This window comes from Equus caballus, chromosome 9, assembly GCF_041296265.1.
Source record: "Equus caballus isolate H_3958 breed thoroughbred chromosome 9, TB-T2T, whole genome shotgun sequence".
NCBI classification, from domain to species: domain Eukaryota; kingdom Metazoa; phylum Chordata; class Mammalia; order Perissodactyla; family Equidae; genus Equus; species Equus caballus.
In genome coordinates this window covers 81,874,240-82,162,597 of record NC_091692.1, presented here as the reverse complement: position 1 = coordinate 82,162,597, position 288,358 = coordinate 81,874,240, and the positions used below count along the sequence as shown (strand labels likewise).

Below are 288,358 nucleotides of genomic sequence, written 5' to 3'. Positions count from 1 at the left end.
AAGGTAACCAAAAGGTCGGATTCTGTTGCGTAGCACCCTCCTGCAGACAGGGAAACTAGGCGCAGAGGGGTTATTTGTCCAAGATTATATAGTCAATGAAGAGAAAGTGGGTGAGTTCAGGCCAAAGGCTCCCGGACCTCAAGCCCAGCCCTTCTCCACCACCCTCAGATCCTCTTAGGCACCAGAAAGGGTGGCACCAGGGTTGCCATTTCTCTGTCTCTGTGCCTCTCTTTCTGCCTCTCCCTCTCTCTTGCCACATGATGTCCTCTTTATGTTTTTCCCTGTGCTTATTTTGTTTTCTTCTCTCTGCTTTTGTGCACCCATTTCTGCCTTGCAGTCCCTAAGCCCTTGATTTAAGGACCTGCCCAGGCTGACTAGAATGACCCTTCTAGAAAATACCAAGTTCCCAGGCAACAGGGTCTGATTGGTCCAGCCCGGGTCACGTCGCTGCCCCTGGTTCAGTCTACAAGTCCAGCAGGGCTCCTGGGTGCGCACCTCACCCCCCTGAGTAAGGGAAGCAGTGCTGGGAGGGGGTGGGCTGAGCAGACCCCCAGAGTGGGTCTACAGCCTTCTCTCGGGGTACTCAGCCAGTGGGGTAGAATGATAGTGACCATATGAATCACTCCTAGTTCTTAGAATGTGCTTCACATATTCTGACTCATTTAATACAACCGCCCTGTGAGATCCGTGCTGTTATCATCATCACTCACAGTTTACAGATGAGATAAGCAAGGCACAGAGAGGGTGATAAATTTGCCCAAGATCACTAGTGAGTGAGGGGCAAGGCCAGGATCCCAGCCCAGGTGTCTGTCTTCTGCACCGGCACTCCTGCCTGCTCCGCCACACTGCCTGCCCCTAACTGCTCAGGTCGGCCAGACCTACCTTTTGGAGCTGTGGGGAGGACCAAATTAGATAATAATACCTTGGAGAGCCTTCGAAGTTCTATAAAAACGAGAGTCCCCCCTCGGTTTCTGTGTCATCCTTTATCCTGGAATCAAGGCAATGATACAGAAGCAGATGTGGGGCACATTATAGGTCAGCCTGCCCTAGCCAGCTCTTCTCCAACATTCCCACCAGGAGAGTCATCCCATGGCCTTAAGCCATGTCTGCAGAAGGACTCCAATAAACCTTAAACATGTAACCTAGAAGAGGCAATAAAGCTTTTATTAGACCAATAGTTGTGGCTATGTTTTCTCCAGCAAGGGCTCTGAGGGAGTGGGAGAGAGGGGGAGTAAATCTTGCATTGTTGATGAAGGACAGCTTGGGGAGGCAGGACTCAGGTGGAAAAGAAGCAGGACTCAGAGAGGAGCCTGGTGCCAAGGCAGGTGGGCTACAGAGCAGAGGGACCACTCTGGAGTGTGGGGAGGGCACTGAAGGGGGAGTGGCATCCAGTGCCAGCCGTGTCTGGTCAGAATCTTAGCCATCAGAATCACCACGAGCTAGTGATGGGGAGCTCCCCATGGTTCAGATGAGGAAACCGAGGCTCAGACCTGCTCAGGACCAGGCAGTTGGAGTCTCTTTTCTGGTTCACCAGGCAACCTCCGTTGACCCTTCTACAATTCTCTAAAAGAGTTCTTCCAGGAAGATTTCCCTGCCTGTGGCAGACACCAGGGAGTCACCACCAGAGATGCAGGGATGCAAAAGAGGATACAAGCAGAGAGACACACAGGACTCCTGACCTGAGCTTCCTCCAGTGTCTTGACTTCCATCGCTGTTCGTGCTCCGTTGGAAGCTGTGCCAACGTGGGAAGGACTTTCACTCCTCCACGTCACTTTGCAAAAGAAACTCCAAGCCCCTCTGCCTCTTTCCTCCTCCGCTTGTCAGCCTTCCTGCCCTCTCCCGGCCAACCAGCCTCCCCCAGCCCCCAGAGCTGCATTTGCTGGGGTTGACATTCCGTGTTTCATGTCCTGTCTTCACAACCAGCTTGTAAGCCCAAAGAGGGCTCTCAGTGCCTTTTCAGTGCCGCCCAGTGAGGCTTCTATTTATCCACTCTCAAATTCTTCTACCCTCCTCCTCAAGGTCTCCTCCAAATATTCTCTATTCCTCTCGCCCGAGTGACAACAGGGAGAGCCACCCCATATGGAGGCTCTCACATGCCGGACACTCTACACACCGTTTCTTATGAATCCCCAGCAGAAGGGGGTGTTGTCTCCATATTGCAGGTGAGGAACTTGAGACTCAGGGCCACCAAGTGGCAGCCAGCAGGGGACAAGCAGCAGATCAAAGTTTAAGATCATGTCTGTCTGCCTCCCAAGCCCCTGCTATTTCCCCATCAGCTCAACCTCCTCCAGCTCAGTTTTGGTGGAATTTACCTCCTATTTCGACAAGAAAATTGAGACCACCAGGTGCAAACCATCTCAACTTCCTGCTACCCCCCCCAAAGGCATCTATCTCCACATTCATCCTCACCTCCCTTCCTGTCTCAGATGGACATCCCAGAGCCTCATTGAGTCCAATCTCTCCACCTGTGCTCTTGCTCGATCCCATCCTACTTGCTCCAAAATCCTGCTCCATAAGTGAGCTCCCCTTTCTTATGTCCTCCACCTCCTCCCCTCCAGTGGATTGGCCCCCTCAGTCCATTAACATGCTCATGTCTCTTTTATTATTCCTAAAAAGAAACAAACAAAAGACTTGATCCAGTGTCCTCAAAAAGTCAAAAATAGAATTGCCATATGACCCAGTGATTCCACTTCTGGGTACATCCCCGAAAGAATGGAAAACAGTTAAACACTTGTACACAACTCTTCACAGCAGCACCATTCACAATTGCCAAAAGGTAGAGAAAACTCAAACGCTTTGGAACTAGAAAGAGGTGATGAAGACCCCGAATAGCCAAAGGATTCCTGAGAAAAAAGAACAAAGCTGGAGGTATCACACTCCCCAATTTCAAGTTATGCTACAAAGCCATAGTAACCAAAACAGCGTGGTACTGGAACAAAAACAGACACACAGATCAATGGAACAAAATTGAGAGTCCAGAAGTAAACCCACACGTTTATGGACAGCTAATATTCCACAAGGGAGCCAAGAGCATACAATGGAGAAAGGAGAGTCTCTTCAATAAATGGTGTTGGGAAAACTGGACAGCCACATGCAAAAGAATGAAAGTAGACCATTCCCTTACACCATGCACAAAAATCAACTCAAAATGGATTAAAGACTTGAATGTAAGACCCGAAACCATGAGACTTCTAGAAGAAAACATAGGCAGTACACTCTATGACGTTGGTCTGAGCAGCATATTTTCAAGTCCCATGTCTGACCGGGCAAGGGAAACAAAAGAAAAAAATGAACAAATGGGACTACATCGAACTGAAAAGCTTCTGCACAGCAAAGGAAACCATCAACAAAATGAAAAGACAACATAACAATTGGGAGAAGATATTTGCAAACCACATATCAGATAAGGGGTTAATATCCAAAATATACAAAGAACTCATACAGCTCAACAACAAAAAAACCAACAATCCAATTAGAAAATGGGCAAAAGATCTGAACAGAGATTTCTCCAAAGAAGAAATGCAGATGGCCAACAGGCATATGAAAAGATGCTCAACATCATTAGCTATCAGGGAAATGCAAATCAAAACCACAATGAGGTATCACCTCACTCCGGTCAGAACGGCTATAATTAACAAGACAGGAAACAACAAATGTTGGAGAGGGTGTGGAGAGAAGGGAACCCTTGTTCACTGCTGGTGGCAGTGCAAACTGGTGCAGACACTGTGGAAAGCAGTTTGGAGTATCCTCAGAAAATTAAGGATAGATCTACCATATGATCCAGCTATTCCACTGCTGGGTATTTATCCAAAGAACTTGAAAACACAAAGGCATAAAGATACTTGCACCCCTATGTTCATTGCGGCATTATACACAATAGCCAAGACTTGGAAGCAACCTAGGTGCCCATCAAGGGACGAATGGATAAAGAAGATGTGGTATTTATACACGATGGACTACTACTCAGCCATAAGAAATGACGAAATCCAGCCATTTGTGACAACACGGATGGACCTTGAGGGTATTATGCTGAGTGAAATAAGTCAGAGGGAGAAAGTCAAATACCACATGATCTCACTCGTAAGTAGAAGATAAAAATGACAAAAAAAAACACAAAACACGTAGCATTGGAGATTGGACTGGTGGTTACCATTGGGGGAAGGGGGAGGGCAAAAGGGGTGATTAGGGTCACATGTGAGGGGATGCACTATAATTAGTGTTCAGGTGGTGAGCATGATGCAATGTGTCCAGAATTTGAAATATGATGTACATCCGAAAAAAATAAAAATTTAAAAAAAAAAAAGAGGTGATGGGTGCACAACATTGTGAAAGTACTCAATACCGCCGAACTGTGCACTTTAAAGTGGTTAATTTTGTGTTATGTGAGTTTCATCTGGATTAAAAAAGAAAGGGAAAAATTTTGATCCTGTGTGAACCCCTCTAGCTATCGCCTATCTCTCTCTTTCTGAATCACCAACTGTCTTGAACGCTGTCCATATTCACTGTCTGTGCTTTCCTGTTTCCAGTTCACTCCTGAATCTACTTCAATCTGGCTTCTCTGCCTCCATCACTTCCCTGAGGCCGTCCTGTCAAAAGTTACTAATAACTGCATAATCATCAAATCTGATGACTATTTCTCAACTCTTATCATCATAGTCCCTGCCTATCAGACTAATACACCCAACTGTGCTTTGGGCATTTCCACTTGGGTGTCTGGTAGATAACTCTCATTTAATACGTCTATACCTGAACAACACCATCCACTCAAACAACTTGCTTATGCAGTCACTGCATCTGTCGGCTTCAAGAAAAGAAGACCTGACTAAAAGGGGTTTAACCGGAAGAATGCATTATCTCACATATCTGGAAATACAGAGAAATGCATTTACAGAGTTGGTTTATTCAGTGGCCCAAGGGCCCAGGCAGGTAATTTCCATTTTTTGATTCTGTCATTTGCAGAATATTGACTTGATCCTTAGGCGTGCCCCAACCCCTACCCACCTCATGTTTGCAAGATGGCTGCCATAGTCCCAGGCATCACATTGTGGACATGGCAGCAGCCAGCAGAAGGAGATGATCACTTCCCAGCAGTCTTTTACTCAGGTCCATTGGGCAGGATCACGACCCTGGACCAGGCTGCAAAGGAGACTGGTCAAGCAAGTATTTGGCACGTTTCACCTCTACTCTGGGGAGGAAGTCTGTTCCATTTACAGCAAAAGTTTGGAGACCTCTGCTCTAGTCTATCACCAAATCCTGCAGATTTTATCTTCTAAGTAATTCTCTAGTCTCATTCCAGTACCCTAATTGAGGCCTTCTCCATCGTCTCTTAGACTAATGGGGCAGACTCCTCTTAAATGGTCTCCCCATCTCTAGTCTTGCTCCCCTCAATCCCATCCCCAACGCAGCTAGTATGAATACAAATGCAATCCTGTCACACTCCTTGAAATCACCTTTGTCTTCAGAGCCAAGAGTGAGCATTTGGCAGTGCACACTAAGTCCTTCACAACTTGGTGCCTATCTCCCTGTTGATGCCCACACATTCTTAAAGCTTTGGAATATCCAGGGCTGCTCTGCTCACCCCATGGCTGTCTCACCTCCAGGCCTTTCACGAAGCACCCTCCTGTCCGCCTCCTCACCTCTCTCATCTGGCAAACTCTGCTCATTTTGCCAGATTCCATTCAGGTGTCCTCTCCTCCAGGAAGCCTTCTCAAAACTCACCACCTTCTGTGCATCCGGATTTTCCCCTGACCACCTTTATCTTTGCACTTTGTGCATTATATGTAAGTTACAGCCTCACCGGCCACCCCCACCCCCAACCCCTGTAGACGAAGCAACAGGAGAGCAAAGATAGTTTTGTATTTGGCTTCGTATCTCCAGCACCTAGAACAGAGTCTGGTACATAGTAAAAGCCCATGGAACCGAACAGAGACTATCCTCTGGTTGCCTCTGTGTCCTTCCCAGCCTCCCTAGCTCAAGCTCCACAACTTACAAACGCAGCAGGTAGGTCTTAACATCACCTCATCTCTTTCGGGACAAGGACCATGATTTCTAAACTGTGCACTCTCCTCAGCAAATGGCCCAGCACCTTATACATAGTAGGTATCTAAGAAGTATTATTAAAGGATCTAGGAATAGTTTGTAAAATCATACATATTGTTTTTCAGGTGAAGTTTTTTTTTTTTTTTTTTTTTGCTGAGGAAGATTCACCCTAAGTTAACATCTGTGGCCAATCTTCCTCTATTTTGTATGTGGGTCACAGCCACAGCATGGCCACCAACAAGTGGTGTACGTCCACGCCAAGGAACCGAACCCGGGCTGCCAAAGCAGAGTGCACTGAACTTAATCATCAGGCCACAGGGCCAGCCCCCAGGTGAGTTTTATTTTTAAACACTTATTCTTTTGATTTCAGAATTAAAACATGCTGATGGTAGAAAATGTATAAAAAACAGAAGAGCCTTAAGAAAAAACTAAAAATTATTTATAATCCCTCAACCGCCATTAACGTTGGAATGGATTTCCTCCCTGTCTTTTTTTATGTACAAGATCCTGGGGAGTGGGGAGCAGGGGAGGGAGGTGCAGACACATGTGTTTGAATCCCACCGTTCCGTAGTTCTCCTGGGAGTTCCTCGACCATGAGGATGACCTCTGTGGCTGGCTCTTGCTGTTTCACGTGGTGGGCAAACAGTGGAGATGGGCAGGCAAGGACCCTTAATTTCTCAGAATGAAGCCTTCTGTCCCTCCAAGTTCTTACATTAGCAGGAAAGCGAGCAGAGCACCTAACACGCATCAGAGATCCTACACTTTGGAACAGGGAGCTGAGACTCTACCACAAGAAGCCTCCAGCCAAGGGCACATGTACCTACCCTCTCGGAAAAGGAAGTTTACTCAGCTGAGGCCGGGCTTAAGGAAGTACCCCAGCAAGGCAGGGCCCTGGAGGGCTGAGCTCAGGCCACATGGCTGGGAAAAGTCCTGGGGTGAGCTGGTGGGTGAGGAGGCTGCCTAAGAGAGGACACGGAGGGTGCAGAGTCAGCATGAGAAGTGCGAGAAGTTTGTTTTGGGTGTGAATTAACCGCTCGGGTGTATTGAACACCTGATATGGAACGTGCTGTGTTGAGCAGCTTCTGAATGACACCCACCCCCACCCCCACCCCCATCTATTCCTCACCCACCATTCAAAACAACAGAGGGGTCTGACAGATGGCGATCAAAATGACAGAGCCAGTATTGGAGAGCCCGGCTGAGGTCTATGGCAACCATGGGCTTCTTTCTACTGTCACCTTAACACCTGGCCCAGCAGTGGTGGAAAAGCACTGGCCTCCCCCTGTGGGGAGCCTCCCCGCTCCCAATATAAGGTGTGGAGGAGCAAGGCAGAAGGTGAACTTCCTGTGGCACATCCCAAAGGAAAGGTGGATGGGGCAGAGGCTCATATGCCCATTTCCTACTCCCAAATTTGCCAACAAGGTAATTCACTCCTCCTCCTCCCAGAGGAGGCCTGAGGGAAGGACCAGAAAGAAGCCAGGTGTGTTACACACATTGATGTCCTTCCAGACGGAAACATTAAGCAAGGGGGAAAGGAAGTTCCATAAGAGAGGCACTCACGGTGCTAGGGGCTTTAAGTATTTTAGCCCTATGCTGAACAAACCTGTAAGGAGGGTATAAATATCTCCATTTTAAGATGAGGAAACTTAGAGGACTTAAGTAAGAGCACAGTGTCATACAGCCAGCCAGTGGAAGAGCTGGGGTTTGAATGCAGGTTTCTCTGAATCAAGGTCCCCTTTTCCCACCATGGTATGTATGCTGCACCTCCACTTTCCTTTATGGACCCCATCAATTGCTGAGCAGCCCTCTCCTGTCTGAGAACCCCTGCTGGCCAGGCGTGCCGGTCATCAGGATGTAGGGGATACTAGCATAGTAAAAATGACATTTAAAAACCTTGGTTAAAGATTCAGAATAGGGAGAAGGTGTTCTGGTTGTTGTAATCAAGCAGGTGGACTTAAGATGGACTTTGAAAAATAAATAGGATTCCTGTGAATGGTTTGTCTTTGCTTTTCATTATTCTGGTTTGTTGGGTCATAAGAATCAGCCCAGGCACCCTTTCTTTTTTCTCACATATGTTGATTTCTGGGTATTGGCTTAAGTTTTGGTTCCATCATCAATTATCCGGGGCAAGTTTCTTACACTTTCTGAATTTAGGTGTCTTCTTCTGTAAAATGTGCTTGTGGGAAAGACTAAATTCTATGAAGTCTATGAAAGCGTTTAGGTCACAGCCTCACTCAACTCTTTTTCCCTCCATCTCTCTTGATTTTGAGCCATTTTTCATTGCTACTTTTAGAAAACCCACTGCACATTCATTTTCAGAGGCCTCCCTGACTTTGATGCTGCCTGATTTTGATGCTGGCAGCTGCATCTCCAGTCTTTACACAAACATATCTCGCCTCTTCCAAGGGCGGAGACAAGATGTTGTCTTGATCTGATTCTTCCAGGGACATCTGCTGCTCTGCACAACAAAGCACACTTCTGTTTGGAAAAGAAGAGCTGGTGACAGTATAATGCTGAGTCCCAGGACAAGCATGGTCTTCAGTTCCCTGAACTCTCACACAGGACCATTTGGTTCTGCCAGTCTCCGGGTTGTAGGATCCAGCAGACTGACTGAGGCTTCATGCCATCAGAGCTGGTGTGTATGTGCAAGTGTGAAGATTTCGTCTTTGTTTGGGGGTTTTCTGGTGGTCCCAGGAGATCTGGATTGGCTCAGATTTATCCAGGTTTCCAAATGATTCCTCAATTTCCAAAAGTGACTTCCAGAATTAATTCCATTTCTAGTGTTTTTGCCTCTTAACACCCCCACCCCAGGCTGTACTCATCATGACAGCAGAGATTACGCTTGTTTCATTTTATGCCTCTTACTTATCACCTGCCCACTCCCCCCATACACACATGCACACACATACACTTTGCAACTAGTATTTTGATTAACACATAAAAGGTGTTCGTTCAATATGTGATGAACAAATGAAACCAGGGCAAGCTTAGATGGTCTGATATCTTGCTGAACTCAAGGGTCTAGTGACTGTAGAAGCTAGAAAGGGAGTCGCGAGGTCTTCTATCCTAGCCCCAGCTCTGCCAATATGTAATAATAATGATGATGATGGTGGTGGTGATGACGATGATGTCATAATAGCTAACATTTATTCATCGCCTTCCACACTCCAGGTACATGTAAAGCTTTTTCCAGCCATTGGTTACCTTACTCAATCCTTACAACAACCCTTAAAATAATAATCATTATGCCCATTTGACAGATGAAGAATCTGATGCTTAGGAAGTTAGTTCACTTGTCTAGGCTCCCACCACCCCCTGCCCGGACAGTAACTGGTGAATCTCGGGTTTGACTCAGCACGGCTCTTCTGGCACTCAAGCTTTTTACCAGTGTGCCACCTCTTCTGCATCTCATTGCCCACGGGATGACTTTAGCCAAGTCACTTCCCCTCTCTGGGCTTCACTGTCCTCATCTGTGAAATGGAGGCCGGGGACAGATGACGTGATTACCGAGGTCCCTGTTAGAACTCTCTTTCCACGAGATTAGTAGCAATACCAAATGATAATCCCTCTTGTTTTCACAGCCTTTTACAGTTCATGAAGCCCTTACTCATCCCTCTCATTAAGCAGATTGCCTTGGAAACAAGATTTGCCTACTTGGGTAGACCAGCTCCTCAGAGTCACTGCTCCAGGGAAATCTCAGCAGGAGGGAGCTGCTCCTGGAGCTGGGCTGCTCATGCTTCCCCTGAGGTCCTAGGAGGCACTGCCTGTCCTTCCAACTCAGGTTGTTTCCTCAGAGGGCTGGCAGGGGTTCCAGCTGAGAGTGGTTAGACCCACGAAGCCACCTCCTTGCAAAATCCAGGCAAGGAGGGACAGTGAATTGGGCAGCGTAGACCTCTAGGAAACACCTAGTTCTAGACAGAAATGATGTAAACAGTTGTGGGAGCTCTGTGGGCTGCAGGAAGGGACCTGTCATCCATCACTCCTGCCTAGTTCAATTATTCATTCATTCAACAAACACATTTGGAACTTCCGTGATGGGTCCTCATTATGCTAGGCACTTGGATAAGAGATGGTGCCTTTTTCTCTTAAGGAGCTCGTTGTGGGGGAGGGAGTGGAGAGCCAGATACTCCAACAGGTAAATCCAACACAATGCAGCACTCTCCAGCTATGGGACCCTAAAACTTTACATACCTTCTCTGAACGTAAGTTTCCTTACCAACCAAATGGCGTGAATAATACCCTATCTTTTGTCCCATCTTCTACAGCTCCCCACATTCTATGGACTACTCTCTGGTTCCCAAATACACCAGAGACTTATGCTTCCGTCCCTTTGTATCACTGTTCCCACTGTTCTCCCGGCCTGGGATGCCCCTTTCCCATGTATGTCTCAAAAACAGCTACTCAGCCTCAACACCTAGCATAGTCTCAGGCATAGTAGAAGATGAGTAAGTATTTGTTCAATGAATAAATCCCACAAGATCAAGTTTGTCCCCCCTCCCCCTCCCTCTGCTTCCTCTCCCCTCTTTCCCTCCTCTTCTCTCCCTCCCCCTCTCCCCCTCTTTCCCCCTCCCTTAGCCATGCCAGATTTCCCCAGGCAGAAGAGTTTGTCTCCCTGTTTAACTGCAAATCCTTCTGTGCAGACGCTGTGAATGACACAGAACATTAGTGTTTAGTAAACATTAGTAAAAGTGAAAAAACGAGTTGGTCAGGAAAGGTATTATTATCTTTATTTTAATAATGACTCTTAGGTTCTGAAAAATCCCAAAGAACTTGGTGAATCATCCTGGAAGGTTAAGCAACTTGCCCAATCACACAGGGCCCCAGGCAGCCTCATTTTCTGACCTCAATCTCAGCTGTCAGACCGCAGCTCTCCCAGGTATTTAAGAAAAGGACTTATTTCACAAATTCTAAATGTATGTTTTCCAACATCTGAGAAATTGGGATGCGTTTTTCTTTTTTTAATGGTACATGAAATAATGCTGATGTATCTTACAAGCAACGTGTCCTTTGATTTGATGAAATACATTATCGGTTGTAATTGGAAAAACTGGAAGCAACCTACATTTGGCAGCTATTGGTTAAATAAATGAAGGCACTTTTGTGTAATTGAATAATATAAAATAATGATAAATACTGATTTATAATTATGATTAATTATAAATTATGTGTATGTATGTGTATGGAGAAAAGTCATTGTGACACTTGGCTTTACTAACAAAACTCAGCTTCGATCTGATTCCATTTTTATTTGAAAAACCATTCTGGATTGATACCACCACAGTGTATGCAAGGATCAAGTGACGTTCCTAAGATTTCAAGATTCAAGTTCTTTTTCACAGCTTAGTTTTAATTACTCTTAAAAATAGCTAATTCCAATGTTATTTATTTTTTGCTTTTTTTAAATTTATTATTTTGACATAATTTCTAAACTTGCAGAAACATTGTAAGAATAGTACATAGAACTCTTGTTTACCCTTCTTATATATTTCTCATTCTCTTTCTTGCTCTTGCTCTTTATCTATATTTGTGGTCACATAATTATTTTTTATGAAACGTTTGAGAGCAGGTTGCGTATCATGTCCCTTTACCCTTTAATATTTCAATATGCATTTCTTAAGAACAAAGATATTCTCTTAAACAGCCACAGAACCATTAGCAAATTCCAGAAATATAATATGGATACAATACTTTTATCTAAGTTACTGTCCATATTCCAACTTAATCCATTGTCCCCATTGTGTCCATTATTTGAATTTATTTTCTCCTTGTCCGGAATCCAGTGCAGGACACTGCACTGCATTTCGTTGTCACATCTCTTTGTCTTCTTTTTCTGGAACGGTTCATCAGCCTTTCTTTATCTCGCATGACATCAACAGTTTTTAAGAATACAGGCCTGTTACTTTATAGACTGCCTCTCAGTTCAGGTTGTCTGACGTTTCCTCATGATGGCTTCCAGTTATGCACTGGGGACTGGAATATTACATAAGTGATGTTGTGTCCTTCTCCAGGTATCATGTCCAGAGACACTTGATGTCTTTGTCCCTCAGTGGTGATACTAATTTCTATCATTTGCTTATCATTTGTTCCACAGCATGGTTTCTATTTCTCCTTTTGTAACTAATAAATCATTTGTGGGAAGATCCTTTGAGACTATGTAAATTTCCTGTTCCTTATCAGAATTCTTCCCTACCTCTCATTTAGAATCCATTGATGAATCTTGCTTGAATCAATTTTTACTGTATAGTTGCAAAATGGTGATTTTCCAATGCAATCATTTCTTCTATGTTTATTAATTATTAAAAAGAGCTTCTCCCTTATTTATTTACTTATAATCATGATGGACTGTAGAGTCTTATTTTACTCAATGGGTTACAATCCGTTATCGTTCATATTTATCCTGATGCTCAAAATCAGCCTAGTTTTGGCCAGTAGGAGCCCATCCAAGTTGGCTCCTGTGTTCTTTTGACATCCTCCATAATGTTTTTTAAAAAACTTTTTTGAGCCCTTCCTGTCTTTTTTTCTGGCACAGCAAGAAGTTCCAGGCTTATCTTGTACCTCCTATGCCTCAGGCTTGGAATCAGCCATTTCTGCAGGGGACTGCTTGCTTTTAGTGGGCTAGGGCATTTAGAAACCAAGATCTGAGCGCGCACGGGTGTTTCACTTTTCTTCTTTTCACTGATCTACATCTTCTATTTGAAAACACAAACATATACTTCTTCATCATAAGAAAAAAGTGAAAGTTGTTTTTATATTATTTTTAAAGAGAGGAAAAACAACCAAAAGATAGTGAGCCGTTACAAGTCCCCTTCGGAGCCAAATTCCTTGGACCCATGAGAACAATTTTTGTCTGCCGACTTTGTCAAATGCCAAAGGCAGTGGCTCCAAAACAGAGTCTAGCCGGGGAAGTCATTGCATGGTGCTGTCTTCCATCTGCAAAGTGCAGGAAGGCACGCAGCAGAGTCTGTCTGCTGGGGAAGAGCTGGAGGGCTGGGCTGGAGGAGACTGGCAGTGCTGCCCCCAGCAGTGAGAGAACAAGAATCCATCCAAACTGACAGGAGAAGGAGCCATGCTCCCCTACCCAACCCCTGAACTTCCACAGAAACCAGGCCAGCAGGTGGTACCTCCACCACCCCCATCAGCCCCACCCCCACACTCACACACACACACACACATCCCAGCTCTGGGAACTAAACAGCTGGAAGAAGGAAGGACTTGTTGCCAAGAGGCTGTGAATGTTCATGTCTTTTTAACTATTTTCATTAATTTTTGATAGGCCGCCAACATGATCAACCCCTGTGTTTTGCCAAGAGTCACTGCTGGGGCCCTTTCTACCTCCTCCTGAAGGAGCCCTGCTTGACCTGAGCAGCCCCTCAGGCTGCGGCCCAGCCGTGGCCCTGAGTGACGGCTCTACTTTGGTGGCTCCTTGGCTGGGATCATGAAAGACTCAAGGGCCACAGCAGCAGCAGCTCCTGGGGGCAGCCATCCCCAGCCTTGGGGAAGTCATGAAAAGGCGGCTGCCCCCTCTCTGGGCCATATGGACCACTGAACCTCTTTCTAGTCCTTCGAGCCGGAATGCGAATCCTGGACACTCATTTTTTTCTTTATACTGTGTACCTTTATGCTTCAAGGCCCACGTCTCCTACCATGCAAACCTTTGCTGCAGACTTCCCCCCAGCCCCCAACTCTCCACCCTCATAGCACTTAGCCTGGGCTCTTTATAGCACTGGTCACATTGCTTTGTCATCAGGTGTCACCTTGCCTCTCTGTGAGCTCAGGAGGGCAGAGGTTGTGTCACTTCATTCTTAAAGCCTCGGCGCTAAGCAGGGTCTTTCAACAGACAGAGTTCAACAAACGCTGGAAGGAAGGAATGAATGAATGAGGGAAATCAAGATGGTACAATTGAGGCTGACCAAGGCAGAGGGAGCCAGAATGGAATATTGGGATTCAGCCATTTGTGCCATTTGTTCTGAGACAAAGCTGAGTGGCCGACCACGCTCCTGGCTCCCTGCCCTCAGGCACCATCACACCGCCCTATTTTGATTTCTCTCCACAGCGTTTCTCCCTGTCTGCTATGTTATTTATTTGTTTGCTTGCTTATTCTCTGTCTCCCCAACCTTGCCCCCTTCCCTACAGTGCTCCATAACGGCACAGAGGAACCGCCTCCTTGCTCGCAGCTCTTCCCCAGCCCTGGCACATTAAGGGGCACGTAGTAGGCCCTCTATAGCTATTTACTGAGTATGAATGAATGAATGAATCCTTGCTCATTTCGAAAGCCTGCGTTCTGCCCTCAAGGCCTTGCTTTTGCCCATCTTAGAAGCAGCATATTAAACTCAAGATGCACGTCTTCCTAGGGGCCTCTTGGGGATGGTAATCACTTCCAGGTCTTTCTCCCTTTCTCTTCTCTCAGTTTTACTCGTTGTCTTCCTCTTTTCATCTTGTGTAGAGTAGTCCCCCCTTATCCATGGTTTCACTTTCTGTGGTTTCAGTTCCTCACGATCAAGTGTGATCCAAAAATATTAAATGAAAAATTCTAGAAATAAACAATTCATAAGTTTTAAATTGCGTGCCATTATGAGTAGCGTGATGAAATCTCACACCATCTCACACTTTGTCCCACCCAGGATGTGAATCATCCCTTTGTCCAGCTTATCCACACTGTATACACCACCCGCCAGTTACTCACTTAGCCATCTTGGTTATCAGATCGACCGTCACAGTGTCACAGTGTTTGCGTTCAAGTAACCCTTATTTTACTTAATAATGCCCCCAAAGTGCAAGAGTACTGATGCTGGCAATTCAGATATGCCAAAGAGAAGCCGTGAAGTGCTTCCTTTAAATGAAAAGGTGAAAGTTCTTGACTTAATAAGGAAAGTAAACAAATCATATGCTGAGGTTGCTAAGATCTAAGATTGTAAGAACAAATCTTCTATCCATGAAATTGTGAAGAAGGAAAAAGAAATTCATGCTAGTTTTACTGTCACACCTCAAACGTGTGCATACAGGAGACAACATAGAGTATATGTTTTTTACAAGATTTGGAACTATCTGTGGTTTCAGGCATCCACTGGGGGTCCTGGAACGTATCCCCTGCACATAAGGGGGGCCTACTGCACAAAAACCCCCTGAGTACCTACTGTGGGCTGCACATGGTCCTGGACACGAGGAGTACACAAACTCAACTCAGGTACAGGGTCCTGATGAGATGGCTAATGGAGGGATGTCAGAGGAGGGCTGGAGATCCGTGGATGTGTGCAGGCGAGCTTCCTCCCGATAGGAGTCCTGTCTGCCTTGACGTGGGACCAGGCAACTAGGTTTTATGAAACCACTTAGGAGGTTGGTTACATGCTAAGCACTATTTCTACGGTAGAATCAAGTGTGGTGACTTCTAGTTTGGAATGGTCTATTCAGTGGGCAAGAACATGGTTATTTGAAATTCTTGCGGCAAAGATGCTACAGTTGTTCTAGCTTTTGGCTGACAAATCTTGGCCCCAGGCTATGAGACACATGGAGAGAAATAGTGGGAAAGGGAAGAGTACCTCCTCTTCTTGAGTAGAAAGTAAAAAGTAGAGAAATACTCCTCTTGGAATGGAGGAGGGGGGAGCCTGGTGTCTCACAGGAAAAGGGGACTTTTTGATCCATTATATGTATTTTCATAACTTTATTCTGATTATAAAATGAATATGTGCTAAATCTGAAAAAAATGGAAAACTATAAAGAAGAAAAGAGCAATCTCTCTAAATCTCAGCCCAAACAATAGACTGCCAGTATTTTTGCAATAGTCTCTTTTAGTCTCTTTTCTAAGCATAAGATCAGTTGTACCGATTTGAGATACTGGTGTTTGTATAACACCATCTCCCTTTTCTCACTTATTGTGCCACAACTATTTTCCCAAATAATTTAAAAAAACATTATAAGGGAGGAAAGCAAGTTGCAGAATATACCTATAGTCCGATACCAGAAAAAAACACAACCCAAAATAATAATGTATATTTTCTATGCAGACTGGAAAGTATTTTTGTAAAGCTCTGAATGGACACAATTCAAATTCAAAATAGAGAGAACAGAGAGAGTGATGCAAGAAAACAGGAGACGTTAGCTTTACCGGCAATGCTCAATTCGAAAAGAGAGAGAGATTTAAGTTTTTAAGTATAACATATATAATCAAAATTATTTTGAGTTAAACTTTGTCACAGTCACCATTATATTGTTTGATATTATATCATATCGCTATTGCTTATCTTACTTAACCTTTTCTTCTAAGACCAGACATCAGAATTATTTCAAATTTTTGGCTATTTTCAATAATTCTCTAGTGAACTTCTCTGGGTATAAATCTTTATCTTAATCTTGGATGATTTCTTTTGCATGAATTCCTACAGGTGGAATTCTTGGACAGTGTTCATCAATTTACACTGCTCCAAGCCATGCGTGTTAGTGTCCGCCTCACCACGTCTTCACAAGACTATCATCAATTTTTTAAATCATTACTAATTTAGCACTGACTTGTTTAATTTTAATTAGTATTTCTCTATTACCAGTGGATCTAAAAAATTTTTTGTACAGTCATTAGCCATTTTCCCTGAGGAAGGGATGTTTCTTCGTCAATTTTAAGGGAAGAAGAAAGGCAGAAACTCCTAAAGGAGGGAGTTACGGGGATACACGTTGAACAGTGTTTGTTGTCATCCTTGGAGGTTTCTTCCTTTCACTGCTTGGGAAAGGAGAAGCTGAGAAAAAGCAGCTTGGGGGCCAGAACAGCGGGAGTGACATCAGCTATGAGTCAGCCTGAAGCTCATAAAGTTAATCTTCCTAAAAGCAGATCGGGTTACATCACTGACCTGCCCAGGCCCCATCACGTGTCAAGAGAAAGGCCTCCTCGCTGGAACCCAAGCCACCTTCTCAAGCGTGTTTCCCTCATCTGCACATATCAGATCCCCCGTGCAATGGACTATGTGCCATTCTTCAAACACACAGCCTGGGTCCTCGGCTTTCCTTCACTCATATTGTATTCCCTCCACTGCAATGCCCTCTCTACTTGATCCCCTCATCCGTCTTCCCTTCCTTCTATTATGATTCCCAAGGCCACCTCTTCTTCAGTCATGCTTGTGTTCGTCCCCTAAAATTCAACTGATTTTTCATTCCTTTGAACTTCTGTTTGTTCCTAAGGCAAGAGTGGGGGCCAAGATTCAAACTCTGGTTTGTTGGGTTCTCCCACTTCCTACATGTGTGCCTTGGGCGAATCATTAAGGAAGCTGAGTCTCTGATTCCTCCTCCATAAAATCAAAAAATTAAATGAGATCATGTAAATAAAGTATGCCCAGTTCCTGGCGCATAGTGGAATGTTTAACAAATGTTAGCTTCTACATTAGTTTATTTTGCCGGGTATTAGAGTGATGTGTATCATTTTCATACCATCCCAGCCCCTTTATAGAATATAAAGTCCTTGCAGGAAGGACCCCAGTTCTTGTGCATTTGTATGCCCTCCACACTACGGCATCTAGAACAATGCCTTGCCCTCAGTAGATATTCAATAAATATGTGTTGAATTTGTATAATATTAAAGGTAAATTATTAAGAATTTACTTCTGAGCAAAATTTAATAGGTAAGTGAAAGAAATGTACATGGTTTCTGTAATAAACAAACCAAGCAAGTAAAGAGAAATGATTGAGTGTCGGTTTAGGCTCCAAGACTGGATCTTCCACTCTCTGGCTGTAAGACTCTGGGAAAGCCAATTATTTCATGTAAAAGCTCAGTTCCTATGTCTGTGAGGGAGATATTAATAGCACCTATCTCACAGAGCTCCCGAGGAAGAGAAAATGTGATCGTACAAAGAGTGGACGCACCAGTCATAGAGAAAGCCCTCAAGCAAAACTAATGATCATTTCATGGGTATAAAAGAAGCAGAGAGAGAGTATTGTGAAAATTAAAGTTATTGAGGAGAGAGTAAAATGTGTATCTCACTAGCTCATTTCTTAAAAGTCCCCAAGAATGCTCTTTAATTTGTTTAAAATTTGTTTGTTGAATGTTTTTTAAAAGAGAAATATTTTAGAAACGGACAATGAAATGTCTTAAATTAATATGAATTATCTGGACTTGATGAGAGAGCCATAATACCATCATCTGACACTCTGCAGAGTATGCACCTTGCAGCCAGGATGGCAAGACCATGGCACAACTCCACTGACTTTCTTCATTTATTGAGTATATACTATGTACCAGGCATTTAATGAAGCAATAAAATAAAATAGTTCAAGTTACTCCTTTTTATACTGAAATTGTAAAACAACGGTCATGGGGTTTTCAGATTTATAGTGCTTCCAAATGGAAAGAAATGGAATATTTCTCAATTGTGTCAGGTCCAAGGTACTAAATAAATTCCTTAGGGAAATCTGGCCCTGAATTTTTAAGGAAAGAAGAAAGTGCACACAACTTAATCAGCCAGTTTGAGAAAAGAAGGAAATAAGGAAGGAAAGTAGGTAGGGAGGGGAGAGAGAGAAAGAAAAACATTAAGCCTGTCTCTACATGTAAGTACACCAGGAGGGTAGCTTCCCTTTCACCACTCCATCAATAAGCAGAAAGCTGCTTAAAATCCTTCAATGGCTTTCCACTGACATTAGGAAAAATTCCAGACTCTAACGTGATGGTGTGGACAGCGTTGGTTGCCTACATAATATTCATTCTCCCCTTCCCCTTTCCCAAATACTCCTCTATTTGTTCATGTAAACACCACTACCAGTTTCAGAGGGAATTTGAACTGTCTAACCCCCAGTGCACAGCAATCCGTGGTAATTATCACTGGCCCATTATCAGCAAGGGAGTCTATTACTCCAGTCACTGCTGGCAGCCACCTTGTGACCATGAGGAGAACCAGGCTGAGAATGACAGAGCGATGAGCTGAAGATTCTGGTTCCAACGAATCAACCAACTTTGAAGCCACTCACCTTTGAACCTCTTGCAATGTTAGATCAGAAGTTTCTTTATTATTGAAGTCAATTTTAGTCTAGGTTTGTGATTTACAGCAGCCAAAAGCATTCTAAGAGTTTCACATGCTTTAAGGTCTTCATACACAGTGCCTCCTTGTCCTGCCATGTATCTCACCACTTGGTCTCAATGCTTTCAAGCCTATTCTTCTTTAGGGTCCTCGTATGTGTCTTGCTGTGTCTCTCCACCAAGTCTTAACATATGCAAATGTCTCTTTGGCCAGCTAAATTCCTACTGATCCTCAGGCCTTAGCCTAAATGTTAGTTTCTCTGGGAAGCCTCCCCAACCCTTATGATCTTGAGTGGAGTTAGACATGGTTCTCTGGGAGATAATTGTATATCACTTAGCTAACCTATTCACAGGATTAATTTACTGAGGCATTATTGCATGGCGGATTAATCAACAGATTCTAGATTACTGCCTGGTTCAAATCCAGACTCCACCTCTTACCATGTAGGTGATACCGGGCAAGTTACTCAACTCTCTGTGTCTTAGTTTCCTCATACACCAAATGGGGGTAATAGTACCCTCCCCACACATTTATGGGGAGTATGAGGATTAAATGGGTTAATATATGGAAAGCACGTAATGCCTAGTACACAGTGACAGTTGTCATTGTCATTGTTGCTAGAGAAGCAGCCTATAGAGAGGAGAAAGATAGAAAACCCAAGTCTAGGACCGGGATCTTCAAACAATCATCCACTTGAATCTTACCATCTGCCACACTTCTCTGCACCTCCACTTTCTCCCCTGTGAAATGAGCATTATAAACTCTCTTCTGTCATCTCTATTCATTTATTCAATAAATATTTACTGAGCACCAACCCTCTTATCATTATGAAAGGTCTCTCTTTATTTCTAGAGACATTTTTTTGTTTTAAAAGTCTATTTTATCTCTATGTTATATAGCCACTCCTGCCCTTTTATGATAGTTTTTTGTGTGATATATCTTTTTCTATCCTTTTTCTCTCAACCTATTTGTATCTTTGAATCTAAAGGATGTCTCCTGTAGACAAGATATAGTTGGATCTTGTTTATTTTTTTTTAATTCCCATCTGACAGTCTCTGCCTTTTGATTGGATTGTTGGGGCTTGTTTTTTAAACACCGGAGATATTATAGTACATCTGAACGCTTAGGAAAAGGACCCAGAAGAAGGAAAGGTAGGAGATGGAAGAGAGAACAATGAATATTAACATAGTAGGTCCTTGAGAAGGTAGACAAGGAGAGAACCCACAGCTGATGTGAAACGAATGCTCTTATAAGAGAAGGCGTGCTTCCTCTACGCTAACAGGAGGGGGATAGGGAAGGAGTGGTTCAGACGCAGGTCTTTTTATAAGTCCGATGGCAGGAAACTCAGAGAATTCACTTCTTGTGGTTTCCATAGTTGCTTCTTATGGGAATCGAAAAAGATAATCTGGATGGAAATACTTCAGAAGCACTAGAGAAATACAAAACAACGTTTTCACTTCAACCCTTATCACCTAGCACAGAGTGGAACTTTGCGTAAATGAGACCTCAGGACAGCTGGGTTTTGATGGGGCTGGACTCAGGAAGCCAGAGGTAGGCAGGGATGGTCTGGAGCATTGAACTTGGCCTGTCCTGTGACGTGGACCAAAGCCAGGACTGAGAAGGCCATGCGGAGAAGAAGAGGCTACTATGGATCTGTGCCTAATTCCCTCTTTCATACGGGCCTAGCCCTGTTGGCAGCATCCACTGGCGCTGAGAAAGGAAGGCTCTGGATTTGCCCAATCATTGCACAACGTCCTGTCACGTCCAGAACCAGATATTGCTGATCATCCTGGGCAGAGCGACCTATGGTGATGAGCACTTGGAACAGACGAGGTAACAGGCAAGCCTCAACTGGGCTGCATCGTCTCCTGATCCAGCCTGAACTGTGCAAACCTGCACAATCCTCACAGGCCTAAGGGACTTCCTGCTCGCTCACAGCCCAGCCCACGTTCTGATTCACCCTGTTGGCTGGTGCGGAGACAGGAGTCTGTGTGCAGGGCAGCTGAGCAGGGAGGAAATGCTCTGGTTTAATGAGTCTGCATGGCCAATGTTCTTTTTCCTTTGTCTTCTTTAAAGATTTTTTTGACAAAACACATGCTTGTTGTTGAAAAAGCAAAACATACAGATAAAAAGTATATCATCCCCAATTCCCACTCAGAGGTAATAACCTGAATATTTTGGTATATACCCCCTCTGGGTTATATATATATGTGTGTATGCCCCTTCCTCTTTATCTTTAATAACACTTTTGGACCTAAAGTCTACTTTACACAGCACCAGATTTCTTTTGGTCAGCATTAACATGGTATATGTTCTCCAATCCACTTCCTTTTATCCTTTCAGTGTTCTTCTGTACTTCTTGTAGCAGCATAAAGTTGGATTTTGTTTTTCTTTTCATCCAATCTGATAATCTATGAGTTTTCATTGGAATTCTACTTAATCCACTTTCATGAATGTAGTTACTGATGCGTTCATGTTTAAATCGACCATGCTATTGTTTGTTTTCTATTTGTCATGTCTGTTTTTAGTCTTTTCCCTTTCTTTTCTTTATTTTTTATTACTTCAGTTTCCATCTATATTAGCTTGTTCGTTACGGATTCTTTTACCATTGTTTTCGTGGTTACCCTAGGTATTTCAGTGTGCATCCTTGACTTATTACTGTTAATGTGAAGTATACTTTCATATGGCGTACTTTATCACTTTCCAGAGAATGCAAGGATCTTAGAACACTGGAACTCCATTTCCCCCTCCTGCCTTTGTATTCACAATACATTATTCCATTTAAAAAAGCACATATACTGGGACCGCCCAGTGGCACAGCGGTTAAGTTCACATGTACCGCTTCAGCAGCCCGGGGTTCGAGGGTTCGGATCCCGGGTGCAGACATGGCACCACTTGGCAAGCCATGCTGTGGTAGGCGTCTCACATAGAAAGTTGAGGAAGATGGGCACGGATGTTAGCTCAGGGCCAGTCTTCCTGAGCAAAAAGAGGAGGATTGGTGGCAGATGTTAGGTCAGGGATAATCTTCCTCAAATAAAATAAAATAAAATAAAAAAGATAAAGAGGAAAAGGACTTCCTATAATGGTAGAGTGAAGAGGACAGCAATCGTCCTCCACAAAAATAAGCAGTTATAAAACTGAACAAAATTATCAAAAACAATCATTTGGGGACACTGGAAGTTAATCAAAGGCAGACAAATTGAGAAGTACTTATTCTTGATAATCTACTAGAGCTTCAGGCCTTCTTGCCTTTGGCTTCTCCCATCCAGCTCACTCACCTCCAGCTCGGTAGGAGAGAAATACAGCTTTATCACCTGGAGCTGGCCAAGGAAACCAGCAAATTTGATGTCAGACGAGGGTGGATTTAACTGAGGAGGCAGTGGGGGCAAAAGCCCACGCTTTCTCAACTCAGAGTGGTGGGATTGGGTAGAAATGGATACGGAAAACCCACAGCTTCGTTGCCCCAGTTCAAGGGCAAACCAAGCAGCAGCTAAGCATGTACTGGGGCAATCGTGGAAATGAGAGAGCTCTCGAAGAGCTGAGATAAGCGCTCCATACATCCCCAACTGAATGGGAAACTACGGCTACCCGAAGGAGACAAGAGACAGCGTGACAAACAGAGAAAGCAAGGGGAGACTTGAGAACTGGCTGCAACCCAACGCATTCAGCCATAGAGGTGGAAGCCTTGCAGGCTTGAGGTGTTTCAACACAATCTCTGCCCAAATTATTGCTGACTACTAAGCAATGCAGACACAGGGGTGACTCTTAGAGAGCCAGGCTAAAAAACACAACAGAATCCATGGTTTCTAAAACATGTTATTCACAATATGCAGTATACTAATCAAAATTAACTGATACCAAGAAATAAGAATATATGACCCTGTCTAAAGATTGTTTAAAGAGAAGAGATAATAAATAGAAATAGCCCATCTGTTGGAATTAGCAGACAAGGAATTTAGGGGACATATTGTAACCGTGTTCAAAGATGTAAAGGAAAATACAAGGATGTAAAGGAAAACTGTCAACTCAGAGTTCTACATCCAGTGAAAACATTCTGGAATGAAAGAAAGGGAATTTGTTGCCAGTAGATTTGCACCATAAGGAAACTCTAAAGAGAGTTAAAGTCAAAGAGAAATTATACCAAATGGAAACAAATCTTCACAAAAGTAAGAAAAAAGGGCAAATTCGTGAATAAACATGAAAGATTATTTTTTCCTTTTAATTTCTGTGAAATACATATGCTTATTTAAGCAAAAATTGTAACATTGTCTTATAGGTTTACACCTTTGGATATACGTCATGTGACAACTATGGAACAAAGGATGGGGATTGGGTGAATAAAATGGATCTCTATAGCTATGAAGTTCTTACATTTTAATAAAATAGTACAACATTAACACTAAGCACATTATGAAAAGTTAAAGATGTACGGGTTTTGGGGGGGTTGTTTGTTTTTACGCTTTTTGGTGAGGAAGATTGGCCCTGAGCTAACATCTGTTGCCAATCTTCCTCTTTTTTTTTTTCTCCTCAAAGCCCCAGTACATAGTTCTATGTTCTTCTAGTTCTTCTATGTGGGATGACACCACCGCATCGCTTGATGAGCAGTGTGTAGGTCTGTGCCCAAGATCTGAACCAGTGAACCCCAGGCTGCCAAAGCAGAGCTCACAAACTTAACCACTTGGTCCTGGGGCTGGCCCCCAAAGATGTGTGTTTCAATTCTTAGAGCAACCACTAAATAATGGAAAGAAGGATAGCTAAAAGGCCAATATAAATTTAAATGGAGTTCTAAAAATTATTCAGTTAAACCATGCATTCTCAATCAAATCAATATTTCCCCAAAGTGGTTGAAAATTAGTTCTTGAAGGATAAGATAATCTTAACTCTTTTCACGTAAAAGCACAAATATATAGAGAGTACATAAACAGATATATGGTATATTCAGGTATTAAACTTTCAGGGGGGATGTGATAAGGGAAAAAAGTCTAAATGGTTCATCAAAGGGGGTGTCAATGTAAAACAGGTTGAGAAACGTGGAATTAAACCAAAAGAAGGCAGGCAGGAAGAACACAGGAACAAAAACAGATGAGAAAAGCAAAACAAATATTAAAATAGTTGAATTAGCTCCCAACATATCAATAATTACACTAAATATTAATGGACTAAACCTAATGCTAAAAGGCTCAACCTACCTGTAAGGTAATTTTATGTGGACAGAGTTAGAGCTTTGGAGTGAGCCAGGTCCATATTTGGACCCCAGCTCAATCACTTACATTTCCTCAAATGTAAGATGGGGATAATACTAGTATTTCCTTCATAGGGTCAAACAACGATTTGTGTAATATGCTTACTACAGTGCCTGATGTCTAGTATGTACTCAATAAATATCAGTCCTTTCTCTTATAATCTAACATAACAATAGAGGAGACCATGGGCAATTTCTCTAGTTCATGTTGGCATAGGAAAGCTGGGTTCATCAAGAACACAGGTTGTTAGGGGCTGGCCTCGTGGCGCAGCAGTTAAGTTTGTACATTCCCCTTTGGCAGCCCAGGGTTTGCCGGTTCAGATCCTGGGTGTGGACACGGCACCGCTTGGCAAGCCAAGCTGTGGTAGGCGTCCCACATATAAAATGGAGGAAGATGGGCATGGGTGTTAGCTCAGGGCCAGTCTTCCTCAGCAAAAAAAGGAGGATTGGCAGCATATGTTAGCTCAGAGCTAATCCTCCTCAAAAAAAAAGAAGAACAGGGGTTGTTAAACTACAACCACAGGCCAAATCTAGACTGTCACCTGTTTTTGAAACAAAGTTTATTGGAACACAGCTGCACCTATTTATGGATTTCATATGGCTATTTTCACTATATGGCTATGATAGAGTGGAAACTATATGGTCCATAAAGTCTAAAATATTCACTCTCTGTTTCTTTACGGAAAAAGTTTGCCCATCCCTGATATAGAACATAATAATGGAATTTTAATTCTAAAATCCCAGCCTAGTTTTTATTTCGGAGACATCTTATGCCAACTTTCTGCTCTCAACACTTTTAATGCCATTTATTTAGCATTAGATAAATCTACTTATAACAAAAAATAGTGAAGATTATTTAGATGTTCATTTGATGAAACTTACAATCTACACTTGCAATCTGATAGCCTATCTCCAGGCCTTCTGCCTTTCTTTATAGCCTTTTACTTGTGATATCTCTTAAAAAATCACAAAAAAATTAAGGGTCATTTAAATCCACTCTCTCATTCCATTGTTAATAATCATAATTCCTTTTATGTGTATCAGCTTTAGAACTCTCACATGTGTGTTCTTATTTATTATCACTATTTTGCGTCAATTTTGTGGGTGAGAAAACAGGTTCAAAGAGGACTGGTCACTTGCCAGAGAATAGGCAGTGGAAGAATGTTCCAATACCTCACGTAACGCTCCAACCATCATATCTCTTCATGCACAATCTATTCCCTGAGGTTTCTAGTTTCATTGGGGGAGAATCAAGCTACCAAGTATAAAGGCAATCCGAACCATGACTTTAGTAAGTAAACAGAGTATGGAAGCTCTTAAAGGTAGAGGTCCCACAGCATTCTAAAGGAAGGAGTTGAGATGTCTAGCTAAGTACTTGGAACTATTAGCTTTGGCTTGCAACGCTATAAAAATTTACAAAAGCAGGAAGCATACAATGCAAACCTATTAACATAGCACAGTAAACAGCACTTAAACAACTCTCCCTCTTGCAGAGAAAATCCTGTGTGTGACACTAGCATTCAGCAAATTGGACCAATAATTCCAAAGGTCTGCAAAGTGCCAAGCTCTGTATTAAGCATAGCAAGAGGAGAACAGCCTAAAGACGACATGACAGTGGATATATCTTCAAAATGCTACAATCTAGTAGGGAGGTAAATATATATACACACATACAAACATCCACTTCAAAGAGAAGACAAGGAAATTGGTAACAAACAGAGGTGCAAGGAACATCTATTCCGGGAGTTCAAAATGTTTTATTCTGACTTGGGTAGGATCCAAAAAGACTTCCCAAAGAAAAGGAAATTGGAGCTCACCACTTTGCTAGATATTACCCATTTTCCCCTTCAGATCTACTTTCTACCCCTCTCCATTCTTCTTGGTGCCCCAGGAGGCTGACCTTTATGGATTGCAACAATAGATTCCTGTGCCTTCAGATTAAAGTTGGGTTTGGACAATGGGTGGCTTCAGTAAGAGATGGGAGGGACATGAGAGGACAGAGATTGGAGTATTCATTCCCCAGCTCCCATCCCACCAGGTCTTGGGTTGGTATAGTCTAGATTCCTCTACCAACGGGCGCAGTCCCTTTCAGGTGACTCCTTCTCTCCGGTTCAGGAAAGAGCTTCTTCCTCTGATCTCTTGAGACCTAAGGGTGGCAACAGCTCTCTGCTGAGACCCCAGAACTCATCTTGCCAGCATCCTCCTCCTTGCTTCCTCCCCAAGAGTCACAGCAGGCAAGCGTTCTCATGCCCATCCTGAGCCCATGGTGGAGGGAAGAGTAGGACATGTCCAGGCAAAGGGTCAACTTCTCCTCAGGACTACCAGGGCAGGGGCATCTAGGAGAGAAGGAAAGTCAAAATCGGGGCCAGAACGAATAGAGGGCAATGCCAGCCCACTTCTAGTAGCTGCAGAGAAATAAAAGCGAGTGGCAACTACAAGCTCCTGACTTTAACTTGTCTCTCATCTTCCATTTCTGTTTTCTTTTCTGACCACTAAAACTAGCTTTGTTAAAACTCTATGAATTAGTTGCCTACGTTTTTATATCTATTCACTTATTCATCTGTTCACTCGTTCATTCAATCTTTCACTGCCATTCATCCTTCCAACCATCTAGTTATTGATCCAAGCATTCATTCACTCATCAGTTCATTCACTTATCCATGGTCTTATCCAACTACTCATTCATTTATTCATTCATTCATCCACCAAAATAACATTCATTGAGTACCTTCTTTCTACCATATATCAGGCACAGCGCAGACTGTGCATAAAGAACGATTTCTTTCCTGTATGTACCATTGAATCCCCAGTACTTAGAAAAACGATTACAGGGTTGCCAAGATGGTGTTCAATGTTTTTTAGGAAGACAACTAACTCTGCCAAGAGAGGAGGCCCTAAAGGCCAGGAGGCCAACAAGAATGCTCAGGCTAATGTCATGGTGATGGAGGCAAAGGGACAACATTTATGGGATGATTCTGAGAAAGGTTTGGCAAGTCATGTCTCTAAACCCCATTTAAAGAAAGCCAAGTTTTATGGCAAAAAAAACACCTTTACTTTGTGTTCTCCTTTCTCAGAGCGCATTAAAGCCGTGATCCAATCCAGAATATTAACTATTGCATGGGCCTTCAAATGCTGGCAACCGTAACGATTCCTTTGGGCTACAGCATACGTTTATCCGCAGCCCTGAGAGTGGTGAAGGCTTGGGCTTAAAGAGATCTTTCTCCGCTCACTCCTTATAGAATCTTCAAGATGTTCTCAGTTTATAAATGAGAGATACTAAGAGAGGCCCATGAAGATTAAGTACCTTCTCTAGGTCACACGGCTTGCAAGAGCTGAATATACAACCTATGCCCACCTACAACAGACCCCAGCCTTTCTACTACATTGGTAAATGTATATTGACAATTGTATATACAATAAGACTACGGCTTAGATAAAAATTACAGATAAGGTATACAAAGAAATGATTGCTGTGTAAGAGGCACTTTTCCGTATAATTCCTTTTATTGTGCTTTAAAATGTATTAAATGGTTACAAACTTGAACATATTTATTCAACAAATGAGCCATGTTGTCAGAAGAGTCGAAAAGGGGGAATCTATAGTCGTTGCCGCTGGTGGTGTCCTTATGCTCCTGGGGGCTTGGAACACAATTCGGGGTAACTCTGAACAATTCTGTGTACCTCAAGGATCTCTTGTAGCTCCCTCCTTCTCACTGGCTGTCCTTCTTCCGAGACAGCTCCCCTACTTGTCAGTCCTGAATCTGCTTCTTGCTCCCCACCTAACGGCACTTCCCAGTCCTCCATGTTTTCCTCCTACTGCCTCTTTACCAGGCTTCGCACCAGCCGCGGGCCAGAAGTCACAAACTGGCCAACTGAGAATCGGTATGGCCGACAACATGATGTTTGGTTTACACCATATTTTAAAATTTTGAATTCGTTCTTAGCATTTAAAAATTGGAAAACTTCACGTTAAAAAAAAGATCTAGATTTCTGGTTTTCCTGGAAATATTGAAAGATCTGGCAAGACAGGGCCTGCATGCCCACATGGCGGACATTGGCTAGAGCCGGGTAGCATGTACTGTTCAGTTCACCATATTCTTACCCTCTGCCTACTTCATTCATTATGGAACTTGACTCACCCTGAAGGCATTAGAGTCTGAGATCTCTGAAGCAGACAACCCTTGGTATCTGTAAGTGAGCATCTGCCACCTCTAGTATTTCTGAAGGACCCAGGAGGTCCATGACATGTACTATTTTGTCGTTTAACTGATACCCAAATGAACTTGACTCAAGTGTGGACAAACAAACCAAAGATCACGAGAACTTCCAGATAACATAATTATTTTTATTTATACATTTATATTTTAAACATTGGCCCCTGAGCTGACATCTGCTGCCAATCTTTTCTTCCTCTTTCTCTCCCTCTCCTTCTCATTCTCATTCTTCCTCTTCTTCTCCCCAAAGCTCCCCCAGGACATCATCGTATATTCTAGTTGTGAGTGCCTCTGGTTGTGCTACGTGGGACGCCACCTCAACGTGGCCTGATGAGTGGTGCCGTGTCCATGCCCAGGATCAGAACTGGCAAAACCCTGGGCCGCCGAGGCGGAGTGCGCAAACTTAACCGCTCAACCATGGGGCCAGCCTCCAGCATAATAATTATTTTTAAAAGTAATTTTTAAATTTCAGTTTTGTACTCCAGATCATTCTATGAGGTGTCAATGCCATATTTCTTCTTTATTTTTAAAAATAATTTTTTTTTAAGGAAGATTAGCCCTGAGCTAACTGCTGCCAATCCTACTCTTTTTGCTGAGGAAGACTGGCCCTGAGCTAACATCGGTACCCATCTTTCTCTACTTTATACGTGGGACGCCTACCACAGCATGGCATGCCAAGCGGTGCCATGTCTGTACCCAGGATCCCAACCGGCGAACCCCAGGCCGCCAAAGCAGAATGTGCGAACTTAACCACTGCGCCACCAGGCCGGCCCCTAAAAATAATTTTGTATAAAAGCAATGTTTATAATAGAAACATACCTGAAAATACAAGTAAGACAAAAAGTTCAAAATAAAAATCAGACAGAATCCCTTTACCCAGAGATAACCTCAGTCATCCTTCCAATCTTGGTTCTACGCATTGATTCATAGAGATGTGGGATCATATCACCCCAAGTGTTTTATAAACTTTTTTAAACTTAAAAATGTAGCAGCAATGGCTTCTCACATTAATAGTTACTCCTCTCTAGCACAATCTTTAATAACCACATGAAATTCCATCATATGATTATTCTTCGATTTATTTAACCAAGTCCCTATTTGTGGGATATTTAGGCTCTTTGCCATTTGGAGTTTTTTTTGAACAATATTTCAAAGGACACCCTAGAAGTAGAATTGGTAAGGCACAAGGTGTGCAGAAACCTAAGGTTTTTGGTACCCATATTGATGCTGGTGCTGTATTTCAGTGTGCAGAGGTTCAGCTTACGCAGTGAGATTCTGCTTTCAGGATAGATGCTCTTGGGGTCAGCGACCTTATGGGTAATACTTAAGTAAGAGCCTAAAACTTTAACATGCATCTACACACTAGAGAGAAATTAAAATGCATATGTATTGGTTCCAGGACTCGAGTTCAAAAAACAAACAGTAGAAATTCAGAATCAAGGAGATGTGATTTAGCTCGGGGTGTGTGTGTGCATGTGTGCGTGTGTTTTAGTGGACAGTAAGGTCAATGGGGTAACCAGGCTGTGGACAGAAGTTACTCAGGGAATCTCAGGCTGCATCTAACAGGAGAGCAAGATGGATGAGGACAGCAGCGGGAGTTCTGCGCTCCTCAATCAGATCGCTGTGCAGCAGCGAGCTCAATTCTGGGCACACCAATTCTGGAAAGATAGAACCAACTAGAGCGTATTCGGAGGAAAGGGACCAGGATGATGAGGGGCCTCTTGATTGTGCGCCATGGGTGATGGCTAAAGGAACTGAGAGTGTCTGCTTCCAGGAGAGGAGACTCAGGGCACGTGATATGAGGACTGTCAACTACCGGAAGGGCCGTCAGTGAAATCTGTTCGGTCGTTCCCAAAACTCAGAACTTGCACAAATGAGCGGAAGCCCCGGGCTGACAGATTCTAACTCAGTCTAAGGAAGAACTATCTAACAGTCAGTGCTGTTAATAAATAAAACAGAGGTTTCTGGAGGGAACACAAGAAACTATTAGCAGTTCTTATCTCCGGGGAGAGGGTCCAGGGGGATGCACCATTTGAAATTACCCCTGGGTACCATAGAAAATGTTTTTAAACCATGTGCATGAATTACATTTGTGATGAAGGAACAAATTAATAATGCAACGCAACAGAAAGAAGACACAAGTGGATGTTATCAGCTAAAGGATTTTGGTTGCAAGCATCAAAATCCAGCTCTGGCTAATAAGCAGAACAAGCAAAAAAAGGATTTAATGGAAGGATACAATTGCTCACAGAATTAGACAGAAGCCTTAGGAAGGCCTGGGGCCCTCACGGCGGTCTCTCTTTGCTGTGATTGGCTCTATTAGTTTTCTGTCCTTGTGTCTCTTGGCAGCAGACTCAGACTTCCATGAGAGACAGTCTGATTGGCCTAACTTGGGGTCATACACCTTCTCCCTCGCTGACTGACAGCCCCTAGTGGAATCACTTACATTGTGGGTAGGCAGTTGCCCAAAGGAAAACTTGGGATGCTCTTACTAAAAGAAGGAGGAAGGGGTGTTGGGCAGGCAAAACCAAGATATCTGTTACATTGGTTTATAACCAACAGAATAAGATATCTCAAAAGGTAGTGAGGTCTCCATCCTTGGAGGTATTCTAGACAGACTGGATGAGCACTTGGTGACAAGGTTGTGAGGGATTCAGCATCTAATGGAGTTTGGATTACACCACGTCAATGTCCCTCCCAACCCTGAGATTTTACGCTTCTATGATTTTAGGGAAATGCTATTTTTCAGACAGGACAGCTGGGACCACGCTTCTGCGGCTAGCGTGCATTTCAAATTCCCTTAGCCCAGAGCCAACCCGAGTAGAACAATGTTCTCACCAGCTCTTATTTCTCATCTCTCTTTTGTCCTCTCTCTTTCAGTCCATTTTCCTTGCACTTCTGATACTTCTCGTTTGATGGCTTTGAGGACTCAGAGAGAATATTAAAGAGTCTCGTCTCTGGGGTCAGACTTCATATCAGCTCTAGGATTCAGCCTTCACGAACCGTGTGACCTTGAGAAAATTACTCACCTCCTCTGGACCTGTATTTCCTCATCTGTAAAACAAAGATAATAACAGTACCTACTTCATGGGATTGTGGAGGGAATTAAGTAATACACCCAAAATGATTGTTAGAGCGACTGGCATAGAGAAAGGGCTCAAAAAACACCATCTCCTCCTCCTCCTCTTAGCATCAGTGTCCTCATCAACAACGACATTATTATTATTAAAAGAAGTCGCTCCAGAAGAATTTGCCAAAAGGAACTTGGGAATACACTTTGCACTCCACAAGGACAGGGGCCACATCCCACGAATTTTCTAAATTCTCGTCCCTAACACAGTTCCTCCTGTGCATGGGCCCTTAATAAATGCCTGTAAAGGAGCGAGTGAATGAAAGACTAAATGAATCAATTAATGGAGGTTGAAGAGCAGGAGTATTTCTGACGTGGGCTCTATTGCAGTTCCAGAAGAAGAAAAGAAGGTGGAAGAGGAGAGAAAACCCTCACCAAGTGTTAAAGGGAAAAGAACAGCTGACAGACTCAGTCAAAGAGTGATCCATGGATGGAATAAGCCCAAAAAGAGAAGTCGCCTGGACCACCCGTGACCTGGTGGTAGAAACTTGGATAATGTGCCATCAGGAGGACCCCAAGGGGCCGTTTAGCACTGATTTGGGTTTCAGGGTTGAAAGAACAGGATGGAAGTTTACTGAGGGAGGCACTGGGGTGATCTATTTTGGAAGAATTATCTGGAGAAAAGAAAATGAGAACCAGTAACCTCTGTGCGACAGCGTTAGACAGAGAAGAGGTGACTCCGGGACATTCTCATAGCCTGATTTTTCGGGCCCGGTACACTGTGGGGTCCCATGTGAATTAATGCCAGAAATTTAACAACGCGATGATGGGTGAGATAGAGCTGCATAGGGAGCCAAGTGCTCATAGTGAAGAGACCATGTCCTGTACGGGAGCGGATTTTTTACGTAAACTTTCCAGGAAGATACAACAGACAGAGAGAAAGGCAATAAATCAGAAATATACCACTCCATGAGTTTTCAAGAAGTGAACATGCCCGTGTTACCAGCACCTAGATATAGAAATGCGTTTTCAATGTCAATCAATGTTCATAAGAACCACCTGGGGTACTTGGCAGAAAAGCAGATTTCGTGGCTGCACTGTCAGATTCTGATTCAGGGGCGTGTAGCCTGGGAATCTGCATTCCTACGTGAGCCACCAAATTCAGATCGGCGAGGGCCATGGACCACGCTTTGAGAAATACCAGCCTTTGCAGTGAGAACAAGCTTTAGAGTCCTGTAGGCCTGGAGTTGGAACCCCACCTTCTCCTTGAGTTAGTGACTTGACCTTCTCACAAGGAAAGTAGGGCCAACGGTACGTACTCATAGGTTTGCTTTGAGGATTAAAAGAGAAATGCATGTAAATCTGTGAAAGCTGCTTAGCATGCTGTTGGGCACACAATAAGCAGTCAACAAATGTAGCAAAACAAACACATGCACAAAAAAGACAGGGTTGGCCCCAGGTCCTTGTGTTCAGCATCTAGTATGGTGCACCATCAAATAAGACTAAAGGAGTGTAGAGCTGCTTTATTTCTGGAGAGCTAAGTTATCCTGGCCAATTCCCCAAGAGATGGAGTATGGACAGCACACCAGGTTAGTTCGCTGTCTCTTGCCAAAGGCAGCCTGAGGCCACGCCTAGAATCAGAGGTTCCAGTTCTCCTACTGATCAGCCAGGTAGCCTTGAGCAATTTAGTCACCTTTCTTTAACTCTGAAAGCTCAGCTCTGTGCTAGATACTGGGGAGTAGAAACCAAAGTACAGGACAAGTTCCTCATCCTTGAGAGCAGGGCTGCCATGAACAGTTGTGCAGGTTGGAAACTGCTCAAGGTAATTCAACCAAGAGAGAGTAGGGGCTGAAGTCCAGCCTGCACTCTGGTCACATGGGACAGGCTCACATCCTCCTAGAAGAAAGAGTGCTTTTTACTAACTTGCACAAACGTGCTGTATAGGTTAATGGTGCCTTTCTTGAGAAGATCATGTCTGGTTACTGACACAGAAATACAAATAAAAATTGCATTTCCTCCTAACACAAAAGGAAACCATTCTATTTTCTCATGTGGAGAGTGGCTGAGAAAACCAAATGGGAGAATAGAGATGAAAACACTTTCTTCTGACATAAATCAGAATATAGCTCTAGGAAGGCCACGGTGCAATCCTCTTCTGTTGCAAACTGGCTGTGTGACCTTGGGGAAGTCACTTTACTTCTCTGATTTTATTTTTCTCATGTGTAAAATGAGTGAGATGGACCAGAGTGGCGGATATCAAATTTTAGTGTGTGTAAGGATCTTTTGAAGATCTCCATGTCCTTGCTCCAGAGAACTCAATTCAGTAGGTCAGAAGTAAGTCCAAGAATCTGTATTTTGAACCAGTATCCCAGGTAATTCTGATGCTCTTGGGCAGCAAGCCCAGTGGAGAAACACTGGCCCCTTCCGGATTTGGTCTTCTCTGAGCCTGCGTTTTACCACGCCACAGCAGACAGAATTTCTGCTGAGTGTGAGGTGACAGGAAGGCCAGGGAATAACGTCATGATCCTTAACCTGAATGCGATGACATCATGGTGGGGCTGGGCAGCAGTGGCTTTGTGCTCCTGTCCCTGAGCTGGACTGGTGGGCCCTGGTCACTCACCAATTACACACACAGGCTCACAGGGATATGGTCATCCCGTCTGGGCTGACATCATTCATTATCCCGACTGAAAATTAGGACCAGCTGGCCCTAACAGGCTCCCCACCTTGGTCTTGCTGCAAGTATGTCCGTAAATGTGAAAACAAGCCTCTGGCCAACCCGGAAATTCTCAGTCATCAATAGGCTGTAAGCACCACTGGTCAGAATTCGCTGTTTGTGCATCAACCTATTTAATTAGTGACTGCCTCCTCCCTCCCTTCTCACACATGGACTAAGCCCCGATTCTAGGTCAGGCTCTGAACTGGGGGCTTGGGATACAGAAATGCATAATGGGATGCAGTATAAACCCCCTCCCATCCCCAGACACACCCACTAATGCATCTGCTATCTGGAAACCATGGGGTATTACAGGCTGTGAATCTTTTTCAGGCTAGGAGCTTCCAAACGTATCAACAGTTTCCAGGTGGCCTGAAGCCTAGGAAAAACAAGCCCCCTAAGGTAACTGGAAGCATCCAAAGGGGGAAAAAATAACTTACAAAAATGCAACAGGGGGGCCCGCCCAATGGTAGTGGTTAAGTGTGTGTGCTCCGCTTAGGCGGCCTGGGGTTTGTGGGTTTGGATCCTGGGTGCAGACCTACATACTGCTCATCAAGCCATGCTACGGCAGTGTCCCACATAGAAAATAGAAGAAGATTGGCACAGATGTTAGCTCAGGGCCAATCTTCCTCACACACACACACACACACAAATGCAACGGGGCTCCCCTCCCTTGGCTATCGTTGTGTTTCACAGACGTAAGTCAGAACATTTTGCAGCCGCCCCTGTACATTTCCCTCTCCTGTTCGAACACAAGTTTCAGCCTCACCGTTTGCAGGTTTGTCTGATAACCCAGCGTGGTTAACGGTGGTTCAAACAGAAACCACAGAGGCTGGATTGCGTGGTCTGCGACTCTCAGATCGCAACCACAATGTCGCTCTAAGCCTAGCCGGGTCTCTTTGTCCTAGATTCCTAATTATTAGTAAAGCAAAGCTTCATGTTCTCAAACGCCTCTTCCCCCGGTGGGAGGGGCTGGAGGAATGGCGGGTGCCCTCTCTCCCGGTGCACGTCAGGATGGGCACTGTTGGAAGTGAATTGCAGCTAACATTTAGTCCGCACACCTACTGCGCGCTCTTCACAACAGCCTTAAAAGGAGGGACTCTTGTCCCGGCTTCACAAGTGAAGAAACTGCTGCCGTGGCAGCTTTGTTTAAATTGCCCAAACTCACACACTCAGTGATAAAAAGAACTGTCGCATTAACAGGTAACATTGCTGAGTGCTTCCCATGAGTTAGACCTGAGCACAGCCCTGTTACAGACATTACGGGCATTTCCCACATTATTCCAGATAACTCTATAAGGTGGGTCAGTCTACTACCCCCATTCTCCAGATGAGGAAACTGAGGTTCAGACAGGTCATGTAACTTGTCCAGAGTCATCCAGTCAGCAAGTTTAGAGAAGGGATTTGAATTTCAGTCATGGAACTACAATTCAAAGATTCTAGACTCTTTTGGCAAGCCTGGCTTGAAACTCTTTGTCCTTGCTTTGTGGGAGAACAAATTTAATTGGATTGAAAAAATAGAAACAACGACAAAACAAAATGCCTCCTGTTGAATGAAAGCAATCAGTGTCCTTAGTTAACACACAGCTCCCTCATTTCAGGTCTAGTCTTTCACTATCTGGACTGAAGTTCACGGGCGGATCATAGCAGATAGGCTGGTGGTCGTGCCAATCAAGTAATTCTTTCTCACAAACAACAGGCTTCCGTTACTGGCTCCACTATCGGCCATGACTCTGATGCAGAAGAGAGCTGCTTGGTGCCATGAAGATCGCTACTAGCATATTCTTCATGGAACTCTCGAGTACAATAAAGCCAAAGGATATGGGAAAAAAATAGGAGAGCGAGCCTCCCCTGAGGAAAAGAAGAGATGTTGGATTGGGTTTCCACCCAAATTGTCTAGTAGGGAAAATAGATATTAGACAAATATCTCTCACAACAGTGATATAATTACTAATATATCACCAAGCAAATCCAGAAAGAGCCCAGAAGAAGGAATACTGAAATCCAATGGAAGAAACTGAAAGCTGTCACTAAAAGGTGACATTTTAGCTGACATTTAATATTATTTTCTTGTTTTAAAAGTGAGCATGCTTCTCATGCCCCATCCCCACTGGGTCGCAGCTCCGAGCTCTGGATGGCACTGACCCAACTCCCAGGTCTAGCTTCAGGTCCTGGCTATGCCCCAGGGAGACCCCTTCCTCATCACCTCGGTTTAAGGCCGAGCACGTGATCTGAGTTGGTCTAACCACAGCCAAGCCCGGGACTTCCATTTGCTGGTTTCGAGCTGGGAAGACACTCCTTCCTCTCTCTTCCCTGGTGGCGCATATCCATGAGGCCGGAACTACTGCCACAGTTGTGCTACCAGGGAAGTTAGCCTAAAGGCAAAGCCAGCACAGTGAGGACAGCTGGGCCAAGAGAGCTACCCAGAGTGCAGGTCTGAAGCCCACATACGCATGGGCATTTTCAAGAATGAGCCTATATTGCTTTGGCCATTTAGAGTTGGGTTTTCTATTATTTGTCACCCAAAGCATTCCCACTGGTCCAAAGTCTATTTTTCAAAATGTCCAAAGATGCTCATAAAGTGTTTTAATATGATTAGGATCAAGTATCATTTGGGGTAGGGGGGTCTTCGGGTTTCAAGGACAGAAAAACTAGCTCAAACTAACAAGCAAAGACGGAATTTATTAACTCAAGAACATGAATAGTTAGCGAATAAATGGAGCTTCAGACATAGCTGAATATAGGAATTCAGACAAAATCACAGAACTCAGTTTTTTCCACCTCTCTGCCCAGTTCTGCCCTCCTCCACGGGTAGGCCTTATTCACAGATACCACCTCCCTTCCCAGCTGTGGTCTGGATCACAGGACCTCTCATGTTCCAGTCCAGTGGGGAAGGGAAACCCCATCCTCAGAGCTGTCCAAGCAAACCCCTGGGGTTTTCTGATTGGGCCTTAGCCTGAGCCCTGTTCCCACTCTTGGACTAAGCACTGTGGCCAGGAGAATGGATCTCCCGGGTGACTTGGGCCTTACTCCCATGATTCACCATTGGAACCAACGTAGAGGTCAGCTTCATGCACACAGCATGGTTGAACATGGGGGTGGGTATTTCCCCCAAAACTAAATCAGGCAATATAGAAATAGGCAACAAAACAACAGATGGCCCTGACAGCTCACTTGAAAATGCCTCTCAGCCAACATTCCTAACATAACGCAGATTCACGACAGGTGGGCTTAACAGGAAATTTTGTTAGTCATGGCTAAGTCCTTTCTTGCGTTTGCCAACCTAAAACCAGAAATAGTTTCTGTGAGATTTCTGTTCTTCCTCCATGACATGTATTCATTCTTTCAACTATTCTTTTCTTTCTTTTTTTCACTCGAGACAACTTTTTCAACCACTATTTTCTGAGCACTAATGACAATAACGGCAATACTTATCACACTTACTAACTAGTTCCACATACAATATATTCATTATCTCCTTTATTCCTTACCCCAGCTCATTGATTCTCAGAGACTCTTTTGCCTCCTCAGGGGACATTTGGCCATGTCTGGAGATAGTTTTGGGGGTCACAGCTCAAAGGGTGCTGCTGGCATCTAACGTGCAGAGGTCATGGATGCTGTTAAACACCCTATGATGCACAGAACAGTCCCTCATGGCAAATAGTTGTCTAGCGCAAAATGTCAGTAGCACCGAGGTTGAGAAACCCTCTAGACGCTCATGATGCTATTCCCATTGTTGTAGATGAAGAAGAATGAAGCTTAGAGAAGTTCAACTTGTCCAGACTTATGCAAGGTAGGAAGTGGTGGGCTGACTCTTAATCCAAAGAACTTGCTATAATCTAGTGATGGCCAAACTCGGAATTGGAACTGTGTCCCTCCACCCCAACCTCCCTGACTCTAAATTCTGGTTCCGTGGGCCAGATCCCCAGGAAATCAGTGTAACAGGATCACAGGTGATGCTAATGTAATCAGCTCACTGATGAGCATTTGGAGGCCCCTGTAAGAAACAGGCACTGCACACACTGATGCAACACACAGCGCTGAGCCTTGGGGAGGCACAGATGCAAGATCTCTGAAGGAAACAGGCTCCTGGGCAGCTATGACTGACACATGGTGGGATGAATGCATCATGACGGGCGTCTCACTCCTCCAATCTCTGCACGTGCTTTCCCTTCTGCTCAGAAGTCCCTTCTCTCTTTTCAGCCTTCTCATCCTTCAAGCTCATCTAGAAAGTTTGCCTGGCCTCCATCTCCACATTTCATTTGAAATGACCTGCCCCTGTGGTCGCATAGCACCCTGAACAGAATTCTACTGTTCCACTCGTCACACCACATTTTAATCAGTAATTCACTTGGCCGTCTCGTTCACCAGACTGTAAGATGCCTGAGGATGGACCCCACATCTCTGTACACTTGAGCACAGCCCAGTGCCTGGCTGTAGGCTTGTTTAAGCCACCACGCGTGTTTGTGTTCTTATATGCAGTAGAACCTAATCTTAACTATATGCCAGCCCATGGAAACACTCAACAAATATTTGACTAGTGAAAGGAATGCCCAAAGCATAAGGGAGCACCCTGGAGGAAATCAGTTCTTCTGGGGTGGGTGGGGAGTCATGGAAACAGACAAACGCTAGGGACTCCCAGTCTCTTCCGTGGTTGTGCACCCAGGATGACTCAAGTCTCTGGCCTCTTCTTCCTGCTGCCTTTCTTCCTCCCCACAGGGGACTTTCCTTTCATAGTGCTGGCCATCAACTACTTTATCTTCTGGGGCATCCTACCCCACCAAGATCCTCTGTCGTGGAGAATTCAGTTTCCTTCCAGAGAAGGCCCTGTTCCTTGTTGTTTGAAAGGGGTTTTACTACTAGATGCCAAGGGGACGCAGCCAGGAGAATCCCCGAAAGAAAAAGAGTAACGTCTAAGAGACTGAGGAAATGTGACAGGTCCTTATCGTCCTGGCCCCTGATTTGTTCGCCTTTCATTGTCAGCACCTCGGTGGCATGGAGGGAAAAGCCTGGCTTTGGTGTCAGGCAACCTTGAATTTGAATAATGACTCAGTCACCTAGCAGTGTGACATTGGCCGCGTCATGTAATTTTCCCGAGCGCCAGGTTCCCCAACTACAAAACAAGTCAGTAGTAACTTTCTCATAGCAATCTTGGGAGAATTCAGTAGTGAAAGGGTGCCTGGCACAGAGAAGGGGCCCAAATTATAGTTCGGAAACTTCTCTCGGCCTGCCAGGCCCATGAGCAGGATTGAGGCCTGAAATTTGGGTGGATCCCCTGCCCGTACTTTGGAAGGGCAAAATCTTCCAGCCTTCGAGCTGAACACTTCCTTTCTCTCTTCCTGGCCTGTCCCCACACAACTGCACTTCCTTTTTATTCTATTGCCCTACTTTAAAGCTATAGCAGAAAAATCCTTAGAATCAGTAAAAATCCTTTTTTCTCTGACATTATTTCAGCCACACTGGCATCCTGCGTGAACCTCCAGTGCCACAAGGGCATTCACAATGTCACACTTACTGGCCAGGCGTTTCCACTTTCCGATGAATGTGGCCTTGACACATCTCCAACTGAATAAGTGGTCACAGGACACTTCAAACCTGGGGGCCCTTTCCATAAAGGTGGCTTACAAATGCAAAATAGTCCACGTCCCCAGAGACGTCTGAAAAAGCTATTAGTGCCATGCTGGAGAAATGAACAACCCAAAAACAGCTGCCGGCGGCGAACAGGATCCCGCGGCATTCAGTGTGTGAACTGGGTTCGTAGAGCGGCCGTTGATGGGCCTGTAAACTTAGCGCTGCTTCCTGCAAACGGTGTCAAGGAGAAGTGAACGGGCTCTTAAGCGGGGAAAGAGAAGGAGCCCCACAGGTGACAGCTCTTTGGAAGCATGCATGGCAGAGCCCCATATTGGGGAACAGAAACAACACACCCACGGGGGAAGAGGAGCATGTTATGGATATAGATCTGGGTGGGAAAGAAGCAAATGATCTTTTTTTCTAGCACCTATTGAAACAAATGGTCCTTTTCACCCAACAGGGAGTCCAAATACAACAAAAGACACGATTGGGTAAATACGAAGAAAAAATCTGATGGAGGCAAGGTAAACAAATGACTATTTACGTAGAATAAAGCCTTTCTCTTTGGTAGTTCACAGTAACTGGAGAGAAAAACTGAATAAACTTAATCAGGGACACTGAGTAGTATGAACTTCCAATGTATATAGGATGCTGTGTTAGCCCCTGCACAAATTCAATAGAAGCCATTCATTCATTCATTCATTTCATAAATAGTGTCAGACATGTACTATGTACTAAGCATTGAGGTACTAAGCATTGAGTACTAAGCTGGGAACTCAGTGGGGAGCAGGCAGCCGTGGCCTCTGTCCATACACAGTCGCCATGGCAGGGATAGACTTGTAGCAGCGAGCAGTCCAGGGTCTCTGGTCGAATTGCCTGTGTAGAGTCCTGGTGCCGTCACATCAGCTACGTGATCTTGAACAAGTTACTTAACCCTGCTATACCTCACTTTCCCCATCAGTGAAGAGAGGGTGCCGCCAGGATCCACCTCGTGGGGTCAGGATGAGGCTTAAACAAGATAACACACTTGAAGCACTAGGAACAGAGCCTGCCATTCAGTATATCTCAGTTGTGGTGGTGGCTGTTGTTGTTATTATTACTGCAGGCCAGAGGGGCTGCGAAGGCCATCCTCGAGCAAGTCATGACCAATGCACTGAGAACTAGGAAGGAGAAGGGCAGAGCTGCACGCATTGGCAACACACAACAAGAGGAAATAATTGATGAGCTAGATGTGCAGTTGGTGGCAGGGTCTGGACTAGGACCCAGGCTCCTGGGTTCTGATCTAGCTTCCTGCCTCAGCCTGATGGAGACCTACTCAAAACACAACTACAATGAGACTCTGGTCCTCAAACTAAAATATGAAAGCCAGTGTGCCATGTAACACAAACATTTGTATCACCTATCACAGGGCCAAGAGGAACAAGGGTGTACGGAGGCAAATGGCAACCAGATTAAAAGTCATGCCCTAGAGTCCAATGGACCAGGGCCACACTCTCACTCCACCACTTATTAGTTTCATGAACCTGAGCAAATTACTTGACTTCTCCTAACCTCAGTTCCTCTCCCTGTGAAGTGAGGTTAACGATAGAACCCATTCGTACGGTTATTGTAGAACTGGGTGTTCAAAAAATAGCAGCCTTTGTTTAATCTCACTCCCAATATACTGTGGGCATGTATTAATCATTCAATTCTTTATTATTGTGTCTGCAAATTGGGATCATAATATACATACCGTTCTGCAACTTGCTTTTACACTTAGTATTTTCTCAAGCTAGTACTTACATATGCACTTCATTCTTTTCAACGGAACAAAATTCCAGAGACTCCATATAATAGGCATTGTACATTCTAAATGAATTTGTGTTTTTGCATATCACAACAGCAGCTACAATTATTGGAGGGGAGTGGCATGTATATGAATGAGCCATATTATGCCTCTGATTTATACTGTGGAACTAAACGAAGACCAATCAAATGAGAAAAGCAAAGGCTGTTTATTTTGACCTCGCAATAGCAAGGGAACGGGACACGGTCATTGCGTTTTGGCAGAGACTCAAAGGCAGGCCGAGGAGTGGGAGAGCTTTATAGTGGAACGGACGGAGTGCTCCGGCGTGCCCTGGTTGGAGGCTGTTGGCATGGGGAAGCTGAGGCGGGCAGCCTAGAAGTGGGGCATCCTATTGGTTAGGGGTGCATGTCTAGTGAAGTTGGAAGCAGGGATAGCAAATAAAGAAGCTATCAGTTATTAATCAATGCCTGGACATTGGGGGCCAATTGTTACAGAATTATTGTTTAGCTGCCAGGATTGTCACTAGAGATAGCAATCTGTCTTCCTACAAGTCTGGCTTACAGCATCTGGCTTCCAGGGTTGTTTATCGTGGATAAAGGGTTGGTGTCCAGGACAGGTTGCGAGTCAAAGTTCTGATTTTTTACATGATCTGGCCCTTGTCCATTTTATATTCATTCTCTCGATACACAAGATTTGGCGGTTCATGAGGATGTATGGACGGGCCCCTCGAAGTAAATTCCAGGAAGGCTTCTCTCTTCACAGCCCACAGACAGGAATCCATTGCTTTAAAAAGTCAGAAAACAATGCCGGCACGTATCCCGGTACTTAGATGCTTTCTGTGGGTAGTGATTTTGCTTGGACTTCTATGCCCACAAAGGCCAGATATTTCCAAGACGTGCAGCTGACTGCTCAGTCAGTCTCCCTTTCTCTCCTGCATAAGAGGAGCTGACGATGTGGTGGTCGCTGTGATGCCCCTGGGAGATGCTGCAGTGTGCTGTTAGAAGAGGTTTCAAATTAGAAACCCTGGGTTCTGGTACCGCTTCTGCCACCTCCTTGCTGTATGCCTTTGGGAAGTCAACAACTCAAAGGCCACTTCTGCTTCCGGAACTTGAGTCCTGGTTAGTTGCTTCACAGCCATCCCCCTGGGTCGACGTGAGAGCTGCAACAGTATTTGTGAAAATGCTTCATAAACTGTGTAGAGTTATGCAAATGTAAGTGAATATTATCAGAATCATGGAATTGTTATTGCCTGGAATCACGCTCCCAGCATTTTAAGGAATCCATTCATGAGACTCTCTTTAAAAAAAGATGTTTTCCCCCGGCATAGTTCTCAACCAGGCTACGATGTGCAGTCTTGCTTGATTGGCTATTAGGTCTTTAAAGTGGCACACAATTTTGAAGTGAGTTATTCAACTAATCATTTCTGTCATAACTACAATGTCCCTTTGGATTGTCTGCTTCTGGAAAGCCATCACAGCTGAAGGAGCAGCCCTGACTCCCTGCTCAGCCTGCAAACAGATCACATGGCCTCTGGGGAGAAGCCCAATTAATGGCCAAATGAATTGGTAGCAAGATGAAAAAAAAAAGAGAGAGCCAAATGGTTACCAACACACAGTTCACCTTCCTTTACACAATGAGGTGGTCCACTAATGCACTAAATGGGATTGCCACAGATTGAATCAAAACGAGGGAGATTGCTATTTAAAGACCCCCCAGGGGAAATTACTCGATAAAGGATCTTTCCATTTTCATGAATGAGTCCCCTGATAGAACTGCTTTTCTAAATTTGAATTTTTATAATCCAGTTTTCAAATTATTATTATATATTATAGTGTACGCTAAACCATAAACAGAAATTGTATTATAGGACAGAATATATAAAATATATGAATATAGTATATCCTATATAACATATAGAATATAATATAATTTTTATAATAATAATCGTTATTGAGACTCAGGCTGAAAAGTACATGAATTGTGTGGCTATTTACATTTCTCCTCTGAGAGAGAATGTTTAAAGAAAGGTGATGCTTTGGTTATAGATCCTTAAGCAAATTTACTTCAACAAGGGAAAAGATTTCAACCCAGGATAAAGAAAATATTTCAAATAAATAGTTAGGACCAAGAAGGGAATGGGTTGCCACTTGAAATATTAACCTTCCGATCAGAAAAATTTAGATGATCAAGAACAACTATGTGGAAATTTGTTTTTATTTGATGATTGGCCTTGAATTTGTTCTAGGAAACACAAGCCTATAGGAGATATGAGATGAGTATTTTAACTTGTCTCCTATTTTAACCAGTTGAGGTTAAAATAGCTTTAGGGCAAATAAATATAAGCAACAAGTTTGGGGGCAAAGGAAGTGCCCCAGTTGCAGTTGTGAAGAGCTGATGGCTGGTACTTACCCATTTTTCCAGTGATGGGGATGCCAGCTGTTTGTATTTATAGGTACAGCAAGGTAGTCCCGGGGGGGAGGGGGTATTAAGCATCATCTGAGAAGCGATTTTCTTCTTTCTCTTGGAATGCCTCCTTGAGTTAAGGCCTGGAGCAAACAGCACCTATTCCATCCTTAATCTCTTTTTCCAGCTGTCTCCAAAACACAAACATCCACAAACTGGCAGAGACAGACATATACATGCATATATCTAAAGCAGACAAAGAATCCAGAGAGAGCCTAAAATCAGGCCTGGAGGTCAGCCATGGTCATATGGAAGACATCTTTAACATCACCTAGAAGGGACCAACCCTCTCATTTTATAAATGAGGAAAGTGAGGCCCAGAGAGGATCTGGGACTCCCCCAAGATCACACAGCCAGTTAATCTCAGGGGGGAAAGTCCTTTCTTCTCCCTCTGTCTCCTGATGGGCATCAGTTGGGGAGATTACTTCACAGCATCATTCCTGTGCTCATTAGTTGGGTAACGCCTGCCACCACCTTTGAAGCTCCTGGATAAAATTGCAGGTAAATATCATTTCTCTCTGCAGATGAAATGTTTCCCTGCCCGCAACCTGTCTTCACTTGTTGCCCATGGCCGCTGGCCACTTGTGGCTGCAAAGATTGCTACTGAGCTCCAGCTCACAAGCATCTATTTGCTCACAAGCTTCAGAAAATGGGAGGGCTGGGTCTGGTGCTTATTATTTAAAGCAAACAAACCCATGATTAAAAGTAAACAAGGTAGAGCTGCTCTGAAACAATTGATTAAACGTCTCCTGGCTCAGAGGCCTAGATTCACCCCTGTTACGCAAAAGTCTCCCTCATGGACAATCTAAAGAGAGAACGGCAGCAGTATCCGGTTAAAAAGGACACCCCCTTCCTGAGTGCCTGTTACAAGTCAGGCTCGGTATTCACATTGTCTCTAATCCTCAAGATTTAGAAGTGGGCCTCACAGTTCCCATTTTGCCAGTGATGGTACGGGCAGGTCAAGTAATACGTTCATAGACACAGCTGAAATGTGGAACCATGATTTGAACTTGAATCTCTGTGACTCCAAAACCCATGCCCACTCCCCCCTAACATGTTGCCCCTCTTTAAGACAGGTCTCCCATAGCCCTGTTTTTACTGTTGGTTTCAAAGAAAAGCTCAAGACATAAGAGAAAGAAGCTTCTGTGTGTCCTGGCAAAAGCTCCTGAAACTGCAGGCATGCTTGTGGGGTTGCTGGAGAGAGGAAGTCTTGAGCCACCTAGGTCACTTAAATGTGGAAAGCGAGCAGAGCTATGGATGCTGGAAACATCTAAACATGGGATTGTTCTAACACGAAATTTAAAAGGTCTAAAATTGTGCTATTAGAAGAATCAATAAATAATTTGCTATGGGTGCAACACTAGGTAATAGAGAGATTTGTCACACCGCCAATGACCTATTGGGGATGACCAGCAGCCAAATCTCTTGATGTGAATGGATGGTATCAGCGTTATGAATAGATTGACAAAGACTCCATCAGAGCTACTTCATCTTGTGAAAAACCTTATGAATTATGTCGAATAAAAAACCATTTACTGGAAAACAGTCTGACAGTTCCTTAAAGGGTTATAAATAGATTTTCCATATGACCTAGCAATTCCACTGCAGGTATATACCTATGAGAATTGAAAATATACATCCACACAAAAACTCACATACAAATGTTCATAGCACCATTATTCATAATAGCCAAAAAGCGGTAACAACTCAAACTTCTATCAATAGTTGAATGGATAAACAAAATGTCATATCTCCATACAATGGAATATTATTGAGCCATAGAAAGGAATGACGTAATGAAATATGCTATGACATGAATGGACCTTGAAAATTTTATGCTAAATGAAAGAAGTCAGATGCAACAGGCCATATATTGTATGATTCCATTTACCTGAAATGTCCAGAATAGGCAAATCCATGGAGACAAAAAGTAGACTTGTAGTTGCCTAGCACTGGGGCTAGGGGGGTTGGGGTTAAATGAGGAGTGATTGCTAATGGGTAGGGAGTTGCTCTGAAAGGTGATGAAAATGTTCTAACGTTGGTTGTGGTGATGGTTGTACAACTCTGTGAATATACTAAAAATCATGGAATTTTATAATTTAAAAGGGTGCATTTTATCACATGTGAATTATATCTCTATAAGACTCCTTTTTAAAAGAAAAAACTGTTTACTAGGGAGCAGGAGACGCTCATCCTGAATGTCTTTCATTGCTTTCCCTAGGCCCAATCTACTCTCCATCCTTCTCTGCTCTGCTTTGTTGCCTAGGAAGCTGATCCTATGGATTGTACCAACAGGCCTCCTTGTGTGAGTGATCAAATAACTTATTGTCCAAACTGGGTCACTTCTGAGAAAGAACAGTGCGGGTAAATGGACTCTCTTGGACAAACCAGGGGTCCTGGTTCTGCTGGGGTGGGTCCCTATAGTGCAGGCTGCTGCATCGCTCTCCCCAGGGCTACAGCTCCCGCCAGGCAGCCCTCTCCACGCAGCTGCCTCTTTGGGGTCCAGCTCCACCCCCCTCCATGCCCTTCAGGCCCAGGGATGGCGATGACTTCCCACCTTGGCCCCGGAACTGCACCATCCCTCTCGTTTCCCTAAATCCTGTCCATGTGCTTATAAATAGTCTCTTTCTTAAACTTCCTCCATTTTCAGTTGCAGTGGTGCATCTGTTTCCTGCCAGTACCCCACTGACAAAAACTCCAGATAAACAGCCTGAAAGAAATTCACAAAGTGTGGTCAGCCCAGTGACATTGTTAGATCTCTTACAAAGAGCTGGTGCACCGACCCTCCTTCAGTTTCTGCAGATGTCTGCTCATCCTGATAACAAGTCCTGATAATAAGGGATTTTACTGCACCACCCCCCCCGCCCAGCAACAAAGATGTGCCAGTAAATACAATTTTAATTTTTTGTTTATTATTGTAAGGCTTCTTTTTTTGTGCCACTTTGAAGGAAATGAGCATGTAGTGCAAATTACAATTTTCAGTAGGAGAATTCAGTATGAGAAATATATTCATTGCGTTTATCTTGTTCAGAATGTGTGGTGCTACCTAAATCTGAGGATTTATGTATTTCATCAACTCTGGAAAATTCTCAGTCAATATCTCTTGGACTACCTTCTCCTCCCCTCATTCTCTAACCATATGCGTTATTCTCATTACGTCTTTCTTGTCTCCTAACCTCTTTTTCCTATTTTATTCATCTTTATTTCGTGTGCTTTCTTCTGATCTTTCTGATAAAAAATCCTCTTTTCAGTTCTGTGTATATTCAGCTCCCTAACCTGTCCATATATAGCTCAAATATATATGGTAATTTCGGTGACTGTATTTTTCATTGTTAGATGGTCTATTTAACTCTTTTTTCAATGCTTACCCTCTTTTCATAGTGTTGTATGTTTTGGTTTCCTTCCTTTATAGTTTAATCATTTTAAACATACTTTATCAGACTGTTGGCTTATCCTCAGCTCTTATGGCTTAAATCCTTTTGTTGCGTCTGCTGACACTTGAGTGTGATGGGTAGACAGTTTCCTTGTAGGATTTATAATTTTGAGTTGTGAACTCATTTCAGGGGGCTTTATCTGTGGGAATCCTATGAGGACTTGATGGGGGTGGGTCCCCTCAAAGTCAATTCTCATTTGCTTCTGCCAAGTTGCCTAGGATTATTTCAGGCCAGTAACAAGTTTTCACATTAATCATCATCTTAGGCATTTTGGGTCCGTTCAGGTAAGGAAATTCCAACTCCAAACACAGCTGTGGTGCGGCATTTGGTTACAGACTCTCAGTGTATGCTTTGAGCCCCCACCTGGAGCCTAGACCAAGACTATCACGCTTTTGTGTCAGCTACCTGTCCTGGTGGGCAGACTGCTTCCTGGTCCTCCTGTCCTTGAGGCTGTGCAATCATGGGGTCCTGAATCTGCTGGGAGCTCTCAGTCGCACTTCCCCCCTCACATGGGTCCCTCTTTTTCTGATCCGCCTTTGGGAGTGAACACCTAGGCCCCTGGATTAATGAAACCAAGGACTCCTCCCAGGGCAACGGAGGCATCAGCTTTCCTGCATTCTCTTCTGATTGTCAACATCCTCTGTTTCCAGTCCCCCAGGATTTTCCTTCTTTCTTGCTAGCTCTGCCATGAGTTTAAAAGGATTCTGATTGCATTTTATCTAGCACATCTTCGTAGCTACAGCAGGAGGGGGTTTCAGGTTATAGAATTGCCTCTTTATGAAAACTGGAAGTCACCTTTGCATTGTGTTTATATCACAAAATGGTAGGTTTTGTGTAACGTATAATATTTTCCATTTTTGGGTAAACTCAGATGCCTCCAATTGATTAGAAATAACTGGAAGTTTTGCAATTGCTTCACGTGGTATGTTAAAAGCAAGATGTTCTAAAACAATATGCATTTTGTGCTTTTATTGCTACTCCCACCAGAACTCATATCTTGCTTACAAAACATTTCTTTTCCTCATCATGCTTGCATGGAACAGAAAGAGCTAAGCTCCAGAAGAGGAAGAGATCAAATCCCCAACAGTCTTGCTCTGATATCTGCACCCTTGAGAGCCCCATTTCAATGTCAAGGGAACTCAGACGCCAAATCAGTAGTCAGCAGGCAGCTTGGGAGCCTATAAACAAGGAGAAGGAAACTGGATGCTGCTGGGAGGACAGGTGTGGCTTGGCACAGAGTAGGTGTTCAGGAAACGCCTCAGGAACTGCATCCAACTTCCCCTACCCCACTACAGAGCAGACACGCTGTCCTGGTGACCTAGAACCATCATCAGGTAGGTCTCTATTCCTTGAATAGTCCCAGGGAAACATAGATTCTTATATCCTGTTTCCCCCTTTCAGATCTTCCCCGTGAACCAAACCCCATTCTCAGCTCCCATGATCAGAAGCTGCAAACCGGCCTGCAGATGAGTTTTTTAACATTTGGAAATTTTAAGAGATTTCGATTTTGCAAAACTTCAAGATTTAAAGTTTCAGCTTCTCTGGAGGGATTGGAACATGTGGCAATTAAGGGCCCACATTCCCACTCGGCCTAGGACTGGGGAACAGCTGGCCCTTAGAGGGAGAACTTGCTTTCCAGGTCTCTACAGTCCCCCCACCTCCTATGAATGTGCACCTGGCCCTGCTTCACAAAGGTACACCACCTGCCCTGCATCGGCATGGGCTTGTGACCCGGCTGTTCCAGCATTGCTCCAGCCTGGCTGCCAGTCAGTTCACGAGGGGATACCTTCTTTCATCAGTTTCCTGCCCCAGTGACACATTCTGCACACTGAGGTTATACTTGGGTGTTTGCCAGGCCGCCATCCATAAACACACACAAACATCTCTTAGGGTGAGTCATTGCAACAGATATTATTTGTTGATTCTTGCTAATTTCATTTTCAAAAAGGGCTTCTGTTTCTAAGCTTGAGACACTTTTATATCCTGACAGCTCCCCAATTTTCCTAAGGGATTTAGTGGCTCTGAGCTCACAAAGAATTCTGCTTACAGGTCTTGAGGGCGAGCTTTAACCAATTTTATATCAGAGATGTACCATGGTAATGACCAATACATATCAATAGCTAACCTTTACTGAGTATTACTGTGTGCGAAGTATGAGACTAAGCAATTCAGGCCTCATCTGTGCCTTAGGAGTTAGCACTTCTATTATTCATTTTACAGACGAAGAAACTGAGGCACAGAAAACTAGAAAGAAAAGGAGCCAGAATTCAAACGCAGGCAGCCTGACTCTGAGCCTACCGTCTTAACCACCTCGCACAGCTGTCTTGAACGCAGACCCTTCACGAGGGTCAGAGGGTCACAAACCTGGCTGCACACGTTAAAATTATCTGCCGAGCTTTGAAAGAATCCCCAAGCAAGAAGCGAATACAAAAATGGGTTACTTTTGGGGACTCCAGTGACGGGTAAATGAGCAATCTCTGCGTTTTTCTTGCAATATTTCTGTGAATCTGAAATTATGTCAAAATAAAAAAAAATTAAAAGAACGAAAAAGAATGTATTAGAATAGTATTAGCTGACCTGGAGGGATTTCTATAGGAATATTGTTAGCAAGAAGTGTTAACAGGAAGAGTTAATAGCAAGAGTCAGAAAAGTGTATGTGTGATGTGATCCTATTTTTGTAAAACAAATAATGACAAAATACACACACACACACACACACACACACACACACACGTATATCCTTATTTGAGGATAGAATAAAATATGTATGATACATTAAGGAAACTTCTGGAGCCCAGTCCTGAGAGATTCTACTTTAATTGTTTAGGGGTATGACCTGGTGTGGGTATCTTCTTTTAAAGTTCCTTAGATCAGGGTTTTAAATTTGCTGCACACTGGAATCATCTGGGAAGCTTTAAAAAGTCTTGCTGCCCAGGCCACAGCCCAAACCAATTAAGTCAGCCTCCCTGGGAGTGGAGCCCAGGCATGGGTGTTTTAAAATTCCCCCAGGGGATTCCAATTGCTGCCAAATTTGAGGACCAGGCAGGGCCCTCAGTGCCGTCAGAGCTGAGAATCACTTCTGGGAGGGAAGGGAGCTCATGTATGCAGCTCTGCTATGCGATAGGCATTTGACATCTATTTCAATCCTGGGAATAGCCCACGAGTTAGGAACCCTGAGGAAATAGAGGCTGGCTCCAGAGATCAAAGGGCCTGCCAGAGGTCCCAGAGCTAGGAGATGGTGGTGGGTGTCCTGGCCCACTGTCCCCTAGGCGAAAGAGGGTGATGGGGGCTCCTTTGGGCAGGCTTCATTACCTCCCAATCTCTCCTCCCCGCAATCACAGGAGTTAAAATTCCTCTAGTAGAGATTCATTCCTTTGGGTTCCTCCTCCAAAGAGCTATTAAAAACAAAAAAAGCAAATACTCCTGGGAGGAATTGCATGTTAATGGGATCTTGATGTCTGCCCAGTGGAGTGCTGGGTGTTTTGAAGGGAGGAGAAAGTTAGAGGGATGCTCAAACATGGGGAAAGAATGTAATGTAGGGGGTGTTGATCTGAGCTTGTCATTTTCCTGCTCAAAATCCCTCCATTCACCAGACTCACCCCAGGCCTTATTAAAAATGCCAAGTGTCGTCCCACCTCTGGGCCTTTCTGGCCTCATGGAAAGCTTTTCCAGACTCCCTCTCAAGGTAGTTGTGGATTCTTCAATTTCTTAGGGAAGAAAAGGGCCTGCTTCTCAGTCCCAAGGCCAGTATAGGCCCAGAGCATAATGAGACAAGAGTGTGCTTTGCAAACATGACTGAGGTTGGGGGTTCAGGGCATTTAAATTCAGGCATGTGCAGGAAAGCTGAATGCAGTGTTCTTTGGGCTAAGGCAGGCGGGGCCCCTTATCCCAGGAGGGCTGGAGGTCGGGTAGAAGGGAGCCCTCAGGCATGGGACTCAGAAAACCAGAGTTGGAATCCCGCCTGCCACTTTCCAACAGTAAAATGAGAGCTAGTATGACAACCTCCTTCTCAAGGCTGTGGTGAGGATTACATACAATACATGTAAAATGCCTAGATTGTACACAGTAGGCCTACAGCAATGTCAGTGGGACAGCACACCAACATTATAGGCTTGCAACGTGCCCTCTGGGACCAGGGCTAGAACGAGCCTTGACCTGGTCTTGATTTCTTTTCTAAATTTTATTTCATTGTGCTAAGAACACTTAACATGGGATCTACCCTCTTAACAAATTTTAAAGTGTACAATACAGTATCGTTAATTATAAGCACAATGTTGTACAGCCGATCTCTAGAACTTACTCATCTTGCATAATTGGGACTTCACGACCATTGCTTAGCAACTCCCCATTTCCCCCTCCCCCCACCCCTAGCCCGTGGCAATTTCTATTCTACTCTGATTCTGTGAGTTTGACTATTTTAGATACTTCCTATACGTGAAATCATATGGTATTTGTCCTGTGACTGGCTTATTTCACTCAGCATAGTGTCCTCAAGTTTCATCCACGTTGTTGCACACTGCAGGATTTCCTTCTTTTGTAAGGCTGAGTATAATATCCTATTGTATGTATATACCGCATTTTCTTTATTCATTCAGCCATCAGGGGCTTTTGGGTTGTTCCCACATCTTGGCGATGGAGAACGGTGCTGCAGTGGATCTCTTTCTGTTGACAGGCTTTACCAAGTGCTTATTCACTATATGCCAGACCTGCTTTAAATGCGTTATGGATATTAGTGCAGGTAAAACGCAGAACAGCCCTACGAGCTAGATGCTATCTTTATCCTCATTTACAGTATGTTGTAAACTGGAGTTTGAACCCAGGCAGTCCGGCTCTACAAGCAGCGATGTTGATCACTATAATATTGATAGTATTAAAATCGTAATAAGGATAATGATTGAGGGCAAACTATGCGTCAAGCAAGGTCAAGATAAGACTTGTAAATCCAAATGACCTTGGGGACAGGATCCAGCAGGGTTGCCCAAGAGATCAGTTAATTCCAGAAGTAACACTCCTCCTTATAATTTTGGGGAGGGGTGGAGAACGGGGGTTGCAGGTGAGAGTTGGGCAGAATGGCCCAGGGGAAAACTATCTTCTGCAGCTATGATATGCAGTTCCACGCATCTCTATTCATGCAGTTCTAAAGCTAGACCTTTTCCCAATGAATCTGATACAAGTCTACGTGCAGGTGTCCCATCCCCCACCAGCACTGTTTTCCTCTGGTTGTGTTTTGTGCTTCAAATGGTCCACTCAAGGGTCAAGGGAACAGCCCAGAGCTAGGCGCTTATGTTTCAAGGTCTTTTAAAAGCTTCTCATTTGATTCCCCTCTTCCTTGCCTATTTGATGTCAACGGAAACGAGGGCTCCTGGCCGTGCAGTTAGGCGGTGGAACTGGGAAGATGAACCACTAGCCCCCAAATCAGTCTGGGCTCATCTGTGCTCTTTCCACGTTAAGCCTCCCAACAGGGCCGTCTGCAGTTACACCAACACCCTACGCCCTCACTGCGCCTGAAAAACAACCGTCCAAGTCAGGGACAGTCAGCAGTCTCCACGTACTGATGAACAGCATACAGAAGCTCAAATGCCATTTATTTTGCAATGGCAAATCAATGCACTTTCCCAGCTTCCTGCAACTTTATTGAACTCGGCCTCCCGCTGCAGGAGACGCCCCCGGACTCTCTCTCCTTAATTACGTATTTGGCTGTTTGCAATCGTGACCTGGCGTTGCAGTCCTGGTATCACAGAAAGGGCTTCTTCTCAGAAGCCTGCAGCAGCAGCAGCAGCAGCAGCAGTTTTCCCGCCCTACTGAGCGCTCACTATACACCCAGCACTGCGCTAAGCGTGCCACCGTGCAAGTCTCCGGGGATCGCCGAGCGCACCCGCCGCTCGCAGCCATTGTGGGGTGGGCACTCGCCTAGCCACGTGCTGACACGCCCTCTCCGCGCTGCGACCAGTGGCCAGGAGAGGAGGGGGCGCTTGGAGCGCGCTCGGTGGAGACGAACCCTCCACCCGCTGGCTCGCTCGCTAGTCTCTGCGGCCGGCGTCCCACGCGCCTCCCGGGCACGCGCTCCCAGCCCCGCCCGCGAGCGCGCGCCGTCCCCGCGCCCCCGCGGCGGACGCACGGCCGCGAGCGCGCGTGCGCCCCTCCGAACGTCCCCGGGAGCCAAGCCAGAGCGAGCGGCGGGGCCGGGCGCGCAGGAGTGAAAAGGAGGCGGCGGCCGCGGCTGCGAGCAACAGATCCCGGCGCTGCGAGCAGACCTGCTTTGCTGTTGGGCCATTTTTTTTTTCTAATTTCAAAACAATTTATTAAATTGGAAAATCTTGCATTTTTAAATGGCGCTGGCCCCGGGTCAGCGGGCGGTTTTCTCTGCTTCAAGATGGGCTTTGCCGTTTTCGTCGTGGGCACCAGTGGTGGCCTGATTGTCAGTCTTCTCCGGGCATTTTTAAGGCCAGGAGCCGAGCGCTGCATGTAGGCGAATCACCCTGCACAGCCGTTTGGCGTTTTAAAATTATTATTATTATTTTGGGCAGAGAATAGTCGATCTCGGGCACTCCGTCCTCTTTGCAGAAGAGGCTGCGAGTTGGAGGTGGGTCGCTCGGAGGGTGAAATTCCTCCCGAGGTGAGCGAGCCCCGGCCCCGCGCACAGTCCAGGCGGCCCCGAGTGTGTGTCCTTTGCCTGCCGGCGCCGGGAAAATGGAGGCTGTGATTGAGAAGGAATGCAGCGCGCTCGGAGGCCTCTTCCAGACCATCATCAGCGACATGAAGGTAGGACGCTCGGGGCGCGGCTGCGGCGGCGGCCGCCGTGCACTGACCGCGTCGCGGAGCTTCGCCTCCGCCCCGGGCTGGCAGCCCAGCCCTTGCCCGCGCCGTGGCCGCCGGCCACCTGCGGGAGCGCTCCGGCCCGGGTGTCACCTGCTCACCCGGGGCGCCGCTCCGGGCTCTCCTGGGTCTTCGGGCGGGCGGCTTCTTTGTGGGGGGGGGGGGGGGGTGTCTTATGCCCGCTACCTTCACCCCGCTCATTTTCCCAGGGGGCGGCACCATCTCGTTTCCCTGGTGGCTCAGGGCCCCGGCTCCAAGTTTTCCATTGTCTGTCGCTGGACAGAGTGTCTGCGACCCGCGGAGGCTAGATGCCTGGGCGGACACCTGATTCCCCCGGGTCCGGCGTGGGGGCGCCTGGCGCGGTGGTGAGCAGGGAGTGGGGGCTCTGCCTGGCCGCGGGAAGGACCCCCCCCCCCCCGACCACGAGAGACTGGGAGCGAGGCCTCCCTCTCCCTTTTTGGCTTTCAGGTCCACCTGAGGGGGATCTGTGCAAATTAGGTAGTGATGTTGCAAAGCCGGTGGAGGTGTGCGTGCCTTCCCTCAGCCCTCCCCGGGGGCGCGGAGCAGAAGTTCCCAGAGCAGCCTCGCAGGGGCCCCTCCTTCCCTGGCTGAGGCTCCCAGCCTGAAGGCAAGGTTGGGGCCCCCTAAACAAGTTTATCCCCCACCCTCCCAACACACACCGACTCCAGGTTTTCTCTTTGAAGGATTGTGTGTATATGTATGTGCGCGCGCGCGCTTGCTTCTGTGTTGGAGGCGGGGAACAACACCCAGGCTTTTTCGTGCAAAGGGTGGGACTGGGGATAACCTGATCCTTGGATGTGAAATTTCTGGTGCATAGAGATAGACCAGGGCTCTGTGTTACTCAGCCGAGGGAAATAGAACCAGCTGCTCGAGCTGGCTGGAGGTGGGAATTGGGGGCGGTGGGGGGATTTTTTTTTTTATGTGTATTTAGGGAGCTTCTCCTTGGCTCCAGCCCAGCCCCAGTTTGCCTCAACAGATCCGGGGAGGTGGTGTTTAATTAAAAGCTCGGCTTCCAAAACGAGTGGGCAGGTTTGGAAAGCTGTGTAGCGAGTGGGTGTGGACAGCCCCTCTTCAGCCGCTGCCTGGGCGCCTGGAGGAGCTTTTGTCTGATGAAGTGTAAGGTTTGGGGAGGGTTTGGCTTCGGAGATGGATTTTGGGAAGGAATGCTCAGCTGTCGCGGCCTGCTTCCCCCTTTTAGAACCAACTGCCCCCTCTCCCAGGGTGAACTTTTCCAGGGTGCCTCTGACGCGGTCTTGTCCATTTTGAAACCCTTCTACAGAGCCTGTGCCTTTTGTCAGAAATTGACATTCGCATAGTGTTATCTTCAGCGAGACCCTGCTTGCCCAGGAATGCCTCTAATCCAGCCACTTGGAAATTAGATGGATTATTCCCTGTTCAAAGACAGCCCCTTTCATTCTTTTGCCCCCAGTCCACATTGAATTATTGAAGTCCTCTTTTGAGACAAAGATTGGCGTCCCCTCCTTGGACTCTGGCATTTTTCTTGTTAACTTAAATTCTACACGCCTTATCATCAAATAAGATTTGGCTGGAGGCACACGTGTGTTCTGATCACCATGGGAAGAATTTGAGATGGGTTGGTAAAACGGGTTGTGTTTTTTGGAGGAGAGAAATGGATGTTTCCCGTCCCTCAGTGGTAACGAGGACCCAGTGACCTAACAGATATGCCCACTGCAGTCCCAGAGTGTTCACCTCTGGAGTTTTTTTTTTCCTCTCTCTTTGTTCTTTAATCCAGAATCCAGGCTTGGTTCTTCCCATTTACCAGTTTCCACCCAGAGCCCTTCAGAAGGTAACCCACCACAGGCTGGGCCCTCCTGGTTCCTGCCTGCCATTCCATGGGGGCCCTGCAGCACTGTCTGCCCCGGGAATTTGTGGGTGCTAAGGGGACATGCTGTTCCCTCTGCCAGGTTGCAGTTAAAAATAAAGATGGATTTAATGCTCTTTAGTGCTGGATCTATAGTCTGTGGTTCCTGAGTTCTTTGCCTTTGAATTCAGCAGGGTTTGTTCCACATCCTGTGGGAAGGCCTTTATTTTCAAGGTTGTTTGTTTTGTTTTGGCAGTCAGAGATTTCAAAAGCAGGGTGGAGTGGAAGACTAAAACATGCCTTGGGGTCGGCAGAATTTCAGACTTTTGGGGAGTAGAGAGATAAGAAGGAAAAAGAGGGTAGGGCGTCAGGTTTCTAAGATTGTTTAGGCATGGGACAGTTGCTGAATATTTCCATGGAGTTTTCTTCTTAAAAGACTTCTTCATGGATCAGATGGCAGTGATATTTTAAAAGGGAATTAAAAAATTGGGGCCTAGAGGATAAGCTGGGTATAGTATGCATATGCATGAAGTCACCAGCAATAAAAGTCGATTTTTAGTATCTGATATCAGCTGAGTTCCAATGACCTGCTTATCCTTTTTCTCTTTTTTGAACTCCAGTGATGGGTGTATAATGGCTTTAGATTCCTTTCTCTTTGCTTTGAAGGACGAGTGTAAATGTTGGAAACCCATTTGGAATGCCACCTTGAGGAAATTTGTAGGTTATTTTCTCAGAAGTGATGTTGGACTGGAGTGAGGAAAGGGTAAGGAAAAAGGTTTTTTTAGTTGTATTTGATTCTCTAAAATGTACAGAGGCACAGGAAGGGAGTCAGTTTCCTCTTTGGAGGAAAAAAAAGAAAACAACAAAAAATGGAGTAATTTCAAGGCCTGGTACCATCCATCTTCCAAAACTAAAGAACCTCAAGACATCGAAAAGCTAGAGAGGATTCTTTCTGCTTTCTTCTAATGATCCTTCATCTGGCTAAGTCCTGGGCTGTCAGGGAGTCCCTTTTATCCTTTTCAAGGGGAAGAGTGTGGAAGAAACCCTCGCTTTTCTTCCATTGGGGTCCAGCAGCAGCTGTTAAATAACTTATTGATTCCTTGACGAAAGGAAACCTTGTGTTTTTTTCCTTTCTTCCACCCTACTGTGGTGGCGGTCACTAATGAATGGTGGTGTGCAAAATCGCTTACTGGCTGCCTTTCCGCCCATCCACATAAATCAAGTCGTCTGGTTTGAGCTGGTCCCAAAGGAAAGGGGAGACAAGAGATTCACGTGGCTGGAAGCAGGGGCCCATCGCTGGTTTGCCTGGGGGAACAGTAGCTTGAAAATAGACTGTGTGTGGAAGGCCAGTTGACTGACCTCTGATGTTGAGACAATGTTGACTGCATTAAGGAGGTCTGGAATCTTTTTGGAATTTCCATCCAAGTCCCAGGAAAGACGGGCTCAATGCTGCAAACAGCAGATTTGTGCCGTTACTTTTTTTTTAAAATTGAGATATAATTAACATATAACATTAGATTGTTTCAGTTGTACTACATAATTCTTCAATAGGTGTATTTTTTTTCTATATATATTTTTTCAAGTAATTGAACCAGCATAGAATTTGGAGATGTTTGGGGAACTTTTAAGACCAGGAGCCACTGGCCAGACTTGAGGGCAGCTCACCCTGTGGATGTCATTCTTTTAATAAGTAACTTAGTTAAAAAAAAAAATAAGTTGGGTGGTAAACTCAAATATTTTCCTCAGCCTTGTTGCTCAAGAATCAGCGTGTCAGGAGCTGAGTTGGGCCCGACACAGGGAGAACTTTGAACTAGGTTGGTGAGTGTGTTTGGGGTTATATAATGTGACTGGGGGGTGAAAAACCACCTAACCGCACCTTGAATTCCCCCCCTCCATGGCTCACTTTAGATGGGGTGTCCAGTTACCAGCACCTGTGCCGCGCAGAATAGGGGCCTTGTTCAGTTCCTCTGTGCCACCCCCGTCTCTATATGCCACCAGTATCCTCTCTCCTAAGGTCTGCCTAAATTAGAACTGCTAAAGGGACTTCTTGAATTACATGGAAGTCTTTTGTGGTTCGAAGGCACGTCATGATATTTTCCCTCAGTTATCATAAGATCAGGAATGTGGGTAGTGGGTCCATCGTGGGTAATGATTTCAGGATTTTCCTTCACTACGGCTCTGGTTTTGGGGTTCCTGTCAGACAAAAGGTTCACTTCCTCGGTGTTTATCCAGGGCCTGCCATGTGGAAGGTCTTTCGCTGGGCCGCGGGGAACCACAGATCCACAGGGCCTGCCCTTGGAGAGCTGCCTGTCCTGTGGGCCATGAGTGGATAATGTTAAATACAATATGGTGGCCATGAAGGAAGGGCCTGGAGTCCAGCCTGGGGAAGGGCGGCAGTCAGTCCCTGCAGGACTTCCCTTTGACTCTTGCAGAAAAATGTTTTCTCTAGGAAGGTATTGAAAGCTCAGCCAAGGCCTCCACTAGTGGCCAGGTGCTCAGAGGGAGGCCAGCTGCTCTGTAAACGGTGACACACAAAGGCAGGACAAGCAAAGGCCTTGTAAAGTACAGATGGGCCCCATGTTGGCTCTTCTCTTAGCAAATGGCTGTGTTTGCCCAGGGCTTTACAGCTTCCTCAGTTTGGGCCTGTGGGAGAAAGAAGGTGAACTGAAGATGTCATAAAATTGGCAGCAGGGAACCACCCGGAATGGGTCCCCGTTGACAGATTTAGGGCCTATTCTATGTAGGTCAGTCTTTTTGGTTTTTTTAGGTGCAAATCTCTTCCAGGTTTGGAAAGGTCTTGGCTTGAATGTTTCTGTGGGAAAATCCCTTATACATCATATTCAACCAAATTGTTTGAACTTGTGGCTTGATGCTGTGAACTTTTATGTTCTGAAATTCCACAGTTAGTAATGCCCCAGATGGAGAGAAAAGATCATTCCTAGGTCATGGTTTGCGTGGAAGGTAAGCTGAGTGTGAATTTTGTCGGTTTCAGCTATCTCTGAGTTCTTACAAGAGTAACATGACCTCATCCTGTAGTATTTATTGAGCATCAGCTATGTGGCAAGCACCAAGCTCTTGGGTGCTGCGATATCAGCAGGTAAAGATTCAGAATTCCCACTTACGTTTGAATTTCGGATAAACCATGAAGAACTTTTTAGTATAAGTATATCCCATGCATGCTCTGTCTTAGCTGCTGACCTCTTGGCCTTTGAACTCTTGTTTTGCATCTTGGGGGTAGGGAAAAGGAAAAAGCTAAAATACGTCAATTTGGCTAGCTCATTTGAGATTGTTGAAATGCTTGGAGGGTGAAAAGGTTGGAACTATCGATCTGTTAGACTCTTTATCTATGATTTTCATCTAGGCTTTTTCCATCTTCCCGGGGATGGGTGAGAGCTGGCAAGATTCCTTCTGTAGCGAGACCATGTTCAAATGGGTATGGAAAAATGAGATCACTTCAAGTTCACCATTACTTCTTGGAATTGCCTTCAGGACACTGTCCCCTAAAACCCACACCTCTGCAAAACAAAGAAATTCCTCTCCTGAAACAAACAAAAGCCAAAGGACAGTTTTAGCAGGGCATCAGATAAGAAGTATCTGGGGCTCCTTAAAGGGAACTGACTGACACCTTCAGGAGTTTAACTCAGATTTACAGTTTGCACTGCTGCTATGGCTTTACAGAGGAGCAAACCAGAGACAAATGGAGTAAATTAATTGGTTGAGGAAGCCTGTTGTATTTGATTGACGAGGTTCTCCCTTGAATTAGCGGGAGACTGCGGAAGGTTTCATCTGAGTATGTGCCACACACACAAAAAAAAAACCCCAAAAGCAAAACCAAAACCCACCCAGCATAGATTCCAGAACAGCCCACCCCTTGTCAAGGTTTCCTACCTCTTAGCCCAGGGAAGGCCTTGGCATGGTGCTGTGTCCTCTCTCCTGCTTCCCAGTTGAAGATGCTCTGGCTTGCCAGCTGGTACACAGTAGGTGCCTAGTATTCATTGCATGTGGTGAAGAGAGGGCAGGAAGGGACTTGGTGAGAACCTACTATGTGCCAGGCCTTGTGCTCAGTGCTTAGCGTGCATGGTTTCATGTCATCCTCACATCAACCCTGCTTTACAGATAAGAAAACTAAGGCTTGGCGAGAGTCAGTAACTTGTCTAAGGCCATGGTGAGGTGGACTGGTGTTCAGCCCTTGGCCTATTTGATCCTAAGACTGGAGCTCTTTAGAACATGCCTACGGTAGAGAGGAGGTGTGGATTTATTTCTAGAAGATGGCATTTCACTTGCCTGGGTCCTGAAGAGACTCCAGGAAGAAATCAGGGTCCTGTGTCTGTGCCTTTAGCCCAGAGCCCGCCTGGAAGCCTGAGCCGAGAAGCTGTGAGGACTGTTGTGGGTGGGCGGCTCCCATCTGGCTGTCGCTTTTGTGGAAATCGTTTAATTGATGATATATCGACATATTGTGGTTTTCTTCCTTCTCCCACTTACCAGTCGTCTCTAACAGACAACCCGGCATTTTCCTTTCCTCCCCTTCCCCCAGGTGTGCGGAGGGGAAAGAAGCCTTTGGCCCAGGATCTGGCCGAGTCACTATTGCCTCCCACCCTTGTCCCCATACAAAGCACCTGTAGTCCTCTCCGTGACTGCCCGGTGGCTGCGTTTGTACGTCTGGGGTAGCCCCTGGGTCCCTGAGGCTGGTGACTGTGCGAGCCTGGCAGCCTCTGCTAATTATTGAATTAAGTAAGTTCACCCAAAGTCCAAACGACTCCTCAAAGAGAACTCCCTACCTTGAAGTCATTTTGTGTCGAGCCCTGGAACTCTCTAGTAAAAAGAGCTTTCTGTATTTAATTATATCCCCTGGTAGCCCTCCCGTTTGGGTTGAGTGGGTAGAGCCATTACAAGTCTGGGTTTGGAGAAGTTGATGGGATTGCCAAAAAAAAGTCCTTCCTGTGCTGATTCTTGGCATGTACTGCCTTGGTCATAGTTTCTAAGTGGTTTTTCTTTTCCTGTCTAGTTTAAGTGGGTGAAAAAAAAATCAATTGAGTGCCTTTTGAGCTGTGTGTCTTTATTTGCTTTCTTGCCCTCGAAGAATTTGGACAGCAGGAAAAGTATTAGCTTGCTCAGCGTCAGCAGCCTCCTGAGTCCTGGAGATGGACGGCAGGTTTGGCCAGGGACTCCCTTGCCACCTCCCACCTGACGGGGGAATCCAAGGGGGCCGGAGGGAGTGGGTTTGGCCAGAGGAGGAGGTTCTGGGCAGGTAGAATGGGGACGGTTACAGGGACCAGCCCGCTGGAATCCCTGGAGCCATAAGACACAGATGCCTGGACCCTATTCCCCAGAGGTTCTGATTCAGTGCTTCTGGGGTACATCCTGGGCTTTAGGATTTTTAAAAAGCAATCCCGGGTACCTGTAGCCAGGCTTGAGAACCACTGAGCTATACACAATTCCAGCACCCTCACAGTGTTTCCTCAACCTTACTAAGTCTGAGTAAAAGCATCTTTAGATGGTTGCACAGCAATGTGAATATACTTAATGCTACTGAACCATACACTTAAAAATAGTCGAGATGGTAAATTTGATGTTATGTATATTTTACCGCACTTAAAAATAGGGGCCGACCCGGTGGCGTGATGGTTAAGTTCGCTCTGCTTGGGTGGCCCAGGGTTTGTGGGTTTGGATCCTGGGCACGGACCTACACACTGCTCATTAAGCTATGCTGTGGCAGCATCCCACATACAAAATAGAGAAAGATTGGCACAGATGTTAGCTCAGCAACAGTCTTCCTCAAGCAAAAAGAGGAAGATTGGCAACAGATGTTAGCTCAGGGCTGATCTTCCTCACTAAAAATAAATAAATAAGTAAATAAATTTATAGCGAAATGACATTCAGGTAAATAAATTGAAATACAAAAATAACAACAGAAAGCATCTTTAGAATACTTGGCTGTTTTTAATTGGTTTGTAATAGTCCTTTCCAATAGGGTTTCCTGCGGTAGTGAAAATTATCCAATACGTTAGCCACTAGCCATATGTGACTACTGAGCACTCCGAGTGTGGCTAGTGTGACCAAAGAACTGATTTTTAAATTTTACTCCCTTTTAATTTGTTTAAATGTAAATAGCCATATGTGGCTAGTGGCTCCCAGAGAGGACAGTGCTTATCTATAACAGAGTCTAAGTAAAAATAGTGTGCTTGCTTCTCAACACAGCTTCCGGCCCACCTGCTTCCTTCTGGCCACATCATTGCCCCTTAAACTCCTCCTATAGAAATTCTGGGGCTGCTGTGGACATTGGAGTCCAAGAGATCTGGTTTTAAATCCTGTGGGCAAATTACTTCATCTCTCCGAGCTTCATTTTCCTCTTCTGTAAAATGGGTCTGATTCAGTACCCACCTTACAGGGTTCTTGTGAGGAGTCTGAAATGAGAGAGTACTTGGGAAGGGCTTCACACAGCGCCTGGCGGACACGCAGCCAAGTACTAGCTGCTGTTAGGATTCTGTCTTGTCGATTTGGGAAAGAAGTGTTGAAATCAGTGTAGTAATTATCTTGGCCACTTCTTAGGGCAAACACGACCCCACCCTTTACCCAGCTGTATTTAGAGCTTGCAGTTGCAGGAAATGGAGAAGTTGAGGTTTTTTTCGTGCTAAGTAAATTACTCCTGAGTTCATTATAACCTCATCTGGCTCAGCTGGGCCTATTTGCATTTCTGTTTGCAAACTCACTCTCTGTATAAAGGGAGGGGAGGGCTGGGTGCCTGCCTGAGGTCCTTAGGGCATTTAATTTAATGCTTTTGGGGAAAAAAAAAAGTCTTTGGGGGATGTCATTTGGCGGTTAAGTTCACACACTCCGGGCAGCCTGGGCCTGAGGTGGGCGGGTTCGGATCCTGCTGGACCTAGCACTGCTCCTCAAGCCACGCTGTGGCAGCATCTCACATAAAATAGAGATTGGCACAGGTGTTAGCAACAGTCTTCCTCAAGCAAAAAGAGGAAGACTGGCAACAGATGTTAGCTCAGGGCTGATCTTCCTAACAAAAAGAAAGAAAGAAACAAGTCTTTTAGAGATGTTTATACCGGGGTAAGGGGAGAGGATTTGCTTTGTAAGGGCCATCTTTTTCTGTCTACATTGATTGAGTCTCCCTTCTTTTTCCAGAGTGACCACCAGGAAAAGTGGCTTCCTTTGCCTCCAGCCTGCCCTGTAGCAGCAGCAGCTTCACATGGAGCTTCTGTCCCTTCCCAAGCCTGCGCTATATCTGTGTTCTTTGTACCTCTCTCTCTGCTGAGTGTGGCCCACCTGCCTTAGCCTGGCATTCAAGGACCCTGTAGTTTGGCCCCAGCTGCGTGGCCTGCTACGTGCCCAGTGCCCTCCAATCTGGATTCCCTGGCTACTCTGAACACACGCTGTGCTCCTCCTTCCTGCTGTTCCTCCCACTGGGAGGACCCCTCCCGCTGCCATTGTTGCCTGTTGAAATCTTTCTCATCCTTCGAGGCTCCACCAGAAGGTTCCCTCATTTCTGGTCCCTCTTCATTCCACCAAGCCGGATACCCTTAGGCATTTTTCATAGTCTGTGTTGATTCTTCGTAGTATTTATTCCAGTCTACCTTTTAAGCCGGCTCCCCATGGCTTTGAAGCCTGGCGCTGCCACTTCCTAGCTCTGTTACTCTGAGGAAGTTACTCTCCCTCCCTGAGGCTTGATTTTTTCTTATCTGTAAAATGAGAGGAATAATGCTTCTCTCTTGAAGTTGTTGAGGATTAAAGGAGCAAATATATGTAAAGGGCTTAGTGTAAAATAAATGCTAAGTGAAATACTCTTATGTATCTGTCCAGCCACCCTGGTAATTTCTAGCAGAGCACCCTGCCCGTGGTGGCGCTCAAAGGTTTCAGAAAACACAAGAAGCCCGCATCTTCGCTTTGATGATGCAGTAGAGACAAGAGGGAAATACTTTTCAACTTTCAGCTTATAAGTAATTTGAGAGAACACAGTACCCATATTTAACAAACACGATGACGTGTCTGCCTCGTACCGGGCACTGCTGGATGCTGGAGATGCACCTGGGAACAAGACAGACAGTCTGTCTCGCCCTGAAGTTATTTAGTCTAGAAGAGGAACAGACGAGTAATTGGAAATCGGTGTGATGGGCGCCACGCTAGATGTTGGCGCAAGGTTTTGTGGGGGTCCCGGGGTGGGGGGGTGCTGTGATTCTCATTTCGAATTGGGGGACAGAGTCACGGGAGGCTTTTGGTACAGGTGACACCCAAGCTGGAAACTGAGTTTACTTTATTTATTTACCAAGCAATTTATGTGGCACAACCAGGCACTGTTCTTAATCTTCCCAAGAACCCAGTGAGGTAGTTACTGCTGTCCTTCCCATTTGACGGATGGGGAAACTGAGGTAGAGAGGGGTTAAGCTCTTGGCCCACATCGTACAACTAGTGAGAGGGCCAGCTGGGTTTTGAACCCAGGCAGTTTGGCTTCCAAGCCTGTGCTTTTATCCCCCACGCTGGGCTGTGTGTCACAGCACGGCATTTAGGATTTCCTTTTCAGGTTCTGTAACGGGTGTGTTTCACTGATCTCTCTGATGATGGTTCTGTCGATACCTTCAGGACTCAGGACGAACCAGATAAAGCATAAAAATCGAGGCTCTTCTCTGAGTCGCTTCAGGAAACTCAAGGGGCCTCACTCTACTTGAACAGGAGTTTGACCCAGCCAGCACGCGAAATCGCTGGGCAGTTGACTCACCCAGCACGTGCCTCTAACTTGTCACCAGAGGGAAGTATGTGGAGAGTGGGTGGGGGCGGGAGACCTGAGGGTCTGACACGGTCGTCCAAGGTGACAACCACAAGACACATGTTTGTTTTGCTGGGGAAACCTCCTTCATCAGGGTCGCCCCAGTAACGGCTCTGCACCCCACATGGCTGAGTGCGAAACAGGAAGGGGGGGGGTGCTTGCAGTAGGAGGCGGGAAATGTTTCGAGATTAGTTCCCAGGGAGACCTGAGTGTCACTGCTGAGGCCTGGCCTGCTTGAGCTGGGCCGCAGGGCCGAGCATGCAGCCACTAAGGAAGTCTTTGAGTTTGCTTTAATGGTCCCTCTTTGTTTTGAAGTGATTGTTTACTGAACCTTCAAAGCCGGCTCTCCGACAGGATGTGATCTGGGGCCTGAATAATTGGATGAGGCACCCCAATAGGAAGCAGGGAGCGGGGAGCAGAGCCAGGAGCAGATCGAGGATGGCCCCTGAGCGCTTGGAGGCTCCGCCAGCTGCTGCTGGAGGATCTGAGGTCGTCCTGCAACCAGAAGTAGACCTTGGAGCAAGCGTCCCCTGGAACCTGGCCTCTTTGATGTTGTGCTGGCCTTAATTAGGGGCACCCTAATTAAGTCACTGAGGAGGAAACTTTTTCCTTAAAAAAAAAAAAGAAAATTAGCAAATGTTTTGAGAGCATTTCACGGGGGATTACTTCTCAAAGATTATGCAAGTAATATAAAGTTTATGGAAGAAAAACTAGAAACCTCAGTTAAGTGAAAAGTAAAAGTCACGCATAACCACCTGATTACAAAGTGGGTTATGGACACATGTATTAGACAAAGTTTCATGCGGCCTATGCTGTGCCAGAAGTTTCTTTTTTCTCTTAGCTCTTCCTTTATGCTGCCTTTCTGTGCGTGTAATTATAAGCTGTGTCAGTTTTAATGGCTGTGGGGTGTTCTGTTGTTTCGTATGTCTGTAAGTTAATTCATTTAGTCAACATAGGTTTGAGGACCTACTGTGTGCCAGGTGCTGTGTGAAGTGCTGGGGATACTTCACACTTACATTCTAGTGGAGTGGGGACAGACAAATTGAAGAAGTCAATTCTCTTGTATATTAGTGGGATTATAGGCAATGGGGAAAAAGAAGGCAGGGGTAGGGTTGCTATTTTTAAATAGAATGGTTAGAGAAGGCCCCACAGAGAACAGCTTATGAAGTATGTGGATATCAGAGGAAGAATGTTCCAGGCAAGCGAAGAGCAGGTGCAAAGACCCTGAGGTGGGAGCCAGTTCCGTACTGGTTCGTGTTTAGGCTGTGTCTGGTTTTTTACCAATCATAAACAACACTGCAATAACTGTATCCTTGTAGCTAGATATTGCTTTACATTGATGGTTTCCCCTGAAGGACTTACCCTGGATCAAAAGTTGGGTACTTTTCAAGGCTTTTGAAACCCATTGCAAAATGCCTTCCCGAAAGCGTGTATCAGTTCACACTCCCATTTGTGAATGCTCGTCACCAGAGATTACTTCTGGAGCTGGACTTGGACATTAGGATTGAGAAATTGCTGAGGTCACAGCTTACAAGGCCTCAGAGGGACGTGGCGTCTTATCCAATGCCGTGATTTCTCAAATCTCACTGTATGTGATTTTTAACAAGCACGAGTATCCCCTGGGGAGGGCGTTAAAATGCAGATTCCTGGGCCCCTTCCCCAGAGATTTTGTCTCCGTCTGGGCTGGGGCTCAGGCCTCTGTAGTGTTAGCGAACATTCCTGTTCAGTCTCTGGTAGGTTGAGCTGGGATTGTACTGTGAGTAGGTGGAAGGGGGAGTGAGCCACCAAGAGCTTCCTCTGCAGCTCACGAAGTGAATCAGAAGGATCCCCCTGCTCTCCCCGCCCCCCATACACAGTCCGCCACAAGTGCACCCACCTGGAATGTGTTCCAGGGGAACAAAATGGCCCTCGTCCCTGAGCACAGCGTCATCTTCTGTACTTCCTTTCCTTTATACTTCTGTTTCCTTTGCAGGGAATGTTTCCTCCCTCCCTTCTTTCTTTCCTTCCTCTTTGCGGGGAAAATTCCCTTTTATCCTTTAGGACCTAGGTGGAGGCATCATCCCCCTCCAGAATCTTGTGCCAACCCCACCTTCTAGGACTTCCTCTTTGGAGTGTGGTGCCCTCTGAAGGCTTTGGGATTCCTACTAGCCCGAGTTCCTTCAACACTTTGACCCTTATCTCTGTATGGTCTACACCCCGCTCGGTGCCTGTGCATAGTAGGTGCTCATTAAATGCCAGGGTCGGGGTGGCTGACATTGTACGTTGACTCATTAAAATAGCATTTGCTGGCATTTATTGAGTTCTAAGTGCTGGTCACCCTCCTAAGCACTTGCGTTATTTCACCTCCTTTCTTTACAGTCTTGGAGGTGGGGTCTACCACGGACATCATTTACAGATGAAGCCAGGGCGGCACCGGGTGACTAAGTAACTTAGGTCACCCAGAGGCTAGATCTGAAGTTGGGCGGTCCAACTCTAGAACCGTGCTCTTGACCGCTAGACCACACCGGTCCTTTCAGACGCTGGAATATGGCTGCCCATCAGGGCTGTCTGTGTAGCCTGGGAAAAGGACATTCAGTGGAAAGACTGAAAAAAAAGGTGGTGACTATAGATGGAACAAACACAGTGCTCACCCCTCTTGGTGATGCTCACCTGGGTATCATTCCTAGCAGCCGGGGGTGGGCTCTGGGGGTTGCTGAGGAGGCACTGTTGAGTGGAAGGTGGCGAGCACACGAAGTGTGCGCAGTGTAGTAAGGCCATTGCTCCCCAGGGTGGATGTGACAACCTGATCATGCTGCCTTGGGGAGAGTTTACAGTTTAACAGGGAAGATGGGATGAACACAGAGGTCCTCGTGGAGGAGAGCAGAACCCGAAGCATGTGCTTGATCCACTCTAGGGGTGTGGATGCTTGTGTATCTCTCAGGGTGTTGGAGAGCTGGCCCCCAAGAGGAACTAATCCCTGAAATGCAGAAATGGTTTTGGAGTTGGGTGGAGACAAGTCAGAGAGGGAGGAGGCTCCAGGGAGAAGTGGGTGAGTCCAGGCGGGCCAACGTGGAGTAATGGTAATAACGCTTAATGTTTTTATTGGGTGTGCAGGTCACCAAGTATTTTCTTAGGCTCATTATCTCATGTGGACATTCGTGTACAGGAATAAACAAATGGAGCAGAAGCTTTGGACTCTGTATAGCGAGACAAAGGTTAGGGTGGGTAGATACATATTTATTATTCTGGGGAAGTTTAAATAGACATGAACATTTCTTACCAGCGCTTGAGTAGGAGCAGCCGGCCCCTATATGAGGTGGGTAGACGTTGAGTTCCCAAGTTTCCAGTTGTGGAGAAGCTGTAAATTTTACGTGAACCCATGGAACCGTTTAGTTTTAAAAAGAACTGAGCAAATTTAGGAGCAGTTCATGAAATCAGCTGGATATGAGGGCACAGCCTTCCCTGACCTTAGGTAAATTACTTGAGCTTTCGGTGCCTTATTTTCCAATGGAAAAAGGGAAGTGTTAAATGCCTGTTCTGCTAACCGCCCTCCCAGGGCAGTTGTGAAAGCCCTTTATACGCTCTCAAGCGCTGTGTAAATGTGAAGTGGTGTTCTTAATGATGATCATGAAATACATTTGGATTCCTGGATGGCTCCAGATGACCATCTAAAATAATAAAGGAAATATCATGGCAGAGGAAATTGGTGGGGGGCAGGATGAATTTGGGGAATGGAAAAAGAGAGGGGTTCCATTCTCAAAGAAATGTAGAGCATGGTACACACACCAGTTTTGCAAAAGTTAAAAAATAGAACCAGAGACCTAGTTACAGCTGTCTGTCACTCCAAGGAGGCCCAGAGTGACTGTCATGTTGTGGCCGGTGCTGTCCAATAGACCTTTCTGTGATGATGGAGATGTTTTGTGTCTGCACTGTCCAGTACCGTAGCCACTAGCCATATGTGGCTATTGGGCACTTGAGTGAGCAACTGAGTTTTTAATTTTATGTCATTGTAATTAAATTTATTGAAGTCCATGTGGCTCGTAGCTCTTCTCTTAGAAGGCTCAAGATAGACAAAGGAATGCTTCTTGATAGAAATCTTCAAAGTGGTATTTTTTTTAAGTTACAGTTGACATACCTATTCGGTTCTTTTTTTAAAGTGGAGACCTACCCACATGTCAGAAAGCAGACATGCTGGACATGGGACCTCATAACACAGGAGGAAGAAGAAGCTTGATGTCCTTGACTTAATTATGGTGTTATAGTTACAAAAGGAGCAGGGTGTGAGGGGAGGATGGATGGAGGGAGCACCTTTTGTGGTTAAATCTTCCTTTTCCTAAGCATATTTATTGCTGATGAGCTTGGGCAAGTGGGTGAGGGTGGGCGTGCAAGGAAGCAACCATTGATTATCCCCAAGGCTGTCATCCACTTGATGGACAGGGATAATTAGTGGATTAGGCAAGCCCCAATCAGAGAATAAAAGCTCAGGAATGGTTTTTATGATGGATGGGCTTCCACAGTGCCTTTCATCTGAGAATCTTGGGAACCCTTCATTCTGCAGGATGGGGTGCGGAATGGTGGTTTTGGGGACAAAGCTGTCACAGGCATTCAGGGGCCCTTCATCCTGCACACCCACTTCTCGAAGCTGCAGATTCCTGCCTTGCGCTTGAAGAAGCAAGGAGTCCAGAGGCACTCCTGCTTAAGTCAGAAGGTGCCAGGCTCCTCTTGAAGTTCTGCTTTTCGTTTCGCTGAAGTCTGAGCTCATCAAGGTGTGTACCTAGAAGAAGCAGGGGAGGGGTGCTGTGGGCTCTGCTCCTCGTGCTCACCCTGATGAGGTTCCCGCAGACCTGGAGAGGGACCTGATGGCAGCAGCAGCCTGTAGAGATGCTCCAGACAGGTTTTCCCATCTCCTGGTAGAAGCAGATCAGTTCCACAGACAACCCGAAGATGAGATAAAATTACCCATCATCATTCCGCTAGGGACAGCAGCAGTGAACATTTCTGGTGCATTTCTGTCAAGGCTTTTCTGCACAAAGGACTTTTCTTTATGTTTCATGTTTTCTTTTTCACATGGTTGAGGATCCTGACCATTTCTAGGGTGCCATTGCAGCTCTCCCAGGGCATTTGCAGTTGTAATGGGGGTGGTGTGTTTGGGGAGCCCTTGCCCTCTGCTCTGCTTTGTCTGGGCTCTTGCAGGACCCAGCCTTCCTTCTGAGCAGCTGTCTGCAGCCCTGGGGCTGGGCCAGAGGCTAGGTCTGCTCATCTTGCTGCTTGCACTTCCCAGAATCCGGGGTAGCACTTAGGCCTCAAAGTTGGGCAGATCTGGGATCAAATTTGAGCCTGGACCACTAGGTACAACCTCTCTGGTCCTCAGTTTCCTCAGCTGTGAAATAATAGCAGCACCTGCCTCGCTGGGTTGTTGTGAGTATGTAATAAGAGTGTGTGTAAACCTGTGCTCCTCAGTGTAGTCTGTGGACCAGCAGCGTCACTGAGATTAAACATGCAACATCCAGGCCTCATCTCAGACCAAGGGAATCAGAACCTGAAGTTTTGCAAGATCCCCAGGTGTGAATATATAAGTTAGTTTGAGAAATGCTGGTCTATGTACCTGGCACCTAGCAACTGATTAAAAAATGGTAATGCTTAGTGGTGATGATGGTGACAGTGATGCTTGTCAAGGTGAAAAGAGGGACGTTACCTGTCCAGTTGTATACCCAAGACTTGAGTTCTCATCAGCCATAATCACTGGTGAGCCAGCCTCTGCCTGGCACCTTTGGGCAGGATGGAGGCCTTTTTGAGTTGGAACCCGCCTCCCTGTGGCCTGTCCCCCCACTGGTCCCTGTTCGATTCTCATTTAAGCTGTATTCGTCCTCGTTGTAAGTCTTCTCCGGCTCTCTAGCTCCTCTCAAACTACCCCTTCTCCCACCATGGCTCCCGGCTCCTCCATGTTCCCTGTGGCAGTGCGGGTGTCGAATTCCCTCAGCTGTGCCCCGAGGTTCCGCTATCACAGTGGCCAGGCTGGGGGAGGCAGTTGCTGCATTATTTATGGGCCACCGTGAACCAGCCGTGCAGATGAGTTACACAGTTTATTCTTCTGCTCCGTGTGTGGGATGCCATCCTGGGCTTCTGTTTAATACAAAACAAAACATAGCCAAACAGAGCCCCAAGCCAGAGTGGCCACTGGCTGAATCCTACGCCCTGTGTTAGGCAAGTGGCCTGCCCGGCCTCCTGGCTGTGGGGCAAGTGGAGGAGGGGGAGGGAGAGGGCGAGAGGGACTCGGGTGCTCCCAGAGCTCAATCTTGAGGGTGGGGGGGTGGTGGGGAAGCTGACTCGCATATTTGTTTAGGTGGCTCCCAAACTCTTGGGGCCTCGACAAAGATGAGATGGGCCTTTTTCCTCAGAAGTAGGAAAATGACTTCATTCTCCTCCCCACACCCCAGGGGACCACGCTGCCATCAGGTATATGACCGTTAGCCAGGTTCCCTTGTCACGTAACTGGTTTGGAATTTATGGTCACTCACCATCTGAAAAAAGGCCACCGCTGTCTTCCTCTGCTATACCATCTGTGGTTAACCAAACTCTGGACCTTGCCCTGAAGGCTGCTCATAGTCACCTCGTCCACCTTGCCTGTCTCCTGCTTCTCCCCAGCATAAATGTGCCACTCCAGTGTCCCCTGGAGAGAGCCCCCTTCTGTCCTCTCCGCTTCCCTCTTTTTGCACCAGCCATTCCTCTTACTGGAAATGCTTTTCCTCCCTCGCTGCGTTTCTCTGTCCTCGAGCCCACCATCGGTGGGGGAGACTGAGGCTCGTAGATGGTGAGTTGCATGCTGTGAGAGAAGTGGGGGTGTCCGAGAATGCTCTGGAAGAGGGGACATTTGAGCTGGGTGGTGACAGTTCAGTAGGAGTTTTCAAGATTGTTGAATCCCCCTCGAGGTCAGAGACAGCAGCCATCAGAGGCGGCGTGTGTGGTGTGGGGAGCGTGGTGGGCGCCCCACCTGGTGGCTGCAGAGGCCTCAGTTGGAGCCCGTCTTTGGGGAAGCCCCGTGTCTCCTGCTGTAGGAAGTGGGGACGGTCATGGACCTTGGTTGAGGGAGTCCTCTGTGTGCTTGTAAACAAACCTGCTTTCTCTTCCCATTTCTGTGATGGGGGACTTTGCTTTTGTCTCAGAACCCAGTGTGATCTGAGTTCTCTTTTCAGCAAACCGCCCTGGGTTCAAAACCTGCCCACGCTCTCCTCTCCAAAGGAATTCAAGTGGTTCCTTCGGCGGTGGGGGCGGGGAGGGGAAGGGTGAGAGTCTTTCTTCGCTCTGCCTGTGACTTGGGCCTGGGCAGAACCCGGTGCTCCGAGGGAGCCTTATTTTCTTTGATTTTGGTCTGTCTGGAAAGTTGTGAAACCTTTATATGTCCTCCACGGTGGGCTCTGTGTTGGGATTGTTTTCATGGCTGTGGGAATACATTCCTGGGGATTTCCTCAAACATGAAAAGAGCCCAGTCAGAAACGTGGCCTCAGGAGAGAGCTTTCTGGAACTTCTTGGTGGGCGGTGCCGGCTAGAAAATAAGGACTGTACTGGAATTGGAATATGGAATTCTAAAAGGGTCTCAGTGCATCCAGTGTCTTGATCGGCACGTTTCTTTTGAAACTTGAGTGTGCTCTCCTTTACTAAGTCTTGTAGTCTAGAACAATCCAGGGCTTTTTCTGTTACCTTACGATCTTTCTACAAGTCCCTTCTCCTTTCTCACTTCCTTCAAGCTTTTGAATTTTTGTAGTAAAACTACTTTCAGGTGGGTAGAAACTTTTTTTTTTTTCCTTGAAAGAAACTTAAAAAAAAAAAAAAAATCTGGAACAACCCAACATCACCTTGCCTTTAAATTTTAATAAAATTTACACACTTAAAAAAAAAAATTCCTCCACAAGGAGGTTTTTGTCTTCTGTTCTTAGAAGTTCATTTTCTTTTTTTTTTTTTTAGAATCCATTAAATTATATATTGCCTCACACAGGTGCGCCTGACACTCTGTGATAGACTGTCAAATAGCGTTAAATCAGGAGAGAGCTGCATGTGGCAGCATTCTTCTGGCTGAGTGGGTGTTCGTAGGTGGAGAGCTGTGTGCTGTACCCCTTGAGAGAGAGGGGACCCTCCTCTTGTTGCTAATTTGGTAAAGACTGAAATGAGGCTCCAAGTGGAGGCAGATAAGTGGTTTTTTAAGTGATTTGAGCCCTGGTTGTTTGCAGGCACATTCATCTCTGGTTTTGAGTACTCCACCTGCCGTTTGCTTAGGAGCAGCAAGGACACCCTCTGTTGCTGTGCATCCAGCTGCCTCGTCTGTTTCTGCTTTAACTATGATTAACTGACAGTGAGATGCACAGTGCAGCTATCTACAGTTGGTTCTGTACTTAGGACTGAGAATGAGGGATGCCAGCCTGGGTGGACAGTCTGACTCAGTTTCTACCGTTTCTCTCTACATCCTGAGTAAGGTTACTGGCAGCCTGCAAATGCTTGGCTCAGTCCTATCAGGTGTGTATTGAGCACTTACTGTGTGCCTGGCATTGCCCTGAGCACTTTTTATGTCTGCCCTCCTTTATTCCTCACACCAACCCTGTGAGGTAGCGACTTATCCCCATGCACAGGTGGAATGACTTGCCCAATGTCCCATTGCAAATGGGAGAGCTAAGATTCAGTCCGGGAGATTAGACTCCCAAATTTGTGTTCCCTATTCCAGCTCTACATTCTTTCAGTGTTTAGTGATGTCAATGTTTAATAGTGGTGGTGGGATGATTTGTTTTATTACTTATCATTATAAGCAATAGGCCTTGAGAGGTAAAGGGACCTCCTCCAATAATTTACTGGCAAGGCCGTGGCTAGAACTCAGGACTCAGTGCTCTCTGCACAGGCCTCTTGCCATTCTGGCATGTTCTCAATGAATGTGCCTCACCTTTTCCTTAAGAAGGATTATGGATCATCTCAGTGACGTTCTCTGGGGGCTCCTGGATGGATGCTGGGGAGAAGAGGGCCCAGCTCCCCCGTCCTCCTTTGTGTAGATGAGAGATGATGGTACCTTTGGCTAGAAATTGGTAGTCAGTGTGTCTAAACATCCTCAGGCTTTTCAAAAAGCTCTTCCTACTGTCTTGGGATCAGGAAGAGAAGGAGTGGCCGGATAAGGTTGTAGTTGGTTGGTTGAACTCTTGTGTTCTTAAGGATGCTAACTGATGTTGGTCTGGACAGAGATCTGTAGTGGCCAGCTAGAGACTCTGATTTCCTCTCTTAGCCCTTTAATTACTGGGGTGTAGATGTAGAAGGGGCGTTCATACCTGGAATTGATAAAAAAGTGGTAAGCAGATGAGGTGTTATAGTTGGAATTCCCTGTGATGTCTGGATGGACCTGGAATGGTAGCCTGAGCTCTTGTAAGGTTTTATTCAATACAAATTAATATAAAGTTCTGCTTTGGGATTGAGGAAACTCCCAGGGCACAAACATGGGATGGAGGCTCTGTGGCTTAGCAGTATGGTGACAAGACCAGTGCGTGGGTATTGGTGTCGGTAGCTCAGGTGTAGCTGCAGAAGGCCTCTCCCAGGAGCCAGGCGGACGGGATCCCTGACCTGGTGTAGCTTAGCATCCCGTGGGAGCAAATTTTCGCTTGGAGGAATAAATCGAGAGACCTGCGGGTGGGCCACGCAGGTCTCCAGTGCAGAAATGCAGAACTGATGGGTGTAATGTGGCAGCTTGTGTGAAACAGACTTCAGGGTTTGGGTGGGTTGTAAATGCATGGTGCTGCTGTTGCCAGAACCTCTAAATTGATCTTAAGGGTTTTTTTTTAATGTAATGATGTTATTGTTTTTGTAAAAATGATATGACCCCTATAAACACACAAACACACACACAGCTATGCCATAGAGGAAAATAACGACAAAGAAAGCAACACATTGGTCCAAATCTTAGCTCCTAGAAATAGCCCATTTTTATATTTGGTAGACAATTTTCCAGATATCTCTATGCACATTTTCAGATAGATTTGATAGCTAGAGAAATGTGGACATAAGCACTTTTATAATAAGGCGTTCCTGCTGTGTGTGGTATTTTCAAAATAAAAACATTTAATTTTACTTTCATGTAGCAGGAGAATTGAAACTGAAGTGACGTAATACTGAAGAAATTGCTGGACTTCAGATAAATGTTTCTTCACCAAAAGGAATCAGTTTGTCAGACGTTTCTCTAAAGCAGTGGTTCTTAGCCAGGGGCGATTTTGCCTCTGGGGAACATGTGACAATGTCTGGAGACATTTTTCGTTATCACAACCAGGGGTTGGGAGTTACGACTTCTAGTGAATAGAGGTCACGGATGTTGCCAAATACCCTATAATGCGCAGAACAGCTCCCCACCAAAAAGTATACAGTATGTAATGTCAGTAGTGGCGAGGTTGAGAACCTGTGTACTAAGGGTAAGAAAAAAAAGATGATGACAACCATCAGGAAGGTGAAATAATCTATTTTAGCTCAGTTGCAGTTTTAGACTATTTTGATTGGGCTTCTGTAATGAAAGGAGAGATGATTAACCTCACGATAGTTTCTCCCTCTCTCCTTAACAACAAAATCAGGAGGTCGCATTTGTTATTTTGGCCATATCCAGGTTCATAACATTTCATTTTATCCTGCAACCGTTACCCCCTAGGTGTTTAATCTTAGTTCTATATTTAAATGATTTAGTGCCAAACTCTTCTTCTCTAACCGTGGTCTCCCCTTGTCTGGGTTTATTTTGCGTTGCCTTTTGGTTGGTTGGCTGCCTGATCTTAACAGAAGTTGAATGTGTATGTGCAGGGAGGCGTGAGACCCCGCTCTGGTTTGCCCCACGCAGGATTGCACCTGCACTTTGGAGTTCATGTCTGAGCACCATACTTAGAAGAGCAGAGAGACACGATGGAATGGAATGTCCCCAGGACACTGCGTGCAGGGGTGTGAAACAGGGTCCTCTGTAGAAATGGAATTGCACTTGGGGAGCTGAAAGAAGGAAAGATGTGGATGAATGTGCTGGTTATCCTCAGTTCTGGAAAAGTCTTCCATGTGGAAGCGGGCTTGGTCTTCACTCTGAGGGTCCCCAGAAGGTTAGAACTAGGACTCCATGGCCATAAAGGAGAGGGTGGCAGATATAGGTAGGCTGCTATGGGAGGGTGATGAGTTCCTTGTTAGCTGAAGCGTGTTGGGGAACCACCTGTCATATTGTATGTACATGCTGGGTTCAAGCCATCAGCTGAGTGGCTATATTTAGGTAACTTTCCAACCGTGAGATTCTGATAGTCTCATAATGTTTCCCAGCAGCCACATGTCTTGGAGAGGAGCCCCAGTCACTCTAGTTCCTCCTCCCGTTTGGAATGAGGGTGAGAAGAGCCAGGCCATGATCAGGTGATTCACGGTAGAGCCTTAAATGTTCTGCACAGCTTGAATTTGGACCCACCATCTATTGACTCAAAAAGTGATGCATCGATGTATATGTTAGATTCTGCCAAACTTCTTCCACTTGGTGTCTGTAGTATTTACAAGATTACAGGGACTGAGCACCTTCTAAACCCATTCCTGAGCCAATACGTTTATATATAGTCGGGCAACATCTCATAGACTGCAAAGGAAGAGAGCATGCCCAGATTGTTCCCTGTATAATTGGAATTGGGTGTTCTGTTATTGTCTTAATCAGATGTCTGTCACAGCGGGACTTACTGATTGACGGCTTTGTTTTGTTGTAGGGGAGCTATCCAGTTTGGGAAGATTTCATAAACAAAGCAGGAAAGCTACAGTCTCAGCTTCGGTAAGTAGACGCACGTTGTCCCCAGGAACAGGGCGACATCCTTAGATGAAGAATGGAGTAGGATGGACACAAAATGCAGATTCGGGTTAGTTTTGAACCCGTTACAGATAGGGAAGCATGTAGTGGGTTCTGATTTGAGCATTGCCGCTTAGCCGTATGTCCTGATGCTCACATGTAAAATTGAACTCATATCTGCTCTGCCACCTTCCACAGGAATTTGGAGAGTCCAGTCAGGTATTATATGTAAGGTAATAAATGGCAGCATTTATGTAGCGCTCACTATGTGCCAGGCATGTGTTAACTCAATTAAATCTCAACCCCAAGAGGTAAGTACGGTTATTATCCCAATTTTCCCGATGAAGAAACTGAGGCACAGATAAGCTAAATAACTTGTCCAAAGTCACACAGCTAGTAGCAAATGGCAGAGCAGGGATTTGAACTCGGGCAGTCTGGCTGCAGAGTCCATTCTGCTTACTGCCTCTCGTTAGAAAGAGCGTAAAACTTAGTGTGGACTATTGTATAATTCCTTTTAGGTGAAATGTCTAGAAAGCTCAAATCTGTAGAGACAGATGTAGATTAGTGGTTGCCTGGGGCTGGGGGTGGAAAAGGAGATTGACTGTAGTTGGGCACCGAGAATCTTTTTGGGGTTATGGAAATGTTCTAAAATTGGATTGTGGTGGTGGTTCATAACTCTAAATTTACTAAAACATCATTGAATCATACACCTAAAAAGGGTGAATTTTATGGTATTACAAATTATGCCTCAATAAAGCTGCTTAAAAAACTAATGCTGATGTGCTCTAAGGGGCGATTATGGTTGCCTTGTGTTGTGCTTGTTCGTATATCATTTGATAGCAGATAGGGAATATGTCAACATCTTGTTAAGGCTCTATGCTTTTAAAGTCAGGAGAAGGGGTATTATTGCAGTTAGTGGGTGTTCCGTGAAGGATGGGACATTTAAAAAAGCAATTGTTTTCATGATCTCTCTTCATGGCAAATGGGGGATGACATTGGTTGCTTTGACATAAGGATGTTGTCCAGAGAATGAAGCGGGTAGATATTTTCTAGGATAAAAAGCCATGTGGATGACAGAGAGAGGAGGGAAGGATGACTTGACACTCTTGTCCTTTTCCCGTGGACAGGAGTTACTGCCCAGAGCTTTAGCCATAGGACTGGATGTTGCATGGCTCCCCTGGAGATCAGGAGAGAAAACTCTCCTGATCCAGGAGAGATGGATTTTCCCCTTCCATTCCTTCAGCTTCCTGGGGCCTGAGATTGCCATCCATGAACCTGGGATTTCCAGAGCCATGCGTGGGCATCCCAATGGACAGTGAGCTCTGGAATACAGCCCCTTCTCCACTTGTCAAGTCCTTCACCATTTCTTTGCTTAAAAACCTGCAGTTACTTTCTGCTGGATCAGGTCCAACCTCCTCTGCTTAGAGTGTGACCCCGTTCGTCTAGGCCTTCAGCTGCCTCACCAATAAGATGAGGGACCACCTACCCACCCCCCATCTCTGCCACTATTATGATTTATTTCAAATAGGTTAATCTCTATCCTGTAGGAGGTCTCTTCCTGGAGTAAATCAGTAAAACATTTAACTACACCCCCCCACACACACATTTTTTCTTATCCGACCTCACTTAATTGTCTGGTAGGCTTTCAGGGTTGACCAAGGAAAAGACTCTCTTCCTTTTGTTACCAATGAAGAACCTAAAGCTTAAAATAATTCACTGATTAGCTGTCGTAAGCACATAAAGTAAGACGTAAAGCAATCGTTTCTTAGCCCCAGTGGTACAAAGTACATTTTCTATTTTTTTTTTTAGCAACATTTAGGCCTCCTGCAGGCAGGACCATTTCTTTATTTTGTCAAACTACTAGTAGCTGGCCGAGAGCACTAAAGGGTCCTCGTGTACATGGCTGAGTTTTCTGTTTGAGAGAGAGGATAAAGATAAGACTGTAGAAGAGGCAGTTAAGTCTTGGAGTATTTAAGCTGCCTCGCTCCTTCCCGCGGCTGGTGGTTCCATGTTTGTTCTGCCCCATCGGAGAGGGCGAAGATGTCTTGTGGCAACAGCAGTCAATGAAATATGACTCATTGGGAGGCACTGTTTAAAAGCTCTTAATTCCTCACACTTGACCACTGTCCTCACCGTCAGTGGAGCCCTGGTGGCCATGTAATACTCAAGGCGCCTCTACTGCTGGCTCACTGAATTTGGGTGATTGGCATTGACTTGAATGCGAATAAATCCAGCCATTGTGTCAGATATTAATTGTAAATCAGAATGAGCCATTTATAAATCCCAGCGTGTTTGGTCAAGCTAACTTGTCCAGGCTTTGCATTTCATGTCCAACTCTTTAAAAAATGAGCTTCGACGTGCTTTTTTTTTTGCTTCTGTTTTGTGTGTATGTCTTTTTAATTTTTTTTTTAATTTAAGCACAATGTTTCCTTGATCTCCTGGAAGACATCATCAGGCCTCGTTTTGAAGTTTGGCTGTAGGGGGCTGTTGCCCAGGTTTTCCCAGGGACCACTCCCAGCCCTTTCCAGGATCCTTTTGTTTCATAACCGCTGTTGCTTATGTTTAAAGGCCTTTTCTGTTCTGTTCTTTTCTTTCTCTGTTTTGAACTCCTTCCTTTCTAGTCCTTATTCTCATCTTCCTTCAGCCACTTTGCATTCTTAGGAATTCTCAGTAAAGGCTGGATGCGTATGAGAAATACTTGGAAATTAGCATGAGGCTGTCAGCTCGATTGTAAAGTCCCTGCATGTGAGTCCTGGGCTGGCTGGCTTGTTCTGGGCATTCACAGCCCTGGCATGGAACGGTGCTTACTCTTCATTGACTGACATCTTGGATCCGGACTCTAGGAACCAGTAGACCACAGAGTGCTCAAGCCATCTCCTAGTGCCCAAGAGGATGTGAAGAATTCAAAACAAGATCTAGGAGAGCAAATGAGTCTAGTAACTTCTCCCCATTCTCAGCTTTTAGGAATTCGGGAGATCCAGTTGAGATAAGCATTCTACGGTTGAAAAAATAGTATCTCAGTTTCATCATAGTTATGATTTAGGGGGAAAAGTCACATAGCCAGGGTCTTGACTTGTAGTGGGACGAGCCCAGGACTATGAGTCCTGCTGGGCTGCTAGTCCCAGCTCTGGTCTGAACCAGTGATCTCGAGAGTCACTTTGTAGTTATGGTCCCAGTTTTCCCATCTCTAAAATGGATTGCGTGAACAAGGTGATGTCTCTCCAAGATTCCTTCTCCCAATCCATGTATCTATATTGTTCTCCCACTCTAAAATTAATTTCACCTGTACCATTTATATTTTTCAGTGATATTTTTCTTTTTGGCAGAAACGCCTGTCTTCCTCCGTAGTGAAATTTTGCTTAGCAATGATTTTATACTCTCAGGTGAAATAAGATGGGAAGAATTGCTAGCATTTACTGGCTAGCACCAAACGAGCTGGACGTTATTGGGGTAGGGTGCTTATGAAAAGAAGAAACGCTTCCTAAGAAAACAGTGGGTCTGCAAAGCCGGTGGTCCCCCGTGTCCCGTCGAGTTGTTGCTCCTGGAAGGCTGTGTTCAGTCCTTAGCGGTTGTAGCCCTTTAGCTGTCATGAATTTGCTAGTGTGAGACGTTCCTCATGCTTTTGTTATCTGTTTGCGTTTCAGGACAACAGTGGTAGCAGCAGCTGCCTTCTTGGATGCCTTTCAGAAAGTGGCTGACATGGCCACCAACACACGTGGTAAGCAGATGGAGGGACGGCTTCCAGCATTAACTCAATTCAGCGTGGGGGCTTTTGCCCTTGGGTGGCTTTCTGAGAAGATACAGTTATCAGAGCTCAGCTGACTCATATTTCTAATTTTTTTTAACTCTGTGGGATTCCACATATTAAAAGTTGCCGACGGTTCTCCAGATAATAAAGCTTATGAAAAGAAGAATGAAAAATAAAGAACAGAAACCACTATTTATGCGTGAGGTGGCATGATGTGTTTTTTTTTTTTTGTCATTTTTCATGACATGCTGGTTGTAGAGCCTGAGCTGTGCATTTGGCTGCGATGTGTTTTTCCCTCCTCACATGGATTGGCCTGAGGTTTTTCTTGTTCCCTTGTGGAATGGGAAGCAGTGAAAATGGTTGGATAGACCATTTTTCTGGGTTTCCATAAAATAAGGAACCATTTTATAAGTAGGGTCCTATTGTGTTGTATCTGTGTGTCTCCCACATTTGACTGCAAGTCCCTTGAGCTGGAGATCAGGACTTATTGGTGTCTGAACCCCGCAGTAGTGCCTAGAACACAGTAGGTGTTTAAAGTATGTTTATTAAGTCAATGAACAAAGGGAAATCTTTTGAAAAGTTCTAATGGTTTTAGTGACTACTGAATCATACAAAAATAACAATAACAGGTGAAAGGTATAAAGAAGAAAATGCATACACCTTTACCCACCACCATCGTTAGAAATATGACGTTACACAGGGCCAGCCTGGTGGTGCAGCTGTTAAGTGTGCACGTTCCACTTTGGCGGCCTGAAGTTCGCTGGTTCGGATCCCAGGTGCAGACATGGCACTGCTTGGCAAGCCATGCAGTGGCAGGTGTCCCACATATAAAGTAGAGGAAGATGGGCATGGGTGTTAGCTCAGGGCCAGTCTTCCTCAGCAAAAAGAGGAGGATTGGTAGGTGTTAGCTCAGGGCTAATCTTCCTTGGAAAAAAAATTAAAAAAAAAAAAGAAATGATGTTATGCATAATTTAGAGACTCCTGTTCGAAGCAGGGTGCTTTCCTTCTGTTAACAGACAGAATCTCTCCTGCCTGTCTTTTTGCCTTATCTTTTTGGGTCTGCTTGTGCACTGACACCTGCATGCCTGTTCTTGTCATTGTTAGGGTGACATTGGAAAATGTGTGTGTTGGGCGCAGGTTTTGGGGGACCGCTCCCAGTCACACGAGAGCTGAGCTTCTGTGAAGCACATGATAGGTACCTCCAGTGGGTTTCAGTAGGTACCCATTTACCATAGGTGCATAGTTAAATATTCAAATGAGTTTGCAGTGAAGACACTTCTCATTCATTAAAGAAACTCAGAAACTGCTGATATTTCAGGCTCTGTCATGGGACCAGAAAAATCAGTACGTTACTCTCTTTGTCCTGGAGGAGCTTGCAGTTGAGTGGGGAAAATGGGATGTGCACATAAAGAATTTCAGTGTAGAAATAATGTTTGGGACAGTAATAGTGGTAGAATGGAGTGTTGAGGGAATATAGGAAAGTAAGCAGTTAGCTCAGGGAGTCGAGGAAGTTCCCTCAGGGGAGGTAATATTTCTCCTCATTTCCAAGATGCCAACGGTGTCTCCAAAGGTTCCTAGGAGAGTGTCATGGGGACATCAGACCAGTGGCCTCTTCAGCCTGTTTGTCAGCTTGACAGGAGTCTTAATCAGTATCTTTTTTAAGCCCTTTAAAAAAATTATTACATAGTTTATTTGTGTCCATTCTAGAATGTTTAGAATATACAAGTGTGAAGAAGAATTTAACTTTAAGCCAGTGTTCACCACTGTTAGTGTTATTGGGTCTGTCTTATAATGTTTTCTTCTCTTTCAGCAGTATCTGGAACTGGAGCTGTCAGTCATAGTGATGTCTTTCTAGAATAGTCATCAGAATGTGTCCTCCTTAAAAAACTTGTTCTGCTATTGGAAAGAACTTAGATATTTGGCATTGCATTTTTGAATGCAATAAGAAGTTTTGGTATTTTAGTGTTTAATTATTGGATGAGTCTTAAAGGGTGGAAGAGAGACGCATTCCTTGATTTTTCCACAATTTCCTGCTGGGTGTTTGCAGAGGCCGCTCCCCAGAGTGGTTCTCAGTGGGAAACTGGAGGGCCTGCAAGTTCTCATGGTTTGAGGGTGGAAAGCCAGAGCAATTATTTGTGGGAAAAGAAAGCAGAGCAGTCTCTCTGTGGTGGGGATGGAGGTCGAGTAGGAGCCTGGAGGTGATGTCCTTGACAAAAGACAAATGTCACAGTGAACAGACCCCCACGTTGATATATTTTTAAGCCACTTGATTTCAGGTCATTTTTAGCAATGCCTGGATACATCTCGTGATGTCTAGAAGCCGTATGTACTGGGGGGAGATTCTGTTGAGTGTCAGAGTGTGAGAACTCTCACGTGACCTAAAAAGTGTATGGTTGATAGAAGGTATATTTTATGGAGATAAGAGAAACTTGAATGTTCTTCTTGTGTGTTCTGTAAGCTATTCAGAAGTGATTTTGAGTCAGTTAATTTTTACTTAAAAATTGAGGGAAAAAACACGTTCTTTAGTTTAAAAAATTCATGTACCCGTTGCAGGGATTGGATTTAGTGTCATTTATAGACTTTTTTGCATATATAAACAAACACATCTGGCAGGAAGAAAGCTAACTGCAGAACACTATGTAGAATGATAGATGGAATAAAGTATATCTGTATGATCGTTTTCAAAAGGTGGCCCATAAGATATGTGTTCTTGTGTTTTTACTGCACATATTCTCATTATGTTTCTGTGTCAGTACCTAGAGATCTACCTCATTCTTTCTAGCGGCCAAATGGAATTTCACTGTCTGGATATAGCACAATTTAATCATTCTTCTCAAGGGATATTTAGATTACCTCCTTTTTATTCGCTGTTACAGGCTAGGCTGCAGTTAATGCCCGTGTATACATCCTTCTGGAGATCTATGCATAATCTATTTTTAATGGTGTAGGCATCACCAAGGAAGTGATGAATCTGTAGAAAATGCTTCAGCCTGATTTGGCCAGCAGCAGACACATTTGGGCTTCAGGTCATTAGGGGCTGTAGCTCTAATACGGTTTACAGTTTGATATCTACTCTCTACAGAAAGCCAGTCTCTTGCTTAGAGCCCTTTGATGTATTTTTCCAGTCCTGCTTGCTGGAAGTGATAGAAGGGAATAACAGTTATTCTTAACTGCATCTCTTTCGGGCATGCCTCCAGAATTTCAAGCGAGCAGGTCTCCGGTTTCCAAAATATTAGCATTCCATATTGTTTCCCAAAGGCAACAGCTCTGAAAGTTCTTTGTCTTTTTTAGCAAATATTTTACTCTAGCTAGTAATACCATTTATTTAGGAGAAACTTTTAAAGCTGGTCACTATAAGAGCAAAATCGATCTAGACCTTATATAACTATTGTTAGAGTGTGGAAATATGTTAGACCTGTTTTGTTCATTTGTTTTAAACGAAAGTGTCAGTTGCTATTAAATGTATATATTTAGGTTAGTAATTAAACTGTAATGGGATTTAAGAATTTATTAGTACCATAATACTTAATACAAGTCCATATTTTGTTGATTTTTGCACTCTGGAATGAATAAACCACGTGTTTAATATGAAAGCACACGTTTTTTTGTATTATTGGCCACAAAGAATTAGTATCTAGGTGTTTGGTATACTTAGAATGCCAGACTTTGTTGAGCAGGGTCTCCCTTTTCTTTGTGTCATAATGGACCAGCACATGGCCTGTCATAGGAGATGAAAATGTTTGAACTCACTCGGATGCAGTTGTCTGTGTTACTTAAAAAAATGAAAAAGAAAAGAAAGAGAACTAAGTGGCTGGCGGGGCAGGCTTCTCAACCCTCTCCAGCAGAGGTGGCCCGTGTGGGGCATGGCTTTCCTGCACCTGTAGGCATGCGCCCTGGCACACAGGGCCTCGCTCACTCTTCCTCTCCCTTTCCCTGGGATGCAGGAGTATTGAGCTGATGAAATGCGCCGTCCTGTCAGCACTGGCCCTTCGTTGCCACTGCATCATTTGCTGTGTCAGCAAGGGCCTTTGAAGAGCATAATGCTGTGTGACTTTTATTTTTGGCTGCCACTGTATGCCTCTGTAATTATTTTATAGCTTTGAAAACCATCTCGGGGCTGATTCGATGACCCACCAAACCCACAGTGAGGAGTTGAAGATTCTGAGAAGGAAGGAAATGGATCCCCAGCTGACAGATCATCTTTAATGTCCAAAAACCTTTATACATCATTTTTAAAAATGGGCATGGTTTTAATATTAAAAACTGCGATAGCTAACATCTGTTGAATAAGTAACACGGGCTGAGCTCTGTTCTAAGTGCCTTACATATATTGAGTCTTTTTATTCCTGCAACAGCCCTATGGGGTAGGTGCTCATGCTCTCCACTTTAGGTGATGAAATCGGGGTGAAGAGAGCTTTCCTAACCAAGGTCACACAGCTAGTCAGTGGTGAAACTGGAGTCTGGCCCAGAGCCGAGACTTGAACGATTAAATTATGATTCCTTGTGTCAGGAGCGCCTGGATTTAGTAGAAGCTTATGTTTACTTTTAAAGTTACTTGATCCTGAACATATTAAAGAAATAGTGACTGGATTGCAAACTGGGCTGCCTGGGTTTGTCTTGTGGCTTTGCAGCTGTGTGGCCCTGTGTAAATTGTATTTCACACCTCTGGGCTTTACTTTCCCCAACTGTAAAACGGGTTTTCCCAGGGCAGAGAGTCCTAGATGATCGCCAGTGACCTTTTTTGGCTCTAAAATTCGATGATTTTAAAATCTCATTTTGGCCCTATTAAATTCATAAAATATGAATGAAGTTGGGCAGTCTGAATTTTCCGTGTTATCTTTAGAGTTTCCAATTTTTGCTCTGGAGACAAAGGGAGTGGAGGAAGCAAAGTTAAGTATAGGATAACGGAGGGGAGAGGGTTAGAGGAGAAAAATCGAAACTGCAGTTGGGCGTTTGGGTTGATTTGAGTTGTAAAGAGGCCCCCTCTCAGATGTGTAGTGCGTGCATGAGGTGGGTGGGTGGCAGCTGGAACTTTTAAGACAGCCATGGAAGTCCAGACGTGGACTTTATTCAATGAACCTGGATTGTGCGTTGGTGAGGAAAATCTCAGTGGCCTACGTTGGATAAGGCAGTTGTGGCGCTCAAAAATGTGTTACGTGTTTTTAGTGTGTGTGACACGTTTTATTTTATTTTATTTATTTATTTATTTTTTTTTAGTGTAGATTTTGCTAAATGCCATGGTCTCTAGATCTGGCTGTGTGGTTCATAATTACTCAGAACTTTGCTTTAAAGGACAGATTTCGGGGCCCTGCCTTGTACCCTTGGAATCAGAATCACTGAGTGGGACCTGGGAATCTCGGATTTTTAGACACTTCCCAGGAGATTTTGTTCCTCGTTGAGGTTTGTGCTGTCACATGAGGCCTCTTGCCATCTTGCCACACCCCACCTGTCCAATGACATCTCTGCCCGTGGCCGACAGTTCCACCCACAGAGAAATGCTCACGGCTTCCTGAAACCCTTAAAACCTTTGATCCCTCTCTGCGTGCACACGTGCGTTCCAGACCTGGAATGCCCTTCCCCGGCCACCCCTCTCCGCCCACTTTAGATGCTGGAGCATCTGCTGCTTGTTTTCCGAGAGAGAGTTTGAGTCACGTCACCTGTGACACTTTTGCCCCCTCCCCCGTGAGGTAAAGCAGATCTCAGGCCTCGGCCTGTGCAGCACATGCTTCTGCTAAAGCACTCACCTCGCTGTGTTGTCACCTTCTCCACTAGACTGCATACACCTCCAGGAGAGAGCCTGTGTCCTCCTCGCGGAGGAGCCCAGATACCCAAATGCTAAGTATCTGTCATCTAGCAGGGTGCAGACAACATTTGATGAATGAATAAACGAACAAATACAGCAGCTGTCACACCAGCATAGCCCTAGTGAATCTGGGTGAGAGAGGCTGTCATCTCAGGTGGCAGGAGGCGGGTGGAGTGGGGTCTTGGCCGGATTCCATTTGGGTGTTCAGAATTTGAATCGCGGTGACCCCTCCCTGAGGTCGAGTCTCTGGTGGACCAGGTGACTTCATATTTCATTGTAGCTGAAGAAGGTCCAGCAATTCCATGATTGAGGTCACGGGAAAGGGGGCAGGTGGGTGAAAGGAGTGGGGCGGGGAGGGAAAGAGAGGAACTCTTCCCTGCTAGGGGAGGAGGTGCTGTTTCCAAGAGGCAGTCAGACTGGTTTTGTTTGCCCTCGAGTTTTATTTTAACCAGTGGTTTAATTGAGGCTTCACTGGCCCTTAACTTCTGGATTGACTTTGGTGTTCAAGTCCTGAACCCTTTCATGTAATTAGAGCCCTATGATTTCTACCTGGAAGCTACTTAGCTGCAAACTGGGGAAAAAAAATAATTATTTTTAAAAAGTCATAAAAGAGGCCAGCCTGGTGGCATAGTGGTTAAGTTTGCATGCTCAGCTTGGGTGGCCCGGGGTTCGCCGGTTCGGATCTTGGGCACAGACCTACTACACACTACTTGTCAAGCCGTGCTGTGGCGGTGTCCCACATACAAAATAGAGGAAGACTGGCACAGATGTTAGCTCAGGGACAATCTTCCTCACTAAAAACAAAAAAACCTGGGAGAAAAAAGTCATAAAAAAAAAGGCCCTTCTCACAGACCTGGAACTGAGTATTCCTTAAATATGACCTTGAAAGACTTTGGACAAATTCATTCATTTGATTAAAAATAAAAAGGCATAAAACTGTATTCTGCTAATCTGTGGATGTGGCTGTAGATGGTAAACTGGTCTGTACTCTTACTGGCTAATTCAGTTTTCTTAGTTATTTTTGGTTATTGTGTTTAGGATTCTTACAGGAAAAGAGAGTACTTATGAGCGTTTGAGAAACAAGCTCAGTTGTGATTTTTCTTTAAGAGCCGAGCTTATTGCTTTGAAAAATTCAAGGATAGTGTATTTTTCTGGTGATCTTATTCTGATGTGGCCTTTATGGGTAATAGGAGAAAAAGGAAGCTAGCATAAAGCACCTTCTGGAGCCCAGAGAAGAAGTTTTATGGGAAACTGGCTGGGGTTAATTTTACTTAGAGCCTGTGATAGCTGCATAGGAACATCTTGGCTCTGATTTCCTGGAGCCTGGCACTTCTTAGATGCTGGGGAAATGCTTGCTAATTTGTTAAAAAATTTATAAAATGAAGCACTTTATAGCTTGCTCACAGAGTGGATGGACCAGCAGCTGTATTCTCTAATATTTTTAAACATGAACCTAGGCACGCTCAGTAGAAGATGACCTAGAAACTCTCTGTTGCCTTTTGTTTTCAGGGTCTTGAACTTGACCTTTTGATTTGGATTCACATGAATATTGCTGAGGAAGCCCTAAGCAAATTTTGCCCTGCTGGAAGTTACATTTGGAAAAGTCTCATTGCTGTGTTGTAGGTGGGTGGGGGGGTATGGGGTGTGGGGAGTGAGAGCAAAGCTGTGAAAAAGAAGAAGATTTGTAGTTGGTTAAGGTGAAAAATTGGTTAGGCAAAGACAAAGTCACCTTTTCTCCCATATTTCTTTTTTGTGTGTGTGTTTTGTTTTCTTCTTAATTGTATGCCTTATGCCAGGCCTTGACAGGTCCTGCGTGTGCTGTGGTGCGTGATGCTGATGGAGTCCTGGCCTCGTGGAGCTTTTAGTCTGGGCCAGGGCTGTTCTGTGTGATAGAATTTTCTGTGATGATGGAAATGTGCTCCATTTTTGCCATCCAATATGGCAGCCACTAGCCACATGTGGTTATTGAGCACTTTACATGTGGGCTAGTGTAACTGAGGAACTGAATTGCTAATTCTTAAAATTTTAAGTAATCTTAATACGTACATTAATATCAGGGAGACTGAATCCTCTCTTCCAGGATGACTGGTTTCTATGTGGAGGTCTTTTTTGAGATGCTTCCAACTTTGCTGAGGGCTGTGATAGTACCAAAACCTGGGATAGCTTTAATGTAGCCTTATTAATTTTCATCAGCCTCTCAAGCCAGTCCACGCTTAAATATTTATATATGTATGAGTGTGTCTATTTTTATGTTGAATACGTATGATAATCTCAATCTTACATGAGGTATAAATAAAAATACTTTTATAAGTTGTTGCTACTTAAAGTAATATGTAACCTAGCTAAAAACTCTGTGCCTATAATGTAAATACAGCTTCAAGATATAAATTCTCCATGTCCTCTACAGAGGTTTTGAGCTATCATTGACCTAATAAGGGGTAGCATAAAAAATATGAAGCCTTTTGAAATGGGCTCATAAATCTGCATTCTCCTCTCCTTTCAGGTTTCATTATTTCAGGGATGCTTTTCCTCTCTGACAGACCTTGAGTCATTTGAACTCATTAGCACGATAAACTTAATCCTACACATTCTGCTTAGGATAAAACAACTTTTTAAAAATGACCCTATGAATGTGAAGTTTGTCTTAGCATTTTCCGTTTTTTAAAAGCTGTTCTTTTTTGGTTTCCGTTATGTGAAACTGGTCCTTGGTGTTTGAGTCCAGGACAGTAGGCTAGTATGTGTATTTTAAACACTTGTTACAAGTCACATTATAGGTAAGGGCTAGAAATAACAAAGGAATTCACACAGTTATTGAATATTTTTATTTTACAAATTTAAAAAAAATCTCATTTTCCTTTTTTTCCCCTTTATTAGTTGATGGAGTTAGGAGGTGGGTGCATATATGTTCAATTATTTTGGTGGGCAAATTTGTATATTCTAGGAGATTTGGAATCATGAACCAGGCATTACTGGTGATAAAATGAAATCTCTCCTTTCTGATCCCACTGATCTTTTGATCTTTTTTCTTTTTTTTTCTTTCTTTTCTTTTCTTTTTTTTTTGTGGAAGATTAGCCCTGTGCTAACTACTGCCAGTCCTCCTCTTTTTGCTGAGGAAGACTGGCCCTGAGCTAACATCCATGCCTATCCTCCCCTCCTTTATATGTGGGATGCCTACCACAGCATGGCGTGCCAAGCCGTGCCATGTCCGCACCTGGGATCTGAGCCCACGAACCCCGGGCTGCTGAGAAGCAGAACGTGCAAACTTAGCTGCTGTGCCACCGGGCCGGTCCCTTTTTTTTTTTGTCAGGAAGATTGGCCCTGTGCTAACATCTGTTGCCAATCTTCCTCTTTTTGCTTGAGGAAGATTTCCCTGAGCCAACATCTGCACTGATCTTCCTCTGTTTTGTATATGGGACACTGCCACAGCATGGCTTGATGAGCGGTGTGTAGGTCCATGCCAGGAATCCGAACCCGTGAACCTGAGGCTGCTGAAGCAGAGTGCGTGAACTTAACCATTATACCACTGGGCTGCCCACCGCCCCCCACCCCCTGCCTCGATCTTTTCTTGATTTTAAAACTGATGCCTGACAACATCACCCTCCCCGCTCTACAAGTGGCCTTTTTTTGTTGACCTGTGGTTGGGTAGCAACAGTTGCCAGAGACGGGCTGTTCCGTTATGGTTAGCCGCTGTCCTGCCTGTGCCACATTTGACTTGTCACTGTCCTCCTAAAAAGACACTTGAAAGAGCGGTTATTGTACATTAGCCTGCAAGGCACTAACCTGAGTCCCACTTTTCCGTAAGCATGTCCTGAGTGTCCAGAGCAGGATGTCCCCAGAATCCTAAAATCCTACAGCAAAGAGAGCTACGACTCTCTGAATTCCATACCCAAGCCCGTGTGTCCTTTTAAGGCTTGCCCTACCGCTAACCGAGAGAAGCGTCTGTTCCCGCTCAGTTCAGTGGCGGTACCCCATTTTGCCCTGGTATGTTTTCCCCTGATGAGTCTTGAATTATGCCGTGTGCTGTTTTCTGTCTGACTTCAGCAGCCTTAATAAATGCTGGTGAATGACGCAGTGGTGGCGGTGGCGCAGGGGAGGAAGGTCCAGGCGTGGAGAGGATGTGTGTTTTTAGGAGCGATGGGGTTGATCTCTGTGCAGCGTGGTTATTTGTGTCATTAGGCAGTTTACATAATGAAGCGGTTTACTCAGCAGTTCCTTCCTTCCAGCTTCCAGGGCTGTCGTGCGTTCTGTGCACCAGCAATGGGGATTCTCCTCCCATCTCCCTCTCTCTTCTCCATCCTAGTTCTTCCCCTTTTTTTTGTTTTGGCTTAATAACTACTACTCCCCCACCCCTTCCCACTGCCACACACACAAATGGGTCCTAGTCACTTCTGGTAAAATATTGGTTGGCATTCGTGAAAGAATGCCATTATTTTAGTTTGTACAGATGATGATTTCTTGTGAAAGGTCATTTGCCGTAGAGCTGTGAACTCGGTTGGGTCTGCCTACCTCAGATAAAAATAACCATTTGGAATGTAAACGTGAACTTGAAGACGCTCGAAGTTGTCAAACGAGCATTTTTCTAGGATGAGTCTATTCCTCCTGATGGTGTAGCTGCCCCTGTCTGCTCCCTCTGATAAAGCGCCAGCCCGAAATACGCACGCAATGGGAAAACTGCTTTGAACCAACATTTCCACTTTAACTGGGCACGTGTGCTCTTCTGTAGGAAAAATGTGATATTGGGAAATAACTGAGAGAATAAAGTAAGGAATATTCAAAAGGCCTTCCATCACCAAGATTCTGGCAGTGAAGTCTCTTGATCTATTTTAAAGAAATCTGGTTTTTATATGCTACTTTTAGAAACATGTCTGTGGCCTAAAGTGAGAATTACCTGGAGGTTTTTTGCTTTGTTTTGTCTTCTTTTTGAACATAACTCTCAGGTCTTTCATTTTTAAGGTGGTACAGGATTCTTCTTATGGACCATCTAGTAGCTAGTACATTTCATTTTTACAGGGTGAGCTGAGTCTCAGCGAGGTGAAGTCACTTGCCCAAGGCCACTCAGCTAGTAAGAGGACAGTGGGGACCCTCATTCTGGCCCAGGGCTTCCTGTCTCACGGTTTCCCGCAAAGCTGCACGGCTCACCGGTGGTCCACTTTGCTCTGGGTTTAATGGTGAGGGCATTCAAGTAGGAAAGAACACGAGTTATGAAAAAAAATCTCTGTTCTGTGCCCTCAGTTCATCATTGTCAGTAAAGACTTGTTTGCTTGTTTGTTTATATGGAACCCTTGGTCATCTGGTTTTCCAAAGCATTTTTCCACTTCATTCCAGTGCCTCCTTTTTCTGTGGAAGATGGTTTTGTTTTCTTTTGGCTTGGGGGGGGGGGTGGGTGGGGAGGAGAGGCTGTTTTGCTTATATTTTAATCATTTGTTATATTTGACATAAGCATATTTATCTGTAAGAGTAAGTAAGCTTCTTTCATCCATATTGCCTTCGTTTTGCAAATACATCTCTATGTGTGCGTGCCTGCACATGCGGGTGCGTGACACATGCATGCGCACACACGCATACTATGTCTTTCGATTCTCGAATGTTTAAAATTGCCTTGGGACTCTCATTTCTAGTAAAAGATAGCGCTATGGAAATCTGCAGCATTTCCTGCTGTGTTCGCCGGTGCTCGGGGACCCTGGTTACCATGGAAACTAATATCCAGACGCTGGGTGGTTCTTTCCTTTAGAGCTGCATTTAAGCGCATTTCACAGTTCAATACAATGCTGCTGCTTCCCTCCTTTATAATAAGGAGGGGGGAAAAGCTGAGTGATTACAAATTAAAATAAAATGCTGTTTCTGCTAAGGCAGAGATCTTGAAAATATGCACCCTTTTAATATGATTATCAGTTGAAGGGCAATATAATTTCTCAAAGATGGCCAGAGGTATCTGATAAAATACAAAAGAATTGCGGAGGAGACAGTGAAAATGGAACCTTCTTCCTGTGCTGCTAATCTCTAGGCTTCTCTTTGGGACGACGGGCTTGCAAGGCTGTCGCGGACTTGATCCCATTAACTCCAGTTGAGTCCATTTGGTTTGTCAGGAGGGCTTCACGGCAGACAAGAGACCTTGAGCTCTCTGCATGTGCCCGCCGTCCTCCATTTCCTGACCCCTCTCTCTCAGAACCCACCCAGACAGCCAGCTCTGAGAGCTTGCCCGAATTTGAGCCCTTGGTTTGCCATTTAAGCACGTGATTGCCATCTGTGCTTGTTGAAAGGCAGATGCGGATTATGAGAGTGATACTTCATTTGGATAATACAATATAAAGCCAAGTGCAAGATGCCTTGGTTGTCCTGGAACTGGAGGAAATAATGAGCCATGTAAACGTACCCCCCTGACCTCCCAATGGTGTCGGCGGTTCTGTTGTTGGTCCCTGGTCACAGGTGGGCTTACGCATGTCTGTGTGGGAGGTGGCAGTGATACCAGGCCCAGGTTCCCACTGCCAACATACAGACTCCTGTTTCACCAGATCCAAGGATAGTAAAATCGCCTCCAGCTTTGTTTAGATGGATGCCTAGTGCTCTGGTGGTTGTTTTTCCAAATGCGTTTGTCTGAAGCCAGTGCTGGCAATGTGTGTTCGTTGGAAAATCTGACGTACTTTTTGCCTATCACAAGGGTCTTAGTCCAGCCTTGGCCTGGAGGATTTACTGGGGGCCCTCTCCCTGTCGATGCACCCAGCAAGCCCCTCGGCTGCTTTATCTCATTGGGGAAGGTTAGGTAGGAGTCCCATTCACAAACAAGGGAAACCAGCCTTGGTGACTTGAAGTGACTTGGTTAAAATGTCACACAGCTTCGAGGTGGCAGATTCTGGAGTGTGTCTCGGCTCTGTTGACCCTTCAGTCCCATATTCTTTCCACCGCAGAGATCAGTTGTATGTATAGAACCACCTAGGAATTTAGGCCAGGGCTTCTCAATCTCAGTGCTATTGACATTTGGGGCTTGGATAATTCTTTGTTGTGAGGGGGCTGTCCTGTGCGTTGTAGGATGTTGAGCAGCATGCCTGGTCTCGACCCCTGCCCTGTTGTGAAAACCTGAAATGTCTCCAGATGTTGCCAGATGCCCCCTGCAGGACAAAGTGGCCCTGGTTGAGAATCACTGAGCTAGATCTTGCAAGTGTTTTTATTTGGCAGTTTAATGGAATGTGGCGGTGCCATTTTTGAGGCAGTTGTTGACAGCTTGGTTCATTTAAGATAGGTTTTAAATTATTCATAATTAAGTTATCATTTTAGAAATTTGACAGTCCATGCATCATTTCATCCAAGAAACAACCACTGTGCTAAGTTGTGCGTAAGAGTCCACATCCTACCAAAAAGGACTGCATCCTTTTTACTAGAAAGTCATTTCCCAGTGTGAAAATATTGCCCAGTTGTTTTCAAAAGATTAAGCGGAATAAGACCAGTGATGGAGTTGAACAGAGTGTTGGAGTTTTCATTCCTACTGAGCTGGCCGCCTTCATGGAGAGGCGGCTCTGCTGAAGGTGGGCCTGGTCAGGAGGTTGGCTCCAGGCTCACGCTGCCCGGTCACAGCTGTGTGGCCTTGGGTCAGTCCAACACGTTGGCCTTGTTGTCTATGAGAAGACTGTCGGGTCTGCTATACCTGCTTGTCAGGGTGACCATGGAGCTCAAATGAGGGTGTGGCTATGAAAGTCCCAAAGAGCTGGCACACACGGTCACATGCTTCTGTGTCGCATGTCATCTGGAGTCCCTGCTCACGTCAGACCTGGTTGCTCCTCCCACACCAGCACTCACTTCTGATCCCACCTTTCCTTGTCCCCTCCCACCTCTCTGTATCCAACCTCTGCCCTGCTCTAGCTCTGTTTTCCCCCAAAACACTTCTGGCATTTCACAATTCTCCTTGATTCCGTGGGCTTTATTATTTTATTAGTATTATGGTTTATTATTTTGTTTATAAACAAATATTTATGTTACAAATATGACATAATTATAGTAATTATTATATTACTTATTAGATTTGGGGTATTGTAATGATAACTTGAATGAATTTTTATTTTTTATTTTAATAATTTTTTTTCCAGCTTCATTGAAATATGATTGACAGATAAAAATTGTATATATTTAGGCTGTACAGTGTGATTTTTTTTTTAAAGGTGTACGTGACGATTTAACATGCACATTGTGAAGTGATGATCACTATCAAGTTAATTAACAAACCCATCACCTGACATAGTTACCATCTTCATAATGAATTTTGAGTGTTTTAGTTGTCTCCCTCATGCCAAGGTATGTGGAATCTGTCACCGTCCTTGGCCATGGCGTGGGCCTGGAATGTTCCTCTCCTTCCCTCCCCTGCAGGCCCACCCTCATCCTCTGGAAGGTTTCTCTCAGGGTCCCTCCTCTGGGAGCCCTTTTCTCCGTCCTCAGGGGGGTGAGGAGCTGCCCTGCTCTGCTCCATACCTGGGACCTGCACTCCTGCCTGTCCCTGTTTCCAACCTGTAAACTTCTTGAGGAGGCATTCATTTATTAACAAATATTGAGCACTCTGGTGTACCCAGCACTGTTTCTTTCTTTCTTTTTTTTAAGGTGAAATTCACATAACATAAAATTAACCGTTTTAAAGTGAGCATTTCAGTGGTGTCTAGTACATTGACGGTTTTGTGCACCCACCACCCTTGTCGAGTTCCAAAGCATTTTCATCACGCCAAGTTAAATCCTGGACCCAGGCTGATGAAAAAGTTCTGCAGATGGACAGATGGACAGTGGTGATGGTTGTCTAACAATGTGGATGTACTTTAATGCCACTGAACTGTACACTTAAAAATGGTTATAATGCACAGAGGATTTTTAGGGCAGTGGAAATACTCTTGTGTGATACCATAATGACGGATGCAGGTCATTATGCATTTGTCCAAATCCGTAGAATATACAGCATCAAAGTGAACCCTAATGTAACCAGTGGACTTTGATGAATTTACACTGATACAATCATAACAAATGTACCACTCGGGTGGGAGATGTTGATGATAGGGGAGGCTCTGCATGTGTGGGGGCAGCGGGTATATAGAAAATCTCTGTACCTTCCTCTCAATTTTGCTGTGATCCCTAAACTGCTCTTAAAAAAAAAATCTTAATTTTGCAAAAAGGGTTATAATGGTAAATTTTATGTTAAGTATATTTTATGTTAAGTATATTTTACCACATATACAAAGACCCATACCCATTAGGCAGTTACTCCCCAGCCCCCCAACCTCAGGCAACCACCCTGGCAGTGTTTTGAGTTTTATTCATCAGTATACCCTTAGCCCCTAACATAGTAGTTGCTAAATAGAACTTTGTTGAATGAAAATGAACGTTAACGCTCTACTTTAGCACTGATGTGTCTTTGTGTAGCTTGTGAACAGCTGTGTAATGAGAAAAATTATCTTTAAGGACATTTTCTGAAATGGTTCACTAGTATTTATTTAAAGGTTTTCTACTTCTCTGCCAATATCTCTGTCGAAATGCCTCTCAAACCAAAGCTAATTTTGTCGTCTATCTGCCCATCTTGGTTATTTGTAGTTGACATTTTGGGGCAATAATAGTGGTCCCATTTCTTTTCCTGGTGGTGTCTGGCACACTCAGGAATAAAGAGTTACTGCATCTTTCAAATACATGTAGTGATGGTTAAATATATATCTTTTCTTAGGATGTTAAAATTTTTGATTACTCTTTCTTTTATGCAGGAGGAAGAAAATTTAACCCTCCTTTTGGAAATTAACATTTTTAACCCAATTTCTTCCTTGCAGTATGGCTGTCTTGTTAGTCTTTTTCTTTATGCTCATGAGTCACAGAATCTTATTCTTCTCTGTTGCTCTGTGATTTATAAAATCGTGTTGCAGTTGGCTTGGGTAGAATTTACTTAAGCATAGTTGAGCCTTTAGATTTTGTTTCTGGCAGGGACAAAAGCATCATTAATTATGAATATGAATTCCTTTTGCAAAGTGACAAGATTGGACCTTTCCTCCTGCCAGCATCCCAGCTGTCTCATTCTGATGCTCAACAAAGACTTTTTAGAGGTTGTTTTTAATCGCTATGGTGTCAGATACTAAAAAAAAAAAAAATTAGAAGCTAAGAAGAATGCAAAATAGCTTACAGTTCTTTTGTCTAGAAAGAAAATAATGAAAGGTTTTTGTTATACTGTGGCCATTTCTACTCTTGTGAGGCATTTGTGGTCTCAAAGTTTTGGCCGTGGCTGTAAACCAAAGGATTGTTTCTTCTCTCGAAAGTGTTCTGATTGACAGATACAAAATTCCATTTGTTCAGATGATCAGGACCTGAGAATCATTAAGTCTTAAGGTCCCCTTTTTGCCCTCCTAGGAACTGATGCTTACTCTTGGTTTGGTGATGGAGGTGGAAGTGGTGTCAATAGCCGCCTAGCTCTGAGCTCTTGTTGTGAGCTGTCACTGATTCATGACTGCCTCACTACATCCACAGGGTAATTTCTGTTACTACCGCTGGAGGAGGTGAACTGGGATCCCTTCCAGAGCCTTGAGGCTTTTAGCCACCATATTCTGTTGCCTTGGTCCAGGGTGTGTGCGCTCAGTCATCGGTTGACCATCTCAGTGAGGTCCTTTCTGATGTTCTCACTTGCCCTGTTTCCTGTGGTATTTGCTGCCGCAGAAGTTGACCCAGATATGGCGGTTGGTTCCTTTGAGTTGGAACCCTGGGAAGAGGTTGTCCCGCCTCTGGCCTCTGGCTGGGGTTTTCTAGTCTGGAGATGGACCTGAGTTGTTGCATTCCTTTCCAGGCTGTCACAGAAGAGCCAGCTCTCTCTTGAGACTTCCTTACTAAGTTTAGAGCCCAAGGCCCTGGGTGTGTGTGTGTGTGTGTGTGTGTATGCTGGTATTTAATAATGTGTCACAGGCTATTGAAAGACTGTTTCTGCTCACAGTTCCTTGAGTGAGGATGTTTAGTGTCATTATTTCCAATCCGTTTTTTAATTTAATTCAATTTTTGAATTTTGGACCACTTCCTTTGTAACCAAAGGCTTTTGGGTATAAGAAATGATCTTTTTGCTTACTTTAAAGGTAAGTGCTGTAATGTTAAACATGAACACATCGGGCCGAGATGACCATTTGTCAGTGTTAAAAAAGCAAGTCAAAACATTTATCCATATTTCAAAGCCCATCCATTTTTCTTTTCTTCAAGAATATGGTTAGGGATGTGATTTGGCTTCACAAACCCTCTTGTTTTCTTTGATTGTGTTTAGTATCAATTCGCCTGGAAATGCTATTTCCCATTATTGTATCTAGTCACGTGCTCTGTGATGTGCACGCGGGCCATAAGGAGAATGTCTGCACTGTGTCATTGCCCCTCCCCACTCTGTTCTCTCGCTTTGAAGTAGGAACTGCTGTTGAAGTTGGCTGCCCTGAGCTGGCCTTGCAGTTAGCCACGGGCCCAGGCAGCTAGCCTTCAACGTTTTGCACTGGCCTCCGCCTTCCTGACTCCAGGCTTCCTTCTGCCTCAGAGGGACCAGGCTGCTCAGTCTCCTGTCTGCCGCATTCTTACCCTTCAGGAACTGAAGCTATGGCCAGAGCCTTCCTGTTCTCTAAGCCCCCAAACCAAACACTTATTCTCCTGGAATGGGGCCTCTCTCTCCTGTCTCTGTGCCTCTCGTCATCCCTTCAGCCTTGCATACTGAGGGAGTATTTGTCCTGAGTGAAGAGGCAGCGATGAAGTGTAGCCATGTTCATTCTGGATTCCAGCTGCTTTCCCACTGATGGCTGTGTCACCCCTGGGGAGCCGCCAGTCAGCAAATAGGGCTGAACCCAGCATGAGGGAAGCTGCTGGAGATGGTGGTGGGCACACATATTGATAAACAGCTTCCCCACCCTGCTCTCACTCCACATAAAAATGACCACAAAAATCACTTCAGCATGAAACGTAAAAGAGGGTAAATTATTCTGGTGCGAATGCTGCCCTGTTGTTAGAGTTAAGAAATTGCTTAGCATGCTGGTTAAGAACCTTCGATTTGGATTGATTCTCAGCCTTCGCTTTTTTTTTTTTTTTTTTTTTTTTGCAGTGTGACCTTTGGCAAGTTGCTTTAACCTCTGTGTCCCTCTGTTTTCTCATCTGTAAATTGGACGTGATAATAGCACCTGTGTAGGAATGTGGGGAAGAGTCTTGGAGAATGTGTCTGAAGGGCCTAGTTCAGTGCCTGGTCCATAGCAGCCTGCAAATGTTAGCTATTATTTTGAATAAGTTAAGCGACTACTTACCATTATGTACGGTACTATGTGCTTGGTATGGATTATATTAATTAATCTTTATAGAAAGTAGTTCTGAGAGAAGTGGTGTTGATTTAAACTAAACAGTGGTCAGGTGGCCTCTATCATTGAAACAATGTGAAATATATTTAGGATGGGTACATTTTCATTGTGGGCATTTTAAGAACTAACCACACAAACAACAACAGCTGGGTATGGTGTCAAAGCAGGTGCTTGAAATAGCTCTTCCGACATAATATTAGCTCCTCCAACATACACCACATGCGGGAGTCCTGGGGTTGGCCTTTCTGTCTGCTGAGAGATGGTTGGTGATGCTGAGTACAAGATTAATTACTTGAGTTTACCATTTGCTTTTTTTTTTTTTTGTTAAGAGTGCCCCATCGTCGCTGTGTTGTTTTGGATTCCATAGACACATCTGTGTAGGTTTCAAAGTCCAGCTTTTCACGTGGGAGGAAGCTGAGCACAGTAATCCTCCTTTTTGTTGCTAATGCTGAATGAACACTGGATTCTCCTTCATGCAGGGGAAGCCTTTCTCCTCTGTGCTCTTGCTACTTAATCCCCAGGTGGCCTTGAATAGATTATTAACTTGCTAAATGTGATTAAGGAGCTCCTTTTCTGTGGTCTGAAGAAACCACCACTCTGGCCATGAGAGTCTTTGAGGCCTGGTTTGCCTTCCTCCCCTAGGAATGAAGACTGGGGTTAAGAGTAAATGCAGAGTAACGATTGCCTACGGGCAGCATGAGGGAGTATGTGAGCTCTTAGCCCCCTCACCTGTCATCCTAGGGGGGCGTGTCCTTCATTCACACTGTAGAAACACTGTGCCTGGCACCAGTGAATGTTCTCCAACACATGGAATGGGTTGTTGAGTTTCTCCATTCAGAATACGTTGGTGTTGAGGCTGGTCCCGTGGCCGAGTGGTTAAGTTCGCATGCTCTGCTTCCGCTGCCCAGGGTTTCACCAGTTCGAATCCTGGGCGCAGACATGGCACTGCTCATCAGGCCATGCTAAGGCGGCCTCCCACATGCCACAACTGGAAGGACCCACAACTAAAAATACACAACTATGTACCGGGGGGCTTTGGGAGAAAAAGGAAAAATAGAAAACTTAAAGAATATATTGGTGGTCAGGTCCTGGGTGTTCTTTCAAAGAGATAAATATAATAGAAGTATTGTAATAATATACTATTAATGTAATAAATACTATTACGACAATAGAAGAGTTATATTGGATTCTGGAAGCTAAGTGTCCTCATTGTGGCATATAAATAACCTTTGTTTTTTGTTTTTTTTTTTAATCCTCCTCCCCACGTTCACCTTGAAGTAATGCCCCCTCCCAACGTGCTCTCCCTGTGGCTCAGCTGCCAGAGGCTTCCTCCTTAACTACTTTTAGCTGAGAATGGAGGTAGCAGCTGGCTGGCAGTGGCCACAGAGGTTTGATGTCTGGAGGAATGAGGGTCTTCCTCGGGTGGCTCTCCCCAGCCCTGTCTGGTGCTCGCTTTCAAAGCCCGGTTCCCGAGGAAGCGATTGAGTCGTTCTGCTTGGAAGAAGCCCTATGTTCCAGTTGTGGTGGTTTGGTCCAGTGGCAAAGAGGTTGCCATTTAAATATCTCTTCCTAGGGGACCATTCTGTCTTTTGCATTTGATGTACTGAAAACTAAAACTCTCATATGACTCTCCGTTTTCCCTGCGTGTTTCCCGGGATTTAATAGATAAATAACAATCAGGAGAACTCGACTTAACTGTTTTGCTAACCCTAGATACTAAAAAAGAAAAGTTCTAAAGAGGATAAGGAAGACTAAGTTTAAAGAATGTCTTGGCAATGGTTAGAGGAGATTTTAATTAAATCCCAAACTAGTGGGTACATGAGATTAATTCCCTCTTTGAGGGTGACGGTTGGGTTTAGTCCTAGTTAAATCCTGTACAAAGTGTTGTATGAATTTTCTCTCCTTGAGGAGGTAGGCAGCTTTTCAAGCTCCTTCTGCAGACCTTGCTGCAAATGTGCAGGAAATTTTGAGATTCTCAAAATCGATAAATCTTCTATTGGCATTCTCTGAATTTTACTTTGAGCCTGGATATGGAGGAGTTATGAGTTGACTGAAATTGTGGGTTTCTACACTGCATTCAGGTTTTCCATTGTGAACAAATGGCAGTTGGTTCCTTGGTTCTGAGCATGTTCCATCGTTGGAGGAGCAGGCCAGCTTCTGGAAAGGCTTCTCAAGCATATCAGGCAAGGATTTTGGTCCAGTAGGGCTAGCTGGACAGAATGGGAGAGAATGCATGTACCTTAATACCTGTCACTCAAAGGAGAAAGTGACCATTTCTATGTAAGTTGAAGTATGCTTGAATCTTCATTAGTGGGTAAGGGATGAACCTAATCTTTCAAAGCATGGGGACACGTGCACATAGGACAAGCTCACATTCATCTTACAGAGACTGACTCCAAAAGCCAGTAGATCATTCGTCACGTAGAATGTATTGTCATACTGATTAACCTTCTCACTGTAGCAAAAGCAGAGTTGGAGAGATGGAGGGAGAGAGAGAACACACAACCCATGCAATTAGGCTTTAGAAGTGAAGAATTTGAGGGGCCAGCCGGGTGGCGCAGTGGTTAAGTTTGCATGTTCAGCTTTGGCGACCTGGGGTGTGGACCTACGCACCGCTTGTCAAGCCATGCTGTGGCAGGTGTCCCACCTATAAAGCAGAGGAAGATGGGCACGGATGTTAGCTCAGGGCCAGTCTTCCTCGGCTTAAAGAGGAGGATTGGCGGCAGATGATAGCTCAGGGCTAATCTTCCTCAAAAAAAAGAAAAAAAATAGAAGTGAAGAATTTGAATCTATTTAATCTGGCCCCTGGACAAGTTTTATTTAGCATGTGTAGTGGCTAGGTGGGGTTTGGATATGGCTTCTGAGAGACTGGGCGGCTCATGTAAATGAATGAAGTGAGTCAGGCTGCCAGTGGAAAACCTTGTGCCCTGTCGATAGCAGGTGAATGACACTCTGACCAGTGTTATCTTGTTGGAATGCTGGCCTAGATTCTTGAATCCTTAGGAACAGCTCTAATAGAACACTCCATAATGATGGAAATGTTCCATATCTGCGTCATTGAGTAAGGCAGCCATATGTGGCTATTGAGCACTTGAAATGTGGCTAGTATGACTGAGGAACCAAATTTCTAGTTTTATTTCAATTGAGTTAATTTAAATAGTCACATGTGGCTCATGGCTGCCATGTTGAACAGCACAGTTGTAGACGCAGCCAGAATCTTGGCATTATGTGAAATCTTTGGATTTTTAAAGAATTTGCTGGTTAAGTTTGGCTCATGGACTGTCACTTTATAAACTCTACCCCAGACAAAGATTCTGAGGAGCCTTTAAAAGGTCATGATACTTGGGCCTCGCTCCCAGATGGTCTGATTTAACTTATCTGAAGTGGGGCTTGGGCGTCAGTATTTTCTGAAGCTCTCAGGTTGATTCTAAGGGTAGCTAGGTCAGGGCCCGCTGTTTAGACCCTGAACATGGGAGGGTGACAGCTCAAGATCCTTGTGGATTTTCAAATGCCAAAAAGCCACTCCAGTGTGCTGTTGCTTTTAGATTTTCCACGTTTTCAATGAGGATGGTTGTGCCTACTTCTCAGAGTAGTTGTGAGGATTAAATGAAACCTTTTGTTAATTGAAAAAAACCAACCTGAGTTGAGATGCAGATGCTGGGCCTGGCTTACTCATTAGCTAAAGGACTTGCCTTCACAAACCAACCTTGCCTCTGGAGGGGAGGAAAACTCCTTTTTCCTACCACCCTCCTACGTTGTCTGGCTAGGGCCCTGTCAATTGGATTGACAACAGACAGGTTAACGAGAGAAAAGCATACAAATTTAAATAATATGAGTTTCACATGACACGGGAGCCTTCATAAGGAAAGGAGGACTCTGAGAAACGGTTAAGCCTGAGCATTTTCATATGAGGTTTGGTGAAGAGTGGAAAGTCGTGGAAAAGCGCGATAGGACGGAAGGGTGGGAGCTGAGCGTAGTCAATGGGGGATGTAGCAAGGCCTGACCTCTCGGATTCCTCTCGGATTCCTCTCGGAGTCCCTCCGTCCTTGGGGATAAGGATGCGCCCTTCCTCCTGGTATCGGGAGGGCACCTCTCCCATGAGGGTCTAGGGACCTGCTTCAGGGAGAAGGGGAGCTCAGAGACTCCGTCCCGCACCAGCTGTTTCTCAGCTTCCTTCAGCTTAAACTATTTCTGATGTCAGAGTGTCGTATTTTGGTGCAGCATATCCTAACCCTTTTTTACCACATAGGCAATTCAAACCTTGCCTTGGTAAAGCCATAAGTTAGCACTTGCCATGGACTGTAGACTTTCTTAGAATAGTCTCAATCAGGTATATTTAAATCTTCAAAAACCAAGGGTCTCCTGAAGTCATGCTCTAGAGCAGAACAGGCAGATGCATGACAGACATTGTGTATTGATCTGGGTCTGGAAGATTCCAAAGCCGATATTATTCCCCGATTTACAGGTTGAAGTGGAATTAAAAGTAGAGAAAGCGAAGGAAGATAGGCCTTTGTTAGTTTGAGTGTTTTAGGTATGTGTTTTTAATGACAAAACCCAACAAGTTTCCATTTGTCTGTAAGTTTCATGATGGCGAAGACTGGGTCTGCTTTGTTTGTTGTTTTCCTGGGGCCCCGTACATTGCAGGGGCTCCTTAAATATTAGTGTCTACCAGGCCCTGTACTAAGGTGTTGGAATTATTTGAGGAAGATATTTTTATTTCTGTTCTTAGAGGATTTTGGAGAGGTTCATTGGTTTTCCCAGGATTGCAGAACTAAGGGGTGAATCAGTATTTTAAGTCTGGAATTCTTCCTACGATGCTATCCAACTTCATTGCCATAAATATGTATACTAACCCCCTAGTTGAAATCATCACTAAAATGCATGCAGTGGATCAAAGGGGGATCACCTGGGATTGTGGTTTGGGAGGGATCAGCCCCAGTCTGTCTTTCACCTCCATACTGATGATATGCCAGTGAAAGCTCTTGGGGATCAAAGACCTTCAGGAGAAAAGATATATTTTGATATGCTCTATGTCTAGCGGGGTGACCAGTGCTGACCGATGAGGCATCTAGTGAGTACCTACTGATCTGATTCAGAAAATATAAATAGCTATTCTTATAATTTCTCATTTGAAGAAAACGGAATGGAACTTTTAATTTTTAGAGGTAAGCAGGCACGTTTTAAAATTTGCAGTCCTCTGCCAAGAAGTGATTAAAGGAGTTTTCAAACTTTCTTGGGATTCATGTCACAGACGTAAGTGCTTTCTTTCTGCAGTACACCGTTGTAATGCTGCCCTTGCCTGCATTGCATCTGGTTTATGCAAACCTCCAAACCTCACTCCCCCTTTAAAAAAAAAAAAAAGGGAAAGAAAAAAAACCACATACACTGCATCCCCAAAAAGTTAGCATCGATAATTTAAAGCAGGGTTGGCCGACTGTAGCCTGTGTGCCTTATCCAGCCTGCTGCTGGCCCGTGAGCGAAGAATAGTTTTTTAAATAGTTGAAAAAAGTGAAGGGTGATGTTTTGTGACATGTAAAAGTTAACATGAAATTCAAACTTGAGTCCATCCATCAAGTGTTATTGGAACACAGCCAGCCCTTAGCATTGTCAAAGTTTGGTCTGTGGCTAGTTTTGTGCTGCACTGGCAGGGTCGAGTGGTTGTAACAGGGACGGAATGGCCTGCAAGGCCTAGAATATTTACTAAATGACCCTTTAAAGAAAAAGTTTGCCAGCTGACTCCTGATTGAAGCAAATTATCTTGGGAGGAGGGAGTGGGGATGGAAGTAGAGGGAGAAAATATGCTTTCCCTGCCTTTCGTGGTAAAATTTAAGCGTTTAAAATGAATCTGTGTTCTAAAAAGGGTTTTCTCCACCTCCTGATTTGTATATCCCTGCATTGAGAGTCTTGATTGGGGAAGACAAAAGAAAAGAAGGAACAGTTGGTGCTAATGGAGACAGCCAGCGAGAAGGCTTCGCTACTATTCAGACAGAGAATTCTAATGGTTCTCACTCTCTTCCCTTCTGTGTTCCACCCTGAATACCTTTAAAATGTTGAATAGTCACTTTTTTTCTTTCCATCACATTGGGAACACAGTATGAGAATGTTCATCTGACTGACTTTATTATGTATACAATGAAGAATACTTGGCATGACACAGTGAGTGGTGCCAAGTTCTTTTAATCAGCGTGTGCTGTGTGCCCGTGGTTGGCTGATTCACAGGGACTGCACAGCATCCCTCTTTCCTAAGGTGAGATTGCATTTTGCCCTTTCAAGGAGCCTATTGTGATTGGGTTCACTTTATCCTGCATCCAAAGCTCAAAACCTTAGATTAAAAAAGAATTCAAGGGCACTGAGACTTTTTCTTGACAACTTAAGACTGTTAACACCTACAGGGAGTTGTCTCTCTTTGTTCTGTTGAGGAGTGGTCTTGGAAGCCAAACAATGACAACTTTAACGATGACAATATTAGCTTTTCCATTGCTGAAGTTTAGATGTGAGCATATGGTTCTTCCATTCGGCCAGACCTGTGCAAGTGTGGTGAAGCCCTGGGAGGTTGCCTCACGTCCATGGTTGCCTGCCTTGCTTGAGGTTCTGAGCTCAGAGTTTCCGGACAGTAGTAATGTGTCAACTTGGTGAAGATGGTTCTGTCCAGTGGAAGGTCGGATGTTCTGAAGTCACTGAATTTGATGACAAAGAAGGACTGAACCAGAGATGAGAAGCTTTCCTTTGCTCTCCTGTGTCTCATTTCTTTCTCCACATTCCTCCAGTATCTTTACTTTTTAAAGAATTTAATCTTTATTAAAGCCTTCACATTTCCATGCATGTTAGGAATGTCCAATTTTGTGAAAGTCTTTCCTGTCACATAGTCTCAGTTATGATTAATTAAAAAAATCATTAATAAACACCTTTTCATTCTGTTCTTCACAGAGTCTTCATGTGACTTGGCCTTGGAAGTTCTTTATCATTTTTCTTGATTAAAAAAAAAAAAAGGCAGGGATTTGAATGTGTTAAATTAATGAAGAAAGCACACCCCAAATATCATTCCTATGACCAGGTTCTACCTCACGTACTTGTTAGAATCAAATGTAAAAGTCCTTTGAGTGATATAACCTGCTACACGAATGTTCATAGCATTCCCAATAGCCAAAAGGTGGAAACAGCCCAGCTTGTTTATCCAGGAGATCAGTGGATAAACAAACTGTGGTATATACACACGAGGTGAAGATCATTCAACCATAAAAAGGAATGAAGTACTGTTGTATGCTACAACTGGGGTGAACCTTAAACATTATGTTACATGCAAGTCAGACGGGAAAGGTCTTATATTGTATGAATCCATTTACGTGAAACATTCAAAACAGGCAAATCCACAGAGACAAAAAGCAGATTTGGAGTTGCTAGGGGGCTAGTAGGAGTGGAGAAGGGGAACTGACTGCTTAATGGGCATAGGAGTTTATTTTGGGGTGATAAGAATATTTTGGGTCTAGATACAGGTGGTCATTGCACAGGATCATGAACGTACTAAATGCCACTGAATTGTTCATTTTTAAAAGGATAGTTTTATGTAATGTCAGTTTCACTTCAATTAAAAAGATATACACACACCTGGCATAATGCCACCATATATGGTACGCCTGCCGAATTGCCAGGAGTCGTCAGTCCTTGTTGTGCTTGGTCTCCAACCTGTAACAGAGAGAGACCTAAACATACCTTTACACATGGGGAGCCTGAGGCTCAGGGGAGATGGAACTTGCTCAAGGTCAAGTCATTAGGAAGTGGCAGCTGTGGGATGGGCTCCTGGGTTTTCCCATACATCTTCATTGTTTCCGTATGATCTTTGCTGGGAGAGTGACAGGAGAAGTTGACAAATTGGATAGGCTAGTGAAGGAGCAGTATTCCTCTAGAAACTTCAAGTCTGCCCCTCTCAGTGAAGATAGAGTTTCTTGACAGTACCTGCCATGGAGCAGAAGGGTTAGTCTCCGCTCTGATTCTTACTAGCTGTGTATTTTTGGCCTCGTTATTTCTCTACCTCTTTGAGCTGGTTTTCGGTCTTTTAAAATAGAAATAATAAGAACTTTAAGAGGATCGTTAGGAGTTCTTAATAATATGTGCAGTGCCTGGGAGAGGTTTAATAGATGTAATTTATTGTATGCCTGCCCCTTGTACAGTCTGGTTCATTAGGTTTCTTGGAAAGTTCAAGGAAAGGCCTGTGCCCTCAGAGGTCTATTTGTGTAATGAGATGTCGTGTGGGAGCCCAGTCTACCTTAAGCTGTGTTCCAGCTTGAATGGTTGGCATTTCCCCTTCTTGTGCCTCTGACGAGGATGAGCTTCCTGTGTCTGGAGTGGCTGGGCTTGCTCTCCCTGTTGGGTGGCCGACAAAACTGAAAGGCTTAACTTAACCGAAAGTGCTTTACCAGCACTTCCACCTCGTGCCATTTTTCAGGTGGATCTGGCGTTTGGTTCCATGAAACATGAAAATGTTTGTGAAATGCTCTCAGGCTTTTAAAAAACACAAACAAACAAGAAACGGTGCTTTCAGCTGCTCGACATGTCACAGTTCCAGCTTCATAATGCCCTAACAGGAGGCAGGAGAAATACGCTGCTTTGGCTCTGGGTCTCCTTATCTTCCTGTAGTAACATAAATTGATGCAGCCCATCTGTGCTGCTTCAGAACAAACAAGAATGAAGTCATCAAGCTTAAAATAGCACAGGGTGGAATGGCTGAGAGCAAGCCTTTTCTCTCGTCTCCCTTGGGGACTTGCACACAGGATTCCGGCATCTCAGCCTTGCGTTGGGTTCACTTGGCATGCCTGCATCTGGGTCACGCATGTGCCGTGATCACCTCTACTTCACGTGCAGTCCTCTTGGGAGTGATGTTCTTCGAGAGGAATATACACTGTGAGAACGTGTGTGGTCTCCTCTTTGGCTCAGTGTTCCGTTTTCTGTGGCTTTCCCTCCGTCTTCCCTCCTGTGTCGTCATTATGCGTTTCGGTACCACTTTAACACACGGCTCGCCTTACTAACACACACCAGTCCAGGGTAGAACGTATGAGTACCTTTGTTTTCTAGCATGGGGAGACCTTGAAGGAAACCCTCACTTGTGATTTAATTCAAGAGGAAAGGAAGTAAAAGTCAGCTTGATTCTCTTTCCTGGACAGTAAACGAAAGTCACGTTTCTCTATGATCCTCTTCTTCCTTCTCCATGGTTTTAAGTGGATGAAGATAATATTAATGGCTTAATACTATTTTGTGCCCCATAGAGTCTGGGTGCGTCTTATTTCACTCCACACATTCTGAAAAAAAAGTACATCCTTAATTATTATTCCTTGAGATAATTATGAAGCATATTCCACTTGACTTCCCTAAGATATAGTATGGGTATGGCTGCCTGATTTCCTTAAAAATTCTGCAGGATAGTACTTACTATATGTAGAGACATGTACCCTTAGTGTGTGTTGCACCGGTTAGGAATTTTCCTGTAATGTCACTAAATATAGCAAAAATTGAGCTTTTCTTTATCTTATTGTTGACCTATACAAATAGTATTGATCATGATTTGTTATCAATGGAGGACCACAATCGCTTCTTCTTAAATTACGTTTACAAAGGAAACGGCTGTTGATCATAGCAGGTGTTTCTTGGGGCAGGATGCTGTGTTCTTAATTAAGGTGGTGGGTATATAGGTGATGTCTGGTGTTGGTCCTCCAAGAGCTGCGATCTAGATGAAGTCAGGTGTCCACAGCTGCAAAATCTCAAACTTGTTCCTGGGGCATCATGAATTAATTTGCTGCTGCCATGAATTCTTCTCCGAGGTTTGAGCCACCCAGTGGGAAGGGGGATGGCTCAGAATACTCTGTCTCCACTTTGATCATCTTCTGAAAAGCTGTCTTTCCTTTGTGGAAACTCTGGGTATCCCTGTAACTTGTGCTGTGGAGTTTTAGAAGAGAAGTCAGCCAGCGAGGGCAAGAAGAGTGAAGGAAGACTTTGTGAAGAAAATGTGACTTTTCTGGTCCTGGGGGACTGAGAGAGTTTGGGTAGAAAGAGGGAGGATACCTTTGCAAGAAGAACACCAACATCTGAAGAGTAGTGTCCAACTTGGCACTGATGAGGGACGCGTGGAGCCTCATCTCCGGAGGGGAACATGAGTGGGTTAGAAGCCACAAGAGAAAAGAGGTTGGTGCCGGTCAGAGGTAAGGTGTGGATTTGATTCTGGAGGGGGGCTCCGTGGAGGGTTTTTGAGTTCAGAAGTGCTGCGGGGAGAGAAGTGTCTAAAGAGGACTAGGCTGACATGATGGACCTGGAAGGGAGACCAGTTTAGAAGGACAGTGGTTAGAGCAATCTAGAAGTGGTGAATTGATCAGCAGTAGGGATGCAAGGCACTTCAGAATACAAACAAACAAAAACACTGAAAAAGGCAAGTGTCCAAGAAGGTCTCATCGGAACTGATCACAATGGAAAATTAAGGATGCCTGTGTCTCGTATTTAATTTGGCACCTGTGTGTTTTCTATTGGCGACCAGGCCTTTTGGTACTCCTGGGTCCATATCCCAAGCCGTGTTAAAGAGATGGTTGAAGCCATCAGAGGGAGAAGACCCTAAAGTCACCTCTTTTCTCTGGACTTTTCTTTAATCACTTTAGAGAAGGCATGGTTTGGTTTCTTAGTCATTAAGAGCCAAGAGTTCTTTTACTGCTTGCCCCTAACCTCTGGTGCTCCCTGCTCTGATGTAGCCGTCCACATGAGAGGATGTGGTGAGCGTTCTTGGTAGATCCCAGGGTGCTCTACAAATGGTGTTTACCGTAAGCCCACTTCCTTATTTTATTCTCTCAAACCATCAATTCTAAGTGTATTATGTTTGCTGAGCTCATCCTACACTTGTATTTAAAGTAATGGCTCCTTGTTGATTTCTGAGACTCCTTTGCAGGTGGAATGCAATCAAAAGTTCCTAACCACGGCCGGCAAGACTCCATGGGGTGCCCCCGCCTGATTTTGAACCCCCTCCACTCCAGCTTGTCCCCTAGTTTGTTGTGCTCGGTCGTACTGGCCAAAGTCCTTTCCATCCCGGGATCACTGTGCTTGCAGGTCCCTCTCCCTGGAATGTTCTTTCCCAGCTTTTGTATAGTTTCAGCTCAAACGTAACCTCAGAAAGGCCTTCTCTGACCACCCACCTGCCCCAGGTAAATACCCCATCCTCCTTCCTCTGCATCCCTCATGCACTCTCTCTTCCACTGCCCTGTTTTACGGCCCTTGGAATTATGTGAAATTCTTATTTGTTGCATGACTTCTTTTATCTGTTTCCTTTGCATGAGCACAAGCTCCATAAGGGCAGAGCTCTAGGTACCTCTATATCCACAGTACCTGGAACTCAGTCAAGATTTGTTGAATGAATGAATGAATAGGAATTTTAGATAAATGAATTTAAAAATAGCCTGTGCTCGCAGACACGTCCTTCTGTGGAGATGATACTTGGATACTGTTAGCAGTGCAGGAGCAGGATGCGCAGACCATCTGCCTTTATGTAATGTAGGGAGAGTCTACTGTTTTAACTATCCATTTTCCCTTACAGGTACTAACCCAAGGAGAGCAAATATTAACTTTGCTTAGTCAAGTGGAACCAGCAGACTTTAGCCCATGAACTGTAAAGGTCATCACTTTGCCTTGTATCCCTGAGTACGTGTAGACAGAGACGCTGAATGTTGGTAAAAACCAACCAGTAATATGTGGCTCCTTGTCTTTGACTCATTTCTCACTGGGACCATTTGCAGTACTGCAGCATCGTATATGACAAACAAAAAATAAAACTGCCTTGAATGTTCCCTAGCCAGCTCTTCCCCCGCCCCAGTCCAAGAAATCTGGGCTTTATCTAAAGAACCTGTTTTTCCATTTAGGATGTCTGTCATTAAAAGCATATATTTTAAGTTTGGAGCAAGCTGTATTACAGAAGCCAGGCTGTGTGGTCATCTCGGCTTGTGCAAACATTAGGAGCCAAGCATGTTTATTCACCCCTTGGTTAGCATCATTTGTCACAATATCTCAGTGTAGTAAGATGGTGACACCCACACAGTTTCTCAGGCTGTGCTTTCTACTAATTGTTTGTTTAATTAGAAAATGAGTGAGTATTTATAGAGAAAATAGAATCTAAGACTGTAGGGATGAAATCTTCTCTAATTGTACCATGTTATCACAATCTCCTAAGGATTGCACTTTTGGAGTGCGTAGGTGGTGGGAGGTCTTATTTTGCTGCTGGTGTTTACTGAGAGATTCATTTTTTTGCTCAGCATTTCAAGCAGAGCAAAGTGAAATCCACTGGCAGTAAACCCACTTTGACACAAGGGTTTAAAGGCCAGATACAGTCAAAATGTCTCTCTAAAACATGAAACTCAGCAGTTTCAATTGGGAACCTGATACATGCAAGATGTCATTGATGGCACATAGTTTTATGAGAAAGGGGCCCATGTGGACCAAAAGGGGTTTCTTTTGCGTCACAGGAACAAAGTCACACCTTGATAATCTTTGTAAAATTTGCTAGATAAAAGCTTGTGTCCAATGAGATCCTGAGGATATAGCTAAGAATGGAGTTCGGATTCTGGGTATAGGACTTATGTTCAAAATGGTCTTTTTTTTGACTGGTTGACCAAATACACTGAGATCTTGATTTCAACTTAACTGCTTTAGTCATCTTTACATTTTTTTATTTTTCTGGTCACATTCAGAGGTCTGAATTTTTCTTTTTTTCTTTTCCTCATAACCGAATCTGGCATGCTGTTGAAAAGTGTCAGGATAATACATTAAGTTCACCTGGTAGGTCTGTTGGCCATCTGGAAACAATGGCTGATGGGAGGTTTTTAGCTGGCTGCAGTCACATGGAATGAGGATTCCGTGTACCGACCCACTAGGGGTAGGAAAGAGAAAGTTGGGGGGGGGGGTGTTGAGAATGGAGAAGAGATGGGATGAATTCCTGCTGTAGTTGTGAACTGAGGTGTGGCAACCCAGCTTTTTGTCTTTTGGATCAAGCAGGTCTGGTGACACCTCCTACCTACAGCGTCCTTCTCTGTGAAGACTTTCGTAGGTTTAGGACCAGAATAAAACATGCCTGACAAGATGTGGCATGTGGAACTGATTGTGCCTGTAAGAAAACAACAACGGAGAGAGTAGAAATACCACCCGCCTCCTGCCCACTTGCAGCTTTTTGGGAACACGTGGCAGATCTCCCTGCGCTGCCTTGGATGCTGTCCCGTCCTGCATCCATCTTGGTTTTAGAGTCTTAGTTCTGCAGTTTAGCCAAACCTTGTACCAATTCTGGAGCCTTTTAAAGCCTCAATTTCCTCGCTTGTCTGAAACAATACCTACCTTGCAGGGTAATTATTATTTTTTATTGTGGTAAAATATACGTGGCCTAAAATTTCCCATTTTTAAGTGTACGGTTGAGTGGCATTAAGTACGTTCACGTTTTGTGCAACCATCACCACCGTACATCTCCAGAACTTTTCATCTTCCCATTAAACAGTAACTCTCCATTCCCCCCTAAGAGAACTGAGGAGTGAACCCAGGATTTTAGGCTCCATGTGTCTAGTGTTCTATCGCATCACAACTCAAAAGGATTTGGTGTCTTAAATGTTTGAGACATCTCCTAAGAATCTGTTATATTCGTTGGTACTATGTACAAAAATGTGTCTTTTGGATGAACTCAGACCGTATTCCTGATCTATCACTGAGGGTGAATTAAGAGTCTGAACCAAGGAGGCTTGCTGTTGCGTTCTGCTGAATTTCTCGCCGATGATGACTAAGCTCCAGATCCTCCAGGGAGAGCTCCCTATGGATGTCCTGCCCATACCTCAGACTCGCAATTTAAAATCAAATTCTAAGAGAGGAGGAAATGGAGGCATTCCTCTCCCCTCCACCTGAATCCCAGCCTGCTCCCCAGTTGGTTGGTCTTTCCTTTTTATAGAGCTCGCAAGGCTAGACTCCTGTCTGGGGCTCATTTGAACTTTTCCTTGCTTCTTAAATGGGAACCTTGATTTCTGTGCTTATGCCCACCGTCTTTTGCCTCTCTCCCTCCTGCACCCCACCAGCGGCCTCCCAACTCGTCTTCCCCTTCCTCCTCTCCAGGTTGGCCTTGGTGCTGCCGATGGGTTTTCTTTTCTGCAGTTCAAATCTAATCCCCCCACTTCCCTGTTGGAAAACCCTCCATGACTCCCCATTGCTACGTAATCGAGGTCGACTGGCATTCTAACCTTCTGCCAGCTGGGCTCCTTCTGAAATGTATGACCTTCCCCTTTGTTCTCCTCTGCTCTCCCTACCTCCTAACCAGACACACTGTCACAGGGGCCCTTCATCTCCCCTTCGAGGGAGTAATGAAAGCTATGGACCTCCTCCTGGAAAGGTGTGTATCCACCCAACTTTCCATTCAATTTCGGGGGTCCGTGGATCTGGTTATGAACTCTGCCTGATGCCTGTGCTAGACCATTCCTGGGAAGACCGTGTCCTTCAAGCCTCTGCCTTTGCTCGTGCCATTTCCTTATAGGCACATGTCTTTGTTCCTTGTGCTTCCATCAATGTTTTTCTTCAGTGCACCTTCCTGCCAGAATTAATTTTTCCTTCTGTTGTCCTTGTGCAGCACATTACTAGAACATCTATTTAGCATTTGTATTAGAGGTGATAGTTTGTGTGGCTGGCTGCCTTGCTCTTGTGTTCCAGAGCATAATACTTTGCTTGTGTTATACACACAGGCATGCATTCATTTATTCATTCATTCAACACATGTTTTTTGAGCTCTTGTGAGCTGGCCACAGTGCTGGGCCCCGGGGATATGTGATAGAATGTGATCCAGTGTCCAGCCCAGTGAAATCAATTTAATGGAGCAGGTATTCAGATGAACAGGTTGTTATAATGCAGTGGAATTATAATAATAGCTGTTGTTTATTGAGCATTTACTGTGTACCAGGTCCTAATGAGCACCTTGGATATGCCATCTCTGAATTCATACAACAGCTCTGTGCAGTAGGTACTAATATTTTATAGATGGACTAACTGAGGCACATATAGGTGAAGTAACTTGCCCCAACTCGCGAGGCTCAGAAATGGTAAGAGTGGCACTTCAACTCAGCAGTCTGTCTTTAGGGCCAGAGTTTTTATTGCTAGGCTTTCTAAGATCAGCCCGGCCAAGCCAGGACCCTACAGGAAGCTGGGGCAAAGGAGAGGAGAGAGTAGCCAGGAGGAAATCACTGAAGGCTTCCTGGAGCAGGGTGCAGAATGGGGTCAGAGACAAAGTAATCAAAGGCCCAAGATGAGATTGAGCGACTGAATGAACTTCAGATGGAATTTTACGAACTGAGCTCTGTAGATATAGGAAAGGGGAGGAAGGCAGCATTCATTGAACTGATTAAGAGGAAAAATAGTATTAGCCAGTGAACAGATTGTTGACTTGAGCAACGGAACCTTTAAAGAATCCCAGAGAGGGAAATGGCTTAAGACACTGCAGGAGTAATTTCTGTTTTCAGTGTTGGAAGGCAGCACTGCCTCTGGGATATACACACATTCAAATAATTTAAGCGCTGAAAGGTGCCCAGCAGATTACCTCACACAAACATTTGCATTAGGGCGTGCTCTTTACCCTCATGCTCTGTGTTCATATCAGTAAGATGAGTGTAAAAATAGATACTTCCTCAAACCCAAGATGCTGTCAGTTAAGCTGCACCTTTATTTTTTGTGCTACTAAGAAAAAAACCCTGCTAGTTAAACATGCTTTCCAGAGATGTTACAATAGGGAGAGAAGAAGGATTAACCATAGGATTGCGTCTAGGGTTGGTCCTAGAATGAATGCAATATGGTAGTCGACCTCGTAGGGTTGCTGTGGACCATGCTGCACACAGTGATTGCTCAGTCTCTGGGATGATGGTGGTGGTGGCAGCAGTGGTGTTTTTACAGAGAAGGGAATAGGCCTGGAGGCTGAAGTGACTAATGACTTGATATAAGCCAGAGCTATCAGGAAACTGCTTTCTCTGCAGGTTTTGCAGATTTCACACTGGCCGGGGCTCCTGACAAGCAAGAGCCCTCGCTGCCTCTGATTCCATGTCACTACAGGTTGTGAGCGTGTATCCTTTTAGGTATGACACAACCCAGTGGTCCTCCGCCTTTTCCAAACCCTAGGGGAGACAAAGGGCTCAATTTTGGAGCCCGGCCTCTAATCTTGTGTACCCCTGAGCTCCGATCTGCACACTCCCAACCATTAGAGAGACGTTTGGTAACCATAAATAGTTGGGTTCAGACTAGAATGCCTGGGTGCTACCAAATTAAAGGCCAGTGGAAGCTGCTGGGAGAAGCCGGCCTCCGGCGCTTGTGGTAAGGGAGCCTTTATCTGGAGACTGGCTGTGCAGGAAGGAGATGGCCACGCCTGCGTCTCAGGAGACTTTAATTAGGGCCATTGACTTGGTTACCCCGTGATGACAGGTTGAAATAAGGCCTGCGGTTGTAAGTCATGAAACCACTCCTGGGAGAGGCCTAGCAAAACTGTGGGTAGCACCCTGAGGACTCAAGAGGGGGTGGCCCTGCAGGCACTGGCCTCTGCTCCCCAGCTCCCCACCTGCACTTCACCTGCCCATTGCACTCAGGTGTCTGTAGTTTCTCCCCACTGCCCCGGGCACTGGGCTTCGTTCCTGGTCTTTCCATCCCCGACCCCTCCTTGGTTTTGAGACTCCAGGTGGGCACCCCCCTGAGAAGGCCTCCTGTGACCCTCGCTTAGCCCCCCAAGCACCCGTGATGCCCTGGCTTGTCTCTTTCGTTGTGTTTTCTATCATCATTCTGTTCTCTGTCTTTGCCCTCCTTGAAGAATGAGACTGCATTTTATTTACCTTTGTCTATTGTACTTTGCACGTAGTAGGCCATTTATAAAAGGGCACTGGACTGGATGGAGGCAAAATAGATAAAGATGGTACCGTGAGGGTCCTTTGAGGAGGAGGAAGAGGAAGGCAGCTTGCGTTTGTAGATGAATAGTGGGTCATGTGGGCAGGGGAGCCAAGAAAGGGAAAAGAATTCACAAAATCCACTGCATTTAGGAGTGTGGGGAGCAGAGGAGGTGGGGACAGTTGTACTCTTGACCTTGACCGGGGCCTGGATCCGGCAGGTGGGTGATTCAAGGCTGACCTTGCACATGGGAGCCTGGGTTTCCTTCAGGCCTCCCTAGGGCCTGCCTTGCCCTCGGAGGCTTCAGGGAGGAGGGGGCTGTGGTGCAACCAGTGAGCACTGGAGGCTGAGGCTTTTCCTCCCCTCCAGGGCATGAGTGTCCTTGGCTTCAGTACAGCTCTTTGTGGAGGCCTCTGTGAGAGGCCCTCCAGCAAAGGGCACCTCAGGCTACAGGTTTTCTTAACAAACCTGTGTTGTTCACTTAGTGTGAAGTTTTAGCAAGTGGTTAAAGGAAAAACAGCACAATGTGCTAATCCCCACGGGGAAGTTTCTGGCTGTGCTGCAGGTGTCCCCTCTTTTCTGAAGAGGCATGCTTGCAGATCTTGGGGTTCAGGTCAGCATGGGCTGCCAGTTTCTGTGCTGGAGGCCATCTTCTGAGACTAAGGCCCTGGGTGTGGGGGTGTGGGAGGTGGAGCCCTCCTGTCGTCAGTCATCTGGCTGAAGGAGAGCAACTGCCCCTTGGACCACATCTCTCAGTCACTTGGACCCTTAGGGAGTTGCTCTGATCTCTCCTTGCTTTATCTTACTGCAAAGTGCTGTCAGGTGTAGGAAAGCTGAATGCAAGGAGGGAAATATTGATGCTTACAAATGAAAGAGCATTGCCTGCTTTGCTTCCCTCTCCCCCCCCACCCCGCAGGTGTTTATAAATATAACAAAAGCTTTATTTTACTCTCTGGAGCAGAGGTTCTCCACTATGTGTCAGAGTCACTTGGGTAGCTCTTTGAAAGTACACGTGCCAGCCCCCGTCTCCAGAGGTGATTCAGGAGGTCTGTGGCAGAGCTTGGCTCCTGAGTAGTTTGGAAAGGCTCCCCAGGGAATTGTGGTAGGTGTGCTACATTGAGAACCGCTGTGTTAGGTGGAAAAATCTTCTTGGTGGCAGAGACCAAGTCTTGTGTATCTTGGTGTCCCCTGCTGTACGTGGCATATATCCGTCATTCAGAAATACTTAGGCAGTGGGCCAGGCTTCAGGATATGTTGAGCATCACTGCTGTTGGTATACCTGGAGCCCCCGTGGAGGGTCCCTTTATTAGGACAGGCTTCGCTTCACAGTCATCACTGGATTCTGGTCTTCCCAAGTGCCGTTGGAGGGCTACCCAGTATCAACAGCATTGATGTTACCCCCTTTCCCACGCTGAACCCGACTTACCAAGAACGGACCCCTGGAACATTGTCAGCATTAGCAAATGGGATAAACAGATCTAAGACTCCACCCACTGCTGCCTTTCCCATGGACTTTGAGACTAAATTGCAGAACGTGCAGACAAGACGGGGATGGGTCCTTTCCCTTTCTCTGTAATAGAACAAGAAACGGATGCTGGCCAACTCTCTCATTTTAAAGGCTTGCCACTTACATTCACTCCTCTTGTTTGTGGGTTAGTCCATCCCCTCAGCAAACATTTCTTGAGCACCTGCTACGTGCTAGACATAGAGGACACGAAAGTGAATGAACCGTAGTCCCAAACCTTAGGGATTGCGTAGTCTGAGAGGGGAGGCAGGTATACAAGCGGGTACATGCAGAAGTGTAGAACAGGTTCTGAATGTGTGTTATGCAAACCCAGCAGGCCCAGCGCGAAAGCGGCTTCGGTGAGTAGGGAAATCCTTTATGGGGCCATGCTGATTCCCGGGTTCCTCCTCAGTCCCATCTTTGAGGGCTGGCGTTTATAGGGAGAGGCTGGTCCGGGAAGCAAGCATTGACATCCCTCACCTGGGCATCCTCTCCCAACAGTGTCTGCACCTGTGGCTTTGCTAGGCCCCTCCCCCCCCCCCCCCCCCACCTGGCCATTTGGCCTGTCTGGTTTCACATGATGGTCCCATGTGCAGGATTCCTTCAGAATTCAGCTGAGACACTCGCGGCTTCTGTTTCTAAGAGTGAGTGCTTTCGTGGGAACTGTGGACGTGAAGCTTGCTATTTGTCTAGATACTATAAAAATCGGCTTGCGCAGGCAGGAATTGTTGGCAAAAATCCATCTGTTTACAGGGGAAAAAAAAACCCCGGAAGGAAGTAAACTGGCACATAATTTTGGTGTTGTTCCTGGATGGTGGGTTTTATGGGTGATCTGTTCCCAGGCTTTTTGCTTTTCAGTGTTACTTTTCATCTTGGAAAAAGCTCATCGACTTTGTTTTTTAAAACATAAATGTGTTAGTGAGTTCTTCTTACTGAAACTCTTTCGTCAGAGGATGAAGGTTCTGAGAGAGAAACCTTCTAATGACGAAGCATCCTTCCGCCCCCTGGCATCTTGCTGCGTGGCTGGCTCTGGTTTTTACTGTTCACTGAGTGTTGCCTCTCTGTCTCCCGCTGTCTCTGTAGACTGAAAATGGCCTCAGGGCACAAAGGTGACTACTTTCAGAGGATGGAGTGTGGTCCAAATTAATTGTGCATGTGTGTGTGAGCTCAGCCTCATCGTTGTCGTCAGGGCATCAGTCTCTCGGCCGTCTGCCATGGTGGGAAGGATGCCGAAACAAGCCCCTTCATGGGGGAAAACTAGAATATCACTGGGGGCAGAGTTAGGGGAAGGGTGGGGGGAGGTCCCGGGAGGAAGAGAGGAATGGAAGCCTTCAGGGTGGCACAAAGCTACACCACGTTCAGAACTTCAGAACCATTTGTATCATAGGCGCTTAGAACATGCTTCTTAGAGATATTGTGACTGCTTAGATTCCCTCACTAAGCCAGAGCTTCATTTTTCGTGTACGATGGGAGGCATCTCATCCCAGGCAAGTGGGAGGCGGGGGTTAAGCTATAACCCTGGAAGTTCCTTTTCTGTTGGAGGAGCAGGTTAGCTGGCTGTGATCTGTGCTCTTGTGGGGGAGGCCTTCTCACTTATCGCCTTGATCTTGGCCCTCCCACCCCACCCCCGTTTGAGGATGTGTGTGTGTACTTTTTTCTGAATACCAAAATATAGCTTCTAATTATAAACTTGTGTCGTTGGTTCCTTGCCCCTCCCTCCCTTGTTTACTTTCTTTTGGTTAAAATGCTGCTCCGTTCTAGGGCTCGTGTTTCTGTGGCACAACCTCTTCCAAATGGCTCAGATGATTGTGCTTTTGTGAAACCTAACTCTAGGCTGCCAGATGCTTTTTCATCTCCCGCAGTTGAGCCCAGAGCCAGAGAAGGGTTTTTCAGAGTTCTTTTCTGAAATGTACATGTGTGGACCGTCTTGAAGTCCGGTCGCGGGGATAGTTGCATGGTATTGAGATGTACTGGTTAGAATGGCCACCTCACCTGTCACATTTTTAGGGGGTGGTACCTTTGAGTATGTGAAAATAACGACTGTTTGTTTCTAATGCTCTGTGGCTTTTGTTATTCAGGTTCCGCAGGAGATGGATCACAAGGTCTGGTTTTCACAGTAAGAGACAGACGAGTCAGGAGGAGGCATTGATTATTCCTTACAGTGGTGTGTGCATGTGTTTATTTCTATTTACTTGTTTTATTTGGACTCTCATTGAATTCCATGTTCAGGGCCGTTCTCACTGCCTGAAGTTGATTTAATCGTTCCTCATATGAATATCCATTCCTTTCTTTCATGTCTTCGCGGTACTTCAGTACATTCTGTTTCTTCTGTATATTTCCTCAATTCCTCAGGCTTGTGGGTTCTGCACTCATGCATCCATCCACCTTCCATTCGCTCAGGAGGCATTTGAGAGCCGGCTATGTGCCAGGTGCTGTGCTAGATGCTGCCGATTTGAAGAGGTACGAGTCACAGGCCTTTCCTTCGGGGACTCATCTAGATGGACATATCCCTGAGAAGCCAGTGCCAGGGAAAATGTGATCCAGGGGCTGGGAGGGCAGCTGGGTGGAGATGGAGTGGCACAGGTGTTGTGCCATCAGTTGCTTAGGGAGAGGATCCGGATGACGACAGGTACTTTTACATGCTCCCCTTTGATGCTATGACAGTTGTACCTGTTTCCTCCCAAGAATTTCTGTGGACTTTGTAATTTCAGCAGTGGGAACAATAAGGTTTAAATATATTGGCTGTTTGCTTCTGGAGCCAAATCATAGTTCTCAGCCCTTAATCGCCTGAGAAATGAGCTGAGCAGCTCCATGTGATTTTAAGGTAGCTTTTCTGGAATAAGCCTAGAGTGGTGATTCACATGTTACAACCCAAGTGTTTCACTTTATTTAAAGGGCAACTTTCGTGATATTATCAGGTAAAGGCGTGCCATATATATGCTCGTTCCTGAGATTTGAGTCACTGAAATGGATTAAGAGTCATGGGGGAAACTTAATAAATTGTAGCTGTCAGGTCCACAGAATTTGAGCTCTTAAATCAGTGTGGTAGTTGATACCATTTGGCTATTATTTAGTTAAAGTTACCCTGAATGTCAGAAAAAACTGCTCGGAACCGGGCAGAAAGGTAATTTTCATAGCAAGTTGTCTTTTTCATCTCTGATCATCCACGATTCTAGTTATATCTTGGGCTCTCAATTAGTGTTAAATTCTTGTGAAGGAATTATGTATTAGGGTTAAGTTGATGGATTATTAGCATTGTGTATAACAAAGTTCAAAATCGCTGGGGTTCACGTTCGTTTGAACTATCGCAAAGATGGTGTCTTCGTTTGGGCTGCTGTAAGAGAAATATCATAGCCTGGGCAGCTTAAAGAACTGAAGTTGGTTTTACACAGTTCTGGAGGCTGGCACATTCAAGATGAAGATGCTGGCACTTTCTGTTCCTGGTCAGGACTCTCTTCCTGGTTTGCAGATGGATGACTTCTTGCTGTGTCCTCATATGTCAGAGAGAGGTCATCTCTCTCATGTCCCTTTTTATAAGGGCACGAAACCCCATTTGTGAGGGCTAAACCTTCATGGCCTAAGTACCTCCCCAAGGTCCCACCTCCGAATACCATCACATTGGGGATTAGAGCTTCAATATATGAGTTTGCGGGGGACACACAGACATTTAGTCCATAGCAGATGGAGAGGGACTTCATTTCATAATGCTTGTTGTAAATTGACAACTTGAAATGGGTCAATAGTGAGATGACCAGGTGTGTTGCAACCCACCTGCCGGGTAGGTATCTCGTGCTTTGTGTAGGGAGATGGGTACCTGGGCGTCCTGTGTGTTATCAGGATGCCCTTGTCTCCTGGTTAAATTTGGACTAGGGGAATGGCCATGTTGACCTGCCTTGTCCACGTGTTATGTGTAGTGGGTTCAGGGCTGACCCCGGAACCTTCTCTGGCACAAAGATACTGCTGAGCCTTCATGCCCTTGCAACTCTCTTTTTGCTCAGTGTAAAGGGAACTAGCTTTTGTTCATACCCAGTCCATCTGTGACTAAGTAATGAGTGTCCTTTTTCTTTTTTTAGCTGACTCTGCCTTTAATGACACGTGTCAAGGAAAAATGTCTTTCTGTTCTAATTTTTGTGGCCTTCGTTTTTAAACTTTTTAGTATGGAAAACGTTTTAAACACACACAAAGGGAGACAGAATACTATGATGAATTCCCATCTACCCATTTCCCAGCTCAACAACCATCAACTTTCTCTGGTCTTATTTTCAGACATGCATGTCCGTCCCCTTTGTATGTGCTGCAGCATCGTGAAGTAAAATGCAGTATTGTATTATTCGCCCATCTGCATTTATGCATGTACGCTAACAGTTGAGGCCTTAAAAAGGCAACAGCCCATAACCACAATACTGTTAGCACTTCTAATAAAAGTAATAGTCACTTTAACATTATTAGTGCATATTCAGTTTTCCCCAATTGACTCACATGTCTTTTACTTGAGTTTGTTTGAATCAAAGTACAAAATCCTATCATTGCATTTGGTTGATTTGCACCTAAATCTCTTTTAATCTAATCTATAACGGCCCCTCCCCTTTTTTCAGTTACTTGTTGAAGAAACTGGGTTGTTTGTCCCGTAGCATTTTCTGCCTTCTGGATTTGGCTCGTTGCATCTTGGCGGTGTCGTTTCCCCGGTCCCTCTATCGCCATGTTGAAGTTAGAATGCTTCAGGTGTGGTCTGAATGAGCAGTTCCATTTTCATAAAAAAGGCCCTGGGCTGGTTGTTCTTTGCCTTTGGGTAGCAATTCAGGGAGACTCAGGGCTGCTTCTTTATGATTAAAACTTTTTTGCTCAAATGCCTGGCACTTCCATATGCTTGTGTTCTTCCTAAGAATGGAGTACAGCTCATTTAGGTCGCTGAAGAACTTTCTTTTGGAAGCCAGTCTCCGTAGCCTTGAGCCTGCCCTCCTTGCTAGTCCAGCTTTATCCCATAGCTGATTTTCTCTTCCAAAAGGAAAGGGTTAGTTGGTTTTACTTTCAAATTCCAGCTCTTCAGTTGTGTAACTTGTGGCAAGTTAGTTAGCCTCTCTTAGTCCCAGTTTTTCTCTTCTGGAAAATGGGGATCTCTCTCTTAAGGTAATTGAGATGAGAAAATTAGATAATGTATGAAAAGGGCTTAACGACAGTCATATTCAGTGCTCAAGAATGTTAATTTTTTTCTTCATTCGACCATACATTCCAGGTTTAAAGATTTGATTCTCTTCTTCTTACACAATAGTCTTCAACTTCCTAAACCCCTAAAGGGTTTTTTTGAGCATTTCACCATTTGTCACAAACTCTCCTTTCCAGCTTCTGACCGTGCACCTAAACTCTGGGCATATTGTCCCATGAACTCGCTTCTTCCTTCGCTGTTGCCTTTTCCCACGTTTTCCCTCTTTGAATGCTGTTCCCTCTGATTTCTTTCTCATACTTCAAGGCCCAGCTGAGATGCTGACCTTTCTGCAACGTCCTCCTGTTCCTCCCTGCTTCCCCAATCTGAAGTCTGTTGCTTGGGTTTCGTTGGTCCCATAGTGCTTTGTTTGTGTTATTGGTGGTTGTAGGAATCTCTCTGTCTCTGTCTCTCTCTCTCTCTCTCTCTCTCACACACACACACACACACACACACACACACAATTCACTGGTAAATCTTTGAAGGCAGAAAGCTTTAGTCTTCATCTTTGACTTTTGCAAAGCAAGTCCCTGCCCCAGCACGTGGTGTAAGATGGATATTTGTGGAGTTTTATGGACTCTAATTGCTCTCACCGTTGTCGAGGCCACTGGGGGACTGACCCCTCCCTGCTCTGCTGAGATGAGGAAGGGGCATATCTGACTCTGTACTCTTGGGAATCCCATGGACCTCTAGGCCCAGCTAGGGGAAGTCAAAAGCCCTAGACACTCAGAAATGCCATTCTCTGTCCAGTTGGCTATTGAAGCAGAGTTGGCATCTAACATGTCACCTTTTAGAACCATGTGCAGCGACTTTGGGAAGAAAAGGACTTCCTTAGAAGGGGTCCGTGCACATGGTCTGTACACCGGGCAGGGGTCCACAGACCCTCCCCACGGGTACCCAAGCCTGGGCTGAGCCCCATCAGCAGTTGGAGCCGAGGGTGTCATAATCCTCTCTCATAATCACATCATTTTCCAGTCCACGTTCCGCGCCACTCTTTATGGGGCCGCAGAGCAGAAAAGGGAGGCTGGAGCAGTGCCTCACTTGGGAAGTGGTTTTATGATTCAGAATAGAGTGCTTAATGGATCTTTAAGCATTATTATTAGATTGTTAGAAGTTTTGGCATTGGAAAACTAGAGCCCAACACCATGTTGTGTTACTTTCTAACTCTGTGGCCTTGAGCAAGTTATTTGAGCCTCAGGTTATTCTTGTCTAAAATGCTCAGAAGGTACTTCATAGGGTTGGTGAGAAGTGTAAGTCAACTGTAAAGAGCTGTTGACATTCATCAAAGGTTTGCTGATACATCACGTCATGCTTGACACAGAATAGTCATATGAATTACGCCCTCCCTTCGTTAGTAAGGCAGCTAAGACCTAGAAAGGTATCCTACTGGCTGAGGTCACCTTGCTAGTAGTGATTGTGCTGGGTTAGGGTCAAGGTTCTGGACTCCCGGTGTACGTGGCATAAGAATATACTTCATGTGGTTTAGTACACGCCTTCGAGTGTTTATACTTTACAAAACTCCTATTTTTCCTAAAATTCTCCAGAATTTTGATTTCTCGTCTCTTTTGGACTTTTCTGCTGTATAATTAATATTATAACATTAATGCGCCTTACATTTACAGCCCCTATTATCACTGTGCAAAGTGGCAGACACTGTGACAGAGTAGACAGGAACATTTACTGGCTGTGCTTCTCAAAACAGTGAATTTTTTCTTTGTTAATGACGTGTTCCTTTAAAATGAAAACTGGATGTGAGAAGAGGGTCAACCATTTAAAAATAGGTTAATAATTCATTTGGCAAAGATCCTCTTCCTTCTTTTTGTCTTTTTGGTGCTGTTCCTCACATCCTCAGGATTTTGTTGGCGACTGTCCTCAGGAATGCCTTAGGCCTGTCCTTCCTTCCTTTGGAGCTGAGGCTCCTCTCTTAGCCAGCAGCTTAGTGATGAGGATACACCTCATTACCCTCATGTAGGGTGGCAGTAAGATACTTCCAGAAGCAGCCACCCAGCAGCAGGAGCTCTGGAATGTACATAATCTGAGACTTTGTTGCTCTGCCTGAGAGTCTGTGAAAGGAAAGAGGCCTTTTCCTGCAGCCAGGGCATCCAGCTGCCCCCTGATGGGCACTCGGGACCAGTGAGTTCAGATTTTCTAAGTTTTTCAGCTTTCTTGGGTGCAAGTTACTTCTGGTGATTCTCTGGACTTTAGATTCTCCCCCAACATCCTCACGTGAAGTCATGCGTCTTGTATCTCCTAGGAGGAAAAGCGGTATTTTATGCAAAGTAAACATTATGAAGACCTGTTTTGTATTTTTTTCAGGATAGCACCATAGATCCTTTACCCTGATATTCTACCAACATAGTTGTAATGAGTAAAAACTCACAAAAGACATAGCGCATGGAAAGTTATTAGCCAGCCATTTTGTTTCAAGATGGTAGACTAAGCCCACATTGCACTTAGGCATAACTTTGAGCCGATGCCTTTCTGTCCCATCCCTGACCGACTGTCATCACACAGAGGACTGCTGGGCTACCCTCTAGTTGCCATAGGAATTGGTCCGGGCTTTCCTATCAGATCCACCTTTCTGAATTCCAGCCCCAGCTCCTCTCCCATCTGCCTAGCGCCTGTGCCCCATCCAGGCGCTCCAGATACAGGCCAGCCCCATGTGTCTGGGCACAGAACTGAATACGGTTTAGGTTTAAATCAATCAATTCCTTTTGAAAGTTCCTCCGAAATGTTCAGATAACTTGGAATCCACATGGTCACGGTAAAGCAGAGAATTTGCTGCTTCAAGCCACGGTGTGAGTGAGATCGCAGAGATGATGGTTAACTTACCACGGGTATTGGGGGGTATTGGTTATAACAGACTTGACGGAATCGCTCTTAGAAGCGCTTTTGATGGCAGTTGTTACAGGTTATTATCCATTTTTGTAAGACACAAAGATTCAGTGGCCTAAAATGTGTCTGTTGGAGATGGAAAGAGGAGGTGGATATGTCTTAAAGGCCTTTAGAGTAGAGAAATACTGTGGGTTTTGTTCTTGGCTCTTAATTAAAAGGTGTGCTTTGGTGTGCCTATGCTTATCGTCCTTCTTTTTGTTTTTTGTTGTGCTATTTCTCACATCCCAGTTAAGGATGGGAAGGGGAACACTGGACTGAATTGGTGAGACTCTGTTAAGATCTCAGAAATTTGGGGGCTAATTCGGAGGAAGCAGAGTCGTGCTGTCTTCTAAAACAGTCCTGATCTTAAATTATATGTTGACTACAGACAGTGGTGACCAAATAGATAATATGGTTGCGTGTGTTTGTGTGATATTTAATGTGTTTGAAGAACCTTTGACTGGACTTCTAGATTTTAGGCCTCCATGTGCTGCTACTTGTCTGTGTGATAATTTACATAAGTTTTCTGGGTCTCAGTTTCCTCCTCTGTCAAATTGGACCATGAAATCTTTGAAGTCCCTTCCTGTTCTGGTGAATTAACAGGGAAACGCTGGGTCTCCTGCGTTCGCCCTGTGTTTCTAACTGATATACCAACGTGCTATCTTTGTAGGAAGGAACTGTGTCTTTCCTGTGTATTGTTTGAAGGAACGCACTCCTTACGTTGTAGGGGTTCCAACAGACAATGGTATAGAGCTGCCCTGTTCCATATTGTGGCCACTGGCCACGTATGGCTGTTGAGCACTTGCAATGTGACTGGCCTGGATTGAGATATATTTTTCAGTGGAAAATACACACTGGATTCTGAAGACTTAGTATGAAAAAAAGATTTAAAATCTCTCTTTAGTAATCTGTATGTTGGCTTCATATTGAAATGAAAACATTGCAGATATATGAGGTTACATAAAATATAGGATCAAAATTAATTTCTTCTGTTTCTTTTTATTGTTCGTGTGGCCGCTAGGAATTTAAAAATTACTCATGTGGTTTACATTGTGGGTTGCATTCTGTTTCTCTTGGACGTTGCTAATGTGTAGAAGAAATTCCTGTGCTGGGTAGGAAGTTGAAACACATGTTTTTTGGGTCCCATCCAATTATTAAAGAGTGATTCTGAGTGGACAGGGAGGGAGGATGAGAAGAGGGGTGAGAGGGGTCCCCCTGGGCTGGTTGAAATGGGTGGAACTAGCCAGGAAAGGGCCCCAGGGGGAGATGGTCTTTGAACTGAGTTTTGAAGTTGAGGGGTGAAAATCCTTTAAGGAAAATAAAATGGACAGAGTCGGGCTCTCTGACAGACGAGGAATGGCCCACCCCTGCCATCTCCTCTTCCGAGGAGGAATCGGGGTCTGGGAGAGAACCACAAAAGAAGCTCTCCATCCAGGACGGAGCGTGCAGCAGCTCTGAGATGGGAAAGGGTGAAACCCAGCAACAGAAAATCACTGGGTCCCCTGATCTGGGGATCAGGGTAACCCAGGCTCAGTGAGTTTTCCTGTCACTGAGCCCCTTGGATGATTTAGCAAGTTCTCTCTGAGTGAGGCTTTTTTCCTGGTGGTATCAGTGGGACTGCGTGACTCGGTGGAGACTCATGTCCCCGAACAGCTGAATTAACTGCTTTTCTCGTCAAAGCATTTGCATTGTTCTTCATCTGGTCTGTGGTTTCAGGGAAGGGCCCTTCTGCAGTCGGGAACCGTCAGCAGCCTTTATTAAGAAATGGCTTTAATGTAACATGTCCCCAGCTGTAGTCATCTGTGGCAAAAGTGCCTGTGAGGACCATGTCTGGTAGCCAGAGGCAGGTAGAGCAGTTTAGTATAACTAGGTGAGTGGGCTAAGGCTCTTTGAGGGGGCCGCCCTGGTGGAGCAGTAATTAAGTGCACACATTCCGCTTCGGGAGCCTGGGGTTTGCCGGTTCAGATCCCGGATGCGGACAAGGCACCACTTGGCAAGCCATGCTGTGGTAGGTGTCCCACATATAAAGTATGGGAAGATGGGCACAGATGTTAGCTCAGGGCCAGTCTTCCTCAGCAAAAAGAGGAGGAGGATTGGCCGCAGATGTTTGCTCAGGTCTAACCTTCCTCGAAAAAAAAAAAAAAAAGAGAAATGCTCTTAGAGTGGCCATGTCATGTTCAAGTTCTCATTTTAGCTTTCCGCACATAACCGACTGGTGCTATCAGCTTGCTTTGTGGCATGTTATCAGCTGAAGCCAGATGTCCTTTTGAAAAAAGGCACTTGTTGCCTGGTGCTTTCATACTGACGTCCTAGGGGGTGGTCTTTCTTAGATCATAATTTTAAAAAATTGCTGTGTGTGCATGTTTGGGGAATGACTGTGCTAATGAGAAGGCAAAAAGTGGTCCAAAGATTTGGGTGTAAGTCGGGTAGATTCGATGCAGTGAATAACGGTAGCCAACTTTAACAAACACTTTGTGCCAAGCACTCTCTTAAGTACTTAATGTGTATTAACTCATTTAGGGCTCCTAAGAACCCTACGTGGCAGCTTACTTTTCTTTGCATTTCACAGATGAATAAACTTGGACAGAGAGAGGTAAAGCAATGTTCCCAAGCTCAATGGCTACAAGGTGGAAGAGTTGGAATTTGAATCTAGGCCCTAAACGATTGTTAACAGGGCACCTGTATTGACTACTAAGGACTTGCTGGGCCCTGGGGATGGATATGGAGTGGTAGATAAGTCAGAGACCTGTGACTTTGCTGCCAGGCCATAGGTCCTTTCTGAGCCTCAGTTTCCCCGACTGTAAAACGGACACCCAAACACTGCCCTACCTCCCTCATGAGATTTGTTTTGTAGGATCAGTTGCCCTGATGCGGGGAAGTGTAATGTTAACGTATGGGGAAGTCTGGGGTGGTGGAAGGCTGCACATGGCTTCAGTTTGCAAATGTCAGAGAAGATAGGATAGAAATGGGAGGACAGGAGAAGGGTGAGGAGATGTGGCTGCCCCTGGCCTAGGATGTTCATTGTCAGTATTGGGTCAAATGTCAGAGAAGATAGGATAGAAATGGGAGGACAGGAGAAGGGTGAGGAGATGTGGCTGCCCCTGGCCTAGGATGTTCATTGTCAGGATTGGGTCGTGTCAGGCGTCTGCTCTGTACCACATTCTGATGATCTGGTTCCTTGTCGTTGCTGTTCGCTCTGGCTGGAGTCACACCTCTTATCAGCATGAAGCAACATGAGCCTGATCACACAGCCCTTTAAAACGTAATCTCTTCACAGTGCTGGCTGGTCTGGCGCTGGCTGCTCTGTGGCGTGTTTGGTTGCTGTCTGGGGATACCCCATTCCACTTGCTGTCTGTTAATAAGGTTAAACACACAGTGTTCAAAGACAGACTCTGGGTGGCTGAGCTCTGGGTCTTTTCCGTATCTAAGAGGCAGCCTTAAATTTGATGTTGAAAGATTCCATCCTGAAACAGTTCACAGTATTTTTCCCCAAACACAAGAACATGAAGTCCTGAGCCGTTAGCTTTCTATGACTCAGCAAAGAGAGAGCACTGCATTCTTTCTTTGGATTATAGGGCTCTGAGTCTGTGATCCTTCTGAGATGATGGCGATAGGGGCCTTAATGACTCAAGGTGAGCATTTCAGTGATTCACGCTTAGTACTAAATTCTTACTCAGGTAACCACGGTTGGTGAACGGTGGGTGAGGGGTCATTAGCGTTAATGGAGCACCTTGGGGAATACCGGGCCTGGTAGTGGGGCTTTTTATATATGTTTTCTTACCTGATCCTCATAACAGCCTTGTGAAGTAGGTATTGATGCCCTAATTGAAAGCCAGAGGTGCTGAGGCCTGCCAGGGTCATGTGGTTGTCATGAAAGCTGGTAGGCAGCACAGCCCCTGTCTCAGGACCCCTGCCCCCTCTGTCCACTGCACCACGTGAGGGCATTGTTCGGGGAAGGGCTGCTTCCTGCTGATAATGTTATGTGCATCCTAGGGTTTTAAATGCTTTGTGCTATTTAGGGCAAACTTTCTGTAAAGGCCGCAGAGTAAATTGTTTAGACTTTAAGAGCCATAGCGTCTCTATTGGAACTACTCAACTCTGCCGTCGTAAACCGAAAGCAGCCATAGAAAATAGGTAAATAAAACTATTTCATGTTCCAATATGTTCCAATAAAACTTTATTGACAAAAACAGGCAGTGGGCCAGATTTGGTCTGCTGGCTATAGTTTACCAACTCCTGGTTTAGAATTTGGCCTGAGTGGAAATGGCTATCAATATTACTATCATTTTCTGAAACTTTTTGAAGAATGATGACAGGTAGCTCACAAAAGATAGGAAGAGTAACTTTTTTGGAGAAGATTAAATCATGATCCCTTCTTGCTCGGGGGGCTTCTTACAGAGTCTGGATATTGTAGAAGCTCCATGAGGGCAGGCTTGCGTGCACCCCACGGTACTTGATGGACCCAGATGTGGACCCCGTGGGTGTTGGATAAAGATGGCATCTTTTATCAGGGCGAACTCACAGCCTTGTGATGTCTGCTTCACCGCAGCCCCTGCGGCCTTGGATTCTCACTTTATCTCACTTACCTTGTGTTGAAACATCCTCTGGTCAGGAACTGGGAGTGGCTGATGTTGGAGGTGAGGGTGGCTTTGCTTTCTGCCTCCTAAGGCTGAGGGGAGGGCTTGAGTGGCTGCTAAACTTCCTTGGGAAATACCACTGAGCTTCCCCCTAGCTTTGGTGTGCAGAGCCCAAGCTTTTCTTAGGGAATGCATCTCTGGGAAATGGGGCTCGCTCTCACAGATGCTGGTCTTGTCACCGTCGTAAGGCGCTGTGATGATGTGCTTTGTGGGCCTGAGGAGTTGGGGAGGAGGGCAGAGTGAGCTTCCAGCGAGACAATTCTTTCATTGTCGCGGAGTACGAGGTTTTCTTAAGCAATTCCTCATGGTGTCGTCCACCAGAAACTTAGAGTGGCAGAGAGCCACAGTCAAAATGGACTTAAAGAGCCCATTGTTGGTGCTTTGAAATCCTTAAAAACAAACCCCCGAAACCAGACAACAGCAACAACAAAACCCTTTCACCTGGACAACTCCTCTGCCTCCAGGCGTCAGCGCGTGGTCTTTGAACCAGCTCTGGTGGCTCCTGGTGTTCTTTTGCCCTCATTTCTTTCCTCTGTTTGTGAAATTTTCGGCTTTAAGTGCTAGAATGGGGTGAGTCGTGCCACCTGCTGATTTCACACATTAATAAAGAGCCTGATGGTCCACACCCACCTTAAATAGGGTTCTACCCTGAGAGAGGGAGATCTTCAGTCCTGCAGCCCACCTGGTCACCTTCCTCTTCCTGACACACGAGCTTGGTTGGAGACCTTTGTTTCCAAGACTGAGGTCTCTAAGGTCATGACCCATCATTTGGGATGGGTTGGATCACACTAGAGACCTGTTCGTAGCTACAGAAGCTCTTGTTTATCCTCTGATTTGAGGGAGAGGAGTTCTGGATTCCAACGGACATGACCTTAAGCCTTGATCCTGTGTTCTGTTATCAAAGATATGTCTATATGGTCATATTTCAGAAAACTCATGGAATTGTCATATTTTTACAGCTGACCAGCTGGTAACAATATGAAGAAGAAATTATTTATCTCTTAGTTCTCTCGAAATGAGCCAAAACATGATAATGGGGATAGAAGGAATTGGTAACATTTCAAGGCATACACCTTTTTTTGTATATTAGAACTTGCTGTATTGAGGACGAAAACTGGTAAACACAGAAACTTTTATATCTGATATAGGCCAGAAAAAATTCTGTTCCTCAAAAGGCCCTAAATCTAGATGTATCCAAACACGAATTAGAGAACACGTACATAAATAGTATAAAAATGTAGTTTGAGGTAGTTCTTAGAAATGTAGATAAGTTCTTTCTATTTAAAGAAGGTATGTGTAATGGTGCAGATTTTTTTTTTAGCTATATGGAAAATAGCTATTAGCTATTAGCTATAATACATATAATATATATGTATAATATATACAACATGTTTATTTACTGAAAATAGGTGGTACAAATTTTCCTTCAAGGTGCTGGGTGGCTCTGTACACTGTGGAAGGCTTAAAACTCAGGGACATTTAGTCTTTTAAGGCACTTGAGAAGTCTAATTTCCATCACATCCAAATATTGCGTACTGTTTTCTCAGTGGTAGTATAAATTTTGAGGGATCTCGCCTTTGGATTTCTTGCAGGTTGTCTAAATTATGGAAGTATGGATTTAGTTTGCTTTTAAAAGTCAGTAGAAATGTAAGAGATAACTTATCCAAACATAATTTGAGAAACTCCAGGACTTACTCTTTGTGATCCAGGAAAATATTTTTAGAATTTTTTCAATTTCCTAGTATATGATCATTTATTCCATTTCTTTACAAAGAAATGCTGATGAGATGTTAGCTATATTCATTATTACACATTTTCCAGATCATAAACTGTTTAACATGTAATTGACTAAAGATGAGATGGCCCAGCCATTGAGTTAAAGGACTGAGCTTGTGAGCTCAGCTTTGACAATGTTACAGTGGGGAGAAAGGAAGAAAATATAAAGGAGATTGATTCTTGGTTTCCTGAAGCAGTATTAGCAAGTTGAGATTCCATCATGGCCCACTATGGCTTTTAAAAAATGAGTTAGGTAGAAAAGCCCTCACTGTCCATTGTGTATTTTAAATACTTTATCATTTTTTTCTAAATAGACATATTTGTGGTGGAGAGAAGGGGAGAAATCTAGCAGGAGCAATTGGAATTTGTTTTCATTAGCAATTCTTGACGACACCACAATCGCTTTGAAGTAAGGTGAGGATCGGTGACCTTTCTGCCCTGGAAGAGCAAAGGTCATCATGTTAACACTTGGGCTGAGCAGGGAGGAAGCTGGGTTTGAGGATTTTGTCTGTTTGGGAACATGGACAACTGTTTTCATCGAAAGCTTAGAGTGCTCAAAAGAATAATAATGCATGTGGTCATTTTTGCCTTCTGGTCACTCATGATAAAGAGTTTAAGTCAAAGTTTTGGGCTCAAAATTGAAAATCATGCTGAGCTTTAATGGAGAAAAGGAGATTTGGGGAAAATAGTTGAAAAGACAAACCCACTTGGTAAACTGGCGTGCTCGTGATACCACAGCGATGCACATTCCTGTAGCTGCTCTCAGGTCAGTGTCATTTGGGTGGTGGGGAAGAACAATGTCACCAGCCACATCGTGTGAGAGTCCCTGTTTTGTTCTGTACACTGAAAGGTATATTTTGACTAACCTGAGGTCTTGGGTCAAGTGACCTTTTTTCACCTTTGTGTCCCTGAGACCTACCACAATGCCAAGTTAATAGTTGGCCCCTAATAAATGTTGATGGCTGAATGAGTCTGTGCATGACACGCCTAACTTTATCCAGTTTATCTAGCCAGGCGTTTTCTTAGAAAAATGACTTAAGGGGTGGACACATTTCCATAAAACGTGTTAAGTCCTCTTATAGTTATTGAGTCATAAATGGGTGACTTAAGTTTCCCCATCCCGCTTTGAAATTATCTGCTGGTTTCTTCACAATATTCTGCCTGTGGTGTTCGGATGTCAGAGCCTTGCTCCCAGCATCAGTTTACCACTTTGACATTCACCTGTTAAAATTAGGTCTGGAAACCCGCCACTTGCTGCTCAAGGGACCCCAAGTGGAAACAGCAGGTAAATGTTTAAACATTGGTACTGTTTAGCAAATTTGGAAACTTAAATATAATTTCCTTTTTCCTTTCCCTTTGTTGGAAAGATTAACTATGTTTATATGATGCTAAAATTAAATTTTGGTAATACGGAAATCAGGCAGTTCGAAACTCAGATGGTGAATGTATTAAGATTCCATTCCGTTCTTTAAAATCCGTTGTGTTACGGAGTTGGTGTGAACAAATTCATTCATTAGAACTTCTTTCTTAATGAATGAGCATTCTGCTGTGGTCAGCTACTCGGTAGCTGGCAGCTGATCTCAGGGACTTTGGAAGAGCAAGATTATTTCATCTGTACCTGAGATCAAAGAAGACAGAGATAAGGTTGCCAAGGAAATCAAAATGCTGCAGAATCATGTGCTGCTCATGCATCTCAATGTGCTTTGAGGTTTGGGAGGTTCCCCGGACACATACACACACACAAATGATAGTACAGTTGTCTCCCCTTAGCTGCGGGGGATATGTTCTAGGACCCCCAGTGGACCCCCGAAACCATGGATAGCACTGAACCCTATATATACTATTTTTTCCCTATCCATACATATGGTAAAGTTTAATTTATAACTTAGGCACAGTAAGAGATTAACAACAATAACTAATAATAAACTAGAATAATGATAACAATATACTGCACTAAAAGTTATGTGAATGTGGTCTGTCTCTCAAAATATCTTACTGTACCGTTATTTTCGGACTGCGGTTGACTGCGGGTAATTGAAACCACGGAAAGCAAAATTGAGGATGTGAGGGGACTACTGTACATGAAAGCAAGCAGTGCCCATGTGTCCAGGTCTTAAAGGAAATGACCCCAGTCTTAATGTAGCTCAAACTGTGGGTCAAAGGGGCTTGTATTCTGTCCTTTCTTTCTGTGTGTTGAAGCATCCACTATTGATGGGGTGCGTCCACTTGGTTTTCATGAAAGTGGGCTGTGAGCCATCTCTGTAATGTACTTTCTCTCTCTCCATCACAGACACACACTTCATAAACTAATTTTTAATAACTTTTTTCCTGATTTTTCAAATAAACAAATTCTTTGTACAGAATTTCAAAAACTCAGAACCATTATCCTTTTACAGTGTATAAAACCTACCTGTAATTTCACCATCTGGAAATACCTAACATAACATTTTGTTGTACTTTAATATTTTTCCATAAATATGTATATACATATGTATACACACATACATATATGTGTATAATTTAACTGTATGAATGCATAATCTTTTAAGTGTATTTAATATATTACATATAAAGTCTCCAAATTTGGGGTACAGATCTTAATTTTTAAATTATCATATTGTAATCATTTTTTCATGGCTGTAGAAACATCAACTCATATGAACATCCAACTGTTTAGCCATTTCCACACAACTGGTTATACGGATTATAAATGATGCTGCAACAAGCCTTCCTTCCATCCTTTTGCATATCTTATTTCCCTAGGTTAGAGTCCGGACATGGAATGAGTCAAGGGCACAAGCATTTTCAAGGCTTTTGCCCTATATGGCCAAATACTCCTTTTGGAAGGATTTGGCCAGTTCATTTCCCACCAGGTGGCGAGGTGTTTCATTAACACTAGGTGTTACCAGTTTTTTTCCCCCACTCTGCCAATTTTACTTATCAAAGATCCTTTTTTTTTTGCTGTTTTTGTTAATTATATAGGGCAGAAGAATGATAGCAGCTCCTTCGGGTTGAGGAGTTATTGTCCAGGATGCACTAAGTCCCTTGTAGCTTTAGTTCTCACAACAGCTGTCTGAAGTAGGTTCCATGATGCCCATTTCACAGATGAGGAAACTGAGGCTTAGAGAAACAGAGGCCACTGGCTATTTTCATATTGTCTTTGAAGAACACAGAAGAGAAGTGAGGCTATCTTGAGACACTCCTGTTTCCAAATCGGGCGAGTTCATGCTTATGTTACTGGCTGAGGACATGCTTGGAGACCTGATAGTTTTCAAGCTGAGGTGGGTCCACTGAAGATGGGTTGTTGGAACGAAGATGGGAATTAGCTGAAACTGTTGGAGAAGGGTAAGTTGACTTTGAGCTCCTGTTTAAAATGGAGATGTTTTTCTTCCCGGAGCGTATGTAGCGTCCCCTCCCGAGGTTTTGGGTGTGTCTTCTTAGCACTTTGAGCTTTTGTAAACAAAGACTCCAGTGAGTGAGTGAAAGCTTTATCTGCTGTGATTGATTCATTAAAAAAAAATCTTAAGATGTGCTGAGCTCAGGGCTTTCTGTTTCTGCCTGTTTCCCATTCATATCACTTCCACCATGGAAAGCGTGTATTCTGTATCTGCTTCATTTCACAGTTTAAACATCCTTCCAGTTAACTGTGCATTTTATGAAATGCTAAGTACTTGGACCCAGACCACACGGTTGTCCTTCTGGAACTATTTCCCTTTTAACTTTTTGAGACTTGCTGTTTATTGAAAACTAAAGGTGAATAATTTACCTTTTTGCTGGATATAGCTGTCTATACATTTCTCTGCGCCTTGAAAAGAAATCACACTCCTGCTAATCTATCCTTGTTCTCAGTGACTACAATTGGAAGGAAGAGGGAAGAAAAGATTTATCCACCAGCGAGCCAGTTCTTTTCTTTGCCATCTGGGACTGTACTTTCTTACTTCTCTCCTGCTTATCTCTCTTCCTTTTATCCCTGCTCCGTTCTCTCCGTGCTTTTTGGTAAAATTAGAATTCATTCATCTTCGGTTGGGGAAAACTGTGATTCAGGTACAGTTTCTTGATTCGTTTATTTGGGCTGTTTGAGCCAAGCAAGTTACTAAACTAAAGGGCTTGTTTAAAGTTCTGCCACCACACCAGCTGTCCATCTGGCTGTCCATCCCTTCATCCATCCATCTTTAGAGCTTTCTACTTGAAAGCATGTTGCTGGGTGCTGTGGGAGAAAGGTACGTAAGGCAGAGAAGGAACGCATGCACATTGAGCATTCTCTATGGTCCAAGGGTGGAGCTGAGTGCTTTGTATTCTTATTTAATTTTTGCAGCATCTCTATGAGGAAGAGTACATTAGGAATTGAGGCTCAGAGAGATCCTGGGACTTGCCATGGTCCTGGTTATTTGAACCCACATTTGTTGGGTCTCATCTTTTCCCCTGCTGTGACCTGGCTCTGCTTTCTGGTGGAGACGCCAAGTGTTTCCCCCAAGATGCTTACAGGTGTGTGTGATAGAAGCTCTCTTAACTGGCCTCTAGTGGGTCTGCTGGCCAGAGTGACACTTCTGTCCATCCTCATAGTCCGTGGCGGGGGGGGGTGGGGTGGGAGGGGTGCCTGTGATTGCTCTCTGCCTGTCTGTCCCCTACCACGTCTCCCTCCAGATGAGTGCTGTATTTATGGGTCAGTTGTGTTGTTTCCCCCACTTGTTTTTGCCACTTGTACTTGCTTTTTGTAATTATGTAATTGAGTGAAATATTATATCAACTGATGAAATTGGAGTGTGAAGAGAGAAGTTGTTTTTCTGAAAACTACCTTATGTGTTTTGGAAAGACTTGAAAAACAGCTTATTAAAAACATTCCTGTCATTTTAGGTGTGGTTGAGATACATCAGTATAAATAAAGAGGAGGGATGGTGGTGGTTAAAATCTAGAAGGAGGGGCCGGCCCCGGGACTGAGTGGTTAAGTTTGCGTGCTCTGTTTCGGTGGCCCAGGGTTTTGCTGGTTCAGATCCTGGGTGTGGACCTAGCATGGCTCATCGGGCCATGCTGAGGCAGCATCCCACATAGCAGAACTAGAAGGATGTACAACTAGAATATACAACTATGTCCTGGGGGGGCTTTGGGGTGAAGACGAAAAAAAAGATTGGCTCTGAGCTAACGTCTCTTGCCAATCTTAAGGAAAAAAAAAATCTAGAAGGGTCTGCTCTTTGCAAGTAGTGAAACTCTCCTGAAGGAACCTGAAATTGGATGTTATGCTCAAAAGGCCTTGGCCCTTCACTACAAGATTGAGGAATGAATGTTTTTAGTTAAAGTAAATTGTTCAAAGTGGGTATGTTTAATTTCTGAGTCCTTTCCTGCTCTGACTTCTTAAAATAATCAAACCACCATCACATCAGACAGGATAGTTTTTCTACTGAACTGAAGTGACTGCTTTTCTTAGCATCACCTCCTGTTGCTTGATGGGAATAGGCAGGAGGGTGAAAGCACACTGAGTGGGCTGGGAGTCCGGAGAACGGGGTTCCTATCCCAGCTTGACCCACCTCCCTGTTGTGAGTCGCAAGGGAAACCGCTCAGTTTCCTCGACTGTAAAGTGGGATGAGCATCTCCTGTCCAGCACTGCAGTTGGGGAGGGTCCAGCTAGTAAATAGTATATGTGAAAGCACCTTTCACATAGTAGGTGCTCATTAAATATCAGCTGACTGTGATAGGCTCATTATATCGATCTGTCCTTATAATGTTTATCTAATTCACTATCACGATTATTAGCTATTGGGGCAAGAAGTTCAGCAAAAATCTTGACTAGGCTTCCCAGATCCCAAGTTTATGAATGTTTAGACAATAACGGTCTTAACACTACGTAGAAAAGAAATTAAGTAAGTTAATACTATCAGAAACATTGTCTGTTTAATAGTATTTGTTCTTACAGCACTTTCGAGAAGCTTGTTTACACACTTTTGTGGTGAGAATTTTTACATCGTCATTAAAGCCAGCACCTTTTAAACCTAGCTCATTACTATATATGCATTTGAAAAAAACAAGTCCTTTTTTTGTTGTTAAAATGTATAGTGAATACTTGCCAGCTCAGCCTTTTGATGAATTCAAACTGGCCTTCCCAGTTAATTAAAATTCTTTACCTCGTGGGGGCTGTTTCTGTAGTTTCTCCAAATGATATTTATCATTTGTTTGCCTGCAACATTATAGCAATAATTACCAGTGATTAAGAAAAGCACTCTCCTCTGCTACCCATTCTTTCGTGGCCTCAGGGGTCCTTGTCACCCTCCTGTGTCCTGATCGAAGTGGTTGGAAATATGTCTGGGATGGGTGTTAGACCTAAAACTCTGAGGTTATTAAAAGGGAAGCATGTGGGGGATATTTCAGCTTCATGCTCGAGTGGTGGTAATTAGCTGGGAGGCCCTTGCTGTGTTCTCGGAGCTCCGGGGAGAACAGAACTGCTGTGAGAATGGGAGGAGAGCAGGTGTCTGCTTATCCCCTCATGGACCCTCCGGGTTCCTGACAATGTTCCAAAGGGCACGGATCTCCGCCACGGAAGGGTCTTCGGAACTGGGAATGTCCAAGGGTGATCCCTTTTCCTGTTTCAGATGATGCTCTTCTCATTCCCAGCTTATTTTTGGATGATTTGGGCTTCTAAGGTGGGGCCAGTATTGGGCAGTGATTTGATCACGAACAGTTGTGTGTATCTTCCTAACTATGCCTTCTCCACCAGTTGTAGAGAAAGACCCTTAGAACCGGGCAGCAGTGTTCAAGCTGCAAACCTCTTGTAGTCGTGAAATTTGAAATTTCCTTGCATGTCTCTGATAAGGTAAAAGAATTATGATGAACATCTTTATTAGATTTATTGTCAACAGCTACATTCTCTAACTTATAGGATAATGCCATAAAGGAAGCCCTAAAAAGACAGAAGAATCATAGAATGTTATGAGAAGGAAGAGACCCCATAGGGAAAGTTTCTCGGGCAATTCTTACTATGTGCAGTGAAATTGGGGATGCACTGACCTACTCCCAGCTGGAATTAATCGACCACCTCTAAACTCTCAAACCTGTCTCACCTCCTTTACTTATCTAACTTGTGTATAAATCTTCTTTGAGGGCAAGTTCAGACTTCCCTGGTTTCGTGTTCCCGTAGCAACCTTCACCCCAGGGTTCAGCAGATGTTTGTATAAATGAACGAATGAGCAAGTGCATCCATCCGAAACATAGCCAGGAAAACCAGCCCTGTAATTGTTAGGGTCGGATCACCCCTTCACTTGAAGACCCATCAGAAGAAAGCTGCTTTGGGTGAAGAAGCTGAGGCCCAAATTGCATTCCTGCCAGGATGTGAGTGGAGAGGACCACCTGTTTCCTGCAGGCCCCGGCATGAAACAGCAGCTGGGGCAAGGCCAAGGGTTTGCAAATGGTCATGTCCCCTCCCTCCTGCCTTCTGTGGGCTTAGTGCTCATCTTCCTGTACCAAGTCTCCCACCAGCCCATCCTCATCGGAGCCCTGTGCTCTGCTTCCCCCTTCCTGTGGGAGAAGGGCCCCCTCGGGGTTGCATCCCCCACCCCAGCCTACTCAGGCATCTCACCCCGGTACATTTCTCACTCGGATTGGCCGTCAGTATCTTTAATGTCACCCTCGGAAATCTCCCTTGATCCTATTTCCTTCTCTAGTTACCACCCCATTTCCTGTTCCCTTTCGCAGAAAAGATTCTTGGGATGGATTGGATTAATAAATAAGATCATTTTAAAATCTAGCCATCTTAATCTAAACTCTGTTTGAGAGAGCAGGACAGCTCTTTACAAAAGCATGAACAAGTGTGCTTATTTCTTATCATGATAGTCCTGGAGCCTGGTGCTTGCTTCTGTGGCCTTAGTGGGGCCACACTTTCCTGATCTTTTGGGGTGAATGTCTTATTTGCTGGGTCATTGCGATGTTAAAGTGGAGGACCGTGTAAGGTACAGGGCACACAGGAGAAGATTAAAAAATAATTCATTCCTTAGCCGTTTCCATGGATGCCGGAGGAAAGTCTCACGTTAGTTCAGAGTTTTATACTTTTGAATTTTAAATGGTGTAAGCAAGTCCCGAAAGATGAAATTGGGAGAGTCCGTTGCTTGGCTCCCAGCCCATAGCAACTGCTTCCTCTAAAGAGGCTCTCTGGCCAGTGCAAGGTCATGATGGGGCAAAGAGGCCCAGGTGCCAAGATGTGAGGCAGCCCCTTTCAAGGGAGCCGTCTCCAATGGTGGTGGTGCTCAGATGCTTTCTGTTGGTTGTATGGGGATACTGGGAGACTCTTGGTTTTCGAGATCCGAGGCTCTGAGTGGACCTCTGGGTGCATTTCCTCAGTGAGGATCGTGAAGCCTCAGTGATCACAGCTAAATGAACAGAGAGGGCTCTCGGGCAAATAAAGCTTAATTTGTCATAGCTGTCGGAATGATCGTGTCACATTGGCTGCCCTTTGGAAAACTTTTTGGAGGTAAGCTCCCTGAGTTCATAACCTTTATTACATTTTCCCAGTATTTGGAGTCTCAAAACGTGTAGTGAAAAGGAAAGAGAAAGAAATCTGGCAATAGCTGCAATTAAATCCGGGAACTGTATCCAAGGCTGCTTTGTACTTTGTGCTCAGAGCCGAGGAGCCTGGCAAACAGACCTTCTAACCTTTGTGTCTTTTTTTTTTTTTTTTTGCTGAGGAAGATTCGTCGTGAGCTAACGTCCGTTGCCAATCCTCTTCTTTTTTTGTTTTTTTTTGGTTTGAGGAAGATTAGCCCTGAGCTAACATCTGTGCCAATCTTCCTCTTTTTGCTTGAGGAACATTGTTACTGAGCTGACATCTGTGCCAATCTTCCTCTATATTTTTGTAGGTGGCACACCTCCACAGCATGGTTGGTGAGTGGGTCTGTGCCCGGGCTCTGAACCCACGAACCCGGGCCGCCAAAGCAGAGCATGTGGAACTTTAACCATTTGGCCGTGGGGCTGGGCTCCTAACCTTTGTGTCTTTTAACCTTAGAAAGCTGGATGTTCAAGACCTTCCTCAGAGACTCATTCAGAAAGCCTGGTCTAGGTACAGGGTGTTTTATTTGGCCTGGGTGAGAATATTGAAACGAGGTAACTTTCTTACTATTTTGTTTAGCAATGAGATGGAAAGCGCAATAACAGTCTAATACAGTAGAAATCAGGGAGCCATAAATTGAGTCGAGTTCTCCTGGAAATAGGGCAATTGCATCAGAGACAGTAACAGCTCAGGATATCTGTGCAACAGCAATGATTGAGCACCTGCTGTCTACCAGATCTTGCCCTGCTATGGAAGGTGCAAAGATGGAGATGAATAAGCCACTCTCCTTAACCCCAGGCAATTTAGTGTGGCAGATGGGAGATAACCTGAAAGCTGCTAGTTAGAGCAGATGACTAGGCGGTAAGGATTTTCTTGTGCTCTGGATGGCATTGCATGAGGGGGGTGTTACAGGAACGAAGGTGTTTGGGCATTTCCTGGGATATGTCAAGCGTTACAGACTTTTCTTAAATTGAATTACAAAGATAAATTTATGGCTGAGCTTTGTAGCAAAGAAGTCCCAAGTTTTCTTTACCCTCGAGGACCGCAGCCATGCCCCTAGGACTAGATGCGGTCTCCCTGTTCTCTGAGAGGCAGAGCACAACCAGCGGCTTCTCTGGGCATCCTCTCACCTCACGAGTTTATTTTCCAAGGGAAACTAGAGTCGCTCTGTCCTGTGACTTGTTCTCTGCGTTTCTCTTTTCCTCCTTTTCTCAGTCTTCTCTGAGCTTTTTATCCCCAAAGTGAGGTTTACGTCTAGGAGGAAAGAGAGAGGAGGGAAGTGATATCTGGAGGGTGAATAGGGAGAGGCTGGAGTGCCTTAAGTGCCGGGCTCCAAGCTAGGCAGTCAGCATTAACTGAGAAAAACCCAGGGAGAATGTGAGGTGTTCCCTTTTAGTAGACAAGGAAACGAGTCAGGAGAGTTCATTATTTTGTAAAAACAAAAAGTTCATTAAGACTTTTAAAAAAAATCACTTGCTTTTTTTTTAAGGTCATCACATAGAACAGCTCTTCTCAAACTCTAACATGCCTAGGAATCACCTGAGATCTTGTAAAATTCAGGTTCTGACTCATCACATCTTTGGTGGGGCCCAGGATGCTGCGTTTCTCTCAAGCTCCTGGGTGATGCTGATGCTGTTGAGCGAGGGACCACGCTTTGGATAGCAAGGGCATGGACTGTACATCTGCTAGTTGTGGTGGTGGTTGTTTTTAGCAACGAGAGAAAAAGGATTTAGACCAAGGAGATTTGAAGGTTTGCTGTTCTCGTCAGCTGATCGCAAAAATCAGGCTGGTGACTTTTATTTTCCACTTGTCATACCCCCTTTGGTGAGAGGTGTGTCCTTGGTGACAAGATTGAGATCTCTTCGTATTTGTAAATGTTTATACAGTGTGGTTTGAGAGGATAAAGAAGAAAAGCATGAAGAAACATAGGGGGAATTGGTACTTTTATATCTCTCATTTTAACTAAGGACTAGTTTATATATTCTTCTTACTGGTCTCAAAGGAAGTTGCCTAGAGAAGGTCATTGATTGCTATTTTGTCATTTTGACTAATTTATATATATTTTTTCACTTTTTTTTGAGGAAGATTAGCCCTAAGCTAACATCTGTTGCCAATCCTCCTCTTTTTGCTGAGGAAGACTGGCCCCGAGCTAACATCCATGCCCATCTTCCTCTACTTTCTTTATATCTGGGACCCCTGCCACAGCATGGCTTGATAAGCAGTGCATAGGTCACACCCGGGATCCAAACCAGTGAACCCTGGGCCGCCGAAGCAGAACGTGCAAACTTAAATGGCTGTGCCACCAGACTGGCCCCTTGACTCATTTATATTTTCATACATAAATTTAGATTTGGATTGCAACTTGAAGGATGAGAGAAGTAATTAATTAATTCCTTTGGAAGCTGCTTCCACTTCATCGTTGTGGGCTTTGCTCAGATCTTTTGGGGAAGCTTTTCTAGAACCACCATCAGAACTTTACACTGTATCAAATTAGAATCAACAAACATTATTTTAAAAACAATTTATTATGGTAAGTTTTTGCCCACTGAGAGCGGACCTAATTTTTCTTCTTAGAAATAGGCGTCAGAGCCGAGACTGGGGACCAGGGTGGCTGACAAAGCTGTTCGGCACTGTTTATGATCAGGAGGGTTTGGCTGTGACGTTGGAGGACTGCTTTTCTTCGTTTACGTATAAACCTAATTCTGGATGCCGTTGTCAAATATTCGTTCCCAAAAAGTTTTGACCCACAATAGGTTTATTAGAGCGTTGGCTCCTAAGACCACCACCACCACTGGGTTGGAGAAATTTCCAGTTTTTAGCAAGACCCATCTTATTTTACTGACTTTTGTTTGTGGTGTGTGTGTGCTGATAAAAGGCAGCTTGCAGTCGTGCTCGTTACCCTTTGTCCTCGATTTGTTTGCTTTCTGTTAAAACCAAACCCACATGGGCAACCACCACCACAAGCAAACTTGAGCTCTCTGTTATCCCAGGGAGTGGGTGGGCGGGCGGTGATGAGAGCCTTAGCTTGGCCCCCACGCTTTTGGAGGACAGTGGGTTTTATTCCGTAAGCATAAGAGTCACCCGAGGGCACCACGGGCTCGGATCTGTTGTAGGAGGTTGACTAGGGCGTGGTGCTGAAAATAGTTTGAGCTGTGGAGAGACGGAAGCCGACAGACCTGAGGGCTTTCGTGATAAGAACCCAAGAGGTGGCTTTGGGGGGGGCGAAGTGGATAGTATGGGGCCAAAGACGTCATAGGCCAGAGATGGTAAGCTTGGGGATGAGTGAGGGCCTGGGAAGAGTTGATTAGGACTCGAGGCCAGGTGCCTGGTGAGGCTCCGAGGAAAGCAGAGTGATGAGAGGGGTAATGCCCGCCTGGCCAGGACGGGATCTGATCTGCACAGAGGTGTTGGGACCCTGTTGGTAGACTCTGCCTTTGCTTTTTCCATGTGTACATGTCCTTCAGTGTCTGAAAGGGCTCACCTGTTGTGAAATCAGTGTGTTTGTTGACTCTCGAAGTAAAGAACATTTTGTATCGTTGGGGAAGTTCTTGGGTCAAGGTAGTGAACTTTGCTCTGTGCTGTCCTCAGGGCCCCCAGCTGTGGCAGCCTGCCTGGAATCAGAGTCCAGAAGAACTGGCCTGTGCCTGTGCCCGGGCTTCCTTGCCATTGACTCAGCTCCTGGTGTTTGTCAGATGCTTTAGGCTCAAGGGCAAAGCCTTGGGGTGCTGGCTGATGAAATGTTTAAGCGCCACCGCTAGTTACCATTTTCCTTTTCTTATACAACTGTATCTTTGGCTCCAAGTGTGCTTGGCAGCTTTGTCTTGGTGATGATGCTGTGTTAAAATGTGTATTTAAGAACACATTGGTGGGTGGCAGAACATTGCAACATACAAAGCAGGTTCTGGAGCGCCATGGCCAAACATTGCCAGAACGATGAACGTTAGGAGAAACAGGATTCGTTGACTTGGGTTCCAGCTTTAAATGTTGATGATAGCAGAGCCAACTGCTAGTTTTCTTTTTTTGATACCAGATTTTGTGCAAAGCACTTTATGTGCATTATTTTGTTTATTCCTTACAACTGCCTTGTAGGTAAGGACCACTTTACAGAGGAGAGAATTCAGGCCTGTTGGGGCCATGAAGCTTGTTCCAGGTCGCAGAGCTAGTAAGTAGTGTTTCTGGAACTGGAACTCAGATTTTTCTGACTCCAAAGCCTGTGCTCTCGACCAGCACCGCTCAAACTTTAAAGTCCCTGTGCATCACCTGGGGTCCTGTTGAAATGCAGACTGTGATGTTTGTCTGGAGTGGCACTCCCAGGACTTGCTGCTTGTTTCTGGGCCCCACTGTGTAGCAAGTGTCCACACCGTCTGGTATATGGCTTAATTTCTTTGAGTCTCACTTCCAATATTTGCAAACCGAGGAGATCAATAATTATTTGCCCCTCCTTCCTAAGAATTGCTGTGAGACCTGAGATCGTGAATGTGAAATCTTTGTAAATCAAAACAATGAAAAATATCAGTGGCCTCTCACATCCTCTTTTTCCTTCCAGTCCTTTCTCTTCCTCTTCTTCCAGTTCTTTCCCTCTGCTCCTGTTCCAAACCCATGTCATCTTTCTCCCTGTGTGGTTGCCAGCCATCTGTGTAATTTGGCCCACTTGTCTGTTGATGACTTTGTTGATGGGTGGCTTGTCAAGAGGAGTGGAGGCCTCGCATTTAACCCAACAGCATTGGATGGGGTTAGAGTGGGGCCTTCAGGGTCCACGGCCTCTTTGAGCCCTGGGGGTAAATAGCTCACTTCTGAAGGTGATCTTGTGCAGAGAAGGTGGAGGAAGGTTTCCTTTCCCTGGTCATAATTCCTGGGATGTTTATTAAACGTCTTGGATCTAGGCGGTTTAAGCAATTAAATGGGGAATCCTATTTCATGGAGCAGATGAGGTATTTCAAGGAAGCCTCAGACAGGACTCAGAAAGCAGGAGGACATGCGTTTAGCTTGGTCTTCCCATATCTGTCCTCACCCAGTCACTTCTTTGAAGGGTGAACCAACAGCCACTGTGCCGTAGGCTCTACTTAAGAAGGCGTTATGTGTGTAATATGTTTTAAAAAGATTACAGATAAAACAATGAAGATGAAACCTTGTGGCTGCTCAGAAAGGGAGGGTTGTAGGTGTTTGCGTGTAGTTGTTCGGAGACCCCTCATTCTTCCAGGGTGTTGGGGGAGGCCCGGCTGTGTGGTGTCTGGGAGAAAGGACCCCCTTGTCAGGCAGGCCGAGGAGAGGGCTGTGTCTCTCTGTGTTGGGATGGAAACTCTACCTGCCCAGCCTCCACCAGGATGCGAGGCCACCTACGTTGGAAGCTCTTGACTGTCTCAGCGACCAGGAATGTGGGAACTTGTGCTTGGGGTCTGTTTTAGGGAGGGGCTTACACAAAATGCAGCTACAGTGGAGTTCAGTGGCCAGATTCTGGGCTCCAGAGTCAGGTGCCCTTAGAGCTAAGTACCCACCTCTAGCATTTCTTAGCTGTGTAATGTAATCTCTACTCTCTTACTCACAAATTAAGTGACTTAATCTCCCTGGGCCTCAGTTTCCTCATCTATAAAATGGGGATGATAATAGCACCTACTCACAAGGTTGTTGGAAGAATTAAAATGAATTAACGTGTGTACAGAGCTTAGGGCTGGGCCTGGCTCATGAGTGTTTGGTGTGTGTGAGCTCTCATTACTAAGTCATTGCCCTCCTTGCCCCCTGTACCCTCTTGGTGCATAAAACTTTCCTGTAGCTAGTCTGTGATTCCGTGACATCTGTGCCTGTTGCTTTCGGAGTGGGCCGTGGTGTAATGGGACTTGAAGTGCAGACTTTGGAGCGCAACACTACTTGGGTTCGAATCCCAGGTTTACCCACATTTGGCAAATTCTCTTTGCCTCAGTCTCCCCATCTTTAAAACTGGGGGTGGGTGGGTAACATAAGACTTGCCTCGGAGGGTTGCCGTGAGGATTAAATGAAATTGTGTCAAGTGCTTCTCACGGTTTCTGGCCCATCATAGGCCCTCAGTCAGTGGAAGCTATTAGTCTGTGCTGCCAGTAATTTCCATCCTCTGTAAAGTGCTCTCCTCAATGGGGAAAGAACCCTCTTTGGGGCTGGGGCTGTTGACTTTGGCGTCCTGAAAGCCTCATTGTACGGGACAGTGGACTTGAAGCCCTGGCTTCTCAGGGTTCTGCCATCGGTGTCTTCCTGCCCTTTTCCGGAGCCTCTGCCATGGGGGCCTGTGGGGGATGGTGGTGGAGGGTCCTGCTGGGCTCCCCTGCAGTTCCGGGTTCCTCAGACGGGGCGAGCTGTGGGGAGCAAGAGACGGAGACTTCCTGCTAATCAGAGTCATAAATTCCAGCCTGGGGCTGGGTGAGCATCCTGCTGCTGTTTTGTGTCGCTGGAGTTAGTGTCCTGTGGTGGTGGTTTAATTGGAAGAGATAATTGGTGCTGTGTTCTGGGGAACATGATCCGAGAGGGAGGAGACCAGGGGCAGTAGACTGATGTCTTGGAGTTCAGACTGCAGACTGTGGCAGGAAGCACCCTCTTCCTCCTGCCAAGCTTTTAGCTTCTGCTGCTCTTAGTGACCTGGTCTGTACTTTGCATCATCCCTCATGTTCTATCATAGGGAAATTCTTATAGGAAATAGCGACGTCACTGTTGTCTGTTGACAGTGCAGCTCCCATTGCTTCCCTGTGCTTCTTTCCCCGGCTCCCTGTGTATGTTCTGACACCTAGGCTGGCGCCTGGGGCCTTTCACCCTCCTACCTGACCTGCCTCTCCTTGCATGACACCCCACACGACCGTCCCTGAGGGACCCACAGCGCTGCTCAGGCTCTGATCCCAGTCTGTACTCTCCACAAATTCTTCCTGGTGTCCTCTGTCCCTGTTTTCCTGGTCCCCTGTCACCCCTGCTCCTTGGCTGTGGCTCTGTGTTAGGGAGGAGGAGTTGAGAATAGGGATTTGCAATCTGATTGTCCTGTTTTGAATCCTGGCCCCGACACAGTCTCATTTTGTGACCTTGGATAAGTGACTTAACCTCTGTGAGCCTCAGTCGCCTCTCTTATGAAGTCAGGGTGCCTGCCTTGTCAGGTTGTGGAGAAGGGGAAGTGTCAAGGGCCCAGCGCATGTAGTGGGGCTCAGTAAGTGTAGCTGATGTGATGATTATGCTCTAATTTCTCCCTGATAGCCAACCCTCGTCCTTCGAGTGCCAACTGACTAACTTAACCAGTTGTAGATAGTTTAGAGGCACAGCTCAGAGGCACCGTGAAGACCCCCAAGGTCAGAGGTGCCAGGGAGTAGGAGATGATAAGCACAGCCCCGCTTTCTCTTTTAAGAGGCGGGTGGCAGCCTCTTGAGGCCCTGGAAGTTCTTCTCTGTGTAGACTTTGGCACGGGCCCTGCAGCTGCTTCCCAGTAAGTGGGAACGTGCGGAGGACTCCGGGAGTGAAGCAGCATCCTGTGACAGCCTCACTTCTGCCCCGTGGGCGCAGGCGGGGAGCAAACTGCTGGCTGCTCAGCTCCAGTGACCAGGAGGTGCCTCGGAGACCTTTCTTGGCGCCAGGGCAGCGTACATCAGACTCTGTGACAGTCACCATGGAGATGCCATCCTTGCTTCCTTTTCACCTGTCTGCCGGAGCAGAGGCTGGGGTCATGGCCAGAGGAAGAAGCCTGCAACCAGATACACCAGACGGAACTTGCAGGGGCACTCTGATCTGTCCTTGCTGAGCTTTGGTTGTTTCTAACCACCCCATCCTGTGACGACCAGGTACATAGCATCTCTTTCCCGAGGCAGGTGGGGTACCTCCCAGCAAACTGCCTTATGGAATGGAATCTCACTGGGTCCTCCCCCAACCCTGTGCCCCTGCTTTGTGGCTGAGATTGCTAATTTCTAGACTTAATGCTTCTCAAGGTCCTTTTGAGTGGGGCTGCCTTGACTATGGGATCGTTTTTTAGCTCAAGCATCCTGGCAGGAAAGGCAGCTGAGAAGCTGTCCGTGGTCAGGACTGGCTCAACACTGTGCATGTGGAATGTTCCCAAGAAAAGAACTAGTGAAACATTAGAATGGCTCTGTGTCGTAAGGGAGAATTCTCCCGGAAGACCCACGCACCCACAACTTCCTCTCCCGTAGCCCTTCAGGTTCACTGTCGTCTTGCTTTTGTCTGGTCCCTTCGTTCGTTCGCATCATCATCCTTGTCAGCATGGTGCTGTGCTTAAAAGACCTGGCCTTGGGGTCATCCTTAGGTTTGAATTGCAGTCTGCACAGTACTCTGTTACACACACTACATGCCCATGATGCTTAAGCCGAAGTCATAGCCTATGGAAAAGTGGCCTGATAAGCCAATGGGGAGGTGCAGGGAGGTGGTAGGGATCTTGCACCATGTACTCCTGTTCTCTGGATGGCTTGGGTGGAAGCATTGCCGTGTGTGAGGGCTTGCTCATGGAAATGGATGTGTGGCCTCTCCGTTCTGCAGCAGTGCCTGGGAGTCTGCTCATCGAGAAATAAAAGCAACTCGATGTGTTTAAAGAAGGCAGTGTAGCCACACTGGCAGCTGGAGCATTTAAGCCCCTTTCACGTGATTCTCAAAGCTGCAGTTTTTGTGTGTGGGGTGTCTTCACTGGCTGCCCCTCTCTGAGCCAGGGCTGGGCTGCCTCTGGGGGTAGAGTCGCCTCGCAAGCAGATGGCCTGTACCAGCTGAACTTCGCTGTGAAAGCCGCCTGTGTTGGAGAACTGAAAGTCTGTGTCCGAAAGTGCTGGTCTGTCGAAAGTTTCAGCTTTTGTCATCCTTAAGTTGTCAACTGCGCACTCGTTTCTCTGGACTGGAATCCTGCCTGTAAGAATGAGTCAGAATTATTGTGACAGGTTCAATGCAAAGATTAAAAGGATTCTGCTACCTGCCAAGAAAGCCTTGCTCTTGCGGAGGGCTTTACATTTTGTATTGCATTCTACGATTTAACTCATGTTCCTTAACCTAGAATCTTACAGGATCGGGAGAGAGTCCCACTTTACAGATGAGCACACTGAGGCTTAGAAAAATCCTTTCTGGAGTCACATAACTAGCAAGAGGCAGAGCCAGAACACGAGTTGATATGCCCAACAAAGATGGCAACGCAGTGGCTTCTCATTCACTCTCCTGTCTGGCTCCCAAGCCCAGAGTTCTGCCCAGAAAACCATTTCCCTGAAAAGGGATGATTTGCATATATGGATCTGAAATCCACACACCTGACAGATCTGGGGCCGTGTGCCACCGGGGTCTGTCGCTGGGGAAATGTGGGCATGTTGTTGAAAACGTTTATCTGTGAAACACATACAATGAGCTGAGCATCAGGAAGTTTCCAGGCATTTGCCAGACATCTGCCACTTGTAACGTGAAGGGTAGCAAACAGCTTTGTGTGTCGGCCTCATTCATTCCCATGCCCACACCTCCCTGCTCTGGGCCAGTCCACCTCTCTGGGTCGGTTTCCAGTCGTCTCCTCCAGCCATCTGCTGGTTGGTCCATTCATCTGAGTGGATGTTTATTTCAGCACCATTGGCGTACTGGCACGGGACAGGGATGTTCGACCCTCCCATTTGCACCTGCAGCTCAGCCAAACCAAACTCCCTCCTCTTGATTTCCATGTCTGTTTGTGGAACTTCCAGTTGAGGTCACCTGGGCCCCAGATGTCAGACTTGCCTTCCATTCCTGGTCCTGCCTGTTTCGTCACTTTTGTGCTATCAAGAGTAGATTCTGCTCTCTGCGGTTTTCTTTGCCCCTCTCTTTTATGTTCTTTATCACACCACCCCCTGAGTCTACACCGCTTTTGGTCATCTCCTCTCTGAACTCTGGCCCATGCCTCCGATCATTTCTCCTTTCACAACCTAGGCAGATAATCTTCACATAACGGCCCTGCCCTACTCAAAAAGATGGTGCGCTCTTGGATCTGAGCACAGAGCCACTGGGTTTGGAGCTCTTTTATAGCTCATATTAAATAGTGTGTGCACGCTCCTGTCTCTCCCACTCTGTGGTCCAGTCCTTGAGAGCAGGGGCTGTCTTGTTCTTTTGTCCTTACAGGTCTTTGCACGGTGACAGGTCTTCTGGAATCTATGCGTGAGTTCTGACTAGCGTGTTTAAATGGAGATTTCAAGTAAACCTCTCCCCTTTGTTTTAAGCCGGTTTAACCAGCGCTTATTAATGTACCCACGGGAAGCAGTGCGTGATGGCTCTGATGACCTGACAAGAAGAAAGGAGGCAATTTTCCCGTCTTCCCAGGGAAGGGCAGGATGGCAACAAATTTTAGAAGGCACTTCCGTGTTTTAGGTGCTCTTTGTTTTTTTAAACTAAATGCTTAAACTGGATGGTTAATTTTATAAATTTCACTCTTTGGGGCCAATTTGTTAATTCAACGGAAGTTCATCATGCAGATTAGTGGTTTTGGGAGAGGGTCAGGGCACCAAACTATTTTGGGTGCTGGATTTATTTATATTTGGTGAAAAGGAAATGTGGTGTTGACAGAATTGAGCCTTGCTACGCTTTCCATAATCAACTCTTAATGGAAAATATCTGGGGAAATATCACCAATTTAATATATACGTATGAACACAAATCCATGCCGTTTTGTCTCCTGTGGTCTTTGTAAGAAGGATAAACACTTGTGTGAGTTCAGGTGACAACAGATGAAGGTGGAGTTAAACGTTTTCAGTAGGGTAACTCTAGCCTGTAACAGCCAAATCGAGTAGTTTGGGGAATCGTTTATTGTCAGAATCCTTCAGATGAAACGGTTCTCAGGATTAGCTGTCACTTGACTGCTTCCTCTAATCTCCATGCCTTCAGCTCCTGGAAGGACTGATAAAGGCAAGTAGGTTGAGTTGGTCTTCCTTTGGTACAGGGTCAGGGTGGTTGTACTCTGAGGCCCCCTCCCCTTATTTTCTTGGGATGCTAGTTGAGGGGAGGGTCTTCTTCACTGAGAGAGTAAAGCCAGCTCATGGTAACATATCACCCGAGAGAAGCAAAACCCAACCCAAACCCGAAACCTGCAGTTGAGTGCCAAGAACCCACTGGAGGATCTTTGTGACTCTCCAAAGGTTTATGAGGATTTCTCTGGGAGAAGGGACAGGGAGGGTCGGTGATCCGAAGGGCAGTGCTACGGTGCTGTGGTGGCAGACACCTCTTCCCTGTTCCTGCACCTGGGCCTGGCTTTCCAGCTCCAGTTTGGGGCCACCTGCCCTGCCCCAAGCTCCTCTCCCCGCCAGGGTGCTGACCCCTTGTACTTCACTCCGGAGACCACCCAGGGCTAACCAGGCCCAGTCATACAGGGTGCCTCAAACAAAACCTAAGGCCGTTAAATATTTAATTGAATTAATTCACGGCGGGGATATTGTGACTCATGTTGAAAACTAATCACCTGCCTTTTAATCTGGCCCTTAAAAAACAGATCCCTAGTTAAACATTTAAAGGTCAGAGTCATGGTGGTTACAGGGGCGTCATTGTTTTCTTTCCTTGTGGGTTTGGGTGGGGAATGGGAAGAAAGGGGCGTGCGGGAAGGAAGATAGTTCGTTAGAAGTTGCCTTTGTGGGTGGAGGGGTTCCAGGTGATCAGAGTAGCTATATTTTTTTTTCCTAGCCTTCCCTTGCCTTGATTCTCCAGAGGGATGCCAGAAAGGGGCTGGAATGTGGGCGAGGATGGCCTTTGAACTAGACCATCAATAGGAGAAACCGTATTCCCTGTCCAGTCATTCAAGATAGTGTTTCGTTTGCACTATCAGAGCTCGGTGAGGCGTTGAAATCCCATTGTTCTGCCTTTTAATTTAATTTTTCATGCAGGAAGAAGAAAAGATGTTTTAAAATTCTTGTGGCTTTTTCCTTCCTCAAGAGTATTATTGCTGTGCGTACACAGTGGCTGTTCTTGCCACTGTAACATCTGTCCTCGTACGCTGGTTGGAGCCTCGCTTTATTACTTTGGTAATAACATTGGTTGACTTAAGTAGCTTTCTGGTGACTCCTAAAAATCTCTTCACCCTATTCCATCTGATGGGATTTCAGGGGGGAGGAATTGAGGGCCTTGAGAGTGGAGGCTTATGGCCGACGTCGGGTTTATGTTGGTAAAAGACCAACTATGAAGTATTTTGAGCATCCACTGTGTGCATGCCAAGACCATGCCAGGCACCCTTGGGAGTTAGAGTCAGCCTGATGCCCTCCATCAATGCCTTATCTAGAAGGGAGGAGCAAAAGCAGAGTATCCCCTTTAGAAGATGGCGACGTTCCATTTTCCCGAGGACAGAAATGCCCAACTTTGGGTCTGAAGCCATGACTTCCAACTGTCTTTGCATCTGTTGGAGGTGATGAGCGGGAGACAGTTGAAGCAGTGGAAAGAAGACAGTTGTGCTGTAATTTGTGTACTGTTACTCTCCCGCAGAAGCACAGGCCCGCAGCTTACAGCTCTTTAGGGAGAAACGTCTGCCAGGATAACAGAGCGTCAGCGATGTGTTTGACTTGGTGCAAAACGACACATTTCCTGCATTACGTGGATTTTGGGCCACGTGACCTAGGATCCCTTCCAGTTCCCTGATTCTGAAACCTGTGATGCTTAGATCCAGCCAGCTAGAGATTTCAAAAAAACTTTTTTTTTTTTTTTAACAAATCTGAAAAGGTAAACCAAACCTATTTTGTGCAAATTCATTTGCATTCCCGTTGGTTTAATGACCACCTCCCTACCATCCGCCCACGTATTTCCCAGTGATTTCTTCCTTCCTGTTTTCCATCATTTGGCAAATATTTTTTGAGGGCTGCCCATGCTGGGTGCTGTGCAACAGACAGGAACCCCGCCTGCAAGAGACAAAAAGTCAAGAAGCAATGGCAGGACAGTGTGGCGGGCTGTGATGGGCACAGAGATCGAGCGGAGAGGAGGTCCCTTGGAGGCAGGGAGCTCTGGAAGTGCCGCTCAGTCTGGGTGACACCCGGGCAGGGTCAAGAAGGAGCATAGAAGCCAGCAAGAAGGGCAGTGTCCCCCATGGAGGGAACGGTTTGTACAGAAGCGAGAGACAAGTGGCAGGGAGGTTGGAGCATTCGGGAACTGCCAGGACGCCTGTCATCTGGAGCACACGTGTTGGCAGTTTGGTGCCGATTTTGTTTTCCACAAAGACTCTCAGGTGCCAGTTTAAAAGAACATTCCCGGCTCTGCCTTTTTGTCTCTTCCCTTTAGTAGACGTCAACTCGATGAAATTCGGGTGAAAGCCTCCCGTGATTGCTAATTACCTCCCGTTAACCGTGCACAAGGAAATCTGAGAGAAACTTAGCAGACATCTGTCCGAATCATTTGGAGCAAAGCGCTTCATCTGTACGTTTTCCAGCCATCATACCCCGAAACGTTATAAATCTCTTCTCGTCTAATCATCTGAGGGTGTGCAAAAGTCATTGTTAAGCCCGAGATCGGATCACATGTGTTCCCCTTTAATTTGTGCCTTAGAACCGTATTTCAGCCTGCTTGTTCGTCATTGCTTTTGGATTTGTTTTCTTCTTTCTTGCTCCCTGTGTCCGGGGAAGGAAGGCTACTCTTCTCCTCCTGTGTTGGTGGCGCTGCGGATGAGTGGGCGCCTTCGCTGCGGAGGGCTGCTGGGTACCAGGGTCATCACGGGGCTGATTTGGAGAAAGAAAGCACGTGCAGGCAACCCCGTCCTCCGTGTCCCGTTGGTATGAAAGGGGTGGCCACGGGCTCCTGCTCCTCTGTGCCATCCTTCCGCCTGGTCACAATACGTAAAGAGCAAATGTGGTTTTCAGGGCAGGGTCACCCACCTGGCTCCGCCCACTGTCCAGGCATCAGTTTTGTCAACTGTGAATCAAATAGAAGAAATCGGTCTTGTGATAATGTGGAACGAGGCGACGGCTGTGTTCTCTTTACGTGAAGGAAGGCCGAAAATGTTGTGAAGCATAAGAGTGTGTTGGGGGTACTTGTCCATTAGCTTGTGAATAGCATGTGGAGGGTGGCGGCCGGTTCTTTTCAGCCTCCCCTGAGGCCTAGGCTGCAGCCTGAGGGATTTAGGTTAGTGAAGCAGTGAGGTCTGGTGCAACGAGCATGGGCTTTGGAGGCACACAACCTGGTCTAAAGCACAGCTCCCTTGCATGGTAGCTGTGTGACCTATGGTAGGTTACTTACCCTCTCTGTTCACGGGCAGCTAGAGAATATTGTTATAAGAAGTATTTAGGTAGTAGTCTGGAAGGAGTACTTTTACATAATACTTTACATAAGACTGAGAAAACATGCATAGCCCACATAGAGAATCCCCATTCCAAAAGTGGAGTTGGAGCGGGATGAGGGCTAAAGTACCAGGCCACCTCCTGGAATTACTGCAGTCTCTGTGCCTTGTTTTCTTCATCCACAGTGGAAATACTAATGCCCACCATTTAGAGCTGTCATGAATATTAGAGTTAAAGTATATACGTTACCCAGCACACAGTTGCTGTCCTGAATGAGGAGTGTAAAATGTAGTGGTAAATTTTGCCAACTGACTTTTTTGGCTCTCTGGGGTGCCTAAAATTTGGGTACACTCTAATTTTTTTTTTATCTTCTTTTTCTTTTCTTTTTTGAGGAAGATTAGCCCTGAGCTAACATCTGCTGCCAATCCTCCTCTTTTTGCTGAGGAAGACTGGCCCTGAGCTAACATCCATGCCCATCTTCCTCTTCTTTCTATGTGGGATACCTGCCACAAGCATGGCTTGCCAAGCAGTGCCATGTCTGCACCCGGGATCCCAACTGGGGAACCCTGGGCCGCTGAAGCAGAATGTGCGAACTTAATTGCTGCGCCCCCGGGCCGGCCCCGGGGTACACTCTAATTTTGAGTGACATTGTCAGGTGGGTGAGCTCCTGGGTGGTGCCCAGGGACTTGGGGTGGTGTCCAGGGAATTGGGGTGGAGAACATTCTGTGAAGAACCCCTGCACTCCCCCACCCGCTCTGGCCAGAGCTAGACCTTTTCTCTGTGAAACATCTCAAATCAAAATAGGATTTTCCTGCTTAAGAAATTGTTCTTTTGTGAATCTCTGCTTTGAGTGAGATCCCTTACGAGTACTGGATGATTTTTCAAGGACCCTCCCAGCTCCCTGGTTCTCCTATTCATAAGAAGTGGAAGAATTGAATTTTAGGTCTTTTATGATTGATTGGCCGGGAAAATTACGGTAAATGGGTTAAAGGAGCTAATAGCCTTGGGAGCCTAAAAGTCTGCTCCCGACCCAAATGGGAGCTCTCTGTGAGCCCCCCTGGCCCTTTGGTGGGTCCTTGTTCTCCTGAAAATGGAAGAGAGAGGCGTGGGCCCCCTCTCGTGGAGGCAGCTGCTGGTTTCCTGATGACCTGGACTGCCTGGTGTCCACACTGCCATCTCTTACTGCAGGGAAGTCCTCACTGGGTGCCCAGTGTGCCTGGAAAGCATCTTCTTGCCACCAGTGTTCCGGGAATGCATCCTGGGAAGAACATTAGGTACGGACTTTAAGCCTGACCCACTGTGTGTGCTGTGTCCCCTCCTCTCTCCTCCCTCCCTCCCTCTCTGAACAGAGAGCATTTCCAGCTGTGGGTTCCTACTCACAGAATCCCGACTGGGAAACATCAGGATTTGTTGCAGGCTGGAGGGCAGGTGAAATGCTCCACCTTAGGTGTGGCTCTCTGCTAGTTAATCTGCTGGTTTCTTAATCAATCCCTCTTGTTTTAAAGGAGCTCAACATTTGGAATGAAAAGGCAATCAAGATTTTACCAGCTAAGTGCCTCGTTGCTTGAGGGGTGAACTGAGAAAGGGCTTAATTCTCTCTCTCCCAGATGCTATCCGTCAGGGGGCTGCGGGTGGCAGCAGCAATCACTTCCGACTCAGAAAAGGAGTTTGTTAAAGGATTAGGGGGCTCACAGGATGCTGTCCTTCCTCCCTCCTCTCGTGTGCCCCGCTCTGTCCTAATACCTGTGACATGCAGAGTGCTCAAGTGCTTGGGCATCTAACTCTCCTGAGACCACGGACGCTGACAGCAGGGCGGGTCTTACTTGTTGTCATGTCTCCTGTTCCCTGGGCTGCCATTTGGGGGTTACGGGCAGGATGTCAGGATATACTGGGGCGTGTTGCTGGGCCCCACTCACACGACAAAGCAACGCCACCGATGGGGTGTTTTTACTGCCTGAAAGAAGCACATTTGCTGCAGGACAAACATAACACAGAGCCCGGGCCATCGAGCCATCCTTCTTAGCTCCCCCAGCTTCTCAGTCGCCCCAGACTCTGTTCTGCACTTCATCACAGTGATATCTTATCTGTTGTGTACTCCAGCCTGGGAGAGTATAGAGCCTTATGACATCATGCAGAGTTTCCACGTGGTCGTGGGGACTGTTTGTATTTGGTCTGGTTTATCTGTGTCCTGAATTTGGAAACGTGAAATTGCTCTCCTGGTTCCATCAGAGGCAGATGGGGCCCAGAGCCCTGAGGCCCTATGGTGTTGTCACTTCTGATCGTGGCAAAGGGGAAAGTGATGCTGAGGAGGGACAGGAGGACCCTGGGGCCTGATCTGCCACAGCATCTAGGAAGCTGACCAGATCTTCTGATTCTAAATGACTCCCTCTAGGGCGGCCAGGCTGGTCTCGGTGGGGAAGGAATCCCGTTCTTGTTCTTGCATTAGTTTCTTCTCCAAAACCGTTTGCAGAGCAGAAATCGAAGCTGAGATGAGATCATGGTGATCCTTTAATTTTTTTAAATTTTTAATTGTGATAAAATACGCATAATATAAAATTGGCCATCTTGACCATTTCAAAGTGTGCAGTTCAGTAGTATTCAGAGTATTTATGGTTGCGTAACCAATCTCCAGAACCTTCTCCTCCTGCAAAACGGAAACTATACCCATTAGGTAACAGCTCCCCATTTTCCTCTTCCCTCACCTCCTGGCAATCACCATTCTACTTCCTATTTCTGTAATTTGGACTATTCTGGATGCCTCTTATGAGTAGAATCGTACAGTGTTTGTCTTTTTTGTGACTGACATATTTCATTTAGCATAATGTCATGGTTCATCCGCATTGTGGCACGTGTCAGGATTTCCTTCCAAGAAGATTCGATAAGGTTCCGTTGTAGAGATCCCGTGGGCGTGTATTTGTGCTGCCTGGGAGTGACTGAGGGCGTTAGATGCCCTCGAGCTGATCCAAATGCTATTGCCCGTTTTTCCTAAGGTCCCTTGGGCCACTTCCTCTGCCTTTAAGATGTGTTATGATTCGAATGAACCAAATACAAGCGTTGTGTGTGTTGAGCACATTTACTAGGGCTTTGCTCTGGCCTGGGAGTCACCGGTGCCATTCAGCTGAATAGTTTTGAATGGACGTTCCTGTTAAAAATGCTTGTTACTTCCACAGGGTACAGTGTTAGGGGCTCGACAGGTAACAACCACCATGTGGGTGCTTCCTGCTTCCTGTGTGCTCAGTCCTGTGGTTCACAGGTGCTCTCTCTCTGCATCCTCTCAACAGCCTGGTACTGTCTGCCATCCCCCATTTTAGAGATGCTGATGCTGAGGCTTAGGAAGGTGAGGGCTTTGACCGGCTCACACAGGGAGGGACTAGGGAGCTGGGATTCAAACCCAGGTCTGACTCTGGTGCCTGTGCCCTTGAATCAGTCTGTTCAGAGACGCTGGCCAAGGACTGGGTTTTCCTTCAGGAGCCACAGGCGAAAGGCCAGGTGAATTACTAACTACCCACAGAGGAATCGTGGTGCATTTACATCTGAAACAACCCTGGACTGAGGCATTTCAGATGTTGCAGGCAGGCAGGAAAGCAGGCATTTCTGTAGGAGCATTTCATTGGCTCGTCTTCCACCTGCCAAAGCCGCTGTACTCCCATCCCACGAGAAACCACCCCAGCTGTCAAAGAGCTGACGACAGATTTGAGTGACTGTTATATTTTTTTTGAAAAAAGGAAAACGCATAGCCAGGGACTGGCCATTACATCCAGGACCTCTGCCACTCACCTCCTACTTTTTAATTAACTTATTTATGACTATCTTAACCTTTTAAAGTATACAGTTGAGTAGTGCTAAGTATATTTACATTGTTGTGCAACAGATCCAGAACTCTTTTGTTTTGCAAACCTGAAACTCGGTTCCCATTGTCCATTTCTCCCTCCCCCCAGTCCCTGATAAACCACCGTTTTACTTTGTCCTCTGTGAGTTTGACTATATTAGATACCTCACATAAGTGGAATCATACGGTATTTGTCTTTTTGTGTCTGGCTTATTTCACTGGATCTAATGTCCTCGGGGTTCATCCGTGTTGTAGCTCGCGACAGAGCGTCCTTCCTTTTTAAGGCTGAATTACATTCCACTGTGTGGACGGACCACATTTTGTTTATGCATTCATCCATCGACGGACGTGGGGTGCTTCTGCCTCTTGGCCACACCTCCTCTTTTAAACCTTTCCATGGTTCCCTGTTTGCCTCCGAGTGAAGTTCCGCCTCCCCACCAAGCTTGACCTTGTTGCTGAGGCCATTTCCAGGCCTGGCTTCTTCCTGCCTGTCTCTCCAGCCTTATCCTCTGACTGCCACCCGCATGTCCATGATGCTCTAGCCGCCTTGGACTTGTTCGAGGCCCCCAGACACGCTGTGTTCCCTCTAGCGCCGGGCCTTTGCACCCGCTCCTCTCTCCGTCTGGAGTGCTGTATCTTCCCCACCTTCTGGACCCTCCACTACACTGTCTTTGCCTGGCTGGTCCCCTTCCATCTCAGCTTAGACCAGCTCTTCTTGACTTCCCCACATCTGGAACCTCATCACGTTGTATGGTCTATTCCTGTTTACCTGTCATTTTGTTTCATGAGCCTGTGAACTTTTTTTAGAGCAAGGACTATCTTATTGGCAAATCCTAGCATCTGTGCATGGGAGGTGTGGGATATTTATTAAACACGTGAAGAATGTGGTCCTTTCAAGTGCAGGAGCTCTTCTCTTCTCCTTCTGCCGTTTTCTCTTTGCCACTAACATCCGTGTCCGAAGTTGGAATTGAGTCCTTTTTTCCTGTAGAAACACCATGATAGGATGTGGTCAAGCTCAGTAGTATCTGGTTTAGGTATAGAGCCGGGTTAAGTTTGTGGGCTAGCCTGAGAACTTAACTACCTTTCCTGTCATTGTTTCTTTGGTGGGACAGGGGGGACCTATGTCCATTTCTAAAACAGCTGAAGTGTAAGCAGTCTGCTGGAACATGCACCTCCTTGGGAAGTGGAGGTCTGCTGGTTACTCTGCCACGGCTTTGGAAATCAGAGACGATTTTCCATCCCCGTAATGAGGACACGAGTGAGTGGTCCTCTCCACACCGGGAGAAGGCATCTACCTGTCTACCCAGAAGGGAGAGGGAAATGGTGTCACAACCTCATTCTCAGTTGAGTAAAACCACCTGAGGATTTAATGGATGCTTTTTAAAATAAACTTGGTGGGTCATCGGTGTTAGCGACTGGCCTCCATTTAAACAAGGGCTCAGTAGCGGATGATCACGCTGTTCTCTCCTCCAGCTGTCTCGGGGGGGGGTTGTCCCTTCACTGAGAGTGAATTAGTCTGTTTTAAAGTTTGCCAACAGATGAAACGAAAGGAAAGAAGTTGGGGGCAGGGGGGCAGCAGAGCTGGCAGTGCCATGGCTCAGATTCCACTGAAATCTCCTTCTGGATTTGACGGGAGTAGAAACCAGACTTGAGTATGCCCACACTCATTGGAGGAATATAGGAATGATGGCCCCTGGAGTTGTGCAGTACACAGCCTGTGCAGCTGTACACAGCAGGCTTGAAGGGCCTTTCTGTGGCTGTCTTTGAAGGCAGCGACCCCTTCTTCCTAATCGATCTACATACATTTCTGCTGCAGTTGAGGTATTAAACAGAAAACTCAAATGCGTTTGGGAATGAGGTGGATGTAAATCCCAAACCAGATTTAGTTGAGAGTTTTGTTGTGTGAAGCTGTGCACACAAAGGCAGTGAAGTGGTCTAGAATCCGACGGCTGTGGGTTTGAATGTTTAGGGCATGATCATAGCAAGTATTGAGTACTTCCTCTGTGTGCACAGGGCCTGGTGCTCAGCATGCTTCTTGGATTCTCACACTCGGTCCTCGCTGGCTCTCTGGAGGAGGTACTGTGGGTGAGGAAGCTGAGGTTCAGATTGGAGACTGCCCAAGGTTGTACTATTGGTTGGAGGGGGAGCTGGACCAGTGACTAGGGATGTCCAACTCCAGAACCAAACTCTGAGCCTCTGTAGGACCCTGCTGCTCAGCTGGGTCACCCCGAGCTCACTGAGCTGGTGTCACCGGGGGCCTGGGTTAGATGCATAACCAGCTGGGCCTGTTACTGTACCTCAAGTTGAAGAACAGGCTGTCTCTCCAGGGCTGGAGAAACGCCCCCGGGGCTCCCTTTTCATGTAGTCCGAAGCCCTGCTTTCTGAGGAACAGAATAGGAGGGATAGCTGGCCTGCGGGATTTGTCTCCTTGTCCGGTGGGACGTTCATGGCTGGGTGGTGGCTGTTATGGGTTTACTTACTCGGCTCGATGGGTCTCACTCTTTTGAACTTAAAAAATAAGGAAATTGGGTTTACTTAGTCTCACTTTTCGTAAGTTATTGATCTGCTTTTCAATGCTTGTTTGTGGACTGAATACAATCCCTGTTAATCTAGTGGCCTAGTATCCCCTGGTGACCTGTCCTTGCCCTTGGGTTCACTCGTATTTGCCTGCCTGCCTGCCTGCCTGCCTGTCTCTCTCTCTCTCTCTCTCACACACAGATGCACAGATAGGCACTCTTTAAACATGAAGTCATTCAAATGTCATTGCTTGCCCTGTTGTCCTGCTTGGGACGAGATCCCTGATGCCAAGATTTCTAGTGAAAGGTCAGTTTCAGCTCTGTAATCACTGGGTAATTGTCTCCTAAAATAAACCCGCATCTCAACCGCTCTAAGCTTGTCTTTTTAGCTCTCTGGATGCAGAGTCATTCTCTCCTGATGGCCACTTGCCTGTGTCATTTCCTGTGGCCACATGTAGTCATCTGGAACCACAGCTAACTGTCCCACAGTGGGGGAGGGCGTCTTCTTTTTCTGTGATGGGAACGTGCCTACGCCTGCCAGCCCCTCTCCACCCTTCATCTTCCGCCTTCTGGTTAGGAGCTGCTCTCTGTGCTTCTGTCTTCCCCCAGTTGTCACCCCTGGTTTGAGGTGGTACAATGTCACCTCTGTAGGATGCTCACCAAATCGATACAGATTCTTGCTGGACCTAATTCCTGCCTCAAACTTCAGTAAGTTTGCTGAGTAGCTGCTGTTAAGATGGTTTTCTGGGTCCTTCCCAGAAGGAGTGCTGGGTTCCTGATTGCGAACACTGGTGGCAAACCTGGGGGCTGCGTTTTGGGGAGGCACCTGCTCATTGGTGTTTCCGTGAAAATAAGCCCGCTGGGTGTCTGATGTCAAGGAAGCATTGTATGTCATGCAGATCCTTTTCATCTTTTCAAATTCTTCTTTTGAGATGGTAGAAGTTACTGATAAGCCACTAAATAAACTGGAGTCTTAAAAACAGATTATTTCCTTTAAATTTTTCTGAGTCTTTCCCATATGAAATGAGACATCTTTCTCCTCTTGAGCTTGCTTCAGGATGGCGGTCCCAGGTAGGGCTACATAGGCCCAGAGTGACTATTGAAAGATGCATCTGGTGTCCAAAGGCCATCTGGGAGGTAGTAAGCTGCAGGGCATGGTGAATTGAAGGAAAACAAGAGTTCTGGGTCATTCCATCGTGGACAGGATGGATGTGGGCACCCAGGAGAACATCCAGGCACCTGTTGTCTTGGAACCTCACCATGATGGGATGGTGTCAGGAGACAGTTGGAGGTTGCCTGTCAGGGTCACCTGGATCTGGAAGGTTCCTCTGCAGGCTGTGCCATTCCTCCACAGCAGTACACGTGGGTGAGGCATGGGGTTCCCCTTCAGCAAGGCTTGCACCCACTTTTATAATGCAAATTACTTACCCAGCAAACCCCTCCTGCCCCCCCGCTCCCCCAGCTCACCGCTGTGCCCTTCTCCAGTCCTGGTGTACAAAGATATCTTCCCCTGGGAGTTACCTAAGACTCCACGTGCATTCGTCTCAAAAGACGTTTGAAGACTAGGGTCCTGGGAGCAGCTGCAATGGTGAAGGTTACCTCCACGGAGGTAACTGAAGAGGCTCATCTTGGTGGGTTTCTCTCATGGGTTTGTGTGTATGTGTAAACACACATGTGCCATGTTTATACTGCATGTGGACACAAGGAGTGTGGTTATGTTTTGCCATATGCAGCCTCCCAGGGGGCTCATTGCATACCAGCAGGGTCCTTGGTGCTGGTTCTGTTTAGGGTAACAGTGAAACTGTGACAATCATGAATTTGCAGGTGGCATTTAATGGCTAGAATTAGAAATCAGCTCTTTGAGACCCGGGAGAAGCTCCCTTTCATGGCTGTTTTTGTTTTGTTCGGGCTCCTTGAGCTAATGGCAGGTCCTGCCAGAGAGGCCAGGATGCTTGACCCAAACCTCAGCTTGGAAGGGACTCCCACTCTTCCTGAACCTATGCTCATTTTCCTCCAAGGATTACAGAGCAAAGCTGCCTGCCCTCTTCCTCCGAGCACGGAGCAGAGTAAGTTCCCTGGCCCTGGAGATGTTTCAGCTGAGTCTGGATGGCAGTTTGGCAGGGATGAGAAATAAGAAATTCTGGTGACATGCTAAAACTAGGTTACCCTGGGTCTCATTCAGCTGGTAGACTCTGTAACTCCTAGATGCTGAAGGTGCTTTAGAAAGTGGCCTTAAGAAATCTCAGGGCTTACTGCTGAGCATCATTTGGTAGGTCCCTCATCCTTCTTTGTACTCAGCCAAGTGATTGTTGTCATGGCAACAGAGCTGCTCCTGCAAAGGCTTTGCTAATAGCGTACAAGGGGATCTGAAGCTTCCTCAGATTGTTAGTAATTATCTTCTAAAAAAATATGTTCTGAATATTGTGCACATTTTAATGGGCCCTCTTCCATCCTCATGGGGACTTTTGAGGTCCACATCAGCCGCATATCCTAAAATAGAAAGACTTTGTTCTTTACTTTCATTTTTCTTTTCTTTTGTGCGTGTTCTTACATGGAAGAAAAGTCACCCTCCTATTGTTACGTAATGCCTTGCGCATAGTAGGTGCTCAAATAATTTTACTTGAAAGGCTGGCAGAATAGCCAAGCATTGATCTAAATGTTCATTATTAGATTAGCATTTAGATATACTTTTTCCCTAGATAACCTTGAACCTCAAACCGGCCAGGCCTCCGAGAGCTCACAGCTTTAGGGTTCAGACCTCCTGTCCCTTTCATTTTCACACCACGGGGCAGAGTGGATCCGTGGGTGAGTCTAACCCTGATAAAGCACCTCTCATCGCCCTCTCCTGGGAGCTCAGATTTAGCTCAGCTGCCAAAACGTTAGGAATATCTTGCTCTTCAGAACAGGATATTGTCCGATTAAAAAATTTTTTTTTTCTGTTTTGCTTTGCTATATCTGCAAATATCTATTGAGCCTTTTTTCTGGGTCATGCATCTTGCAGACACTGGGAATCAGGATTGGCTTGGACACTGTTGCTGTCCACAAGGAGGTCACCCTCAGTGGAGGACACAGCAGAGGCCCAAGAAGTAGTGAGCCCAGGAGTATCATTACAAGTGTGGCAACGCGTGTGTGTGCATGGGAAGGGGGAGATGAGCTAGCGGCCATCTGGTTCCCTCATACTCTCCTTCCCTCCCTCCGTCCATCATCCCATCCTTAAGTGCAAGTGCTGGAGGCCTCTGAGCTGCTAACCCACAGGCAGAAGAGAGAGCCTGCTCCATGCCCACCTTGTTATACCCAGTCACTCAGACGGTGCTTAACATGCCAGGTGTAGGGAGAGACAGAGGCTGGTGGGAACCAAGGGCCTCTTTGTGACCCGCCTCAGCTCCCATCGAGCCACTTTGCCGTCAGACGTTGTCTGATGCTCCCAAGCTTTCTCTTTTCTCTAGACCCAGGGTTGTAGTGTGAGTTGTTGGCAGGAGGCTACCTGGCAATGGGTGGGGAAGCTTCACCCGCAGGACTTGTCCCGGCAGCAGACCCCAGTGTCCCTCCTCCAAGTCTAGCACATTTGGTCCACCTGGGTTTCATCTGGCAGGGTCTCTGTGGTGATAGAGTTCTCTGGGAACTGGGGAAGAGTTTCTTGGCTGATGGAATATGCTAGTCCCTTCGACTCAAAGCATGGTTGGCTGTCTAGCAGGAAGTCAGCATCATCCAGGAGGTGGTTAGAAATGCAGAGTCTTAGGCCCATTCCAGACCTCCTGAATCAGAATCTGCATTTTAGAATAATCCGCTGGTGATCCTTATGCACATTAAAGTTTGGGAAGTTGCTGGTCTAGTTATCTTTTAAGACCTTAGGGCCAAGGTAGCAGATACAGGGCATGTATCCCTCCACTGCTTCTGCATTCTGGCAGACATTACTAGCTGCACTAGGCACTCTATTTTCCATCGAGTCCAGATCCAGCCTCGGAATTCTTCTCAACACAATGCTCCACGTATTCATTACCATGAGGATTAGCGCAAGAGATAAAAGCCATTTGCCATCCTTGCCTTTGTCTGTGAAGAGTTCAGCTAAGCAGAGATGACCATTCCTGGGGAGCTGTAGTGCAGTGGCCCCTTCTGGGATGATGAGACAGTAGCTGAAAGGGTGATTTGGGGAAAGATTCTCCTCGCAAGTAGGGAAGGGTTCTCTGCGTGAAAAAACAGCACCCTGTGCCAAAGGAAGCATGCCGAGACAGTCCGTGTCCACCCTGGTCCCAGGGCCTTGCATGCAGGCGGCCGGTCCGTACACAGTCCAGCAAGGAGGTGGCGACAGTGTGGTTTGAGTCTGGCTGATAAAACAGATGTTTGGGTGGAAGGGTTTTTATTTTCCTTCAATTCTAGGATGGGGGTGGGGCACGAAAACCTAACTTCTCACCCACCAAATATTTTGGTACATGTTGGCGACAGTGAGATATCCTCAAGAATGATTAAAAGTCCTAATTATGGACTCAGCTGCAGATGCCAATTCTAAATTCTACTGTGTGACCTTGGGCAAGTTACTTAACTTCTCTGAGCCCCCTTGTCCTCATCTGTAAAATGAGGATAATAATCTCTCATAATGATACTTATATGAGGAGTGTAATGAGATTTTAAAAATTGAATACAGTGTGCATGCAGGCACTTAGTAAATGGTAGCTATTCTTAATAATTTGGAAAACAGCAAGATTGCTTCCTGAGAGATGATAAAGTCCACACGTTCTGGCATAGTTCAAGGATGTACAGAAGCCCCTTAAAGGAATGTAGTAGATCCCGGGCCAGCAACACTTGAGGGTAACCTGATTCCAGATACTAGAGGTTTTAAGGATAAACTGTTTGTCACAGGAGGTCCGGTCACCAGCAGTAGCAGAGCCAGAGGGCAGCTAAAGAGGCACCATCTAGGGCTTGCTCTCTGGGGTGTCATCCCGTTGGGGGAGAGGGGTGCCTCAGGCTCTTACTGATCGCTAAAACACTACCTGCCCTCTCCTGCTTCCATGTTCATCATGCCACCTTCTAAATTATCTGACCTTCCCCGGAGGCTTCCTGGGAGATAATGCCCAGATCAGCGACTATGAGCATCTTACCTGCCTGACAGTTCAGTTTCACAAGCTAAGAAGATGACATGTGGTTTTGCACATCAGCCCACATCTGCTTTGCTGGCACCAGTTGGCGTCCTCGAGTCGCTCAAGCCTGGCTCTAACGGGAACGTCTTTCTGCGCCCGTGTGGCAGAGGCAGACCCTGGCGGTGGGAGTTCACGGTGGCAGATGTCAGGAGCCAGTGGCATGTCTAGGTGACACCCCCGCTTGTGCTTTTTCAACCAGGTCCCACTCCATCAGGAAGGGAGGGCAGGAAGGAGCCGCTTCGGAATGCGTTCGCTGCTCCTGTGGTTTTCCCGGAGTGTGAGTGTGTCGGTGTTTTTGTGTTTCCATATTACCATTCTCGCTTTGCTTTTTAAAACAGCAACAAAGGAAGAGGAATATTGGTCTTTGTGGCTGCCAGTACCGTGCATGCCAGAATCTCGTGCTTGCTGGTCTGAAGCCGCCAGATGGTGGTGGGGCTGTGTGTGGTTTTGTTTCCTCTGCTTTTTGAAAAGTCGTGAAGTGGGAGAGGCTGGGAAGTGTCAGATTGGCTGAAAGATTGTCAGCTGCTAACAGTTTGCACTGTCTTCCACCCCGCGTGTGGGCACGAGGGTGTCTTCCCAAAATGTGAGGCTGACCCTCTCCCGCATTTGCTGAGTGCGCAGTATTAGCTGCCCCGTCAACACCAGCTGGATTGTCTGTTACATCTCAGCCACACACAGTAGCTGAATAATGCAGTTTTTTGAAGAGGAAACGCCACATGTTTGTCTCTTCCTTGAAGATGGAAGCGGGTGGTTAGGATTGCCATGATGGCAGAAGGGAAGTTACTCTTCCTTTGTTTGGGGAGCTTTAACGGTTTATTTTTTGAAAATCTTTTCTTTTCACTTTTGGCCTAAGGAACCCCGTGAGGACAAAGGGACGGATCCTTCCATTGCTTAAGATACTACTCATGTTTCTCATTGGTTACTTTCCTTGAAATCGAATTGTATATTTGTCACCAGAACATTTAGGTGATCTAAATAGCACATGCAAAAATGTTTGGGTAGTTTTGAAACCGTTTTCAGGGCTTAACACAAGGTGTTGGGACGCTGTTCAGTGATTTAAGTGGGACCAGTGTGTCTGTTGAGTGGAATGAGGTTACATGGCTGATGTAGCTGGTCTGTATGGTAACTCAGAAAACCAGGAACTGGTTGTTTCTCTCTCTCTCTCCACCCCATCCCCCCTGCCTCCCCTCTCTGTACTTAAACAAATGGAGGGCATCAATGATACCACCTTCTCCCGGTTGTCCACCCCTTGTGCCCGAGGATAAAAATAGAGTGCTGATGAAGCTGGAAGAAACATAGTCTGTTAATTTGTTGTTCTTAATATCCTGAGCACCTGCTTTGACCTTTGATGAAAATGGCGATGCCCCTGACAGTCAGGGACCAGCTGCCTTGGAAACATGTGGCGAGGCACACAGGTGCGTTTCCCCAGCAAGAGTATTAAATAGCAGGAGTGAGAGGGCGTCTGGGGCGTCTCTGCTCCTTGGAGGCAGGAGTGTGCTGCTGAGCAGCCAGGAAACACCAGTTTGTTGCCTCGTGAGTTTCCTGAGGCGCCTTCTAGCTCTAAGACCACCCAAAAACTCCATCGCTTCCCATTTTAGATGAGACGTTTCATTCCGTGAGGGCAGGGGCTGTCTGCTCGGTTCACAGCATGGTAATGAGCCCTCAGTAGCATTTCCTCAGTATTTCTTGAGCATAGCAATGCAGTCCTGTCTCTTCCCCAGCATAAGATCGTTTCTGCTAAAGGGAGAGGCGTCGTCTAACCCAGCGTGGAGGTCATCTGGGAGGTCTGCTGTGCCGAGCCTCAGCAGGTGTGCCCACCTCCAGCTGAGGTCCGGCCAGTCCCCTTGTCTGGAGGGACCCGGCGGTCCTCACGGACCCGTTGTTTTGTTGGTCTGGCTGTAGTTGTCCATCTAATGGCCTTTTGGACTTGGCTCCTTGGACTGAATATTTGGGGAAAACATGGTCTCTGTTAGCTAGGGCATCAGGGTTGAGCTTTACCTGGACATAAGAATCCAACTTCCTCCTTTCTTCTTAGAATTCAGGCTCACACTCACGTGCCGTTTTGAGGCGCTTTGATTCTCTGGGTCCCATCGCTTAACGTTGTGGAATAAAAGCATCCTGAAACATGCCAGTGAGATTGCAGAAGTCAGGTGGCGGCTCCCCGGTCAAGTGTGACGCTTGCATGTGCACGGAGCAGTGCCAGCCATGGCGAGTGCCTGCCGCCGGGCATCCCCCAGGGCGGCAGATGGTGGACCTGGCCGTGCCCGGCTCGGGCAGCCGGAGCAGCAGCTGATGCACACTGAGGTAGCTTCTGTGACGCGACGCCCGAGGGCTCTTCCAACCGGCCATCAACGTGAAAAGACACCTGACATTTCTGGGCTCTTGGGGAGCAGGATCTGGAGAGGGAGGAGAGAGACACTCTTTCCTTGCGTGTTGAACCTACGCTGTTACAACCTGCTGCGGGGCCGTTGCAGAAGCGGCCCCGAGGGTCCTGTGATGTGATACCGAGTGCTGGATTCCCTAGGAGCTTTCCTTCCCATTCTTTGCTGGAAGGAGGCTAGTGACACAACTGTCCTGAGCTTTGTGGTATAAAAACAAACAGAGAGAGATCGAGAGCTGGAGACACATTTAAAAGCTGGTTAACCGGGGCAGCTGCCTGCCTGTTCTGAAGGCACAGGGCACCGAGATTTCCAGGCTCGCTGCAGTGGGTTGACCAGGAACCCCTCGGTGCTACGGCTCTGAGTTCCATCAAGTGACCCCTTTGTTGATGCATAAGTGTTAATAAGTACAAGTGGATCCTTCCTAGGCACGCCCTCTGGGCCGCCGCTTCTTAGCCTTTGGTCTTCTGAGATGTTTGGGAAGAAACAATTTCCGCTTTGCCAGAAGCTGCCCTCTGCACTGTTAACTTGCCTTTTGTGTACTCCTTAGCCAGCTCCTGGGAGAAGAGCGATATTAGACGTGGGAGAAGTGAGGGCTCTTATATGGCGGCCAGCGCATCGGTGTGGACAGTGGCTCCAGCCGGGCCTGAGTTAATTACTCTGGCCTCTGCCTTCCTGTAGGACTTGGTTGATCATTGCTACATCAAAGCCCTACTTAATTGGCCCGTTGGTGTAACCACTGCTTCCTGTTTTCTCTACAAAATATTCCAAGCCCTGCCTCCCGAAGCTCCCAGATAGTGGGCTTCTCTCTGTGTGCCCACCCTCTTCCACCGGAGCTGTGGGCTTTGCCAAGTGAGTTGTGTGGCTCCAAACCTGTATATGCCAGTTGTACAGACCGTCATTAAGTTATTTAGTTATAAGGTATGTAAATCTTTGGATATGAGTGTGAAAATCAGGATTTGTCATTTCTGAAAAATAAGTACAATGTTTAGAAAGATAAGATAGAAGCAAATTGCTTTAAAAAAAAAATTGCTGCGGCTGGCCTGGTGGCATGGGGGTAAGTTCACACACTGTGCTTGGGTGGCTCAGGGTTTGCAGATTCAGATCCCAGGCATGGACCTACACTGCTCATCAAGCCATACTGTGGCAGTGACCCACATACAAAATAGAGAAAGATTGGCACAGGTGGTAGCCCAGCAACAGTCTTCCTCAAGCAAAAAGAGGAAGATTGGCAACAGCTGTTAGCTCAGGGCCAATCTTTCTCACCTTCCCCCGCCCCCAAAAAAAGTAGTATTGCCATCAAATTAGGTATGAATGAGACCATTGTAAAAGACTGGGGACAACAATTTAAAAACTAGGATGTTCAGATTGTTTCACAAGAGGCCCAAACTGAAAATCATAGATGATGCATTTTGGGTTTGATGTACCTCAAAGGCGACATGAAACACCAGTGGGCATACCCATTATTGAAGTGTAGTCATCAACATTTGAGTCTAAGCTAGTTTGGTTCTTGCCAAGGTCACACAGCTGGCGAATGGAGGGAGTGGGCTTTGAATCCACATTGTCTGACTCCAGAGCCGAGCTCTTAACCCTTCAGCTCTGCTGCTTTTCCTCCTGATCCTCAAGCTAATTTGGGAGATGGCAAGGAGCCTGTGCCAGGACTTCAGGTTAGGCTTGGTGAGAATCCTCTGCTGCCGAAACTCTGTGGCTTGCAGGCTGCTTGGGGTCTGCATATCCCCCAAGTACATGTCAAAGAGGAGAGAGCATGGGATACAACTGCTAAGGAGCCCCCAGGACTCTTTTGGGGGTCAATGAGGAGGGGAGAGCATTGCTTACCACAATTGGCACGATTTGGTGTGGACGAAACGGGTATATTTTGGGAAAAGATTCCTGACAAAATATGTCACGGGGGGACCTGTGGTCATATCGATAGGTTTGTATGTTTGTTTGGTAGTTTTGTGCCTGGGAACCACCACAGCCACCTCTCTTAGATCTTTTAAATTTATAGCCAAGTGGGTGCAGTAAGCAATTTCACGCATCTGAGTGCAGCGAGGAGAGAGCGCCTGCGGGATTAGGTTTGTCGTGGTATCTGTTTAGTGTCCGTTGTCACAGATCTTCAGAAACACTTTGCGGTTGACAGTGTATCGCTGGCCAGTGTCCAGATAGAGGACACAAGCTGTTGAGTGATTTGAAGTCACTCTCTTACTTGGCCGCCCCTTCCTCCTCTGAGCTCTTGTTGGTCTCCCGGAGGAGCTCTTCCTAACCTCATGGATGGTGGGTCTTCTGTGCCCAGGATCCTGCCTAACCAGGGCTTCTCCGGCTCCCTGGCATAGCTGTTGGGATATTTCTAATATTTTGGACTTGAACATAAGCTGCCTCTGGTTGAATGAACGTGTCCCTCAGGCTGTGGGGGAGGGACTTAGCGCCTGTTGACTTTGTGGGGAATGTCGGTTGTGTGTTTGGAGATTAATGATTCTTTAATAGCCAGTGGAATATTTTCTTCATTACACAAACAGGAGTTGCCTATTACCTCTGTGCTTATGAAGCTGGGGGTAGGCAGCGAACTTAATAGCTTTTCATAGTTGCTGCGGTGCGTGTTCGTGAGGCTGCTGCTGTTACAGCTGAGTATGTGGGTTGTGGCTTCCTGATGCCCAGTGCCAGAATGAGTGACCCCTCATTTATGGGAGAAGGACACCTGTTCCACTAGTCTGGTCATTCTCAACAGGGGCAGTTTTGCCCCCAGGGGAACATTTGGCAGTGTCTGGAGATATTTCTGGTTGTCATGACTTGGGGTGTGCTACTGGCACCTAGAGAATAGAGGCCGGGGTGCTGTGGATCATCCTGCAGTGCACAGGACAGCCCCCACCGCAAAGAAGGATCTGGTTCAAAATGTCAGCAGTGCTGAGGTTGAGAGACCCTGCAGCAGGTGACTGTGCTGTCCCTCGGAACCCCTCTCCTGCCGAAGTTTCAGAGCGCCTTCTCCTGTCCAACAGTTCTGTCTGACTCCTAATCAGCCTTCCATCAATATGAGCCCTCCGAGGGGCCACCGAGGCGCACAGTGACTTATTGTAGCCGTGCGCTTCGACCCAAGCACTTCCTAAATCTTGCTGGCCCTTCCCCCTTCTGCCTCTGAAGCCGGGCCTGACAGAATGGCTTTTCAAGCCTTGCTCGCCACCTGCACACTGAGACCCCCGCGGCAGCCTGTCCATTCTTCGCCCCCTGTGTGCAGAGATGGAAGCCGCCTGCAAATGAGGTGGCATGGAGGTATGGGACAATGCCACTTGATGAGTGCCACTGTCCCACCCCTCTGCAAAACCACCGTGGCAAGTGGCAGTCCGAAGGGTGTACATGTTGGGCTTTTTTTGGGGGGCGGGGGGGGGGCGACAGTGCCTCTGTTGCCCCTTATTTCCCCCCATCCTCCCCAAAGCAGGCATTAAACAGTTTGTATCTGTTTGTGACTTTAATGTGCCTCCTTGTGTTCGGTTGGGAACGCGTCCAGCTTGTCATGGTGGAAAGAGCCTTGGGTCTCAGTTAAAGCAGAGCTTGGATCGTGGCTGTACCGCTTCCCAGCCCTGTGGCCCTCGGGCAAGTTCCTTAACCCTCCCGAGCGCCAGTTTTTCCCTTTATAAAATTGAGGACCATAATCCCTACCTCACAGGTGGCTGCAAAGATTGCGTTCCCTCCACCTTTTGGTAGGTCTTCCCTTCACTGTCTGCTGGCCTCTTAAGGGCCTGGCCCTTGTCCTCAGCATCTCTGGAGTCCCTTTAATCCTTGCTGCCCAGCAGATATTTAGTACACGGTGCATTGTGTCCCCACAAAAGATAGGTTGAATTCCTAACCTGTGCATGTGACCTTGTTTGGACATAAGGTCTTTGCAGAGGTAATCAAGTTAAGATGAGGTCGTTAGGGGGGCCCTAATCCAGTATGACTGGTGTCTTTATAAGAAGAGAGAAAGTTGGACATGGACCCATGCAGCGAGGAGGATGCCTTCACATGTGTGTCATGTGAAGACAGACAACACACACAGGGAGGAGGCCAGGGGAAGACAGAGGCAAGACTGGAGCCACAAGCCAAGGATTGCTGGTAACCACCGGAAACTGGGACGAGGGCAGGAAGAACTCTCCCCTGCAGGTTTCAGGGGAGCATGACCCTGCCAGTTTCAGACTTCTAGCCTCCCGAACGCTGAGAGAGTAACTTCTGGTTGTTTTAAGCCAACTGGTTTGGGGTAGTTTGTTATGGCCGCCCTAGGAAACTAACGTAACACTCAATAAACGTTTGTGGAATTTGTAAGTGTTTTCATATGCAAAACACAAGGTATTCTGCCTGATGGTCAAGCCTCTGGACTTTATACTTCTTTCTTTCCACTGATTGTCTCCTTTGCAGGGCATCCAGTTTAGATCCCTGACTGATTTTCTGCTGCTTTATTTATAAAAACCTTTGCTTGTTATGGGAGAAAGTTCTTACATGTACCACACTGAAAATAATTAAGATTTTTGCCATAAAGTATATTTGCATCCCTCGGCAGCGATCGACAGACTTGCATTTCTTTTAGCAATGGAGTGATTCCTGGTTCTAGGAGGAAGCATGAGACGCCATTTACCCTTCCTCCTCCTTTCCGCTGGCAAGAAACAGAACCAAATAAAGTGGCTTTAAAAATAAGGAAATGTAGGGGCCAGCCTGGTTGCACAGTGGTTAAGCTTGCACGTTCTGCCTCGGCAGCCTGGGGTTTGCTAGTTCACATCCCGGGTGCAGACCTACGCACTGCTTGTGAAGCCATGCTGTGGCAGGCGTCCCACATATAAAATAGAGGAAGATGGCCACGGATGTTAGCTCAGGGCCAGTCTTCCTCAGCAAAAAGAGGAGGATTGGCAGATGTTAGCTCAGGGCTAATCTTCCTCAGGGGGAAAAAAGAAAAAAAGGAAATGTATGCTCTTACAGAACAGGAGCCCCAGGTCCAGAGGGAGAGCAGGCTCCCAGTGTGTTAATTTGGCGGCACAGTGAGGGGCCTGGGGACTCAGGCTCCTCTGTCGGCAGGACGGGACTCGTCCTAAGGCAGGTGTGCCCGTGGCCATGAAGATGGCTGACTGCAGCACCTGGGCAGCCTGCTTCCTGTTCATGTCCCGTGGGGGTCTCTCTGGGGGGGTTGATCCTAAGATCAGGGAAATTTTCCCTAGAGGCCTCTCCAGCAACCTTCTCTCCATCTTTGTCCCGTCCCCAAACCAGCCACTGCCAAGGGGGTTGGAAGTAAATCATTGGCCCAGACTCACCACGTGAGGATGAAGGGATGCTCGACCACAGTCCCCTGCTATACTCTCCAGTTTAGCAACTCTCACGTATCTTTGGTAGGCAGAATAATGCCCCTCAGAGATGTCCACGTCCTCATCCCCGGAACCTATGAATATCTTACTGTAGTACATGGCGAAAGGGATTTTGCAAATGTGAATCAGTTAAGGATCTTGAGATGGGGAGATTACCTTGGATTGTCAAGGTGGGTCCAATACATTCGCAAGGGTTCTTATAAGGAGAAGGAAGGAGGATCAGAGAAGGAAGATAGGAGGACAGAAGCAGAGGTCGGAGAAGAGAAAAGATGCTACCCCGCTGGCTTGAAGATGGAGGGAGGGGCCACAAGCCAAGGAATGCAGGTGGCCTCTAAAAGCTGGAAAAGACAAGAAAACAGATCTCCCCAAGAGGCTCCAGAAAGAATGGAGCCTTCCCAACACCTCGATTTTAGCCCCGTGAAGCTGACTTTGGACTTGTGACTTCCAGAGCCGTAAGATAAATGTGTGTTGCTTTAAGGCACTAAGTTTGTCGTAATTTATTATAGCAGCAATAGTAAACGCGTATACCGTTGTTTCTCTAGGCTGACCTTGAATCAGTATAGACCTTTTCTAAGGTAATAAGAACCTTGTATTTATTTTGAATCTTCTGTCGTAGATATTGTAAACTTCTTTAGAAGATACACAAATATTTATGGATTAAAAAAAGGACAAACGCAGTTCGTGGTCCCGCCTCCAGGTACAGCCAGCCTGATGATAGGCTTCCAAATGAGAAACATTGCTTCCTTCATTCAGCACCAGTGCTGGGTCCAGGGCTAACAGAAACAAGTGAGATCTTGTCCTCACTCACAAGCTGCTGAGTGTATCTCAACCAGCCATTTGATTCCATAAATATTCTCACTGTCAAGTCGGAGCTCTTCCAGATGGCTGCTCTGTCTTTGTAGCTAAAGCCAGTTTCCTCTGAAGCTTTTTCAGACCTGCTGATTTTTTTAAGTTTTAGCAAAGGTCATGAAGAGCATAAGACATTGTTAAGCATATCCACGGAGCGAGCTATTTTTAGGGTGCCCCATGTTGCTGAGATCAGCGGTAATTCTAACGGCTGGGCCCCGGCGTCCATGGAGGATGTCATCTGCCTATCTCCTGCCCTCGTGCCAGTTGGAGAGAGACTCTGCTGTTTGGAAGTTTTCTCTGTAGTTCTCTGTTTCCTCCTCAGGGCTTCCTGTGCTGCGTGGAGCACATGCAGCAAGTTTAGGAACTGCTTGTTACCCGACCATAATTCAGCTGTTTCTGGAAAGCCTCGGGCTTTCCTGGGGATGATAAATGACCAGGGGGAATCGATGGAAAATATCTGGAAAGGTAACAGAAATGATGGATCAGAGAAGTGGGGTGAGGGAACCAAGCTTCGAGGTGAACTTTTCCCAATTGTAGAAGGCTATCTTGAGGAAACGGGGGCGTGGGTTAAAAATGAAGCAACTCGCCTTTACTTAGCTCTCTGTAGTAGCTTAGTGAGGGTCGGAGCTCAGTCCCCTGGAAGCGGTTCGACAGTTCTAGGCTCAAGAAGCAAACTTTGAGAGCTGGGCTGTAAAGCCCTAATACCCATAGTAGTGTGTAGATAAGAAGGTTTGGCAGAATCTTCTAGGCTCTCAGCTCTGCCCCTTCCCATCTCCCTTTGTCTGCAGTAAGTGCCATATGCCGAGTGGTTCAATGCATAGACTCTGGAGGTTCCGCCCAGGTTGGAATCCCACTTAATAGCAGTGTGACCTGGGACAAATGATGTAAGGCACTTTTCCCGTCTATGAAATGGGGATGATAATAGTACCAGCACAACTGGGGGTGTTGGGAGGGTTAAATGAGTTCATGTGTACAAAGCGCTCATGCAGGGCCCAGCACATCCTGAGCGCTCTACAAATGACTCACCTTCCCGTGACCTTGGACGCCGCTCTCCAGCATTTCAGATGCCTTCGTGCTGTTCCACTGCATGGCTGTGCTTTGTGGTTTATTTCCTATAATAGGATTTTGTTTCCAATTTTTACTGTTGTAAGCATTTCAGTGACTGTTCTCATAGGTAAGGATTTGCTCTCATCCTTCATTGTTTCCTCTGGTTAAATTTCTAGGAGGAGAGTTGCTGGGTCAAAGAGGGGGCTTGTTTTTAAGGGTTTTCTTGACTGGTGCTGCCAAATTTTCCACCAGAAAAGTACTAATTTACACTCCTACCAGCAGCGAATGAGTGTGCCAGTTTCCTTGCCACTGTGGCCAGGTTATTGACTTTTAATCAAATGAAGGAAAAATTGGAGACGTTTCCCTGGGGATAAAGTGGTTCCCGTCTTTGCTTATAAGCCGTAAAAGCTCAAGAGACCCTGCAGAAGACGCCCAGAGGGGAGCTGCTTGTGTGAAAACAGCGCCCTCTCCTGGTCCTCCCTGGTAGGCAGGGCTGAGTTGCAGTGGACAGCATGCAGAGGAGATCTGCAGGTGCCAGCAGCTGAAGGGTGACGTTTTCCAAAGACTTCCAGCCATTTCATCAGTCAGCCTAGGTGACTTTGGGTTCCTGCTCAGGTTCTTTTCCAGCGGTGCTTCGTAACTGGGGTGCTTGGCTCCCCAGTGAACACTTGGTACTCTCTGGGCACGTCTTTGGATGTTGCAAATTGGGGGGCTGCTACTGACTTCTAGGTAGAGCCCAGAGATGCTGCCAAACATCCTACAGTGCACAGGACAGCCACCCCAACAAAGAGTCATCCAGCTGATATGTCAGTAGGGTTAAGGTTGGGAAACCCTATTTTAGAATTGCTCTAGCAGGCTTCTCTTTTCAGACTAAAATAAAATATAGAAATATTGATATATAATATTTATCGTTATTATGGCTCATTTTTTCTTGTTTCTGTTAATCTGTTTTCCAGAATAAAATGGAAAATAGGAAGAACTGAAACAGTAAATTGGCGTTTCTAGAAGAAAAGGCGGAGGGGAAAATACAGCCCTTAATAATACCACGAGTACTAATAAGGGAGGAGATTTTTCCTGTTAACTGAACTGGGCTAAACCTGCCATATGTTCTTGCGGCTTCCCTTGATGGCCTTATCTGTTCAAAATAGGGCTTCGTTTGACACTTCCCACCCTGATTTCACGAGCCCCGGTGCTTTACGAACATTTATAATTGTGCTTCTCCGTGCTTGGTGCAGAATTACTGTCTGTAGTTACAGTTGGCTCCCCCCGCCACCCCGAGGCAGTGCTGACTCCAGCATTGCTTCTAAGAGGAGGAAGGAAGCGAACTTCAAAAATAAGCTTAGCAAAGGGTGTGCCCAAGGGGAAAAGTATGACAGGAATTTCTGGAAAATCCAACTGTGTTGCAGCTTATTTTGACCTTTGCTGAGCTTGGGGACTTCTTTCACTGGTGTCACCCAAACCCACGAAAAATACTCTCGTTTTGCTTTAGCCTTGCTAGTCTCTGAATTACTTGTATGTTACAGTACGTGTCTTGAAACAGTTAGCTGGGGTGGCCTTACTAGCTGTTCTCAATAATGCTAAGAAGATTATTTTGCCAGAAGTAGGGGGGAGAATAATCAAAACTACAGCTTTTCCCTAAATATCAGGTAGTATTTTGATCATCTTCCTTGGAACATATTTTTCAGACTACAAGTCATGACCCAATAGTGGGTTGTAAAATCAATTTCTAGGTCACAATCAGCATTTAAAAGAGTCAGATAGAACAGAAAATATTAGAGGGTATTGTATATAGTAAAGGTAACTTTTGTTTGGGTGCTTATATAAAAATACCTCACTATACATATGTATTTGTGTGTGTGCGCATGGTGAGAAGTCTGAAGGTGGTGGCTTAGGTTTTACAACATGGTGAAATCTGGCTTGTTTGTAGACTCTTTCATTCTCTCTCTCTTTTTTCCCTGAGGAAGATTAGCCCTGAGCTAACATCTGCTGTCAATCCTCCTCTGTTTGCTGAGGAAGACTGGCCCTGAGCTAACATCTATGCCCCATCTGCCTCTACTCTATAAGTGGGATGCCTACCACAGCATAGCTTTTACCAAGCAGTGCCATGTCCACACCTGGGATCCGAACCGGTGAACCCCTGGGCCGCCGAAGCAGAATGTGTGCACTTAACTGCTAGTGCCACCGGGCTGGCCCCTCTTTCATTCTCTTTTAAAGATCTCAGTGATTCCGACCCATTGCCTGGCCTCACCATCGCCTCTCTTGCTTTTTCAGGTGGTACCAGGGAGATTGGCTCCGCCCTCACCAGGATGTGCATGAGACACAGGAGCATAGAAGCCAAGCTGCGGCAGTTCTCGAGGTGAGGAGCGTCCTTCACCCACATCTCAGAGCCCTTGCGGATTTCGGGCTAAGGAAGCCATGCTGTGCGAGATGTACCACAACCCGCCTTCAGCAGCACTGGTTTCCCCATAGCGTTTAAATCCCCACAACCCAGCCCTCCTCACAGCCCATCACTGTGCTCACTCACTGGACTAGCATTTGCTGGGTATCTGCTACATGCCGGACACTGGTCTGCGCACTGGGGATATAGTGGACATCCAGATGGCCTGGGTCTCTGCCTTGATGGAGCCTGCACCCGCTTCGGGGTTTTCTCTGTGCTCCTGTGTGTCTCCTCTCCTCTGTCAATATGAGGAGTGGTGCATCTTGCTTAGGCCTCCCCTGCCCCCCGCAGGAGCCTCTTGAAGAGGAGCTACGGTACTGGAGAGTGAGGGGACCCTGCTGCCCTGTTCCCTGGGACCTGTGTGCTCCCTCCAGACCCACCGTGGAGGACAGTGGTAGCTCACAAGGACCTCCACGCTGCCAGCCTCTTGTCTGTTTCGCCAGCATCCAGAATGGATGGATTGGCATGGGGATATGGAGTCTCCAGGGTTGGAATGAGGATGGACATTCTTGCAGGCAGATCAGCCTAATTCAGCAGTCTCGCACTGTTCTGCTTTAAGAATTGCAAGTTGCATAAGTGGCCACCAAAGTGGAACCCCTCTGACCCTCTTGGTAGGGCCACCGTGGGAGGCAGCAGAACGCAGGGGGAAGTGTCTAGTCTAGGAGGCAGCCAGGCCTGGGTTTGAATCGTGGGCTGGCCACTCACCTGCTGTAATCTTGGGCTTAGGTCTCAGCCCCTGTAAAATGGGCATAAGAATCTCTGAAGGTTCTCGTGAAAATTAATGTCCACGCAGCAGAAAGCACCTGCTGTAGCAGGTGATACAATCTAGCTTGCTTCTCTCCTTCTCACCCCTGGAGGGTGCTCCCCAGCCTTATCCTTGGAGAGTGCTCCCCAGCTCACCCTTGGAGGGTGCTCCCCAGCTCACACAGGGCCCCCTCTCACATACCTCATCTTGTTTTATTCTCGGGCCAGGCCTGTGCCACCTCACCCCATTTTAGTGGTGAAGAGACACCAATTCAACAACCACTGCTTATTGAGGACTGACTATGTGCCAGGCCCTGTCTTAAGGGTATAGAGGGAATAGGACCACTTCCTGCTGAATAAACCTGCTATAATGTCAGGGGGTGATAAATGACGTGAGAAATACACAGGATAGGGGATGGGTGGCAGCTGTCTGACATGGGTGGTTAGAGACCATCTGTAGTCAGAAGAAAGATTTGAACAGAGACCTGGAAAAGGTGAGGGAGTGAGTCGGGTTGATGGCTGTGCACGAGGGGAGGGAACCATAAATATACCCCGATAAGAAAAGGGAGAAATTCTACCAAGAATTTGAAGATGAAAGAGCAGTCTGAGGACACCTCCTTGGTAGTTCTTGCCAGTGCAATTCAAGCAGTTCTCGGGCATTTTCTAACTATTCTGCAATATCTGTATAATGTGGGAACGGGCCACTTTTTCTTCCGTTGCACAAAAAACCGTGGGTTCCATGGCTTGCATGATTCCTCTGTGTGGGGAGCCACCTTTCCACGTGTCTGTGTGTGGTCTGTTTGGGGGACCACACAAAATGAAGGGACGTACCTGCAGAGTCCTTCACCTGTCTGATCCAGAAGCTGGCAGTCCAGCGTCTCTTTCTCTAGGCTGTCTACGATGAGTCTGCGTTCAGGACTTAGAATCCTGTATGCATATCAGAATCTTGTGGGTCCTCTAAAAAAAATAGTAATGCTGGGGCCCCACCCTTGAAGTTTCTATCAGCTATGGGATGAGGCCCGGGTGTCTTCACCTTCTTAAAGCTCTCCAGGTGCTGCTTTTGTGCAGCCGAGGGGTGACCCCACTCGTCTGCAACCTTGCTTGTTGATAGGAGCATGGGAATTTAAATGGGAAATGCGAGGAGAGGTCACGCCAACCAGTCATGTCAACAGCTTCTTCACAGCCATTGGAAAGCGTTCTGAGAATCAGCTTGTTACGAAATTGGGGGATTTGCCTGTGAACTTGGGCTTACTGTACTGCCTCGTCTTGCTTTAGGTAATCGTGATTTAGGTAAGTTCTGACAACCAAATGTAAGTCTTGACAACAGAAGGTATCTGTTTAATTTCTCCTTTTCTTTCTCTTTTGGTACAAGTGCTTTGATTGATTGTCTGATAAACCCACTTCAAGAACAGATGGAAGAATGGAAGAAAGTGGCCAACCAGCTGGATAAAGACCACGCAAAAGGTACAAGGGCAAGCCACCTGACGCGTCATAGCATCACATGGGGTGTTGCCTGCTGCTGCCTCTGCTAGGTTTATTGGTGTCACCCTAGGACCCTACTCTGTCCCTGCTTCTCCTATAGTCTTTGGTGTTGGAGGATAAGGAGTCAGAAGTGAGCCCACTGCAGGACTCAGTGCTGGTTTTTTGGCATGAAACATCACTTGGCAGCTGATAGCCTTCTTGCTCAGTGGCGTTAACTGCAATCAGCTGAATTAAAAGTGAATTCTAGTGGCAGGCTTAAATGCCACAGAGTCACCCTTAAGACGTTTCAGCACATTTTGAAAACTTAAACCTTTAATGATATAAGCAACCTCGGGTCTCCTGCCCAGAACTGGCCATTCTCTTTGTATACGCCTTCAACTGATGTGTCTCAGTACCGCATGTGCCAGGCTCTGGGGACAGTGTTCCAGACAGACACCACCCCTGTCTGTCATCCTGGAGCCAAAGGGTGGGGGCCGGGGTGGGGCTGGCGGTGTGGAAGGGGCAGGAGACATTGCTCCAAGGATCATACAGCTTGCAGTAAGTGCTGGGGAGGGAAAGCATGGGGGTAGATCTAAGGGGGTGAAACTGGAAAGAAAGAGTTGGCTAACAGGTGATTCCAAGAGCATATAAATCAGAGTGCTGATAGGCATAGGGCTGATGGGAGGGAACCGTCAGGATGGCTACGAGGAAGCTGGTCCAGTTGGTAATTAATTGAATGTGAGGGCAGAAAAGGAGAGAGGTGTCAGAGGCGACTGTCATTTCAGATGTCCACGTCTGGGTGATGGAGATGCCAGCAACAGAAATGGGAAGTCCAGGACGGGGTGGGCACTGGTTGGGGAGAGGAAGTGGTTGTTGGGGGAAGTGGTGCATGTGGGCTGCCCCTCCTCAGTGTCCTCAGTGCCACAAGTAAGGCAGCTGGGCCTTTCCCAGTTTTTTCCCATGTGGTCTGGTTTCTCCTCCTGTCGTCTGAGGTGCCCTTTTCTGAATTGTAACGTCTGGCTAGCGTCTTGCCACATGGGTTCTTTTTTTGGGTGAAGCCCTGTGGATTTTGGCCTTGGGAAAGTAGATCATATTGAAAATATTTCCTGATGCTGGAGCTGAGACATTGTGAATTTTTCATTTTTAGTGAAATCTTCCTGAATGACATCTCTGCTCAAAGCTGGTAGGGGTGAACACTTTAGAAAGACCATAGTGCATTTTGTTTTTTTGTGTTAATGAACCCCTTTGCGTAAAATGGCATCGTGAGATTTTTATCATATCGTATTCTGATAAAGCTGTTTACTGCATGTCATGCTTTATGCTTTCTGTGATGAAATTAATGGCTCTTCCTAACATTTTCTGTTGAGCAAAGTGATAAAATTACTCAATCTTCTGCTTTCTCTTAGAATATAAGAAAGCTCGCCAAGAGATAAAAAAGAAGTCCTCAGATACGCTGAAACTACAGAAGAAAGCGAAAAAAGGTAACTTGACAAATTCTGCCGTTAGTAGTGTTACTTTGGGAAAATGAACTGTGCTTGATTTGTCTTTGAAGCAGAAAGTGTTCAGTCAGACTTCCTTACATATCACGGCCCTGGAGAACAGATAGAAGTGAATGGAATCTATCTGAATTAAAGTTCTCAAGCGCAGAATATCTGTTAATTTGAGGCCCTTGCAAAGTTGTACTTGACTTGTTCCCTCCCCCTGCCTTTGTCTCCAAAATTTGACAGTTTCCGTGCCTATTGTGCGTTGTAACGAAACCTATAAATTTCTTGGAAGCCTTGGGATAATGCATAAAAGCCTTTATGCAAATGTTCTATCGTAATTATTACAGAAATTATGTCATTTTCTCCTCCATCTTTCACAGCCTATAATCTCTGAAACCCTTGATTAAGTCTTGTGAGAGTGTTAGAAATGGCTGCAGTGGGAGCTGGGAGTCATGGCTATGTAGGGAGATTTTTCATGGTGTTCATGAGGATGGGACGTCAATGAGGAAAACCCAGACGGGTGCAAGATGCCCCTCCTCCCCACTTATCATCATTCATAAACCAATACACTGTCAGCTCTGTGACCCAGCTCAGCCCTTCCAGCACGGACTGGGAGTTTGAAGAGAAAAATCTAGCTACATCCAGTTTGCAAGCATTTGTAACATTTTACTAAGACCTAAAATGTAGGGGCTTGAACTTGAGAAGATGACATTCCTTACAGACTATTTTTTTTGATGCCACGTTTTTGAATTTGCTGTACCGCCACTGATAAAATCGGTTTTTCCCCCCCATCAGGCTGCTCTGTGTTTAGTGTTTCTTTGGAGTGACCTTTTTAGGTAGAAATCCCCAAAACTAAATTTCCTCTTTCTTAAACAAGGAGTTCTCATTTGGAATTAAAAGGAAATACATTTGGAGGGATGGAATGGTTTAGTGGAAGGGGCGGGTGAAGACAGAACAAATTTTTAAGCTTTGACATTTATGGGAAAAAAAAAATATCCCCCCAGTTCTTATAAAAACCAGAAGACCATTTCAGGACAAAGGCAGTAGAATTTTCTCCCATAATCAGATCTCCTGTTAGTATTGGCCTCAGTTGTTTGTTTTGGATATGTTTTTCTGGTCTTCGTGCTTCTCAAATCTACGTTCTAGGGCACCTGGGAACTAGAATTTGACAAGTAACAGGGTTTTTGGCCAGTAACATTTTAGTGATTCTAGAGGTAAATGTTTATAAATAAAACTGTCACTGTATTCCATCAAATCTGAGGTCCCGTGGAAGAGCAGGCTGGTACAAATTTGGAGCTGAGCTCTACCTCATTGATAGCCTGGCAGCTATGAGATAGGATAGATTAATGGGTTTGGAGGGAGGGTCCAGGGAAGATGCTTATGACTTGGCAAAGGTTTGGGAGTTTGGTGAAAAGGACGAGGTAAGAAAAAGTAGCTATTTCCCTTTGCTCTTCCAGAGTTCTCCTTTCAGAGGTTCTTGGTTGCAGTTGTAATCCTTTTATCAGAATTCTGCATGGAGGCTGAAACAGTCCTCATCTGTCACTCAAAGTCACTGGCATTGTCCAATTAGCAGCAGTTGGACCTACAGGGGAAACCTGATAGGTTGTTTGCAGTGCAACACAAAAGGAAGTTTCTGGCAATTAGACTCACCCAGTACTAGCTCAGGCCACCTAGAAAGGATAACAAACGAGCTTCCCATCAAGGTGCCAGATAGAAAGATTGAGGATGCTTAGTGGACTGGACTATGTAACATGAAGAGATGCTGTTGGTCCTGTTACTCGGGCGTAATTGGCATTTAGTTGTGAGGTTTCTTGGGGTACCTGATCAGGGGTTTCTGCAGCATCCGTCTTTTCAGCCCCAACCACAGACTCAGGCATCCTATCCTTTCCAGACAAGGTGGCTGCGATGTGTACATATGTCTGCAAGCTAAGTCAGATCAGTAGCTTGGAATGTTCTGGATGATTTTCTAGTTACTCCAGGGTACAACCAGAAAACAGTATTTATTTCTTTCCTTTATAAAAAAATTTTTTCTAAAATATATAAGTGCATTTTCTTTTTTGACCAAGTGCTCACATTTGTATATTTCTGGGGTGAATGGAGCTTTCTAGAAGGTACCAGAGTCATCATTCTGAGTGTGTGTTATGGAGTGCTCTCCCACAAGATGTTTGGCCTGAGAATGGACTAGGAACGCTGCAAGTTAAGAGCTAAAAGAAATCTGGTTATTTGAGGCTTCTAGTTATCTTGGATCTAGTTAGCTGAAGTTTCCCTTTTTGCTAGGACACTTCTCCATCTGTTTTGTCTCCTTCAAGTGGTAGCTTCCTGGATTCTTGGCTTGTAAAGTGTTAGAAGTTCCCTCTGAGATTTATGCCACATATTAAAATGGACAAATGCTTTTGGTTCCTTTTGTTTTTTTTTTTGGTCTAGAGCTGAATCTGATTTATGCAGCCAAATAATCACTTCCTTTTAAATGTGTTTTCAGGAAATTATCAAGCAGCTTTCTGCTGTGCCTTTTTCAAAAACTGTGATCTTTGGTCTAAAAATTCTTCTGACTCTCCTTTTCAAAATTTCAAATGCCTGTGCATTTCAACATGGTTTCAGCACTGCCCTTGACACAGGCAGACACATGGGATGTAATTATTGTGTGTGACTAGTTTACCTTAATTCTCACTCTGCAGATATCACCTTTTGTCACATTCTGTATTTGACTCTTTCTTAGTATAGTAGAGTGGTAATTTGTAATCTAAAGGTAATTAAATATGACCATCAAAAAAAACTTTTAATGGTTTTTTGGTTTTGATTAGATTTCATCTCAAAACCGTTTTAAAACGAGTTGGCATATGTGCCAGCTGTGGGTGAATGTACCGATTTTTGTGGAAGGCAGGCTTACTGAACACGAGGAGTAAACACTAGGCAGAGAGGTGGGGCTGGAGAGATGGCAGAGCAGCTGTTGGCAGGTGAGGGGGCTGGGACAAAGGCAACGGGAAGGTGAGAAAGTGACGTGAGGGGGACCCAATAGCCCTGAGCTCCAAATGGCCCCGCTCTTTGATGTCAGCTCCTGGCCTTTGGGGTCCTGGCATTGGCCATAACCCAACTCAGGGAAGGAAGAGAGGGTTGGACATGGGAAACATTTTATGTTGTTTGCTGACTTTTGCCAACTTACAGTACAAAGTCAGCAGCCTCATTTCTCATTTAATTAACTCCCGTATTATTAATTTAAATTAAAGAATTAATTATGACAAAGCCTTCTGTTTCAATCTGTAACTACTAAAAGTTTACCAGGGACTTTCTTTGAGAGAGAACTGGAGCATTTTAGTATGTGAACCCTTGAGCCTGACATTTATATAGTCGAATCTATCACTTTTTTTTTTTTACCAGAGGCTGCAGAACTAATATTATAAACCTAATAAACCAACTCAGAGTTCCAGGCTAGCGTATTATTTGCTAGGATACTAAAATGTTAAGTCCTCTCATTTTTTCCCATTTTCACCCCATCTTAAAACTTTGTATCCTAGGTTTTCCTAGTTACTTTCAAGTGACAGTAAGTTATACTTGAAAGGTTTTCTTGATAAAACATTTTAATTGGCTTCTTATGGGAATACATTCCTCATCTCTGTTTTTAAAAACCTTGCTGTTTCTGTAGGGGTGATGATTCCTAACTAGGAGATTTTCTGTTGAGATGAGAAGGAGAGAAAATTAGCAAGTCAGGGAAGTGAAGGTGGAGGTGGGTTTAATTCCCTAATTCAAGTATCCTGGGCAAACCATGGACTGTTTAACACGTGAAAGAAAGCTAGCACTGCTGCTCGAATACCAGTTTGACTTTATTATTTTCCTTTTTGTGTCAATTGTGTATCCTGCACTTTCTCACCGTGCGCCCCCCCCGCCAGTGGACGCTCTCGGTAAGTCGACCATCTTGAACCTCTGGTGGCTGGTCACGGTGTGGTCCTTGCTGTGGGCTTTCCATGGGTGTCCAGACCTATTCTGGTGGCCCAAGTTTTCCTACCAGCTCAGAACAATCAATTGTGCCTACTTAAATTTCTGTAACTTTAAGAAAATTGTGTGTGTGTGTGTGTATGTGTTTCGATCATTTTCTTTCTTTGACGTTTGGCCCTTTAAAGGGTTAGCTTAACATTCTAAGAGCTCTTGTATCCTCATAATTCAGTATTAGACTCATAGAAAGAAGAAATACAGAGTGACTCAAACTCTCCTTTCCACAGGAAATAAATATATTTATACATATATATATCCAATATATATATGGATGTGTACATTTATATCACCAACAAAATATGTGCAGCTATGCTAGATAACTCCTCAAAATTGATAATCCCCAAATTGGATTTGGTTGTATTAAATTTACAAAATATCTTTAACTTTGTCTCCTCAGGACCACAAAGTTCTTTTCAAAACCAATAATTGATTTAAAAAAAAAAAAGAAAAGAACCAAAGTATTTCTTATTTCAGTGGAGTTTTGAAATGTTTCATTTTAAAGGTGTCCGATCTTCAATAATCAGAATGATTCTTCTTGACTGAATGTTGAAGCTCATTCTGTGGGTGATTTTGCTGCTAAACCTTCCAGTTGCTTTTGGAGTCTCGTGGCTGTCCCTCTGTCTCGGAGAGGTCTGTCTGTGAGGCGTCCATGTGGTTTATCTGGCCTGAGTGTGCCCGAGTGTTCTCTGAGTGTTTTCACCGAACAGCCCCAAAGAGGGTTTTGAATTGGATTCTGTCATCTGCAACAAAGCCAGACCGCACAGGTGTCCTTTGACAGGCGGGGCCAGGACGGCCTGCAGTCATTGGGCAACACTGCTCTACCTCACCTTCCCCTCATGGTGACATTGGGCTAGTTGTCCCCGAAACTTTAAATATGATGGTCCTTTCCAGTCCTTTCTGTTGTGACTATGAAACAGCTTGAACACTTTTTAGTATACCTTTGGAAGGAAGGTAAGACGCAGCCACTTTTTTGCTTGTTGTAATAAAATTCATATCATGTAAACGTCACCATGTTAACTGTTTTCAGGTGTAGATTTCAGTGGCTTTTAGTCCATTCACAGTGTTCTGCAAACCATCACCGCTATCTAATTTCAGAGCATTTTCATCACCCCCAAAATACTCGCTGCCTTTTATCCCATTCTGCCTACCCCCAGCCCCTGAGAACCACTCATCTGCTTTCTGTCTCTATGGATTTGCCTATTCTAGATGTTTCATATAAAGAGAATTGTACAATATGTGGCCTTTTGAGGACACAAGAGTTTTACTAGCTCCTTTGCGGAGAGCCTGGCATGAGTCAGTCTATGGAGTAAATGGGGCATTGTATTTGTTTTAAATGACGGACGGGGGAGGGTCAGGATGAGTGAAGAAACCACACAGCCTTTTGGCTCTGTAACTTAACTTAGATTCTGCACGTCTTCGTCAGGAAAAGTCTCCACAGGCCCCTCTGGTTCTCTCTTGCGGGGGCCGATTCACAGGCCTTAGCCACAGGGACATATAATAAATGGCAGTGAACTTGGGCATAAAGACATAAGGAGGTTCTGTGGTTTGAAGCCCTCGTAAATTGTTTTTTCAAGTTTTAAATTGTTTTTGAGCCTGGACTTGTGTATTTTAACAAAGTTTCATTGGTAGTTAAAATAGTCTGGTTTAACAAGAGAAAAAAAAATACATATCCATGGAACTCTCCTTCGGTCTAGTTAGAAGCGTTTACCTTGAACCCCAGGTCCCTGCATAAGCAATGCCTGGGGGCCTCCACAGGGAACGGTTTGCAGCTCTGTGAAATGGATCCAGCCAGGGTGCACCGCTCCCTCGAGGAACTGAGACTCTCGTGGAAGCAAACCAACTGGTTTAATCGGGTGTGCTTGGGTACCGGGATGGGTATGAGCAGAAGCTGTAGCAGTGGGGCAGAGAGGAAGGAACCCAGCTAAGCTTGGGGTGGGAGGGGATAATGAGGAAGATGGAAAGGGGTCAACAGTGGAGCATGGGGAGATGGGACGTTCATGGTAGAGGGGACAGCATGTGCCTGGACGTGGCTGTCACCATTTGGACGGGAGCTCCAAGGGTGGCCATGCGCAGAGGGGTGCGCTGAGGGCAAGTGTGTGTGATGCCCTGAGTCAGCCTTCCAGGGGGCCGTTAGTCCCACCACAGGTGGACAGTACACACATGAGAACCACAGTGACCTCCACTGCTCAGCCTCAGTGACCTGCCGCCCCCGACCTGCCTCCAGAAGATTCTGTCACTGGGCCCATTTCTGCTCAGACCCCAAACTGGACAAAACTTCTTGCCCCATCATCCTTCCTTTCTTACGAGGCTGCACTGTGCTGAATCCTCTCCATGGCGTGAGCGGTTCACGTGAGCCCTGGCCGCATCAGGCGTGTGCACACATCCCCCCGTCTGTCTCTTCGTGCTTAAAAACTGCCAGAAATGACTCTCAGAATGCCCAAAACCTGCAGTCAGTGAGAGGATCGTTCTTCCTGCCTCAGTGGTAAAAACTGCGTGTGTCTGAGTCCCTCCAGCCAGCCCTCTTTGGTTTTTGAGAGGGATAGTGTGGGAAACCTCCCCCCCAGAGGAAATTCCCACCTAAAAATCCAAAGTCTGCAGGGGCTGGCCCTGTGGCCAACTGGTTAAACTTCCATGTGCTCTGCTTTGGTGGCCTGGGGTTCGCAGATTCGGATCTTGGATGCAGACCTACAGAGCTCTGCTCATCAGCCACGCTGTGGAGGCAACCTTCATACAAAGTAGAGGAAGATTGGCACAAATGTTAGCTCAAGGCGAATCTTCCTCACCAAAAAAAAAAAAAAGGGGATTGGCAATGGATGTTAGGGCAAATCTTCCTCACCAAAAAAATAAAAGTAAACAAACCCAAAGTCTGAACTGTTGGTGGGTTGCCTGGCTTTCTTGCCCAGCACAAGGCAGAGGCTCCTTTGCTGTGTTCCTGTGCTGAGTAGGAGAGGCTGAGAAGAAACAGACAGACTGCTCAGAAGGTGGTGTGGCCCACGCAGGGAGACTGTGGGGCGGTGAGCCACGTCTGTCGTGGGTGTGTCTCCACAACTGGTCAGGAATTGCCGTCCTCGTAGGACCTCCTGGGCCGCTGGAGTCAGGATGGAGCTGAGTGGCCCACCCTGTATTGTTTCTGGCAATCTGGGTTTCCAAACTCTGCCCTGGAAGGGAGGTGGCAGTACCTAGAAATCTCTGAATATTTTCCGCAGTCTCCTCCCTACGAGTGCTTGTTGGCTGTCTGCAAAGCAACTAAAATAACCGTCCTTCCTAAATGCCATTGTAAGGTGGAGGGAGGGCTGGCCCGGGGCTCCCAGCACGTTCCCCACCCACATTTGCGCTCACTCCCGTGGGCATCCCTGGGGGCAGTTGGCATTCACAGCACCCATACGAATGGTGACAGTGTCCTTCGGACCTAAACGGACAATTGTTCTCTGTTGGAACTCAAGCTGGAAAAGTTCCTCTGAAGTCAGGAGTGGCTCTGAATGTGGACGGCGATGGCTTTGGCCTTGAGACGTGGTGTGTCCCCTTGCAGCCCTGCAGTGTTTCTGGGCATTTGGATACAACACTCACCCGGCGGGGAAAATGGTTGAGTCACTGTCTCTCATTCCAACCTTGGGAAAGGCATTATGGGAGTGCACATGCTTAATTATGCAGGAAATAATTGAAAGGGGTGCAAGTCTTACTTGATGGGAGACGGGTGTGAAATGGACAGGGGAGGACTTGTTAATAATGAGTCAGCATTAGAGAGCCACAGCCTGACGTACGTCTGGCCCTGGGAAACCCCAGAGAGAGCAGTCAGATGAGTAAGCGGGGAGAAAGGAGCAGCTGGCCCTGCGAGGCTACACCCAGTGCTGGCAGGCCCAGGGGGAAAAGCGTAACGAAGGGGCGGCCGCACTCCTTCCATCTTGGTGGAAGCAGGAGTGGTACAGTTTTGCTTTTTAGACCTCCTCTGGCATTCAGGAAGCTGTCCCTAGCTGAAATGAGTAGAGAAATGGGGATTTAACCCAGGAAGCTCCTGCCAGGGGGTGTTGTGTCTGAGATGAAAGCATGTCGTCCTCGGAGGCCGGGGGTTTCGTTAGCCATATTTCACTACTGAGAATTCTGGGTAAAAACAGGCCAGACAGATCTACCAGAGGCCCAGAGCTGCGAGCTCCCTTCTGCAGAGCTGGTCTCTGGGAAAGCCTAACCCGACACAGTTCATTGAGTGCCTGCTTGTGACTCTGCTTGCAAATGGCTGATTGCAGGAGCTGAACCGAAGGCCCCGAAATGTCCCTGTGCACAGTGAGACTCTTGTCAAGGTGTGGAGCACGTGGCTTTCCTGTGGCTGCATTCAGAAGCTGGGGGAGAGGTACTTAGATGATGGGGGAAGGAGAGCACAGCAGCAGCCCAGTGCTTTTCTCTGTTAATTTTGACCAAATACACAAAGGCAGAGAATTTAAAGGACGGCTTGTTTGCAGTATTGATTCCTTGCACGATAATGGTTTTTATCTACCTGGAGAACACTAAATGGATGGTGCGGTGCATGACTGAGTGGCAGGGCCAGGTGGTGGTCCTCTCTCTCTCGAGTTGGAAGCCATTCGAGGTTTTCAGGGCTAATTGATTCACATTTGGTGCCTCTCTTTCATTCATCAACATTCTCCTTGGTGCTGCAGATGAGCCCCCAGAAGCAACAGGTCTTCCATTCATTCAGGAAATAGGAGACCTCTGGGCCTCCCTGTTGGCAGCTAAGGAAGGAAATGTAGTCCCCACCCTCAGGTTGTCCCCAGGATGGCACAGGCATTCATGTCCTAACATCCATTCTCTGACACTGGGTGACTGCCATTTAATTCAGTTGTGATGCTCACTACTCAGAGTTAGTGTAGACTCCACAGGCTAAGGGCTCAGTCCCACAAGACTGCCCCCATTTCAGTCTCCAGCCCCCAGTGGGTGGTCCCCAGGTTACCCACACCTCTGCCCAGTCCACCTCAAATTCAAGGTTTCCTTTGACGTCTCCTGGGTTTGATGATTCTTTAGAATGACTTGCAGAACTCAGGAAAAGCACTTTACAGTCGTGTACCACGTAGTGATGTTTCAGCCAATGACAGACCGCGTGTACAAAGGTGGTCCCATAAGATTAGTACCATATAGCCTGGGTGTGCAGTAGGCTCTACCTCTAGGTCTGTGTAAATACGCTCTGCGATGTTCTCACAATGATGAAATCGCCTTACAACACATTTCTCAGAACGTATCCCCGTCGTTAAGCGACACATGGCTGTACTTAGCATTACCAGTTTATTGTAAAGGATACAAATGAACACTCAGGTGAAGAGAGACATTGGGTGTCAAGGTGGGGGGGTTGGGGGTGCAGAGCTTCCATGCCCTCTCCAGGTGCACCACCGTCCCCACACATCAGTGTGTTCACCAACCAGGAAGCTCGCCCTTCGACAGTTTTTATCCAGGCTTCATTGTGTAGCCATGATTGGTTAAATCATTGACTGCTGGTGATTGAATTCAAACCTCAGCCCCTCTCCCCTCCCTACAGGTCAGGGGTCAGGGCTGAAAGTTCCACCCCTCTAATCACATGGTACGTTTTTCTGGCAACCATCTCCCATCCTGAAGCTATCTGTCCAGACTCCTACTCCCCCCCTACTCCCCACAAGAGTCACCTCATTAGCATGACAAAACACTTCTAGGTCAGGAAGTTTTAAGGGTTTTGGAAGTTCTGTGCCAGGCAGGAACTGGAGCAAAGACCAAATGTGTGTCTATATATATATATTTTATCATATCACAGCATTCTAATGTCTTACAGGCAACGTAAGTGATCCGGTTCATTATGAAGGAAATACTGTAGGCATACAGAGGCTGGATTTCCCCTGGGGGAGCTGAAGGTTTTTAGGAGGAGGCGATGCTTAAGCAGACTCTTAGAATTAAGAGTTTGTAGAGAAAGGATGGGGTGGGATAAGAAGCGAACGTACATTCCAGGAGGAGGGAGAGTGTGTGTGAAGGCACACAGAAAATCAATGTGACTGGAAGCTGGCAGTGGGTTTCGTTTATTTAATATTGACTGGTGCCTCGTGGGATCAGAGCATGTGCTAGATGCTGGGGATGTGGTGGTGGACAGTCCATAGTCATGCCCTCCTGGAGTTGACACGTGAGAATGGCTGCACACAATTAGGAAGTTACTCTCAGAGTTGGATGATTTCTTTAATATTGGGGGAGCGGGGCTGGGTGGTAATGGGGAGGATGCCAACCCGGAGCGGGGGTCGTTGAGGAAGAACGAGTGTTTCCCCTTGCTGAGGGAAGATGGAAGAATGTACTGTATTTCAGGACCTTACAAAGATGTGAGTGGTTCTGCCATCTTCCCTCAGGGACAGGACGAGGGAGAAGTGAGGAAGGACCTAATTATGGCCTTTTTACCACGTTCAAGACTTGACTTTTAGGACTGTGGTGAAGCCCTTGAAGACTTCTTGGCTTCTGGAAAATTCTGCCTTGAATGTGTGTATTTGGATTAAATAGTGACCCAGCTGGAGACCCAGTTACCAAGTGGCTGTTGTTGTCCAGGCAAGAGATGACAGTGGCCAGGGAAGTGCCACAGGGATGGAGAGAGGTGGGATGGGTTCAAGAGCTGTTCAGGAGAAATGCACGTGAGAGAAGGGGGAGCTGGAGTGGGGATGGCAGGTTTCTGGATCAGGCCGCCGGGTGACGGAAGGTGGAGCATTTCTTTAGCTGCGGAGGAGGCATCGTCTCACTGACCTGAGAATTCTCTTGAGACACGACGGGTGGTGAGCCACGGGTCGGTATGGGACATTTTCTGGTTGTTCTCTGAGCTGTCTCTTCTTATTCTTTGCTTCGATAAACAGCTGATCAGATTGCTCAGGGACTAGCAAATCTTGATGATGAAACTTTCACATTTAATGAAAGGATTTATGGGATCTTTTGCATTTCTGTACATCAAAGAGGACCTGGAACCGAAAGCTCATTTTTAAAAACCCCACTGTGCCCGGCATACTATCCCTGCTGAGGGGTGCCCGGTGTTAGGAGGACAACTTCAGTGACGCTGCTGCTGCTGCTGATGGCACCTGACACTTACCAAGTGCTCACCACGTGCTGGGCGTTGTGCTGAACGCATCGTATGGAAGAATTCATTTGGTCTCACAACCACCATGTGAGCTAGGTACTGTGATTCACATCTCACAGATGAGAGGAAACTGAGGCACAGCATGTTGAAAGAATAACAGAAATTGAGTGTGTTTGAAAAATTTTAAGTAAGAAAGCCTCCAGTCTTCTCTGATCAAATCTATCTTTCTTTTGATTTCTGGTTGTTTTCACTTTTGGGAATCACTTAAAAATTGCTGCAGGATATTAGAGTAGATTTATATCAGGATAATAAGGATAGCCTTCTTTTGGTTGGAAAATTCTAATCTCCAGCGTCACCTTGAATGTCCATTTCTGTATTCATATCCCCTATTTCACTGACTGCAGGATGCCATCAGTTGTAGGATGCACCATTATTTTCTGGACCACAAAAAAAGAAAAAAAAACCTGCCGATTCAACTGTGACACGCCATTGATTGTAAGACATCCTGATTTGTGAGGTGTAAAAATGTGAAAGAGTGGGCACCTTAGAGTGAAATGCAGCATTTGTGTGTGTGTGTGTCAGAGGCAGATGGAAGTGATTCTCTGGGATTCTAATGGCTTGTCCACATGTCTGTCTCAGGACAAAGAGATGACTTTGGATGCTCTCCTGACAGCAGTCTTGGCCCCGTGTGTCCTGGGTTGGTTCTTCCTGTTGGAAAGCCCTCTGCCTGAGACTGGTGTCTGGCTTGGGTCAGCCCTGAGGCTCAGGGGTGGGCTGTAGCGTGTTTACGAAGAGGCTGGGAGGTTCCAGATAACGCTAATTACACTTGGCTGGCTTTTTAATCAGGCTGCTACCACGTAGACCATGGAATTCCTTGCAGCTTGTTCCCAGGGTTTCCGTTTGCTGTGCACACGAAGCTACAAAGAATGCGGGCTTCTGAACGAGAAAGACCTGGAGCTGGAGTGCCCAGTCCTAGCTTAGTGGTCCTGCAAGACACTTGGCCTACTCTCTGTCAAAAGGGAGTATTAATTTCTGCCTTGAACATTAAGGAAAATAAAATGTAAATGTTTGGAAGATGTGAGATTTTCATTTTGTTCTAGAAAGCTTTGTATACTCTCTCTACTTAATTGAAAAAAAAAAAAAATCAAATCCTTTCTCCTTTAGGGATGCTGCTGTGGCTCGTGACATGGTGTCCGTTAACAGTGCTTTGCCCCAGGAGCATTTTCTGTAAAGAGAATAATCCTATGATTGGCCATTGGGGAGGAAAGGGCCCCTGATGGTTGTTTATTAGAATTCTCCAGTATGAATACAACCAAGACCTGGAAACTGGTGGTGGAAAAAAATTCTCAAGACTGAGACGACTTGGATTTTACAGAAAAGGTCACAAGCAGTTCTTTGCTTAGGAATTTTGTTTGGAAAGCCCATTTAAGGCACCCCCGTCCTTCTTTTGGCTGCTTGGCAGTCCTGGAATTCGCTAGTTTTATAGTGTTAGGCCATTTAAGGGCGTGATGGTTGAGGACAATGGGCGAACTCAGGTCAAGTCATTCTATCAGTGCCTCATTCATTTGCAAATATTTGTGTACCTGTCTTCCAGATAAGTGTGCTGAGTGAGAAGGTACAGAACTGAGCAGAAACACTTGCGGTTTCTGCCCTCGTGGGGCTCCTCGATCAGTAGGGGAAACTGACATCAATCAAAGAACTAGAGAAATAAAGATGAAATTAGTACTTAGAGGAATATTGTGAAGGATAATATAAGGAATTTCTGAGATCAGGTAAGAGAGTCCTAATCTGGTGAGAGTTTAAGGAGGGCTTTCCGGAAGGACCTGGACCTGCAGGATGAACAGGCACTAGGCAGGTGGGGAGGAGGGAGCATGTATAGGAGGGTGGGATGGAGAAGGGCCTGTGAGGTGGAGGAAGGGGAGAGAGTGGTCCAAGAATCCGTGAGGCTGGGAGTGGCTGGGCTGACCCATGCATACTCTGCAGGGAAGGCCATGTTAAAGACACTGGACTTGTCTTGAAAGCAGTAGGAGCTATTGACAAGAAGTGACAATACTTGCGGGCTGCTCTGGGCAAGCTGGTCCACATGCAGTCAGGGTGACATATTAGGGGCCGCTGCAGCTGTCTGGGTAGGAGACTAAGATGGCCCAGGGAGGTGGCAGTAGCAGAGGTGAAACAAGAGGCTGGAGTTGGCCCACGTGGAAGCTGGAATGGCCAGGACCTGTGCTGGGGGAGTCAGCAGTGGCTCTCCTAACACTGCTGACAGGAGTGAAAAGAACGGGCTTTTGTGTATTAAATCAGCACCAATACAGCTCTGAATTGGTGGACCTAAAAAGATTACTGTATCTTAAAGCCAGTGTTTCCAACTGGGACAGGGAATAATTTCTTCCACAGTTGTTGTTTTTTTGTATAAATAATATGTTGTGTTAGTGAATTTAAGAAATAAACGTTGTGTTTTTTGGTTATGATATATCCTCAGTGGAAATGTACTCAGTATGACTATAATTATAGCAATCTTTACAGATTATACTTATTTTAGGATACTACCATTTGAAAGTCCTTTAATTATACCATAATGCATATTTAGAATAACTTTGCTATAATTATAGAATAATTTAAATTTATATTTACCAGATTAGATAACACTTGGTTGCAGTCTCTTTGCTTTCCAATATAGGTATATTTTTAAGCATCAGTGTTATTAATTATAGATAGACATGTGCCTTGTAACGTGTGAAAGGAAGTAAAGATAGACATTTTTCCAATTTCTTTATAGTTATAGTTATAGGCTGATAGTAAAAGAAATTGCTGCCATAATCAAAGCACATCCAAATGGGTTTGCTCAGGCATTGTGTGTTTTTATCTGTCTCCTATAACTCCCTCCGCCCTCCTCCGCTGAGGTTAAGAACCTTCTGACTTGGTCTGCAGTGCTCCGTATTTCATTAGTTAGAACATCCTACATGAGACTGAGAGACTTACAGAAGGCCTCTAGACCAGCCCTAAACCACGCAGCCTCACCCAGCAGGGCCCGAGGTTGGCCTCGCTGTTTGGCAGGATCCAGAAGAAGAGGGAGTGTTGACAGCATTCCAGAACTTCACAGCCAGAGAGCTGGTGTCATGTACACATTTGGTGTATGTGGGTTCAGCTGCACAAGCGAGCATTTTGAAATAGAGGAAGAGAAAGCGCACAGTTTCATAGGGCTGGTGACACCCCAGCCTTGCATCTCAGAGCTCATGTCCGAGGGCAGTGGGTGTCCTCAAGAGGGAGCTCTTGCCCCTCTGGCGAATCCCTGGAGAGAGTGGGAGAAGGATCTTACGGATTTCCTGTCCACTAAAAACTCAGGAAACCTATAGTCCGGTGGCCCGGTTAATGTGTGGGGCTGACTCCCCTGCAGCCTTGCGGAAGAGATTGAAGCAATGGTGGAGGAACTAGAGGAACTGACAGTGATCCTGAGACACGATGGAAACTAAATGGAGCAGTGGGTGAGTGGGGCACCTTGAAAATGTGCTGGAACTTCTTAAACAGCAAATCCTTTTGTAATGTAATTGTTGGAGAGAAGCCCTCCGTGGAATTCAGTCCTGCGTGCCGCTGTGCCCACCACACGTGTGTGCTTACTTGACTGGTGAGAGTTATACGTGCAGAGGGTTTACTGTGCTTTACTGCCCATCCGAGGCATTTTCACGGGTGACCTTTGACCACATAGGACTTTCCCTGTCTGTGCTCACTTAGAACTTAATCCCTGCCTGAGAAGTGGCTTTTCCTTACTAAAATCCTTCGACCTTTTCTGTTGGGATGTCTTGAAGCTTGACCACCTCTTTCTCCAAATTAAGCTTTCTCATCTCTTTACAAGAGAAAATGTGGAATGTATTCTGACGTTCAAGTCAATTTTTTCTCTTTTTCAAACCAAATGACACACTGCCTTGAAAGTTCTCTATATCATCTTAAGAGGGGTAGACATTAGCTGGCCAGGCGCCTTCCTAGGAGGCAAGTGGAATTCATTCATTCAGCTTGAGGGGGTGGGGCAGAGGAGAATGAGTCCAACATCGAGGGATCTGGCTGTGTGGGCTCTGTCCCAGCTCGCTCATTTTCCCTGAAGGACCCTGAACAAGTCCCTCACCTTCTCTAGACCTTGACTTGGAGAACCCCTCGGGCCACCTCCATCTCTAACATTCTCTGTTTCAAACTATTAGACATTCATTGAGCACTTCCTGTATACACACTTGGCATTGTACTGAGGGCTGGGATGGGAGAGTCCCAGCCCCTGTCTTGCAGGAGTTTAGAAATTCTCTCTCTGGTTCGACTGATCGGTGAAGCCCCTGCATGAGGAGCCCAGTGTGGAAACTTGCAAGCTGGGTTTCCTGGTGGGTCACCTTCTTGTCCGCACCTACAGATCAGATTTGCAATAATCAGTCCCTCTGACACAGTGACTGCCCATGTTTATCTTCTAATGCAGCAAAAAACTTCTGTAAAGGGCCAGGTTGTAAGTATTTTGAGTCTCAGGGCCATATAGTCGGTGTTAGAACAGCTTTCCTCTGCACTTTTAGCAGGAGCAGGTATAGATAATATGTAAACAAGTGGGCGTGGCTGTGTTCTAATAAAACTTTATTTATAAAGACAGTTTGCCGACCAAGTCCTAGAGGAGTTTGAAAGGGTAACACCCTGTCTTAAACTCTAGAAATGGTTGCCTCCATGTAACTGGGGTCTGTGGACATGGCCAGGCGATAACCAAACGTGGGCCAGGCTCCGCATTGACTCTACATTCAGTTTTTTGCCAGCAGAGACCTTACTGGGCATGTTTTGCAGGAAGAGCATTAAGAACCCTCCACTAGGGAGTTAAATGAACTGCCGAGGATTCCCAGGGGCCGCCCAGAGCCAGGAGAGCTGCTACTCGCCTCCTTTGTCTTAACGGACAGGAACTTCGGTCCAAACAGAGGCTCTTTGATTGAGCTTGCCTGCAGAGCCAGCCTATGCCCCTTTTTGGAAACATCCATAGGCTGTCACCTTGTTCATCCCTTAGCCTCTTCAGAATGTTCTAAAGGGAAGGAATACTGTCTGGCTGCCATGTCCTGGGGTTTATTGGCGGAAGGCTCTGAGGGGTTGCACAAGGCAAGAAGGCAAGACATGAGGAGTCAGCCTGGAAAACTTCCCTTGTCGTGAATAAACCAGGATCAATGTGCCCTTCTGGCACTGGAAATTGGAAATGGCTAGTCCTGGAAAAACAATTGCCTTAAATCTTTTCTGGGTATAAATAAATACTTTTTTTAAGTGCTGGAAAATTGTGGTTTCCACTCAAGCAAGGACCCGAGGGAAGAGGGGCGTTTGTTCAAGAAGCTGGTGTTTCAGCAAGCCACGCTTGGGGCTCTTTGTTTTGTTTCCAGGGAGAGGTGACATCCAGCCTCAGTTGGACAGCGCTCTCCAAGACGTCAACGATAAATATCTCTTGTTGGAAGAAACCGAAAAGCAGGCAGTCCGCAAGGCTTTGATTGAAGAACGTGGCCGATTCTGCACTTTCATCTCGATGCTGCGGCCAGTGATTGTAAGTTGGTGGAAAGCTCCAGAAGGCTTGAACTGGTAGTTTGGAGGAGATTCTCTTTGTTTATCCATCCTTCATTGAGTCATTGGGAATCGGCTGTGTGTCAGGAGTCATGATGGTGGAATCAGTTCTGTAGACCAGTGATTCTCTGCAAGCTGTGGATGGCTGCATGGCCCGCTCCTTGTTCACAGTTCTTAGCACTGGTTGTTCCACTAGCAGAGTGCTTCTCAGAATGTGGTCCCCAGGCCAGCAGCATCATCTGGGAACTGTTAGAAATGCAAATTCTCGAGCCCAATCCAGACCTACTGAATCCACAACTTTGGGGGTGGGGACCCAGTCATCTGTGTTTTAAACAAGCCCTTCAGGTGATTTTGAGACCCACTGGCCAAGCTGAATACCTAGTGACCATGTTATTAATATGAGAAGAGCCTCAGTAAATTAATTCAGACTTATTTTTTAGTAAATCATTTGCATACCATAATTGAGAAGTTCTGCTGTAGCCATTCTTGAAGCCGATAGGAAGACACTGGCTCACTTCCCTCAGTCCTGGCAAAATACCCAAATATGAGTAGTTTCCTGAGCATAGACCTTTTCCATGGATCATTCTTGCCTGGGCCCACAGTCCCAGCTTGGCACTTCGGTAAAGTGAACGACTGTTTTTTCCGTAGTCCCCTGTTCCTGCCTCACTTGCCATTGATTAAGTTGGTGGAAAAAACAAGAAAGAAGGAGGCAGTTAACCTCTATTGAATACACGTGCTATCACAAAGACCTATCAGATCTGGACCAAAATATCTCCTCATTGTGTCATCCACTAAAGCCAAGGGACTTCAGAGGAGGGCCTCAGCCCGTGGGGACGGGATGAGGAGGCTGTGCTGCAAAATCCTGTGAGAATACACAGGCAGACCCTCCGAGCAGGCTGCTAGCCTCCAGACACTTTGAGGAAGGCCCATGTGTTTGCTTTGGCTTTTTCACCACTGTCTGGGACACACCAGTCACTCTGTGATTATGGACGATTTCTTTTTCCTTTCCATTTCCCAAAAGGAAGGGCCAGTAGTGCCTTCAACAAAGATGTATGAATGCCTGGGTACCTTTTCTGAAAAGTTGAAAGGATTAGACAGTGAGCCTCATATAAACAGTAGGACCGAGATGGTGAAGTGAGTCAGTCGTGATGATAACATGTGAATTACTTTCCTTCAGGAGGAAGAAATCTCCATGCTGGGGGAAATAACTCACCTTCAGACCATATCAGAAGATCTGAAAAGCCTGACCATGGACCCTCATAAGCTGCCCTCCTCAAGTGAACAGGTAGGGTTGTGGGTTAAGCACTTAGGAGAGCAAACCAAAGAGAGAAAGGTTCAAGGTCCTCAGGGTTCCTTGGGGCATCATCCCATTTAAAATCATATCCGTGTTTCACATTGGGATACACAGTAATCATCATCACTAGTAATCACTAGTAGGGTACCTACTGTGTGCCAGGTGCTTTCTAAGCTCTTTATATAGACTCCCTCAGCTGGTCTTCACTGTTATCCCCATTTGTTAGAGGTGGAGCTTGAGGCACTGAGAGGTGAAGCCACTTAACTTGGCTCACCTAGCTGTTTACTGGTAGAACTGGGGTTTAAGCCACGCTGTCCATTTCCATAGCCCATGCTCTTAAGCACTATGTTCATCTACGCTCTAGAAATAAACTCTCCTAGGATTACGACAGTGCTGTGTCTTGGTCATCAATGTAAACCATTTTCACTGAATTTCTCTCATGCTAATTAAGTAATGCATGAGGATCTCTCTTATGGAAAAGATGACATTTTTTCTGCTTGTTCATTTGGTTCATGTGACGTTAACACTAGATCAAGTGGGAAAAGACATATTTGGGGAAACAGTGATGAATCACATGCTGGCTTTTGCCCTTTGTATAAAATTGTTATCACCTGCTTTGGAGAGCCAAATTTGAGAGCTTTTATTTTCCATCCTATGAAATTGCTTTTATGAGACCACAGTGTGCATGCTTTCACTCAATACATAGACGTCTACTGAGCACCACTATGTGAACGAAAGATGCACTCAAATAGCTCTTTGTCAGTCAAGTAAGGGAGACTGACGTAGAGGTAATTGTGAAAGAATTGGTTTGCTCTTGATTCTGTCAGGTTTTAAAATATCTAGTGCTGGTCAGATAGGGCACAAGTGATCACTGACTATCAAGTGGTTAAAATGCAAGATCAACAAATCCTGAATCCAGTACTGTCTTTGTAGTGCTATAAGATGAAAATCCTGTAAACTCTAGCCTCGGGTGTAAGTGGCTCTTGTAGATTGTTAATCTGTCTTTCTCTCACTTTGTTTTTTGACTGATATTTCATGGTTTCTCCCCCTGTCCCCAATGAATTATATTTTCCCCTGTCTCAGAAAAAAGATTAAGCCACTCATGAATTAATAGTCTGGTTCTTTAATTTAAAAAATAAAAAAAAAACCTTTAACAACAATTTTTTCTTTAATCCTTACCCCTCGGTGATGGCTGAATTTTGATGTTATGATGGGTTTTAAGAGTTGATAGGTATTGTTTCCCTTCTCAGCACTTTGCTCACCCACCTGGCTCTGTCCCTCTAGGTGATTTTGGACTTGAAAGGTTCTGATTACAGTTGGTCATACCAGACGCCACCCTCGTCTCCCAGCACCACCATGTCCCGCAAATCAAGTGTCTGCAGGTAAGTCTGCGGGCTCTGCGCCTGCTTTCAGCACAGGCCGTTTTTCTTTGTGGCAGTGTGAGCAATAGAGCCTGTCTTTCCTTCTTAGAATGGCTCATTTTCAACAGGAAATGGTGACATGATCAGTTGAAAGAATTCCGTAATGATTTTGGTCTCACTCTTTAGTCTCTGGATTAGTTTTGGATCAGAAGGAAAACCCCCCTGGCCCTTAGACTAGTAGACTGGAGCTTGCTCTCTCTCCATTGCATGTTGTAGGGATTTTCCCATTTTATGAATTCGCAGTTGATTTTCCTGTTCAGCAGAGTGAAAACCATAAGGACTGAAAAAGGGTGAACAGAGGTTGATTCTTCACAGACTGATATGGCCGTTGCCAGAACAAATGAAAGAAGTAACAGTGGCTTATGCCCTCATTTCCCTCCAAATTTTTGTCTCAAGGTTTCATAAAGTAAATAGAATTCTTGCTCTTGTTAATCACTACTACCACCTGCACCCCCACCGCTCTGTTTAGTACTACTGTTACTGTTAACACACAGTTAGAATCAATTGGAATAGTTTTGCCATGTGCAAGGCTGTTCTAGGAGTTTTCTAATGGAAGGCCATACTTGGCTTGCTGACTGCGAAGTTGGTTCTCCTCTTCTTGAAAGATGGAGACATCATCGTGCGTCACTTGGCTTTCTTGGTCCACTCAACCTGCTCATCATTTTCTTTGACTTTTCAAAGCCAAATGAATTTCCACTTCCTGTGAATTAGCATTGAGAGTAAAGAGCGGGATGGATCTGCCGAACCTTTGTATGGTGATGTCTCTGTACACGCTTGTGTGTGTTTCATTTCATACTCGAGCTTGCACAATACATGCTCAGCAGGAAGTTCAGGCTTCAGAGGCTGCATCCTGATATTTGCAACCTGAAAACGTTGGTTGGTTTCTGGCTTTTTTGGTAACCAAAAAACTTAGCTCATTATTATAAAACAAAACTGTGTATCTTTTTTTTCTTATGGTTTTAGTTTCAATAGAAAACCATGTTGCACTGACGACATCAGCCATGAGCTTGCTGGGGTGGAGTTACAGTGAGCTTCACTATGGGTCCCCATATACCCTCTTTTGGCTGATTGGGAGGGAAAGCAAAATTGATGATAATTATCCACAGGAGCCGAGATTTCCTCCAGCGCACTCCCCTGCATTTCTCAGGACATTCACACGAAGTAATTCTCGTGTACAGCAGTCACAAAGCCCTTGACTACCTTACTGGCTGTCAGGGTCTGTAAAATTTGACAAGATTCTCTTGCAGGGTTAGGAGCAGAAACCACAAACTTTCTAATCCCAGACTGGGTTGTTTATGTCATCCCCTTGGATGCTTCTACAACTGTCCTTTATGTCAGCTTTGCTTGTTTGGACCATGGCACTTGGTTCAGTTTTCTAGTTTTCATTATCTGAGTTATTATACAGAGTGCAGAGCGTATTTCTTGTGACTGGAAAAGGAGTGCAGACGGAACACCCAGAGGGTGCATGTCGTTTTTCGACATCCTGTTTACTGTTTATTCTCGGAAGCAAACAGCTTAGCACTGATTGCCTTTAGTTGCTGAAAGCTGCCTGCCTCTTGCCAGGTGTGCTGTTAACGCCAGGCTCGCAGATATTTTAACAGAGAAACGCCTGTGATCAGGATAAAACCATTCATTAAAGCATCAGTGTTGTTAATAAAAGGTAAAACACGTTGATACAAACGCACTGAGATCATTTGCTGACGTTCTCTCCGGTGGTCTTGAACCAGGCTCGCCGAGGGTGAAATCGCCTTGAAAGTCCATTGATGCCTGCATCCCCAAAGCGGTGGTGGGCTGGGTTGACCTTGGTCTCCTGGACCCAGGTGGTCCATCTAAGGAGACACTTGCATGTTCCATCCAGGGCATGCTGAAGCCTTCATGGTTTTTGCTGCCGCGTCATGGTGTCTACAGGCAGATGAGCAGAGGAGACCAGTTCCATCTCTTTTCATGGCACAGATGTCAGGTTCCCAAGCTTTGGTAGTAGATGACATGGCAGAATTGGGTTTCATTTGACTCCTTATGATCACAGGCCTCCATCCTAAGGATGCTTCAGTGCCCCATCAGAGAATTGATTCCTGGCGGCTGGATTTTTACCCCTTGCTCACATGAAAAAGCCTTTTGTTTACTAGCTTAATGATTTGGTGTTTTGAAAACATGTCTTACTGTTTGCATGGCTTCTTGGGGGCAAAGCTGATTACATCCTGTTGTTTTTCTCCCTCCTGCGCCCCCCCCCCCGTTCTCTGTCCCCCTCCTTCCTCTTACCCCTCCTTCTTTACCCTCCCTGCCTGCCCCACCTCTGCTTGCCCCCCGCAGCAGCCTGAACAGCGTCAACAGCAGCGACTCCCGGTCCAGCGGCTCCCACTCGCATTCTCCCAGCTCCCACTACCGCTACCGCAGCTCCAACCTGGCCCAGCAGGCGCCCGTGCGGCTGTCCAGCGTGTCCTCCCATGACTCAGGGTTCATATCCCAGGACGCCTTCCAGTCCAAGTCGCCGTCCCCAATGCCGCCAGAGGCCCCCAACCAGGTAAGGGTGCCCTTGGCTCCAGGAGCTGCCATCACACCTGCTGCCCAGACCACCATCAATGGCTAGAACCAAAGAAGGACCTTGGCTTGGACAGACCCCTGTCAGAAACCTCTGGTTTAATTTCTCATCTTTAGATGTGTTGTTGCCCAAAAGGGAGAGATACTGTAAGTTGGGTTTGGAGCCAGTCTCCAGGCTGGTGACGGGCGAGTCACCATGTTGATATGGGGAGTTCTCTCTGGCATCCCTGTGAGTGCCCAGCTTTGCATGATCTTTAATGGCGTTTGCACAGTGGTGACACTTCCTCCCCCCGCATCTCTGGTTCCCTCTGAATGACGGAGATTCTTTTGGACAGCACCGTGGAACCCTTCCTCGGTGCTCTCAGGTTCCTTTTATCAGTTTGCGTTGAGAATGAGAATGAATCATCGGAGCCCCTGCAGATCATTCTGTTTGCATTTTGCTTCTGGGACAAGTTGAATGTTTTCAACCACAGTTGGGTTAGGCGGCACTAGACCCAGCCCTGCCCAGTGGTTCTAGCCGGAGTAGAAGGCAGGCGCTGGGCGGGGCAGTGGACAACCTTCGCCTGCTGTCCTCTGTCCTCTCTTAGTGCCGGTCTCACTTAGTAAGCAACACAACATAGAGACACCAGGAGACATGAACATCCAGGCTGCCCCACAGTGCCATCTGCTGGGGAACCAGCCCATGGTGTACATTTGATGCTGAACACAGCCTTTGGTCCAAGATCTTTGGACTGAGAAGATCGTGTGCTTGTCTTATTTATCCCAGGTATCCATTGCCTAACAGTCACTGAGTATCTGCTGTGTGCCAGGGACTGTCCCAGGGCCTCCTGTGTATGTTATCTGTGTCGTCCTTCCAACAACCATGTAGAGTATTGTTATCCCTAATTTTGTTGCAGAAACGGCGGCTCAGAAATGTAAGTGACTTGCCCAAGTTGCACAATTATGTGACTTGCAGGTCGGGGACCTGGGACAAGGGCATCTGGTCCAGAGCCCTTTCTGCTCCACTCCAGCTATGAGGTGCCCCTGGGAGACCGTTTTGGGGAGCACTTCACATAAAGGACGCAGCTGAGGTGTTTTGGGGACCTAAGCCAGGAGGTTACTCACCCAACGTGTCTGATGTTGGTGAGCCCAGAGCTTCTCGCCTCAGTGTCTCCTTTGCCATTTGTCAGCCGTCCTGGGGGACTGGCCTTTCTCTGTCTTCCTGGGACAGAGTCTTGATTTCAAATGGAAACGCTCTGGGCCGAGCGCTGCGGCTTTAAGTTCCTTTGTGCTTGCCCCAGCTCGGTGCTTTGGCTTGGTCTCTAAGGTGTCACCCGCCTGTCCCCCGTCTTTCCCCTGCCAGGAGCAGCACTGAACCACACCTGTGTGTCTCGCAAGCAGAGAGTGTGAATGGTTGAAAGGAAAGCAGGAACTTGCAATTCTTCAAAGGCTGTTCTTATGTGCGGTGTATTTCTGTGTGTGTTTTTAATCAACTGACAAACTAACATCGGAGTGTGCACTGACACGCCTTTCTAAAAAAAAAGAGGCCCTGAGCTTCTCTGCCTTCCAGTCAGGGACAGTGTGTGGATCAGACTGAGGCCAGGGCTCCTGCCTCAAGGACCGCTGAGGGGCGCAGAAGATGGCCTGTTGGGATTTACTTCAATCTGAAAGCCAGGGCCCGAGATGTGCTTGGCTAGCAACTCTAGTGTAGTTTTAATAAGTTCAAGGATGCTGCAAAATTTAATAGTTCTATTTCTAGAAAAAGACATTACAGCTGCTTGTAATTAGAAAGTCGAGGGGAAATTTAAGCAAATTGTACAAATCACATAGGCCAGAGTATACAATCTCCTGAAGGCAGTAATATTACCTTTATTTAGGGTGGGGGAAAGGAACTCACACCTATAAGGGGAAAATCCCTTCATCTGTCCACTCAGGTACACGGGGCTAAATGCTGCCGGGGGACGGAATTTGTTAAGAATTCTCCCATTTTCCTCCATCTGCTCTCTTGAAATGATGTCCTCACCCACGTGTGCCCCAGAGCAGGACCCTCTCTGTGTGAGGGTCTTGTCCCAGGGCTGCGCATTCTGTCAAGGCAAGAGGTTCTTTAGGAAAAAATGAGAAGTCAAGAGAGATAGGAACCTGCAGTCTCGGGCTGGTTTGCTGGTTCTTTTTTCAAGTTGAACGTACTTACGTCAACAACTTTTATTTACACTTGATTGAGCACTATGTAAATAGATACACATAGCCATATAAAATCTCTTTTTCTCTTCATCTGTTAGATAATCTTGATCCCTATTCTAAAGATGAAAAAAATTGAGGTTTAGAGAGATTAAGCCTGCAGTGCCTTGACTGAGAAGTGGCAGAAACGTAACTTGAATCCAAGCCTTTGAACGTCAAGTCCTGGACTGCTCGGCAGACACCGAGCTTGGGGAGCAGCGGGGCGTCCACTGTGTAGCCTGTCCTCGCTGTGGCTCCACGGAGCGTGTGCACGGGGAGTGTCTTTTTGGTTCCTTGCCCCTGCGGGATGGGAAAGCTACAGCTCTGTTCCTTTGTGGGAGACCTGTCTTTCTTTGGCGGGTGAAAGGGGTGGACAGAGCCACATGGCCTCCTGGACAGTGGATACCAGAGGACTTCTGGGGGAATGATAGTAGAGCCCAGCAGGGCTGGACTTCTTTAAACAAACGAGATGAGCCAGAGATGGCAGTTAACAGTGAAGAAAACTTTACGCTAATATCTGGATGGGCCCAAAGCACTACCCCAGGGGACCCAGTTTACATGGAAGAGATGGTCCTTGTCACTCATCCATTCAGGAATCTTGAGCACCTGCCGTGTGCCAGTCTGGGACTAGCAAGTTGAGATGTGATGGTGAGCAGCTAGTCCCTGGCTCAGCCACGTCAGGAGCCTGAGCTGGGAGCACGCGCCCTGGCTGACACTGGGAGACCAGTGGGGACTGGAGAGTTAATAAAGAGATGTTTTCCCGTCAGACCTCCTTCCTGTAACGTCTCTCCAGATGCTTCAAAATTCCCTATGATGGCCACTGGAAACATTACACTAACCACAGGGCATCACGGCCCCAAACCTCAAAATCACTCCCCAGGCAGAGACACCTAAAATTGTGTTTTGTGAAGCTGCAGCTTCAGAGCTGGAAACCACCCCTCAGGGATGCGGAGGCTGCATGTGACAGGGACTGTCCAGGAAGTGGAGCCATTCTAGGCAGACAGGGAGCAAAAAGCCCAAGCGGGGGGCCGTCCTCATGCAATAACTAATGCCTGTGCACCTGAGTTGTGTAAAAGGCGGGGCTCCTTCGGGACCTGGGCTTGTGGCCTTGGAAGGAATGCCCAGGGAGTTCCAACCTTGACCAGACTCTCTGTGCCGGGCACACAGCCGTGCACTATACACACACTAGACACACGCGAGTCACGGTCCTGGGCGCTTACTGTGTGGTGGGAGCTCGCCGGTCTCACGCTTCTTTTCAGGATCTTGAAAGCCTCTGTGTGGGTGCAGCTTTGGGGGAAGAAATAACTCTAACCCTCTGCTTCTCTCATCCTTCCCTCTTCTGTGTATGTCTGTCTCTGTCTGCGTGCCCTTCTCCCATCCCGCCCCCTTCTTTTGTTTTTTATTTGCGGTTATTTTTTGGCGGCCTGTGGTCTGCATTCTGTCGGTCCCTCCTGTGATCCATCCCCTGCTGCAGAACTCGTCCAGCTCGGCCTCCTCCGAAGCCTCCGAAACCTGCCAGTCAGTGAGCGAGTGCAGCTCGCCCACCTCAGTCAGCTCAGGCTCCACCATGGGCGCCTGGGCTTCCGCAGAGAAGGTGACCGCGGGGGTCCCAGCCACGGCCCCTCCCTCCCCCCCTCCTGCCTGATGCTCACCGGTGCAGCTGCAGGAACCAGGAAACTCAAAATCTACACCAGCAGCAGCCCCTCTGGGGGACAGGGAGGGACAGGACTGAGGGCCTTCTCTTGAATGGGTGCCTGGCTCCTGAGCTACGACCGTGCGGTTGTCCCGAGGGAGAGGAAGGGGTATGGGGAACCCAGAGGTGTGAAGGCTGCTTCCCAGAACAGTGTCATGTGTGCTCATCCATCTCCCCACTTCCCTCCCAAGCACCCCACCTACCGTGGCCTCCTTGTCACCATCCCCTCGGACGTGACATTTCTCTGCGTCAGAGGCTGTGTACTTTTCTACCTTTTAATTTGCAACCCCTCCGCCTTTACCCCAGTTTGGAATCTGCTCCTGAACAGTGTGATGATTTTGGAAACCTAGAATGCACAGATTCAGTTGAAGATGCTTTAAAATTCTTAAATTTGCGTAATGAGATGAGCCGATTACTACCGCCGTGAGATGATGCTTTGTTAGTTAAATAATTGAACGCCACAAATTAAGGACACTGATCAATTTCCAGACTATTTCAAAATGTAGATGAAATAGTTCTTCAACTGAATACTTATTTTGGTGTCAAATAAGCGTGCATCCTTTGTACCCTGGCTCTTTTCTCTCGCCTCAGGGATCATCCACGAGCAGCAGAGCCCCGATGTTTGTTTTATTTACAAATATTCAGGTGTCCCCCACTCCCTTGAATGTCAGTACCATCTTGTATCCCCACACTCATCCTGTTATATTAATTTTTTTTTCCTTTTTTCCCCCCCTTTTTTGTTTGTTTTGTTTCCAGTTGTCTAATGGGTTTTCTCACTATAGTTTATCAAGTGAGTCCCATGTGGGGCCCGTGGGGGCAAGCCTTTTCCCTCGTTGCCTGCCTGCCTCCCGCCTGCTCCCTCGGGTCACCTCTGTCCACCTTCCAGACTACGCTCATTATTACACCATTGGGCCCGGCATGTTCCCGTCATCTCAGATCCCTAGCTGGAAGGTTTGTGTCTCTCCTCCCTCCTCTCACTCCCTCTCCCCTCTCATTGCCTCTGTGCTCACCCCTCTTCTGTCCCATAATCCTCACTCACCCCGATTCCGCCCTCACCCCCTTCCTTTCACACTCTGCCTTCTTCCCCATAACACCTCTCCCTAAGTTAATTCCCACTGGGGAGAACCGCAAAGCAGCAGGCAGCGCCGAGATAGAAATTTCCACGTGGAGCTGAGATTGGCGAGGAAGCATAGTTCACCCCTGTTAGACAGCAGACCCAGATGTGGCATTGTAGGACGTCAGTTCCAAGTTGCAAGTCCCAGTTCTGCCCTCCTGGGGCCACTTCAGGGTGTCACTGTTATCAGGGGCTGGTAGGGGCTGTGCTCCTCGACCGTGTTTTCCAGACTTTTCCCCTGATGAGTCCCTTGTTGGGCCAAGGTAACAGAACCAAAACCCAAAATATGTTTGGCTTATCATGTTTTATCTTAAAAGTACACGCAGACTTTTAATCTTGATTGTTTTATATTAAGACATGTTTGCTGTAACATACAAACAAAGTTTTAAAATTAATTCCTAGCAAGTGCAGTTGATGCCAGGAGGAATTCTACTTCGTTTTGAGAGGAGGCCCCTAATTTGAATAGTAGGTCCATAGACTGCTAACATCTTGAGCAGGGTCTTGACTCCATTCCTCCCAGGTGGCTCTGACCTCTCAGACTACTGACCCCAGGGGTCTTCCCTCCCTCTGTGGTGAACCTCAGAGGGCACATCCTGAAGTCCCCCCTTTGGGGGCCTAGTTTCCTGGAAGAGGAGATTCAGCCTCAGGGAGAGTGGCTGAGGTTCCTTTAGTGCCCCCTGGTGGCCAATCCACTGAAGTGACGTCATTTTGGCTGCTAGAGGAGAGAGGGTGCTTTCAGCCATCAGAAGGGAGGCCCCGATCCTGGGGACATGCCCTCCCTTGGCTGGTGCCTTCACACACCTTAGACAGTTGGTCAGCTGTCAGGTAGCTGTTAACTAGAGTCTCCCACGGGCTGTCTGCCTGGTTGTTGAGGGTTTTAATTTTGGGACCCATAGGAGGAAAGAGGAAATACCCAGGAAGCCCCCAAAAGGGTTTTCCACCTCTTCTTCCAGAGCGGGATGAGGGCATAGAAGGGGCCTGCGGGCCTGTCCCAGCCCACTTCCCCCGAGGGGCCCAGCGGCCTTGTGGGGCCGCGGTCCGAGGGTTGGCCCTGGCCCCTGACCGTGCTGCTTCTCCGTAGGATTGGGCTAAGCCAGGCCCCTACGATCAGCCGCTGGTGAACACCCTGCAGCGCCGCAAGGAGAAGCGCGAGCCCGACCCTGGCGCGGGTGGCCCCGCTGCCACGGGCGGTGCACCTGCAGCAGCCGAGGAGGCCCAGAGACCACGGAGCATGACCGTGTCGGCTGCCACCAGGGTGACGCTCTTGTTCTCTCCAGCTGGTTGGGCCCCTTTCCACCTGGCTGGTGGCCAGATGCTGGCCAGCAGTGGCGGGCTGAGTCCAGCTGAGCCTTTGAGCTGGAGGGACCTCAGCCCCTTTTCCCCACTCCCTGTTCTAGAGCATTAGAAAGCCCCTGGGGAAAACCCTTGTGTCGGAATCAGACACGTAGGACTTTCTAGAGCGTGGGTAGGACCCAAGCAAGTTGATAGCCTCCTGGGCTCACAGACAGCTGGTGTTCTCTGGAGCAGAGTAGAAATAATATTGAGGCCCCACCGCAAAAGGCTCTGGGGACATCAGACAGGGGACTCATGGCCCTGGTGGCTTGTCTGTGTGTGTGTCTCTCTCCAACCTGCAGCCTGGTGAGGAGATGGAGGCTTGTGAAGAACTGGCGCTGGCTCTGTCGCGGGGCCTCCAGCTGGACACCCAGAGGAGCAGCCGGGACTCGCTTCAGTGCTCCAGCGGCTACAGCACGCAGACGACCACACCGTGCTGCTCTGAGGACACCATCCCCTCCCAAGGTACAGGCAGCCTGGGGTTTCCCGTTGGGCTTCCTGAGCAGTGCCAGGCAAGGAAAAGGGGTGGGCCCTGCTGGGAGGAGGCAGAAGAGCAGGGAGTCCGTTTAACCAGTGTAAGCCCTGGCTCACAGCTTGGCTTCAGAATCGTTTTCACCGTCTCAGAATGCTTCAGAGGGCTGAGCGGTGCTTGTCAGGGGGCTGCCATCTAAGGAAGTGACCGGACTCTTGCAACTTCTCTCGTTTCTCACTGTCAGGGTACGGGGTAGGTCCCAACTTAAACTCAGGCAGATGCTGTTCATGATAATAATGTCATTTGTGTTTTAGCACTTTATATTTATTTTCCCATTTACTTGTCACAACCACTTATGTAATATCCCAATTTTACGTATGTGGAGACTGAGGCTCCGTAACTTTCCCAAATTCACAAAATGAATATGAAACAGAGCTGGGAGTTTGAAGCTAAGGTCTGTTAGAGTCTGAAGCCCAAACTCTGAACCTATTCCAGCCAAATCCTCTGTCAACTTTGCCTCCCTCAACCCCAACCCGCTCCATACACTAGCCAGCAAGAAGGTGGCCTGGCAGCTAGAATAGATCTGCGGTAGCTGACCAAGCCTATTTGCAGTCCGTCAGTCAAAGCCTCTAAGACAGTGAGTCTAAATGGAGGTGATTTTGCTTCCCAGGGGACATTTGGCAAGGTCTGGGGACCTTTTTTGGTGGTTGTAGCTGGTGGAAGGTGCTACTGGCACCTTGTGAGTAGAAGCCAGGGATGCTGCTAGACATCCTAGAATATACAGCAGCCCCAACAACAAAGAATTCATCTGGCACCAAATGTCAGTTGTGCTGCTGTTCAGAAACCTGCTCTAAGATGTTTAATCTGTAAACTTGCCCCTCCCACATGACCCCATATGTTGAGAGGAAGTGACCACACATCCCTGATGGAACCTATCTTGTACCTATTTTCAGGGACTCATTGCCAGTAGCTCCATTCTTTTACTAGCCGTCGCCTGACAAGTTAATTACAAGGGAGATAGTAAGGTCTGTGATAGTCTGTTTGAGGTTTGCTTCTTGTGTTGCATTCTGGATGGGAGGGTTTGTAGAATATGTTTTCTGTTTCCATCCCCGTATTCCTCCCAGAGATGCTCAGAGGTAGCTTTGCTGCAGCCTGGCAGTGCTACACTCTCCAACTCTCAACGGTATTTGAGTGCGTGCCTACTATGCCCCACACCATAGTAGGTGCTCAGGGTACATGAGTGAACAAAACGAAGATCCGTGCCAGCGAGTTCTTAGACACCGAGGGCGTCTAAGGGTGGCACAGAGACCGGGGGCGGGGGTAGGTGTGGGAGGAGATGGTAGGTGAAGTGCTCTGCCCTTTGTGCTTTTGTTCTTCCGACAGACAATCAAAAAAGCAAAGCTGCTGCCTTGGATATTTCTAATCGAATATTATCATCAGTTTCAGATTATGATTATTTCTCGGTAAGTGGTGACCAGGAGGCAGATCAGCAGGAGTTTGACAAATCCTCCACCATTCCGAGAAACAGTGACATCAGCCAGTCCTACCGACGGATGTTCCAAGCCAAGCGCCCAGCCTCAACTGCTGGCCTCCCCACCACCCTCGGACCTGCTATGGTCACTCCAGGGGTTGCAACCATTCGACGGACCCCTTCCACCAAACCTTCTGTCCGCCGGGGGACCATTGGAGCTGGTCCCATCCCCATCAAGACCCCTGTGATCCCTGTCAAGACCCCAACTGTCCCAGACCTCCCTGGGGTGTTGCCAACCCCTCTGGATGGGCCAGAGGAGCGGGGTGAGCACAGCCCCGAGTCACCATCTGTGGGTGAGGGCCCCCAGGGTGTCACCAGCATGCCCTCCTCGATGTGGAGTGGCCAAGCCTCCGTCAACCCTCCTCTTCCAGGCCCGAAGCCAAGTATCCCCGAGGAGCACAGACAGGCGATTCCAGAAAGCGAGGCCGAAGACCAGGAAAGGGATCCCTCAAGTGCCACTGCCTCCCCAGGCCAGATTCCAGAGAGCGATCCTGCAGACCTGAGCCCGAGAGAGAGCCCGCAGGGAGAAGACATGCTGAACGCCATCCGAAGGGGCGTGAAACTGAAGAAGACCATGACCAATGACCGCTCAGCCCCTCGCCTTTCTTAGGCTCACAAGAAATGCTGCCAGTGAGGAACGAACTGTTTAATTAATAATACCTAATTTGTCTTGATCCATTCCAATCTATAATCAAGATTTTGTAGGCAACTCAGAATACAGCTCTTTTGAAAGTACTCGACACCTTTAGATAATGAAAAGCAACATATGTAACTGACATAATCTTGACCTTTTAATTTGTAAATATTGACAATTTTCTTTCTGCACATTTTAATCTTAGTTTCCCTTTTGATTTTTCTGAAGGTGCCAAATTCCATTTAACTTTTTTACAAGTCTTTGTAAAATTTTAAATGCATAAGGGGGAGGGTTGGGGCAGGGGAACCATGAAGTAGTTAATTTCAGAAAAAAGGATGACTATACTTAGCTTTTTCGTTTCTCTTTTTTTTCTGCAAGCTTTTGTAGATGCATTGTAGTTGTCTGGCTTAGAAGCAAATTCAGGTTATTTTAATGTACAAACAAAATGGCTAAGGGGTAAAATCTTCATTTAAATATACTACGTTCTGGATGAGAAAAGCAGGAGTCAACAATTGATGAGCAATACTCAGAGTGAAGTAAATCTGGAAACGGTAGACTGTGTTGGGATTGGGGGGAGGGCCGTGGGAGGGGCACACTGTCAACATAGCCGATCCTGTTACATTTAAGAGTAGCCTCGTAGGTTGAATTTCTAGTAGCTTCATGGTAAATGCATCCGAATAAGCCATACTGGATTGCAGTGTTTGTTTCTGTAGGGTGTTTAAGGACTTCTTTCTCCCACGATTCCTCTTGACTGCACACAGCACCCACCTCCAATCCCGTGCATGCCGCTGCCACCGGGTAGACATAGGATCCTCCACTTTAGTTACTGGTCTGTTACACCCACTTTCATGGAATCCAAATACATCCAAAAGGGTAAGGCAGTTTTAAAAATGTGAAAACATTTAAAAATGATAGCAGGGAATTCTTAGATATAGCAAATGCCTTTTACTTAACTGTGCCCAGCAGGCTGGGCGCGTTGAAAAGCCCAAATATTTTGAAAAAACTCAAGCGGATTTAACAAGGGTAACCAGCTTGAAGTCTAGCAACTTGCTGATGTGTTTACCAATCTGGGGGCTTGTTTTTCTTATCTTCTTTTAAATAAATGGCAGTTAATTGGCCTCATACTAAACATTGAAGAGAGGAGGATTTATTTATTGTCACTGGGAATCCGACCGCTATATTGTCCCTTTTTTTGTATTCTAGGTAATGTTCTTTGGAATGGATTTATGTCTTTTCTTTTTTAAGTGAAAGTTAAATTTGTTCTAATGCCCGTCCCCTAAAGCCAACAGAGATTTGTAGATTTCAAGGGCTCACATTTGGAGAAGAGAGTGATGTTAAAGACAGCAAGCAAGCCTGGCAGCAGTTGGTGAGTTGAAAGTGCTGTGTCCCCCAGACCCTGCAGATTTCTGTTGGCTCGAATCTTCAATTACATAATCTTATGCTTTAATACATAACTGCATTGGATGTGAGAGTAACGTACCTGTATAGTCACTGTTCTATATACTAACATTTAACACTGCTGTGATTGCTCAAGGACATTTTATGTTATGGCTTTAAAGCAAAGGCATGATTATTAGAAACTATTTAAGCTTTTTTTCTTTGAAAAACAAGCTCCTTTTACAGAATATAAGCAACAGTAGTGCCTGTGGTTTAGCCCACCAATCTTGATGACTAAAAGTAGCTGATGCATTGTGCATATGATGCTTGAGATGGTTTTTGCAAAAGCAGAAATCACTGCAAGGTAATCACAATAGATCAAAGTGGTATTTTGAACCTTTGAAATAAATGGATGTAACTGTACCTTGGTACAGCTTTTCACTTGTTTAGTTTTTAAACGTTAGTATAATCTGAATAAATTTAATATAAAACGTTGCCAAATTCACTGTAGAAAGAATGTGACAAAACACCTTGGGTAGTTCTGTTTGTGTTTTTGCATATTGTAAAAGCAGTGTCACAGCTAAAAATAAAGAAATCGTTTCTAAAGGTAAATTATTGTGCTTTAGTTGCTAGTTTGTACTGAGAGTTGACCTCTCCCTGTGCAGTTTTTTGTTCTCAACTTGTATAAATAACAATTGTGTAATGTGTCTCCCTTCTACCTTGTAACAATTGCTTCAGCCTACATTATAAATAAAGAACCACTAGAAAGAAAAAGTCCTGTATTTCAAGTCTTCTTAAAACTCACTTGGTCTTAGTTAAATGAGACTCAGACTGAGCTTAGAAAATTGACAAAGCATTTTTGTGATGGTTATGAGACCTAAGAACACTAGCTGCCTGAACTAAGTATCGGAAGTCAGCTCTAATGCGTTATCCAGAACTAAAAGTAGCTAGGTTTGGCTGACAGTTTTAGTAAAGACACTTCTTCAGACAGTTAAAAGCGTTCTGCTCTACCCGTACCTTTGCGTCTGCAGACAATCCAAGCTCCGGCAGACGAAGCAAAGCTGGAAAACTGCCTCCTAATAAGTGTCACAAAAAAAGTTTTATCCCAGATCAGGCCCTTTAACCGCAGCCATCAAACCTCCACTCCTGAGCGAACCCCATAAACTCCAGGTTTATTTGTTGAATGTGTGCTTCTTAGGGAGAGTTATCCTTTTAATCAAAACTAAAATTCCATTAGTGGACTTGTTAGAAAACCAGAAGGTATCAAGTCCTCCATATTAGCATACCTTCTCCTCTTGGCTTCATATTCCTTCCAGTCACTACAGTGAATTAAACGTTCAACTGGAGTTTGTTCAACTCAATCATCAGAGTAAATCTTGTATCTGGGTCTGTTGCATAGTTTTCCCTTACTGATAACGTGCTATCAATCAACACGACTGAATGGGGAAGAAAACACAGCTGACCACATTTCACATACTTTATATGCACAACTGGTAAGAAAAGGACAGTAGCGTAGTCACTTGGCATCATGTTAGTCCTCAGAAGAACACATCAGTCTCATCAGACGATACTGAGTTATTTTTATTAGGGCAAGTATGTGTATGCTCTGTAACTTTTTCACTTGCAAGCACGACTGGTGAGGTGTCTTCCTCTCTCTACATAGGCCGCTCCCGGGGCCTAGTCACAATATGCCACCACAGTGGGGGCAAATCACCTTCCTTTCGGGCCGGGGGCAAAGCTTCAGTGTGGGGACCACCAAGCGGAGTTTCCTCCTGCAGCTGCTTAACCTAGAAGGGGTAAGGAAGGAACAATTAGAAAAGGAGTCTAACTGACTATAAAGTCTGCTGTTGTATATCACATTACACACTATGTGATCCTCACTACAGAAAAGTGCTTTTTATATATACTTGGATTATTTTTATACCCACACTATAACTCAGACAGAAAAGCTATTCTCCTTAAAGGTTTTCCCATTCTTAAACAGCAAAGCTGAGAACAAACCCTCTTACCCCACCTCATATTCAATACACAAAACCACGACAGTCACCATTCTAATTCCCCTTTGTTATGGCCTCCCCACCTGTTCCCCCCACCAAAAACATTTATTTTTGTCTCAGCTAAGTGCTCTCCAAAACCACTACTAAGAAACCTCAAATCCATTAAGGATGTAAACCTTAAGGCCCCCCAAATAACAACCAGGACGAGAAATAACATGAAATCCCATGTACAAATGTGCTCAGTTCTGTCTGCCATTGCCCAGCTAGCCTCAGTTGCAGAGATCTCCAAGACTATCACTGTCCTAATAGAGGAGGACACCTAAGAGATCACTTTCCAGATCAATGATTTTCTGAAGCTTCCTCCAAACAAATCAGTTCTGGATTGTGGCTAACCGGAGCCTCACGCACATGTGCTGTTTAATAATGTCAAAGAGATGGAATAGGTAAAGGAGGAACTTTTTTTTGTGGAGAAAAGGAGATTATCATGGTGATCAACTGCAGAAGTAACCTGCTGCTCTCCACAAATAAATACCTCACGTTCCCAAATGCTGAGACAGCTCTTAGAAAACACTGCCCACCTTGGTCACACCGACTTTCCTTCTGCTTCACCTTGGTCAAGGACTTCCAACAGTCACCATCCTGGACCTTATCACCAGAACTAGCACAACTTTCAAAATCATGAATTCAAATATCCCATTATCCCACCACAGTGTCCCCTTCCAGCTCATCTGCTTAAATGCCCCCTTGAAACTTGTAGAGACCACCAGTGCATGGATCCTCCCACCCACCTTGCCCATCTCTCTCTGCGTCAGCCTCCTGTCTTGACTTCCCGTCTTTATCCAGCCTGGACTCCATGATGGCAATCACTCCCTTTTGAAGAACCTCAAGTCCTGCCACTCCACAGTGGACAAACCGCACCATCCACCTTCAAGCCTGCACCTATACGGCTAGTATTGCTAAAGAGAAAAAAAACCACTAGAAAAAATTGGTGTCACAACACATGATTTCCAACTTGAAATGGGTCTTCAACACCACACGGCAAGCTCATTACCATCCTCCTGCAAGCTCATCCTCTCCCTGTGATTATCACACTTTTTCCACATTCTCCAAACACGCTGCAACCACTTCTCGGCTTTTCCGCTTATCTCACTAAAAAGAGAAGCCATTATAGCCGTTTCCCATCATCAAAACTTCTAACCCAAATGCATTTACATAAATCTTTTGTCCACCTATGATGGAGGAAGAACCCCTGCTCCTTTCAAGGGCCTCCGTCCATGCTCGGGATCCCATTCTTCTTCCCAAAAACTTTCCTCCTGTGCCTATTCCATCTCGTCCCCCAACTCTTCTCATCAGCACATATGCATCATTTTTTCTTATCTTAAAAGAAAATAATCCCTTGGCCTCCAGCTCCTGCCCAGTTACTGTTCTCAGCGAAACTTCTCAAGGATTCTCTCCCCTCCTGTCTTCTCTTCCTCACTTCCTGCTCACTGTTATCAGTGGGATTCAACCCTCCAGAAAAGGCTCTCGTCAAGGCCACGAATGCCCTTCCTGTAGCCAAGTCTTGGATGTTATTTCCAGTCCTCCCTCTAGTCCACCTTTTAGCAACTTTCAGCAAAGATGACTTGGCCCGGGCCATTCCTGAACCACATTCTCTTGGCCTCTGCTGTCACACCTCCCGAGTCCCCCTCTCCCTCGCTACAGGCCCCTTGGTCCCTCTACAAGTGGCAGCTCCTGCGACCTTTCTTCTCTCTCTACTCTCTCAAGAATCTCATACATGTCCATGGCTTTTAAAACAAGTGATAACTCAAAAATTTCTATTTTGAGCTCAAATCTCTCCTTTGAATAACAGATTCCTACATCCACAGTCGCCTACTGACATGTGCACATGATGTCTCACAGGATTCTCACGTTTAACATTCTTAAACAAATTTAAAACTCAACACTTGATTGTCCCTCTGACACCTGTTCCCCCCCACCCCCCATCTTCCCTATCTCAATAAACACCATCAACCAAACTTCACAGGTTAAAGCTTAAAACCTGGAACTCATTCTTGATCCCTCCCTGTCTTTCAGGCATCCCGCACATCCAGTCAATCTTCCTGTCCCTCTGTTTGGACATATCCTGAATCTGTGTCCTTCCATATCCACTGCTTCCATCCTAGCGCTGGCTGCCATAATCTTTTGAGTAAACTGCAATAATCCCAAACTGGTCTCTCCACTTCTCCTCTTGCCCTCTCCAATATATTCTTCACACTACAGCAAGAGTGGGCTTTTAAACATGTAAATCAGACATCATAAGATGAGTGGAAAATGTCAAGGCACTGGTAGAGAGGAAAGTTAAGGGATTGTAGGGTATAGATAATAGGTCAGGCAAAGGACAGAGTTGGAGCAGGAGGGGAGAAGCAAAATCAGAACAGAAAACCCAAAAAGACCAGGGAACTCTCTGTAACCTATGTGTGGGAAGGCTGTAAATGCTACACTTAACACACTTTCAAACAAAAGTATATCTGAGACACAAGGGGCCCGAGTAACGGTCACAGCTGGGAATTCGACTTCTGCACGTGGGGAACAAAACCTGAGCTCCTTCGAGGTGTTGACCACGTGGGCCATAAAATGCAGGTCAGACTCACCTCCCGCTCCCAGCTTTCCCTCCGTAGCTTCTTCCACTGCTCTCTCTTGGCAAAGTAATCAGGATACATTGCCTTCTCGGAAGGATGCCAGTCATCTAAGCACCACTCAGGAACCTGTCAGGAGAGGCAATCAGGGCGTCATCCCAGAGGATACACTTACATGCCACTGAAGGGCCTGCTCAGGAGACAAGACGAAAATCAACGTGCATTTTTATAACCATTACAAGCATCAGACTGTTTCTGACATTAAAGCAATGAACAACAGAGGACCAGCAAGGGCCACCATACAGGAGAGACCCCTAGAGTAAAACAGCCTCAGGCTGAAAAACAGCAACGTCAGTCCAAAGGGAAGTGGTGTCATTCCCCTCCTCCCTGCATTCTCTAAGTATCCAGAATGGGTTTATGTTATTTGGAAGTATGATCTAGAATTTCTCAGAAATACTAAGCGCCAATCCAAATTGGTTAACTTTAAGGTCCAAAAATGACTTATTCACCAAGTAATTTAGCACTCTGTGTTGCCAAAAAGATACCACAAGACCTTGGAGCTGAATTTAGAAAGAAAAGTTTTAATGTCATCTGGGAGAGAGAAAACTGACAGCTGAAGAAAAGTACCTATCTACAACTGCCAGGAAAGAAATCTCCTTGCTGCCCCTAAGAGGGCGAGTGATTTCTAAGGCTGAGGCTTGGGCCTGGAGAGACCAAGTTCTCTAGAAGGCGGTCGCCACTGGAGTCCTCACCTACCTTGTAACACTCGTATCTCTCATAGGAGGTGCCCCCAGGAGACTCAGGGAAGATGTACGGCTGAGGATGCTGATTGTACCAGAATTCTTCCTCCGCCTCCCTCAGCAGCTGCGTGGCCTTCACCATATCCTTTTCATTCTTATGTTCTTCAAACCGGGCTCTCAACAAACAAGCAAAGTACCGATATTTGTCCCTTAAACCAAAATGATTTTGGAGATTAGAAATGTTATCTACTCAACTGGGCAGGATTACTGTCTGACAAGAAGCTGTACTTCCACTGATGTCTTCTGGATGAGTCGTGTAACTCCCTGGCACCTCCCCAGACCCGGCCAATGGAGCAGCCACATCATTCTGACTGCTTCCTCGGCAGCTCCCCAAACACCAGCAGCAAAAAAATACTCTATCAAATACAGCCTAACCACTCTTTCCCTCTCTCCTCCAACAAAGGAATAATGATTTAAAGGAAAAAGAGAATTAGCAAAAAAGAAAACCTACAGCCTCTTTAGCATCATTCAACATGCATTCAATGACAATTTATTGAATTTCCTCCTACCTTGCATTAGGCGCTGCTAAATACTGGAGTTACAAAGATGAATAAGAAGGGAGGTATTACATGGCGGAAACACTACTGCTCAAATCAGAAGGACCTGGGTTTGAATCCTGACTCTGACACTAGCTGCATGCCTTAGGCAAGTTATGCTCAGGTTCTAGAAGAAACTGGGCAGAGATCACTTTGGAGGCTTTGACAATAATCCAGGCCACAGAGGACAAGGGCCTGAAGCCAGCAACAGTGACAGATGGTGACAGGAGAGAAACATTTAGATTACAAAATTATGAGACTGGGCTCTCAGGTCAGATTGCTTGGGACTGAATCGTAGCCACTTACTAGCTGTGTAATATGGGGCAAGTTACTTAATGTCTTTAGGCCATGGGTTCCTCCTCTATAAAAGTGTTAATAACAGTATCTATATCTCAAGGTTGTCCCAAACCTTAGATGAGCTAAAACACATAAACACACTTTAGATAGTGCCTGGTACCTCCTCGGTGTTCAATAAGGTCAGTTACTAATATTATTACACTGGGGAGAGAATTTACAAAAATCAGTGTCCAATTATACATGGCGTCCAAGTACGTGTATCATTGGCAGAGGGATGAGAAGGGAGTACCTGAAAACAATTCTAAGACTTAAAGCTGAGTGACTGTTACTAGTAATGCCACTAGCTGATGCAGGAAATTATGGAAGAGAATGAGAATGGGGTAGTGAAAAGAAAATGAGTTTGGTTTCAAAGAATTTAAACAAGTTGAGTTGCGGACAACTGAGGTGATCTTACAGTTGGAAATACAGCTCCAGAGACAAATTAGCATAGGTAGTAACTCAAGTCCCAGCATTAGATGAGGCTACCCCAAGTATATATCCAGCAATAACAGAGGTCCCAGGATGGAACCATGGAGAACAAATGGAGGAAGCACTAGGAGGGAAAATGGAAGAAGAAAACTCAGGCAGCTGAGAAGGGATGTCAGTGAGATTAACAAAACACTGAGTCAGTGTTACCACAGTAGCTACTTTTACTCCGTCCTCCAAAACTACATTCCCAGATGTAGTTCAGCATTACCTGAATTCTTGATGGCTTGACTTCATTCACCTTTATAACACTGCTAATTCTTTATGTGATCTATTTGTATACATGCCCATCTTCCCCATTAATCCATGAGTTGCTACAGCTGAGAAAGAGGGCTTATTAACTTTTATTCATTCAGCATCCAGCGTAGAACCTGAATTGCAAATTCCGTCAGATGAACGAACGAATAAGGAAAACTCAGGGAGGAAACTAACAATCCTACTACACTGAACCATCTTCCTGCCTAGCAAAGAGAAACGGGTTGATGAATTTCCAGTAATCACAAGTATGCGATCTGGGCTTCAAAGATACCCTCCACAACTCTTCCAGGTCTACTCAGTTTTCCATCATTTAGAGGTTTTTCCCCAAAGCCTTCCTCCTGGGACAGGTTTTAGGATTCTGACAAGGGAGTGGAGGCTTGGCATTCACACCTTGCATTGCATCTAGGCCATGAAAAAAATCCATAAGTTTTAATACTATATTCTAAGACTAATCACAGATGGATAGAGAGAGGAAAGAAGAAGAGAATAACACGGGAGCTGAAGAATTATGTGGGATGTGAAGACAGTGAAAAGGACCGGATGAGGCTAAAAAGAGGAAAGCTGATGGGAGGGGTGGGAGGATGATGATACTTTGGAGGTGGACACCTGACTTTTAATTCTGCTTGGCCACTTACCAGCTGCATCTGTAAAATAAGGCTAAATAATCTCTAACTCCTAGAGTTGTGAGGACTAAAGAAAATCATGCACATATTACTACCGCTCATATCAGATACGAGAAGGTCATGATGAAAGCTATTATGTAGTGAACCCTGGAAGCATGACAATTACAGTTTTAGGCACTTTCCTTTATTTCACTGAATGTCACGCAACCCTCTGCGTTAGGTCCTGCGTCCGTTTTTCCGAACACTGAGGCCCCGACCAGATAAACAACTCCCCAAGGTCTCGCAACTGCAGGAGACGAAGCCCGGATTCGAACCCGGGACTACGGGTGGGCTCCGTGGGGCGAGGGGCCCCCTTCCCACTCTGTCCCAGAAGTCCTTGAGCCGCCCGGTACACCGGGGCCTCTCAGCCTCCGTGGGGGCCCCTACGGTCACCTCCCCGCGCGCTGGGGCCCCCCTCTCCCACCTGTGGATGCACCACGACTCCAGGTGGCGCAGCGCCCGCTTATAGAGCCGCAACACCTTCTGCTGGTGGGTCAGGTAGGCCGCCGATGCCAAGAACGCCATGACGGACGGCTCACCTTCAGCGGCCGCGGGGGATCCCGAGAAACCGGAAGCGGTCGGCTAGGGGGCGGGGCTTCCGGGAGGGCTGGGCGACGGCGGCTACTTCCGCTTCCGCCGGGGAGGAGCCGGGGCCGCAGGCATGAGTCGCTTCAAGTTCGTGGGTAAGAGTGTTTCTCCGGCTCGTGGGCTTTTCTGTCTCCCTCCGGGCGTCGCTCGCTGCGGCCGGAGGGCCCAGGGCTCGAGCTCCCTGTCTGTTTGAGGGTCGAGAGGGCACTCAGCGGAACAGGGCGAGGGGAGGCTGCTGCGTACTGGCGATGTTCTCCGCCCAGGTGCTGGCTTCACGGGTGTGCTTATTTATGAAAATTCACGAGCTGTACGGTTATGATTTATGCTCTTTTTGACGTATGTGTTGTATTCAATAAAGAGAAAAAGGAAGCAAAACTACCCCCAAAAATGCCCAGTCACTGTATTCCCTTTCATCCCACGTGCAGCTCCCGTCCCTTCCCCTCTCCGTCGTCGAGAGGATGATGGCTTCGAGGGACCCGTTCAGTAACTCATTCGTGCCGTCATATCACAGTTGTTGAGCGTCTGGTGGGCCAGGCACTGGCCTGGGAACACAGGGCACAAAGACCCAGTCCCTGCCCCGCTGGCATCACCATCTGGTGGAGAAACTGGAGGACACAAATAGTGGGGAGATAAAGAAGTTCTATTACTTTCCAAGTACAATAGTTCATTCAGCATCGGTAGAACAAGAGAGGGTAAATGCTACAGGAGCCGAAGGAGTAAGAATATTTACTACCATGCACTTAGGAAAATCTGTGGGACATTGCAAGAGCTAGGGCTGGAAGGGTACCTTGGGACTCGAATGTCTTGCTGAGTTTAGTTTTCCTGCGTCCAGTGGGGCTTCACTGAAGGCTTTTGACAGGAGCATTCATTAAGTAAATCACTGGGTGCTGCTTATGTACTGGGGACCTTGGCCTGTGGGATACAGCAGTGGGTAAAGCTGGGCGTGATCCTTGTCTTTGTGGAGTTTCCAGCTGCTTGAAGGTGGGAAATGACAGTGATCTATCTCTGCTTTCATAAGGTAATCCTGATAGCTATTATGTAGATTTGGTGAGGGATAGGGAGAGGCAGGGAAACATTTCAGAGTTTGAACTAGGACATTGGCAAAGGGAGAGAGAAATGGAAGGGATGTGCATACACAGCGTGTAGCAGCTGAGTGTATATGGCAGGTAAGGGAGAGTGAACAGTCAAAGATGACTTGGTTGGGATAAATACCTAAATCTGGAATGGAAGCCTGATTAGTTTGGCAGTGGGTGGCAGATATAGCAAGATCCATTTGGATTAGGTTAAGTTTGAGAGTCTTACAGGACATCCAGGTGGAAACACTTCTGGGGCAATTGGAGATGCATCTGGCACTCAGGAGAGAGGTTAGGATTATAAACTTCGATCTGAGAGTTTTTTTAAGCAGTATTTTTTCCAAAGACATTGTGCTAAGTATGAAGAACTATTAAAAAAAATCTAGTGGTGCAGTTAGTTTTCAGCCTGGAGAGGTCTGTACAGTCAGACTTACGTACAGTCAAAGCAAATGCAGGGGAGAATGTGTTAAGTGCCACAAAAGAGATTTTAACAAGTGCTGTGTGAGAGCCTGGGGTGAGGCTGGGGGTAGGTCCGCAAAGGTGGTACACGGTTTTCAGGTGTGGTGTCTCTCAGCCTGTCCATTCCAATCTGTGATATAATTGATGGGAGAGATGGAATAAGAGCTGTGAAACACTCCACAAAGAAAAGACACTTATTTTTTTTTGAGGAAGTATGTGTTTGTAATACAAAACTAAGTCCCTACCTCAAGTCATGTCCTCTTAAATCCATCCTGTCTATAGCCTCCAGAGTGGTCTGTACAGAAATCAAATGGATTACATTTTTCTCCTTCTTCCAGGCTTTCGGTGACCGTCCTCAGGATAGTTGAAGTACCCTAACATAGCATGCAAAGCCTGTCTGTGGTCTGGTGCTGTCCACCTTTCCAGCCTCATCCCTTTTATGCTCTATAAACACCTGGATATGCTGCTGCTTCCTCCAGACAAGATTTTTAGAGTGGCAGTTGGGGGCTATAATGTCCCCTCCACCTCTAATATCCTACCGACCACCCTCTGACCTGGTTGATTTTTACTTGTTCCTTAAGACTTCATGACTACCTTTTGCTACATTATTTTATCATTAAGTATTTATGTATCTGCCTTATCTCCTAGACCTCACTCTTTTAAGGCAGATACTCAATGGTATTTATCTTTTTCCAGGGTCCTAGTACAGAGGCTGTGCAGTGGAAGTATGAATTAGTGGGTAAAAGAAGATTTGTAGTTTCAGTACTAAGATGGTAAGAAAATTGATAAGGGCATCTGAACCAGATAAGCTGGAAAAGATTTCTTAAAGGAAGTGGGCTTAATTGGAATAAATTTTTTCCTGTATGATCTCCTTCATTTCCACTCTCTTGAGGTAACCAGTGTTAAAAGTTTAAAGTATATTCTTCTCTAACTTTTTTTTGTTTTTTTTAAAGATTGGCACCTAAGCTAACGTCTGTTGCCAATCTTTTTTTTTTTCTTTTTTGTTTTCTTCTTCTCCCCAAAGCCCCCCAGTACATAGTTGTGTATTCTAGTTGTAGGTCCTTCTGGTTGTGCTATGTGGGACGCCACCTCAACATGACCTGACAAGCGGTGCCATGTCCGCCCCCAGGATCCAAACCAGGGAAATCCTGGGCCACCGAAGCAGAGCGCACAAACTTAACCACTCGGCCATGGGGCCAGCCCCCCTAATTTTTTAATAGATTTATACAGAATCATAAAAACACATAAACATTTCAGATTTTTTTAAAGATTTTATTTTTTTTCCTTTTTCTCCCCAAAGCCCCCGGTACATAGTTGTATATTCTTCGTTGTGGGTCCTTCTAGTTGTGGCATGTGGGATGCTGCCTCAGCGTGGTTTGATGGCAGTGCCATGTCTGCGCCCAGGATTTGAACCAACGAAACACTGGGCCGCCTGCAGCGGAGCACGTGAGCTCAACCACTCGGCCACGGGGCCAGCCCCACATATCAGATTTTTTTACAACAAAAATGGAATCATCCTATACATTCTATCTTTGTTATGTGACTTACTCTGATAGTTAATGTTTTATTCTATGTCATTTCAAAATTTCTGCCTATAATGAATTATGAACAATACTTTGGAAAACATCATATTAGACCCATGGAAGATTGGAACAAGCTTTACATGGAACAATTGTGTGAAAAATTAAACCGCTGCTCTAAAAGCAGCCTTAGATTTTGATTTAGGACAGCTCGCTATCCTGAGATAATGCTTCTATGTTTCCCCCTTCTATCGTCGCATAACAAATGGCTGCCCCTTAAAAACTGCACCCAATGTTTCTAATATGGGGAAGGAGGGCAGGAAGCGAAACTATTTGTGTTTTATGGGAAACGTTGACCCTCTTAGAGGACACTTCAACATTATGTCCTAGGTTATCCTTTCGACTAATTTCTGTGACTTTATATGAGTATTATACCACAGGGGATTATATCCTCAATCTGAATAACAATAAGAGTCTGTACTAGATCATTGCAAGGTAATGGGACTTGGGGTGCACTGGAACCTTCCTTTTCAAAGCTTCTGGCCCATCAGTGTTCCAAAACTGACCAGCCAAAGTCCACTTAAGGACTTGGAGTGAGGTGTACCCCAGGAGTGGTAGGGGTGGCAGCAGTGGTGTATAAATCTTCATGCATTTACAAAATTTCTTTGGATGTCTTGTATTTATCTTTGAAATAGTATGGTGCCCTTTTTAAATTCAAAAGACATTTTATCCCCTAAATCTTCTGAAGTAAAATGGATTCTCCAGGAAATCTCAAGGTGTTACATATTCTCCGGAACATCCCTGGTTTGAGAAGCACAGCTTTATTATTATTTTTTTTTTTTTTTTGAGGAAGATTAGCCCTGAGCTAACTACTGCCAACTCTCCTCTTTTTGCTGGGGAAGACTGGCCCTGGGCTACCATCCATGCCTATCTTCCATCTACTTTTTACGTGGGACGCCTGCTACAGCATGGCTTTTGCCAAACGGTGCTGTGTCTGCACCCAGGATCCGAACCGGTGAACCCCGGGCTGCCAAGAAGCAGAACGTGCAAGCTTAACCGCTGCGCCACCGGACCGGCCCTGAAGCGCAGCTTTAGATGATTCCTATCCTAGCAGTCTCTGCACCGGCCCCCCCAGTGAACCAGTGAGAGAGCAGCCGGCGGTAATTAGTAACATAACTACCTCTTGAGGCCATCCAGCTCGGGAGTCTCAGGTACCTAAGCTTTATCTGTAGTTGTGTTCTTTTAACAGGATTCTGATCCTGCCCTGTGTCCCTTGCAGCAGGCTGGTTGGGGCTTCTGGCCATCTCTTGTATTAATTCCATTTCCTGAGGGACTGGACCTTATTTCCTATTCTTTGTCTTGGATTCCCTTGGTCAACCTCGTTATTCGTTCATTCCACAGATATTTACTGAGTCTCAACTGTGTGCCACCCAGTGTCCTCAATGCTAGGAATCTGTGATGGGCAGAAAGTAAGTCATAGTCTAGTGGTGGAGACAGCCAGCCTCGTAAGTGCAATAATGGCTGTTTACCACGATTACAGAGAAGGCGACACTGAGGAAAAGGAACATGATTCTCTGGGCCTTTGGTGAAGAACGAAACTTAGACGAGGAGGTCAGAAAAGGTTTCCTTGAGGAAGTAACACTTGGGCTGAGCTCTGAAAGAAGATTAAGAGTTAAGTAGGCAAAAAAAGGCAGGGAGAAGGTTCCAGGCAGAACAGCCTGTGCAGACATCCTGTGGCAAAAGGGTGCATGGTACTTTTGAGGAAGTGAAGGAAGACCAGTGGGTCTGGAGCAGAGAGGAGTGGGGAAGGGGCTGAGGTACAGAATGAGCTAGAGAGATTAGCGGAGCCAAGATGATTCCATGTTAAGGACTTTGGTTGTTATCCTAAGAGCATCGGGAGTCCAGTTAAGAGTATCATGATCTGATCCATGAATGAAAAGAAACCTCGGGTCAGGACGAGAACACAGTGGAAGGGACCGGAGTGGCATTCTGGCTGGAGTGTTATGGTAGTCGGGGGACGGAAAAGAGTGTGCAGATGTGAGAGATTGAGATAAAATCCACCCGCTTGGCATGGACAGCTTGAGAGAGGTGATGTCATAGATTTTCTTAGTCTGTTTGGGGTGCTGTAACAAGTACCACAGACTGGGTAGTTGATAAACAGCAGGAATTTATTTCTCATAGTTCTGGAGCCTGGGAACTCCAAGGTCAAAGCGCCAGCATGGTAGCATTCTGGTGAGGACCTGCTTCCTTGTTCATAGCTGGCACCTCCTGGCTGTATCCCCGCATGGTAGAAGAGATGAGGGATCTCTGTGGAGCCTCTTTTATATGGTGGTCATTTCCGAAACAGTATCCAATCCAGAGCCATGCGTTTGGGTGTTCCTTAAGTTTTTAACAGAAGTTGGCCAACTTTTTCCTTAAAGGGGGATTTAGTACATATTTTTTATCTTGTAGGCCATATGATCTCTATTGCAACTACTCTGACCTTGTCACTCAAAAGCAGCAGTAGACAATATGTAAACAAATAGGTGGGGCCATGTTCCAGTAAAACTTTGTTCTTTTTTTTTTTTTTTTGAGGAGGATTAGCCCTGAGCTAACTACTGCCAGTCCTCCTCTTTTTTGCTGAGGAAGCCTGGCCCTGAGCTAACATCCGTGCCCATCTTCCTCTACTTTATATGTGGGACGGCTACCACAGCATGGCGTGCCAAGCGGTACCACGTCCGCACCCGGGATCCAAACCAGCAAACCTCCAGTCGCTTAGAAGCGGAACGTGCGAACTTAACCGCTGCGCCACCAGGCCGGCCCCTCCAGTAAAACTTTGGATACTGAAACTTAAATTTCTTATAATTTTTAGGTGACACAAATTACTGTTCTTTTGATTTTTTTCAACTATTTAAAAATGTAAAAGCATTCTTAGCTCAGGGGCAAACAAAAATGGGCGATGGCCTGGGACCATAGCTTGCCAACCCCTTTATCGTACACATTTCTTTTTCATGGCACTGTCCTGCAGAAGCAATTTGACCAGTTGTCCCACGGAAGTCCTATCTTCTGGACTTGTCTGTTTGCTATGTGGCAGTGTTTAGCTTGCTCCCTAATTTCCTGCAAACTTGAAGTTATATCTGATTTATTTTTTTTTTTGAGGAAGATTAGCCCTGAGCTAACTGCTGCCAATCCTCCTCTTTTTGCTGAAGAAGACTGGCCCTGAGCTAACATCTGTGCCAGTCTTCCTCTACTTTATACGTGGGACGCCTACCACAGGATGGCTTGCCACGTGGTGCCATGTCTGCACCTGGGATCCGAGTCAATGAACCCTAGGCCGCCGAAGCAGAACATGTGCACTTAACCGCTGCGCCACCGGGCCGGCCCCTGAAGTTATAGCTGAAGGCTGAGCAAATCTAAAACGATTTTAAATGCCCTGTTTGCTGTCCCTTTGTATCCCTAGGTCATGGGTGACAGTGATTTGACATGATCCTCTGAGCCCAAACAGTGAGCCATTGATTCGGAGATGTGGCTTTCTTTTGGTTGCAAACAGTTTCTACTCTTATTTCGTTTTGAAAATAAAACTCATTAATACTGGAAGTAGTTTTTAGCAGTAAAGCAGGTACTGCTTTTAAAGCCAGCTAGTTAAAGAAAAAATTAATGGAAGAGAAACATTACTGATCGTTACAAGGTGACATGCCACTAAAGGTGTGAATCTCTCAATTTTTCCCCTAATCAGAAGTAGTAATTTTCCATCTTGCCTTTTTTTACTTCCTCTCATACTCTGTCACCCTTATCTCTTACTTTCTTAGTTTTTCAAGCTATTTCGAGCTTAGTTTTCAGGCTAGAAATTGATTTGCATACAGTATTTGTTTACTTTTTTTGAGTTTATTGCTGATAGGGACTTCTTAATTTTAAAGATACTGTCCCTTATTATAGATCAGCACATTTTGAACAAGTTAAATAGGATTTTGACTTTATTTTTTTTATTTTCATGATTGCATCATGAGTCTTTATAGGCAGATTGACTTACGTTTGGCTGTTTGCTCAGTCTTGGATTGGGAGTGTTAAGCACTTACGGTTTGTATGACAATATAGCTAATGTTGACTAAAATTCCATTTGTTATTGGCCTGTTACAGAATTTTTACAAAATTGGCTTAGTAATAATGATAATTACATTCTATAAGGCTTTTAATTCGCAAAAATGCTTGCACATTCATTTTCCAGTTTGAGCCACATTTCATCCTGGAAGGAGAAATTTTATGCCCACCCTTTTAGTGAGGAAACAGGCTGATTTGCCCAGGATCATTCAGCTAATTAGTCATAGTGCCAGGAATTCTGACTCCAAAGCCCATTCTCGTTCCATAACTGCAGTCCCCATTTTATTGTATTTCTCAGAACTTGCTCACAGATTGAATATTTTTTGATGATCAGTTTGAACTTTTCTTTGACCCCTCTGTATTGACTTCTAATTATCTTAAGCACCCTGCCCGTGTTTGCTGGTAGTGGGTGGGTGGGGAGTGGGAGGCCCAGAGGCCATCCAGTATAGGAGAGAGGAGAACTTCTTAAAGGAAAGAGAAGTGAATCCAGAGGCAGGAAAAAGATGTTTGCCTTTGTAGGGGAGGAAAAACTTCCTCCTGCCATCTTAGGTTCTGTGGCTGGGCCTAAGAATTAAACTGATGGGGCTGGCCCGGTGGCGCAGCGGTTAAGTGCACACGTTCCACTTCGGCGGCCCAGGGTTCTCTGGTTCGGATCCCGGGTGCGGACACGGCCCCGCATGGCACACCATGCTGTGGTAGGCGTCCTACATATAAAGTAGAGGAAGATGGGCACGGATGTTAGCTCCGGGCCAGTCTTCCTCAGCAAAAAGAGGAGGATTGGCAGCGGTTACCTCAGGGCTAATCTTTCTCCAAAAAAAAAAAAAAAAGAATTAAACTGACATAAGACAGATTAACAGGAGAAAAGCATACAGTTTTTTCTTCACGTGCATGGGAGTCTTCAAAAGGAAAATGAAGACCCAAAGAAGCTGTTAGGCCAAAAAACTTAACAAAAGCTTACTTGGGGACGTGATAAGACAGAGGGGCTTAAATTGTGTAAATTTGGGGACAGTGACTAGGAAATACATGGGATAACTAATGGAAGATAAGGGTTATTTGGGGTTTGTTTGTACAGATCCATTTTGACTTTGACTCCCAGTCTCTGGTGATAAGACTGTTCTCTTCCTGGTCTAGGGAGGGTTCATGGGAAATTGTATGACCTGCTTTTAGGTAGAAAGGGGGAGATCAGAGAGCCTTTTCTGCATCTGCTGTATCTCAGGTGCCTTCAGCTCGAAATAACCCGTGTGCCAAAGTGGCGTATTTTGGGGTGGCATGTTCTGAACCCCTTCACCAAACCTAAGGTGAAGCAGCCTAGTCATCAAAGGATAGAAAGCAGCTGTAATAACTGACCCAGGAATACACTCTAGGCAAACCATGAAAGAAAAGGGCTATAAGTCACAAGGGATTTTTGCAGAAAAGGGAAGAAATTGGTGGCTGAGCCAGTGCAGGATATGCTAAAGCCCAAGGCTCACCTGGGTCCAAAGCTGAATATATAGTCACACACCGCTTAACGAGGGGGATGCATTCTGAGAAAGGCGTTAAGCGATTTTGTTCTGCAAACGAACATTGAAGAATGCTCTTACGTAAACTCAGATGGTATAGCCTACTACACACCTAATCTGTAAAGTACTAAGGGGACCACTGTCATGTCCCTTGTTAACCAAAACGTCGTTATGTGGTGCTTGACTGTAGATCCTTGAAGTACACTCTGACTAAGGTCCTGAAGGACCAGTGCACGTCGGGAAGAGCTAGGATCTAACAGGAAGTGGTGTCACCTGGAATTGTCCTTAACCAATGTCTGCCTCAGAGTGAGCACTGAAGAACGATTTCGCATCCATTCCAGTTAGGGTTGAGACAAGGACATGGAGAGGCTTCAGAAACTGGGCCTCCAAGCTAATCTTCAATTCGCTTCTAAAATTAGTATCATACGTTTACTTGTTAAATTTGCTTGCTTTTCATTTTCATTTGTTTTTCACTTCATTTTCTAGTCAAAGATTGCCTTGGAAAAATTCTAATCTCTTTGCTGCACAAAGAGGAAATGGGCTAGAAGAGATGCAGACCGTTTCTGTGCTCCTAATGATCATTGATGGTGGGTGACCATAGACTGACCCCTGTGAAGGATTATTCTAGGCAAAAAGGCCTCACCCCTCTCCCCTGGGTTTCCTCTCTCAGTCTTCCCACTTCCCTATCTAATTTCCTTTCCTTACTTGAAATAAAGTAGATGCTGATTTCTTGTGATCTGGGCCATTCCACTGAACCCCTGTATTGTATTTATAATATTCGATAATGTTTGTGTGTTAATAGCCCTTTAAAAAGGTTACTGATTATGAATTCATTTCTTACCCTCTATTGACGTATATGCTGTTGCCCAAGTGTCTTTGAAGTTTTCTGCTTTGTGCCTTTCTCTTGGTATTTCAAATGCCTGGAATACTCTCCCCACCATCTCTTGGATTATCCAAACTCCCATTCATTTTTCAAGGTCTGTCTTAATGTTGAAGCAGCACAGCTCACTGAGGGCCAGCTTGGCAGAAATCAGAGTGAGAGTATACCAAGTCAGAAGCTGACTCTCATACACTGCTGGTGGGAGTGGGAACTGGTGCAGCCACTATGGAAAACAGTGTGGGGATTCCTCAGAAAACTGAGAGTAGAACTACCATATGATCCAGGTATTCTGCTGGGTATTTATCCTAAGAACATGAAAACACGAATGTGTAAAGATAGATTTACGTTCACTGCAGCATCGTTCACAATAACCAAGACTTGGAAGCAATCTAGGCGCCCATCAGGGAATGAATGGATAAAGAAGATGTGGTATATATACACAATGGAATACTACTCAGCCATAAAAAACGATGAAATCTGGCTATTTGTGACAACATGGATGGACCTTGAGGGTATTATGCTGAGTGAAATAAGTCAGAGGGAGAAAGTCAAATACCATATGATCTCACTCGTAAATAGAAGATAAAAACAACAAACAAACACATAGCAACAGAGATTGGACTGGTGGTTACCAGAGGGGAAGGAGGGAGGGAGGAAGGCAAAAGGGGTGGCTAGGCATATGTGTGTGGTGATGGATTGTAATTAGTCTTTGGGTGGTGAACATAATATGCTCTACACAGAAATCGAAATATATAACAGTGTACACCTGAAATTTATGTAATGTTATAAACCATGTCACGTTGATAAAAAAAGAAAAAGCTGAAACTCAGCAGAAATAATGTAGAGGTCTGTTGGTAGGCAACTGTCCCCCACCCCCCACCACGAACTTGGAGAGTCTCCTAGTGCTAAGAGCTAAAGGATGTGTATTTTAAATAAAGAAGGCATTTTTATTGCCCATGGCCACCACAATCTGACTTCACCTCTTCTCATTCCCCTTGTTCCCTTATGCTCTACAGCAGGATTTACCCAGAACCGCACTTGATTTTTTGGGTCAGACAATTCTTTGTTGTGGGAGGCTATTTTCTGCGTTGTAGGGTGTTAGCAGCACCCATGGTCTGAAGCCTAGATCCCAGTAGCACCCCTCTCAGTTGTGACGACTAGAAGTGCATGCAGACGTTACTAAATGTGGTGTGGGCGGGGGGCGGGTTAGAAGAGAGGGGCTGCAAAGTTGCTCTCCGGTGAGAACCGCGTTGTGCTCCACAGTCACAGTGAACTTCTCCAGTCTTCCAGGTGTAGTGTGTGCGTACACACATCTGTATGTAGAGTGTCCTTTCCGTTCGTTAGCTTGTAAGCGTTTGCTTTCTTCCAGATCTCGTGAAGCTTTTCTCATCATCCTTGTAGAGCTCTTACTATGTGCCAGCCATTATGCTACGTTCTAGGGATACAGCAGTGAAGAAGATAAATGTTTTTTGCCTTGTGTTGCTTACACTCTAGCTTATTATATCACAATTTCTATTTGTAGTTTCCATATAAACTACATGAAGGGCAGGAACCAAGTATTGGGTCTTATTCATATCTGTATCCCCCTAAGTCCTTACAGAGTACTTGGCACAGAGTTGGTCTTCCTAAGTATTGGGTGAATAAGGGAAATAAATAATGCATTCCCCTCTCTGCGTCTCGCTTGCGTTACCCTAATCCAGGTTCTCTTCATTGCAAATATGAGCTCTTGCCTGCTCCCAGATGAGGTCCTAACTCCATTTACCCCCTTCAAATCTCACCTTCTGCACAGACGCCAGATTGAGATGTCCAGAATACACATCTTACTCCTCTGCCTAAAAGCCATCGGTGCTTCTTGTTGGACCTGGCATTTTAAAGACAAGTGTCTGTAACATGGCTGAGTCTGGCCTTTTCTGGCCACTTCCTTCCCTACACTTCTCTCCAGCAGCCAGAATGGCCGACGGCAGTCTGCCTGATATTTCACACCCCCGGTGCTTTGCTCCTGCTGCTTCCTCTGTCTGCACTTTCCCCTCTTCTACCGGGTAACTCTAACTCATCCTGTAAGATTCAGATCAGAGATCCCTTCTTTCTGGAAGCCTCTTCTGGGCCAGCTACTGGGCTAGGTTGAGTGTTCCTCTTCTATGCTCCACAATGCCAGTGTCTACTTACAATATTTTTCAATTGTCTGTTAGTGGGTCTGCCTTCCCAGTTCTGTGGTGAGTTTCTTGAGAGCAGGAATTGCATCTTACTCTTTGTATCCCAAGCGTCCGGTACAGTGATTGTTAAATGGTAGGCACTTAGATTTTGTTTGTGTGAATGAATATGTGAATGAAAAGTGTAGTAACGGGAGCTTTTATTTAAAGTGGAAGTTTCAAATAGAGGCTCTTAATGATTAATCATTTTATTTTTGCTTTCCACAGATATTGGTATCAACTTGACAGATCCCATGTTCAGAGGAATTTATAGAGGGGTTCAAAAGCATCAAGGTAAATGTTTCTTTTATTAAGGTAAACAGTTTCTCTCTGAAACATGTTCTGCCTCAAGGAAATCATGAAAAGCATAATCACTCTTACAATTGAAATTAAAGGATTTATTATGCATCTTGGATAAAACAGTAAGCAAAGTGAAATCCATATAAGCTATATTGATAAACGATGATCATGAACATTTACAGAGCACATGTTATATCAAAGTGTTATCAAGCCCTTCTTATCTGTAGAAGTTTATAATTTTGAATGTGGAACTTTAAATAACCATATACATAGAAGCTGATAATAGTTGATTGTTTAATTAGTCTTTTAAGCAATTAAACAGTAGGGCACATAATTCAAAAATCACATACAGTGGAACGTCAGTATAATGTCTAGTTTTTTGAAAACATTCTCAGCTGCATGACAGAGTGGCAGTGTGAGGAAGGCAGAGGTGCAGTGCTGTCCACCTTCCCTGTCTTGCCTGCCCCTTTATCCAAGTCCTGCAAGACCCTAGAGACCGACGTGTGGGTGGGAATAGACAGAAGGACCTCAAACGTTCATGGAAAGCTTAACCAAAAGCAAAATGGTGTATATTTATCTTATCAAGTTCATTTAAAAGGCATATTTTGTCACCTGAGGTAACTAAGTGGGAAATGATAGTGACAACAAGTTTTTGAAAGCAGAATTTCTCCAATAAGCTGGTCTGTGAATATCGCCTCTGAAAATTACTATACTTGTTACTGTGTAAATGCAAACAGGACGGTTTGGTTTCATTGTTCTGGATGATGTCGAATGGCACATTTGAACAAGCTAAGTCAGAAGCTCATCTTCTTTGCTTCTAGGTGATCGTAAGTGAAAGCTGCTCTGAATATAGGGAATGTCAGATGCCACTTGAAAGAAGAAAAGTAAATGTTAGCTTTCCTAAAACTTACCTTTCATCAAAACTTACCTTTTCTACTTCCTTTTGAAATTTAGATGATATTTTTATGTTTTATGTTTATAAGATGTTACTTATATACTGCAGGCTATTGAATAAATTGCATTCTTCTTTTCTTGGCTTTGTGGCACTGAATGGATTTCATGCTTCATGACTGTGTGTGTGTGTTTGTATACTTGTGTTTATGAAATAAGTTTTATTGTGATCTATATCGGTATTCCTCTAGTTTATAATATCTAGGAAAACTGGTTGCCCTACTTAGTATAAGTTCACTAAGTTGATATTTTTTGTCTAAAAGAAATTTTATAGCTACTCTAGAAGTAATAGTAATTGAATTCTAGTCACATCTACTGTGACACTTAAATATGAAATTAATAAATGGATTTGTATGATGTAATTGTTTAATTTTGCTATTCATTTACCTCAGGCCTCTCAGAGATTGGTATTTGCTATTGATTTCCCCAGAAAAGTTTATTTTTACTTAACAGAGAATTTTGGGGAAAAGCAAAAAGCAACTGTCAGAGAAAATAAAAATTGTCCTTCCTCAATGCGAATAGTAGTTTTAGAAATACAGTGTTAACTGAAATCTACAAAGAGGTGTTATATCGTGTTTTGAGAGGCAGTGGAGATGTACTCTGAAAAGCCCTAGTAGAAATAAACAATCTTAATCATACTAACAAATGGCAGATTCAAGGCAAGTGACTTAAATTGTAGTGAGCAAATGCATCTTTAGTTTGAACCCCCGACTTTTGTCACTTTCCGCCTTTTGATCAACAGAATAAAAATACAATTAAATGGATAACTATTCATCTAGTTGGCTTATATGAGTTTCTTTTCTTCTTCTTCTTCTTTTTTTTTTTTTTTTGCTGAGGAAGATTCACCCTGAGCTAACATCTGCTGCCAGTCTTCCTTCCTCTTTTTGTATGTGAGCCACTGCCACAGCATGGCCACTGAGAGATGAATGGCATAAGTCCACACCTTGGAACTGAACCTGGACCACCAAAGCTGGCCCTCTTTTTTTGTTTTTTCCAAGGTTATTGCCATCTCTCTGCTTATTTCATGATGAGTACTCATCAAATAGAATCAGTGTAACTTTGATTTAGTAAATGTGATTGTTTCTATGTATTTTCCTTTCTAGAAGGGATGATTAAATTATAGATAAGTAAATTTTTGTTTATCAAGTTTTCTTAATGTGGGGTTTGTTTTTTACAGATGACTTACAGGATGTAATAGAGAGAGCTGTCCAGATTGGTGTTAAAAAGGTATCATTTCATTTTTGTTACTCTTGAGAATTTTTTAAAAAACTAAATTTTGGTTAAAATACTGCATGCAGAGTAGAAGAAAAAGAGCTAATGCCACACTTGGTATTTTGGGATCTGTAATATCAACATGTAATATTAGCAAGTTAATGAAATAAAATATCAAAATATTCTGTCCACAGCAATTTAAATGACACAAACCTCATGGGGTTGTTTTTCCATCTGATTACAAATGTGGTAAATGGCAAAGTCTCTTTGAAAAATTTTTTTAAAACCTATCTGAATTACCAGGCTTCTTAAGAGGCAACTTTTAATAAATTTTGTAACATAATTTAGCATTTGTTAGAATTAAGCAGTCATCAAAAAGCCGTGTATGTCACCAAGTTTAGCTTTTATAGTGTGGGTATGCCATTTCAGATAACTGAGAGGACACTTTGATTTTTACAGTAATAGTTGGATTGTCAGGAAAACTCCTATTACTTTTTAGAGAGTTCTAAGCACATGAATAGCAAGCTCAGGGTCAAATTCTTTGGATAGATATTTCTTTTTAATTAGTATTTTTTAAAAATAGCAGCTATCCCACACGTGCACACAAGAAATAAGGTTAAATTCCACAGTGTGGAGTCAGGGTGTGTGGTAACTCCTGGTTCTAAGTTGAGTAACCTCAGTTTTAAAGAGTGACACTGCCGACTACATGAGTCCTGCAGTCTCGAGCGCTAAAATTGTATTAGTTATTCACAAGTAATGAGAGAGGATAAACGTTACAACATTAATTTCTTATTATGTGGTCATTCTCTGCTTGGTAAATCACTTTATAAAATGCCATTTTGAAAACTCTGAAGTACGAAGCTCCTAAATTTTCATGTGTCAGCTGTGAAGAGTTTCATCTTAACATTTGTAATCACACATATACGGATTTAGGGATGGCAGAACTGAAATGAAGTTTACTTGGACGTGGTTCCGAACTGAAGTTTAATTCAGCACCTTGCAGCTGTAGTGTAGTGATTAAAAGCACAGTGATGGCATAACAAACCTGGGTTCCAGCCCTAGCTTTGTTCTTCAAAGCTTTATAACCTGGGGTCCTTCAACTCTCTAGACTGCAGTTTTCTCATCCATAAATTGAGAAGGACAGTAAGACCTAATTAATAGAGTCACTGGGAGCGTTAAAGAAAATATGGAATGCAAAGCACTGGATATTATACCTAGTATAAAGTAAACAACCTTTGTTGTGTTGATGGTGGAAGCCGCCATCATCATCATCATCATCATCAGTGTAAACTGGGAGAGGAAGTTATGTCTTCTAGTCTTGCCCTTATCTTTTCATCCAAATGGAAAAGTGATAGATAAAATTAAAGGTAGCCTTGATTAGAAGCTATTTTACATAATTGAAATACTGGACGTGGGCACTTGGTCTTATATTAAAGAATTAGGTATTGTTAGTAAACAAAGTTTTCCCAATATTTCGGTTAATATCTTATTCTCAAACTTTTGGTCTCAGAACCGCGTCACGTTCCTTAATATTATTGAGGATCCCGAAGAGCTTCTGTTTATGTGGGTTTTATCTATTGATATCTACTGTATTATAAATTAAAAGAGAAAAATTTAAAGTATTTATTCATTTTAAAATAACAATAAACCATTATATAACATAAATAGCATATTTTTATGAAAAATAAGTATTTTTCCAAACTAAAAATCTTTAGTGACATGAGTGGAATTGTTTTACATTTTTCCATCTCTTTAATGTCTGGCTTAACAGAAGACTGCTGGACTTTCGTGTCTGTTTCTGCAGTCAGTCTGTCCTAGCCTCTGGAATACCTCATTGCATGCTTGTTACAGAATGAGAATCAAAAAGGCAAATAACATCTTAGCATTATTTTGAAAATAGTTTTGACCTCACACATCCCCCGGGGGTTCCAGGACCACACTTGGAGAGCTGAATTAATCAGCAGTATTGAATCTCTAATTTAGATGAACAGAATTCTAAAGTCAGAGGTCTTTACTTATTCAGGCTTTTGTAACATGACCTGTCCTCAAGGAACTCATGGTCTGATAGGAAAGACCCACATGTGAATCCATTTCGATAGGAAGGAGTGGAGGGGTAGGGGAGTAGTCAGGGACCACTCTACACAGGAGGTGCTCTTTCAGCTGAATCTTAAAGGAAGGGTACGTGTGTGACAGTCAGAGAAAAGTATTCTAGAAAAAAGTAGTAGGACAGCATGTTTGGGAGACTTGTTGATACCCTGTTAAAGTGGGCTTATTTTATTTCTTTCTATTTCAGTTTATGATTACTGGTGGAAATCTACAAGACAGTAAAGATGCACTGCATTTGGCACAAACAAATGGTATCCTCATATTACTTTTACCAAAAAAAAATATGAATTAAATTATTTTGAAGAAGTGAGAACTGCCTCAGGTACAATACAATGGATCATGACTGTAGAAACAACAGGAAAATAGACTGATTTCAGTGGGACATGATTAAGATGAAAAAATTCAGAGTGCCCATTGGTGTATGAGATGCTTGATAAAACCCCCTCATTGTACTTAATAAGAATTACTTTAAGATTTCAGTTAATGAGAATTAAGTTCACCAGGTCTCTAATTTAGCCTCAGATATTCCTGATGCCGTGAAAACACTGCACAGCACTGGAGCATTGTCTAGTAGTGCTGGAAGGTGAGAGGATGGTGCTGGAAGACTGGACAGCGTTCCACTCTGCTGTACACAGTGTTGCTAGGAGTCGGAATCAACTCAGTGGCACTAACAAAAATTCCTGATGTAGCATTTTTGTGTGTCTGTTGTAATGTGTTTAAGATAAGAGTTGCTTTGTAGTTGCTCTTTTTTAACTTAAGCTGTGAAAGATCATTTATTAAATATTTATCATGCAGACCAGACACTGTGCAAGGCCTCAGGAATGCAAGTAATAATATGGTATATAGTCTCTTATATGCTCACTTTATGTTCATACCTTTTTGCATTTATTTAAAATCTGTAAAGTTTTGGAATTGATTCCCGAAGGAATCCTAGTTACATAAAATACCCTCCTTGTCCGGCATTCATTTACTTAAGCTTTTTTTTTGGCATGCTTCACGTGCTAGACACTGAAGAATTGGGCATTCCACGTTATTTTTCAAAATAGCGATTTGCTTATTAAAAGCTATTTTTTATGGAAATCTTCCTAAAATGCATACTTCAGGAACTGCTGACACTTTTTCTTAGTGATTAAGGCCATAAAAATAACTGTCTTATGAGGCTGGCCTGGTGGCACAGTGGTTAAGTTCACATGTTCTGCTTCAGCGGCCCGGGGTTCGCCGGTTTGGATCCCGGGTGTGGACATGGCACCGCTTGGCAAGCCATGCTGTGGCAGGCGTTCCACATATAAAGTGGAGGCAGATGGGCACGGATGTCAGCTCAGGGCCAGTCTTCCTCAGCAAAAAGAGGAGGATTGGCAGCGGATGTGAGCTCAGGGCTAATCTTCCTCAAACAAAACAAAACAAAACCCAAAAATAACTGTCTTCCCAGAAGCATTTGAGGTGTATAAGAATTGTCTTCCATACTTTTTATCCCCAAACAGATGCTTTTAAAAGCTCTCAAATCTCTGGGGCTGGCCTGGTGGCATAGTGGTTAAGTTCATGCACTTTGCTTTGGCGCCCCAGGGTTCGCCAGTTCAGATCCTGGGTGCAGACCTACACATCGCTCATCAAGCCATGCTATGGTGGTATCCCACATACAAAATAGAGGAAGATTGGCACAGATGTTAGCTCAGTGACAATCTTACTGAAGTAAAAAGAAGGAAGATTGGCAACAGATGTTAGCTCAGGGCCATTCTTCCTCACCAAAACCAAAACCAAAACAAAACCCAAAAAGTTCTTGAATCTCTGTTGTCAGCCCTCTTGCACTCCACTCCGCATAGCTGTGTCCTCACTGCTTTAAAAGCTGCCTCCTTTTGAATGTAAACACCTGCATGAGAGCCTGAAGAAGACATCACACCTCTCCAGTGGGTTCAGGTGCAAGAACCTTAAGCCACTTAGAAGCCCTGTTTGACTTCACATTTGTGTTCCATACAATTAAAGCTATCAAAGTATGGCCTCCAAAGAAGTCTGCTTTATTTTTTATTAGTAAAACAAATCCCTCTTTCACCTCTTTTAAGTCACCCTTTTTAAGGGAAGGAATACATCGTAACTGTTAATATTAAATACATGAAATAAGACAGTCACATGAACAGTGAATATAAAAGATAAGATTAGATTATGACATTTCATTCTACAGCAGAGTGTTTCATTTTCCATTCTGCAAATCTGAGTAAATACAAGCTTTGGAAAGAGTTGAATTAATTATTTTTACCAATACATTAAAACAATTTTTATATACATGTCCTGCTTTGTTAAGGCATTCCAAAAATTCTAATATGATTAACTTAGTACAGTTCTGGTAGTTTGAATAGTTTATGGCTATTGTTAAAAATTAACCAGTTGAAATTATTTGATATTCTACTGTTTTTGCATATGGAAAATAAATATGAAAAATACTTTGAAAATAATCCTAAGACGTTTCGTGCTAGATATGTTTTTCAGCACAGTTGGATGTCATCCTACGAGATGTGATGAATTTGAAAAGAATGACCCCGATCTTTACCTAATGGAGTTGCTAAATCTTGCTGAAAACAACAAGGGGAAAGTTGTGGCAATAGGGGAATGTGGACTTGGTAAGTGCCAGCCTAGCCCACTAGAGTGACTGAAAATAATTGATTTGTTCTGTACAAGTCGTGAGTAATTATTGATTCTTTTTTATCTTTTAAAGATTTTGACCGACTGGAGTTTTGTCCCAAAGATACTCAGCTCAAGTAAGGAAATTTGTTGACTTTAGAAATTACTGTAAAATCTTAAGAGTGATTTTTTTAATTGCTTTTATCAGTTTAGAATGTAGTTGGATTCAGCATCGAGATTTTTTGTTTTTCCCTTTGGTAGAAGTTAAGTGAAACAAGTTCCATGCACGGAATTCATAAGGGATGGAAGCATATAGTTCCCTAATTGGCTAATTGATTTTAATATTAGAAATAAGGGATGAGTTTTACATGAAGGAGACCTTTTTGTTGTTTTTTGTTTAATAAATGCATTCATACATGAACCATTCCAATGAAATGAATTAAATTCAGTCGTGCGGAGTATGACTTAAGAGCAAGGGATATTAAAAAGAGATTATAGGATCAATCACCAAAGCTAGAAAAACATATTTTCCTCTTGCTGCACATTGGCTGTTGTCTGTTTGGAACGCGAATCCTTTCATGGGAACCCTCTGGAGAGTGATGGCTTCTGAGAGATCCCAAAGCTCACAAGCCTCGGGGACGTCCTACAACCTGTGGCCTGTAACTGAGTGGAGCTGCTGTCGTCATCCTGGCGGGCAGTGCTACAGGCTGAAAAGAAAAATTAGGTCAGAGCCTTAATTAAAGACATGAGCATTTTGTTGAATTTTAGAAACAACGTCTTTATCAACATGATAAAACATTAGAATGAGCTTCTAAAGGAGGTTAATTTAATTATTTGTCCATTCAGCAAATATTTATAGAGTAATATGTGCCTGAAACTGCTGGGAACTCGCTGTACAAAAATAGGAATAAGGGGGGCCTGCCCGGTGGCGCAGTGGTTACGTTTGCACGTTCCGTTTCAGCGGCCCAGGGTTCGCCGGTTCGGATCCTGGGTGTGGACATGGCACTGCTTGGCAAGCCATGCTGTGGCAGGCGTCCCACATATAAAGTAGAGGAAGATGGGCACGGATGTTAGCTCACGGCTAATCTTCCTAAAAAAAAAAAAAGGAATATGTGTCCCTAAAGCCATTTAAGAACAGGCAGCCCTCTGTGCTGCTTAGTTTCTTATGCAGAAGGAGGAGTCTGGATCAAATACTCTCGTATGATACCATCTGGCTCTATCATAATACTTAATAATTAACCGTTTTTGTCATATGATCTTGATTAAGCCAGTGACTTGAGGCCTGAAGGGGTTTTTCAAATTATGCCTGTCAAGCTGTACTTTCTCCCTCACTGCCTGCACCGCCACACACACAGTCCCGCTATGTCCAGCCCAGTGCGAATGCCTGTAGTGCGGAGCGGGTTGACTAGTGAGTCCGTCACACCCTTTCAAGCTCCAGGGTTCCTGGAGTGTGAAGGCCCATAGCCAAGTGACATAGGACGGGTTAGAGTAACGTTCCATGGGCTCTTTCCTTCAGGCCTCTCGTGTATAGAACCCTTTCAGAGCTGTTCACTTAGTGGCACGTTATTGGCTGTGCTTTTCGGAGCTGTTCTCATGGTGACTGGCAGGATGGCTCAGTCTCTGTTCCTCTCTTGAGTATCATGTAGGTCAACTCTCTTAACCTTGAAAGTTCACATGTTCACATGTAAATAGGAAAACAGTTGTCTGTAACACTCTCTTAGGTTAAGCCCGTGGATCCTAATTCCTCCACTTTAGCGTCTATTTCAGGCCAAGATGAGCCTCGTGAGGCAAACAGACTGTGTGGTGTGACAATCAAGGGCAGTGGCAGAGTCCTCCAAGATTTCTTGCCCCTATGAGTTTCCATCCAGATGAGTCAAAACTGATTCCACAATGCAATCTAAATACTTTAAACTCAGTTTTTTTGTGTTACATGAAAACATTGATGATATCAGTTCTGTTTGACCGCTCTGAGGATATTTCACCATCATCTCAGTCAGAACTTACAACGGTATGAGCAGCAAGACGTGGCTTACGCTTTAACACTCCCGCCAGTTGTCCAGGTGTTAATGTGACTCTAATAGAGAGTTCAAACTCTGTTCATTAGTAAATGATTACCAAGGGTGTCCTCAGCGTGGTACAAAGAAGAGTAAGACTCGGTTCTTATGCCTTTATAGACAAGAGAGGATATAAATAATTAAAACAGGTTGGAAAATGCTATCAAAAAGGTGTGTGAACAGCAGAGGGAAGGACTAATCTTCCAGAGGAGTCAGGAAGGGCTTTGCTAAGGTGATGGAGTGTGAGCTTGGCCTCTTCCAGAGCCGGTAAAGCTCAGAACAAACTAAAGTACGGTAGAAATTTTGAAAGATGGGCAGTTCAATTTAAGATTTTTTAAAAATTATAAAACATTAAATGACTTAGTGAGTAAAAAAATGACACACCAGTAGTAATCCTGTTTGGATTGTCCTTAAGGAAGTAAGTACCCGTTTCTTCTGCCTTTGTTCCCTCCCCTTCCCCTTTGCAGGTACTAAGAGCACGCAGCCCCCGTTCTCTGTGCACACAGCCCTCCATGCTTGTGTCAGCTCGTCTCACATGGTACTGAAAACATGTTTGTGGCACCCCTGCCCCTGCCACAACACACTGTCTCTCTGAGTTCTCCAAAGGCGCAAACCAAGTCTTACTCGCGTTGTGGTTCCCAAGGCACCTGGCACAGAACTCTTAGCACATGTGCGGTCTCAGGAAGTGTTCCTGGAATTGGGAAGAGTCTTTCTGATTCCTACAGAACAGCATGGATGGAAAGCCTGTAATCCAGCTCCTACTCTTGGGTCTACTCTTGGAAGAATTTAGATTTTGGTCTGCACTTTTGTACCATCTGAAACAGCCAGTGCATGATTTGTTTTGGTTTTGTTTTTTAAGTAAAAACATAGTCAGGGTAAAGAAGATGTATGAGAAGAGAAAAGTAGAAAATAAATTAGTGTAATGGATAAGGAAGCAAGACCAAAAGAACTAATTTGCAGTAGATAGTGTCTGAAAAATAATGGCAAGTAAAGGCTATATATAACATAGTGTTAAAGGTAAGATCTTTGAAATCAACAGAACTTTGGGTTTGAATTGTAACTGTAAATCTCAATTTCCTCATCTTTAAAATTGGGATAACACCTACCGCTCTTCAAATTTGGTATGGAAAGCCCACAGTCCTATGTCTGGCACAGAGTTAGTGCTCAATAAACTGTGGCTATTTTATTATCCTTAGAAATACTGCCATCCTAAAGGAAAATACTGGCTAAGCTTTTGTTTGGGGTTTTTGAAAAGTATTTTTTTAAAGAGCAAAAGCAAAGCAAAGTATGAAAACAAGGAAAAGGCCTGAATTATGGAAAGGATGTGGATTTATGGATTTACGCATCCCTGTATTTTCCGTTTCTCTGTCCTGTGCCACACTCCTTTCTTTGTTGCAAGTTAGACTTCTCTTCACTGGAGTGGAAGAAATTTCCTTTGGGCATTTTTCTTGGGGCTCTAAAATGTTAAAACTGTGCAGGTCTTTAAAAAAAAAATCAGACCTCAGACAAGATTTCAAAATACTCATTTGGAGATTTAGGGGACCTCAGAGATGAGAGATTGAGGCCATCCTTGCCATCAACCAGCTTAGAGGAAGGATTACCACCGAGGGTTAAGTTACATTATTATTCCTAGTTACCGTGGTGGGGCTTTTTTTCCTTTAAAGACAATCATTTGAGGTTAAGTACCAGTTATCTTCAATTCGTATCATTAGGAGTAATTTTTTACCATACGGCTTATGATACCCAGCAGGCTTGAGCGCATGGACCTTCTTCTCAAATTCTGCAGCATTCTGTAGGCACATTGCTTGGGCATCTGTTATTTTCGTAAATTGTGCTTTTGCCTGCTCTGTGAGTGGAAGGCTTACTTCCAGGCTGATCGTTAGATTCTGTAAGTCTGTGGCTTTGTACATAGAAGTGTGTGTGAAAAAAAATTCTCAGTGTAGAGAGGGAACACAGTGCAGACTACTGCCTGCCGGGTAGCCAGAAGCCACATGCGCAGGAAATGACCGCAGCACACTTAATTGCTGACATTTGAATTACTTTCAAGGTTATGGAAATAGTGACTAGTAGTAATTAGTAAAATCTTTTTTCTTCCGAGTTTTCATTTATTATTTCCTGCACTGAAATTTCAGCAAATTTCTTTTGCTTATTCTGGCCCAGCAGAATCTGAAAAGGTGATTTGAAAACTTAAACATTGGGTAATAAAGACATAGACCACCAACTTTAGGAAGACTATTTCTTTAAGAAGTACATTTCCATTTTTAAGTTTAAAATTTAGCGTTTTCAAGAGTACAAAAGGATATTCCAGGAAAATAGTTGTCCTGCACTTCAAGGAGATGAGATAGAAGAAAATATAGCAAAAGAGACATTTAAGTTAAACACAGAAATTGTTCCCCCAAATTAAGGGTAAAAAAGAGGTAAACCCCATTAAGAAAATAAGACACCTATTGTCTGACTCCTGGTTTCACTTAAACTGCATGACCATTAATGAGGAGAGAAAACACTGCTGACATGACAAAGTGTACAGAACACCCCACCCCGTTAGAGCCTCTGGGTATTGTCATTGTACCCCGGGACCACGAAGAGGCTTTTTTGAAATGCCACAACTTGTGGTCGTTTTGGCTGGGACTCGGAATAAGAGCCTTGGAGTTCTGGTTCCAAGTGTGCCACGTTGTGTGCTGTGATCTCCGACAAGGGCTTGCAGCCGTCTGACACCAGCTCCTGTGCTATCCTAGGGTTATTTTGAGGAACAAATGAGATAACAGTATGTCGCACTTGAAAAGTGCTTTTCATAAAGTACTCTAAATTATTGAAGGTTGCCCATTTTATCATGTAATTCTCATTTTTCTGAAAAAGAGAGTATTTTAGTTTTTGTGCTATTTAACCAATCCTTGAGTTTAGTTTCTAAGGGAATCCTCCTTCTTGCTCAGTGCAGTAGTTTCTGTATATAGCACGTAGGAACACTGAGTGAGTATATGTCAAGCCCTGCTTGGCTTCTCAGTGGAGTGGGGTGACTCCCGGTGACGTGCTCAGCCAGCTCTGGGGCAAGGGGCCGGCCGTGTATTTTCCATCACCAACACATACTGCAGGGAAGGGGCCCCTCGGGACGGTCAAGTGTCCGCTTCATTTGCTGGGATTTGGTCAGAAAGCTGTTAAAAGTAATCATTTGGGGGAACAGCCCCTATCACTGTAAACGTAAACCTTGTAGCTCTTTGCTTCTAGTGACCAATAGTAAAGTGCTCCCTGATTTACCTAGCAGTTATAATGGAAAAACTAACAAACGTTTCTGAAAACAATTTTGTAATCCCAGAAAATGAAGTACAGTAATCCTCCTTTATATGGTTTCACTTTCCATGGTTTTCAGTTACCTGTGGCCAACCTCAATCCGAAAATATTAAATGGAAAATTCCAGAAATAAACAATTCATAAGTTTTAAATTGTGCGCCCTTCTGAGTAGCATGGTGAGATCTCCCTCCGTCCTGCTTGGGATGTGAATCATCCCTTTGTCCAGCGTATCCACGCGGTGCTCGCTGCCCACTCGTTATTCACTTAGTAGCCGTCCAGGTTATCAGATTGACTGCCGTGGTATCGACTATTGTGGTATTGCAGTGCTTGTGTTCAGGTAATCCTTATTTTACTGAATGGCTGCAAAGTGCAGGAGTAGGGATGCTGGCAATTCCCATGTGGTAAAGAGAAGCTTTAAAATGCTGCTTTTAAGTGACAAGATGAAAGTTCTCCCCTTAAGAAAGAAAATCATATGCTGAGATTGCTAAAACCTATTATAGTATATTTGTTCTATTACTAGTTATCGTCATTAATCTCTTACTGTGCCTAATTTATAAGTTAAACTTTATCGTAGGTGTGTATTTAAAGGAGAAAACATGGTCCATGTAGGGTTCGGTGCCATTGGCGGTTTGGGGCCTCCACTGCGGGTCTCGGAACAATAGTACCCTCTTTGGATGACGGAGGACTGCTGTCTGTCTCCCAGGAAGCTGCCTGTTATACAAGCCTTCGGCTAACGCTGATGTGTAGAAGTGTGAATTCACCATTTCTGTTCTATAATTTCTAGACAATAAAAGTCCTTTAACTGAAAAAAATCATTTGACAATTACTTTTCTCATGATAAAATTTTTAACGAGGAAATGTTTTTTTTGCATTATGCAGATATTTTGAAAAACAGTTTGAACTGTCAGAACACACAAAACTACCGATGTTTCTTCACTGTCGGAACTCACATGCTGAATTTTTGGGTGAGTGATAGCTAAAATCTCATTTAGAATTTAAGAATTTTGCAGAAATCCAGCTATTTGCTAAAAGCTGTTTGTGTTTTTAATTCATAGACATAATGAAAAGAAATAGAGATCGATGTGTGGGTGGAGTGGTAAGTATAAAAGAGGTGTTTTTCATGTGTGATGCTTAAAAGCATCTTGGTTACAGTTGGCCTCTAATTCACACATCAGCAATAAAGTTATTAAGGCTCTTCTCTCTCTTATTGGAAGGGCATATAAATTTACTGTTGAATCTGTGGGCCAGATGTGGCACAAACATAAATCATACTGTTTTAATTACGGTTAGTTTGTTCAAAGTTCGAGAATGAGTACAACATTCTGTTCGCAGAAAAACCCTGTGAATTTACTCTGACACATTTTAACAGTGCATGATATTCTTCTCTGCCTCTTCTATCTGCCATTCTTTAATCTTCAATTTAAATTTTGAGCAAAATGGAAATTTAATATTTTAAAATATTCTAGCATTCATTTCAGGTTTGCCTTCTTAATTATTGTCAATAGTATTCATTTACTGTTATCACTCTGATTAGAGACTCATTCTTTCTGTAATTTGCTTCTGCTCTAAACATTTCTATATGGTCATTTCAATCGTTAGTCTTGAGACAGTTCCCAGAAATGTTATCAGCCCACCACTTAGCTCAGGTATCCATAGCGGTAAGGTTTAATCTTTTTTGGATCATGGACTCCTTTGAAAATCTCCCTCAGAAGAATGCTCAAATGTATTAATTTCACATATAATTTTAGGAGACTCACTGGTCTCTAGCAAAAGAGCTGTTATCAGGTATAGAAAATCACATGGACGACGCCAACTGAGGAGGGAGGAGATGGCCCTGAGCACTCCTGTGTGCCCACGTCACGTTGCTGTGGTGGTTTCATATATAGTCTCTCAAGTGCTCAGCCTCTGCTTCATGCCACTCGTGACAGGCATGTTTTCTGCATTGCTGTGTTAATATTACTGTGCACATTTTAATCTGTGGTTTACTGACCCTGTAATTTATTCTTTAGGAACTGTACTTGGGAATTGAGAGAGGCTCTGTTTATGCCCTTGGGATTACTAGCGGCACTTAGAGCCTTCAGACTCTACCTCTCAGCCCATTTACTTTATTTCTAAATAAGAATTTACTTGGGGCCAGCCTGGTGGACAGTGGTTAAGTTTGCATGTTCCGTTTTGGCGGCCCGGGTGTGGACATGGCACCACTTGTCAAGCCATGCTGTGGCAGGCATCCCACATATAAAAAAGTGGAGGAAGATGGGCACAGATGTTAGCTCAGGGCCAGTCTTCCTCAGCAAAAAAGAGGAGGATTGGCAGCAGATGTTAGCTCACGGCTAATCTTTCTCAAAAAAAATTAAAAATTAAAAAAAAATTTTTTTTAATTTTAAAAAAAAGAATTTACTTGGCTGACTTTATAATAGTTTTAAAAAATTAATGGCAATAGTAACAAATCCAATCTAAATGTTTGACTTTTATCAAAAAAAAGAGATTGCCAAATAAAGAATTAACTAATTTTCTGAAATGGTTTATGAAGAGTCATATTTAAAATTATTTTGATATTAGCGGAGGCTGTGTTTTCTAGTCAGGTGGAAATGATGAGGGGAAGAATAAAACGTTTTGGGCAGCTTTGTAACAGTTTTATTTTTGAGAAACATGTTATCCATAGTATTCAGACTCTAGACGCCGTGTCAATGTGACATCACTTGTTAGGTGTGTTCAAAGGCGTGTTGTTACTTACTGTTTTGATTACATAAATACATCCAAAGTGTGAAGAACTATGCTCTACCCCTGTATCTTTGAAGGACAGAAACACCGTCTCAGTCTTTTGCCTGCCGAGCTGATATTACTGATGTTTAACAATTTACATTTTTTTTAAAGTGATGTTCTCACAATCTCTTTATAAATCTTAAAACTTGGCTCTTAAAAGTCATTTCTCTTTTAGAAAAAAGGATACTTAACAGAAAAATTGAACAACATTTTTAAATATATTTTAAATAGCTTATAACATTCTAACTCTCCTTCATGCTTTTGCCTGCGGCTCCCCACTCCAGTCCCTCTTCCTGGAGGTGGTGCGGAAACGCCGGTGCAGAGATAGCAGCACAGCCACAAAGAAAACTTCTAGGCAGCCGTCTCCTCCTTTCAGGTCATTGGAGATGATGACAGGTTATAAATGTGAAATTTGATTTGAAAAGAAAAATTGTAGGGGCCACCACATTTGAAACCCTGTGGTCCGAAAAACCCTAATGCATCTATATTTTTGCTTAGAAAGTCATATTAATGTGATTTAGAAGTTTAAAGAAAGAGTAATTATTATTATAATAAAATCATACCTGTATGTCCTTAGGTGCATTCATTTGATGGCAGCAAGGAAGCAGCAGCTGCTCTGATTGACTTGGATCTCTATATAGGATTTAATGGTTGGTAGGTCCTTCAGTTATTTTTTGTTTGTTTTTTTAGTTCTTATATTAAACAGAATCCTTAAATTGTTTTTACAGTGAATTCCTGATCAAGATTTAAATTTATTTTTACTGCAGTTTGTGTGTGTTTTGTATTGATCTTGGCTGTGAATTTCAGTAATTATGTAAGAAATTAAACAGTATATTACTATTACAAGTTAAAGCTCAAAAGTTATAAACTACTACTCTGTGTTCCAATAATGGAAAATAATTTTGTTTTGGTTTCTTTTTAAGGATTTTAATTTTTCCTTTTTCTCCCCAAAGCCCCCCGGTACATAGTTGTGTATTTTAGTTGTAGGTCCTTCTAGTTGTGGCACGTGGGACGCTGCCTCAGCGTGGCCTGCTGAGTGGTGCCATGTCCGCGTCCAGGATCCAAGCCGGTGAAAACCCTGGGCCACCACAGCGGAGCGCTCGAACTTAACCACTCGGCCACAGGGCCAGCCCCAGTAATTTTGTTTTGAGGTCAGCAGCTAGCTTTCTCTAGCAATGCAATTTATTCTGAGGTCCTTTTACCCCTTTAAAACATACATGTTCACAGCACTGTATGACATATACACCAGTGATGTCTGACCATTGGGGAAATACATACACTGTGACATAATCATTTTATGTCTCTGTAGGCCAAGAAACTGAGGCTCAGAGAAGGTAAGAAACAGGTGTAAAGTAACTCCAAGTATGAGAACCTGTGTCCTCTGGCTCCTCACTTGGCGACCTTTCTGCTCTTACAGCACACTAAACCTCATCCACCCAGCGCAGTCAGCTAGCGCAGCTGGCTCCCTGGGCTCGTTTCCATTCAGATAATTTGGTGAGCTTCCACCAGTGTCTTTTCATAGGATGTCAGTGTAGCTCATTAAATAAATTGCAAAATAGTAAGACTTGCTTTCCCTCTTTAGTGTTTCATTCCCTTAATATTACTACTTGTTTGATTACGTTATGTTTTACTAAACTCTCCTTAGGAAATTATTTGCTATAGACTTGATTTATTTAAATGTCCTAGATGCTTCTTCCATATTTTAGACTAAAGATTTAATTTATAAATTAATTTGGAAAGGAATACATGCATAATGGATTAAAAAGTCAAGTAGTACTCAAAGACTTATACACATATTCTCCCCAAAGTGCCCTCTACCCCGAAGTCAGCTCTTCCAGAGACAGCCACTTTGTTCTTACTGCCATCTATCTAAATATTATGCTTATGCTATTATCTCTTAATTCATCCCCTTTAATTGTCTATTTTCATTAAGGTAAATAAGCATTTTAGTTCTTATATCCAATAAGGCCCTCCCACCTCCGTTATTTCCTCCATAGTCCTCTCAGTGTGGCTATTTCAGAATTTTTGGCTACATGCATATTCAGCTGTGCTTTCATTATTATGTCTATGTAAATATTGTTGATTGCTGAACCATGTGGTGTACCACTCTTTTATTTTCCTGGACACACTTTCCTCATGGTTTTATTTACTTGGCTTCCTTCAAAACTTGAACCTTCTCACACTTGCCAGCAGCTCTGTAAACGCCCTTATCTGCTTTTCCGCATGAGGAAACCTGTGTAGATAACCTGATAGTTCCATCAGTCCCTGACTCTTCCGTCCGTCTCCTTCAGCTTGGACCAGTGTCTCTTCTGTGATAGAACTCCTATTTTTAGATCCCATGTGTTCCATTTTGTTTTGATGGAACAATGTTTGAAAAGGAATTTATTCTGCTCTTCCTCATGAAAGTTTACCTGCGTAGTTAATGAAAGAAAAAAAAACACGCTTCCAGTTGATATTTTTTCTGGGCATAAAATTCTAGATTAGAAATCATTTTCACAGAAAATTTACGTTGTTCCATCTGATAAGTCAGTTGCTGGTATAATTCCTAGTCCTTTCCCTGTGACCTACTTTTTGACCTCTGTAGAATACTTTAGTTCTTTATCTCTGGTATTATCAAACTTCACAAAGGTGTCTTGACAGGTTTTCTGTCGTTCAGAATTTGTGCACTCTCTACTGGCCCCTTCCAGCTGAGGCTCATCTTTGTCATTCTAGGGAAATTTTCTTCATCTTTTTTTTCTATTGTTTCTTTGGACCTCCCAGGCTGATACTCTGAGCTCATTTTTTTATTTTATAATTTCTGTCTCGGGGCTGGCCTGGTGGCGCAGCGGTTAAGTGCGCACGTTCTGCTTCGGCAGCCCAGGGTTCGCCAGTTCAGATCCCAGGTGTGGACATGTCACCGCTTGGCAAGCCATGCTGTGGTAGGTGTCCCACATATAAAGTAGAGGAGGATGGGCACGGATGTTAGCTCAGGGCCAGTCTTCCTCAAAAAAAAAAAAATTCTCTATTTTTTTTCTTTTCAAAAAGTGCTTTATTTTTCAACCTTTTTAATGGAACTTTCTTCAGCTTTTGTTTTCAGTCTCTGAAAGCTCTCTTCCATTTTTTTCTACCGTTATCTTGTTTGGCAGATGCAGCATCTTTTCATCTCTGTAACGATATGAATTAATAGTTCTTTAAAGTTATTTTCTGTTTGCCATGTAATGGTTTTATTTCCTCTGAGTTCCTTTTGCCTCTTTGTTTTGGTCTCTGTCATGATAGAGGCTTTCTTCAAATGTCAGGCAGTTTTTTGCTGTACATTGAAAAAGTTAAGCAAAAATAGCTCTTTGGAAGCTCTCTGGGGAGATAGCCCAGCGGTTGGCAGCCCACAGACGGCTTAGGGATTCCTAAATGTCAACTTGCCGAGATCTTCTTCTGGGTTGGTTCAGTTTCTCCAGAGAGGGGTACTCTGCTCCCTGCTGGAAAAGTTGGGTGGGGATCCATAAACTGTGTTCTGGAGCAGGGCGGGGCTGGAGAGGATCTCACCATTCAGTAAGCTCGCTTGCCAGGGCTGGGAGGCAGAAGTTGTCATCTCTGCACTAATTCACTGGGAAGTAAGCTGAGAGTCAGTCTCATCTTCTCTTTACCCCACTTTTCAAACAATCCCTGTTCCAGTCCTGCCTTATCCCCGCTGTGAATTGGTTTGCTTGTCTTCAGTCTCTCTGCAGGCACCTAGCACTTAAGTCAGCACATAAACAGATCATTTATCATTTCTCCATCCACTTTCTGGGTTATATTTTGGATTAGGGGTTAGAAATGTTTCCTAGTTTCATCAAAAAATGCTTCTTTTTGTCCTTCTTATTTTGGGATGATTTTGAAGAGAAGGGGGTAGAAGGCCTTTATTTCACCAACTTGAACCGTAATTCTGTCTTAGAGATGATCTTGAGTTTATAAAGAGTTGGCTTTAAGCTAATCACATGAGGTTTTTCCTCCTACATTAACTCAGAAGTATTTAATCAAAGTCACTATTTCTCTCCTTATTTTGAAATTCAGTTTATTGTCATCTTGACCTGAGTGTCCAAGGTATGGTAATTTAATCTGTGTATACTTTCCATGATATAAAGTCTTTGGTTTCTAAAGATTAAGTTAGAACTTTTCCCCAGGAAAATGGGAGTTTCAAATTTGACTATAGCATTATGCAGTTGCTCTTCCTTCAATTGGAAACCTTATTGAATAGAGATACTGGCTTTGATTAAAAATATTTCTTCTGGTAGTATTTCTGTATATAGATCAGTTTTTATAAGCATGGAATACATGTAGGAAAAGACTAAGTCAATCAGACATCATTTCATGAGATTAAAATATGCAAATAATTTGGTGAGTTTTAAATTTAGTATTCATACCAAACATGATGTATTTTAGAAAATCTTCATATTGACCAATTATTAAGCTGGCTGAAAATAAGAATTTTGGTTTTTTTTAGAGAACCCTAATAAAAAGGCTGGTACGTATGGCAAACTAGACACATATTTCCCTCTCATCTCTTAATATCCTACTAAAATGAGATCATGGATATTCAAAAAGGGAAACCTATAAAAGCAAAGAAAAAAGGCCTGAGGTTTTTTGTTTTTTTTTTTAAAGATTGGCACCTGAGCTAACAACTGTTGCCAATCTTTTTTTTTTTTCTCCTTTTTTCTCCCCAAATCCCCCCCAGTATATAGTTGTATATTTTAGTTGTGGGTCCTTCTAGTTGTGGCATGATGAGCTGTGCCGTGTCTGCACCCAGGATCTGAACCAGTGAAACCCCTGGCTGCCGAAGCGGAGCGCAAGAACTTAACCACTCGGCCATGGGGCCAGCCCCCAGGCCCGAGTTTTGATGATGGAGAAGTGTTCTATAGATTTCTGGAAGACAGGTGGAACTGGAAGAGAAAGCTTAGACTATACCACTAAAATTTAGCAGACAGAATCCCAGAGAGGCTTTGGGCTTAGGAGAAATTGGACCAAAATAGGGTGATTGGAAGGCCTGCACATAGGCACGCACCACATAACGACATTCCGATCAACAGTGGAGTGCGTGGTCCCATAAGATGAGTACCATATGGCCTAGGTGCGTAGTAGGCTGTACCATCTAGGTTTGTGTACGTGCACTCTGATGTTCCCACAACAATGAAATTGCCTAATGATGCGTTTCTCAGAACGTATCCCTGTTGTTAACCACATAGAGAAAGATTATCACCCCCCATTCCACTGCCCCTCACAGTACAGAAGCAGCAAGCATTTATACTCACGGGGAAAATATTTTTCCTCAAGAAAACTGAACAAACTGTATGGTGAGGGCCAAGATTTGGTGTGTTTATGTTCATCCCAGAGGAAGGCCTTTAGAGAACCAGCAGCCTAACAGTCGGCTCCCTGCCCTCTCAGCTGTAAATGAAGTTGCAGGTTCAGTCCTGGCCTGCTCCACAGGAGCTTCCAGTGAGAATCCCCACGCGGAGACCTGGCAGTAAAACAGTCCTGTTTACACAAAAGCAGAGGGAGCCCAACACTGGCAACCCAAGCCTCCTTAAATAGAAACTGCTAACAAGGACCACCAGAGAAATGAGCTGAACCCGCAGAAAGAAAAGGACCGAGATAAACAGAAAAATCAACACAGCAGAAACAACTGAATTAGGGAAAAGAACTTTAAAAGACCTGATATAGTGAGATTTGAGATGTTACATCCACGAAATATGGACAGAATGCTATCAGAAAAAGAACATAAAAGAGTAAGAGTTCCATAAGGATTAAAAATGAATGTTGGTGTTAAAATAATAGCACCATTGGAGGAAGCTAGGAAATCCACACATTCAACAGAAAGATACATATTTTTTACCTCTGCAGACTACCATTAGGTAATAGTAGTCATAGGACTTTTCTCTTTATACAAGTATTCCAGCTAATAAATAAAGGGCTGACAGAATTATAATATGAACATTCTGCAACTCCTGGTGAACTAAGATCTAGGCATTGGGCACCCATAGCTGCCTTACGTCACAAAAATACGACCAGATAGTATGCACCTCTAGATAGATCACACCACCACCTTTGAAAGTCTTGCCCAATAAAAAGTCAACCTGAATCTGATCAAGACTCTAGATGGTACTCCAGATCTCCTGTAAGAAATACAGAGGACAGAGGAAGCTGTGAAACTGCAACGCAGAGATGAAATCAAGATGGGGAAACTCTTCAGGGCAAACAACTGGGTTTCTTCAACAAATACATTGTGGGGGGGAGAGATGGGGAGAACTTAGTTAAGAGATTTAGAATACTGACCACAGGAGCGGGTGGGGGTAAGTGGATAGAACAGCATCTTCCAGGAGTTGGTAATTGATGGGGCTGGATAATGAATACATGGGGGTTCTCTATTATTCTAGTTTTACATACATTTGAAACTCTCCATAATAAAAAGTTATGCTGAAATTAAAAATGCAATATAAGGACAGTCATCATCACATATAGCAAACCGTCCCAAAAGTCGGTGGCATATTACAGTAAGCATTTTTTTCATACTCATGGGTCTTTGGGTCAGCTGGGGTTTGATTGATAGAGGCTGAGTGATCTACCACAGGCTGCTTGTTGGGTTCAGATCTGTGCCATATGTTTTAATTCTGGGTACCCCAGCTGAAGAAGTAACAGCTACTTAGTGCATGCTACTCAGATCACAGTGCCATCCAAATGACAAAAGTGCATTTCAAGCCTCTGGCCATATTACCCCATTTGTTAAAGCAAGTCTTGAGGCCGTGGCTAGATTCAACTTCCTTCCTCCTACTAAGAAACCATGGCAAGGGTGCAGATATGTAATTCTGTTAAAGGAGACTGAAGAATTGGGACCAATAATCCAGTCTGTCTCGGGGTCTGAAAATGAAAGTTAAGGAAATGAAAGTTCATCTCCCAGAAAATGATGTATGGAAGAAACAGGATCTAGCAGACCAATTCAGGAGTCCTAAAATTGACTAATAAAAGTCCCAGAAAGAGGAAAATTGCTTTTTTCCTGTAATATTTTCCCAGAGTTGGGGAGCTGGGGGGGGGGGGCTGGTGTCTAAATTGGAAGGTTCCAACTACCTAAATGGATGAAAAAAGTCTTATGCCCAGACAGAAACATCATCAAGTTTCAGAATGTCAAGAGTAATGGAGGATCGTACAAGTTTCCAGATGGGGTAAAAGGGCGCCCAAAAGGAAATGAGAGTCAAACTGGCATCTCCTAATCAGCTTTGCAGTTTCATTCCTTGTTAAATACTCATAGTCCTAACAGTCGTGGGGATTGTCATCCTTTGTAAAATGCTGTTTCTGATTGGTAAAATAGGAACTTTCAGTGTCTAATACTGATTCCTTCAAACCAGTGAATCCCTGTGTGTTTGGCCCATAAAGGAATTGGCTATACCTTCAAACTCTGCCTTTTGAGTCTGTCTAAATTATACAGAGTACCCAGAGAAGCAAATAAATTCTTTAACACAGTTAGTTTTACTTAGACCGATACAGAACGTTACTGGACAATCAACTGATAAGCACAAAAAACTGCATCCCCCTAAAGGCAGGATCTAGTTGGAACGGATCTTAATCTGGATTCTGTAAGGACAGGAGTGTGCAAGTACTTTCTAAAGTAGACTGCCACTGTAGCAACCAAAGTTTTGTTTGGGGCTTTTAGGTTAGTTTTGTAATCTGTTTTACACAAGTTTATAATATGGAAAAAAGTTATTCTTCATGAAAATCACTTTTTAATTTCATATATAAATATCTTTTTTAAGTTCACTGAAAACTGAGGCTAATTTGGAAGTTTTGAAGTCAATACCTACTGAAAAATTAATGATTGAGACTGGTAAGTTTATGTTTTTAGAACTTTAATTTTTATATTAAACCATAGCAAAAAAGAAACGTGAACAAATATTTTATTTTAAAACAGCACATTTAACCTCAACAATTATACTTTTCAGAAAATCTTTGGAAGTTATCAATTGATGAAAAAATATTTATGCAAGCAATTTTTTCAATTTTAGAAGTTTGACTAGGCCTAAGCACTTACAAATGGAACGTCAGAAATGTGGGAACTAAGGAGTTTGTTGTTAGGGATATTTATTAAACAAGGAGTCTTAACTAAGCATTTTACCTCAGTTTCAAAGACTATTCAGAATTTTTTTTATACAATGTCTTCTTTGTAATGGCTTAATTCTACAACAGTTTTTAAAGTGCAAAAATTTAAATCAAATTGGTTTAGTGTAAGAATTTTAGAAATGAGTCTGTTGCCTCTTAAAGTTAGAAGCTCGAAATTTTATGTAAACCCTGAACCCAAGGCTCTCCGCATACACGTGGACTTTTTAGGACAGTCAACACTGAGCCATTCAGAAGAAATCGGGGTTATTTCCTTGGGGAGTGATGAAAACTAAATGATCTTATTAAAAGTACAGTGCTTGTAAACTGTGTAAGCTATTATAATTCTTCATGAAATGGGTAAGTGAATAATCCTAGTATTCAAAACCACTGTTTCACATTCAGTAGGGACAAACAGAAGTTAAACTTAAATGTTTTCATGTTCAGTTGTGTTTCTTTGAGCTTTACATCTTTTTTTAAAGCATGCCCTACACCAACAGTAACGTTAGTGGGGGGAAAAAGGAATACAAGTGAGTCTTATAAAGCACTGAAGAATTTGTACAATTCAAGATTTTACCTTGTGCTTTTCTTAGAACTGTTTTCTGTTGCTTACCATTTTTTAAGCTGAATCATGGCTTATATTCTAGAGGGTATATATTAGTTTGATGATGTTCATTAAAAAACATGTCATTTAAAAAGGTAAGCCTCTTAAGAGCCTTCTTTTCCTTTGCTTAACTCTAGATGCACCTTGGTGTGGAGTCAAAAGTACACATGCTGGATCAAAATACATAAAAACTTCATTTCCTACCAAAAAGAAGTGGGAAAATGGGCACTGTCTGAAAGACAGAAATGAACCCTGCCATATAATGTAAGTACTTTGTTCTCATGGTCTTCAAAACGTGAATGTTAACCACCAAACGCTATTTATAAAATCAACTCAGTGGACAGAATTAAAGTTGCGTGAAATCCAAGTAAGGTCGGACCAGAGCCCACCATTTTAAAGCGGTGACGTGGAGGAATTTGCACCTGAATTGCTGTCTCAGCGCCTCTTTTCGTATCCTCTCAATCCAAAGTGGTTTTATTCCAGCAGAGGGAACTTCATGTCATTTTGGTCTTTCGTCATTTTGTAGGAGGGGAAATGATCTTAAAGCTATCCATCCATAGGATCACCGTACCTGGTTTAAGTTCTGTTGCCATGCAGCTTCCCTGCTGATGGTTATAAAAATGCAGTCTCAGCAGACCTTAATGGTATCTGTATTTTAAATGTTTTGACCACCTTAATAAACCTAAGAAATAACACGTTTCTTTAAGCCTCTGAACAAAAGGATAAGTTACAGAGACAATTCCTTTTTCCAACCAGAAAAAAAAAGGCAGAACATTATATAATTTTATTTCCTAAAAAAAGTAATTCAGAATTATTTTTTGATTATAATATATAGCATATGGAAAAAGAGGGCCCATTACCCATTTAACTGTCAAGGAACTGTGGAGCATTATGACTTACAGAAAGTTTGTTGTATCATTTTAATGGGCACATCTTCCAACTTCTTTTGTTTGCAGATAATTTAAATCTAGACTCTGTTGATCTCTAGTATGGTTTACCAGTTCAGGCAACTGGACATATTTGTAAGACGTTCATAAAAATTAATATTGGATTGTTACATTTAGATTGTAATAATTACTTCCGTATGCACTATTTTTTTTTAACAGATAATAAGAGTATTAGGTAAGCCAGATCCAAAATTCAGCAGGCAGAGAAAGTGAAGCATTATTTCATAAAAATCTACTGGAAAGATTTCCTTTATTAACATGCTTGTATTGGCAAAGACTTTAAAACCTAATGTTTTAAAACGTGTAGGGTGAGGAATATATTTCAATTCTGGTTAGTAAAGGACCAACTTGTAATTTTTATGAAATGTAGGTACTTGCAGATTCAGTCAGGAGACAATGTTTCTGAGTAAGTTTTGAGAGATTTAAGAGGACAGTAGACAGCGAACTGGTATTTTTCCAGCAGCCAGCTTAGAGGAAGTTGTTGCCAACGGTGTATCCGAATCAGTTTTCCATACTGCCCGAAGTACAAGTATAGCTGTTGACTTTAGCTGCACATTTGCAAGAGAAAATTGTAAGGTGTTTCTAAATGCAGATTCTTAAGAACCAAGGCCTGAGCATCCATTGCAGTCATGAAAACCAGTAGGTGGAGCTTGGGAAAATCAACATGTGCAAACTGAAACATTTTAAACCACATGTCAAAACTAGACATGCCCCTCGTCTAATCTAATGCTTATTAGTAATTGGCAAGTTAATTCCTACTTACAAAGTCATTTCAAATTCCATCTATTAACAGTTTGATGTTTTAATTATCTTAGGTCTTTCCTCCATTTTAGATTATAAATTTTTTTTTTGTTTTGAGGAAGATTAGCCCTGAGTTAACTGCTGCCAATCCTCTTTTTGCTGAGGAAGACTGGCCCTGAGCTAACATCTGTGCCCATCTTCTTGTACTTTATATGTGGGACGCCTACCACAGCATGGCGTGCCAAGCGGTGCCACGTTCGCACCTGGGATCTGAACCGGCGAACCCCGGGCCGCAGAAGTGGAACATGTGCACTTAACTGCTGTACCGCCGGGCCGGCCCCAAGATCATACATTTCTTGAAACACGTTTTGGAGCTCTTGCCATATGTCGGGAAAGGTGCAAGTTACTGAGGTTACACAGGAGAATCAAGATAGTCCCCGCCCTCATCCTTCCACTAGATGAGTAGGTACCTTGTGCCCAGGCACTTTGGATAAGGCATTAAATGGGTCAGTCAAGGATCTCTGCTCTCCTGGAGCAAACAAGCAGATAAAAAGTATAATCCAAGATGGTAGTGCTGTTACAGAGGTATGACTATAGGACTGGGACCACAGGACAAAGCAACTGCCTGCTTGAGGGGAAGTAGCTTAACTAAGGTGACATTTCCACTGTTTATACTAAGTAGGGCTGTTAGACCAGACCTAGACAAACACCTTGAGGGAGCGCAGATGCAGAAGGGCTTTGCTGCTCTGGGGGAACAATGAGCTTAGTGTGGCAGAAAGTAGGATGCACGGGTGATAAGTCTGGGAAGGTAGCCCAGTCGTGAGGGCTCTCGTATGCCAACCGGCTTTTAAATAGCAAAGTGGCAGTTCTTTTTTTTTTTTTAAAGCTGTAAGCAGTTATCAATGTGGAGACAAGACTGAAGGGAGATGGGTGGTGACAGGAATCATATTGATTTCACACAGTATTAGGCATGTAAGTTCCATTTCCAAGAAGTTAATAGAGGAAAACTCTGTAGTTTACTAAGAAAATTGGGTCTTCACTGTCAATTTAAATGTTACTACATTTGCTTTTAGCATATTTTGACTGTCATAACCAAAATTTAGTATAATCAATTCGTTTAGTGTATGTATTAAGCAAGGCTTTTGTGTTACTATTATACAACAATAACAAAGTCCCAATTAATCTCTAATCTCTGTTCCTGATTTCTTTAGGTGTTCATATTTAAGAAACCCATATAAAGGGAACAAAAAGCTTAAGACAAAGAATATGTAAATGTTTAATTTTTACTTTAGAAATTTCTAATTTATGTATAAAAAATATTCTCTATACACAATATTGCTAACAAACACTGATAATTATCATTATTCTAGGCAGAGAAACTGAAAGATTGACCCCTGGACTCTTGCAGGGAAAACAGTACAGGAAGAGAAACCCCCCGGCCCAGTAACTGTACATTGTTCCAAGTAGATAACTTCTAAGCTCCTTTGCTGTCACTGTGCTAGTGTCATGCAGCAGTTTCCTGCTGTCTTTGAGGAGTAGTTCTTTAAGCAGTGACTTTCAGACTGTGACTGCTATCTATCCCCACAATACCACCTACATTGTGACTCAGCACATTTGTACATATATAAACTCCAAACAAAGATGAAACAGTACTTCCCTTACTTAAGTGCAGTGTACGTTTCCTTTTAATTTTTTCAAAAGCTCATCGTGACCGACGAATGAATGTGTAATGACACACAGTTTAAAAGAACTCTTCATTTCCACTGGGTTAATTCTATAATTGTGGTACACATAATATGAACAGCTTTTATAATTTATTTGAACCTGGTTCTTGGCTCTAGGTATATGCAAGAGTGCCCCAGAAATTCGTCTCTACTCTATTTTAAATATCCTAGCAGTTAAACCTTTCTGTTGATATTGCTGAAAACTTTAATACCTGTTAAGCTTATTCTCTTAAAGGTGCTAGTACAGTATCTTCCTTTAAGTAGAAAAGATAATTAAATACCTTTACAACAGAATATGTCCTTTTTTAACCATCCATTTTTGTTTGTTTTTTGTTTTGTTTTAGCCAAATACTGGAGATAATGTCAGCAGTAAGAGATGAGGACCCACTGGAATTAGCCAATACGCTATATAACAACACCATTAAAATATTTTTTCCTGACATGTAATTGGTATGTGTCTTCCATTTTCCATCATGTATGTAAAATTTCATGGTAAAATTTACTGGAAGTGTCAATAAAGGAATTCTCTGGAAGTTGTCTAAAGAGGCATATTATCACTGCACACCCTCCCCCTCCTTTTTATCCATAAAGTCAGATCAGGACTTTTTAAGGTCACTAACGTCTAAGTTTAAAACAATGAAAAGTATTTCATTTTGTAATCTCTTCATAGTCCAAAAGGACAATTTTAGGTCAACACTGTGAACACAGAACGGCTAACAAATATACTGATTTTTACATCAAAATTAAACAATTAGCACGTTCTAGTTTATACCAAAGTTTAGTTGATATAAGCCTATTTCTCAACTGTCACACAATCTCTGAATCATGACTTTCAACCCCAATTCAATTACAGCGCTCCTCAAAATTCAAGTCTGGCAGCCTATTTTTTCCTTAGTTTTAAAATACTCTACATATAGCCTTGATCCTCTGGTCCAAATTCTTTTATTTCCTGGATTTAACGTGATGTCCTCTGATTTACACCTTCATTTTCCCACCCATTCATTTTAAAGAAAAACTAGGGTCCAGAGTTACATTGTATACTTTCATTGAGGAATCTTTGGCACAGTTGACGCACCATATTATCGTTACATCTATTAAAAAGCTATTTGTTCAAATTTTGTCATAAAAACGTGAAAACATTTTATTCTATGTACAATAATGTACACAAATTTAAATAGGTCACCAAAGAGACCAGAAGTAATTAAAGAGGTATATTTACAGTAGCACATCACAGTAAACGGAAAACCATTCACAGATTCAACATTGATACTGTTTTTGTGCTTGGTTACACACTGAAGTGAAGCATATTACTCCATTTTGGATGAACTGAATTTTAAACAAATACCTCAATGATTAGTAAATGCTATTTTAATCAGTATCATCATTAATAAATTCTTCAGCTGCTGTGCCTGTGTGCTGAATCACTCCGTTTCTTTCTCTTTGAACATCATCATCACAATCTGTACTGTCATCTTCGTTCAATTCCCTGTCAGATTCAGCAGCAGCTTCTCTTATAACTTCCTCTGGGTTTTCATTGGGTGCAATAAATCCATTGTTGTTAGATATATTTGAATTATCCTTGATATCATCTTCGATGTAGACTTTTTGATGGCACATTGGACAAGTATCTTGAATGTACAACCACTTCCGAAGGCAAAGTGCATGGAAATAGTGATTACATGGCGTGATACGAGCGGATGTTGTAAACTCATGATAGCAGATTGCACATACATCATCTATTTCTTGCAAGCGGCTCCCTTTTATTTCAGGAAGTGAATTAATCTTCTTAACAGCAGTCCTACGATTCATGAATGTCTTCCAGCCATTTTTTGCTTGTAAGTAGATGTTAAAATAAGCATGCAGACACATCATACAAGCCCGAATTTTACTTCCTGACTCAAACATCATTGTATAAGCCCCATTTCCAAACATTACTACACCAAATATAAATTCAATAATGTTGCCTGTTGAACGAACATAGTAGACATAATCATCAAGCTTTTCCCAGAGGACATTATAATAGCCATCAATCATGAACAATGTATAAACAGTGAGAGAAACAATTACTTTTAAGCAGAGTTCCACACAAAAGGCTGTAACTGCAAACAACCATGTATTTAGTGCATAGTGATGCCAAAGAACGTAACTGAGTAAAACAGGAAGAATAAATAGGCAGGCAGAGACAAAGAGCACAGGAAAATGTCTACGAAAAGATGACACATGAGAGGCACTGAGAGACATTAATACAGGGTCTGTCATTCCATGGATGAAATGCAGGACTGCAGTTAATAAAAGGCACATGTTTCTACTTAAGCGAATAAGTCTCTCTTCTGGTCTTAGCCCACTTAAACCAGTCTGAAGAGCCAAAATAAAAAATAAAACAGGTGCTACAAAGCCAAGCCGCCTGTCATCTTCTTCAGTTGATCCAATAAAGGCTAATATTCCAAGGCCCAAATAATGGGCTATTGAGGAAATTATAGCACTCATGCCCAGTACAGTTAGTGTGGAATCACATCCACTAATGATAAGATTGCAAATGAGGTCCCAGAAATCATCCCAAGAAATGAAGAAGGAATCCGCTTCATTTGCCATCCTTAAAATGTAGACTAACACTGTAGCCTGAGCTGTGATTCTTGTTAGCCAAAAGACTCGCAGTATATCTGGGAAACGAATCCTCTTCCATGTGTCCTCCATTAACAGCTGTAATCCATAAATTCGATACATGTGCCTCACTAAGAGATAAACATATCGTGTGGAATAATAAAACCACTTAAGTTTCACTGCCAAGACAAGCACTGTATTTAATGTGAGAATCAAGGAAGAAGTAAAAACTAAAGTCTCTCGGATGTGTAATGGCAGCTCTGTGATTAAGCCTATTACAGGAACCAAAAGATCCAAAATAATTAATTGTGAATAGATGGAATGAATTTGGAGTAGTGTAATATATCCAATTCCAAACGTTAGCTGTAGAACGATGAGTGCCATCCATAGCGAGGGCCCTTTTCTAGGAAGCAGCTCAATTCCAAAAGCTGATGTGTTGTAGGCACCACTGAAGTCAATGTGCAAAGAAGCATAATAATTTACCAACACTGAAGTTGCAGCTAATAGGAAGGCTAAGCTGTACATGTAAAACTTGAAAAGTGATCGCTGTGACAAGATCAGAACAACACTGGATACAAATATACCTAAAAAGAAAAAAGAAGAAAGGTCATTTGAATGAAACATTTTTAAGAATGTTTTTCCACTAATAGCTTTGATATTCTTCCTTTAATTAGGAAATAGGAATATTTTCAAAGTTAGGAACATTAAGATTCAAGACAATTTAGGCTTAAAGGCCAATAAAGATTTGGTAAAATCAGAGTTCAACAGGACAGACCAAACATTTTTAAAAATCTCATCCCTTATTTTCTGACTTCCAAAGTAACTGAAGTAGTACTGTATGTCGACACCAAAGTACTAAATTATCTTCAAGATGAGCTTGTAGTGATACATACATTTTAACAAGTTTAAAACTCTTGAAAGAACATGTCCTTTTATAATTTCATAATCATTAAAAACATTTAAAATAATTCCATTACAAAAACATCAAGAATTAAAATAACCAAAATGGAAAAACATTTGTTCCTATTAAATCAGATTTTTCTTAAAAATATTCTTTAGGAAATTGAGTTTAAGTTTTATACTTAGACCCAATTCCTCCTTTTCCTCAAACTGAACTCCTGCTGGCTCTTATTTTTCCTGCACCTTAAATTTGAGCATTCTCCCATGGGTCCAAATTCAGTTTTATTTTCTTTCTACGTATTCTCCTGCAGATTTCAGAAACACCCTCCAAGTTCCCTTTTTCCTGTTCATTACTGAATTTTTCTTCAAATAGTCAACCCTTTTATTGTTCTTCAAATTATGAAAGTAACATTCACAAAACTAAAACATATTAAAAAAAAACCAACGGTCATCTTCCCCCTCCCCCACTCCATATGTAACCAGCGTATCATCTGAGGAGCACCCAGTACCATCTATCTTTGTACTCTGACAAATTTTTTGAGTGAGATTACAATAAACATTATCCAAAGTCTCAAGTATGGAAATGACACCCAAATACTCACCTAGTTTCACTTCTACATTACAACTACATCAGTCCAAATTTCTAAAATCTAACTGGCCTCAAACAGGTCTTCCTTTCAATTTCCAATTTCAGTTAAAGGTACTAGTATTCTCTTAATGGTACCTCTAAGCCCCCTACCCTCAAACTTGGACAATTGCCAAATTCTACTAACATCTATATATTCTGTTTCTCAGTGACACCAAACCATTAGTCTCTCTAAAAACTCACCTTGGCCAAATTCACCTACAAGCCATCACCAAATTGCCTTTCTTCGTTTCTCTGCTCAAAATACTGCAGCGGCTCTGAAATGACCACAATCTACATTTCTTGTCCTAACATTCAAGAGTCCAATTTGCTTTACAGTAATATTCCTCCCACCACACACCAATGCTCCAGACTTCTTTCCCAAACACACCCCTTTCTCGGCCACAACTGCAGCTGTGTTTACATTCTTCTCTTTGCTTGGCATGATGGCCCCACCAACTTCCCAAATCCCTGACTGTTGGAATCCTACCCAGCCCACAGACCCCTTCCTCTGACAGTGACTGTTCCTTCAGCACTCCTACAGAACCTGGTGAAACGCTTACTGCTCCTATACTGCCTGAGAGTGTAGTTCGTAGTGACCTGAGTAGGTATCATCTACTCTATTAAATAATGTGTCCCTGATGGCAAGCAAGGGTCCTACCTTCTATACCTACGGATCCCAAAATATTTTGGAGAAAATCAATACAATTAGTATTCATTAAGGAAATAAATGTTTCTGTCAAATTCTGCATTATATTTTTAAAGGCAACCACAAAATACAGCCCACTTAGAAACTGAGACCCATGAAAAGGTAAGACAAAGCTGAGAAAAGAGAGCTTGGAGTATAGAAAAAGTGACAAACTTCAAATTTAACATTCATCTATCCACCTTCTTTCAGCATGTAATCAAGAAAGACACTGCATATTACAATGGAGGCATTTTACAATCCACTGTATGTAAAATCGAGGGCTAGTTCCTCTAAATGATGACTGTGCCCACGAACTTAAAATTTATCCTGTGCCAGTGTATTAGGTTATTTGTTAAAAGGAGAACAAAAGGACACAATCACCTGCAAGATACATAAACCTCTGCATAAGAACCACCTGATTCTCCAAGCAAGTGGGCCGCTAATAATCTCCCAAAGAGCTGACAGCTGGGAATAGGCCCTTTTGATATAAAATGGACTTTCTTTGAGCAGGATTAGAAACCTTTTCCATGGGCCCGCCCCGTGGCCAAGTGGTTAAGTTCACACACTCTGCTTCAGCGGTCCAGGGTTTCACTGGTTCTGATTCTGGGCGCAGACACGGCACTGCTTATCAGGCCATGCTGAGGCGGCGTCCCACATGCCACAACTAGAGGCATTCACAACTAGAGGCATTCACAACTAGAATATACAACTATGTACTGGGGGGCTTCAGGAAGAAGAAAAAGAAGGAAAAAAAAAAAGACTGGCAACAGTTGTTAGCTCAGGTGCCAATCTTTAAAATAAAAAAAACCTTTTCCATGGAAGATAACAGGAAATGAAATTAATGCAGCCACTATTAACCATACGTAATCTTACTTTCTCTACATAGAAAAACAAAAGTCAATACTTCTCCTGAAACAAAAACTAATCTCCTAAAACGAATCAAAACAAAATCAAAATAATTTCAGGTCTATTTTATAACACTTAAAAGGGAGAAAGTCGGGGCCATCCCGGTGGTGTAGTGGTTAACACCACGAGCTCCACTTTGGTGGCCCAGGGTTTGCAGGTTCGGATCCCAGGCGTGGACCAAGCACTGCTCGTCAAGCCACACTGTGGAGGCATCCCACACAGAGGAAGACTGGCACAGAGGTTAGCTCAGCAACAATCTTCCTCAAGCAAAAAGAGGGGGTAGTCAAGCGGGGCCTGTAAATTATTTTTGTCAACTTGCTACTACAAACTGGCAAATCAATCTTTACCTGTGAATATTCATGAACTTTGCTGTAATTTATAACTAGTTCTTTTTATTCTAATAGCTTTTTTCCCTGAAGCTTATTTTTACAAACAATCGAGGGGCCGGCCCTGTGGCTGAGTTCGCACGCTCCGCTGCAGCGGCCCAGGGTTCGGATCCTGGGCGAGGACACAGCACCGCTCGTCAGGCCATGTTGAGGCAGTGTCCCACATCCCACAACTAGAAGGACCTGCAACTAAGATATACAACTGTGTACGGGGGGGTTTGGGGAGATAAAGCAGGAGGAAAAACAAAAAAAAGGTTGGCTACTGTTGTTAGCCCAAGTGCCAATCCTTAAAAAAAAAAGGGAGATTGGCAACACTGGTTAGCCCAGGTGCCAATCTTTAAAAAAAGAAAACAAAAAACAAACGAAGGAATGATTTGGGTTTTAGAAATGCCGCTGGAGAAGTGCCTATTTTGCTTTATGTAAATGTACCAAAGGAAAAAAGGGAGAGCAGGCTATAACAGACAGACAACTCAGTGAGACTACAGCCTCAGAGTCCACATGCGTCCTAGCGAGTTACCAACCTGGAACAACTCTTTCTTGACTAAAATTATACCCCCAAGATGTAATAATGACCAAACATTTCAAGAATAGTATTAAAATCATTTTAATTCCTGCCCAAAGTTTGCATGTACCTGGGGTTCTTAAATTTTTCTTTCATACGCATGTTCCTATGTATGGAATATCGGAAGAATCAGCTCTCCTTTCACAGAAACAAGTCTCTCAAGTGACATTCTGCTTCAGTGGCCTTTAAAGAGTGTTGTCAATAATATTTTTTATGTTTTGCTGCATTTTCTCAACTTCAGGCATAAAACTTGGTATTTACCCTGTAGGTCTAAGAAAGTTAAGCCCAGGGACAGTTTCTAATTAGGATCTAAGAGTGATCTGCATAAGTTATCAAGGCTTTTTATAAATGCTGCTTTTTAAAGGAAAATCTCCTTGGGACACTGGGGAATAGAATTAACTGAAATCACAACTTAGGGATCCAATTCTCCAGTGGTCAGAGAATTACACTCAAGTTCTCAAGGTAGGAAAAAAGGTAGGTATCAAAATCAATTCAGGAGCTTTGAAGCTCTATATGAACTCAACCATGAGAGAGTTCAGGGCCTTTTCAACTTAGATTACCAAAAATAAGCAAACAAAAACAAACAAGCAAAATAACTCCCATCATGCATGTTACACAACAAAGTGTTTAACTCTTTTATGTGTAAAGTCTATTCACACCATTAAACTTCTGGAAATTTAGGACTAAAAATTAGAAGAAAATAAGACATAACATTTACAACTCTCCAGGTACCTCAACTTCCTTTAAAACATAATCTAAAGCAAGCTGTGGAAAAAACATTTCAATGCCCGACAGAATGAGATGGAATACCACAGAAATAAATGTTATGACCACCTTACTCCCAAGGGAGCCCTAAGCAATAAAATGTAGGACAAAAATAAAATCTCAAAATGTTAATCTGTAGGTGTACTTGATGAATAAACTATAGCATAAGGAAAAATTTTCTATCAAACTCTCATTTTAGGTTAAAAAAATGGTATTTTAGGGGCCAGCCCCATGGCATAGTGGTTAAGTTCAGTGTGCTCCACTTCGGCAGCCCACGTTCACATGTTCAGATCCTGGGTGCAGACATACACCACTCATCGGCCAGGCTGTGGCAGTGACCCACATACAAAAGAGAGGAAGACTGACACAGATGTTAGCTCAGGGCTATTCTTCCTCAGCAAAAAAAAAAAAAGAAAAACAAAAAGTATTTTAAGTTTTTTATTCGTAAGATGAAACTAAAATTTTGCTTTTAAACTAAGATTTTTAACAAGTATGTTTTTAATAAAGAGAAATATGTGAACACGATTTCTTTTGAAAAGTCAAAACCTATAGGTATTAAATGAAAAATAAACCAAGTTTTGGATAAACAAACACATTCACATACACTCTTTTTTGCTTTTTATCCAAAGATCTCACTATAATTGTTGGGTGTTTTTTTACCCTTTAAAAAAAAATTTGCATTTCCAATTATCATAGAAGGCATTTTCCAATTTATTGACCATTCATGTTTCTTCCTCTGCGATTGCCAGATTACCTTTTGCCCATTTATAAATGGAGTTGTTCTTTATTGCATTATAGACAAAAAATATTCTGACTACAAATTCCTTGTCAGTTATCTGTAATGCAAATATCTTCTCCAGGTGTGTGGTTGGTCTTTTCACTTTTTGGACGCTGCCTTTTGATTAATAGAGATTAAGTGCTTTTATATATTTTTAAAGATTTTTTTTCTTACTCTAAGATTTAAAAAAAGACGTTCTATATTTTCCTCTAAAAATTTTACAGTTCTGCTTTTCATATTTAGGTACTAATTTACTAAGAAGTGACTGTTTATATACTGATGTGAGGTAGAGATGCAATATAATTATTTCCATGTGAATAACTAAATGACCAATAATTCAATAGTCTATATTTATCTCAATGTACTTCAATTCTACCTCTGAAACACATCAAGTTTCTCAATGTACTTCAATTCTACCTCTGAAACACATCAAGTTTCTATATATACAGGTGTGGTCTGTTTCTGGCCTTTCTGTTCTATGCTATTGGTCACATTGTCTATCTCAGTGGTTCTCAACAAAGATTGGATTTTGCGGCCCCCCCCCCCCCGGCACCCTCGACCACTGGGGTCATTTGGCAGTCACAACTGGGAAGAAGTGGGGTGTTACTGGTATCTAACGCGTAGAGAACAAGGATGCTGCTAAAAATGCTCCAATTCACAGAACAGCCTCATTCCACCCACCAAAGAATTATCCTGTCCAAAATGTCAATAGCGTGGCTGTTGAGAATCCCAAGTCTATCCCTAAGCAGTGACAATCACCACTGCTTCACTTTGTTTCTTCACTTCATAGGTTTTCTGAGTTCTTTCTATAGTACCAAAAATAACCATCTCATCCTTTTCAACAACTTTCTTGTATAGCTAAACCTAATACAATGAACAGATTACCTTTTAACAGATTTAGATGAACAATTTGCTGCTGTTTTCTTATTACCAACAATGCCGCAATGAATATCGTTGCCCACAGACTTCGTACAACTATATCTTTAGGCCAAATTCTTACAACTGGAATTGTGAGTCAAAAGGTATATGATGAATGTCAGTTGATAGTGCCAAACGGCTTTACGTAGAAGTGACAGCCTACCAAAATTGTGTAACTTTACCTATTTTCCCATCCTTTGCCAAACTAGTTCCTATTCAAATTCTGAACTCTTCACCAATCTGGTAACTGAAATTTTGTTTTGATTGCATCTCTTTAATTATAAATGAGGCTGAATAATTTTTTTTTATAAATGAGGCTGAATAATTTTTTTTTTTTTTTGCTTATTGACCATGTGCATTTCATTTATTGTGAACTGCTTATCCTGGACCCATTTTTCTCTGGGAGTATAAGTTTTCCTTATTGACAGAGTAAAACTTACTAGGACTTCATCTCATATGATGCAAATACTTTGCGCTCAGTTTCTCATTTTTAAGGATTTTTTTAAAAAAGGAGTTTTGTCAAAGAAGTTTTTCATTTTTATGTAGTCAAATTTATCAAATTTTCTAATTTCTGGATTTTCTTCTATGTTTAGAAAGGCCTTTCCACTTCAATGAATTATCATGTTATGAGTAACACTATTAAAACAAACTCCCATGCTTGCATTTCCTGCTTTGGATTTGGATTTGCTAATTCAGCATTATGCTGCACTGGGTTGCATTTCATTTAGCATTTAACAGCTCCTAAGAATAGCTTAATATTTTAAATACTTTATATATTATGATATGATTTTATTTGGATCTCCAAAATGAGATGCTTTATATTCTGACGTGCTGAAATTTTCCTGTTAGTTTGATACCAAATGAAAGTACAGTTGTGGTACTTTTTTGTAGGGAGAGGGGAGCAAAATTTTCAGAAACTACATACAAAATTGGTAATGCTTTTCCTACAACAATTTTCCTTTACAATCTACAATTAGATTTCCTTTTTTACAATTCTATTTTAAAGAAAAAGGTGAGACCGACAAGTTTTGAGATTTATATACAGCAGTACTGAGAGGTCTACAATTATAAAAAATACTAACCAGGTAGAACAATTAATTTCAACTATCCTTTGGTATTTTTTACACACGAACCCGTGACTTTCAATAACAACATAAGATGCCTCATTGAATGGGCCTCAAATATTTAAGACATTTGTTTTTACTCAGGGTGAAACTTTTAGCACCCAAATCAGTTTTTAAAAATTTTATTAATCTTACAAATGTGAAAAATTAGCATAATTATACTGGAATAATGTAACGAGCAGTCGGGTGATAGACTTAGAAAATATTTTGTATTTCGTATAAAGTCTGATGGGGAGAATATTCTAGGATCAAAATTCTCAAATAAACAGCACCAACATTTTGCTGATGCCTTCAAAAGACCAAAATATCTGTAACAGAGTATGGTCTTAACTGGAGTATTAAAATATTTTTTAAAGAGCTATCAGGCTTACTAACAGCTAACATTTAAACAGCCCAGTACTGTTCTAAGAGCTTACATCTTAACTCATGTATTGTTCCTAACACCCTTTGAGAGAGAGATCATTATTGTCTTTAAAAAGGTAAAGATAAGAAAAGGGAGGCACAGAGCAGTTAAGTAATTTGCTTGAGCTCACATTCTTCTCTAATTTGTCAAACACAAACTTCCACGATCACAAAAATAAGACGCATGGATGGAGCACAAGGAAAATACCAGATTACTGTGTTCAATGTTCTTAAACTACAAATGATTTAATTAAGGAAAATTCTCCTTTTCCTTAAAGCTCCCCCACCTGAAGCTCGGCCCTGAGAGCACTGCATAAGCACCTGGTCCCAGAGGACGTCTCAGAGGATCCCAATGTTCCATGTCCTGAGAACCTTCAAGGCAGTGGCTACACTATTTGCAGAATGAATATGTCAAGCCTCTCAAACACAGCTCCATTTTTTTTTTCCTCCTCCACTGTGGCCTCCTCTCAAAGCAAAAGTGGGTAAAGCTCCTCCACCCTCAAGTCCATATTACATTTGGTTATTCAGTCCCCAAAGTACGTGGTTATTCCAAATCTGACAAAGTCCCCGAGAAGTCTGTTAGCGTCTACTCTCTCTAGCAAGCTCTCTTTGTCCGTGGGGTTAAGGAATAGAAACGATCTGTTTCCCCTGTTTCTCAGTCTCTCCATCCCAGGAATCAGCATAGGTCTTGCCTGCATGCAGATTATCAACTAATGTGGGTAGGTAAGCGGGGGTAGGAAGCTGGCAGTCTGTCAGGCTCAGCTGGGACCACCTCTCTATACTGAGATAAGTAACTGCCTGTTAACTTATGACCATGAGTGACTTCTAACTGGCAGGAATAAAATGCCTTCCCAACAGGTCCCCATTCTTATTAATTTCATTTTAACATTATTTAATTAACCTCACTTTTACCCATGACTATTAGAATTAACATATGTTAAGTATGAAACATTAAAGCCAGTCAAGGCTCTTTTTTTAAAATTGAGGTATAAGTGCCATATAGCATTGTATTAATTTCAGGTGTACAACCTAATGATTCTACATTTGTACACACTGCAAAATCACACAGCTCCATTTTTGCCACAAATAATGAGGGCATTAGACTTCTGCAGTGGTTAAGTAGGAATGCCTGGGATTAAGCAGCTGGTGGGTTAAGAGAAGTCTTGTGCTAAAGACCATCATGTTCACATCTGTTAGTTTTCAGATTTAGCATACGATCATTACTATACCATTCTGTATCTGGATTGCAGCTGTACTGAGGAGGAAAGTGAACCATCCTTGATGTCAGAAGATTTTTAAGCCTACGTTCTGGCAACGACTTACTTGCAGTCAAAAGCAAAACAACCTCTATGACCCCTAGTTTCCTCATCTGTAAAATGAGACTAACACCACCCAACTCTGAGGGATATCTGAAGGTTAGGTTAGATAATACCAGTAAAAGCATTTTGCAAAAGTAAAGTACTAAACAAATGTAAAATGTTATTTATTACTAAAAACAAAACATCAACATTACCTCTCTCTCTCTCTCTCTTTTTTTTTTAGGAATTAAGAAGCAACAGATGGCTCCTAATTCAGAAAGGCTTGGTAAGGACCTCACTAACAGCCCGCCCCCAGCAACACTTCAAAAACACTAGCCTACTAAAAACTTATCACAAGAAATTACCTCACCAACAAAATTTGCCAAGTTTCAATTACTTAAAAAAATTCTTTTACGCACAAATGCTTCTCATTCTGGTGATACAAGTGAAGATGGGGAGTGAAATATAAGATGCTTTTAACACTCCATTCATATGCGACAAAGACACTGATTTTCAGAAGTCTCTTTTGGAAAAGTCTCATCACTTTCTAGCCACGTTTTCATAACCATTTTCAACATCATCTTCTCTATTCATGGAAATTTTTAAGACTCGTTAAAAGTATCGTCTTCTTCATGAGGATTTTTGGTAATGATTTCAAGGTCTGACATTGGAAACAGTCTCTCTCTCGTTTGGGTGTCATTTACCGCAGACACTTCATGATCATGTGGATACAGAAGTGACAACAGACGAGCACTCTGCATTTCGGAAAGGGGGAAACTGAGGCCCAGGCCTTGGCACGACAAGTCCAAGGTCACAAATGGCGAGATTGAGGCAAGCAGAGTTGCTGTTTTCCAAAGCTGTCGCATAGGACACGCGTGGTAAGTCAGCACTCATTCCCCAAGAGAAACAGAAGGCAAAGAGCCGCATGCTCACACATCCGCGCTTTCTCCCCGCCCTCACTCGGGCGCAAAACCGAACAAGGGGATGACTTGCTGGGAGGACCGCTCCGCTGTCAACTCTGAGACAAGTGTCATCTCCTCCCCCACAGCCCACAAAGACGCCGCCGGGGGGGGGGACGAAACTGGTTCCCAAAGACGCACGCACCCACGACCCACGGCCTCCGCGCGGCTGTCGGCTCCCTGCGGCACGTCCTGGCCCGCAGAGCGGTCCCTGGGGCGCAGGCTACCCCGTCCCCCTTACCAAGGAGCCGGAGGAGGATCTGGAGCCCGATGCAGAACCGGCCTTGGCTGGAATCGTAGTAGGAGTTGAAGATGGCGTCGATGATGTAGAGGCAGGGCACCCGGAGCGCCACTTCGAGCGCCGCCCAGACCTGCTGATGGGCCATCCGCACCTGCTGCTGCGGGGGCCCCACCGCCGCCATGAGCCGCTGCCACACCGGGGCTGGGCGGGCCGGGCAGGGCCACGGGGGCAGGGCCCGGGCCCGCGGCCGGGGCGGAGGCTCAGGCGGCGACTCCGCCCCCGCCCTCCCTCCTCTCGCGTCTCTCTGGCGACCCGCCCCGCCGCCCGCTCGTGTCGCTCGAGCTGGAGCAGGCGGCGGAGGCGGCGGCGGCTGAGGCAGCAGAGGCGGCTCAGGGGAGGCCTCTGGGTGTCGGTGTTTCCGGCTGACTATGGTCTGGCTCCTCCTCCCTCCACCGCCTCCCCCGCCCGCGGAGCCACCATCTTGACCTCGCCCGCCTGCCTCTGCCGTTGCCGCTGTTACCAGGCAGGGAAGCTGCGCCCGCGGTCACGCGAGACCGCGAGGCCCGCGCCGCTGTTGCGTCATAATCTGGCGCTAGGGGCGCTCCTCGGGTCGTCACCACGCACGGCGTAGCAAATATCTCAAAGCGTTGTCATGGTTTCCGCCCACTTTCGCGGCTTTGGCACCGCCCCATGGCGCAGGCGCTCTTCGGCAGCCGCGCCCTCGGGCCTCTGGGTGGCGGCCTGTGCCCCGGCGGCGTCGGCTGGGCGAGGGACTCCCTGCTTCCGTGGACGGCAATTACTAGCTGTTTTATTAGAGCCCATTAAATGTCCCATAAACATGGTTCAAAGCTGCTTGGGAGGGGGAAGGCCAAAGGGCGCCTACCCCACCCCCGGGGGCGGGGTGTGAGAGAGGGCGGGCGTTCCGGGGAAAACACCTGCGAGGCTCTCGGGGCTGTGCTGGAGGCAGGCTGCGCACCCTCCCTGCAGCGGCCGCCGGACGTGGCGCTGGGTTGGGGTGGTAGGCGCTGCCAAGAACATCCCTCACATCCCCTTGCACATCACCGTGCCTACGTCATGCCCAATTGGACAGAACTGAAGACGCTCATCGGCCACAGTTTGCTCGTGTCAAGGGCCACTGTGACTTAAGGCAAGAACCCGTAAGCCTCTGTCCTTGATTTCTAGTCTTCTTAGAGGTAAGCACACCCAGGCAGTCCCTTCTCTCCTCCTGAGCAGAAGAGGTCAAACTTGTCTCTGTTTTTGTAGGGGATCAGAACATGCCACTTTGATATACGCATTATTTTGAGCTGAAGGCAATTGAGAAACAGCAGCAGCCCCCCAAAAAGGAAAGGCTCTCTGCTTACCCTCCATTTGCCTAAAAAGCAGGACATAAATGTCCATTCGTAAAGCTGTCTCCCTTTCCCTTACCAAGAAGAGGACTCAGGCTCTCAGTCACCCACAAACCTTACTAAACTACCCTTATCTTCCATTAGTTTCCTTGTATATTGACTTTCCCGCAGTTTGCCAGCCCAAAAAGCCTAAACCCCCTGTCCTTTGTCTTGTCACTTTTTTACAAATTTATTGTTCTTAAGATGCTGTAAGCCTCGAGTTGTAATTGCCCCTTTGAGTTATTCATCACTGGGTTTTTCCCACGTGTATGTGCACCTCGCCAGTTAATAAACTATTTTTCTCTTGTTAATCTCCCTTTTGTCAGTTTAATAACCAGCGCCCCAGCCACAGAACCTAGGACAGTAAAGGAAAGCATTTTTTTTCCCCCTCCCCTACACTTTCTTGCCTATCCATGTAAGTAATATAGTCTGGCCGTCCTTATCTTTCTCTTCCTTTACCAGCAAATGAGAGTGTAAGTTAGGTCAGAGTCTGCACTGTAGACCCAGCCATCTTGGATTCAGGGGGATAAAATAACAAGCAAGAACCTGGCTTGCTTGGGCTCCTAGCCCCAACTGCACGCTGCAATCCGGTTTATGTTGGGGCTTTACATGGGTGATATCTTCTATCAGTTAAGAACCCTCAAGAGGGGAGGAAGTTTCTAAAACTCCTCCAAGACTCCTTACTTTCGGTGGAGGTATGTGTGGTAGAATGACTGAATCCAAACTCCTGACTCCAGTGTCAGGTTTTAACCTTCTCTTGTTCTCTCCCACTGATAATGACTGCCATCTGTCTAGTGCTTACTGTGTACTAGGCACTGGGCTAAAGGCTTTACATTTTGCTTAAATCTTTGCATCAGCCTTATTTTGGTAGGCATTATTATCTCTGTTTAGAGAGGAGGAAACTGAGGTTTAGGTAAGTAATCAGGATCACAAAGTTAGTAAGTAGTGGGTGGCTAGTGTCGCCATAGCTAGTACGAGTCAAATCCAAGATTTGAACTCAGGGCTACCTGAAGCTTAGAACTTCAGGCATCGTTGATTCCTTCCTCTTTTCACTCAGCCAATCTGCAACCAAATCTTGTCCATTCTTTCTTTTTATTTTTTAAGATTGGCACCCGAGCTAACATCTGTTGCCAATCTGTTGGTTTTTTTCTTTCTTCTATTCCCCGAAGCTCCCCAGTCCATAGTTGTATATTATAGTTGCAGGTCCTTCTAGTTGTGCTATGTGGGACACTGCCTCAGCATGGCTTGATGAGCAGTGCTAGGTCTGTGCCCAGGATATGAACCTGCGAAACCCTGGGCCACTGAAGCAGAGCTCGGGGGCCAGCCTCTTGCCCATTCTTTCTTGACAGCCTTTTGTACCCACCTTCTTTCTATTGTCACTGTCACTCTCCTAACCCAAGATCCTCCTGTAGCTTGCCTGATTTATTGCGATATCATTATGATCACCACTTTTTCTAATCCAGTCTGTTTACTTCTGCCAGGTTAATTTTCCTAAACTGCACATCTGGGGAATAAGCTTGTGGTTATGAGACCATTCCCAAAGGAAAGCAAACTTGGTAAGGTGAGAGGACTATGAAGAGTTATATAAACTCAGAGATGTAAATTAGCTCCTCAACCCACACGTTGTGCTGCCTGATTGCAATTTAGAGCAAAAAGAGACGCTCTTATGGAGAGGAGGATCCACAAGGACTAATCTAAAACAGGAGTGTGGTAGAGGAGACAGGAGGTGAGTCCCATTACATCAGGATCATGCAAAATGGAGAGTGAAATAGTTCATGGGCTTTCCTCTGATTTTTATTTAGAAAGTTAAATGTAGTAAATATTAAATAAAAAGATTTAAAAAATAAACGAATGCTTCATTCTTATTAAACTTTCTAATCTTAATTTGATGCACAAATTTCATTAGTATAAGAACTTCTAATTCACACTAAATTCCATCTTGGGCCAAGAATTTTCAGGAATGGTAGCATAGTCATTCTATCTTACTCACATATGACTTCAAGCAAATCTCTTTAAACTCTCTAAGTCTCACTTTCCCCATCTATAAAATGAAGGTTTGAATAAGATTCTGGCAAGAACTTTAAAATACTACCTTAAAACAAAATTTATATTAATGAGTTAGTTTTTAGAATGCTTAGGAATTATTAAGATAGAAGATAAACCTTCAAAGAAATAGCTGCAATTCACTGAATCTAATCTTTGCTTGGTTTCTACAAGGACTGGAATGTTGCACAACTCAGGTATACATTTATAGTGAGTCTCCTCAATTTATATTGAGAGTCTGTGTGTGTTCACACAGATACACAAACTTTATATACATAAATTACCCATGGTCAAAAATAACAGTCTGTTAGGGGCTGGCCCCGTGGTCGAGTGGTTAAGTTCGCTCGCTCCGCTGCAGGCAGCCCAGTGTTTCATTGGTTCGAATCCTGGGCGCGGACATGGCACTACTCATCAAACCACGCTGAGGCAGCGTCCCATGTGCCACAACTAGAAGGACACAATGAAGAATATACAACTATGTACCGGAGGGCTTTGGGGAGAAAAAGGAAAAAAATTTTAAAAATCTAAAAAAAAACAAAAAAAACAAAAACAGTCTGTTCCTTTGGCTCTAATAGTTCAAAAGCCTTTTAGTAGCTCTAAAAAGCCTTTAGATGTAGGATGTGTAAAACCTAGTTAGAATTTTCTGTCAACATTTGCATCAGCCAAGTCTTTGTTATAAGCAACAGAAACTGATTCTGGAGTATCTTAAGCAAAAATGAAATTTCTTAGAGGATTATTTTCATTATTCCTCAAGATTTCAAGTTCCAAGAGTGACCATGCAATTGGTCAAACTTACTGGACCATGTATCTGTAACCTAGCTGTACCAGGGGGCAGGTACAAGAAGCTTCCTTAGTGGGAGGAAGAACAAGGAAGCTTGTTCTAGAACAAGCACTAAAAATTAGCCACCCCACCCTCCCTGCCAATATATTATGTATTTCCTTCAAATGGAAGATGGAGATACTGGTAGGAGAGGTACAAATTGATAATCCAACAAAGGATAAATACATACCATAACTTTATCTCAGACCTTGGGAATTACTTAAAAAATAAACTCTGATCCTAAATTACTTCATAGCTTTTCTCATCTCATTAAATTTCAGATACACCCGTCAAAATTCAGCTATTTGAATTTCCTGGTTTTGTAAATGCCAAATGAATAGAAGAATCTGTTTTTGTTTAGTTAACAAAAACAATAACAGAGAATATAGTGGCATTTGGAGTCAACGTTGAGTATATACTGACTGACTGGTTCATTCCTTCATTCAACAGACACATACTGAGCACTTTTCTATATGCCTGGCAGTATGCTTGCCCACTTCTGCCTCTCACTAGTTCCCTGGCTCTAGACAAAGTGCTTAAAACTCTCTAATCTTCAGTATCCTCATCTGGGAAAAAGAAAAAAAGGTTAATATTGCCCAATAAGATATGAAATACAACAAACTTGTCCAAGGACACAGATAATAATAGCGGCAGAGCTGGTTTCTTAACTCTGTTTTCCTGATTCCAGAGCCTAAGATCTGATCCTCTGCAAGTAATTTCTCGTGCTTGTAACACAAATTAAAACAATATATTTTAAGTACTTAGTATGGGATATAGTAAACAAATTTTAGGAGAAATACTCATTGGAACCCTTATGATACTACACACAGCATTTTGCAATGACTCCATTTATGGTTCAGGAGTACTGCGAAGATATTACTTGTTTGGATGGTTACATGTGATAATCATTCAGTAGTACATAATTGATATTAGAATATAAATAGATGATACATTCAAATACATTAATCATCTAGGGTGATGGTCAAGAATAATCTGAGGGCTGAGATACTGCTGAGAAGAGTGCAAATAATCCTAAGTTAAAAACATCTGTCAAGGCAGGGAGCCCAGAGAAGATGGATGTAGTGTCCCACCGACAGATGGGAAGTACAGGACCCTTCACCCTAGACAGGACCCTATAGGCAGGGCTTCTTATAATCACTTCTCATTTCATAGCTACACCCAAGTAGAATAAAAGCTTCACGATGGGAGATTCCATCTTGTGAAGATGGCAGTTTTACCCTATCAGTTCAATGTAATCCCAACAAAGAATCTTAGCAGGTTCTTTTTCCCCAAAATTGACAAGCTGATTTTAAAACTCATAAGAAATGCAAAAGGTCAAGAATAACTCAGGCAATCTTAAAGAAAAAAGTTGAAAGATTTACAGTATCAGATAGCAGGACCTATTCTAAAGCTGTAATAAAGACAAGATGGTATTGGTGTATGGATAGAAAAACTGACCCATGGAACAGAAGGGAAAGTCTAGAAACAGCCCTACACTTATACAGTGGCCTGATTTATGATAAAAGTGACACTACAGTGCAGTAGAAAAAGGATGATAAAAAACCAGCAGTATAATGGGACTTTATGGATACTGCCTAACAAAGGACAACATATCTCAATGGTGAGACACTGGAGGCATTCTCCCTGAAGTTAGGAAAAATTTAACATTGTATTAGAGGTAGGAGCTGGGAATAGGGCAAGTTAGAATGCCAGAAGCTTCCATTTTTAACCAACATTTAGCTATTTTTCTTGAATAATGCTCCTTGGATTGTTGCAAGCCTTTAGTTACTTTCTAGAGTGCTGAAAACGTTGATTTTGACGATTTTTGCCAGTGTTCTCATTGCTTTTATGGAGGAGCCAGTTTTCGGAGGTCCTTATTCTGTCATTTTGGAAGTTGCCCATTGTACTCCTGGTATTGGGTACGGAAGTATCGAGAGATGCCCTAGTGGATGCATTGAGTGTGAGATACATTCCTTCCTGCCCTCATTGTGTGACAGTCACCCTACTTCCTCTTGATGATCAGATCCGATTATCCCAACCAGGATGCTCACTCTTCCTTGTCTGCTGGTCCCTTGCACAAGGAGCCTGAGGTGTCTGGGAAACCTCAGTAGGTTACTGTTTAAAGGGTCTGTTATTGCATCTCTTGATGAAAGAGTTGCCCTGTTAGGAAGCAGCCCTGCAGACTCACATAGTTGTGGGTCAGGAAGCACAAAGTCCCCACATGGGTCAGTGGGGACGATAAGTGGGTGTATTAATTTCCTGTTGCTGCTGTAACAAACTACCACAAACATAGTGGTTTAAAACAACAAAAATTTATTCTCTTACAGTTACGGAGGTCAGAAGTCTAAAATTAAGGTGTCAACAAGGCTGCGTTCCTCCTGAAGGCTTGGGGGAGAATCTGTTCTGTTGCTTTTTTCAGTTTCTAGAGGCCGCTTACGTTCCTTGTCTCCTGGCTCCTTCCTTACATCTCTCCATCCTTCTGCTTCAGTCACCACATCTACTACTTGCTCCCACCTCCCCCTTGGAAGGACCTCTGAGTTATATTGGGCCCACCTGGATAATCCAGGATACTCTCCCCATCTTGAGATCCTTAATCACATCTGCAAAGTCCCTTTTACTATGTAAGGTAACATATTCACACGTTCTGGGTATTCAGATGTAGACATATTCTGAGGCCATTATTTACCCTATCACAGTGGCAGTTCTTTTTCTACCCTTTTATTCCCAGACCGACATTTTCTATCTGTGTGGGACATGGCACTATCTAATGGGTTTTGATTTAGAGTGTATACTGTGTCCTGGTGGATGGCAACCCATCTTCACAGGGTATTGTCTCCAAACTTTTGCTTCAGTGTCAAAGTTTTTTCCACCACTCCATCAGGCCAGCATTTTCTAGATTGTGTCATGTGACAGGACCGATGAATACCATGGTCACGTGCCCGCTGAAATAGCTCCTTTGCTGTAAGTGGGTCCCTAGGTCAAAGGCAATTTATGCACAGTACATATTGATGGATCAAACACTTGTAAACACTCAGATAGTAGTCCTGGCCAACATCTTGTGGGCAGGAAAGGCATACTGGTACCTGGAGATGGGAAGATTCTAGTCAAGGTGAATCACTGTCTTTCCAGGATAGAAGGAGTCTAGTATAATCAACCTGCCACCAAGTAGCTGCTTGATTTCCCTGAGGGCTGATGTTCTGTCAAGGGCTCAATGTTGAACATTAGGGAGTGGCTACTTGGTGAGTGGGAGCCTTGCTGTTGGCCTCTTGCTAACCTGCATGCCTGCACCATGACCACATTCAGGAGTGCATTATGCCGCTACTGGTGTAGCTGATGACTACAGCTGCTGAAGTTAACTGGCCAAGTCTTTTTATTTACTTGGTGGTTGAGTGCCTCTTCCATGGTGGATTGTCTCTGGTAGACATTACTATGCAATACAAAGTTCTTTACTCATGTGCCCAAACCCACAGATTGCTCCACTGCTCCTTCTCCAGGCTTCCTTGTCCCTGATCTTCCAGTCTTTCCCATTCCAGGCCCCTGATCAACTAGCCAACCTATTTGCCACTTGCCATGAGAGTATATTCTTACTTCAGGCCACTTCTCTTTCCACACAAAGTGGGAGATCAGGAATATTGCCCCAAATTCTGCCTTCTGGGGGGATTCTCCTCACTGCTGTCTTTTAAGACTGCTCCTGAGTAGGGCTGTAGGGCAGCAGCAGCCTATCTTTGTTTCAAACCCATATTACGAGAAAGCCCATCACTGAATTTAGCTCTGGCTATTTGTCCTCCATCAGACATAAGAGCCTCTCAAGGGGCCATGATTGTGAGCTGAGGGAGGGACATTGGTGCAAGAGTTCTAAATATGACCTGGGAGTCTGGGCCACCTGCCTATGCACCTATTTATTTCCTCTGGCCCTGTAATCAGTCCCAGATGTGCCACTTCCATCTTATGATGGATTGACTTGGTAGGTCTGACAAAACCCAGCTCATGATGGACAGCTCTGGCTACAAGGACACTTGCTATCCCATGAGATGCTCAGTTCCTACCAAGGCCCATTAGCATGCAAGGAGGTGTTTTTGAATGACATGTGGGTCTCTGCTGCAGATGGCCGAGGAGTCCACCTTGTGAGTCTCTCTGGGAGCCTGCCATAAACTCCCATGGCTGCTTTGCTTCTCACAGATACTCTTGTCCCATAGAATCTCCTGGATTGAAATAAATGACAACAATGGCACAAAGGTTGGGAAGGCAGAAAGGAAAGGAAAGTGTACTGCTGTAAAGTTCTTATACTGTATGCAAACTAGTATAATTTCACTTGAAGGTAGACTGTGATAAGCCAAACATGTATACTAAACCCTAAAGTAACCACTAAAATAGAACAATAAAGAGTTATGGCTAATAAGACAAGAAAGGAAATAAATGGAATAAAAAAATACAGTCCAAAAAAGGGGGGGAAAGAGGGCAAAAGAACAAAGAACAGATGAGACAAATAGAAGGAAAACAGCAAGACGGTATATTTTAAACTCAACTGTATCAATAATCACATTAAATGTCTAAACAATCCAAAGAAAAGAGACTGTCAGATGGGAGAAAAAAGAGAAGAGCAAGACCCAACTAAATGCTCACTACAAGGAACGCATTTTAAATATAACAACAAAAGAGTTAAAAATAAAAGGACGGAAAAAGATATGCCCTGGTAGCAGTAGTCCAAAGAAAGCTAGAGTGACTTAATATCAGAAAAATTAAAGTTCAGAGCAAAAATATTACCAGAAATAAAGAGGATCATTTCATAATGATAAAGGAGTCAGTTCACCAGAAGACATGACACTAATTACTAAGCATATAGCTTTAAAACACATGAAGGAAAAATTGATAGAAGTTCAAGGAAAAATAGAAAAATCCACAATTATAGTAAGCGATTTCAATACTCTTGATAATTGATAAAACAAGTAGAGGATCAGTAAGTACATAGAAGGTTTGAACAACATAACATATAATACACTTGACCAAATTTACATTTATAAAACACTCTACCCAATAACAGCAGAATATCCTTTTTTTCCATGTATATGTGAACCATTCACCAAGATAAACCACATTCTGGGCTATAAGACAGATTTCGATAAATTTAAAAGATACAAGTCATACAAAGTATGTACTCTGACCATAATGGAATTAAATTATAAATCAGTAACAGAAAGATATCTAGAAGATTTTCAACTACCTGGAAACTAACACACTTCTAAATAAGTCATGGATCAAAGACGACATCAAAAGGGAGATTACGATGTAATTTTAATTGAAAGAAAATGAAAACACAAGATATAAAAATTTAATGATGTTGCTAAAATAGTACTTCAAGAGAAATTTATAGAAATAAATGCCTATATTAAGGACTCAAATCAATGACCTCAGCTTTCTCCTCATGAAACTAGAAAATGAAGTCCAAAGCAAGCAGAAAAGAAAGAAATAATAACCATCAGAGCAGAAATCAGAAGAAAAATAGAAATGCAGTAGAGGAAACCAATGAAACCAAAAGCTAGTTCTCTAAGAAGATTAGTAAGGTTGAGAAATCTCTAGCCAGATTGCTCAGGAAAAAAAGATACAAATGATCAATCTAAGTAAGGGGAAAGGTGATAACACTATAGATCCTACCGTTATTAAAAGTACAATGAGGGAATATATCAATACATTTGGCAAATTAGATGAAATGGATAAAGTTCCTTGAAAGACAAAAACTACCAAAGCTCATTCTAGAAGAAAGAGAAACCCTACATAACCCTGTATCTTTTAAAGAAGTTGAATCTGTAGTTACAAATCTTCCGCGAAGAAAAATCCAGGTCCAGAGGGTTTACTGAGGAATTCTACCAAACATTAAGAAAGAAGTAATAACAACTCTACACAATTGGAAATATGTTGCAACTGATTCAAATTACTCCATGAGGCTAGCATTTTTCCTTTGAACATAGACACAAAAATTGTGGCTATGAATTATGTGTACAAAGCTAACTCCTTGTATAGTCTTATGTCATCACAGTTGTTGAAAATGAAGGTAGACAGATTAGGAGAAAGTAGTATGAGGGGCTTTGTGTACATGTTGAGTATATTTTAAAACGGTGTTAGAACACTAGGATTGTGATAAAATGCGAATTTATAAAACCCATGTATTTAATCATGTCACATGTTTGCTTAAGACCCTTCAGTGATGTCTCATTGCAGTTGAGATAATTCTTCATAGAGCCTACACTGTCCCCTGCATCATCTGACCACCACGCACCCCTGCAGCCTGATTAACACCCCTTCACCTCTCTTTCCTCTCCATCCACCCTGGCCTTTGTTTTCGCCCCTCAAACAACTCCACAGGGCACTTGCACGCACCATCCTCATGGCCTGGAGAGCTCTCTCCTGTTTTCATCACTCATTAATTCCTGCTCACCCTTCAGTTCTCACCTGTCATCACGTCCTCAGGGAAGCCTTCCCTGATCTTCCTGATCCGGTCAACCCCATTACATGTTCCTCTTGCACCAAGAACCTCTCCTTCTAGCATTTACTAGAATGTGAGTTGTTATATGAAATGTTATATGTGGTGTGTGATTATTTAATGCCCATCCCCCTCAGCTTATAAGGTCCGTGAGTCTGAGATTAGGTCTGGTTTTATTTTATTTCTATTGGCTACCACACACACCATAAGGGCTCAAAAACATCTGTGAAAGGGAGAGGCAGGGGCAGAGAAGGGTAAGAAGAAAGAGGGAAAGAATAAATATAGACTTCAGAGTCAAAGATAAAGTAGTTCAAAGTTGAACAAGTTTTTATTTCTGCAGCACCTCCATAGGATGGCAGCATTGACAAGAAGCATCTGAAAGGGAGCTTTGATTTCAAAATGCCCTGTTTTGGGTGGTGATAGCCCTGTGAGCCTTCCCACTCTGCTGGTGGCTTTTCTTTATTCAACTCTAGCATGTGTGTCTTATTGATCTGCTTAAGCCACTATTCAGAGTATTGGGTAGAAGTAATCTTTGGCTGCAGGTAGAAAAAAAGTCCTGACAGAGACCTAACTAAGTGTGTGTGGGGGTATATTTTCCAAAGGACAAGAAGTTCACAAATAGGCATACTAGGGTTGATGTAACTGGTCAAGGATCTCTTGAAGAAGTAAGACTCCTCCTACGATCCTGCTCCACCAATCTTAGCATGCCTGGAGAGATGGCTGCTGCCCCTCCAGACACTGCTGTGCATTACAGGTAAATAGAAGGGGTCAAAGAAAGAGCAAGGCTTGAAGCACCAAAGCCCTCTTTGGGAACTTCTGACTACATCTCCTTGCCAGAACTGGTTCACACAGCCACCCTAGCTGCAAGAGAGGCTGGGGAATTCAGGACTTTCATTTCCCAGCCTCTCCAATAGAGGGTGCTAAGAGCCAGGGGGATTGGGATGGGTATTATGTGAGTCAACCTCAGCATCTCCTACAGTGAGTGAACACCCTCTAAGCCCCACTGAAAAGGTTCCTGGGAACAACTTGGAGAATCGGGAGATGGGTCTAGAGAAAGGACATAATGGTAATTTAAGACTGTAAAGTGAGACCCAAGAGAAAATTTCAATGAGAGAGAAATAGCTTAGCTTGGAAAAGAGTCTGAGGGTCCCTCACTTCCTTCTGCCTTTACCTGGCTGACCCCTATGGATAAGTTTAAAAGGCAGCTCAGGCTTCCAGGAAGACTTTGCCAAGTTCCTTCCTTGTCTCCTCTCAAATCTTTTTTTTTTTTTTTAGTAGCTATATTGAGATATAACTCACACACTATAAAATTCACCCTTTTAAAGTCTACAGTTAAGTGATTTTTAATATATTCATGGAGTGGTGCAATCAGCATCACTATCTAATTTCAGAACATCTTCATCACCCCAAAAAGAAACCCAGTACCCATCAGCAGCCACTCCCCATCCCCTCCTCCCACAGCCTCAGGAAAACTACTTTGTTTCCATGGATTTGCCTGTTCTGGCCTTTTCATATAAACAGAATCATACAATAAGTGAACTTTTGTGACTGGCTTCTTTATCTTGGCATTATGTTACCAAGGCTCACCCATGTTGTAGCAAGTATCAGTGCTTCCTTCTGTTTTATAGCATATGGGTATACCACATTTTGTTTATTCAATCATCAGTTGTCGGACTTTTGGGTTGTTTCCACACTTTGACTATTATAACCTCTAAAAACATTCACGTGCAAGTTTTTGTGCTGACACATATGTACATTTCTCTTGGGTATTTACCTAGGCGTGGAACTGTTGGGTCATATGGTAACGGGTTCAACTTTTTGAGGAACTGCCAAACCGTTTTCCAAGGTGGTTGCAGTATTTTACAATTCCACTAGCAATGTATGAGCTGGGTTGGGTTTTCATTAGTTTTAAAAATATTTAAACAGTTGTAATCATTTAAAATATCTTAGTTTGAAGATGACTAGTTTATGACTTGCCCCATGTGATGTGGCTGCACCCTGAGTGTGTCCAGAATGACATATATTGGGTATCTTTTCACATGAGTGCCCAGGGGAGGAGAAACGGAATTAAAATGCTTTTTCTGGGGCCAGCCTTGTGGCTGAGTGGTTCACACACTCTGCTTCAGTGGCCCAGGGTTCGCCAGCTTGGATCCTGGGTGTGGACCTACACACCAGTCATCAAGCCATGCTGTGGCAGGCGTCTCCCACATAGAAGAGCTCGAATGACCTAACACCAGGATATACAACTATGTACTGGGGCTTTGGGGAGGGGTAAAAAAAAAAGAGGAAGAGTGGCAACAGATGTTAGCTCAGGGCCAATCTTCCTCACCAAAAAGATGCATAGAAGCATAATTATTAAAAAAAAAATTTAAAAATTAAAAAAATGCTTTTTCTGTTTGTTTCTTTCTCATCATTTTAAGTTTCTATGTTTGTATATTTAAAATGCATACATTATACTCATATATTAATACATGCACATAAATTATTAAAATTATAGAGTTAAAAAATAGAGTGCTCATGGTTGAGGGAGTTAAATAAAATTATTATTGTCTTTAATCATGACATCTCCATCAAGCAGGTGCATTAACTGGCAACTAATACTGATGGTCACAAAGGAAGCCTTTAGAGCTTTACTAATTCCTGCATTGAGGTGACAAGGACTCCGTGAGCCTCCTGACCCTTTCAGTCTTTTTTCCTTCTTACATTAGATGCCTCTTCCTGACCAGACCAATCCAGCAAGTGCTCAGAGAAAACTGTAACATAAATGCGTATACTCAAGCGGAGAAAAGGCTTAAGGGACCCTTATTTTCTTCCATTCACACATAACTCCTACTCATTCTTTAACTCTCAGCTTAGGAATCCCTGCTCCCACCTTCCTGGTCACTCTCTCCACCTCCCCCAACCCAGATCCCCAAATGTGGGTGGCTGCCTCCCCTATGTGTGCCCCTAAAAACCCACTTGTTTCTGTTTCAGCACTTAGTAGGACTGACATTGTCTCCTCTTGTCCATGTCACCAGATAGTGATCCCATTGTGGGCAGGACTCAGCTTTGTTCACCTCTATGTCCCTGGCACTCAGCACAGTGCCTGGTGGAGAGAGTGCACAATACACCCTAATTAATCAATGAGTGGCTTTTCAAAATAAGGACACTGCACTTTAAGTAAACCAAATGTATAGCAATCTCTCACCGCCAAATTGGGAAATGGTAGTTTTCCTTACAGAACGATTAACTGAATGAATGACGTATTCACTAGTGCCAGTCATCATGACCACAGTTAACACGTGAACTCACTTAAACCTAACGACAACCCTTCAGGATGTGGACAACTGTTAACCCCAATGTACAGGTGAGGAAACTAAATCTTGAGAGATTCATGGCTTGCCTCAGGTCACACAGAAAGCAGAACAGCCAAAGTTGAATTAGTGGAACCTAAATTCTACGAAGGCAGAGCCCATCTCAATCTTCTTGCACCGTTGAACACTCAAGGCCTGATATATATAATAGGTTGAATGAATTCATTCC

General features: G+C 44.6%; 4 protein-coding genes across 35 annotated transcripts; 2 read left to right on the top strand and 2 right to left on the bottom strand.

Annotated features, from left to right (window-relative positions):
• The first annotated feature begins 52,975 nt into the window (after positions 1 to 52,975).
• On the top strand, positions 52,976 to 214,362 carry MTSS1 (MTSS I-BAR domain containing 1). 18 transcript variants are annotated; one of them, XM_023648943.2, is made up of 17 exons: positions 52,976 to 54,286; positions 76,662 to 76,723; positions 80,383 to 80,456; positions 177,541 to 177,625; positions 179,823 to 179,914; positions 181,318 to 181,392; positions 185,280 to 185,291; positions 197,812 to 197,969; positions 199,164 to 199,271; positions 200,565 to 200,662; positions 203,012 to 203,222; positions 206,910 to 207,029; positions 207,885 to 208,079; positions 209,324 to 209,497; positions 209,877 to 210,039; positions 211,487 to 211,840; positions 211,949 to 214,362. In XM_023648943.2, the coding sequence occupies exons 1-17, from the start codon at positions 54,215 to 54,217 to the stop codon at positions 212,185 to 212,187; spliced, it is 2,292 nt and encodes a 763-aa protein (XP_023504711.1). In that variant the 5' UTR covers positions 52,976 to 54,214; the 3' UTR covers positions 212,188 to 214,362. The 18 variants fall into 18 exon arrangements, with proteins under 18 accessions (XP_023504711.1, XP_070078571.1, XP_070078573.1 ...); XM_070222470.1 differs by lacking the exon at positions 185,280 to 185,291; XM_070222472.1 differs by lacking the exon at positions 206,910 to 207,029.
• A 789-nt stretch (positions 214,363 to 215,151) lies between these two features.
• Positions 215,152 to 221,879, bottom strand: NDUFB9 (NADH:ubiquinone oxidoreductase subunit B9). The gene is made up of 4 exons (XM_001498132.6): positions 221,703 to 221,879; positions 218,957 to 219,149; positions 218,216 to 218,329; positions 215,152 to 215,375 (listed from the first exon to the last, which is right to left on the bottom strand). The coding sequence occupies exons 1-4, from the start codon at positions 221,801 to 221,803 to the stop codon at positions 215,244 to 215,246; spliced, it is 540 nt and encodes a 179-aa protein (XP_001498182.1). The 5' UTR covers positions 221,804 to 221,879; the 3' UTR covers positions 215,152 to 215,243.
• Positions 221,880 to 221,893: 14 nt separating this feature from the next.
• Positions 221,894 to 261,498, top strand: TATDN1 (TatD DNase domain containing 1). 15 transcript variants are annotated; one of them, XM_070221356.1, is made up of 14 exons: positions 221,909 to 221,961; positions 230,981 to 231,081; positions 233,792 to 233,857; positions 235,992 to 236,041; positions 238,320 to 238,383; positions 240,601 to 240,744; positions 240,840 to 240,882; positions 246,964 to 247,049; positions 247,140 to 247,180; positions 249,425 to 249,497; positions 250,157 to 250,181; positions 256,602 to 256,672; positions 257,683 to 257,809; positions 261,302 to 261,490. In XM_070221356.1, the coding sequence occupies exons 2-14, from the start codon at positions 231,045 to 231,047 to the stop codon at positions 261,402 to 261,404; spliced, it is 930 nt and encodes a 309-aa protein (XP_070077457.1). In that variant the 5' UTR covers positions 221,909 to 221,961; positions 230,981 to 231,044; the 3' UTR covers positions 261,405 to 261,490.
• Positions 261,499 to 262,072: 574 nt separating this feature from the next.
• Positions 262,073 to 274,629, bottom strand: RNF139 (ring finger protein 139). Its single transcript, XM_001497461.7, has 2 exons — positions 274,111 to 274,629; positions 262,073 to 264,142 (listed from the first exon to the last, which is right to left on the bottom strand). Exons 1-2 carry the CDS (start codon positions 274,289 to 274,291, stop codon positions 262,326 to 262,328), a joined length of 1,998 nt encoding a protein of 665 aa, XP_001497511.3. The 5' UTR covers positions 274,292 to 274,629; the 3' UTR covers positions 262,073 to 262,325.
• Between the last annotated feature and the right edge of the window lie 13,729 nt (positions 274,630 to 288,358).

Excerpts from the sequence above, each read along its gene's own strand:
- MTSS1 (XM_023648939.2), top strand. The coding sequence starts at position 54,215 with ATGGAGGCTGTGATTGAGAAGGAATGCAGCGCGCTCGGAGGCCTCTTC. Across the intron at positions 80,457-177,540 it reads CATGGCCACCAACACACGTG|GTGGTACCAGGGAGATTGGC; the intron begins GTAAGCAGATGG and ends TTGCTTTTTCAG. Across the intron at positions 209,498-209,876 it reads CCGTGTCGGCTGCCACCAGG|CCTGGTGAGGAGATGGAGGC; the intron begins GTGACGCTCTTG and ends TCCAACCTGCAG.
- NDUFB9 (XM_001498132.6), bottom strand. The coding sequence starts at position 221,803 with ATGGCGTTCTTGGCATCGGCGGCCTACCTGACCCACCAGCAGAAGGTG. Across the intron at positions 219,150-221,702 it reads GAGTCGTGGTGCATCCACAG|GGACAAATATCGGTACTTTG; the intron begins GTGGGAGAGGGG and ends TTTTGGTTTAAG. Across the intron at positions 215,376-218,215 it reads GGGAAAGCTGGGAGCGGGAG|GTTAAGCAGCTGCAGGAGGA; the intron begins GTGAGTCTGACC and ends TACCCCTTCTAG.
- TATDN1 (XM_070221356.1), top strand. The coding sequence starts at position 231,045 with ATGCAGACCGTTTCTGTGCTCCTAATGATCATTGATG. Across the intron at positions 233,858-235,991 it reads AGGGGTTCAAAAGCATCAAG|ATGACTTACAGGATGTAATA; the intron begins GTAAATGTTTCT and ends TGTTTTTTACAG. Across the intron at positions 238,384-240,600 it reads GCATTTGGCACAAACAAATG|ATATGTTTTTCAGCACAGTT; the intron begins GTATCCTCATAT and ends GTTTCGTGCTAG.
- RNF139 (XM_001497461.7), bottom strand. The coding sequence starts at position 274,291 with ATGGCGGCGGTGGGGCCCCCGCAGCAGCAGGTGCGGATGGCCCATCAG. Across the intron at positions 264,143-274,110 it reads GATCCTCCTCCGGCTCCTTG|GTATATTTGTATCCAGTGTT; the intron begins GTAAGGGGGACG and ends TTTTCTTTTTAG.